The following is a 239,495-nucleotide window of genomic DNA, read 5'->3' as shown; positions in this document are numbered from 1 at the left end:
ATATATTCACTATTTTTGGCCACTGTGTGTTGAATATAAGAAAAATAATCCACAGTTTGAGAATTACTTATCTGGTACAATGTGCTGCTGTTGTGCATGAAGTCGCCGCTCTTCTGGTCAGTGGTCACATTAAATGAATTAACCTACTCAATGTTATGCTCCTGGTGTACTACTGAGATCCTGATGAGATTTATTTATTTATATATATTTTTCAAGATAGTTGTTTTATTTAAGGTTATCAAATATCCTCATTATCTAGCGTATTTACAGTAAATACGGGCTATGTATAACTCTTCATATTTCCTTGTCAGTTGCCACCAAACTGGAAGTGTGCCTATTGTTCAGGCATAAAGACGATAATATCCCAAGTCCCCTTACTCTCACTGTCAGTCAATACTCAATGGATGTGCGTTCTAGATCAGGGGTCTCAAACTATATTCACCTGGGGGCCACTGGATGCAGAGTCTGGGTGAGGTTAGGCCGTGAGAAAAGATTTCTTAAATTAATGTTGCATAGTCCACAGCATGTTTAGTTGTGAAATTACATCTCAAATTGTATTCCTTGTGTACCGCAACTTTCTCTGTGCAAATAAGACACGTCGGGGTGCCCCTGTGCTCAAAGAAATATTGCATCCCCCACTTTTGTCTTTGCTCATCACTAACCTTTTTCTTCACTGCAGGCTTTGAAAAAGAGATGTTTGGGGTTGTGGAATATATTTGTATTCAGCCAACGCACGGAGAATAATGTTATTTCCGCCCTGTGTGTTGTTCCGCTTTTCCTCCCTACAGCAACACGGCAGTCGGCGGAATAGTACCGGGATAGCGAGCGCAAAAAAGTGACGGCTCCCAGAGTGTTATCCTGCGTCATATAGGAATAAATGTAGTGTTCATCGTGTAAGGCAATGCAAATTAAACAATAAAAAAAAAAAAATAAATAACGGTTTGAATTGGTCCAGGTAATCGGGGAGTGTTATTACTCATGGGCAGGTGTTGCGGTGTGACTGCAGCCAGGCACATAAGAAAATCCTGGTCTCCATGGCAACGTTTATGTCGCTTTCACTCATTTGCTGCTTTTCCACCAATGCAGGGGTAGGCAACCCAGAACGTTGAAAGAGCTATTTTGGACCCAAATAACACAACGCTGTCAAGCGCCATTCATATAAAACTTGCGGGCCGCAGTAACATTAAACTTTCATATTAAGGTGGGGGCCGCAAAATAACGTCTTGCGGGCCGCGTGTCTGAGACCCCTGTTCTAGATCATAAATTAGATATATTGTACATTTACTTATATGCTTACCAGTGTATTTGTTTCATAGTAATTCTACATTTTGTTCAATATATACTCCTGCAAAATATACAACATGTTCCTAGGTGATTGTCTTAAGTCTTTTTGGATAAGATGCTACAAGTTTGTCACACCTATCTTTAGGCAGTTTCGTCCATTCCTCTTTGCAGCACCTCTCAAGCTCCATCGGGTTGGATGGGAAGTGTTGGTTTTCATACAGGATGTCTCTGCAGATTGCTGCATTCATCTTAGTCTAGTCACGAAGGTGACCAAGACCCGGATGGTCACTCTGTCAGAGCTACATCATTCCTCCGAGAAAAGAGGAGAACCTTCCCAAAGGACAACCATCTCTGCAACAAACATAGTCCCCCCCAAATGTTCTGTGTCTTCCCTGTGGCCTCCTACCGGCCGGGTGTGTTACACATACCTCCCCTGGTCGTCTGGGGGCATCCTGACCAGAGGTTAATTTTAAGGCTGCGAGTAAAAATTTTGGGTAACAAGCATCCCCACCGCTGGCTGGCGTAGCGAATGTCACAGCAAACCCTGAAAGACTCGCCCAAAACATCAGATGTCTCACTCACAAGCATTTCGGTACTCTTGTCTTGTTCTGTATATTGTACAGTATTTTGTATTTCTATAGTGTTTTGTATATTGTACAGGATTGCTTATTATTTTTCAATTGTCAGTTTTTCCTTTATTACCTCTTGTGTTATTTATTTCACCCCATAAATGTTCCCACTACCGCACCTTAAGTTGGAGTCTTTAATCTCGTTATATGCAAATATAATGACAATAAAGTCCATTCTATTCTATTCTATTATATTCTATTTTCTTATAGCTAAAGATTGACATAACTTTGTTTTTCCAAATATGGGAACAGAAAAATTGAGTGTGAAGGACATAAGAAAAAGAAGCGGATGATAATCACGGAATTAAAGAAATCAAAGAAAAACATGACTGAGTTGTGCATTTAGACGACTGCCAGCTCAGAAACATCTGAATGACAAATGGCCAGATTACAAGCAAATCCGACCAGTTCGTAAAATATATTACTACTGGAAGGGTAGCAATAGTTACAACTTTACAGCATGGCAAGAGAGTTTCGAACAAATGATCAGTATTTACAATATAACTTGTAGCTATTTTAGGACTCTTGGGTGGGTGGAGGACATTAAGCCACAAAAAGCAGTTATATGCTCAGATTCAGCAACAGTACTGATGGCACTGAAGGGTTGGAAGAGTGAGGCTAGAAGTAATTAGTGAAGCGATGATGATGCTTGGTAGAATGCCGGGGTTGGGGTGCCAACCCGCGTGACCGTACAGGGGGATGACAAGGCAGCAAAAAAGGTGTTAAACAGAAATGTAATATGAAATACAGTACGGAAGTGTGGAATGCAAGAGTTTAATAAAGCAAGAACTTGTTAAAATGTGGCATAAAGAGTGGTTACAGCTGAGAAAGGGATGGTTTTATTTTTTTTATTGCAACCCAATATCAAACACACACACATGGCTTTAAAATGGGAAGGAGGGACACTGTGATGTATATAATATGTAGGCTGAGGCACTGCACTAAATAAAGAGCTGGCGATGATGGTGGAGAATGCACACGTGACCATATTCTTACAGTTTGCAATAAACACAATAACGAGAAACAGCCATGCAAAACTGTCAGAAAATGGAAACAAAAACACGGCACTAAAAATATTTGAAGTGAATTATATTTATATAGCGCTTTTTTCGAATGACTCAAAGCGCTTTTACATAGTGAAACCCAATATCTAAGTTACATTTAAACAAGTGTGGGTGGCACTGGGAGCAAACTTACAGCGTTAAAGGCCTACTGAAACCCACTATTACCGACCACACAGTCTGATAGTTTATATATCAATGATGAAATAGTAACATTGCAACACATGCCAATACGACCTTTTTAGTTTAATAAATTACAATTTTAATATTTCCGGGAGTTTCGTCTTCGAAACGTCGTGTAATGATGACGTGTATTGCAAGACGTCACAGGTTTTTAGGAAGTATGAGCGCTGCACACACACACAGCTAAATGTCGTCTTCTTTAACGGCATAATTATACAGTTTTTTGGACATCTGTGTTGCTGAATATTTTGCAATTTGTTCAATTAATATTGGAGAAGTCACAGTAGAAAGATGGAGTTGGGAAGCTTTAGCCTTTAGTCACACAAACACACAGTGATTCCTTGTTTAAAATTCCTGGAGGTGAAACTTTCCTATGGATCAGAGCGCAGTCAAGAGAACATGGATCCCGACCACATGTCAACCAGCAGGTTTCGGTGAGAAAATTGTGGTTAAAAAGTCAGTTCTTACCGGAGAAAAGCTGAGCTTGTGCCGTCCATTCCCCTGAGACACTGGCCTCAAGACACCCGTGGACACACCCTTCCGACTATCAGGTAATATTAAACTCACTAAAACACTAGCAACACAATAGAAAGATAAGGGATTTCCCAGAATTAACCTAGTAAATGTGTCTAAAAACATCGGAATCCGTCCCAATGAAATCGCGTTTTTTTTTTTCTTTCTAGTCCGTCGCTATCAATATCCTCAAACACGAATCTTTCATCCTCGCTCAAATTAATGGGGAAATTGTCGTTTTCTCGGTCCGGATAGCACTTTTTGTTGGAAGCTCCCATTAAAAACAATGTAAATATGTGAGGAACCATCAAACATGTGACATCATCGTCTGCGACTACCGGTAGAGGCAGGGCTTTTCTCTTAGCACCGAAAGTTGCGAACTTTATCGCGGATGTTCTCTACTAAATCCTTTCAGCAAAAATATGGCAATATCGCGAAATGATCAAGTATGACACATAGAATGGACCTGCTATCCCCGTTTAAATAAGAAAATCTCATTTCAGTCGGCCTTTAAAATGCCTTCGAAAGGCTGCCGATGCTGAAAAACTCTGATAGAAACCTGTGGATGGCAGCATTACGTCTATGATGCGTCTAGCCTGCTAGAAACCAAAGAAGACGAAATATCATTTAAAATCATTCATCGTTATTACCCTGTAAAGACTGTAATGGTTAAATACAAGAAGGACATCGATGTTACCTGCACCTTTTGCAACATGCACCAAGAGACTGTTGACCACTTGTTTTGAAAACACTCGATCACTATGGCAGGGCATCTGTCGCTTCATCCTGGACAATATTTATGACAAATTTGTGCTTTGCTTTAAAGATGTGATTTTTGGTGTTACACTGTATGAACAAAAATTTGAAAAGGAATTCTAACTTTGCAACCTCATTGTTTTATTGGCTAAGTTTTATATTCATAAATGTAAGTTTCTTAATACCCGACCTATCTTTTGTGCCTTTAAAAAAGATTTTGAACTTTACAATAAAACACTCTCTACCTCTAAAAACAAAAAAGCTGTGAAAACGATGATGCTGTGTTCCAAATTTAAGTTGTTTAATGAAACTGAATGAGCCTATGGCTTTGCACTTTGTTTATTATATATATATTTTTTGAATTCCATCCATCCATGCATTTTCTACCGCTTATTCCCTTTTTGGGTTCGCCGGGGGCGCTGGCGCCTATCTCAGCTACAATCGGGCGGAAGGCGGGGTACACCCTGGACAAGTCGCCACCTCATCGCAGGGCCAACACAGATAGACAGACAACATTCACACTCACATTCACACACTAGGCCCAATTTAGTGTTGCCAATCAACCTATCCCCAGGTGCATGTCTTTGGAAGTGGGAGGAAGCCGGAGTACCCGGAGGGAACCCACGCATTCACGGGGAGAACATGCAACCTCCACACAGAAAGATCCCGAGCCTGGATTTGAACCCAGGACTGCAGGAACTTCGTATTGTGAGGCAGACGCAATAACCCCTCTGCCACCGTGAAGCTTTTTTTGTATTCTATTTTTGTTATTTTGAATTTACAACCCCCTGGCGCTGTTTTATACTGTTTTCATAATGTTTTATATTGTTGTTTGACTTACTGTTTGTAATTGTTGAAATTTAGAAATAAACATTAAAAAAATACAAATAAATAAATAGAGAAGGCGAAGAAGAAATGCGGAAGTTAGTCAGATGACTTCCGGGTAGCCACTTGTTTTTGTACCTCCAGAAGTAGAAAAGTTATTAGGTTTTTTCCCCCCAAATATCTTTAAAATGACGACAACAACACGTTATATGGCCACAAGAGAAGTCGGAGGCCGACGGCATCGATTATGTTTCGATGGAAATGTGAATAATTACGAGCTGTGGGAAGCGAAGTTTCTGGGGCACTTGCGTCTGCTCGGCCTAAAAGCCACCGTGCTAAGGAAGCCACAAGACGGGAGTGAAGACGACGCCGTGCTAAGGGAGCCACAAGACGGGATTGAAGACGACGCCAAGAAAAACGAGGACGCCTACGCCGAGTTGACTAACGTTTTAGACCACAGAAGCCTGTCGCTGGTTATGAGAGAAGCGGCTGACGACGGGAGAAAAGCGTTGCGGATACTGCGAGAGCATTATGTCGGTAAAGGGAACGAGCGGGTGATTCGCCTCTACATGAAGCTGACGTCACTACGGAAAGCTGCGAGCGAGAGCGTGAGTGATTATCTTCTCCGCGCACAGACTCTAATTACCGATTTACACAATGCCGAGGGGACTTTGAGCGATGCGCTGTTGATTTCGGTGATTCTGAAAGGCTTGCCTGACACGTTCAAGCCGCTTGACCTTTACGTCAGACAAAGTGGCGCGACGATGACATTCGGCGAGTTCAAGGTGGCACTGAGGACCTACGACTGTACGGTGGCAAGTGGCGGAGGTAAGCCTGCATCTCGGAGAGGCCCGGCTGGTCCCCGGATCCTCCCGTCTCATGCCGAGGCGAATCAAACGGTAAATTCAGAGGCTAAAACAAATCAATAATTGCAAATTATTTTCATGACGGGAGTCTAGGAATGCAAAGATCATAGATGTTGGCTGTACTGTTAAAGTTAAAGTCACGCAATCAATCAATGTTTATTTATATAGCCCTAAAGGCCCACTGAAACCCACTACTACCGACCACGCAGTCTGATAGTTTATATATCAATGATGAAATATTAAAGGCCTACTGAAATGAGATTTTCTCATTTAAACAGGGATAGCAGGTCCATTCTATGTGTCATACTTGATCATTTCGCGATATTGCCATATTTTTGCTGAAAGGATTTAGTAGAGAACATCCACGATAATGTTCGCAACTTTCGGTGCTAAGAGAAAAGCCCTGCCTCTACCGGAAGTCGCAGACGATGACGTCACATGTTGATGGCTCCTCACATATTCACATTGATTTTAATGGGAGCCTCCAACAAAAAGAGCTATTCGGATCGAGAAAACGACAATTTCCCCATTAATTTGAGCGAGGATGAAAGATTTGCGTTTGAGGATATTGATAGCGACGGACTAGAAAAAAAAAAAAGAGTTAAAAAAAAAACGCAATTGCATTGGTACGGATTCCGATGTTTTAAACACATTTACTAGGATAATTCTGGGAAATCCCTTATCTTTCTATTGTGTTGCAAGTGTTTTAGTGAGTTTGATAGTACCTGATAGTCGGAAGGGTGTTTCCATGAGTGTGTTGACGCCAAAGTCTCAGGGAAGTCGACGGCAGCTGCATGGAAGGCACAAGCTCAGCTTTTCTCCGGTAAGAAGCGACTTTTTAACCACAATTTTCTCACCGACACTTGCTGGTTGACATTTGGTCTGGATTCATGTTCGCTTGACCACGCTCTGATCCAAAGTAAATTTTCACCTCCGTGAATTTTAAACAAGGAATCACCGTGTGTTTGTGTGGCTAAAGGCTAAAGCTTCCCAACTCCATCGTTCTACTGGGACTTCTCCAATATTAATTGAACAAATTGCAAAAGATTCAGCAACACAGATCTCCAAAATACTGTGTATTTATGCCGTTAAAGCAGACGAAATTTAGCTGTGTATGTGCGTAGCGCTCATACTTCCTAAAAACGCGTGACGTCTTGCGTACACGTCATCATTACACGTTTCCAAGACAAAACTCACGGGAAATTTTAAATTGTAATTTAGTAAATTAAAAAGGCCGTATTGGCATGTGTTGCAATGTTAATATTTCATCATTGATATATAAACTATCAGACTGCGTGGTGGGTAGTAGAGGGTTTCAGTAGGCCTTTAAGGGAGTCTCGGAATGCAAAGATTATAGATTTTGGCTGTACTGTTAAAGTTAAAGTCAAGTAATCAATCAATGTTTATTTATATAGCCCTAAAGGCCTACTGAAACCCAATACTATCGACCACGCAGTCTGATAGTTTATATATCAATGATGAAATAATAACGTTGCAACACATGCCAATATGGCCTTTTTAGTTTACTAAATTGCAATTTTAAATTTCCCGCGAAGTGTCCTGTTGAAAACGTCGCGTAATGATGACGTGTACGCATGACGTCACGGACTGTTAAGAAATATTAGCGCTGCGCACACACACAGTTAAAAGTTGTCTGCTTTACCCGCATAATTACACATTATTTTGGACATTTGTGTTGCTGAATCTTTTGCAATTTGTTCAATTAATATTGGAGAAGTCAAAGTAGAAAGATGGAGTTGGGAAGCTTTAGCCTTTAGCCACACAAAGACATGGTGATTCCTTGTTTAAAATTCCCGGAGGTGAAGCTTTACTATGGATCAGAGCGGTCAAGCGAACATGGATCCTGACCCAATGTCAACCAGCAGTTTTTGGTGAGAAACTTGTGGTAAAAGGTCGCCACTTACCAGAGATCAGCTGAGCTTGTGCCGTCCGTACAGCTGCCGTCGACTTCCATCAGACACTGGCGTCAACACATCCGTGGATACACCCTTCCGACTATCAGGTAATATTAAACTCACTAAAACACTAGCAACACAATAGAAAGATAAGGGATTTCCCAGAATTATCTTAGTAAATGTGTCTAAAAACATCTGAATCCGTCCCAATGCAATCACGTATTTTATATATTTTTTTACTTGATTTTTTTTTTTTTTCTAGTCCGTCGCTTATCAATATCCTCAAACACGAATCATTCATACTCGCTCAAATTAATGGGCAAATTGTCGTTTTCTCGGTCCAAGTAGCTCTTTTTGTTGGAGGCTCCCATTAAAAACAATGTGAAGATGTGAGGAGCCATCAACGGGTGACGTCATCGTCTGCGACTTCCGGTAAAGGCAGAGCTTTTCTGTTAGCGACCAAAAGTTGCAAACTTTATCGTGGATGTTTTCTACTAAATAATTTCAGCAAAAATATGGCAATATCGTGAAATGATTAAGTATGACACATAGAATGGACCTGCTATCCCCGTTTGAATAAGAAAATCTAATTTCAGTAGGCTTTTAAATCACAAGTGTCTCAAAGGGCTCCACAAGCCACAACAACATCCTTGGTTCAGATCCCACATAAGGTCAAGGAAAAACTCAACCCAGTGGGATGTCAATGAGAATGACAATGAGAAACTTTGAAGATGGGAGACCGGATGCAATGGACGTTGAGTGGGTCTAGCACAGGGGTAGGGAACCTATGGCTCTGGAGCAAGATGTGTCTCTTTAGATGACTGCATCTGGCTCTCAGATAAATCTTATCTGACATTGCTTAACAGGATAAGTAATGAATAATTCCGCTGGTAATCACAGTGCTAAAAATAATGTGGAAAATATAAAACTTTCTCATGCATTTCAATCCATCCGTTTCCACCACACCTGTTCAAGAAGTCGCCATGATGGTAAGAAATATTTTATTTATTAGTGGTTAGCTTCCGAATAACAATGTTATTAAAAAGAATTAGTGAAGTGAATTATATTCATATAGCACTTTTCTCTAGTGACTCAAAGCGCTTCACATATCCATCCATCCATTTCCTAGTGCTTATTCCCTTCGGGGTCGCAGGGGGTGCTGGAGCCTATCTCAGCTACAATCGGACGGAAGGTGGTGTACACCCTGGACAAGTCGACCCCTCATCACTTGCGCTTTACATAGTGAAACCCAATGTCTAAGTTACATTTAAACCAGTGTGGGTGGCACTGGGAGGTAAAGTGTCTTGCCCAAGGACACAACAGCAGTGACTAGGTTGGCGGAAGTGGGGATCGAACCCGGAAACCTCAAGTTGCTGGCACGGCCACTCTACCAACCGAGCTATACCATCCCAACATCCATCCATCCATTTTCTACCGCTTATTCCCTTTGGGGTCGCGGGGGGAACTGGTGCCTATCTCATCTGTAATCTGGTGGAGGGCGGGGTATACCCTGGACAAGTCGCCTCCTCATCACAGGGCCAACACAGATAGACAGACAACATTCACACTCACATTCACACACTAGGGAAAATTTTGTGTTGCCAATCAACCTATCCCCAGGTGCATGTCTTTGGAAGTGGGAGGAAGCCAGAGTACCCGGAGGGAACCCACGCAATCACGAGGAAAACATGCAAATTCCACACAGAAAGATCCCGAGCCCGGGATTGAACCCAGGACTTCTCAGGACCTTCATATTGTGAGGCAGACGCACTAACCCCTCAACCACTGTGCTGCCCCTTCCCAACATAAGAGACTTAATATACTTGAAAAATGTGGGTCTTACTTAAAAATGCTCGCATTTAGTTTTATTTAGTGTTAAAAAATATTGTATGGCTCTCACGGAAATCCGTTTTAAAATATTTGGCTTTCATGGCTCTCTCAGCCAAAAAGGTTCCCGACCACTGTGTGAAAGTCCAGTCAATTGTGGATCTAACATAATAGTGAGAGTCCAGTCCATAGTGGGGCCAACGGGAGACCATCCCGAGTGGATACGGGCCAGCAGCGCAGAGATGTCCCCAACCCATGCACAGGCGAGCGATCCACCCCAGGTCCCGACTCTGGACAGCCAGCACTTCATCCATGGCTACCGGATCTGTGCTCCCCCTTCCACAAGGGAGAGAGGGGCAGAGCAGAAAATAAAATAAAAGGCCGATTGACTGGTCCAAAAAGGCTAACGTATACAAATGAGTTTTAAGATGGGACTTAAATGCTTCTACTGAGGTAGCATCTTGTACTGTTACCCGGAGAGCATTCCATAGTACTGAAGCCCAAATAGAAAATGCTCTACAGCTTGCAGACTTTTTTTGGGCCAATGATTGTCACACACACTAGGTGTGGTGAAATTTGTCCTCTGCATTTGACCCAGACTCTTGTGCACCTCCTGGGAGGTGAGGGGAGTAGTAGGCAGCAGCGGTGCCACGCCCGAGAATAATTTTTGGTAATTCAACCCCCAATTCCAACCTTTGATGCTGAGTGCCAAGCAGGGAGGTAATGGGTCCCATTTTTATAGTTTTTGGTATGACTCGGCCACGGTTTGAACTCACAACCTACCTATCTCAGGGCGGACACTCTAACCACTGGGCCACTGATTAGGTAAAAATTGCGCCCAATGTGGGGCAATGCTTGACTGGTTTTTGTCTGACTAATAATGTGAAGTGAATTATATTTATATAGCGCTTTTCTCTTGTGACTCAAAGCGCTTTATAGTCAAACCCAATATCACAAGGACACAACATCATCGTATAATTTATATGATGACGTCTTATTGGCCACGCTTCTTCCGCCACAGGTATATTGGCAATCCGGGGGAAACCCTGTACCGTGCAATTAGTTTTACAAAATGGACGGATGGATGTGTATTTTTTTAACAATTAACCCAAGTTTTTTGTTACGATTTAAAAAAAAATCAAATCAATGTTTTCTTGCGCTTCCGTAGCATCTGCCCTCCCCCTAATCTCCTTAGTTGAGATTCACACACATAATAACAACGTGGCGAATGCTACCGCAAATGATAGCGATAAGTTTAACAGTTTTCTCACCCCTCGTCAGATGTTTACATTTGCTGCAAAACCCGCCGAACAAGTTGACCGCACAGTGCTAAGTTTGCTTTAGGCAGCAGCTTAATAAACTTATTACAGCATCTGAAACCAAATCATGTAGCCGAGTGGGGGGAATGCAATTATTTATAAGGCAAAAAAGACCGCAACAACAAACTAACTCCAGCTAAAACACAGTTTACTGTGGTGGAATCATTTATCGTAAGTTGAAAAGCCTGCGGTTATCCACTTAGTAAAACGTAACACCCCCTCCTAATTGTCGGAGTTTATGTATTTGCATACAATGTGCAATGCTTCCTTTTTGTTAACAGAAGTATTTTATTCAAGACAGATGTAGTATAAACACTTTTTACAGTGCAACATAAGGCTATGTTGGGTTCAATCCCCACCTTCTACCATCCTAGTCACGTCTGTTGTGTCTTTGAGCAAGACACTTAACCCTTGCTCATGATGGGCCCTGGTTAGCGCTTTGCATGGCAGCTCCCGCCATCAGTGTGTGAGTGTGTGTGAATGGGTGAATGTGGAAATAGTGTCAAACGGCTTTGGGTCCTTAAAAAAAGGCAGAAAAGCGCTATACATGTATAACACATTTACATGTAAATTTGCATGTACCGTATTTTTCGGAGTATAAGTCGCAACTGCTGAAAATGCATAAAAAAGAAGGAAAAAAACATATATAAGTCGCACTGGAGTATAAGTCACATTTTTGGGGGAAATGTATTTGATAAAATCCAACACCAAGAATAGACATTTGAAAGGCAATTTAAAATAAATAAAGAATAGTGAACAACAGGCTAAATAAGTGTACGTTATATGACGCATAAATAACCAACTGAGAAGGTGCCTGCTATGTTAACGTAACATATTATGGTAAGAGTCATTCAAATAACTATAACATAGAACATGCTATACGTTTACCAAACAATCTGTCACTCCTAATAGCTAAATCCCATGAAATCCTATACGTCTAGTCTCTTATGTTAATGAGCTAAATAATATTATTTGATATTTTACGGTAATGTGTTATGTGTGAAATTATTAAGTCGCTCCTGAGTGTAAGTCGCAACCCTGCTAAACAATGAAAAAAATTGCGACTTATAGTCCGAAAAATACGGTAGGCGGCAGAGGGGTTAGTGCGTCTGCCTCACAACACGAAGGTCCTGAGTAGTCAGGATCTCTCCGTGTGGAGTTTGCATGTCCTCCCCGTGAATGCGTGGGTTCCCTCCGGTCACTCCGGCTTCCTCCCACTTCCAAAAACATGCAACTGGGGATAGGTTGATTGGCAACACTAAATTGGCCCTAGTGTGTGAATGTGATTGTGAATGTTGTCCGTCTATCTGTGTTGGCCCTTCGATGAGGTGGCGACTTGTCCAGGGTGTACGCCGCCTTCCGCCCGATTGTAGCTGGGATACGCACCAGCACCCCTGCGACCCTAAAGGGCAATAAGCGGTAGAAAAAGGATGGATGGATGTACATACAACGGCAGTTTTATGGCAAAAACTAAAATTCATACCTCGGAGACACACCGTAGTTTACACAGTACTGCCATCTAATGTCTTGGAATTGCAACTACCTGCAAAGTCTACTTTGTATTACCTGCAAATGAGATGTATCATAATTGACTATTATTCAATGTTACATTAAAATGTTGTTTTATTATTAAACAATTAACATTTATTAACACACACACAAGTACCAGTACAGAAAATTGGTACCAGTTTCAGGAATTGGTACTGTAAATGTGGAGGGTCCCCATTTCTGAATTAAAATGCAGTGCATGTTCATGCCATCTAGTCTGCAAGTTATGGCATTGCTTGTCTCTTTTCAAACTACTAGCTTTCGACCAAGTAAAAGCGAAACTTGTTTTGAATTACCTATGCCCTTTGTATGAATTGGTTTCTGTAAAAATTAGTGAATCAAACATTACTATTCTTTGGCCATATCGCCCAGGCCTAACATTTGTTAAAGAATATAAGCTAACTTTACCCTGAACAATCTGTGGTTGCAGACTAATGGTTTCTTTCTGTGATTTTCTTTTAGGTACACGTTAGTGTCTTCAAAAAGAATAGAATACCGCAGGTGACACGATGCACGGTGTGCTGTACCAAACATCATTGTCCCATTTGCCCCACCTCGATGTACAAGCCTCGGTGTAAGGCAAAACTTTTGCAGCACATGGAGGTCCATGTAAAAAACGCCATCCAACATGAAGGTTAGTGATTTCAAATGTATTTGCTTTAGCAATTATCTTTTGTTTGCTTGTAACAACTGCTTAGTAGGGATGCAACGGTACTCTATGAACACTGGACTATTTGTTCCACCCTACACGGGACAATACATCTTATTGTCCACAGCGCTTGTGTATACGTGTTTGTACGCAAGCGTGCCTTCCCAGAGTAGGAAAAAGCCCTCTTCAAAACATAATGTCCGATCATTGTTGTGCCTCTCCCTTAGGGCTGCATAATTAATACCATTTTAATCACAATCCTAATTTTGACTGCACAATTTTGGGAAAAAAAACAGTGAACCAGTATCAAAAAATACCGGTACTATCTATTAGGGATGTATACCGAGTTTTGGTATTTTTGGAACCAGTTCCTAATTTGTACAATCCAGGAGGACAGTTAGGATTCTGGACAAATGATACAGCTATCGGTATTTTTCTTTATCCAACTGACCGTTGTAGTTATAATACGCTGTCACATTCATTTCAGCTGCCCCTGTTACGCATAACAAATCAGCTTGGAATAATCACAAATAGGGGAGCAACACCTCACAAAAGTTGTGTAACACAACAATACTTCCTTAACAAAAGTCACTAAGAAGAGTTAGTGTCAGTTTGAAGTGAACGTGCTTCACTCACGACCGCCGCTATCGCATTTCATCAACTGTTATCTCGTGATCCTGTCATCCACAGGTCAATATTGATCCACTCAAAAAAGTAAAACATTTAAGTAATATTATAATCCATTGAAGTTGTTTTGAAGCAAGATAGCATCAGCTGACAGGTCTCTCGTCGCCGTGTGACGTCACCACATGGCGCTGTGATACATTACACAGAGACACATACATCGGTAGCTATCGACACTCAATATGGCCTCCTGTCTGTCACCTGAACACGTCCGTGTGAATCAAAAACACAAATAACAGTGCTACAAAATGCACACCCACCTAACATGCTAACCGGTTGTGATTTGTATTACATAATTTTTATGATATGTGTAAAAGGTCTGTTTCCAGCTGAGTGTAATTGTAGTTAACCGAAACACAGTGATGGACAGGAGTGGTCTTTACAAGATGATGCCGTAACAACTGCAATGCACCTTGCACTGCACACTTAGTTGACTTGTATGACACTTAAAAAAGCAAGTGTTGATAAAAGACTTCCCTGCTGTTAGATATTACATGATGTTGGTGGTGTATAACCTCTTTTTCTAATTATAATGGTAGTAAAAATGCATTTTTTCACATCCCCATATACACCAATTACATAAAGTACCCATAACAGTATCAATAAGAAATATCAGTACTGGTATTTACAAAATCCTAACACTATACATCCTTACTCCGTACACATATCTTTTACCAACTAAATTATGTCTTACCTTTACTTTGGTGTGTAAAGCTGCAAAATATTGGATGTATTAGATCTTTTAGCTGCAACTTTCTTTTGGCAGGATTTGCAAAATAGGTAAGCCAACGCCTTCAATTACTCCCTTGTAATTTTTTAACACCCAAAATGTTCCCATGTTCTTCAGCTTTCTTGGGGTGGATATAGTTCAAAGCTTTGTCCTGCTGACGTTTTTAAGCTAATGTAGCATACTAGCGTGTCTCTCGATAGGTGTGCATGCATTGCATTTATAGTGAGTGAGGAGGACTGAAACACACAGTTTAGTAAAGCCTGTGTGATTAAGTAACCGGCGTGACGTTTTAAATAGCAAACAATAGTAAAACCGGTTTATCATTGTGTCCCTAAATCAGGATCGTCCACTTTCCAATTGAATCGTTTAGCATCGAAGAATCCATAGATTGTCCCACCCCTATTCAGTACACCATACTATGTTTACTACAGAATTCAGATTTTCTTGAGAAACAAAATACGGACTTTTGAGAGGGGAACGAATTTACAGAATCAGAACCAAAAACCGAGGTGTGGATCATTCCGTAGGTTACCTGTACAGTTGCACCCCTACTTCTTATTAAACTTACCAATTGTAATACCTTTACATACTACAAACCCCGTTTCCATATGAGTTGGGAAATTGTGTTAGATGTAAATATAAACGGAATACAATGATTTGCGAATCTTTTTCAACCCACATTCAGTTGAATATGTTACAAAGACAACATATTTGATTTTCAAACCGACAAACATTTTTTTTTGTGCAAATAATCATTAACTTTAGAATTTGATGCCAGCAACACGTGACAAAGAAGTTGGGAAAGGTGGCAATAAATACTGATAAAGATGAGGAATGCTCATCAAACATATATATGGAACATCCCACAGGTTTGCAGGCTAATTGGGAACAGTTGGGTCCCATGAGTGGGTATAAAAGTAGCTTCCATGAAATGCTAAGTAATTCACAAACAAGGATGGGGTGTGGGTCACCACTTTGTAAGCAAATTGTCGATCAGTTTTAAAACAAGATTTCTCAACGAGCTATTGCAAGGAATTTAGAGATTTTAAAATCTACGGTCCGTAAAATAATCAAAAAGTTCAGAGAATCTGGAAAAAATCACTGCACATAAGCGATGATATTACAGACTTTTGATCCCTCAGGCGGTACTGCATCAAAAAGTGACATGAGTGTGTAAAGGATATCACCCCATGGGCTCAGGAACACTTCAGAAAACCACTGTCAGTAACTACAGTTCGTCGCTACATCTGTAAGTGCAAGTTAAAACTCTACTATGCAAAGCCAAGCCCATTTATCAAAATTATCCTGAAACACCGCCGGCTTGGTTGGGCCCGAGCTCATCTAAGATGGACTGATGCAACATAGAAAGGTGTTCTGTGGTCTGAGGAGTTCACATTTCAAATTATATTTGGAAACAGAGGATGTGGTGTCCTCGAGAACAAAGAGGAAAATTCGGAGTGTTATAGGTGCAAAGTTCAAAAGCCAGCATCTGTGATGGTATAGGGGTGCATTAGTGCCCGAGGCATGGGTAACTTACACATCTGTGAAGGCACCATTAATGCTGAATGCTCCATACAGGTTTTGGAGCAACATACAGTATTTTGTCATCCAAGCAACGTTATCATGGACGCTGCTTATTTCAGCAAGACAAGTGTTACGGGGCGGCATGGCGTAGTGGGTAGAGCGGCCGTGCCAGAAACCTGAGGGTTGCAGGTTTGCTTCCCACCTATTAACATCCAAATCGCTGCCGTTGTGTCCTTGGGCAGGACACTTCGCCCTTGCCCCCGGTGCCGCTCACACCGGTGAATGAATGATGAATGAATGATTGGTGGTGGTCGGAGGGGCCGTAGGCGCAAACTGGCAGCCACGCTTCCGTCAGTCTACCCCAGGGCAGCTGTGGCGCAGTGGTAGAGTGGCCGTGCGCAACCCGAGGGTCCCTGGTTCAATCCCCACCTAGTACCAATCTTGTCACGTCCGTTGTGTACTGAGCAAGACACTTCACCCTTGCTCCTGATGGGTGCTGGTTAGCGCCTTGCATGGCAGCTCCCACCATCAGTGTGTGAATGTGTGTGTGAATGGGTAAATGTGGAAGTAGTGTCAAAGCGCTTTGAGTACCTTGAAGGTAGAAAAGCGCTATACAAGTACAACCCATTTATCATTTATCATTTACCACCACCAGGTGTGAATGAATGATGGGTTCCCACTTCTCTGTGAGCGCTTTGAGTATCTAACAATAGAAAAGCGCAATATAAATCTAATCCATTATTATTATTATTATTATTACAACGGTGTGGCTTCGTAAAAAATGAGTCCAGGTACTTTCCTGGCCCGCCGCAGTCCAGACCTGTCTCCCATCGAAAATGTGTGGCGCATTATGAAGCGTAAAATACGACTGAAGCTCTACATGAAACAAGAATGGGAAATAATTCCACTTTCAAAGCTTCAACAATTACTTTCCTCAGTTCCCAAACATTTATTGAGTGTTGTTAAAAGGAAAGGTGATGTAACACAGTGGTGAACATGCCCTTTCCCAACTACTTTGGCACGTGTTGCATCCATGATATTCTAAGTTAATTAATATTTGCAAAAAGAAATAAAGTTTATGAGTTTGAACATCAAATATCTTGTCTTTGTAGTGCATTCAATTGAAGATGGGTTGAAAAGGATTTGTAAATCATTGTATTCCGTTTATATTTACATCTAACACAATTTCCCAACTCATATGGAAATGGGGTTTGTAGTTGCTATATCCAACAGCAGGGGTAGGGAACCTATGGCTCGCGAGCCAGATGTGGCTCTTTTGATGACTGCATCCGGCTCTCAGGTAAATCTGAGCTGACTCTGCTTAACACAATAAGTAATGAATAATTCCACTTGTAATCACAGTGTTTAAAAATAATGTTCAAAATACAAAACATTCTCGTGCATTTTTAATCCATCCATCCGTTTTCTACCGCACCTGTTCAAGAAGTTGCGTTGATGGTAAGAAGTTATTTATTATTGGTTCGCGTGGGGCTTGCCCTCCTGGGGGTTCTTCAGACCACCAAGCACCGACATGAGATTCTGTTTCAAGGTTACAATATTGTTTTATTTTTCAATAAGTCTCTCAGTTGCTTTCCAGCAATTGTATTTTTCTCTTTCGTTCTCGCTTGTGCTCTGGCTTCAGCCCAAACCCTGTCTCTCCTCCTGGCTGCTGCTTATAACAGAGCGACAGGTGATTAGATAACAAGGCCCAGGTGGGCCGTCCACGCACCTGTCGCTGATTTCGAGGCCGATTCTGACAACACCCTGCTTCGCTGCAGGCCCGCAGGCCACGCCCCCTCCACAGTTAGTTTCAGAATAACAATGTTGTTACAAAGAATAAGAGACCTATTATACTCTAGAAATGTTGGTCTTACTTAAAAATGCACGCGTTTAGTTGTGTTCAGTGTTAAAAAAAATATTTTACGGCTCTTACGGAAATCCATTTTAAAATATTTGGCTTCTTGGCTCTCTCAGGCAAAAAGGTTCCCGACCCCTGTCCTATAGGGTAAGCACACACCATTTTTTGTTTCTTCATAGAGTTCTTGATAACCAAATGCCACAAGCCCTGCAAGAGTGGAAACAGTAGTCATTTCCATTGTCCATTCTGCATCAAGACCACCATAAAAAGGAAGGACGCAATGAGGCATTTGAAGCTCTGTAGGCCACCTCACCGTGATGCAGAGTTGGAGCCTGATGCCGACATGGTCAACACTTCTCAGACTGGTATGCAAAGGTCTTGAATCGCTATTCATTTCCTGTGGAGCTGTATTGGTAGGTTATTCTCTTGTTTCCGCTGACATGGTTTTTTACCTACCTGGAGTTGTGTACTTGTATCTTTTTTATATCCTCCCATTCAGGCTGCAGACCCGCCCACCCAACATATAGGAAACACAAGTGGGTAAATTGTGAATGAAGGCATGTTCATGTGAGTCATTTGAGTAAGGAATCAGACTTTGCCGTGACGCCCTTTTTTGGCTCTGTGAAAAAAATGGAACATGGTTTTTTCCTAACACTTGAAATCTTGCGTGCATGTGCGTGCGTGCGTGGTACAACAACGTCTTTTTCCTGGCTGGATGTGAAAAGTCAAACGTGATGAAACCCTGATGTTCTGTGTGCATTCTGTTTAGTATAATGGTTTGTGATGTCATAACCGTGGGAAGGATGAGCTTGGACAGCTGTGTCCATGCATGTGAGGGAGACAACTGACATTTTGACTGTCAAAAAACCCATCATCCATCCATCCATCCATTTCCTACCGCTTGTCCCTTTTGGGGTCGCGAGGGGGGCTGAAGCCTATCTCAGCTGAATTCGGCCGGTAAGCGTGGTACACCCTGGACAGGTCGCCACTCCTAGCAGGGTCAACACAGATAAACAACATTCTCACTCACATTCACACACTAGGGACACTTTAGTGTTGCCCGGGTGCATGTCTTTGGAGGTAAGAGGAAGCCGGAGTACCCGGAGGGAACCCAAGCAGTCACGGGGAGAAAGACCCTGAGCCCGGGATCGAACCCAGGACCTTCCCTGTGAGGCACATGCACTGACCCTCCCAAAAAACAAGAAAAAAAACCAATCAATTTAATAAAATAAATTGATTAAAAGTGATTACTTGTTATTGTTCTGCTTGCTACATTCTTGCTGATGGTTGGTTTGAATAAAGGGATTGCTAATGATGACCAAAGTCCTTGTTCTTTTTTAAACAGCTGATAGAAGCTACAGTAAAATAAACCTCCCTGTCCATCTGAAATGGTACTGAAAGTTTGTTAGCCCCAGGGTGTCCACCGTTATTTTATTTATTGTCGAGTGGGATTCAAGATTGCCATAAAATATTTGATTATTAGCCACCCATGGTGTACGGGCCGCAATTACACTGAACCAGGCAGAGTTCAATCAATCAATCAATCAATGTTTATTTATATAGCCCCAAATCACAAATGTCTCAAAGGACTGCACAAATCATTACGACTACAACATCCTCGGAAGAACCCACAAAAGGGCAAGGAAAACTCACACCCAGTTGTTTTGTTTGGTTCGCTAAAGGTGGCTTCCCAAATGTGATACATTCTCCAACATGAGACATGACTCCAGATGTTTTTACAAAGCCTGTAACAAAATGCAAGATCGATTGATAAGTTAAAACGTATTTTTTGGTGAATTTTCATTTCATGTTTAGAATTTTCCTTACAGATTATACGAGTGGAATTTGTTCTACTGCACAAGTGTGGAAACAATTCAAGTGGATCAGTTGAAGTACTGTGGCGTCACAATAACATCAGCTGGAAGATGCAAAAAAATAAATAAATACACATTAAGCGATCTACTGTGTCAAGAGACAACTTCAACAAAATGAGTGCTATATTTACAAATAGAGACATCCCACTTGACACAAAGCTTGGTGATCTCAAAATGTATGAATGGTCTTACATTTTGGCTGTGAATGATTGGCTTTAACAACTGAAAACAATAACTGAATTGTGGTTATTCAGAAAAATGTTGCACAAAAAATGTATTAAAATTAGCGCTGGCAAAAACAAAAGGTTAGGTTAAAGTACCAATGATTGTCACACACACACTAGGTGTGGTGAAATTTGTCCTCCGTATTTGACCCATCCCCTTGATTACCCCCTGGGATTTGAGGGGAGAAGTGGGCAGTAGCGGTGCCACGCCCGGGAATAATTTTTGGTGATTTAACCCCCAATTCTAACCCTTGATGCTAAGTGCCCAGGAGGGAGGTAATAGGTCCCATTTTTATAGTCTTTGGTATGACTCGGCTGGAGTTTGAACTCACAACCTACCGATCTCAGGACGGACACTCTAACCACTAAGCCAATGAGTTGGTTAACAAAAAAAGAAAGCAGGCAAGAAATTCTGATAACAGGAAAACTAGGAGGAATGAAAACTTTAGGGCAAATGTGACAAAAATGCGGCCTGGGGGCCATTTGTGGGTTGCGGCTCCAGTTTTACTGGCCAGCAATATTTTGTCCAAAAAAAACATAAAAAACGTAAGAAAGAAAGACATAATAAATTAGAAAAAGCGGAACATTTGGTACACAATTTGAAAGTCTAAGTATGTGAGGGACATTTAGATATATTTTTTAATTTTGTATAAAAAATGCTACAAACATCACTTAGTGTCAGCTTTGTGTTTGTTATAAGTGACACGTGGTATTATTATTAGTTATTGATATCAAAAGTAAAGCTTTTTGTCATTATCTTTTGTATTTTTGTCCTTTTTTTCTTTAATGTTTACAATCTTATTAACGACAATATGTTGCGTGCCAACAAAACTCGAGCTTTGGTCCGAAAATGGCACCCTGGCCACACTTTCACACATCAACAACTAATGATAGTACACTTTGTCACCTATAACACAGATCTGACACAAAATGTTGTCCTTAAATATATGTAATCTACCTATATATAGTCAGTGTTGGTTTTTGGCATTTTTAAAATAAAAATAAAATATCAACATTTTTTTTGTTATTCAGCACTTTGTGGAAAAAATGTTTGGACACTCCTGCTCTAAAACAGCACATGTCAACAACCTAAGAAACTTCATTGGAAATATCAATATTTTATACATTATATAAAGTTTTATGTTATTGATATTTGTGATTAAGTAATCATAAAAATGTATATTATTGCATTAAAATAATTTATATAAAATATAATATATAAAAAAAATTATCTAATCACATGGACAAAGACAAAACCTTCTGGAGGAAAGTTCTGTGGTCAGATGAAATACAAATTGAGCTGTTTGGCCACAATACCCAGCAATATGTTTGGAGGAGAAAAGGTGAGGCCTTTAATCCCAGGAACACCATTCCTACCTTCAAGCATGATGGCGGTATTATTATGCTTTGGGCCTGTTTTACATAGATAGATAGATAGATAGATAGATAGTACTTTATTGATTCCTTCAGGTGAGTTCCTTCAGGAAAATTAAAATTCCAGCAGCAGTGTACAGAGTTGAGATCAATTTAAAAAAGAGTAAAAAGTAAATAATGGGGGTTTAAAAGGAAAACAAAATAGAGAAATATTACAAAAAGAATAAAAACAATGGGAAAAACAATATAACAGTAAAATAAGAATATAACTAGACAAAGTAGGCAGTAGTGACCATGTTATGAAAACGTATTGCACTGTTAATGTTTTGAATCCCCTGTCATCCTTGCACCCCCCGCCCCCCGTCCCAGAGAGGAGTTGTACAGTCTAATGGCGTGTGGGACAAAGGAGTTCTTGAGTCTTTTAGTCCTGCACTTGGGATGAAGCAGTCTAGCACTGAACAGGCTCCTCTGGCTACTGATAACGCTATGCAGAGGGTGACTGGCATCATCCAGGATGCTTACTAGTTTGTCAACAGTCCTCTTCTCTGCCACCGTCACCAGTGAGTCCAGTTTTGCTGCCAATGGAACTGATGCTTTAAATGGGACAATGAAAAAGGAAGATTACTTCCAAATTCTTCAGGACAACCTAAAATCATTAGCCCAGAGGATGGGTCTTGGGCGCATTTGGGTGTTCCAACAGGACAATGACCCCAAACACACGTCAAAAGTGGTTAACGAATGGCTAAATCAGGCTAGAATTAAGGTTTTAGAATGGCCTTCCCAAAGTCCTGACTTAAATGTGTGGCCAATGCTGAAGAAACAAGTCCTTGTCAGAAAACCAACGTATTTAGCTGAACTGCACCAATTGTATCAAGAGGAGTGGTCCAAAATTCAACCAGAAGCTTGCCAGAAGCTTGTGGATGGTTACCAAAAACCGCCTTATTTCAGTCGAACCTGCCAAGGGAAATGTAACCAAATATTAAAGGCCTTCTGAAATGAGATTTTCTTATTCAAACGGGAATAGCAGGTCCATTCTATGTGTCATACTTGATAATTTTGCGATATTGCCATATTTTTGCTGAAAGGATTTAGTAGAGAACATCCACGATAAAGTTTGCAACTTTTGGTCGCTAAAAGAAAAGCCCTGCCTTTACCGGAAGTATGTACGCATGACCTCACGAGTTGTAGGGCTCTACACATATTCACATTGTTTATAATGGGAGCCACCAGCAGTAAGAGCAATTCGGACCGAGAAAGCGACAAATTCCCCATTAATTTGAGCGAGGATGAAAGATTTGTGAGTTAGGATATTGATAGTGAAGGACTAGGAAAAAAAAAAAAGCGACGGCTCCGGGCGGCAGCAGTGTGAGCGTTTCAGATGTAATTAGACACATTTACTAGGATCATTCTGGAAGATCGCTTATCTGCTTATTGTTTTAATAGTGTTTTAGTGAGATTTTAAAGATTTTAAAGATATACCTCGAGGTCAGATGGCTGCGGTGAACACGCAGTGTCTCAGAGAGAAGCCGAGGAGCCAAGCTCAACTGATTTCTCTGGTAAGATAAATATCACAATTTCCCCATCCAAAAACATGCTGGTTGACGTAGAGAAAACATGTTCGCTTGACCGCTCTGCTTCACAACAAACAAAGAAACTCCGGCTGTGTCTCAGTGCTAAAGACAGCTGCAATCCACCGCTTTCCACCAACAGCATTGTTCTTTATAGTCTCCATTATTAATTGAACAAATTACAAAAGATTCAGCAACACAGATGTCCAAAATACTGTGTTATTATGCGGTTAAAGCAGACGACTTTTAGCCACGAGTGGTGCAGCGCTAATATTTCCTTACATTCCGTGACGTCAGGCGTACGCGTCATCATTCCGCGACATTTTCAACAAGAAACTCTCGGGAAATTTAAAATTGCAATTTAGTAAACTAAAAAGGCCGTATTGGTCGGTAGTAGTGGGTTTCAGTAGGCCTTTAACATTGCTTTATGTATACTTTTGACCCAGCAGATTTGGTCACATCTTCAGTAGACCCATAATAAATTCATGAAAGAACCAAACTTCATGAATGTTTTTTGTGACCAACAAAAACCTGCTCCAATCACTCTATCACAAAAAAAAAAAATAAGAGTTGTAGAATTTTTTGGAAACTCAAGACAACCGTGACATTATGTTCTTTACAAGTGTATGTCAACTTTTGATCGCGGTAACAGCCATCAACCTCCATGTTAAATTCAAGTTTCAAAAAATCATTTAAAGGGTATATATTTAATTAATAATTTTAAATTGTATTTCTTTAATTTTGGCAAGAATTGGGTATGTAATAAATCTTGTCCGTTTTTTCCTTAGCTCAACTGTTGTAAACTTCTTCAGGATATATGCTCTCAAGTGTTGAAAAAAGCGCCGCAAATACATAGAATCAGCTCTCAGTGGGTGGTAGTCATGGCGACCTGTAGTCACGTGTGCACCTTTTGACCAATCATTGAGGAGCTCCCCTGAAACTGAGTCTGTCTGAGAGCCTCCGGTGTGTGGCCTTCACCGACTCTTCGGCGCCTGCCAGCTGCCAACATCGAAATCAGTCATTATTTTATTTTGTTCTTAATTCCTGCATTTATATACACACACTAATGTTGTGTAACAGAGTAAACTTTGCCAACAAGTGTTTATATCCGGCTAATGTGAGCGCTCTTTGACGCTTCTCGTGCTAGCTTAGCTTGTTAGCCGCTAACAGAGAGAGGCGGAAGTTATCAAAACGTCAATAAATAGAGATAAAGTTTGAGTGTAAAGTGTTGGGACTGTGTGAAAATGTGCGAAAGAACGAAAGCAGAGTACGAGGAGGAACTTTGTCAAGCAAAGGAGGAGAATGAGCGACAGCATGAACCACTGGACTCCATTTTCAGGACACATCAAGTTTTGTCACTCAACGCAGGTTTGTTTCATTTTGTCTTATTATGCTTATTTACTTCAGCTGTGAATCTTAATCCAAAATAGATTTTCTTCAAGAACGTGCATTGTCGCCTGAGCCTAAATCAGGGCTGCAATGTTTGAGAATGAGAAGAGTGAGACTTAAAGGCCTACTGAAATGAGATTTTCTTATTTAAACGGGGATAGCAGGTCCATTCTATGTGTCATACTTGATAATTTCGCGATAATGCCCTATTTTTGTGGAAAGGATTTAGTAGAGAACATCGACGATAAAGTTCGCAACTTTTGGTCGCGAATAAAAAAGCCTTGCCTTTACCGGAAGTAGCAGACGATGTGGGCGTGACGTCATGGGTTGTAGGGCTCCTCACATCCTCACATTGTTTATAATCATGGCCACCAGCAGCAAGAGCTATTCGGATCGAGAAAGCGACAATTTCCCCATTAATTTGAGCGAGGATAAATGATTCGTGGATGAAGGAATTTAGAGTGAAGGACTAGAAAGAAGAAAATGCGAGGGCTCCAGTGGTAGCGTTTCAGATGTAATTAGACACATTTACTAGGATAATTCTGGAAAATCCCTTATCTGTTTTTTGTTTTAATAGTGTTTTAGTGAGTTTGTAAAGTCATACCTGAAAGTCGGATGACTGCGGTGAACGCCAGTGTCTCTGAGAGAAGCCGAGGAGCCAAGATCACATCTGCCTGTTTGACAGCTGCTGCAGGAGGATGCATAATCCACTGATGTCTCCGGAAAGAGACGACTTAATATCACAATTTTCCCATCCAAAAACTTGCTGGTTGACGTAGAGAAACATGTTCGCTTGACCGCTCTGTGTTAAAGCTTCACAACAAACAAAGAAACACCGGCTGTGTCTCGGTTGCTAACGGCAGCTGCGATCCAACGCTTTCCACCAACAGCATTCGTATTTGACGTCTCCATTATTAATTGAACAAATTGCAAAAGATTCAGCAACACAGATGTCCAAAATACTGTGTAATTATGCGATGAAATGAGACGACTTTTAGCCTTATGTGGTGCTGGGCTAATATGTCTGCTCCAACAAATAACGTCACAAGAACGCGCCAAGATAAGCGTCATCATTCCGCAACGTTTTCAACAGGATACCTCTCGGAAAATTTAAAACTGCAATTTAGTAAACTCAACCGGCCGTATTGGCATGTGTTGCAATGTTAAGATTTCATCATTGATATATAAACTATCAGACTGTGTGGTCGGTAGTAGTGGATTTCAGTAGGCCTTTAAGAACGTGCATTGTCGCCTGAGTCTAAATCAGGGCTGCCAGGATTTAGAGAATGAGAAGAGTGAGACTTAAGTGGCAACATATTGGTCTTTTTTCAACACTGATTTGGCCTGTTTTAACGTTGATGTATACCTTTTATGATTGATGTCCTCACCTTCAGCAGCTCTCCATGCAGCGTGGCCACCTAAAGTCTTAATTATTCAGATATTACAAATGGAAATCATCTTTTTTTTTAGGGATAGGTCTCTATTGTCATGGCAAAAGTACAACGAAACTTTGTTTTCAGCACAAGCCTGTTCAAGATTAGACAAACAAACAGTGTACAGGGTCACAGAACAGGAATGCTGATGGATCGCCACTAGGCGCCCCGTAAAAGATGGGGAAAAAGGTAAAACGCTGGGGATGGACGAGTAAAAAAGTACAATCCAGACTGGGCTTCTAAGGGGACCCAGTCTGGAGTGGGAAAAAAACTTCCATAGCAAAGCACATATACATATTACAGCATACATCTCCGGATATCTAACAACAGAGGGAAGGGAGTCATGGTGTATGCCGCAGCTCTCAGGCGCTGACCATCCTTCCATATCCCCCAATGCGATTTGCGTCGAGGGTGTTGGATTGGGGGGTATGCATTTGTGTGGCATATATTTTTGTGGATGCATGTTTGTATGTAAGCCTAAAGTCTGTCTCTGTTCTGCGGCCTTGATGTCATGCAGTCGCTAGTCCAAAGTCGACCAGCAGAAGTGTGTGTCCATGAGAGACAAGAAGGGAGTTTGTTGTGCCTTCGCTGCACTGTCCTTCGGGAGAGTTTCAAAGCCAGGGAAACAATCCTAGTTAGAATGTTTTGTATATGAGTGACAAAGAAATTTGCTTTTCACTCTAAATTGTCTATGACTGGTCCTCAAACCTGCGGGGCAGACAGTCCCATGTAATCCAAAATCACAGGTGTCCAGAGTTCTTCCCGTATCCTCCAATCATTTGTGGCAGCTTTGGGGTACTTTGAAGACTGCCAGCAACTTCCAATTTGTCGACAAACCAGATCAATGCTTACTCCAATCAGCAGATGTCCTGTTATAATTCCGAATAGGTAGATATCTTCACTACCTCGACAGAAAAGGGTCACCAGGCACGCGGCACTCCTTCTTCTCCCAAGAGTCAGTCTTGTGTCCAGCAACAACCGCTCCGTCACGACAAGCAGGTTCCCTTAAACCCAAGATTTTGTCAATTTCGTTGAGGCCAGTTAAATAGTTCTAATGTTGATTCAGAGAGCATTGCAAAAAGAGGCGACAAACAAGTTAAGACAAGACAAAGAAGCAAGCAGGAGAGATAAAGGAGAGAAAAGGGGAGCGTCCACCCTCGATGAGTGCCAGAGAGAGAAAAAAAAACCCATCTCCATTCTCATTGTCCTCCATTTCTTCTTATAGCTCTTCATCCTCCAGTGTTGCCTACTCTTCAGTAAAGAAAGTTGCTATTGGCTGTCATAAAAGTTGATAGATGATATAATTTCCTCATTTGCATAATTAATAATAATACTGTAGTAGAGAGGAATAACGCAGTGGGAGACATAAAAAGTGAGTTAAAACATTTAAAAAAAAATTATTTTTAGAATTGTAAATTACTTTCTTTTGTTGACTCTTAGTTTGGTTGTATTCTGCTTATAAATGTTAAAGAATCAAATGTTACCAAAATACAGAAGGGCTGAGATATTCACATAAGACCCAAAACTATTGACTGGCTCAATGACACGAACGATAGGTTTATTCTTGTTTTAAGTGTGACAGTGATGAAACATTTACATCTTATTCTGTAAACCGGGGGGTCAGCAACCCACGGCTCTTGAGCGGGGCCCTGCTGGCACCATGGAGCCCTTTCAAAAATGTATGGAAATGGAAAAAATAGGGGATGAAAAATATATTTTTAGTTGTAATATGGTTTCTGTAGGAAGACAAACACGACACAAACCTTCCTAATTGTTGGAAAGCCCACTTTTTAATGTTTGTGTTTATCCTTCACTGATTACAGTATATGGCAAGCGCTGTTTTGTCCTACTAATTTAAGCGGCCATTTAACCCACCGTTGTCGACTGTGACAACAGTTTGTTTACTTGTTTTAACTTTCTTCGACACTGCCTCAGAAAGACATGTTTTATGCCACTCCTCTTTTGTCTCATTTTGTCCACTAAACACTTTATATTGGGTGTGAAGGCACAAAGGTGAGCTTTGTGGATGTTATTGACTTGTTACAGAGTGCTAATCAGGCATAATTGGTCACTGCATGACTGCAAGCTAGTCGATGCTAACAGACTGTTTAGGCTAGCTGTATGTGCATATTGCATCATTATGCCTTGTTTTTAGGTATATTGGTGCTCATTTAATTTCCTTTACTAATGTCCTCTGTGTATTAGTTTATTTTTCGATGTTTCCTGACACATTATCTGTATGTAATATTGGCTGTATTTTTGATAGCTGTTAGTGTCCCATGTTGTTCCAAACCACAGCAAATGTTACCCAGCGTCCATTAGAAGAAGACAGCCTGCCGTTTCCTTTAACTTGGACACACATCTATACCTTTGGCCAGTGTAAGACAGTCATTTCCAGGAGTTATTTCACCCTCTGAGAAGTTTTATTAATGTTTTCCAATGTTGTAAAAATGTGTGGAATAAATATTACATTTCAACATTCCTGTCAACAAAGATATGCGTCAGCCAGTGACACATTGTCATTTTGAAAGTAGACTAACATAGCTAATATAGACACTTGCATCATGTGTTGCCTTCATTATAACACTTATATAAGTCTTTACATTTTTTGCGGCTCCAGACAGATTACTTTTTTGTATTTATGGTCCAATATGGTTCTTTTAACATTTTGGGTTGCCAACCCCTGCTGTAAAACAAGATACAAACAGCGGAGACTTTGCACAAAGAGGGTGTATGTCTCTTCTTTGCTCGAATTGGAATAGAATGGAACTTTATTTTCATTGCACTTGAAAGTCCAACAAAAAATGCTTTCAGAACCAGCTGACAGGGGAAGAGCCTGTGAGGAAAGGCTCACATCGGCACCGCTTGTACATTGAGGACATTAGAGTGATGCACGGTTTCTTGTCTACAAAACATACCAAAAAAGTTTCTAGATTTTATCCCTAGTTGCTTTTGAGAAAAAATTTCACTCCGAGGAGTTGGTAAGATACTAGATTTAGCAAGAAAGTCACCAAGTTGACAACACTGCACTTTGGTGTGTGCAAAAAAATAAAAAAGCAAAGAACCGCTTTAGGTTGTTTGATTGGTTTACATTATGTTGTGCCTTCCGTGGTTGGCTAGATTTAGGCACAAACATTTATGGATTGGTGTGTGAATGGTTCTTTTAGTAAGTCACTCAAAATTACTCAAAATGGCAGGCCATGAGGAAACAAGTTTATTTTTATGAAAAGATAAATATAGAGTAGTGAATGGGGAATTATAAGCATATAAGTGTGGCGTGAAAATGGGTTGAATTGTGTGACTCACACGCAAATGGATGTCTGGATGTATAGTAATGTTGGTGGTCGATATTGATAATTATTGATACTTTTTTTGACTTATGCAAAATAAGGACCAGGAGAAAAATATATAAAATGTAACTTTCCCCTGATTATAATAACCTCAGCTATCAAGGTAGAACGGAAAGGAAATGTCAACACAACCACCATGGAAAACACCCAAATAATGTAAACAAAAATCTAAAATCACATTGAACACTAAACAATAACCTCTTTAAATTAAGGCGAAACTACTGTATAATGAATGAGTAAGAAATGCTTAATAAAGTGTAACAAAATAGTGCAAAGAGTGTTATTGTAAACAGAGAAAGCTGAGAAGAACTATTGTCTGCAGGGTTAAGTTTAGCAAGGAGTTACTGCTGTGTCACATTTCATTTTTGGTCGTTTCTTCTTATTCAAGTAACGAAAGGAATTTATGTTATCCAGTAAATATTATTTTAGTATTATTGGACCAAATAACTATAATTTTAAAGCAGAAAATTTGTTTTATTTTGTAATTTATTTTATTTATACAGCCCGGTACTTTAGTTCCCTCCTGTTGTTTCCAGATAGCTTTCCAAGGAAATGTTTTTGGACATGTTGCTGTATTGTGGAGCTTGAATAAAGTGGGGTCAAGTGTGTTCTCCCTTTGTGATGTTTTTAACAAGGAAGACAACACAAGTAATATTCTCAGAACAATTCAACTGGAACCCACCTTTAACCCTCAGGCTCTGTGATTGGTGGGAGAAAAATTAATGGGGTTAGCTGTGCTCAGTGAGTCCGGAAAATGGGGACCACATTGGTCCGACTACGATCCCTTTTGATAAATCCTAAACCACGAGACAATATGTTTCAGCCAAACCCTGATAGCTTGTCACTCTCACTGACCAGTAATCACTTCTTGCGTTGCTCGGTTACCAGAGGGTTAGTGCCTTTGTTTAAGCAACCAACCAATGCTTGGTAACTTCCGGGTTCTATTGAAGCAGAAAAAAAAAAAAAGTTATGAAACTTCTATCAAAGCATTTTTAAAGCTATTGATTGATATCGAATGTGTCCATCTCAATATACTGATATTGTTTTATCACTAAGTCCTACTTTACGTGTTTGGTTTTTACTCAGTGTTTTTTTTCTTCCTAGTGCTTGAGAATCACTGGTCACATGTGCAAGTGCATGTTCCTTTATGTCCGAAAAAGCTTGAGTAATGATTACATAACTAATTATTATTCACAAACGAATTTGTCCTGGCAAATTCTAATAATGACGATTGCTTGCATCCCTACAAATTGCTGTGATTTTTAAATACAGTGTACAGTATTGTTTTTTATAGGAAACCTGGGACGCAGAGAGTGTAAGTTGACTGCTTCTTTTCATATATTAATGTTGTAGTTAGGCGTACCTAGTAACATCTCTCTTCCATATGGAGTTGTTTGGTTCTACAGCATGACCACACTGGATTAAATCCCAGTTTGCACATGCAGTACAGTAACTACACTTAGACAAACTGTCCAAAATTCATTGCCAATGATTATTAGCTCTGTCTGTTCCTGCTCCTTTTTGGAGAAGTTGTAATAATAAACTGTAAACTCTTGATGTACCTTATTGAAACTAGGATTGTACCGTATACCGGCACTAACAAAGTACCGCATTACTAAAGAAGTAAAAAAAAGGTACTACTGGCTACTTAACAGAAATACTATTATAATTCAAGTGTTTAAAAATGTTTATATTCTTTAGTTTTATCTTGTAAAATTTTGGGGGTTATTGATGATAAGGAAAAAAGTGTTGGGTGCTTCACATCCGGTTTTAAGTGATCCAACACAAATTCACTTCCTGTTGTCATATTGCTTTGAGTATTGCAATTTGAGAATTTGTACATTACCGACGATCAGTCGACTCTATGGCTTTTTAAAACAGAAATAAACAGATTGTGTTATCCTCATGCAGAAACTTCCTATCAACACTATTGGCAAAATATTGTGTGCAAGAAAATATATGTTATATAATAAGAGGTTTTGGAGGCCCAAACACAACCAACTGTGTATGTGACGTCTCACCAGGAAGCAGCGGCCGGAAGCAGCAATCAATTTCTGAGGACCGATAATCAACATCTGTGCTTTCTTGGAAATAAGATCAAAAAAGTTGCTGGATATTCATATAACTTCTATTTGGTGTGTTGTCTGCTCTAGAGGCATGTATTGCTGGGTGTCATCAGCATATCAGTGAAAGCTAACGCTATACTTGCATATAATGTTGCCTAGCGGCCCTTTCAGGGTACAGGGCCAAGAACCGAACGAGGTGGAACTCTGCAACTGGCCTTAACACACTCCGAGGTCACGTTGTTGTGGGATTCACAACATATCCTTGCAGTGATATAGGAGCCAAACCAGGAAAAAACTTAAGTCTGACATGCCAATACTTGATTTGACGCGTTTTAATATGATTTTATGATCCACACTAAAGGTTGGTGAAATAATGCATTTTTATATGCATTGCAATTCAAACATGGAGGATTATAAAATTGACTAGTAATCATCAATAATCGATTTATTTATTGCAAGTAAAGTAAAGCTGACCGCAGCGAGCCACCTCACCGAGAGATCCGACCAGCTCCTTTATTGTAGAGCACTTGTGTTCCAGTTTTGCACACATTTCCATTAATTTAATAAAAACAATGGGAATCAATGTAAGTGTCTTATTACAAATGCACTGGTTTGAAAAGTTGCAAGTAAGAAACGCTTATTTAGTGAAACGAAAATAAATGTAAAACTTCATCAATATACATAAATTAAATGTACATAAATAATTGTTTTTTTAATCGAATCGTAGCGCCTGAATTATAATAGAATTGCCCAAAGATTCCCACCTCTAATTCACTGTATCTAAGGCAGCGCTGAGTTCATACGCCAGCAACACAGATAAAAAATCAGTATCCATAGTTAGCAACAGATCATTGGTCACTCTTGCGAGTCTCAGTAGGGTGATTTGCCCTGAAACTCGACTGAATGGGTTCACAAAGTTTGTTAGATGCTAAGTGTTCATTTAGCTGCTGTGCAACATTTTTCCCAAGGATTTTAGAGATAAACAGTAGGTCTGACACCGGCCAGTAGTTTGGCAGAAGGACACAGTCGAGGTTAGGTCTTTAAAGCAGAGGAAGAATACAGTAACTGCTGTTTTGAATGCTATGGCAACAGTATAGGAGGAAAGTGATAAGTTAATTATATTTAGCACTGATGGTTTGAATATAACAAACAGTTCCTTAATGAGTTTCACAGGAAGTGGGTCTAGTAGACATGATGTTTTCTTTTGTCCCATTGACAAGTTGTGAGAGTTCATCTAGTGTTACCTCTTCAAAATGATAGAGATTATTTTGGAAAGGATTTTCCGTAATGTATACATTTGCATTTGTGTTTATTGGACCCGGTTAGAGCTGGGACATGGCATCTTTAATCGCCTTTTGAATGAGCCTTAATTTCTTAGAAATAAATTGCATAAAGTTGTCAGCTGAGTGGTTGGAGCTACGAGGAGAAGACCCTTGTTGGGTTAGCGATGCTCCTATGTTAAATATTCATGATTTATTCAGACGGATAAGATTGGAGTAATAAATAGTTTTAGCTAAGGTAAAAGCATCTTTATGATGAATTGAACTATAACTCTAAGCCAGATAAAAAATACCTTTAGTCGCATGCCATTTGCGGCCCAGCTTTCGACATGATGGTTTAATAGCTCTGGTTTCTTTTGTGGACCAGAGGGTACGCCTTTTAAGGGTCTTTTTTTTTTTAGTTTTACCGGTGCAATACTCTCAAAGGTGTTGCGCAAGGCATCATTATAGTAAGCAGTGAAGCTATCTATAGAGCCCACATAATTGGGGACGGTGTCATTACTGAGGGCGGTAGGCCAAAGAGAGATGTAGTTGTAGCAGCATTAATGTTACAGCTGCAAAAGCATTGGTTATTCTCAGAATGTTGACAATGGGTCAGAACTTCAAATTTTATGAGGTAGTGATTGGACGTTGTTTTGGTGTATGAGAGGACCAAAGGTCTATCGTACAACCGTTGAGATGTGTGGTTCATGTATTATTTGTCTGGACCGCCACGCTCGGAGGGTCTAACTAATTAATGTGAAAATTCAGATTGCCCATAATAATTATATTATCTGTGTGAGAGACTGGGTCAGCAACAAACCCTGAGAATGTGCTGATAAAGTCTGAATAAGGCCCATGAAGGCCATAAGTAACAGTCAGAGCGGTAGTGGAGCAGCAAACGTCATAGTAAGAACGTGAAATTATTTTGATACTTAGGCTCGGGCTATGGTTTGCAGCAGAGACTATGCCTCCACCCTTTTATTGTTTACATGGGTGAGCAATTCCCACACAGCTGTGCATTGTTTGTAAAATAAACACCACCAAAGGCTGTCATATTGTTATTATTATAGTTATTATTATTATTACTAGTTATTGTCTGATGTCTATTGTGTTGTTCGCATGTTGTAAACATTTTGGTCCGTCTAAATATGTCATAATACTTAACACGGTTGAAAGAAAGTGTGTTTGTGTTGTTGGCAGACGTCCAGCGGGTGATTTGTCGTCTAGATGGATTTCCTCTACAATCGAAAGGTGAGAGCTCCACTTTGAAGCAGGAGGAACCACAGCACGCCTATGTTAAAGAAGAAAAGGAGGAACTATGCATCACTCAGGAGGAGACAGATCTCATCAATTGGAAATTGACTGGTGTCCCTGTGAAGACTGAAGACAAACCGCAGGAGTTCTCACAGCCTCATCACAGTCCAAGTGAGGAGGACAGAGGGATAGTGCATCCAAGCAGCTGCGCACCACAACACATAACAGAAGTTGATGGGGGCCACTGTGAAGAATCAGAAGCATACAACCTCTTAGCTCCATTATCGGATAACGAGGACACATTAAGCGCTCCTGAGGATGAACAGCGACTTTTGAACAGCAATACCGACTGTCAGGGTGATATGAGGACTCAAATTGAAAATAAACACTCTGAATGCTCCGAAAAGAAAATGGGCAAAAAAGGTTTGCTCTGCTCAGTTTGTGCTAAAAGCTTCTTTCATAGTTGGGACTTGACTCGACACATGCGGACACACAAAGGAGAGAAGCCCTATAGCTGTTCAGTCTGTAGTAAAAGATTTTCTCGAAATGATATTTTAATTCAACATAAATTTACGCATACAGGAGAGAAACCTTTCGTGTGTTCAGTTTGTGGTAAAAGTTTCTCTGCCATGTCCAGCATGGTGTCACACATGAGAATACACACAGGGGAAAAACCCTATTCCTGCTTAATTTGTTCTAAATCATTTTCACAGCACAGCAGTTTGACAGCACACAAACGCACACACACAGGAGAAAAGCCTTTCAGTTGCTCGGTTTGCGATAAAAGATTTTCTACCAAGTCAAATATGGTGAATCACATGAGGACACATACAAGAGAAAAACGTTTTTGTTGCAATATTTGCGGAAAAATGTTGATCAAAAAAGTATCTTTGATTGAACATCAAAGGACACACACTGGAGAAAAACCTTTTAGCTGCTCTGTTTGTGGTAAAAAATTCACTTCAAATCCAAACAGGGTTAAACACATGAGAATACACACTGGGGAAAAACCCTTTTCTTGTTCAATTTGTGCTACAGCATTCGCTCGAAATGACTATTTAATGGCACACATGCAGACGCACAACAGATAATGAATTTCTTCCTGACTAGCTCGTGTTGAAAAATTGTCAAATAATACATAATTAGAAAAAAATATTGGGACGGAGAATGACACGTGCTTGTTCTTCTCACAACATGTTGTCTTGGTCTACAAAAAGGCACAAAAGCACCTTTATTTGCTCAGGACACTTAAAGATTTTTAATGTCAACAAATACATTTTAACACTTTTTAAAAGAACTCTCACTGTCACCACCACATCAAAACTTACCCGAAAAACAAATCAGGCAAGTAAAAATACCCAGAATAGCTCAACTTCTTTTGACTAAACTGCACAGGCACTCTGTGAGAAATAATGCCATCCTCATAACTTAGGACCCCTCACACTTCCTGCACCACTGCATTATGCTGTCGCCACCAGGCATACGATACAGAACCCCACAACCGTTCACAAGAAATCATTCACCCCCTCTGCATGATTGGTTCTAAACAACATGATGTAGGCCTCACTGTTTCTCTTTTATACCTGTTGCTGTGAATGTTTTAATTTAATGATCAAGCCGTGTCAACGACACATTTCTGTTTTTCATGTAGAAATTGAAAATAAAGCTAAATCCTCTCAATCATAATTAAAAGTGTGAAGTCACTTAGAAAGTGGTGATCTGCTGTGTTTAATACCATATTATGTCATGAGTTTCCAAATTGGTGTGCTGCTAAGAACAGCAGCCATACAAATGCAAACTAACTTTGTAGCAAATAAGATATGCTAACTTTTTATCAACCGTAGACAGACTATTTGTTGAAGATTATATTTTCCTCCCCTCAAAGTGTTTGTGTTGTGTAAATATTTCATGTTATTTAGTACTGCACATATTTTAAAATAAAGATGATTTTAATTTATACCTCATTGTGGCTCTCATTTTCCCTCTTCTCATCTCATCTCAGTCTTCAATATCGCCACAAGATTGCAGTGGTGTGACCAGGGATGTAATCAAGATGTAAAAAAAATACCTTGGTCAACTAGCAGAAAATGAGGGCAGCCAACGACTCACTAAAATGTCATTAATGTAGTGGGTTATTTCATGTACGGGTTGGGGAGGAGATCTTGCCCCAAGTGGAGAAGTTCAGGTACCTCGGAGTGTTGTTCACGAGTGAGGAAAAAGCGGATTGTGAGATCGACAGGTGGATCGGTGATGCGTCTTCAGTAATGCGGACACTGTATCGATCTGTTGTGGTGGAGAAGGAGCTGAGCCGGAAGGCAAAGCACTCAATTTACCGGTCGATCTACGTTCCCATCCTCACCTATGGTCATGAGCTTTGGGTTTTGATTGAAAGGACAAGATCCCAGGTACAAGTGGGCCTAATGAGCTTCCTCCGCCTGGTGGCGGGGCTCTCCCTTAGAGTCAGGGTGAGAAGCTCAAAGTAAAGCCGCTGCTCCTCCACATCGAGAGGAGCCAGATGAGGTGGTTCGGGCATCTGGTCAGGATGCCACCCTAACGCATCCCTAAGGAGGTGTTTCAGGCACATCTGAGGCCACGTTGAGGAGACAATCTCTCTCGGCTGGCCTGGAAAAGCCCCGGGATCCCCCGGGAGAATCTGTAAAAAGTAGCTGGGGAAAGGGAAGTCTGGGCGTCCCTGCTTAGGCTGCTGCCCCCGCGACCCAGCCTCGAATAAGCGGAAGAAGATGGATGGATGGATGGGTTTTTCCAGGTCCCTAAACCCTATTTATGTGTGTGTGTATTGTCTTAATGATCTAAATTTTTCATGCATTGATCCAAATCCGATTAAGTCTAGATGTAGCAGATTATACAGCAAAAAAGGGCGGCTAAATGAGGGCCTGACAGCGCTAACTATCGAGCCAAATAGCCAAGCTGTTGACACCATGTCTAATGCAAACTCTTAAGACATCAGTGAGTGAGGTTTACCAAAGTACATTTGCTGGCCTCAGTCTGATTAAAAAAAATGTCTGAATCTGTGTACGGTTGCTTCATCCATTGTCTGTCCTGACACATTGTAAGGAAATCCTGAAGTAAAACATATTAACAAAAATATCTAACAACAAATTACACATATTCATGAATTGAATAAAAGTGTAACACTAGCGGACAGCCAATATGGATACAGAGCCAACTTTTTAACATCAATGGCATTAATTGACATAACGGAGGAAATGTAACAATCTGTCACTTACTTTCTGATAGTTTTTCGTGTTTTGTACTTTATTTCCTGTTCAGTGCTCTTATTTTGTTATACTTCCTGTTTACTCCGCTGAGCACTGTTTTTGTCACACTCGCCGTTGATTGGCAGCGGTCCTCGGCTGCTGTCAATAAACATAGGTCTATTTATGTTTCACTCGAGCACTCCTCAGTGCTCGAAGTTAAAACTATGTTGGGAACATCTCCATGCAAGACTGCTTTCTGTTTATATCTTTTACTTTGATGAAATTAAAATCATCTTACCTGCTTTCTGCTCTCCTGGATTCTTGCATACTTGAGGTCACACAACTGCATCCATGCGAAGTCCTAACAGGAAACATACAAATGCAATATATGATACAGTGTGTAGCTGCAGTGTTTATGGACTTAAAAGTATTTGACAAAATCATAATATCCTAATTAACAAATTAAAACCAAATAGCATTAGAGGGTTGGTCTTGAACTGGTTAAGAAGCTACTTTAACAGGAAGCCATACGTCAAGATAAGCAAATCTCTCTTGCGGCGTAACACTGGGAACAAAATTGATCATCCATCCATCCATTTTCTACCGCTTATTCCCTTTTGGGGTCGCGTGATATAAACATTTGTAAAGTTACAAAGGACTTAAATTCTGAACTATTTGCTGACAATACAAATAAGATGGTTTGACGGAAACAGATTATCTTTGAATCGAACTAAAAGTGTTACAAGCAGGGGCGTCGCCAGACAGATTTCACTGGGGCAGGTGCCCCACTGTTGATCTGCAGTGCCCCAGTAAAAATGTCACCGATAAAAAAAAACGCTTCAGAGTTTTAAGGCTACATAACATAGACAACAGCGCGCACACTACTTAGTATGGTAATTGATTGCTACTGTATTTACGCCACGTAACAATGAGCACATGGCTAATTAATATGGTAATTTATTCACGTGTGGATCAAGACTTCAGTTGAGAGAGAGAGAGAGAGAAAGAGAGAGAGAGAGAGCCGATGCGAATCACTGCTGGCGCAGGTAACGTTAGCCAACAACAATTTGTTAATTACATTATTTTGATTTTGATTTGACTCAAACTGTAACTCCTAGATGGATATCAGAAAGTTATTCGCCCGCAGCAGAGAAGAAGCAGCAGGAATGAGAGATGTAAGTGAAGTCCTTGCTAGCTAGGCAACATCATTGTCTTAAGTTGATGCTAAGTTAGCTAACGTTATTCCTTGTATGAAGACAAACATATTCATTTGCTGTACGAGCTGTCGGGGAATTTCCAATGAACATGAAACATAATGTTGGTTAATGTCTGCTGGTTCTGCATCAATGATGATCTGGAGTAAGCATGTGTGAGTTGAGTGCTTTTCAAATGGTTTATCTTCAGGAAGAAAAACATTTTTCCATATCATCAAGTCGTGAGCCAAATTTTTAAATCATTCAAGTTTATTTCACAGAAAAATAGAACAGTAGACTTGTCTTGTTAATCAGTGTGACTTTGACTAAAATAATCTTGTTTTGTCACCAGAAAAATGGCTACAGCTAAAGCATATGCTTTTGTTTACAGAAAAAATAGTAACATTTCTGTATTTGTTTTCAGAAGGATGGCTGAAAATATCGGGGTTTTTTTCCCCATTTAGATTGAAAAAAATATATATTTCCATCTCTGTCCTGAGTCCTCCTCCAACTTGTTAGTTGGTTTGTCTTTTGCTAAAATACTCACTAATAGTCACTAGAAAAATGGCTAGAAATATCTGGTTTTGTTGCCACAATTTGATTTTTTTCTCCCTAAACTTTTTTTTTTTTCATGCACACATGTGACTGCGACTCACTGAAAATGACACACAATGCACTTTTATGTCACGACCCAGCAGTTGGGAACCAGTGGTCAACTGTATAACAGTTACTGTAATATTTCCATGTCTGTCCAGAGTGATTGACCACTTTGCAAAAATGAAAACGAGACGTTACAGTTTACTTCTCAGAAAATGATTCCCTGAACAGACACACAACAGTTGTTCATTTATTCTACTACTGTGGCTTTATTGTTTTGTGTATATTTTATAGTTTTGTGTATCCGAAATAGGATTAGCCACATTGCCATAAATGGAAATTAAATAATATAAAAGAACCCAGAGATGTAGGGGTGCTTTATTTTTGTTTTACTTTTGTAGATGTGTTGTCCTGAAGTCAACTGTTAATATAATTTATGTAATTACATTATAATATTTTTGTATTACTTGATAATATTTTGTATTAGTAACTACAATGCTTTAATTTGGAGTTAAAGTTGTTTATATTTATTGTACTTTATAATCGGTAAACAGCAGTTAGATGATGTCACTTCCGCTAAATTACTTCCTGTTGGTTGACTTCCGGTATTTGTTCGAAAGCTAGAGATACATTTTGTGGTCTTCTGTAGTACTTTCTGTTGCCATCCTACACAAAGCGGCGAAGAAGCAATGCCGTAAGTTGTCTTTAATAAGTTAACATGTCAGACACGTTAAAAAAGTGTAATAGTGCCGATATGTTAAATATAATTGTCGAACTAGATACAATGTGTTCAAGTCATTTAGGCAGACGGGAGTCTCCCTCTGCTGGACATTTTCCGACATTACCGTTACATTTTTATATGTCATTGTAAACGAATATGTACAGAGGCAATAAGTGTGTTGTGTGTTGTGTCTCTTGTTCTTTTCAGTTTTTCACCATCTTGTCTATGAAGGAATTGTCAAAAGTAAATGGTCAAGCTTACAACGACGTTCTCTTCATTGACTCCAGTTTGGCTTGGTGTTGAGTTGGCGTTTTTACACGTCTCACGAGAACACTAAAGTAGATGTTAAATTTGCAGATGATTACTGCAATATATATTTACAAAAGATTCATTGCTCTTCCTTTTTGCTTTTACCAGTAGCAGTTTAGAAGTCTGGAGTAAAAAAGTGCACAAGTAGGTCAAATGCATTAGCTAATTTCAGGTGGTTAATCAAAGATCCACACAACATAATCTGATATGATTTCATAGTTTAAAGCACTATTTATGTATTTCTTATGATAAATAAGTGCTAAAAATGTTTTTGCTTGCGCGCTTTGCATGCTCACATGAATTATTTGTGCCCCAGGTGTGCCCCAGTACAGTATTAGGTCTAGTGACGCCCCTGTTTGGGACCATCAGTTGTGTTGTGAATGAAAACGTGTGTCCAAACTCTAGGCCTGTACCATATACATATATTTGGGGGCCCTAGGCAAGGGGGGCTACCACCCTCCCCCACAAAAAAACACAATTAAACAGGAATGTTTATATAAAAAAATAACACATACATATATCAATATGTATACAATTAATAAAATATGTTAACATTAATACAAAACAGAAACCGTACCTAACGTGAATAAATATAAATATTTACCCAAATATAATACATGATGTGCTAATATCTTTCATAAAATGTAAAATATTTACAATTTACACTGAAATTGATTTTGGTTAATTTAATCATTTATACAAGAAACAAAAAATTTAACATAGTGGACCCCAAGAGGGACATAAAATGGATAGATGGTTTCTATTTGAACATACTTCCAAGCTTATGTTGCATCAGCACTTGTAAGTGGTGGGAACTCAAACTGCCCTGATGAGGTGGATGCAGACTCGGTCATGGGTTGTTCATCTTTGTCCAACTCAGAAACTTCAGTGGTAGTCGATCGCACCGTTGGAAAAATAAGGATACATTTTTTAAACATATTTTGCATGCATAGAGGGCAAGAATTGAGCACATTTTACATAGATATCAGCACAGGCCCTACATATAAAAATATGTAATTTCCATAAGTGACTGGTATGGACATCCATCCATGCTATTTCTACCGCTTATTCCCTCTGGGGTCACGGAGGGGCGATGGTGCCTATCTCAGCTACAATCAGGCGGAAGGCGGGGTACACCCTGGACAAGTCGCCACCTCATCGCAGGGCCAACAAAGATAGACAACATTCACACTCCCATTAACACACCAGGGCCAATTTTAGTGTTGCCAATCAACCTATCCTAAGGTGCTTGTCTTTGGAGGTGGGAGGAAGCCGGGGAGAACATGCAAACTCCACACAGAAAGATCCCGAGCCCGGGATTGAACCCAGGACTACTCAGGACCTTCGTATTGTGAGGCAAACGCACTAACCCCTCTACCACCGTGAAGCCCCTGGTATGGACAGTGACTGTCAATAAAATAAAAAATATATTTGTACACATCTATGTATGTATGTACAGTGTTTGTATATATGTTACATTTATTTTAATATATTACCATATGACAGTCAGATAAGATACTTACACTGTACCTTTATTGTCACTGGTATCAGAGACAACATTTGGAATTCAGTTTATATTGATTCATTTATTTAGAATTACTTTAAAATAAATATCAGCTTATTTTTACATGTTGCACATTTAAAAGCATAAAGCACATCTATCTTGGCGTGCATGGTGGATATTTACAATAGCATTAACCTGTAGTTTCAGTGTCAAAGTGACCATAGAGCCACAAAGTAGAAGTCTTACTGGTCTTTTGCTGTTTCTTTTCCCTCGTGTTCTTGTTCCATTTCTGGATTTCTGAAGATTAAGTTTGTTACATTTTTGACCAGTATATTTCTCATTTGTGTCATTGTGTATTTTACACTTTTGGCTGCTGGAAGTGGCCCTTTATTCTGATATTGTCATTGGAAACACCTTAATCAACTACTTTATGTACGCTGAGGATTCATCCATTACATCTCCCAGTAGTGCAGAGTTCCAACAGCTTCTTAACATATGCTCGGACTACGGAGTCAAGTCTGACATCAAGTATAATGCCACAACGCGTATAGTAATGATATGTCGGACCAAGGCGGATCAACAATCTTATTTCCCAGGTGTCTACTTGTCTGGTCATACCCTGCCTGTGTGCAGCAATGTCAAATACTCAGGCCACATCATCAATGACAAAATGGACGATGACGCTGACGTGCTTAGACAAAGAAGAATGCTGTATGTCCAAGCCAATATGCCAGTGAAAAAATTTCACAACTGCTCTGATGAAGCGAAGGTATACTTGTTTGGAGGCTTACTGCACCCCTATGTACACGTCACCTCTCTGGGTGAGGTTAAAAACAAGAGAGCTTGCGCAAACTCCAGGTTGCATATAATGACTGTCTCAGAATCCTGCTCGAAAAGCCAAGGGGTTTTTGATTTTGATTGATTGAAACTTTTATTAGTAGATTGCACAGTACAGTACATATTCCGTACAATTGACCACTAAATGGTGATACCCGAATCGTTTTTTCAACTCGCTTAAGTCGGGGTCCACGTTAATCAATTCATGGTAATATGGTAATAGTGTCAACAATCTTTTTTGTGATTTAGGGATCGACACTTCCCATGCCACCCTGAGAAAATTAATGTTTAAATTCATATGTAGACTGCAGGGGTCCGAGAAGGATGTTTGTATACAGATAACCAATCCTAGGTGTAGGTCTGTTAGGTAACAATCCTTTATATGGAAACACAAGGTATCTGTGCCTTTTTATAAAATGTGTAGACACATTTTTAAAGAACATATATATATATATATATATATATATATATATATATATATGTATATAAGTTTTGAATCAGAAAAATATCATTTTTGAATCGAGAATCGAATCGAATCTAATATATATATATATATATATATATATATATATATATATATATATATATATATATATATATATATATATATTAGGGCTGTGAATCTTTGGGTGTCCCACGATTCGATTCAATATCGATTCTTGGGGGTCACGATTCGATTGTGTAGGAGCCATTTTAGGCATCTTTATTTTTGTGTTGGCATTACTTTCTTTTGTCACTAGGTGGCGGCCTTTTTGATTGAGCAGTGCAGGGTTGAAGGCATATATAGGAGCACAGGTGAGCTGATTAGGGGGACTCAGGTGTGGGAGCACAAACCGTTCTTACCACAACAGCAGACAACAACAGCAGACAACGGCAGACAACAGCAGACAACAACAGCAGACAAAAACAGCAGACAACAACAGCAGACAACAACACACAGCAACAGGCAGGAAAGACAGGAGAACATATGGCACCATGTCACTACAATAATCCATGGTATGTTTCATTCACCCTGCAAGTTAATTAATAAATATGCATTAACTGGATTTCTGACTGGACCTCACTTCAATGCAATGTTTGCTGCTGCGTAGGATCACTCCCTCAAACCTGTTGAGTAGTGTCAATAAATTTGAACATTTAACGGTGAAGATTGCCACTACAACTCAAGTAAGAACGGTGCTCTTCGAGTGAAAAGGACAACAAGAAGAACACTGAAGGATATCAAAAAGCCGCAAGAGGACGAATTGTGCCACGGCCACGCTGCTACTCATCAGCCAGGGTGATTGGAAACACCTGCCAGCTCTATAGCATGAGTTGTGTGGAGCTGAAAGCAACACAAGGGAGAGACTTGGTCAATTATGTCTGGTGGCAAATATGATGTACAGCCACAAGGTGGCAAAAATGTGGATCCTGAAAAGGAAAATGTACAATATTCTGAAAAGGAAAAAAGAGCCATTAAGTATACTGCCAAAGGCTTGGAAATGAAAGTTGACAATTATCATAAAGCAATAGGAACATGTGTTAAAAAAGCTGCTAAAATAAGGGACACAATAAAACAACTCATGCATTCAAATGAAAATGATGAAAATGCAAATGCTGTAAGAGGTTACTTGGATAAATTGATTCATTTGTGTGGACAGGCAAGGGAGAATAATTCCTCATTGATTGCCTTACCATTGCCTGAAGAGGAACTTGATAGAAAAAATGACTGGTTTCAAGAAAATATTAAGATACTAGAAGGTTTCATAAAACTTGTGCATGAATGGTTATCAGAAGTGAAAAGGCTAACCACACATAACACTGCCCCTGTGGAAGAGGAGTCACAATGTCATCCTTCTCAAACACATGGCTCAGTTGAAACACAATTCCAAGATGAAATGCATGTCCCACTTGCCCATGATGAACACTTATGTGTTACACTTTCTGATATTGGAGCCCAAGACAGTGCATGTCTCAATCACACACAACTCCATAACATCAAGAACCTCTTCTACTTCATTTGCTCGCATTTTAGCCCAGGCCGAAAAGGCTGCTCTCATGGCAGAGGTTGCTGCATTGGAGAAAAAACATCAGATTGAATCACAACAAAGAAAACAACAAGAACAATTCGCACAACGACAAGAACAATTCGCAAAAAAACAGGAACAACTCAGAAAGGAAAAGGAAAAGTTGGAATTGGAAACAAAGCTGGCAGCCGCAAATGCAAGGGAGCAAGTTTTTGCAACAATGGGATCTAGGGAAGGATCAAGAGTGTCAAAAATGAGCTCTGAATCACACAAGGGAGCTGCTGCTCCAAAGAAAAAAATGCCCCTCTCTGACACACAGGTTGTGAAGCCAAAACAATTCATATATGAAAAGTACACCAAAGCTCATTACATGACTCCAAGACAGGGTGCTCTCTCTTTAATGCAAACTGACGATGTATCAAAATTAACTATGCAAATGGGAAATGTGTCGAATACAACTGGGCAAAGTAATCATACTCATATGAAAAAAGATGATATTAAAGGTCATACAGTTCACACTACATCCCCTTTCACAAATGCCATCAAACAAGATCACATTCTTGATTTACTAAAAGGACAACATGATTTCAATGCCTTATTGGTTAAGCAGAATGTCCATTCCTCTTTACCATCAAGAGACGTACCTGTTTTTGATGGAGATCCGTTTCAGTATGAAACCTTTATAAGGGCATTTGAATATGGAGTGGAGAAAAGGTGTGACACCTATGACTGTTTGCATTACCTCAAACAATATACTAGAGGGCATTCAAAAGAGCTGGTTCAAAGTTGCCAACATTTGCCTCCGTCCCAGGGCTACCAGAAGGCAAGACAGCCACTCAAAGAACATTTTGGTAATGAATATCATATTGAGACAGCATATATGGAAAAGGCTTTTTCCTGGGGAACAATTAAATTGGAGGATGTAAAAGGATTGAGAGCATTCTCTCTATTCCTCAGAAGTTGTTCCAATGCAAAGGGAAGTCTGGCCTATATGGAAGAAATGAACGTTGTTTCTAATATGAGGACCATCATCCTAAAGCTTCCATACAAGCTCAGAGAGCAGTGGAGGAACAAGGCCTGTGACCTACAGGAGAAGCAGGGCCATCGTGCCATTTTCCCAGACCTTGTAAACTTTTTTGAAAAACAAGTCAAAATACTCTCTGATCCACTGTTTGGTAACATTCAGGACACTAAGCAATCAACTGTCGAACCCTCATCCGTCCCTAAGCCAAGAGTAAATTCATGTCCAAGGAGCAGCTTTGCAACAACATTAATACCCATAGACACTGTGGAGTCAAATGAAGGAAAAAGGAGTGTGATTGTCAAATCTCACAGTTGTCTGTTCTGTAAGAAGAGTGATCACACACTGCAGTGCTGTCCATAATTCAAGAGGAAGAAGCACAAAGAAAAAATAAAATTCTTAAAGGAAAAGGGAGTCTGTTTTGGCTGTCTGAAAATAGGACATTTAAGTCGAGACTGCAGAAATCGTCTATTATGTGAAATATGTAAACAACAACATCCACAAATACTCCACATTGAACAGACAGAACAAACTCAAACCAAATCAATTGGAATCAATACTGTTGTCCCACCTCCCAAGCCTACTTGTGGTCATATTGGGGCCGGGGATGACCCCTCCATCGACTCCATTGTACCTGTACAAGTTAAAAGCAACAAGGGAGGCACAGTGTTACAAACTTATGCATTTTTGGATCATGGAAGCACCTCCACATTCTTCACAGAAAAACTGATTTAAAAACTGAACATTACAGGACCAAGAAAAACCATCCTTCTCAAAACCATGAATCGAGTGAAACCCGAAACCAGCTACCACACCACTGGACTGGAAATAGCCAGGATAAATACAAATTACTTTATTCAATTGCCGGATGTATTTACACACAAAACCATGCCAGTTTCACCACACAATATTCCAAAACAGCAGGATTTGAAACACTGGCCATATCTAAACAATATCAAATTACCTGAAATTGACTCTGACATCGACCTCCTCATTGGCACGGATGCCTCTAAGGTACTGGAACCCTGGGAGGTGGTCAATAGCCAGGAGGACGGGCCATATGCAGTGAGGACCCTATTGGGATGGGTCATTTATGGTCATTTAATAGGAGATGACACCAGCAGGCATAGTGGCTGCCCTGTTGCTGATGTCAATAGAATATCTATTTTAAACCTGGAGGAGAAATGCTTTGCCTACGACAAGATGGAGAAAACCAAGACACGTCTCCAGCAACAGTTGGACGACAGGTGATAGATCACGACCAACTTCGACAAACTGTCACCAATCTGGAGAAGAAGCAGAAGAAGTTTGACCAGATGCTGGCGAAAGAGAAAAACATATCTGCACGCTATGCAGAGGAGCGAGATCGGGCTGAAGCGAGGTCCGTGAGGAAGAGACCCGTACACTGTCTTTGACCCGCGAGCTGGAAACTCTAAAGGATCTAAAGGACGAGGTGGACCGCAACAACAAACTGCTTCGGGCTGAAATGGAGGATCTGGTGTCATCCAAAGATGATGTTGGAAAGAACCAGCACGAGCTGGAGAAGTCCAAGCATGCCATGGATCCGCAGCTGGAGGAGATGAAAACACAGCTTGAGGAACTGGAGGATGAGCTGCAGGCCACGGAAGATGCCAAGCTGCGTCTGGAGGTCAACATGCAGGCCATGAAGGCCCAGTACGAGCGGGACCTGTCCGGACGTGACAAGATGGGTGAGGAGAAGAAGAGGTCTCTGATCAAGCAGGTCCGCGAAATGGAAATGGAGCTGGAGGATGAGAGCAAGCAACTTTCTGGTGTTGTTGCTACATGTAAAAAACTGGAGCTGGACCTGAAGGAACTGGAGGCGGGCATCGACATGGCCAACAAGCACCGTGAGGAAGCCCTCAAACAACTGAAGAAACAGCAGGCCCAGATGAAATAACTTATCAGGGGACTGGATGACACTCTCATGTCTCGAGAGGAAATTCTGGCCCAGAGTAAGGAGTCTGAGAAGAAGTTAAAGGGTATGGAAGCTGATATGCTCCAAATGCAGGAGGAGGTGGCTGCTGCAGAACGAGCCAAGCGACAGGCTCAGCTGGAGAGAGACGCGATGCAGGATGAGATGAACAATCAGGCCACCAAGAATGCTCAAATCGCAAAGGAGTGGAGACGTTTGGAGGCACGTATCGCTCAGCTTGAAGAGGAGCAGTGCAACACGGAGCTGGTTAAAGACAGCCTGAAGAAGTCCATGCTGCAGACTGATCAGATGAACGTGGAGCTGACCTCAGATTGCAGCTCCTTTCAGCGTGTGGAAGGCACCCACGCCCAGCTGGAGCGTCAGAACAAGCAGCTGAAGCTCAAGCTGCAGGAGCTGGGAGGAGCGGTGAAGTCCAAGTACAAGGCCAACATGGCCGCCCTTGAGGCCAAGCTTGCTCAGCTAGAGGAGCAGCTGGACATCGAGACCAGGGAGCGGCAAGGTGCCACCAAGCTTGTGAGGCGAACTGAGAAAAAACTGATAGAGCTGGTTCTGCAGGTGGATGATGAGAGACGCAACACCGAGCAGTACAAAGACCAGGCAGACAAGTTGAACTCTCGCATGAAGCAGATGAAGCGGCAGCTGGAGGAGGCCGAGGAAGAGGCTCGGAGGGCAAACACCTACCGAAGGAAGATGCAGAGGGAGCTGGAGGATGCCACAGAGTCAGCAGACGCCATGACTCGTGAAGTCAGCACCCTCAAGAGCAAGCATCCGACCAACCCAAATCTTGTCTACATAATGAAGATTCAAGATTAATGAACTAGAAATGCCAACATATTTTTATTTTTAAATTATGGAAAAAAAAAAAACATAGAAAAAAAAAATGAGAAGAAGAATCGTGTAAAAGTGAATTTGAATGGCTCCCTTTCAAGTAATTGTTACAGTGTAAACAATTAGGGGCCGGTGTATAGGAGCCATTTTAGGCATCCTTATTTTTGTGTTGGCATTACTTTCTTTTGTCACTAGGTGGCGGGCTTTTTGATTGAGCAGTGCAGGGTTGAAGGCATATATAGGAGCACAGTTGAGCTGATTAGGGGGACTCGGGTGTGGGAGCACAAACCGTTCTTACCACAACAGCAGACAACAACAGCAGACAAAAACAGCAGACAACAACAGCAGACAACAACACACAGCAACAGGCAGGAAAGACAGGAGAACATATGGCACCATGTCACTACAATAATCCATGGTATGTTTCATTCACCCTGCAAGTTAATTAATAAATATGCATTAACTGGATTTCTGACTGGACCTCACTTCAATGCAATGTTTGCTGCTGCGTAGGATCACTCCCTCAAACCTGTTGAGTAGTGTCAATAAATTTGAACATTTAAAGGTGAAAATTGCCACTACAGATAATATATTGATTTTTTCGATTCGATTCGATTCTCGATTCAAAAACAATATTTTTCCGATTCAAAACGATTCTGTATTCATTCAATACATAGGATTTCAGCAGGATCTACCCCAGTCTGCTGGCATGCCAGCAGAGTAGTAGATTAAAAAAAAAAAAAAAGCTTTTATAATTGTAAAGGACAATGTTTTATCAACTGATTGCAATAATGTAAATTTGTTTTAACTATTACACGAACCAAAAATATGACTTATTTTAACTTTGTGAAAACATTGGACACAGTGTGTTGTCAAGCTTATGAGATGCGATGCAAGTGTAAGCCACTGTGACACTATTGTTCTTTTTTATTATTTTTACAAATGTCTAATGATAATGTCAGTGAGGGATTTTTAATCACTGCTATGCTGAAATTATAATTAATATTGATACTGTTGTTGATAATATTAATTTTTGTTTCATTACTTTTGGTTTGTTCTGTTTCGTGTTTGTCTCCTCTCAATTGCTCTGTTTATTGCAGTTCTGAGTGTTGCTGGGTCAGGTTTGGTTTTGGAATTGGATTGCATTGTTATGGTATTGCTGTGTATTGGTTTGTTGGATTGATTAAAAAAAACAAAAAACAATTTTTTTTTAATTAAAAAAAAAATCGATTTTTTAAAAATGAGACTCGATTCTGAATTGCACAACGTAAACGATTCGATTCGTATTCGAATCGATTTTTTCCCACACCCCTAATATATATATATATATATATATATATATATATATATATATATATATATATATAAGCTTCATTTGACTCCACAGTGTCTATGGGTATTAATGTTGTTGCAAAGCTGCTCCTTGGACATGAATTTACTCTTGGCTTGGGGACGGATGAGGGTTTGACAGTTGATTGCTTAGTGTCCTGAATGTTACCAAACAGTGGATCAGAGAGTATTTTGACTTGTTTTTCAAAAAAGTTTACAAGGTCTGGGAAAATGGCACGATGGCCTTGCTTCTCCTGTAGGTCACATGCCTTGTTCCTCCACTGCTCTCTGAGCTTCTATGGAAGCTTTAGGATGATGGTCCTCATATTAGAAACAACGTTCATTTCTTCCATATAGGCCAGACTTCCCATTGCATTGGAACAACTTCTGAGGAATAGAGAGAATGCTCTCAATCCTTTTACATCCTCCAATTTAATTGTTCCCCAGGAAAAAGCCTTTTCCATATATGCTGTCTCAATATGATATTCATTACCAAAATGTTCTTTGAGTAGCTGTCTTGCCTTCTGGTACCCCTGGGACGGAGGCAAATGTTGGCAACTTTGAACCAGCTCTTTTGGATGCCCTCTAGTATATTGTTCGAGGTAATGCAAACAGTCATAGGTGTCACACCTTTTCTCCACTCCATATTCAAATGCCCTTATAAAGGTTTCATACTGAAACGGATCTCCATCAAAAACAGGTATGTCTCTTGATGGTAAAGAGGAATGGACATTCTGCTTAACCAATAAGGCATTGAAATCATGTTGTCCTTTTAGTAAATCAAGAATGTGATCTTGTTTGATGGCATTTGTGACAGGGGATGTAGTGTGAACTGTATGAAATAAAAAAAGCATAAATAAAAAAACATATATATATATATATATATATATATATATATATGTATATGTTTTTTTATTTCTGCTTTTTTTATTTCATATATATATATATATATATATGTTTTTTTATTCGTGCTTTTATTTATTTATTATATGCCTTTTACTGAATATGCAGAAGCACTGTTTTTAATATGTGATAATGCCTTTTATACTGTATTTTGTTTGTTACTGTATGCAAGCAAGCAGACAGAAAATCAAACAAACTGACTAAAAGTAACATCATAAGAATAAGTATCACCGTCAATGAATCAAAAGAAAGCATAGAGAGAATTAAGGGGTGGTAAAAAGGTTAATTGTCAACAGTGAGTGTTACCTTTATCCTATAGTGTCTTTATTTTAGCTACAGTATGTACCTCATCATACCGCTCCAGGTCCAGTAAAAAATTTTTTATGTACCCCTGAAATTATATTAAATTTTGTCCATATCTATGTATAGCATGAGGTCCTTAAGCCACAGGGAGGCATTGGGGGCAAACTGTGATTTCCACTCCAACAAAATCTTTCTACGAGCGAGTAAGGATGCAAAGGCAATACTATCCCAAACAACTTCTTAATTTTTGGGAGTTTTGTAATATTCTAAAAAATGCGCATGGCGTCAACTTTAAAATGTATCTGCAAGATCTTTGAAAATATCAGTCCAGTAAGCTTTCAGACAGGGACATGACCAACACTCTGTCATGTTCGCAGGGAAAACATTAGTAAAACTTCTCAGAGGGTGAGATAACTCCTGGAAATGACTGTCTTAGAATGGCCAATGGTATATCTTCTTCTAATGGATTTATTACAATCTTTTCAAGCTAGATAACGTTTGCTGTGGTCTGGTGCAACATGGCACACAAACAACTATCTGAAATGCAGCCAATATTACATACAGATAATGTGTCATGAAACATAGAAAAATAAACTAAATACACAGAGGACATAAGTAAAGGAAATTAAATGAGCTTAAATATACCTACAAACGAGGCATAATGATGCAATATGTACATACAGCTAACCTAAATAACATGTTAGCATCAATTAGCTTGCAGTCATGCAGTGACAAAATATGCCAGATTAGCACTCTATAACAAGTCAATAATATCAACAAAGCTCACCTTTGTGCGTTCACACACAGCATAAAATGTTTGGTGGACAAAATGAGACAACGAATGAGTGACATAAAACACGTACAAACCCTGTTTCCTTATGAGTTGGGAAATTGTGTTGGATGTAAATATAAACGGAATACAATGACTTGCAAATCCTTTTCAACCCATATTCAGTTGAATGCCCTACAAAGACAAGAAATTTGATGTTCAAACTCATAAACTTTTTTTTTTTTGCAAATAATAATTAACTTAGAATTTCATGGCTGCAACACTTGCGAAAGGAGTTGGGAAAGGGCATGTTCACGACTGTGTTACATCACCTTTTCTTTTAACAACACTCAATAAACATTTGGGAACTGAGGAAACTAATTGTTGGAGCTTTGAAAGTGGAATTGTTTCCCATTCTTGTTTTATGTAGAGCTTCAGTCGTTCAACAGTCCGGGGTCTCCGCTGTCGTATTTTACGCTTCATAATGCGCCACACATTTTCGATGGGAGACAAGCCTGGATGCAGGTGGGCCAGGAAAGTACCCGCACTCATTTTTTACGAGGCCACGCTGTTGTAACACGTGCTGAATGTGGCTTGGCATTGTTTTGCTGAAATAGACGGCGCTTAGATGGCAGCATATGTTGTTCCAAAACCTGTATGTACCTTTCAGCATTAATGGTGTCTTCACAGATGTGTAAGTTACCCATGCCTTGGGCACTAATGCACCTCCATACCATCACAGATGCTGGCTTTTGGACTTTGCGTCGATAACAGTCTGGATGGTACGCTTCCCCTTTGGACCGGATAACACGATGTCGAATATTTCCAAAAGCAATCTGAAATGTGGACTCGTCAGACAACAAAAAACTTTTCCACTTCGCATCAGTCCATCTTAGATGATCTCGGACCCAGAGAAGCAGGCGGAGTTTCTGGATGTTGTTGATAAATGGCTTTCGCTTTGCATAGTAGAGCTTTAACTTGCACTTACAGGTGTAGGGACCAACTGTATTTAGTGACAGTGGTTTTCTGAAGTGTTCCTGAGCCCATGTGGTGATATCCTTTAGAGATTGATGTCGGTTTTTGATACAGGGATCGAAGGTCATGGTCATTCAATGTTGGTTTACGGCCATGCTGTTTACGTGGAGTGATTTCTCCAGATTCTATGAACCTTTTGATTATATTATGGACCGTAGATGTTGAAATCCCTAAATTTTTTGCAATTGCACTTTGAGAAACGTTGTTCTTAAACTGTTTGACTATTTGCTCACGCAGTTGTGGACAAAGGGGTGTACCTCGCCTCATCCTTTCTTGTGAAAGACTGAGCATTTTTTGGGAAGCTGTTTTTATACCCAATCATGGCACCCACCTGTTCCCAATTAGCCTGCACATTTGTGGAATGTTCCAAATAAGTGTTTGATCAGCATTCCTAAACTTTATCAGTATTTATTGCCACCTTTCCCAACTTCTTTGTCACGTGTTGTTGGCATCAAATTCTAAAGTTAATGATTATTTGCAAAAAGAAAAATGTTTATCAGTTTGAACATCAAATATTTTGTCTTTGTAGCATATTCAACTGAATATGGGCTGAAAATGATTTGCAAATCATTGTATTCCGTTTATATTTACATCAAACACAATTTCCCAACCCATATGGGAACGGGGTTTGTATTTCTGTGGCAGTGTAAGAGAAAGTTATACATGTAAACAAACTGTTGAGTTACTGTCCACACAACGGTGAGTTCAAGGGCCGCTGAAATTTGTAGGACAAAACGGCACTCGCCAAATACTCTCATCAGTGAAGCATGAACACAAACATATTAAACAGTGGGCTTTTTAAACATTAGAAAGGTTTGTGTCGTGTTTGTCCTCCTAAAGAAACCATATTACAACAAAAAAAATATTTTTCACCCTATCTTTTTCCCATTTCCATACACTTTTGAAAAAGCTCCATGGAGCCACCAGGGTGCCACTTAAGAGCCGCATGTGGCCCTAGAGCCGCCTGTTGCTGATCCCCGATTTAGTGCACACATGTAATATATTATCTAGTTTCTTATTTGGAAGCCTGTATTTGTATGTCATAATTATCAGCTCCTATTATTAGTTCATAATTATCAGCTGCTATTCAGCAAGTGTTGTGGTACTCATGGTTGTCATGGTGATGAGGCCGGCAAGTAAAGACGAGGGTAAACCATTGACTGTATATACATCAGAATCAGAAATACTTTAATGAGGGGAGTAAACAAAAGTCCGTATCCGTTTCTCCATTGTGGGCGTGGCTCAATGTGAGCTAGATCAGTGTTTTTCAACCACTGTACTGCGGCACACTAGTGTGCTGTGAGATACAATCTGGTGTGCCGTGGGTAGATTGGCCAAAAACTGTACTCAAGTAAGAGTACTGTTACTTTAGAGATTTATTACTCAAGTAAAAGTAAGGAGTAGTCACCAAAATATTTACTTGAGTAAAAGTAAAAAGTATGTTGTGAAAAAACTACTCAAGTACTGAGTAGTAACCTCATTATGGCAACACATAATGCACAAAAACAAAAAAATAGCAATGAGCAAATTCAGAGCCAGGAATATCTTTTAAGCAAATAAAACAATAATATATATTAAATAATAATACATTAAAATAAAAAAAAGGCAAATTGAGCCACAATAACTTAACAGCACCTTATGCTCAGTAGGCATTCATTGATTGATTGACTGAAACTTGTATTAGTAGATTGCACAGTACAGTACATATTCCGTACAATTGACCACTAAATGGTAACACCCCAATAAGTTTTTCAACATCAATCAATTATTTAATAAATGACCAAGTTGAGGTGATCTACCTCATATATACATACACACACGTATCATATACATACACACACATATCATATATATTAATATGTCCAGGTTGTACCCCGCCTTCCGCCCGATTGTAGCTGACATAGGTGCCAGCGCCCCCCGCGACCTCAAAAGGAAATAAGCAATAGGAAATGGATGGATGGATATATATATATATATATATATATATATATATATATATATATATATATATATATATATATGTAGGTGTGGGAAAAAATCACAAGACTACTTCATCTCTACAGAACTGTTTCATGAGGGGTTCCCTCAATCATCAGGAGATTTTAATATATATTTTAATATATATATATATATATATATATGTATATATATATACACACGCAGTATATAATTTATATTTATTTATTTTGCCGTTTTTGTTTATATGTTAAAGGTGTTTTAATGAATATATATGCATGTTTAACACATAGATTCCTATCTTTCATGAAGACAAGAATATAAGTTGGTGTATTACCTGATTCTGATGACTTGCATTGATCGGAATCAGTAGTGCTGAAAACGTCCACGTTTTCAAATGGAGGGAAAAAAAAGTTCTTCCTTTCTGTCTAATACCACATGAAAGTCGTTGGTTTTTGGCATCTTATATGTCCAGCTTCTATATTCTTTTTTATACACTTCACAATAAATACATTGGCGGCAAACTCTGTAGCTTGCTCGCTTGTTTGCGCTGGCTTTCGGAGACTCTTATTTTGTTAGCGCAGGCGCGATGGAGCGGCACTTTTATTGTGAAGACAGGAACTGTGCGATCAGCCTTTAGGTTTTTGACGGGAAGTACGGTTGAAATAAAAAGTGTCTTTTTTCCTTTACACTTTTGATTGATAGATTGAAACTTTTATTAGTAGTTCGCACAGTACAGTACATACTCCGTACAATTGACCACTAAATGATAACACCCCAATAAGTTTTTCAACTTTTTTAAGTCGGATTAGATGTGCGACGGTCACGTGACCGTCTGGCTCTGTTTGATTGGTCCAACGTCACCAGTGAATACATGTGATTGGTGAAACGCAGGCATGCGCGGATCCTACTTTGAAAAACCAAAACAAACATTAATAGATGGATTAAAAAAAAGTAGCGAGTAACGAGCTGAATGTACATGAATGGATCGGAGTAAAAGTAGCGTTTCTTCTCTATATATATATTTAAGTAAAAGTAAAAGTATTTTGCATAAAAACTACTCTTAGAAGTACAATTTATCCCAAAAGTTACTCCAGTAGATGTAACAGAGTAAATGTAGCGCGTTACTACCCACCTCTGCCCGTGGGAGATGATCTATTTTCCCCTATTTGGGGTAAAAATATTTTTTGCAAACCAGAAATTATCCATCCATCCATCCATCCATCCATTTCTACCGCTTATTCCCTTTTAGGGTTGCGGGGGGCATAGTCTGCAAATTATGTGTTGTTGTTGAGTGTTGGTGCTGTATAGAGCTCGGCAGAGTAACTGTGTAATACTCTTCCACAAACATGTAGGTGGCAGCAGGTAGAAAATTGCTTTGTAGATTTTGGAAACCACGGGGCAGCATGCAGGTAAAAAGGTATCTAATGCTTAAACCGAAAATAAACAAAAGGCGAGTGCCCCTAAGAAAAGGCATTGAAGCTTAGGGAAGGCTTTGCAGAACGAAACTAAAACTGAACTAGCTACAAAGGAAACAAAAACTGAATGCTGGACGACAGGAAAGACTTATTGTGGTTCCACCAATGGCGTCCACAATGTACATCCGAACATGACATGACAATAAACAATGTACTCATGAAGAAGGATAAAGACAACTAAAATATTCTTGATTGCTAAAACAAAGTAGAGGACAGCAAAGGAAGACATGAAACTGCTATAGGAAAATACCAAAAAAAGACAAAAAGCCACAAAAACATGAGCACAAGACAAGAACTAAAACACTACACAAAGGGAAACAGCAAATAACTCCAAAGAAGTCACGGCGTGATGTGACAGGTTGTGACAGTACACCTACTTTGAGACAAGAGCTACACTGATGCATGGTTGGTTATGGTTTAAAGTCATATCCAACAATGCGACAATTACTTTTTACTGTCAACTGAGTTTCGTTGTTGAATGATTTCTGTTGGTGGTGTGCCTCTGAATTTTTTAATTGCAAAAAAATGTGCCTTGGCTCAAAAAAGGTTGAAAAACACTGAGCTGGTTGATGTCCCCCCCACCCCCCAAAAAAGAAAATGGCCTAAAACAGTCCATCCATCCATTTTCAATCGCTTATTCCCTTTGGGGTCGCGGGGGACACTGGTGCCTATCTCAGCTACAATCGGGCGGAAGGCGGTGTACACCCTGGACAAGTCGCCACCTTATTGCAGGGCCAATACAGATAGACAGACGACATTCACACTCACATTCACACACTAGGGCCAATTTAGTGTTGCCAATCAACCTATCCCCAGGTGCATATCTAAAAAATAAAAATGCACGAAACCTCCTCTGTTCTGTACATACTTTTCCAGGTTGTATTGGCATCTTCTTCTTTATGCAATTTCCTCAAGGTGACAAAAAACAATACAAACTGCCCTATCGTATGATTCTACCAAGTTGGCATTGGCAAAATACAAACACAATACATATACATACATAATACATTCAACATGTTTTATTCTACTTTGTTGATTTAACTAGCAAAACCATTTTGTCAAACATTTATTGTGATTCACTGGCATTGTCAATTCAATGCATCACATGTGGCTAATTTACAGCTGTTTGTAATTATACATCTGGCCAGCAGGTGGTGTCTTGTGCTGAAGAAGACATTGAAGCAAAAAAAACCCCTTGCTTACTTCTATTTTACAAACTCCAGCACCCCCTGCGACTCCAAAGGGGACAAGTGGTAGAAATGGATGGATGGATATACGTCTTCTACGCTCCTCACTCATTCTTCTAATGTGGTCCGATTTGTGGGGGACGGGGTGACGGGCGTGGCTCAATGTGGTGATGCTTAGTGGCGGTTTTTCTGCGCATGCGCTTTATGTACAATACGCATGCGCAAACACACACTCATTGTACAACTTCACTGAAAAGATATAAAAATAACTCCCGAGAAAACAACGCATGTTCGTTCAAGTTGTTTTGGAAAACAAAAACAATTTTCGAATGATGGAACACTTCAGTTATTACCGTGTAATGCAAGCTTAATTATAGTTACGACAAAGTGACAAACCGTGTTCGAAGCAAAGATGAAAAAGGAAGGCTCGACTATGACTAATAAAACGACGTGAATGTATAAAAGTTGTGATTTTTTAAGTGTATTTGTCCACTATTTGAGGTTTTATATATATATATATATAATATATATATATATATAATGTGTATGTATATATACATACATATGCACACAGGTCCAAGTAAAAATGTATATGTATAAACACCTATTTATGCTGCATATTGCGACTTGTCCAGGGTGTACGACGCCTTCTGCCCGAATGCAGCTGAGATAGGCTCCAGCCGCCCCAACCCAACCCCCCCCCCCGACCCTTAATATATATGGATATATATATTTTTTAAACCTTTATTCATAAATTTCATCATTTACAAACAATTGAGGAATAATAATCAAAGTAAGTACAAAACAGTACAAAAATATATAGCTTAAAAAATAAATAATAAATACCTATTTAATCATATTAATAAAACCTAATATTAAAAATGTATATTGCATATACAATGCATTTATTTTGGAAAAATTCCGTATACTAGGAAACGGAAGTGGTTGACATTTGGCGCATGCGCAAAGATATCGGACAGCTCTGCTGGAATAATGAGAATAGCGTCGAGCTTGCGAGCTGCAATATAAGCAAATATAAGATGAAAGAAGCTAGCTGGGCGCTAATAAGTCGGTGTTTATGCTTTTCATCTATTATATACGTAGTCAGGGCATATAATATACATCTTTAATTCGTCATGTCAGGATAAAATCGTCTTAGTGCGCGGAAAGCTTCTCAGGCTAGTTTAGCTTGCTAGCAGTCAGCTAATAAAGAGAGGCAGAAGTATTAAACACGTCAATAAGCGGAGATAAAGTCTGAGAGTTAAGTGTTTGATTGTGTCAACATGTGCGAAAGAGCGATAGCAGAGTACGAGGTCAGACGTTCTCAAACAGAAGCGGAGAAAAACCGACGACGTCAACTGCTGGATGCTGTTTTCAGGAAACATCAAGGTGTGTTACTCCGAGCAGGTTTGTTTAATTCTTACTGTCATATGTTCTCTAACTTCATATTTGATAATGTACTGTTTCTTTGTGTTCATGAAAACAAGACTGGTACAGGGCTCAACTTGTAACAAGTTTATAACGACACATAAATACAACATGTTTACACACATTTATGAATGGTTGATTTATATAGGCTAGTAAGGTAAAGTGTTGTACCTGACAAGTTTCGGCTACCTTGCTTCTGCAGCCTTCATCAGAAGCAAAGTAGCCGAAACTTGTCAGGTACAACACTTTACCTTACAAGTGTTGTAAGCATTTCACCAATCTCGTGGACTTTGCAAATTATACGTCGTTTCCATTGTGCGCAAGCAATTTGCATATTGCGAGACGAGATTTTATTTGAAAATGGCACGACCGTGCAAATGGATCGTTTGGGGACGGCTGAACAAGAATTTGCAGAATTCTGCACAGAAAGCTACATCGAACAGAAGAAGAACAGCAAAACAGTCTCCCAACACTGCGTAGATGGCATCAAGTGTTAGGGTTAGTGTAACTCCCTCCAAGTAGCACTGACACAATGGCTTTCTTAAACTGATTATTGAAGGCTTCCTTTCCCTTCAATTCACCATGAAAACTGTGATAAAATAAAGCACGGTACAAACGTAAAAATAACAACATGCACAGCATGTGGACCAAACATTCCACCGAAGTAAAACACAAACAGAAATGACAAACAAATACCTCGTTGGCCTTCATGCTTCTTTTAGGAGGAAATTGCGATCTTCTGACTCTTATAGCCCAAACGCTGAAAGTCCTTGTGACACTTTTTCGTCCTCGTTACGATCAGTCGCTCTCTTTATTTCTTCTCATTGCATCAAACAAATGTTCACTCATACCTGGAAGTAACTTCCTTATATCCGTTGACAGACCAAACGAGACACTTCAAAATAAAAGTATGCCCACACACCCAACAAAAAGGCATGAAATTACATTTTTTACAATAGTAACATAAATAAAGCCTCCTTATGAACTTTTATACATTTTGATTTAAATTCCCATTTATGAACTTAACTTATTCTGTTTTTAGAGAAATAAAACAAATTATAATAATTATTAGTCGCAACAGTTACGGTTAGGGTTAGTAGCCAGAACTTCCAACACAATCAATATATAGCTGGAAGCAATTTCCAAAATTGCCAAAAAGATTGTGCATTATACAAATTTGCAAAATGCGTTTGCGCATTTTGCAAATTGCGCCCATTGATTTGCAAAATGTCCACCATACATTATTTAAATATATAGCTGGAAGCAATTTGCAAAAAGATTGTGCATTATACAAATTTGAAAAATTCGGTTGCGCATTTTGCAAATTGCTCCCATTGGTATTGTGCTTACATCAGCCTATATAAATCAACCATTTATAAATACACGTCAGTAGGCTAAATGAACCTCTTCAACATATGTTTTACACAAAGTTCACACTATCCCTAAACCATTGTACTTGTGTTGATATTTTGCATTGCAATCATTTTAATTCATAGTTAATGGGTAATTTCACCCGATTCTGGCCTACATGCAACAATGAATGGATACAATATTATTTTACATGAGAGAGACTAGGGTTGCAATGATTGATCGATTTATATACCTACATTTTAAGTATGTCAATCAATCAATAAATGTTTATTCATATAGCCCAAAATCACAAGTGTATCAAAGGGCTGCACAAGCCACAACGACATCCTCGGTTCAGATCCCACATCAGGGCAAGGAAAAACTCAACCCAGTGGGATGGCAATTAGAAACCTTGGAGAGGATCCCCCCCCCCCCCCCGGGTTTGTCTCTGTGCGATATAGAAAATGACTATATCGTAATATTCGAGTTTACGTTCTCATGCAGTGGTTTTTAGCTGCGGGCATTACACTACAGGCTCTTCCCACTCCTTCTTGTGTCTCCTTCTCACAGACAGCAAGAGCACAAACTTACACACGTCACATACAGTACTGTCACGTCATAGAACACAGCCTGTCACACAGCATCATGAAGCAGTTGGCAGGTTGGTCTTCCTGAGTAAAATATTTGGTTGTATGTCGTACAAAAATGTTTACCTATAAAAACACCATTGTTAAAGCTCAGTTATTTTCATGTTGCTGCTGAGGTTTAAACTTGTCCTCTTAAACCAGGGCACTTTATTTCACATGATAATATAACAAGAATTGTTGATGTGTCAGCATTGTCACAGTCAAGTCTGTTTACTGTTACCAAGTTTTGACTTTATAAATGACGTACTTTGAAATAAAACATTTGAAAAAATATCCTGTATGACATTCTGACAATAGAATTGCATTTGTGTTCAAATATTGGGGGCTTTTTCAAAGTTAATTAAAATGATGCACGCATGTAATTTGTTGTGATTCATCCTAATTTATCAAAATGCAAAAGTGTGATTGTTTCGATTAAAAAATGTATCATTTGACATAGGGCAGGGGGATATGGCCTTTATTTATTATTATTTATTAATATCTCGATATTTTTAGATACACGATATATATCTCAATATTTTGCCTTAGCCTTGAATTAACACTTGATGCATATAATCACACCAGTATGATGATTATATGTGTCTACATTAAAACTTTCTTGTTCATACTGGATTAATATATGCTAATTTTAAACTTTCGTGCAGAGAGTAAATTCACAACTAAGTCAATTAACTAAAACTGTATTTATTAAAGTTATTAAGCAGTGGCACAAACATTCATGTCATTTCAAAACAGAACGTGCAAAATTGTCAGACATTTTGAAACAAGTTATTAGTGCACTTTTGTGCATGATGTCACTAATATGACAAATCAAAACAACACTAAAGTGCACCTTCTGTACAGAATGCCACTACAATAGTTTAAAACATATAAAGTGCACTTTTGTGCATTATGTCACAGAATATATTTCAATAACTGTCAAATTAAAATTAGCTACATAATAGGAAATCAAATAGTGTATGTCCTTCGCTATGTGGTAGGTTACTGCTGACGGTATCTCCCTCTGTTGTTGACTATTTTTGTACACAGGGTTTTTTGTGGAAATGGTTGCTTGGGCATTTTGTTGGCTGTGGCACATGCCGAGATGTTGAAATGCGGAGTTTCAAGCACTCTTCATTCTTTAGTGGCTGACTTTTGAAATGATGCTACATTAGCAGTGCTGCTACGCTTTTGTCGCATACTTGTAAAACATCTTCCCGCTTGAAGCCAAACCACCGCCAGACGATGGACCCTGTGCTTTTTTTTCTTGGGTATTAATTCTTCCTTCATTTGTTACCAGATTCGCACCTTCTTTCTCTCGTATTACCACTCGCACCGCTCCGTTAGCACCACTGCTAACCTTACCCATGTCGCTACCTATATTCGATCTGTCGCCCAGCCCTTATTTGACATAACTTTATGATGATAAGCAGCTTATTCCAGTTTATGGTGGTTTGCAGTATAAGTCAGGCCAATATTTTTTTGTCTCACTCCCATTCCTTGTTTTTGACTTTTGAACTTTTTTTAAATCCAACAGCGCAAAATGTAAAATATTGAAATTTTCAACTGGTCTTAAAATTGTGATCGGGAGTGTGTGTGTAGTGGTTTGTGCAGCCCTTTGAGACACTAGTGATTTAGGGCTATATAAGTAAACATTGATTGATTGATTGATTGAATATGTGTATGTATATATATATATATATATATATATATATATATATATACGTGTGTGTATATATATGTATATATATATATATATATATGTACTTCTTATAAAATTGTCCCCATTTACACAATTTTTCTCTCTGTCCCACCACTTGTTTCTTTCAGTCTGAGCTCTGACGTAGTTGCACATTTATCCATTGTGTATTTTAATTTTCCTGAAGGAACTCCCCTAGAGGATTCAATAAAGTACTATCTATCTATTTTTGGGTGTGCCAAGTTAACCGGGGCTGCGGTAACCAGGAAACGTTGTGTAGAAAGGGACAAACTACCTACAGACACAGTAGCGTTTTGATTTATTGTGGGGACAGAAAAGCAAGGCCAAATGAGCAACCATACATTCAAATACAAGCCTCGAAAGAGCACAAATAATGAAATTTGCAAGCAAATTAAAAAAAAAATGGCTCCAAGTCGCTTAAAATTTTGTGGACTTTCCAAAACTGCTCACAATGGCAGATCCAGATCACCCCAAAATCTAATCACTTGTTCTTTATCCCATTTCTGACATTTCCAGAATGTTATCAGAATACCCCAATACATTTTTGAGCTATGTTGCTATCCAACTAACAAACAGACAAAAATAAACCTCATCACATACTGTACCAAACCTCCTGGCAGAGACATAACACAAGAACCTAATTGTGTTAAAGGGTAACTGCACTTTTTTTTTTTTAATTTTGTTTATCATTCAAAATCCTTATGTAAGACAAAAACACATATGTTTTGCTTTCTTATTCATTCTAATTTGTTAATAAACGTTAGCAAAAATAAACGTTAGCAAAAGTCAGTTAACTGGAGCCAATAATAGTCGCCCTATTCTGCCTGTCAAGCGCTCAACATTTTTTTAAAGCCTCCATTATTGTATTGTGTAACATGCTCTGTTGTGAAGGTACAGGCACATTCATTATAACATGTAACAATTACGTATTTTGCTAATTTTAAGCATGCGATGGCGTATTAATTTCATAGACGCATCACATTCACTTCATTGTGTTGAAGAGGGAGCTGAGCCGGAAGGCAAAGCTCTCAATTTACTGGTCGATCTATGTTCCCATCCTCACCTATGGTCATGAGCTTTGGGTTGTGACCGAAAAGACAAGATCACGGGTAAAAGCGGCCAAAAGAAGTTTCCTCCGCCGGTTGGCGGGGCTCTCCCTTAGAGATAAGGTGAAAAGCTCTGCCATCCGGGAGGAGCTCAAAGTAAAACCGCTGCTCCTCCACATCGAGAGGAGCCAGATGAGGTGGTTTGGGCATTCGGTCAGGATGCCACCCGAACGTCTCCCTAGGGAGCTGTTTAGGGCACGTCTGGCCACGGGTAAGATCCAGGACACGTTGGGAAGACTATTTCTCCTGGCTGGCCTGGGGACGCCTCGGGATCCTCTGAGAAGAGCTGTACGAAGTGGCTGGGGAGAGGGAAGTCTGGGCTTCCCTGCTTAGGCTGCTGCCCCCGCGACTTGACCTCGACAAAGCAGAGGAAGATGTATGGATGGATGGACACATCACACTGTTCACTTTTCCCTTCAACAACAACATTACTAATCATGTCGGACTTTATTAAAGACATCAATGACTACTTTATAGGACAAATGATGATACAGAACCTACATTTTTAAGCCTGAATATAAGGAGGAGCTACAAGATTGAGAAGATGTGTGCTAATCAGGCCAAGTTTTAGTTGAACACTAAACATCATGTAGCAGTATTGATAAGCGCTAAAAAATATATACAAACTACGACCATATAAAACAATCACTTACTGTAAAATGTCTGCTCACTGGGATGCCTATTGATCGGATGTACATATAGTCCCGTTTAGATGAAGAATTAATCATACTACTCATGCAGGTTAAAAGAGGAGCCAATATAGGTGCCACAAACAAGTGTCTTTTTGTGTCTTTTTGTGTCTTTTTCGTCATCTCCGGCAGTAAGTTCAATGTCAAAGTTGACCAACTTCTCGGTTTGTGACCACATCCTTCTACTAGTCAAATGAAAGGCATGATTTATGATCTAGAATTAACTTTCAACAGCTCATTATATTAATATGTCAGCATAAGCTGACTAGCTCTTTGTGATCACGGTGCCGCTAAAGTTAATCTGCGATTGAGCTTATTATGACAATATCGCTTATATTTTGTTAATATTCAAGTCACAACTTGTACATTTTGTATTATTAGCAGTTTTGGGATGTTTTTTAGTGGGCTTTATGGGCAGAATAGTGTACTCACATAGCTGCATTGTTAGCCACCTCTTTTTGGCCATGTTTTACAATTTTGAATGCATAAACAAAAACATGTGTTCTTGTCTTACAGAGAGATTGTGAATGATAGGAAAAATAAAAACGTGCAGTTCCTGTTTAAGCATGATTTATATTAATTTTTGAAGCTGATAGCTTTCTGTTTCTCAAGTCCAATAATGAGTACATCTGTTATTTTTACGTTTTGATTTAACTGTAGCTAAAGGTAAGAAAGACTCAAACAAAGGTGGATTCGACAAACTGTATCTTTAGATTAGTCATGACAAAAGCCAGTATCTTTAACAATAGTAAATGGTTGTTGCAGAATGTTTGCATCACATTAGTGCAAATACGCAAAAAGTCTTTTCCTGGCGCAGTAAAGAAGTCCTACACGATCGATGTCATGTTGGTTTACAATTATATCAGGGATGTTTACAACTGCACAGAATCTTGGATTAAATGGGTTCTTCATTTTCTCACCTTAACCCACATACTGTACAGGTATGGTGGTACAGTGGGTAGGGAAACAGTTCAGACCCCTTTAAATAGTCCACACTTGGTTTCATTGCAGCCATTTGCTCAAAACATAAAAGTTCATACTATTTCTCATTAATGTACACTCAGCACTCCATCTTAACAGAAAAAACAGCAATGTAGACATATTAGCAAATTTATTAAAAATACAAAAACTCAAAAATCCCATGTATATAAGTATTCAGTACTTTGTTGATAGATCTTTGGCAGCAATGACAGCCTCAAGTCTTTTTTTATATATGAGGTTTGGCCAATTTTGTGTATTCCTCTTTGCAGCACCTCTCAAGATCCATCAGATTGGATGGGAAACGTTAGTTTTAATACAGAATGTCTCTGTACTAGGGCTTGGTGAATATATGCTCCTGATCGATTATAGCAATTAATTTCACTTCGATTACGGTGATCAGCTGTTTACTATTACCTCGATTAAACGTGGTGGAAATATTTGTTAAAAGATACCGTCTGTAGTAAACAGTAGGGAAGCAATTGTTTTTGGTATAAACCTGCATTAACAATCCGGCTTTATTGAACGTTATCCTGTGTGTGTCTGTGAGTGTGGGTGTCAGTGTGTCTGTGTTACTGTGCGTGTCATGTGAATGTTTGTGTCACGACGTAATTATTTTTTAAACAGCGTTGTGATTCTTCTCCCTCACACAACTGGATGTGCAGCCCAGAAGAACAAAATATAAAAAATATGGCTAATATTGGTGTAGAAGTTGAAACACAACATTAAAAAGAGCCGCAACATCAGTGTGAGACTTCAGTCTCACTGACTCTTTATGCTCACGTTGTGCTGTGTGCAATTATCCTGACCTGAAAGCGGTATTGCAGGCAGGCACCAAATGTCTTTGTGTATTGGTCCAGAATGGGAAATTAAACACACCCAACTAATTAAATCAGGAAAAAAGTACATTTTGTGTCTAAATAATTTTGAGTCAGTATTTTTGTTTGTTTGTTCTCTGACTGTACTAACTGATGTACTAAAAAACTCAGCGGACACTTTTTGTTCAAAACATTTTTGAGTTTGTGCATAAAAACATTTTGTTCCTGAAATAATCATCAAACATGTTTTTGTATGTTGGTTCAAATCATTTTACAGTAGCCTAAATTCAAACTGCACTTTAATGTATTTTCAAGAAATATGTATAAGAGTTTTTAAAAAAAACTCAAAAATCTAAGTGACCGCTTGCCCTTTGCCAAAGCACGGATGAGTATTCAACACACCACTTGTTCACTGCAGAATAAAGTGTGTGATGACAAGCAAAAAAAAAGGGACTTTCAAAGGAAATTAAAAAAAAAAAATGTACCCCCCAAAATGTATTTAAAAAAAACTGTGGCCCTAAAAACCAAGGTAGAGAACATAGTGTGGATTACCTGTACCATGAAGAAAATGACAATTGTCAGCTGTTAGAATTTATTACTTTGATCAAACATGCCAGAAATGTATGTTACAAGATACTGTAGTAATAAAAAGTGGAGTTGCAACAGTGCACGGTATAATCCTGCATGGGACAATCAGACTTTATTAAAAAAAAGAAAAGTCTTATTAATTTAAATAAAATTATATGAAAAAAATGATGGTGGTAACTTTTTTGCCACATCTCCCTGCGCTACCTACTCTGTACATTGTTGCATTCCTTTTTCCCTCTATCCTGACTAGTCTCCCAGTTCCTGCTGCTGAAAACCTACAACATGATGCTGCCACCACTGTTGGGATGGTATTGGTCTAGTGATAAGCAGCACCTGGTTTACTCCAAAAATGTCTGGCATTCAAAACAAAGAGTTCAAACGTTGTCTCATCAGACCAGATAATTTGGTTTCTCGTGGTCCTGAGAGTCTTTCAGGTGCATTTTGGCAAACGTTTTACTAGGAGATGGCTTCCGTCTGGTTACTCTACCATACAGGCCTGATTGGTGGTTTACTGGTTGTCTATCTGGAAGGTCCTCCTCTCCACAGAGGAATGCTGTAGCTCTGACAGAATAACCATCTGGTTCTTGGTCGCCTCCCTGACTAGACTAAGAGAACTGCAGCAAAGTACAGAGAAAGCCGGATGAAAACCATGGGTGATATACTCGATATATCGCGGGTTTGTCTCTGTGCGATATGGAAAATGACTATATTGTGATATTCGAGTATATGTTCTCACACAGTTGCTTTTAGCTGCGGGCTAGAGATGCGCATATAGGCAATTATATCATCCGCAACCGCATCATCAAAGTCGTCATCCGCCCGCTGTCCACACGAACCAACATATTATCAAAACCGTAACCGCCCGCCACCCGCCCGCTGAAATACATCAGAGGTCGGCCACCTTTACCATTCACGGAGCTATTTAAACCCGTTTCACAGAGTAATGAAGACTTTTGGAGCCGCTAACGTTCTCGCGAATATCCAATGGTAGTTATCCTGATGACAAGAATACGGACGTGCTGTGAAGCCATTGCCTTTGACACCTTCAACATGTACAAACCGATTGTTAGTCCGGCAACATGTTGTGTGCAGCTTCCGCAATCACATGTACAAGATTGAAAGGCATACTGGGTGATACAGAGTACACTGATGGTTGTGATATAAACAACTTTAACACTTACTAATATGCGCCACCCTGTGAAGCCACACCAAACAAGATTGACAAACACATTTCGGGAGAACATCCTCACAGTAACACAACATAAACGCAACACAACAAATACCCAGAATCCTTTGTATCCGTGACAATACGTGAATATATTTTGCACCCCCTACCCCGCCCACCTTACCGACGCACGGGGGGGGGGTTTGCTGCTAGCGGGGTGTATAAAATAGTCAGGAATTGTCATGGATACAAAGGATTATGGGTATTTGTTGTGTTACTGTGAGGATGTTCTCCCGAGATGTGTTTGTCAATCTTGTTTGGTGTGCCTTCACAGCGTGGCGCATATTACTAAGAGAGTTAAAATTGTTTATATCACAACCATTAGTGTACTCTGTGTCACCCAGTATGCCTTGCAGTCGTGTGCGTGTTGCTGCGATAGCCACACACAACATGTTGCTAGACTGACAAGCAGATCGTAAATGCTGTAGAAGGTGACAAAGCCAATGGCTTCATAGCACGCCCTAGTATTTATTATCTGGGTGACTGCCGGCAGTCATTCTAGAGAATATTAGCGTCTCCTATTGTCTTCTTCGCTTTGTGACACGGGTCTTAAATGGCTCTTTGAATGGTAAAGGATTCCGATCCCAGAACCATGTATATCAAATATTTCCGGATGGTTCAACCGCCACCTGCCCGAATCTAATTAAAATCTATTTTTTCGTCATGTCACCCGCCCGACCCTCGGTTTATCCGCGGACTCCGCGGATGAGACCGCAAACCGCATCTCTACTGCGGGCATTACACTGCATGCGTTTCCCACTCTTTTCTTGTCTCTCCTTCTCACATAGACGTAAACAAGCGCACCTTCTTACATACTTGCAACGTCACACGCCCTCCCCAGCAGAGAGGTAGCTACATGGGTAACATTAGCTGTGATGCTAACGGTGCGTTGCGAGTGGTAATACGAGAGAGAGAGAGACGTTTGAATCTGGTAACAAATGATGGAAGAATTAATTCCCAAGAAAAACAGCACGGGGTGCATCATCTGGCGGTGGTTGGGCTTCAAGCGGGAATATGTTGAACAATTATGCGGCAAAAGCGTTGCTTCAAAAAGTAGCAGTATTACTATTTGATTTCCTATTATGCAGCTCATTTTTATTTGACACTTATTGAAATATCTTGTGTGACATCATGCACAAAAGTGCACTTTATTTGTTTTCAACTATTGTAGTGGCGTTCTGTACAAAAAGTGCACTTTAATTGTATGTTGTTTTGATATGTCATTTTAGTTACATCATGCACAAAAGTGCACTCATAGCCTGTTTTAAAAAATGTCTCTGACAATCTTGCACTTTCTGTTTTGAAATGACATGAATGTTTGTGCCACTATATTGACTTAGTTGTGATTTCTCTCGCAGCATGAAAGTTTAAAATGAGCATTTATTAATGCTGCAACAAGAATGTTTTAATGTAGATTAGATAGATTAGATTAGATAGTACTTTATTTATTCCGTCAGGAATAAATAATAGACACATTGAATCATCATACTGGTGTGATTATATGCATCAAGTGTTCTTTCAAGGCTAAGGCAAAATATTGCGATATACATCGTGTATCGTAACATCGCCCAAAAATATTGAGATATTAAAAAAAGGCCATATCGCCCTGCCCTAATCCAACCTGATGGAGTTTGAGAGGTGCTGCAAAGAGGAATGGTGGAAACTGCCTAAAGATAGGTGTGCCAGGCTTGTAGCTTCAAAAATACTTGAGGCGGTAATTGCGGCCAACAGTGCATCAACAAATTATTGAGCAAAGGGTCTGAATACTTTTTAGGTTTTTATTTTTAATACATATGTATAAAAAAAAACTAAGTTTTTTTTTTTTCTGTCAAGATTGGTGGGGTGCTAAGAGTACATGGTTGATACATAAAATGAACTACTTTGATTTTAGTAAATGGCTGCAATGAAACAAAGAGTGCAACTTTTAATGGGGTTTGAATGCTTTCCTTACCCACTGTATTTTTTAATGTTCTCGGAATTAACAATGTGATGTCATACTTCCTCATTCTCTCGATTCATTGTGCACCATATCATGCACAATCTATTTTACTTACTTTTTTTTCTGTTTGTCCTGCAGATGTCAGTGAAACACTTTCCGCAGCAGAGCAGGAGTTGCCACCACTCCCTCACATTAAAGAGGAAGAAGAGGAATGCTGCATCAGTGAGCAGGGAGAAAATCGTGAGGGACTGGAGGAGCGCCCATGGATTCGTGTCGTTGTAAAGAGCGAAGATGATGAAGAGGCAGTTGATGAAGATCACTGTGGAAGGTCACAAGCAGACAGCCTCTTAGCTCCACTATCAGACACAATGTCACACTCTCCTGACACGGATGATGAAGACTCTAAAGCGGATATGTCATGTCAAATCGACAACACACAGTGGAAATGTTTCCAGTGTGACAAAACATTTAATGACCGTAGTAATCTGAAAAGACACATCAGAAGCCACACAGGAGAAAAACCATTTATGTGTTTAGTTTGTGGTAAGACATTCTCTCAGAAGGTACACCTGGTCACACACACAAGAATACACACAGGAAAGAAGGCTTTTTCATGTTCGGTGTGTGGTGTAGAATTTGAACGAAAGCAAGACCTGAAAATGCACATGAGAACACACACCGGTGAAAAACATTTTACCTGTTCAGTCTGTGGTATTGGTTTTGCACAAAATCGATATTTGAAAAAGCACATGAGGAGGCACACCGGGGAAAAGCCATATTTTTGTTCAATCTGCAACAAATGCTTTTCTGACCGAACACCACTTGTAGTCCACATGAGAACCCACACGGGTGAGAAAGTGTTGGGCTGCAGTGTGTGTAAAGAAAGATTCTCTTATAAGTACCAGCTTAACAATCATAAGTGTGCTGGTGAGAAGGACAGCACTGCATAAAGCTGCAGGTGTTGAAACAAACGGTCACGAATGTAATAACTTTGACTTTTTAAAATTTGTGACGTTGTTGTAACATGCTTCATACCATTTCAACACACTTAATTGCTTTTTGATCGGGGTACATAATAGAAAAGTATGTACATTGAAACAAATTTCCCCCTAGAAAATAATGAATAATTGGTTCCAGACTCAACAAAAGTTATATTTGTGAAAGTCTGTACATGTTAAACACAATATAAAGCCAATTAATTGTGATGGGTCAAAAGTTAAAGCATTTAGACATTATGTGAAACAGTTATAATGTGTCCATTGTTGCCTTGGTGTGTCACTTTAAGAAAAAAAAAACAATGCAGCTTCCATATAAATAAAACACTCTTACTGAAAGAAGTCAGAGGAGTGGCGTGCCGCGTTTGACATCGATATTTGTCGCCTTCATCGATCTAAACGGAACTAAGTAAAGGGAAACATCCCAAAGTGTGGTATTGTTTTGATCTTGTAGTGCTGAACAAAATGAATGTTATTTTCCTGTTTACTTCTTCGCTCAATGACCAGAGTTGCACGTTTCATATTCTGTTGTGGACAGCTGTTCATTTAAAGCAAAAATAAATATGAAGTATATTCGCTAACTATACATTTGGTTTACAGGTCATATGTAGTGACATTTTAATCAGCAAATTGCGCCATTATGAAAGAGCAACACTGTCAGTGCATTGTCTAAACATCCACTGAGTGTGCCACACACTCACCAAGGCCTCATTTATACATCAATACAATGCGTTAATGTATAATGTATAAGAAGACAAGGGGGACATTTGATCAATTATATTTACAAATACATCCCCCTTGCCGACTAACACGAGTCACTCTCGTGCGCTTGCAGTCGGAAATAGCATAATTCCTTAACTTTAACAACCAGGTGGCTCCAAAAAGTTAGAGCAAAAATACAATCTTGTCTGGGTCCTTGATTAAGTTTGCTTCTAGACAAGTTTGTCTGGCTTCACTTCTGTATTAGGACTTATGTCATGTAAAAGGCGAATTGCATGTACAGTATACGAATTAGTGTTTTCTATATATCCTATTTGTGGTGGTGTCAGTCATTTAATAATGATTGTATAATTTGCATAATTGGCTATGATGCATGTATTTTCTATCAAAAGCTAATAAAATGTTACTCTTAAAGACAAAACTGTTATCTGTATTAACATAATTTTCTTGTTTGTTCTGTTCTATTTTTTCCATATGTTGATGTTTTTATTACTGCTATGTATCACAGGCTGCCTTTTATACACCTATTCATATTCTGCCCCTCTGAATGTTGAAACTTGGAATTGAGCTTGACATGTATGTAAACAATCCTATGAGACGAAAAAAAACATCCAAATTTATGTTGTTTATTGATAGTCTCCACAATGAAGTAAAACAGCAGTAATAATGAAGTAATACAGTAAAACAAAGCACAAGAACAAAAAAAGCACATTATTATACACATAGAGTATATACATGTAATCACGTTAAAGCAACAATATAGTTTGGTATAACTGAAAAAAAAAGCAAAACTATACAGGAGAAATGTTGGCTGTTGTGCTGCTATCTTAATGCTAACACAATGGATGAATTTGATTGATTGAAACTTTTATTAGTAGATTGCACAGTACAGTAGATATTCCGTACAATTGACCACTAAATGGTAACACCCGAATAAGTTTTTCAACTTGTTTATATCGGGGTCCACGTTAATAAATTCATGGTATGAGCCCTCTGATATGCTAACCGAATTAGCATGCAATCTTTTAACAAATGAGTTTTTAACACAACAAGATTGACATAAAACTGCAAATGCATTTCTATTTACAGCATACAGTATGTATGGGAAACGCAAATATTTTAATTTATGTACACATACTACACTACAGGTATACCTTTTTTAAAAAACATTTTAAATAAAGGCAATGATTCTTAAAATGTGCGTGTACCTGTAGGGGTACACCAAAGAATCACTTGATTAAAGTACAGTGTTTTATTTATTTTCCTATATTAAAACAGTGTTACTGTTCAAACTATGTGTAATGATACAGTGGCCAAAAATATTAAATGTTCTTAAGTGAAACATCTGCCTTGTTTTTAATGAATACTTAGGCCTACTAGGCTACGGTATTTCAATGTTGGTCCTTACTGGTGGTACTTTGGAAAAAGCTTGGCTCTCAAGGTGGTACTTGGTGGAAAAAAGTTTGACAACCACTGGATTAAGGCATCGGGTGAAAATATAAATTATTGAGTTGAAATCATTGGTGGACAGCCGGCTCTGCCCTCTTCTTCCTGGGTTACTGTTCAAAAAGATAGTCCTCCTCTTCTTCTTTCTTAATCGTCTTGACGATCATAGGACCAAGATCAGACTGGGCCTCACTCGGTTCTTGCTGCACCAAAAACATATTCATAGACACCCGCTTCTGGCGGCGCTTCAAAATGTGCCTGTAGTGACCCATGATGTTGTCATTGAAGAGATTGAGGGTCCTACTGGCCACAGCTTTGTCCGGGAAGGTGCTCAGCACAAACCCCTGAATGTTCTCCCACCAACCACACATATCCTTAATTTCAGCTGAAGGGATCTCCATCACCGCTTCCTCCTCCACTCCCGAGGAAAGCTCCTCCAAGGCCTGCTTGTGTTGCTCCAAGTGAAGACACAGAAGCTCATCCGGGGTCAACTCCACGTCGTGCTCCTCCAAAAGCTCCTCCACGTCGCGCTTGTCCATGACCAAGCCCATGGTGTTGCCGAGGGACACGATCTCCTCCACCGCCGACGAGGGTTCCGGTCCCTCCACGTCACATTCGGCGACATACCCCGGCCAAAGCTTCCTCCACGTTGCGATGAGAGTCGTCCTCGCCACGCCGTTCCACGCCTTGTCGATCAGTCCTATGCAGGTCAGGATGTTAAAATGATCCTTCCAAAAGTCTCGGAGCGCGAGCCGGGTGTCCGACGTCACGTCGAAACATCGCTGGAATAAGGCTTTTGTGTACTCCTTTTTAAAGCTGTCCACAACGAGCTTGTCCAGTGTGATGTCGGGCGGCAGGAACTTTAAGGTGATGAAGGAGAACTCTTCCAGTAGAACGTCCTCCATGTACGGGGGATGGACGGGGGAATTGTCCATGACCAACACCGCCTTGAGCGGCAAGCCTTCGTCCAACAAATATTTCTTCACCGTGGGGCCGAAGACACAGTTTAGCCACTCGGTAAAGATCTGCCTCGTCAGCCACGCCTTCTTATTGGCCCTCCACATAACACTCAGCGTGTCCTTGATAACATTGCATGTCTTGAACACCCTGGGAGTCTCGGAGTGGTAAACAAGCAGCGGTTTGACTTTACGATCACCGGTGGCGTTGGCACAGACTAGCAACGTGAGGCGATCCTTCATCACCTTGTGTCCCGGTAGCCCCGTCTCTTCCGCCGTGATGTAGGTCCTTTTCGGCATCTTCTTCCAAAAAAGTCCGGTGTCGTCGCAACTGAACACCTGCTGAGGCACGAAGCCCCCTTGGTCGATGAAATCTGAGAAGTGTTTGACAAAATCTTCCGCCGCGGCCTGGCCGGGGCTCAGGGCCTGGATTCGCGGATCAACGCGGAGGAGTCCGGTTCGCCTTTTGAATTTCTCGAACCATCCACGGCTCGCCTTAAAGTGGTCCTCCGTGCTTCCGCAAGGGTCTTCCCTGGACAAGTTGGCGTGTAAACATCGAGCCTTTTCGCAAATGTCACTGTCGGACATGATGTCGCCGGCTAGCTGTTTCTCGTGGATCCAAACGGGCAACATCTTTTCGACTTGGTCCAGAATTTTCTCCCGGCCCTTTCGAAGATACTTTACCCCCTTCGCCACGTCAGCGTCAACAAACACGTCCCTTTTCTTCACGATGGTGGCGATCGTGGACTTGTTTCTGTCGTACTTGCGAGCAAGATCAACAATGCGGGCGCCATTGATGTACTCCTTGCAGATCGTCTTTTTCAAGTCCACGGTGATTCCCTTCTTGTTTTTCTTGACACGCTCGACGGGTGCTTTCATTGGACTCATACTGAGCTAGCAAATTCAAAAATTGTGTACTAAAACATAAAAAACAAACAATGAAGGACACGGCAAAGTAGCAACTGACTGCGAAGCTCTCTCACTACCTGAGTTGAGCTGGCCAATTCGTTTGCGCATGCGCTGCTTTTGCAAAAACATCTTCCTGCCGTGGACCTGCTGTTTTACGACTCTGCTGAAAATATTTCTAAATAAAAACGCGAGTGCATTTATTTTATTTTATTTTTAAAACCTTAATTTATGATATTCAGCATTTACATACAAGCAAATAAATAATAATAATCAAAACAAGTACAGAAACAGTACGAAAACAGGACAAAACAGCGCCAGGGGGTTGTAAATTCAATAGCTTTTGATTGATTGATTGATACTTTTATTAGTAGATTGCACAGTACAGTACATATTCCGTACAATTGACCACTAAATGGTAACACCCGAATAAGTTTTTCAACTTGTTTAAGTCGGGGTCCACGTTAATCAATTCATGGTACTAAAGAAGAATGCAATATATATATATATATATATATATATATATACATATATATATATATATATATATATATATATATATATATATATATATATATATATATATATATATATATATATATATATATATATATATATATATATATGTAACAATATTCAGGTATTTACATGTAACTTACATATTTTGTGTAATTATAACAATAATAAAACATTACAAAATACATGATTTGTTATTTGCAAGACATAAATATATATGTGTATATATATCTATATATATATATATTTATATATATATATGTATGTATATATATATACATACATATATGTATATATATACTTATGTATATATATAATTGACCCTGTTACATATATATATATATGTATATATATGTGTGTATACAAATATATATATATATGTATACGTACATATACATACATATATGTATATATACCTATATATATACATATGTATGTATATATGTGTATATATATGTATATGTGTATATGTATATGTATATATATGTATTTATACATGTATATATGTATACATGTATATATATATATATATATATATATATATATATTGCGTTTTTCCGTACATATATGTATATATATATATATATATATATATATATATTGGATTCTTCTATACATATACATACAAATATATGTATGTATATATATATGTGCGTATATATGTATGTATATATATATATACACACATATATGTATGTACATACGTATGTGTATATATTATGTATATATATATACATATATATATACATATATGTATACATATATGTATGTATATATGTATATATATACATATATATGTATATATATATACATATATATGTATGTATATATACGTATATATATACATATATATATGTATATATATATACATACATATATGTATATATATATACATATGTACATACATATGTGGGTATACAAATATATACATATGTATATGTACATATACATACATATATGTATATATGTATATGTATATACATATGTATTTATACATATATATGTATATATGTATACATGTATATATACAGTATATATATATATATATATATATATATATATATATATATATATATATATTGCGTTTTTCTGTACATATATGTATATATATATATTGGATTCTTCTATACATATACATACAAATATATGTATGTATGTATATATATGTATATATATATATACATATATATAAATATGTATATATACACACACACACACACACACACACACACACACACACACACACACACACACATATATATATATATATATATATATATATATATATATACATATATATATATATATATACACACACACACACAAATATGCATGTGTGTGTATGTGTGTAAATCCATAGGCTCACACAAATTCGGTAAATAATCAAAATTTGGAGCACAGCATCTTCGTTTTCACAGCTTTTTGGTTGTTCAAGGTAGAAAGCGTTTTAAATTAAAGTTTTAATTATTTTTTAAAGGACAACGCGAGTGCATTGTTTGGATAATAGAACATACTTTTTGTATGATAAAGCCCTTTAGTACAGTGGCCTGGAAGTGAAAAACACTCTAATATTTCATGAAACAAATCTTCTGTAAACCCATTTATTACAGTAAGAAAAAGTCCAAATAACTTACAATTTCTGAAAATAAATGAACTAAAAACGGAACACCTAAGAATTTCAGGAATAAATAAATACACAACGACTTACAGTTTTTTTTTTTTTTTTTTTTTTAAAGGTTTATTTATAAATTTCAACAATTACAAACAGTGAGACAAACAACAATATACAACATTATAAAACATTATGAAAACAGTACAAAACAGCGCCAGGGGGTTGTAAGTTCAAAATAATAAAAATTAAAAAAAAACATATATATATAAATAATAAACAAAATGCAAAGCCGTTGGCTTATTCCGATTCATCAAACAACTTAAATTTGGAACACAGCATCATCGTTTTCACAGCTTTTTTGTTGTTAGAGGTAGAGAGCGTTTTAATGTAAAGTTCCAGATCTTTTTTAAAGGCACAAAAGATAGGACGGGTATTAAGAAACTTACATTTATGAATATAAAACTTAGCCAATAAAATAATGAGGTTGCAAAGGTAGAATTCCTTTTCAAATTTTTGTTCATACAGTGTAAAACCAAAAATCACATCTTTAAAGTAAAGCACAAATTTGTCATAAATATTGTCCAGGATGAAGCGACAGATGCCCTGCCATAGTGATCGAGTGTTTTCACAAGTCCAAAACAAGTGGTTGACAGTCTCTGGGTGCATGTTACAAAAGGTGCAGGTAACATCAATGTCCTTTTTGTATCTAACCATCACAGTCTTTACAGGGTAATAGCGATGGATGATTTTAAATGATATCTCTTTGACTTTGTTGGTAAGAAAATACCTGTTAGGAAAGGACCACGTTTTGGTCCAACAGATGTCATTTACAACATTATTCCATAAGGAAATTACATAGGAGACAGACACACAATCATTTTGGAACAAGCTGCAGATTTTTCTGTTATTTTTCTTATCTAAGCAAAGTTTCCCCACGGGAGTGTCAAGTGGATCATTCAGAATTTTTACAGCAGAAAGAGGAGGCGTGTAAGCCCTGTACAACATAATAACACCTGTTGGGATGACATCAAATACAATAGCAAATTGTTTGGGAGTCACAGGTATCTTAAATTGGTTGAGAAATTCTTGGTAATTAAAAAGTTGACTTTCCTTATTGAAAAGCTGACTCACTAAAATAATGTTATTGTTAAACCAATTGTTGAGGAAAAGAGATTTCCTTTTGTAACATATGTCTTTATTGTTCCAGATGAAATATTTTGTAGGTGAAAAATTGTGCTTGTATACAAGAGACCATAATAGAAGGGCTTGTTTGTGGAAGTTTGAGAGCGCAACAGGAATCCTGTCAATGTTATAATTACACAATAGCAAAAATTTTAGGCTTCCAAGGTTAGAGAATACATGATGACAAATAAAGTTCCAAATTGAGGTAGGGTCTTTCAAGTAGTGTCTTATCCAATTAATTTTAAAGGTGTTGTTTAGTGTAGTGAAGTCAAGAAAGTTTAGACCACCCTGATTGTAATTGTTCATTATAACAGATTTCTTAATATAATGAATTTTGTTTTTCCAAATAAAGTCAATCAGTATTTTGTCAATAGTTTTACATATTTTTTGGTTAACATCTAAAGAAATAGCTGCATACGTAAGCCTAGAGATACCTTCTGCTTTGGAAAGTAAGACAACGACTTACAGTTTCGGAGAACCCAAATAAACAAAAGCCGACACAGTTTACAATTTCCTGAAACCGGAAAGGGGATGGCCCAAAACATTGATTGACAGTTCAATCAGCCTATCATAAGTCAATGAGTCGTTACATCCTTTTCCGGGCTCCACGGACGAAATAATTGCTTGCACTAAATGTCAATACTTGTTATTTTGGAAAATACCCGTTCCGGTTTAAGAAATTGTATGTTGTTACGGCTTTAGCGTTATCTGAATTTGAAAAGTGTTTAGTTTTCTGTTGTTTTGTTTCCTGAAATTGTGAAGTGTTTTGTCTTTTGTGTCGGTGTTTTCTCCAATTGTAATTTGTTTCATTTCACCGTTCTTGAGTGACCATCGTCAAAATAGAAGCTTATTTAAATGTGAGCAATATTATGTCAAAGACAATCTAATAAAGGGAGTTTCCATTTCAAATAAAGAACGACGTGGATAGATAAAAGTTGCTGACAACTTTAGTGTAGTTATCAACTACTTGAGGTTATACGTATACTTTCGCCAACTAATTTCACAAAATAGTAAGATGCCGATGTTTTGAACACACTGCCGAAGAGTAGTTTGCGCGTGACGTCACGTCCTGTTTATGTTCCCTTGGATACAACCACACGGAAATTCGTGTGCTGAGCTTTGTTCAAAGTTATAAAAAAAAAACGAAAAATACTAAAACATAAATTGTGGGTTAAGCTGTTCACATTGAGTGGAGCTGAGTTAACGACTCATCGAATTTGTAGCGAACACTTAGAATAAAAGGTCATACATTGTTGGTTCAGAATGCAAAATTACATATGATAATATTGAAGTGAATACATATAATTGTATCCTATTATATATTTGCACATTTGTACATATTGTACCGTCCCGGTAGAGTTGGTGCTGCAGGGAATTCTGGGAATTTGTTCTGTTGTGTTTATGATGTGTTGCCGTGCAAACATTCTCACAAAATATGTCTGTCGATGTTGTGTTAAGTGGTTTCACTCTATGGCTTAGGTTTATGACAGTGTTGGCGTTGTTTGTACCGCCACTTTTAGTGTGACATGTATGGCTGTTGAATAAATATAGAGGAGTCAAAATTTGAACTTCTGAAACAGACTCAGACATTTTGCGGCCCGTGGGCTACATCCAGCCTTTTGTGAGTCCCTGATCATCCCGCGCGAGCCAATCAAATCCTACAAACTACATTTTAGAGGCCTACTGAGATGAGATTTTATTATTTAAACGTGGATAGCAGGTTCGTTCTATGTGTCATACTTGATCATTTCGCGATATTGCCATATTGTTGCTGAAAGGATTTAGTAGAGAACATCGACGATAAAGTTCGCAACTTTTGGTGCTGATAAAAAAGCCTTGCCTTTACCGGAAGTCGCAGACGATGACGTCACTAGGGCTCCTCACGTCCTCACATTGTTTATAATGAGAGCCTCCAGCGGCAAGAGCTATTCGGACCAAGAAAACGACAATTTTCCCATTAATTTGAGCGAGGATGAAAGATTCATGGATGATGATATTGATAGCGAAGGACTAGAAAGAAAAATAAAATAATAATAAAATAAAAAGCGACGGCTCCGGGCGGCGGCAGTGTGAGCGTTTCAGATGTAATTAGACACATTTAATAGGATAATTCTGGAAGATCCCTTATCTACTTATTGTTTTAATAGTGTTTTAGTGAGATTATAAAGACATACCTGGAGGTCGGATGGCTGCGGTGAACACGCAATGTCTCAGCGAAACGCCGACGAGCCAAGCCCACAGCTGCCTTTTAAACAGCTACTGCAGGAGGATGAATAATCCAATGATGTCTCCGGTAAGATATATATCACAATTTTCCCATCCAAAAACATGCTGGTTGATGTAGGGAAACATGTTCGCTTGACCGCTCTGTGTTAAAGCTTCACAACAAACAAAGAGACACCGGCTGAGTCTCGGTGCTAAAGACAGCTGCAATACACCGCTTTCCACCAACAGCATTGTTTTTTATAGTCTCCATTATTAATTGAACAAATTGCAAAAAATTCAGCAACACAGATGTCCAAAATACTTTGTAATTATGCGATTAAAGCCGACGATATTTTAGCTGTGAGGGCTGCTACGCTAATATTTCCTGACAGTCCGTTACGTTACGCGCATGCGTCATCATTCTGCAACGTTTTCAACAGAATGTTTTGCGTGAAATTTAAAATTGCAATTTAGTAAAGTAAACCGGCTGTATTACCGATGTGTTGTAATGTTAATATTTCATCATTGATATATAAACTATCAGACTGCGTGGTCGGTAGTAGTGGGTTTCAGTAGGCCTTTAATGTCAAGTGTGCAATACTACGGTTCTGCTTTTGTTTTGAAAAGCGATATTTGTCTTATTTCCCTTATTTCCGTGTGGACATATGCGCCTGCGTGATTGTGAGGGAATGTGAACAGCTGCAATCACAAATTACAAAATACATTTTTAAAAAATATCTATGTCGTGCGTGCAATACAACTGTGCTGCTTTTATTTTGAAAAGTGTTATTTATGGACGTATGTCCGTGTGAAGGTGCACAGCGACAAGTGATGGCGGTTACCCCCGAGATGTCAGCTCACGCTAAACAAAGAAAAGTTGATGACGGATGCTGTGTTTTCAACAAGACATGGACTGCCAAGTTTTTCTTTACAGAATTTAAAGGTAAAGATGTGTGCTTAATTTGTGGTACACAGGTTGCTGTGTTTAAATAATATAATTTGAATCGCCACGAGGCAATGAAGCACGAGGAAAAATACCGGAATCTGATGAAGAGCGCGCAAGGTAGGCTGATGCGTTGATGCTAAAACTGCAAACCCAACAAGGAATTTTTGCCAAATTTCACACCCCCAGAGATGCAGCCGTCAGGACAAGTTTTGTCATTTCTCACCAAAACGCCAAAAAACGTAAGGCTGCTTATTGGACTCTGTTGCGTTGATATGCCCGTAGAAGAGGGGCGCATTTGAGAACGTGTCACTCTCCCGACGCACTGTAACGAGGCGGTTGGAGACCATCGCTGGAAACTTGGATCTTCAGCTGAAGAACAGAACGGACGACTTTGACTGTTTTTCGCTGGCTTTGGTTGAGAGCTGTGATGTACGACACACCGCCCAGCTGCTCACCTTCTTATGTGGGATAACTGAAGACTTTCAAATCACGGAGGAGCTGGCAGCCATGCAGTCAATTAAAGGGACGACCACAGGTAATGACTTGTTCACAGAGGTAAATGAGTGTTTGGACATGTTACGACTGAAATGGGACAAGTTCGCAGGCGTGACATCAGATGGTTGTCCAAATCTGACGGGGAAAATGTTGGACGCAGGAGGATGCAGGATAAAGTGACAGACAACACAGTCAATTAAAGGGACAACCACAGGTAATGACTTGTTCACAGAGGTAGATGCGTGTTTGGACATGTTACGACTGAATTGGGACAAGCTGGCAGGTGTGACATCAGATGGTTGACCAACACGCCGGACTGTAGTCAGTTGGAAGCGTGTCTTAATGAAATTAAACAATGGATGTCCGCTAACTTTTTGCAACTTAATGCCAAAAAAACGGAAATGCTGATTATCGGTTCTGCTAGACACCGACCTCTATTTAATAATACAACTTTAACATTTGACAACCAAATAATAAAACAAGGTGACTCTGTAAAAAATCTGGGTATTATCTTCGACCCAACTCTCTCCTTTGAGTCACACATTAAAAGCGTTACTAAAACGGCCTTCTTTCATCTCCGTAATATCGCTAAAATTCGCTCCATTTTGTCCACTAAAGACGCCGAGATCATTATCCATGCGTTTGTTACGTCTCGTCTCGATTACTGTAACGTATTATTTTCGTGTCTCCCCATGTCTAGCATTAAAAGATTACAGTTGGTACAAAATGCGGCTGCTAGACTTTTGACAAGAACAAGAAAGTTTGATCATATTACGCCTGTACTGGCTCACCTGCACTGGCTTCCTGTGCACTTAAGATGTGACTTTAAGGTTTTACTACTTACGTATAAAATACTACACGGTCTAGCTCCAGCCTATCTTGCCGATTGTATTGTACCGTATGTCCCGGCAAGAAATCTGCGTTCAAAAGACTCCGGCTTATTAGTGATTCCTAGAGCTCAGAAAAAGTCTGCGGGCTATAGAGCGTTTTCCGTTCGGGCTCCAGTACTCTGGAATGCCCTCCCGGTAACAGTTCGAGATGCTACCTCAGTAGAAGCATTTAAGTCTCACCTTAAAACTCATCTGTATATTCTAGCCTTTAAATAGACCTCCTTTTTAGACCAGTTGATCTGCCGCTTCTTTTCTTTCTCCTATGTCCCCCCCTCCCTTGTGGAGGGGGTCCGGTCCGATGACCATGGATGAAGTACTGGCTGTCCAGAGTCGAGACCCAGGATGGACCGCTCGTCGGGACCCAGGATGGACCGCTCGCCTGTATCGGTTGGGGACATCTCTACGCTGCTGATCCGCTTGAGATGGTTTCCTGTGGACGGGACTCTCGCTGCTGTCTTGGATCCGCTTGAACTGAACTCTCGCGGCTGTGTTGGAGCCACTATGGATTGAACTTTCACAGTATCATGTTAGACCCGCTCGACATCCATTGCTTTCGGTCCCCTAGAGGGGGGGTTGCCCACATCTGAGGTCCTCTCCAAGGTTTCTCATAGTCAGCATTGTCACTGGCGTCCCACTGGATGTGAATTCTCCCTGCCCACTGGGTGTGAGTTTTCCTTGCCCTTTTGTGGGTTCTTCCGAGGATGTTGTAGTCGTAATGATTTGTGCAGTCCTTTGAGACATTTGTGATTTGGGGCTATATAAATAAACATTGATTGATTGATTGATTGTCCAAATCTGACGGGGAAAATGTTGGACGCAGGAGGATGCAAGATAAAGTGACTGCGGGATTAATGCAGGATTAATTGACTGGTTGTCCCTTTGGCTGCTGTGTTTAAATAATATAATTTGAATCGCCACTAGGCAACGAAGCACGAGGAAAAATACAGAAATCTGAAGAAGAGCGCGCAAAGGAGGTTAATGCGATGATGGTAAAACTGCAAACCCGACAAGGATTTTTTGCCAAATTCACACCCCCAGAGATGCAGCTGTCAGGACAAGTTTTGTAATTTATCACCAAATCGCCAGAAAACGTAACGCTGCTTATTGGACTCTGTTGCATTGATATGCCCGGAGAAGAGGGGCGCATTTGAGAACGTGTCACTCTCCCGATGCACTGTAACGAGGTGGGTGGAGACCATCGCTGGAAACTTGGAGCTTCAGCTGAAGAACAGAACGGCCAACTTTGACTGTTTTTCGCTGGCTTTGGTTGAGAGCTGCGATGTACGTGACACCGCCCAGCTGCTCATCTTCTTACGTGGGATAACTGCAGACTTTCAAATCACAGAGGAGCTGGCAGCCATGCAGTCAATTAAAGGGACAACCACAGGTAATGACTTGTTCACAGAGGTAAATGCGTCTCAGGACATGTTAAGACTGAAATGGGACAAGCTGGCAGCCATGCAGTCAATTCAAATCACAAAGGAGCTGGCAGCCATGCAGTCAATTAAAGGGACAACCACAGGTAATGACTTGTTCACAGAGGTAAATGCGTCTCTGGACATGTTAAGACTGAAATGGGACAAACTGGCAGGTGTGACATCAGATGGTTGTCCAAATCTGACGGGGAAAATGTTGGATGCAGGAGGATGCAGGATAAAGTGACAGAAATTAACCCTGTGCAGAAATGGACATTTTTGCATTGTTTTATACATCAGGAAGTGTTGTGTAAGACAGTGTTAAAAATTTACCACATTGTTGATGCTGTAAGTAAAACAGTTAACTTTATCAGAGCAAGAGCGTTAAATCATAGACAATTTGTTGCACTTTTGGAAGAAAGTGAGAGAGAACATGGTGACATAAGCTACCGCAGCAACGTTAGGGCTCATCCTGGGCAAAGTATTGAAAAGTGTCTGGGACCTGAGAGACAAGATTCAGAATTTCTGTGAGAAGGAAGGACATGACATCCCAGAACTTTCAAATGAAGACTGGGTGGCAGAACTCGGATTCGTTGTGGATGTGACTGCATGAACGAACTGAATGTCAAACTGCAGCGCAAGGGCCTTTTTGTGGATGATATGGACAGTGCAGTGACGGCTTTCATGAGAAAGTTGCAGCTTCTCTCAAGCCAAGAGAAAGACAACATTCTGACCCACTTGCCAACACTAAAGAAAGCCACAAGATCGGCCGATCACCTCCACAAGTACTCAAGTTAGAAGCACTGGATGGAGAGTTTGAGGCGATTTCAAGATTTCCAAAATCTTGAGCGTAAAATGCACATGGTTTCTTCTCCCTTCAACTGCAGTGTGGACAGTGCAACAAGCGATGTTCAGATGGAGCTCATTGACCTGCAGTCTGACCTACTTCTGGCAAAGCACTTCAGGTCAGTCTCACTGCTGTACTTTTACTCCTCCCTCAAAGAGGGTAACTTTCCACACCTGAGGAGTCATGCTCAGAGGATTTTGGTCCTCTTTGGATCCACCTATGTATGTGAACGAACATTTTCTGTGATAAAGTTCAACAAATCCAAACACAGGTCCTCTATCACTGATGAGCCTCTCAGCTGTCCTTGGCATAGCCACCTCAGATATTCAGCCAGATTTCAATGCACTTGTTCAAGCCCAGAACAGACTGGATTATTCGCACTGAAAAGGTAAATTGAAGTGGAAAACATAACTACTTATTGTTTTTTGTATTGCAGTATTTCTATAAACTTGTTAAGTTGTATGTTGTTTTTCCTTGTTTGAGGAACAAAGTTAAACTGTGAACAAGTTAAAAATAAATTGCAGTGATTCAATGATTGTTTTGGTTTTCTCATTTCAATTTCACATAGCCTAATATAAAAATTTAAGGATTAAGAGTTTAAATAAAACCATCAAAAGCAATCAGATTTTGTATAAATGTAAGTAAGGTTAAATGAAATCATTATTACTTTTATTATTATTATTATTATTTTATCTTACAGTGTATCAAAAATAATGTTGAGAAAAATGTAATTTAAATATTTTGTGCTCGGGTTGCTCATGCGGCCCCTGGTAAAAAATGTTTTGCCCACCCTTGCTCTAGAGCAGTGGTTCTTAACCTGGGTTCGATGGAACTCCAGGGGTTCGGTGAGTCGAGCTCAGGGGTTCAGCGGAGGTCAAGACACACCCGACTCCTCGTGTAAATAAAAACTTCTCCCTTTCGGCGTATTACGGATACGGCAACAACAGAAGTCAGACTGATTTGCAGATGTGTAATTTGTTGTGAGTTTATGCACTGTGTTGGTTTTGTTGTTTGAACAAGTTGATGTTCATGCACGGTTCATTTTATGCACCAGTAAAAAACAACATGGTAACACTTTAGTATGGGGAATATATTCACCATTAATTACTTGTTTGTTAACATGCAAATTAGTAATATATTGGCTCTTAACTAGTCATTATTAAGTACTTATTAATGCTTTATTCGGCATGGGCTTGTTATAAACCTAACCCTCTAACCCTGGCCCTAACCCTCTAACCCTTACACTAACCAAATAACTCTAAATTAAGTGTTTACTTAGAATATGTTCCCCATACTAAATTGTTACCAAAAACATATAACTTTGTCTTGAATTTGAAAAAAAAAAAAAAAAAAGTTTTTATTTTTGACTAAAGAAGGGTTCGGTGAATGCGCATATGAAACTGGTGGGATACGGTACCTCCAACAAGGTTAAGAACCACTGCTCTAGAGGTTCAAATCCAAAGGAATTAAAAAGAGAATTTAAAGTGGCAGCTGTCACACTGATGAAGAGGTGATGACATTTAGAAACGTAGAAAAGACGGAGAACAAACCTTTGCTTGCGCAGTTTGTCGAGGAATTCCTCCCGGAAAGAATTATGATTGGGTTTTGAAGCTTTTACATTAGAACAGGGGTCAGCAGCCCGTGGCTCTCGGGCCGTGTGCGCCTCCTTACCACCGTCTCCCTGGAGCATCTTTAAAAAAGGATTAGAAAGGGATAAAGATGGGGTGGTAAATATATTTTTGTTTTAGTATGTTTTTTGATTTAGAACATGGCTGCCAAACGTACGGCCCGTGGGCCGGATCAGGCCCGCAAACAGGTTTTATCCGGCCCACGGGATGAGTTTGCTAAATATAAAAATGAGGCGAAATTTTTGAATGAAAGAAACGGCTGTTCTGAATGTGTCCACTAGTGGTCACCATAGCAATTCTGTGTATGTTTGTAGATCAGGGGTCGGCAACGCGGCTCCTGAGCCACCTGGGGCTCTTTGATCACTCTGATGTGGCTCAGCTGCATACTTGCCGACCCTCAAGATTTTTCCGAGAGGTTGTCAGAATTTCAGTACTTTTTCCAGTAAAATCCCTGGACTATCAGTCCATGGTTTACACCCGCATAACTATTTTGGGGGTGTGTGGTTATGACAATGATTTTTAGCGTTGTCTTCCACATATCGTCGCGCCAGTCTTCACGCCATGCTATCTGCGTGCTAGCTGGACTCATGAAGCATGCGACCCCTAATTGTACACATCATCAATTGCAAAGCATACTTGTTCAACAGCCACACATGTTACACTGATGGTTGTGATATAAAACACTTTAACACTCTTGCTAATATGCGCCACACTGTGAACCCACACCAAACAAGAATGACAAACATATTCCGGGAGAACATCCACACTGTAACACAACATAAACAAAACAGAAGAAATAACCAGAATCCCACGCATCTCTTTTGGGCCACTTTTTATACACCCGCACCCCACCCCCTCCGTGCGTCGGTTGAGGTGGGCATGGTTGGGGGGTGTGGGAGTGTATAACGTGGCCCGGAAGAGATGCATGGGATTCTGGTTATTTCTTCTGTTGTGTTTTTGTTGTGTTACAGTGCGGATGTCCTCCCGAAATGTGTTTGTCATTCTTCTTTGGTGTGGGTTCATAGTGTGGCGCATATTAGTAAGAGTGTTAAAGTTATTTATATCACAACCATCACTGTAACCTGTGTGGCTGTTGAACAAGTATGCCTTGATTTACGCGTGTCTGCAGTCACCACATTCAACATGTTACTGGGCTGGCAAGCTGTTAGCACAGGTTGTAGGGGGCGTTAAAGGTTCCCCCATCATAGCACACCCTTATTATTGTTGTCAGGGTAAACACCAGCATACATTTGCCAGAATATATGCTCTGAGATTCGACAGTCTCCCGGAAGAATTAGGAGGGTTGGCAAGTGTGATGTTGTCAAGCGGCAATCATATGAATCTCGCGAGCCGCACTAACGTTGAGTTTTCATATTAAGGTTAAATTTTCATATTAAGTTGCGGGCCGCGTGCCTGAGACCCCTGGTTTAGACATAGCGGAAAGCAAAAAAAAAAAAACGTCTGTATGCAGTATATTTCATTTTAAATTTCAAAAGAGTTTTGTGGCTCCCATTGTTTTTTTTTTTTTGTGGAACGGGTCAAAATGGCTCTTTGAGTGGTAAAATTGCCGACCCCTGTTGTAGATGATGCTACATATGGAAAAAACCAAAAAAAAACATAATGTTAATGCAGCAGTCGAGGAAAATTAGCAAACTACATGAATAACATCCTGTAATTTGATGTTGATATTTTATTATCTTGATAGATTGAAAATTATTATCAATGAGTGGACTGATGAACATTATCACATCATTTATTCAGAAAGTATAAATAACGACTAGAGATGTCCGATAATGGCTTTTTTGCCGATATCTGATATTACGATATTGTCCAACTCTTAATTACCGATTCCGATATCGACCGATACCGATATATATATATACAGTTGTGGAATTAACACATTATTATGCCTAATTTTGTTGTGAAATCTGAAGTCGTCTTTGTTTTTAAGTTATCGTGCCGTGATTTTACCAGTCCGGCCCACTCGGGAGTAGATTTTTCTCCATGTGGCCCCCATCTAAAATTAGTTTGACGCCCCTGATTTAGAACAAACATGACACAAACCTTCCCAATTGTTAGAAAGCCCACTGTTTAATATGTTTGTGTTTATGCTTCACTGATGAGAGTATTTGGTGAACATCGTTTTGTCCTACTAATTTCAGCGGTTCTTGAACTCACCATAGTGTGGACTGTGACACTATAGTTTTTTTTACATGCAAAATTTTCCACTTCTTCTTTGTCTCATTTTGTCCACCAAACGTTTTATGCTGTGCATGAAAGCACAAAAAAAGCTTTATTGATGTTATTGACTTGTTGGAGTGCTAATCAGGCATATTTGGTCAGTGGATGACTGCAAGCTAATTGATGCTAACATGCTATTTTGGCTATCCGTATGTACATATTGCATCATTATGCCTCATTTGTAGGTATATTTGAGCTCATTTGATTTCCTTTACTTAGATCGTCTTTTTATATAACTTATATTTGTATGTCTCATGACACATTATCTGTATGTGTATTTGGCTGCATTTCAGATAGTTGTTTGTGTGCCATGTTGTTCCAGATCAAAGCAAACGTTTCCCAGCTTGCAAAGATTGTAATACATCTATTAGAAGAAGACACCTTGCATTTTCCTTACCTTAGACACACACATCTTTACCTTTGACCATTAAAAGCCAGCAATTTCCAGAAGTTATTGCTCCTTCTAAGTAGCATCTGATTTACTAATGGTTTGTAATGTTGTAAAAATGTGTCGAATAAATGTTAAATTTAAACATTTCTTTCAATTTTGCTTCAGCCTGTGACACATAGTGATTTTGATTGTAGGTTAATATATGTAGTATAGACACTTACGTCATGTGTTGCCTTCATTATAAGACTTATATACGTCTTTTCATTTTTTGCGACTCCAGACGGATTTGTTTTTTGTATTTTTGGTCCAATTTGGACCAAACGTTTGGGTTTGGGTTTGGGTTTCAAAGTTTTGGGTTGCCGACCCCTGCGTTAGACCTTACGTTCCACCCCCAGTACGTTGTTTCAAGTGCCAACGCTATGGGCACATAGCTAGTGTGTGCCATGTTGAGAGAGGAGATGTGGAAGGTGTAGAGGGGAGCATGAATATGGACAATGTAGAAGCAATGAACAGATCAAGTGTTGTAACTGTGGAGGGAATCAAACAGCAGCTTATGGGGGATGTGTGATAAGGAAACAGGCAACAGATATACCGCAAATCAGAGTAGAAACAAATATTACATATGCAGAGGCAGTTAAAGTAAGACAACAAGAAAGTGGAGAACAAGAAAGAAGTGAGAACAGGTTGTTACGGTGCACGCGAAATCTGCTTCTTCCTCTTCTGTAGGAACACCTAGAGCAAAGGTCTCAAACTCAATTTACCAGGGGGCCACTGGATGCAGAAACTGGGTGAGGCTGGGCCGCAAGAAAAGATTTCTTAAAACATCTAACATGCACTTTTTAATGAATTCACCTTCTATGAATAGCTTTCCCGCCCTAGCAACATACTTGCCAACCCTCACGATTTTTCCGAGAGACTCCTGAATTTCTGTGCACCTCCCGACAATCTACTGGTGCAACCATTCTCCCAAATGTCAGGTTCAAACACTGATGACATCTATTAAACAAGAAAAAAAGGCAAAGAATCAAACAGAGACAGAATTACATTTGGACTCAATCTTGAGGAGAGACATGGCCCTGTACTGGCTGTACAATTCCTGCACCATGCTCTGCCCCAAGACCGTTGTCATCCTTCTTTATTTGATTTTCACCCCCCTCCTTCCCACAGCTGCTTCCTCAAGGAAGTGGCTCGTGACCAGCGTTGCCTTCGGTTCCTGAACAGTTGAAAGAAAGTCCCATAAATTAAATCAAAGAGGGTCCCATAAAATAGATCAAAGAGAATCCCATTAAATAGATCAAATAGGGTTCGTAAAAATACTTAAAAGAGTTCCTCTGGAAGTTGGGCAGATCCTGCCATCTGTCCGCTTGGAAGTCCAAGTGGGTTTTCACGAGCATTCTTCTTGGAAGGTTTCAGCCTTTTATCTTCTTGTCCGGAAAACAATGTTAAAGAAAGTTTTTATTTGATAATTTACACACAATTTTTCTGACACCGAATTTGTCCAATTTTCACCCGGCCGACATTATTAAGGGCGTGCCGTGACTGCACTGTCTTTAACGTCCTCTACAACAGTGGTTCTCAACTTTTTTTCAGTGATGTACCCCCTGTGAACATGTTTTTAATTCAATTACCCCCTAATCAAAGCAAAGCATTTTTGATTGAAAAAATAGATAAAGAAGTAAGATACAGCACTAAGTCATCAGTTTTGCATTTATTAAGTTGTATAACAGTGCAAAATATTGCTCATTTGTAGTGGTCTTTCTTGAAGTGTTTGGAAAAAAAGATATAAAAATAACTAAAAACTTGTTGAAAAAAAAACCAAGTGATTCAATTATAAATAAAGATTTCTACACATAGAAGTAATCATCAACTTAAAGTGCCCTCTTTGGGGATTGTAATAGAGATCCATCTGGATTCATCAACTTCATTCTAAACGTTTCTTCACAAAAAAAGAAATCTTTAACATCATTATTCATGGAACATGTCCATAAAAAGTCTAGCTGTCAACACTGAATGTTGGATTGTTGTATTACTTTTTCACAGTTTATAAACTTACATTCATATTTCATTGAAGCATTATTCAATAATATATTTATAAAGGATTTATGAATTGCTGCTATTTTTTATAATCATTTTATATTAAATCTCACTTACCCCTTGGCATACCTTCAAGTACCTCCAGGGGTTCGCACAACCCCTAGAAGAGGACTACTGCTCTACTACATGCCATCACGGACGCTTTTACATCACACAACCAATGTCCCGGCTCTGTAACATGCTGTATGAGACCTGTGCAGAACAACGTACGTGGCTGCAAGACGTACTTGTTCAACAGCCATATGGGTCACACTGAGGGTGGCCGTATAAAAAACTTTAAAACTGTTAACAAATATGCGGCACACTGTGAACCCACACCAAACAAGAATGACAAACCCATTTTGGGAGAATTTCCACACCCTAACAGAACTTAAACACAAGAGAACAAATACCCAGAACACCTTGCAGCCCTGACTCTCCCTGGCTACAATATACAACACCTCAACCGACGCAAGTAGGGAGGGTGGGGTGGTGTATATTGTAGCCCGGAAGAGTCAGGGCTGCATGGGATTCTGGGTATTTGTTCTGTTGTGTTTATGTTGTGTTACGATGCGGATGTTCTCCCGAAATGTGTTTGTCATTCTTGTTTGATGTGGGTTCACAGTCTGGCACATATTTGTAACAGTGTTAAAAGTTTTTTTTATAGCCACCCTCAGTGTGACCTGTGTGCCTGTTGATCAAATATATCTTGCAATGGGACCATGCTTATGCGGTTTCACCTGCTGATATATGAGTTATGTTTGCTGTAATGAACTCATGCGTGTAGACCGAAGGCAAGGCAATGTTCTCACCTGAATTTCAAGCCTCTTACTTGTAGGTAGGTTTGGGAGCTTACTACTGTAGTTCTTGCAGTTATAGTAGAAAGCTTAAGCTTGACTTGGTCTTTGTCCAGTTCGAACGCATCTGCTACTTCACTCAGAACAAAGGTTGTATCGTTTTGAGTATCCAACAGAGCATACACGAGGACCTCTTGCGTTGGTTGAGTTGTGGATGAAAGCCAGACTGGGATTATTGCAGCCGTTTGTATGTTATCTTTTTGAAGTATTACCATCAGGGGTCGGCAACTTTTACCACTCAAAGATCCATTTTGACCCGTTTCACAAGGTAAAGAAAACAATGGGAGCCACATAACTCTTTTGAAATTTATAATGAAATAAATCTGCATAGAGAGTTTTTTTTTTTGCTTTGTGTTAATGTTAAATCCAGGGGTCTCAGACACGCGGCCCGCACCTTAATATGAAAATTTAATGTTAGTGCGGCCCGCGCGTTTTATATGAATGCGTCCCAATTTTCCCGGGAGACTCCCGAATTTCAGAGTAATTATTCTCTCGAATGTATGCTGGTGTTAACCCAATGAACAATAATAAGGGCGTACGATGATGTCACTACCGCCATCTTTTACAAATAGCTTTCCAGGCCCCAAATTTTTTTGACGAGGCTATTGCAGACACACGTAAGAGACTGCAAGGCATCCTTATTCAACAGCCATACAGGTTACACTGAGGGTGGCTGTTTAAACAACTTTAGCACTCTTTCTAATATGCGCCACACTGTGAACCCACACCAAAATAAAATGACAAACACATTTCAGGAGAACTTCCTCACTATAACACAACATAAACACGACAGAACCAATACCCAGAATCCCATGTATCCTGACTAACCCCCCCACCCCCTTCACTTCAGCATCAGAAACAAGACAAGATTTAATATATTTAATAGTTCAGGCAATGCTCCTGTTGGAGTTGTGGGGAATGAATTAGCAGATAGATATACAAAGCAAGCAACTATTAAAACAGAAGTAAACATGGAGATTGACCACAGTAAGGAAAAAGTGAAAATTATAGTTAATACAGAACACAATAAAAAGTGGCAAGATAATTGGAATAAGGAAATAAAAGGTAGGGAGTATTACAAAGTCCAGAGGAGAGTATGTATAATGAGAGAAGGCAAAAGAAATAGAAAGGAAGAAGACATTATCACTAGAATGAGAGTAGGACATACATTTCTAAATATTTCACTGAAATTGATAAGGGAAACATAATACAGGGCTGTGTGACTGTTGCCATCAGATAGAAAATGTAGGACATGTTTTAATACAATTTAGGAAATACAATAGAGTCGGAGTGTCAAACTCGTTTTCATTGAGGGTCACATCGCAGTTATGGTTGTCCTTAGAGGGCCCCATACATACATGAATATATATACTACGTTAACAATATATTTTTCTTCATAAGCTGCAATAAACATATTTCAATTTTACTTTAAAAACTGGCAGCTCAGTCACCATAATTTTACAGTAAAAGCAGTGTTTTTTTACAGCATATAAAAAAATGAATAAATGGAATGGGATGGAAAAACAATCACTGCTTTTAGAGCTAATATTCAAGCAACAGAGCTGCCTGTTTGTTTGTTTTTTTACTGTAAGATCTTGTTGTTTTAATGTTTTTTTTTGTTAGTTGAATATTTTAGTGTCTTACTGTATATGGAAAAAAAACAGTACCAAAGTTGATGTTACGCAAAAAAACTCAGTTAGCAGAATTTAACCGTAAAATCTATTGTCAATATTACAATCTATATTTTGATTGTTCATTTGTTTTGAAATCGTAAGTCAAGCAGATATTTAAGTACAGTATGTATCTTTATTTTAGCAAAAATATTTTTTGGAGTACATGATAGTATAATATTTTGATAATATTGAATTTTAAAAGATATGCAATTGCATGCAATACATGATTTTTCATGTCAAAAGCGAAAGAACAAATATATTTAGTAAAAAAAGATTAAGCATTTTATCAACGCACATTATTTCCAGGCTTTCACGGGCCACATGAAGTAATGTGGCGGGTCAGATTTAGCCTCCGGGCCTTGAGTTTGACATCCGCGCAATAGAGAAAGGAAAATACCGTACTGGGAAATAAGCGAAAGAGAAGGTTATGTTAGTAGTGGAAGATATTTTAGGATTGCACTTAGAAGACGTAGGATAAAAAGCATTATATACATATTTTTCCAAGACTGGATTAAATAAGGCAGCACGGTGGTTAAAGTTCAAGTTAAAGTACCAATGATTGTCACACACATACTAGATGTGGCGAAATTATTCTCTGCATTTGACCCATCACCCTTGATCACCCCCTGGAAGGTGAGGAGAGCAGTGAGCAGCAGTGGTGCCGCGTCGGGAATCATTTATGGTGATTTAACCCCCAATTCCAACCCTTAATGCTGAGTGCCAAGCAGGGAGGTAATAGGTCCCATTTTTATAGTCTTTGGTATGACTCGGCCGGGACGAGTTAGTGCATGTATGTGCCTCACAATACAAAGGTCATGAGTTCGATCCCCGGGCTCAAGATCTTTCTGTGTGGAGTTTGCATGTTCTCCCCTTGACTGTGTGGGTTCCTTCCGGGTACTCCGCCTTCCTCCCACCGCCAAAAACATGCACCTGGGGAGTGGTGATAGGTTGATTGGCAACACTAAAGTGGCCCTAGTGTTTAAATGTGAGTGTGAATGTTGTCTGTCTATCTGTGTTGGCCTTGCGAGTAGGTGGCGACTTGTCCAGGGTTTATCCCGCCTTCCGTCCGAATGCAGCTAAGATAGGCTCCAGCACCCCCTGCGACCCCCAAAATGGACAAGCGGTAGAACATGGATGGATGGATTAAACAAAAGAGTACAGAGTAGGGCAGTGTTTCTCAAATGGGGGTACGCGTACCCCTGGGGGTACTTGAAGGGAGGCCAAGAGGTACGTGAGATTTTTAAAAAATATTCTAAAAATAGCAACAATTCAAAAATCCTTTACAAATGTATTTATTGAATAATACTTCAACAAAATATGAATGTAAGTTCATAAACTTTGGAAAAAAAATACAACAATGCAATATTCAATGTTGTCAGCTAGATTTTTTGTGGACATGTTCCATAAATATTGATGTTAAAGATTTCTTTTTTTGTGAAGAAATGTTTAGAATTAAGTTCATGAATCCAGATGGATCTCTATTTCAATCCCCAAAGAGGGCACTTTAAGTTGATGATTACTTTTATGTGTAGAAATCTTTATTCATAATTGAATCACTTATTTATTTTTCAACAAGTTTTTAGTTATTTTTATATCTTTTTTTTCCAAATAGTTCAAGAAAGACCACTATTACAAATGAGCAATATTTTGTTCTGTTATACAATGCAATAAATCAGAAACTGATGACATAGTGCTGTATTTTACTTCTTTACCTCTTTTTTTCAACCAAAAAAGGCTTTGCGCTGATTCGGGGGTACTTGAATTAAAAAAAAATGTTGACAGGTGGTACATCACTGAAAAAAGGTTGAAAACCACTGGAGTAGGGTTCCAGCTCGGTTCACACTCCATATCAAAAGGTGGCGGTAATGCACATTAGAAGGGTGCTTGCCAACCGTCATTAAACCAAAGAAGAAGAAGATCTTTGCGCATGTCCGAAACGGATCTTGTTGTGACATTGCTAGTTGCTTTGGAAGTACATTGAATAAGAGAGACTCGAGCAGGACGGTTAATAAGTTAGTGTTGTTGTTTTTCTATACTATTTACACATTACATTTACTCTAACATTTAGTGTAAGGATAAACACAAAATGTGTCAGTGCGCGAAAAGCTGTTTATCATGCTAGCTTAGCGCGTTAGCTGCTAACCAAAGAGACGCAGAAGCAGAAATCACGTTTGAGTGTAAAGTGTTGCGATCGCCTGGAAATGTCTACTTTACAAATGCTGAGATTGGTGGTGAACCAGCGACTATCTGTGGCTGTGGAAGAAATATTTGCAGTGTTAGAAAGAACGATAGCAGACTACGAGGAGGAACTTTCACGAACAAAACAGGAATACGAGCGACAAGGTCAACTACTGGACACTGTTTTCAAGATACACGCAGAGTCACACAGATCAGGTTAGTTTTACAACATTTCTATTGGTTCACTATCTCCACTCATAACACTGCTGTCATTAAACGGGGACTATAGATGGAGTCAGTAAGATGTTGGACATAAAATGAGTACAGAGGATTTAAATGAGAGACAACAATAGTTTTTCCATTTTCTGTATTTATTTTCAATAAAATGTACTTTTGCTTGACAACCTATATCTCTCCTTGTTCCGACTTCATCGCTAATTTAAACAGTTTATGTTGCTATGTTGTTCTAGACCTCCACCCCAGATCACACCTCACTCCTACCCACTTCTCCAAAGTGGGCTGGCTCAAGGTGGAGGACAGAGTAAAACAATTTGCAATGAGCCTAGTCTATAAAATCCGCTACACCTCCCTGATACCGAAGTACTTGTCAAACTACATACATAACGTAAATGACTGCCATAACCACAACACCTTTGGGGAGCGCCACAAACCCCATCAAACCCAGATTCCGATCTAAAAAAGGTCTTAACTCATTCTCCTTCTATGCCACATTAATACGGAATGCACTCCCAACAGGTGTAAAATTAAGTGCATCTATACCCTCCTTCAAAACCTCACTAAAAGAACACCCCCAGGCCACTACAACCCTAGACTAACACCCCCCACTACATCCCACCTTCTCGGATTGTAAATAATCAAATGTATATACTTGTTCTTATGCTTTCTGAGCTCACTATGTTCACTGTTCGCTGTACATATCCTACCAAGTCAGACCTACACTGTTTCAACGTCCATTTCTCAGATGATATAATTGTAGATGACTTAAGTGCTGATATCAATCAAACCTAAACTACCCCGCCCCAAACCCCTCCGCATCCCACCCCCTGGTTTGTAAATAATGTAAATAGTTCAATGTATACACTCTGATAATGATTAACTTGTGTGATGACTGTATTATGCTGATAGTATTTATACCATGAATTGATTAACGTGGACTCCGACTTAAACAAGTTGAAAAACTTATTCAGGTGTTACCATTTAGTGGTCAATTGTACGAAATCTGTACTGTACTGCGCAATCTGCTAATAAAAGTCTCAATCAATCAAATACTTACTTCTGTTAGCGACTTAGCACAGCAGCTGGTGATATCTCCTCTCTGCTGCTCTTTATGTGTCAAATGTTTAGCTATTCCTCAGCTTGAAAGTGCCCATCCCCATAGCCTTTGCTTACTAAGGCCCCTTCTACACTAAGCCAGCTAAGGTTACCCAGGGCAAATCCCACCTAACCTTATCCTTGTTCACACACACACAATGGTCGTTTAAGACCCCCTCCCCCCTCCGTCAGCCGTGCAAGTTCATAAATGTTATATATTTGAACAATATCCAGCGTTGTGGTATTTCAAATAACTGGAATCCAGTGTGCTGTGGGGCCCTATTGTAGTGAATCACACCTGAGCCATCAAAAATCTATCAAATCTTTATTGGACATGTTAAAGTACACAATGTGCCACAGAACATCTGACAACAATCAATCTTGGATCTAGATATCTGGTCAGGACACTCCTCACTCTTTTACCTTTACCTTCATTGTCCATTTGTTTTTGGTGACTCTATATACTCTGGACCTAGACGTTGAATCCGTGATATACACGCCGGACAATAACTGATACAGTCTGCTTTGCCAATCCAAAAGCATTCGCTGTTTTTCCGTAGTCTTTCCTCGATGGCCAGGTAACACAAAGCACACACTACCTTTTTTATCACATCCACAGGAACTCGCATTCTCGTTGACTCTCCTTCGACAAAGTTTTTCGGTAAGTAGAATCACAGCTGACCCGGACATTCGAAAGTTCTCTTGCTGTATGAGAAGTGTTGTATCCGAAATAGCTGCAATCGCCTTCTCTTAAGGTATTAATGTGTGATTTCCCCAAGCGTCTGTACATGTAGAAGAATGAGAAACACGGGCACGTCTCGATGACTCAACTCCATATTTCCAGTGGTTAGCTCCGAGTTACAAAACTGCTTTATTATAAAGCTGACTGTGGCGCGTTCTTTCTGACGTCACTTCCTGTGTGGGTTGTGGTCTTTCTGGCGTCACTTCCTCTCTGAACTCAGTTTATAAACGATCAATGAGTCCATACAAAGCTAAGAGCCGGAGATTCAAGAAATACACGGCGCACTTACCCGTGTAAAAAAGTTGACCGAGGAGGGGAACCTTAAATGATAGTTTCTTGTGGCCGAACAGGCCTTAGGCTAAATAATTACTCATTTAAGGGGTTATCCGTCTTAGTGTACACATAGCCTCAGTTACTGTAGTGTAGCGACTGGGTGACTGAAAAGTACGTTTAAGCCAGTGGCTTTCACCTCTGTGGGCGAGTAAAAGCTCAGTTTATTTCCACGTACAAGCGTGAGGCTATCAACCTAATGTTAATGAACAAATTGAGCAAAAACTGCCTTGACATCCAGTAGTATCAGCTAACTGATTAAACTTAATAATAAATAACACATTACATTACTACTTACAACAAAAATAACGTCAGTGCCGTATTTTCCAGACTATAAGGTGCACTTAAAATCCTTTTAACCCCTCAAAATTTGACAGTGCGCATTTTAACCCGGTGCGATTGACAACACTAAATTGGCCCTAGTGTGTGAATGTGAGTGTGAATGTTTTCTGTCTATCTGTGTTGGCCCTGCAATGAGGTGGCGACTTGTCCAGGATGTACCCCGCCTTTCACCCGATTGTAACTGAGATAGGCGCCAGCGCCCCCCGCGACCCAAAAAAGGGACTAAGCGATAGAAAAGGGATGGCGTCTAATGTACAGAATAATTCTGGTTTTGCTTACCCACCTCGAAGCTATTTTGTTCGGTGAATGGTGAAATGATAAGTGTGAGCAGTAGATGGCAATCAAACATATGAGAATACATACTGTATGTGTAGACTCCAATATGATGGCAGTCACACATAAGAGATATGTGTAGGCTGCAATATGACTCAAGTAAACAACACCAACATTTTATATTTTCAATTGAAAATATAGACCATTACACACGGCACTCAAAAATCTATTAAAATGTCGTAGTACGACTTTGGTAAGCTATGAAGCCGCACCACTTGATGGATTGTACTGTGCTTCAATATACGAATATTATTATGGTGTGTGTATGAGGTAAGACATATTATCTGGCCTTTTATTTCACAATATTATGCAAAAGCTACCTTTCCTACCTTCTGGTACCTGCTGATCTGTATTTGGGATCTGCATAAGTCCTGAAAATGTGTGCGCGTTCGATACTGTAGTCGACAAGCTTCTTTGTTTTCTCGATCTTCTTGTTATGGGTCATTCATCCTCTGCTGTTGCCATTTCTAATATAAAGTAGGGTAAAGTTCTTATATCTGTCAGTAAACTCGCCATGAAAGCGCTAAAACATACCGGTGTAATGAGTTTACATTATTCACCCAAGGAACTTTAGTTATTAAAGAGTTCCGACGTTTTTTCACGGTATACATTTCCTGCATTGTTATTCCACTAGTGAGCCAAGGATGAGGATATGCTGCTTCGTTATTGATTCAAGTAAAGTCTGAATGTCATTGATCAATCAATCAATGTTTATTTATATAGCCCGAAATCACAAGTGTCTCAAAGGGCTGCACAAGCCACAACGATATCCGCGGTACAGAGCCCACATAAGGGCAAGGAAAAACTCACCCCAGTTAGCTCCATCTTTTGACACTTCTTCCACTCCCGTCCTTGCACGCTACACCGGTACAACAAATAAGACAGGGAGAAGACGCTGCCGAAAGTGAGCCACGTAAATGAGACCGCCCACAAAACCACGTATCCTAAAGAGACTGTCAAAAAGCGGCTTGAAGATGTTCTGTGAAACATGATCCATGTAACATTTTGACCAAAGATCCACCATTGTTTTCAATTTAGAAAAAAAATGAATGTGACTCCTTAAATGCACCCTGTAATCCGGTGTGTTTTATATATGAAAAAAGATCGAAAATAGACCATTCATTGGCAGTGCACCTTGTAATCCGGTGCGCCCTATGGTCCGGAAATAAATTGGTACTCTCAACATTGCTCATTTAGCCATTAAAACACTTAGGCAACCTTAAGCACTTTGCATGTTTTTTTAAGATACCTTATACCGCCATTGAGACTAAAAATACTGCGTTATCAGTTTTGGTCCATATTGCCCAGCCTTCAGCTAGGGCTCCCTCCCGTTCTACTTTTACAACTTATTTGAGCCACAACTAAATATACAAGGTAAATTGTGAACAATACTACTTTTTTTGACAAGATTACTGTATACTGTAGAACATGCTATTGCAATGTTACCAAACAAAATTTCCTTTCTAAAGGTTCAGGGGGACATTAAACGCATGGTACATGATGAGTGCTACATGGTGGAACAGGGGTTAGTGCTGGTGCCACACAATAAGAATGTCTTGGGTTCGATTCCCAGACTCTTTCAGTGTGGAGTTTGCATGTTCTTCCCATTACTGCATGGGTTCCCTCAGGGTACTCCGGCTTCATCCCACCTCCAAAGACATTCATTCACCTGTCGATAAGTTGATTGGCAACACTAATTTGGCCCTAGTGTGTGAATGTGAGTGTGAGTGTGAATGCTTGTGCCCCGTGCCCTGCGATGAGTAGGCGACTTGTCCAGAGTGTCCCGAATGGAGCTGGGATAATTATAGTTCGGAAAATACGGTACATGTATCTGCCGGAGGTAATCTGACTGCTGTGTGGAACACTCAAGAGACATATATTGTCAGAACATATGCAGTTGCAAGACAATCAATGCCTCCTGTGACTGAGCAAAGTTGAACTTTTCGTCTTGTGTCCTGCAGACGCCAGCGAAGAACATCTTCCCATTGAGCAGCAGGAGTGGACCACCATGGTGGAGCAGGAGGAGCCAAATCACCCACACCTTAAGGAGGAAGAGGAGGATCACAACATCTGTGATGGGCTGGAGGAGTTCCAAGTGGTTGGTATCCCTGTGAAAAATGAAGATGATAAAGAAAAATTTACCGATAAAAAAGACTGTGAAGCATCACAAGCAGACAAGCCTGTAGCTCCACTATCAGATAGTGACGTGCCTTCACACTCTCCAGACACTGACGAAGACATTAACGGTGATATGACATGTCCCTCTAACAACACACACTGGAAATGCGCTCAATGTGGAAAAACGTTTGGTAACAAAGGAAATCTAAAAACACACATCAGATATCACACAGGAGAGAAACCTTTTGCCTGCTCGGTTTGCTGTAAAAGATTCTTTCAGAAGTCACATTTGAAATCACACATTAGAACACACACTGGAGAGAAACCGTATACTTGCTCTGTGTGTTGTAAAAGTTTCTCCAAAAAAGATGGTTTAACGAGACACGTAAGAATACACACTGGAGAGAAACCATTTTCTTGCTCAGTTTGTGGTAAAAGTTTCTCCCAGAAGATAACTTTGAGTGGACATGCAAGAACACACACCCGAGAAAAAATTGTGGTCAGTGGTTTAGAAATAGTATAAGCTTAAGAGAACACAGACTCCACACTGGGGAGAAATTAGTATTTTTTTTCAAGAGACATATTCAGCTGGATTTCAAAGAGGTAAATACAGGCAACAAAGACCATATTACTCTTTAACAAACAGAAGTTGTGTAAAAGATGACTTCTTACATTGCCAACTGACACTATGATCAAATGTTTGCATCGTATCCAATGAACACATTTCTTCTTTTAGATGGGATAACCGCACATTATTACTCAGTAAGAAAATTACACAATTATACACCATTTTGCATTGAGCAAATTTAGCACAGTACCAAGTGAAATTCCTTGTGTGTTTAACATACTTGGCCAATAAAACTTATTTGAATATCTGATTAATCTCCATGTGCAGCATAAAAGCTTGTCCTGGGTAACTTGGACTCAATGCCAGCTGACTTTGGGTGAGAGGCGGTGTCAAAGGGAGAGTTAGGCGGTTGGCACTTGGACTCCAGCCCTGTATGTTTTCGGAAGTTTTCTTGCTGCTCACTGCTCCCCTCACCTCCCAGGGGGTGATCAAGGGTGAGGGGTCAAATGCAGAGAATTATTTTGCTACACCTAGTGTGTGTGTGACAATCATGGGTACTTATTGGGAACCTCTCGGCATTAGAGTAGAGTACCGAAGTCCAACACAAAGGCTTCAACAGAACTTATACAAATCAACATGAGATCAAACAGGTGATGATTCAGGACAATGAATTGTATGGTGTGTATTACATACATACTGTCATATAATAGGATGAACCTAAATACAACTTAACAATTGGAAAAAAACGTTTTGTTTTTTTAAGAGGTTACACAACATGTGTAAGGGGATATGTTGAGTATGTACACAGGAATAATCCAACAATTTCAAGAATTGTATTTATTAAAGGTGTTTCATTTGGTATAGTTGTGTGTTTTACTTACCTGTTTATTTGTACAGTGTCCTAGGTTAATTTTTGGTTCACTACATTGTCACTGTTCTACGACTGTTCGAGACTGCTGCTTGCTTCAAAATAAAATACATTTTCTTGAGCAAGTAAAGTGTTTCTGACCGATTCCAGTGTGATCTAAGAAGATAACCACTGTATGTTGATTTTCAAGGCAATAACACTAAATATTATTAGTAATAGTATTTGTTCACTATGGATTGTGGAGGTCAACATACAGTATGTTTCTTGTATTTTGTATCAAATATGGCGCTTTCATTGTTTTGGGTTGCCGACCCGTGCTTTAGAATAATGAACCCGAAAGGTGAATACAAATAAATAGTATACAAAGTAAATACAATTAAACAATGGCTATATTTTTTTCCAAAAATATATTTATTTCTATATTTTTGCGCATATAAAAACAGTTTTGTCCAAATGCTGCCACGTTTCCTTTAACTCTGACTCATTTTCTAGTCCAGTTGCCTCTCTGGTGGCAATTGCCGACACTAAATTTGCATGTGCATCCAAAAAGGTTCACAACTGGGAGTTGGTTCTCATCGACCACTTCAAAATAGTCGTTTAAAAGACCTGGTTTGTTCGCGAACGTCACATCTCCAGAAAGAACTTGGACATCCTTCATAGCCCGAACGAGACTGTGCAACTCGTCGTGTGAGGAAAAACTTTACAAAAAACGTAAGCGAAAACACCTCGGCAAAATATCTTCAGCCAAGAGTATAGGGTCGGGGTCCCCATACTACGACCCGCCAGCGTCCAAAATCTGGCCTGCGGGAAGCCCCAAGTTAATCAATCAACAATCAATGTTTATTTATATAGCCCTAAAACACAACCCAGTGGGATGTCAATGAGAAACCTTGGAGAGGACCGCAGATGTGGGTGACCCCTCCTCCCCAGATGTGGGTGACCCCACCCTCCTCTACCGGTGCAGTGGACGTTGAGTGGGTCTAGCATACAGTAATATTGTGAAAGTCCAGTCCATAGTGGATCTAGCATAATAGTGACAGTCCAGTTCATAGTGGATTTAACATAATAGTGAGAGTCCAGTCCATAGTGGGGCCAACAGGAGACCATCCTGAGCGGCGACAGGTCAGCAGCGCAATGATGTCCCCAGCCGATGCACAGGCGAGAGCGGTTCACCCCGGGTCACGACTCTGGACAGCCAGCACTTCATCCATGGCCACTGGACCTGCCCCCCCCTTCTCCACAAGGGAGAGTGGGGCAGAAAAAAAAAGAAACGGCAGATCAACTGGTCTAAAAAGGGGGTCTATGTAAAGGCTAGAATATACAAATGAGTTTTAAGATGGTACTTAAAAGCTTCTACTGAGGTAGCATCTCTAACTGTTACAGGGAGGGCATTCCATAGTACTGGAGCCCAAATAGAAAACGCCCTATAGCCCAGCAGCCTTATTTTTTGGGCTCTGGGAATCACTAATAAGCCGGAGTTCTTTGAACGCAGATTTCATGCCGGGACATATGGTACAATGTAGTCGTCAAGATAGGATGGAACTATTTTATACTTAAGTAGTAAAACCTTAAAGTCACATCTCAAGTGCACAGGAAGCCAGTGCAGGTGAGCCAGTATAGGCGTAATATATCAAACTTTCTCGTTCTTGTCAAAAGTCTAGCAGACGCATTTTGTACCAACTGTAATTTTATTTATTTATTATTGCTATTATTTTTAAATTCGTCCTTTCTAATCCATTGTCTCTCGGTGTCTCTTAGCCGCTCAGGCAAATCATATTGTCTAAAATTGCATATTCCTATTTATAACGGGGCAGCATGGTGGAAGAGGGGTTTGGGTCTGCCTCACAATACAAAGGTCCTGGGTAGTCGTGGGTTCAATCCCGGACTCGGGATCTTTCTGTGTGGAGTTTGCATGTCCTCCCTGTGACTGTGTGGGTTCCCTCCGGGTACTACGGCTTCTTCCCACTTCCAAAGACATGCACCTGGGGATAGGTTGATTGGCAACACTAAATTGGCCCTAGTGTGTGAATGTGAGTGTGAATGTTGTCTGTCTATCTGTGTTGGCCCTGTGATGAGGTGGCAACTTGTCCAGGGTGTACGCCGCCTTCCGCCCGATTGTAGCTGAGATAGGCTTCAGCGACCACAAAGGGAATAAGCGGTAGAAATGGATGGACGGATGGAATATTTATAACGTGAAATCTGAGGCAATGAAGAAACTCCGTTATGAACCTGAAGGGGGCAGCAGCATGCCTAATATCCGTCTAGTCTGCTGGGGGGGAAAAAAGTCAAAGACTGTGAGGCTGATGGCGGGCTGTCACGCCAAATTTCTTCCCCCCTACAAAAACCTTCTCCCTGGAAGAAGTTTGGCGTGACAGCCCCTCTAATGCCTGAAGGACCCCAATGAGAGCGTGACAATACCAAGTTATATGACTCATAATGGTTACAGCTGCAAAATTAGCGAAGCAAAAATAGCTTGAAAGGTTTAGCATGCTGGAATGCTAATATTTTTTCCTCACAGTTATTTTTCACCAATGACAATCAACCAATTATAATGCTTTTAAAACAGGCAGCTGTGTGATCGGTGTCACGCCAAATTTCTTTCCCCCTACAAAAACCTTCCTCCCCCCATTTACTTCCGGGGTAACGTTTCCTCTTACGTCATCCCAAAGCTTATGTTTGTAATTTATTTTTTATTTTTTATAATTTATGGGAAACATGAGTGCTGACGTAAAGACAACAATTAAAACAAAAAACAATTAAGTTCACAAAATTACATTTTAATTTAGTTCACTTACACAGAGAACTAAAAAAAACTGAATTACACTGTTATTCATTTCTGCATGTGTCCACGAATCAAATGTGCATTCAGTCAGGATTATCGTCAAGTTAATTTGTCCGATTAATACAGACGTTTTGTTAACGCTGTATTATAAAAATAAAGACTTTTTGTTAACGCTATATTATATAAATATAACGCTATATTATAAAAATACAGACGTTTTATTAACGGTATATTATAAAAACAAAAACAAATTACAAACACAAGCTATGGGATGACGTAAGAGGAAACGTGAGGAAACGTGACACCGGAAGTACATTTTTTTGGGGTCGGGGGGGGGATAATTCTTCTTCGCCATTTTGCTTTCTTGTTGCTGCTCAGTGGTGTCGTGCTTTTTGTGGACTACATTTTTAAACAAGATGGCATCCAAACGGTCGGTGGCTTCAAATGCTTCCCCCAGCGAACCGAAGCGTCGAAGGAAAACTCTGACCATTATTGAAAAGGTGGAACTCCTTGACATGTTGAAGTTAGGTCAAAGCTACACGAGTGTCGGCCGTCATTACGGAATCAACGAATCGACAGTTCGCTGCATAAAGAAGGAGGAAAAAAACATCAGGGCGACGGCAGCGATTACTCTTAATAGGAACGCGAAGAGGGTGATGACTCCGCGGAATAAGACCATTGTGAAGATGGAGTCTGTACTGGCGGTGTGGATCGGTGAATGCAAGAATAACAACATCCCGCTGGACGCCAACATCATCCGCGCGAAGGCGAAGAATATATATGAAGATTTTGTTAAAAATTATGACTGTGACGACGTCGAAGAAGGTACATCGACTTCATTTATTGCCAGCAAGGGCTGGTTCGACAAGTTCCAGAGACGCTTTAAAAGCGTTTCTCTGCATAGAGAAGACGCCTCGGTGGATTATGTCGCGATCAAGGAATTTGTCCACTCCACGTTTAAAACTATTGTCCGAGAAAGAAGCTACCAGCCCGAGCAAGTTTTCAACATGGCCGAAACTGGTTTATTTTGGAAGCGAATGCCGTCTCGCACTTTTATTATGAAGGAGGAAGCCAACGCTCCTGGATTTAAGGCTCAAAAAGATCGCTTGACTTTAGTTATGTGTGGGAATGCTGCCGGATTTATGATAAAGCCAGGGATTATTTATAAATCCGAAAACCCAAAGGCCCTGAAAAATAAGAATAAAAACGTGCTGCCTGTGTTCTGGATGCATAATCCAAAGGCCAGGATGACAAACTCACTTATCTCAAATTGGTTCCACCAGTGTTTTATACCGGAAGTCAGACTGTATCTGGCAGAGAAAGGACTCGAATTTAAAGTACTTTTGCTCTTGGATAATACTGAAGGCTACACTGTTGATGTGTCATTTGATGGCGTGCAGATAGAGTTCTTGCCCTCAAACACCACCTCGCTAATTCAGCCCATGGATCAAGGTGTTAGTCTTGCATTTAAAGCTCTTTACACACAAAGTATTCTGCAAAACCTTGTCGATGCAAAGGACTCTGATGAGAACTTCACACTAAAAGCGTACTGGCGTGACTACACCATTGCGTCGTGTCTCCTAAATATACAGAGAGCCGTAAGTGAGATCGAGAGTGAAACATTAAATTTGTGCTGGAAAAAGATGTGGCCGGAAGTGGCGCACAACAAGGGATTGACTCCTGATGAAGTCCATCGCTGTGCAGTTGACAAGGTGGTGAAGCTGGCAAAAATGCTGCGAGGAGAGGGCTTCAATGACATGACTTCTTTTGACGTAAATGAGCTGATCGACGCCCACTCGCAACCATTGTCAGATGAAGACCTGAAGGATTTGATGACGTCTGCAAGGGAAGAAGAGGAGCAAGAGCTATTGGGCGTTGAGGAGGATGCTGAGGTTGGTCTGACACTGGATCGCCTCGCAGCCATGGTCAGAATGGCCAAAGAAGTACAGCAGATGGCACAAGAATGGGACCCCCACATGCTTCGTTCGTTGCAGTTTTCAAATACCATCGAGGGTGGCATGACTGTTTATAAAAACCTTCTTGCCCAGATGAAGAAGAAGAAGCAGCAGCAACTTCCAGTCACTACGTTGATCGCGCGTGAGAAGAGGTCATTTACTCGTGAGTACCCAGTTAAGTTTTGTTAAAAGGTTGGGAGAGAATCAACTACCCTAAAACAGGGAGCAGGTGGTCGTGGAGCTGAGTGTGACATTCATGTTGTTGTGGGTACAGCCAACAGTCTTACTTTTGGTGTGGTTACGACGGGCTGTAACCGATCTTACACAAAGCAATTGATTATCGATCACATTCTCGTCCTCTTTAAAACGTTTACACAGGGTTTGCTATATTTGTTACCACTGTATTGGAGATTCAATAACTTTTAATTATCTTAACCTCTAAAGGCCTCAGTGGCCACATGCGTGGACAGCACCTTTTAGCTATTATTTCCAAAATTGTGTACACTACTGAATTGGGGTCTTATGCTGACATATGGACACTTATGCTGCTATCTGGTGGTGTCAGAAGAGTATGGCCTACAATGGAATTTGGAAAAAAAAGTGTGAAAATAAAAACAGCATATCATTACACATGAAGTACACGTTTGTTACTTATGGACTAAGTCATATGAAAAGATGATTTTTAGTTTCTATTCTAATTAAGATCCATATAGCAAAGAGAAACAAACACTCATGTAAACAAACAACTTGGGTCTTAAGAGGTTAAGTAAACAATAAAAAATAAAATTGCTTTATGGCTCGTTCGTTCGTGTTGATAGACTAATCTTGTTTATTCGGTTTGAAGCCAAAACATTCCCACAAGGAGACATTTGACTTTGCAATCATGTTTTTTCTTCTTAATATTTGTTACTATGTTGGGCTTCTCACTAGCGAGACACGACTAGCAAGACTGCAAGACTGGTTGTAAGCTAGTAATCCTGCCTCCATTCACAGTGACAAAGATTGGATATGACTGACAAGAGGATTGACTCCCTTTTATTAAATTCTATTATAGCTGGTATTCCAACACGTGACTTCTTCCCGGAAGTGAAAACCAGTGGTGGTCGACCAAGCTAATTATGGCTGTTGTACAGCAATCATCACACAGAGTATCTAAAAAGAGGCTTAACTCTTTCTGAAAAAAGCAGATACAAGTAAAAAATTTAACTCTGCAGTGGAATACATCCATGTACTTGATCAAAAAAAGATTAATATCAACGATTGGACGCGTTCCCAGACATATTGAACAATTGTGCTCCATACGTTATTTTACACGACAAAACAGACAGAAATTTGGAAAAGCACAAAGTGTTGCGATCTGCTGCTCAGATCTTCACGTTTGTTTTTTCCATCTTTGTTTCATTCTCATTCTGACCCGTTTATTTCCTGTTTTGTCCATCACTATGGTTCACTCATCAGTCCACCTGCTAGTCTCGCCCCGCACACCTGCTACTAATAATCACCCTCCTTTATAAGCCAGCCTTTTCTGTTCAGTCTTTCTCGGATCCTAATTTGCAACAGTGACGACTCTCGACCTTCATCTTTGTATGTATATTCTCGCTAGCTTTTACGCTAAGCCATTTGTTGATTCCAGCTCACATGCTGAGGAATTGTTTTTTTCTGTTTTTTGTGTACCTTCGTCCCAGCTTGGTTGTTTACTTTTACCTCCTAGTTCTCATACTAGCGTTTTTGGTTTGCCTTCTCTTTACACCAGTGTTCCTAGCCTTTTATTATTTAATAAATACCTTTATATCTTACCTTTGCTGTGTTCTGCTTCGACGCATACTCGGGAAAACAATACCGCCATTACCATGCCGAAGAAGAGTCCTCACACCGAGGTCTACAACTTCTTTGTGTGTGGCTGCGTCAAGGAAATAAATATGCATTGTTTTTGCTTGGGTAAGGATGTATTTCCTGATTTACTTCGCGTCCAAGATTGTTGCTATTGCGCCCGGCGTTAACGGGTAGCATGTTTTTCTTTGTCTTTATCAAAATATAACTATAGACGTCAACATTGTGTATATGCTGAAAGCTTCAGTTAGGATTGTTGCCTTTGGTAAAAGCTTATCTCTTTTAGGTTTTGCTTGTTTTATTTAGACACGCTGAATTGGTGATTTTCAAAACACTTGTAACAAAAACGTGTTTAAAAAAATACAAATAATATCAATATGATACTTTAATGGGAAATAATAAATGTCAAAATCATATCAAACATACCTTTTAACTAATTGATCAATGCAAATGCATGCATACTTTGACTCTGCTGCCTTGAACTGGAGTGTGAGCTGCATGCTTTTTGCGTCAATGGTTCCACAAATCTTGCACTTTTCCGGTCTTTTTGATAACCTCTCGGTGAACTCTGAAGAAACGTTTATCTTTTGCGGGATTTGAACGGTTTGTTCAGCCGAAAACAACACAAGTATAGGGCTTTTTTTTTTCGAGAAAGACTACCGTATTTTTAGGAGTATAAGTCACACCTTCCGAAAATGCATAACAGAGAAGGAAAAAAACATATATAAGTCGCACTGGAGTATAAGTCGCATTTTTTGGGAAAATTTATTTGATAAAATCCAACACCAAGAATAGACAGATTTGATAGGCAATTTAAAATAAATAAAGAATAGTGAACAACAGGCTGAATAAGTGTACGTTATATGACACATAAATAACCAACTGAAAAGGTGCCTGCTATGTTAACGTAACATATTATGGTAAGAGTTATTCAAATAACCATAACATATACAACATGCTATACGTTTACCAAACAATCTGTCACTCCTAATAGCTAAATCCGATGAAATCTTATAAAATCTTATACGTCTAGTCTCTTACGTGAATGAGCTAAATAATATTATTTGATATTTTACGGTAATGTGTTAATAATTTCACACATAAGTAGCTCCTGAGTATAAGTCGCACCCCTGGCCAAACTATGAAAAAAAACTGCGACTTACAGTCCGAAAAATACGGTAATTGGCGCCAAGTACCCATTAATAACAGAGCTAGCTTGACCACCACCATTCATTGGGCGGGATGTGAGCCGGATGTGACGTCTGTCACATCCTAGCAATTGATCGAGCGCATTTTTAGAGGAGAAAAGATTGGATGCACATCATGTTTTTTACATCTGGAGGGGTCCACAAATTAAGCATTAATCCGAGAGATTTAGTATATGCTGATGAGCCTACGAGAGACTTATTCACCTAGTTTATTAATACTATTAGGGATGTTTTCTTCATGCTAATAAATATCCCCAAAGATGCTATTATACGGTCATCCGTGTCGAATAAAGCACTTGGCTTTTCTGCATAATGACGACTAAGTTTTTAGTTTCTGTTATGAAAATGGACAGTGAAAATACGGTTGATTGGACCATCAATCACAATATTTATTAATACGACTTAACATGACATTAGTTTATTTGCACAGGCAGGTCTTCGTAATTATATTTAGGCATAGCAACCACCAAAGAACACAAACACTTGCGATCTATTGTCCTTTTCTTACTTTTAATTCTGCTATCAAACTCAAATCACAGAACGTTTCTCAAAGAGATCAAATGTTAAAACGTTTTACAAAGAGATCGCTGCAGACAGAAGCATGGTCGTCCGATTGTATTCCACAAGACATTGAAAGTGATACTTTTGAGAGCCATTTCATTTGACGCACTTTAGTTTTTTCCTGACTTTATTACCATTATGAACAACTTTTTCCTATCCCTCTATTTAAACGATTGGATTTGGAACACCCGAGAACAGAACAGCAGTACGGCATTTTCTGCTCAAACTTCTCACTCCCTCTCACTTGTTTTATTTAATACTTCGCTCAAGCTGCTTGACCATCGCAAAGAAGAAAAATGGACGTCACGTCATATGCAACCCAGCAATAGACAGACTAATATGAGACGGAGGTATCTATAAAAGGAAGTGAACCTGCATGAAGGTATGTCACATAAACCGGAAGTGAGGCGATGTCAACATAAACTCTTACAAATTAAGACGGAAAAAGATAAACGTATGTAAAGTGATGTGACACTGAGGAAGCTGGAACAATATTTACTGTTTCTTCTGCCAAGAAAGTATGTCATGTGTAAAACAGAGCGGTTCTTAGAGGGGTGAGATGTCTCCGAAAATGACTGTCTTAGAGTGGCCAATGTATAAAAGGGTGTGTCCCAGTTAAAGGACACAGCAGGTTGTCTTCTGTGTAGGGGTTTATTTACAAGCTGTGTAAAGCATTCTGTGGTCTTTGTGCAGTTTAGCACAGGATGAACAATGGCGTGATCAGGAGTGGGGAAAGAAAATCGTGTTTTTGTGGCAGCTTCCGAGAAAGTTAGCACATTTAACTACTGCGTCACACTGCAGAAAAATATAATGCCTCAAAACGATTAAATAAAATATCCCGGCCATCCCTCAAACTAGACACTGGTGTAGTCTGTGTTAATCCAAACCTTAAAATGTCAAACATTGAATTAAGGTGTTCACATGTCTTTTATAAAAAGCTACTTTTAAAGGTGCTGGTGCAGGATAATGGGTCTGTTTCTAAAGCATGTTTGTCTTCTTGTGACCCGCAGACATCATTGAGGAACATCTTTCCCATCAGCCACAGGAGTGGAGTCCTAAACGGAAGCAAGAGGAGCCACAGCCCCCACATATTAAAAAGGAAGAGGAGGAACACTGCATCATTCAGAAGGGAGAACATTTTGAAGGGTTTGAAGTGTTCCCAGTGATTGATGCCTTTGTGAAGAGTGAGGATGATCAAGAAGAAAGTGGAGGATCACATTTAGACAATCTCTTAGCCCCGATATCAGATGACGACACAATGTCACACTTTCCTGACACAGATGATGATGAAGACTCTAAAGCTGATATGTCATGTGAAACTAACAACACACAATACACACTGGAGAGAAACCTTTTTCCTGTTCAGTGTGTAGTATAGGTTTTGCGTGATAACATTTTTAAGAACAGACTGGACAGAAACTGTTTATATGCTCAGTGTGTGGTGAAAGTTGCACACAGAAAGCAAACTGCATACATTGGATACAAAACAAACTTTTGTGTTCAATCTGAAACAAACACTTCAGTGACCGAAGAACACCTTAGCACACATGGGGAGACACACTAGTTAGAACATGTTGAGTTGGAGTGTGTGTGATTACAGATTTCACCAGTTTGACAATCAGTGTGCTGGTTTGAAACTGCAGCTGTAAATTAAGTTAAGTACCAATGATTGTCACACACACACTAGGTGTGGCAAAATTATTTTCTGCATTTGACCCATCATTTTTGGTGATTTAACCCTCAATTCCAACTCTTGATGCTGAGTGCCAAGCAGGGAGGTAATGGAGCTACATCACATATTTTCAGTTTCTCATTTCAACACGTTCAAAAAGGAGTAGGAAGAATCAGAATCAGAAATACTTAATTCATCCTCGAAGGGAAATTAAAATTTTCAGCACAATCCCATTCAAGATCAGACAAACATTACAGGGAGACAGAAAAGGATCGCAGAGCTTATTTAATCCTACCCCTTTCCCACTTAATTTTGACTGTCTAACAACATCACCTGGGTTTACATTAGATCCCTTTTCCTGGATCTATAAAACGCGTTTCCATATGAGTTGGGAAATTGTGTTGGATGTAATTATAAACGGAATACAATTATTTGCAAATCCTTTTCAACCCACATTTAATTGAATGCACCACAAAGACAATATATTTGATGTTCAAACTCATAAACTTAATTTTTTTTTGCAAATAATAATTAACTTAGAATTTCATGGCTGCAAGAGATGCCAAAGTAAATGGGAAAGGGCATGTTGACAACTGTGTTACATCACCTTTTCTTTTAACAACACTCAATAAACTGAGGTAACTAATTGTTGAAGCTTTGAAAGTGGAATTCTTTCCCATTCTTGTTTTATGTAGAGCTTCATCCGCTGTCGTATTTTACGCTTCATAATGCGCCACACATTTTCGATGGGAGACAGGTCTGGACTGCAGGCGGGCCAGGAAAGTACCCGCACTCTTTTTTTTTTTTTACAAAGCCACGCTGTTTTAACACATGCTGATAGTGGCTTGGAATTCTCTTGCTGAAATTAGCAGGGGCGTCCATGAAAAAGACGGCGCTTAGATGGCAGCATATGTTGTTCTAAAACCTGTATGTACCTTTCAGCATTAGTGGTGCCTTCACAGATGTGTAAGTTACCCATGCCTTGGGCACTAATGCACCCCCATGCCATCACAGAGGCTGGCTTTTGAACTTTGCGTCGATAACAGTCAGGATGGTTCGCTTCCCCTTTGGTCCAGATGACACAATGTCGAATATTTCCAAAAACAATTTGAAATGTGGACTAATCAGACCACAGAACACTTTTCCACTTTGCATCAGTCCATTTTAGATGATCTCGGGCCCAGAGAAGCCGGCGACATTTCTGGATGTTGTTGATAAATGGCTTTCGCTTTGCATACAGAGTTTTAACTTGCACTTAGAAGTAGCGACAAATTGTATTTAGTGACAGTGGTTTTCTGAAGTGTTCCTGAGCCCAGGTGGTGATATCCTTTACAGTGCCGTCTGAGGGATCAAAGGTCACGGTCATTCAATTTTGGTTTCCAGCCATGCCGCTTACGTGGAGTGATTTCTCCAGATTTTCTGAAACTTTTGATGATATTATGGACCGTAGATGATGAAATCCTTAAATTTCTTACAATTGCACTTTGAAGAATGTTTTTCTTAAACTGTTTGACTATTTGCTCACGCAGTTGTGGACAAAGGGGTGTACCTCACCCCATCCTTTCTTGTGAAAGACTGAGCATTTTTTGGGAAGCTGTTTTTATACCCAATCATGGCACCCACCTGTTCCCAATTAGCCTGCACACCTCTGGGATGTTCCAAATAAGTGTTTGATGAGCATTCCTCAACTTGATCAGTATTTATTGCCACCTTTCCCAACTTCTTTGTCACGTGTTGCTGGCACCAAATTCTAAAGTTAATGATTATTTGCACAATTTTTTTTTTTATCAGTTTGAACATCAAATATGTTTTCTTTGTAGCATACTTAAATGAATATGGGTTGAAAATGATTTGGAAATCATTGTATTCCGTTTATATTTACATCTAACACAATTTCCCAACTCATATGGAAATGGGGTTTGTATATATAAAATAAACAAAGTGCAAAGCCATAGGCTCACTCAATTTCAGTAAATAACTCAAATTTGGAACACAGCATCATCATTTTCACAGCGTTTTTGTTGTTAGAGGTAGAGAGCGTTTTAATGTAGAGTTCTAAATCTTTTTTAAAGGCACAAAAGACAGGTCGGGTATTGAGAAACTTACATTTATGAATATAAAACTTAGCCAATAGAATAATAAGGTTGCAAATGTAAAATTAATTTTCAAATTTTTGTTCATATATTGCAAAACCAAATATCACATTTTTTTAAAACAAAGCACACATTTGAAACGACAGATGCTCTGCCATAGTGCACAAGCTGAGCAAATTTAGCGACCTTGGAAGCGTACTGAGGTAGGAGGAGAATAATTATTTATTTATTGTAAAACAAGTGATTCATTTCATTTAAAACAAATGGGGAGTGTCATTATTTGTATTTACTATAAAATATGTTTATAGGTTTAAAAATGTAAACATGATTTATGCATTGTTTGTGGAAGTATGGTACGATGGCATTTGTATTTTCTCGCTCAAATTAATGGGGACATTGTCGCTTTCTCGGTCCGAATAGCTCTAGCTACTTCTGGCTATGATTGTAAACAATGTGAGGAGCCCTACAACCCGTGACGTCACGCGCACATCGTCTGCTACTTCCTTTAAAGGCAAGGCTTTTTTATTAGCGACCAAAAGTTGCAAACTTTATCGTGGGTGTTCTCTACTAAATCCTTTCAGCAAAAAAAATGTCAATATCGTGAAATGATCAAATATGACACATAGAATGGACCTGCTATCCATCCATCCATACATTTTCTACCGCTTATTCCGTTTAAATAAGAACATCTCATTTCAGTGGGCCCTTAAGTCGATGATTACTTCTATGTGTAGAAATCTTTATTTATAATTGAATCACTTGTTTATTTTCCAACAAGTTTTTAGTTATTTTTATATCTTTTTTTCCAAATAGTTCAAGAAAGACCACTACAAATTAGCAATATTTTTGCACTGTTATACAGTTTAATAAATCAGAAACTGATGGCATAGTCCTGTATTTTACTTCTTTATCCCTATTTTTCAACCAAGAATGCTGTGCTTTGATTAGGGGGTACTTGAATTAAAAAAAATTTTCACAGGGGGTACATCACTGAAAAAAGGTTGAGAACCACTGGTTTAGGATGTTGGTGAAGAGTGCAATGCCCTCGCCACCAGACGGTGGCAGTGATAAAATGTACTAACTCTCATGTTTGCCGGAAATGCATAAAAAAACAAAAAGGGTCGGCATTGGCAAGATGTCGAAAATAGTCAGTCCCTTGTGTACATATTTCGGTAATGTAAAAAAATACTATTAAACCCCGCCACAATTCGTGCATTATACATTTGTCTGCGGCTAAGTTAGCTTGTTTGCAGCTAACAAAGGAGTGCGAATTCCCACTAGAAATGGAACGCACAGCAACTGAATTGTTTTTGAAAATGAGATTGTTACGTGTGTTCTCTTATTGCTGCATATGGGCTTGGTAAATAATGCAAAGGAAAACCCGTCTCAGCCCGCTTTGAAGCTTCCCAGGCTAGCTTAGCCTGTTAGCTGCTAACAAAAAGACGCGGAATGTATTAATATGGAGATAAAGTGTAAATGTAAAATGTTGTGAGTTTGTGATAATGTGTGAAAGAACGATAGCCAAGAACGGGGAAGAACTTTCTCGAACAGAAGAAGAGGAAGAGCGACAACAACTGGCCACTTTCAAGAAACATCAAGTGGTGGAGAGCAGGTTAGTTTACTTTCTCGCAGACATGTTTGCTAACTATGTATTTTATTATTACTACTATGAGGTCATTGTCTATAGGAAAGTGAGGTCTTTTATGGGAATCATGCCTGTTTTATAATGTTATTTTTAGGGCTGGGCGATATGGCCTTTTATTAATATCTCGATACTTTTAGGCCACGTCACGATACACAATATATATCTCGATATTTTTGCCTTAGCCTTGAATGAACACTTGGTGCATATAATCACACCAGTATGATGATTCTATGTGTCTACATTAAAACATTCTTGTTCATACTTCATTAACATGTGCTAATTTTAAACTTTCATGCAGAGAGGGAAATCACAACTACCGTATGTCAATTTACCAAAACTGTATTTATTAAACAGTTATTAAGCAGGGGCACCAACATTCATGTCATTTCCAAAACAAAAAGTGAAAAATTGTCAGAGACATTTTAAAAACAAGCTATGAGTGTACTTTTTTGCATTATGTTACCAAGATGACATATCAAAACAACGCTAAATGAAAGTGCACTTTTTGTACAGAACATCACTACAAAAGTTTAAAACAAATAAAGTGCACTTTTGTGCATGATGTCACAGAAGATATTTCAATAAGTGTCAAATGTGTGACGTTGCATATGTGACGTATGTAAGAAGGTAGGCTTCTTTTAAGTCTCTCTGAGGACAGACAAAAAGAGGAAGAAACGCCTGTAGTGTAATGCCCGCAGCTTAAAGCAACTACGCAGTTGTTATATTGTTATATCGTATTGTGATATTCGAGTATACGCTCTCACGCGAGAGCGTATACTCGAATATCACAATATAGTAATTTTCTATACTGCAGAGACAAACCCCCGATATATCGCCTAGCCCTAGTTGTTTTACACAATCAAGACCTGTGTGATGCTCACGTGCTGTAATATTCTGTGTGTGTTTAATATTAGCAAAAACAATGTGTCATCACATTTCCGGAAATGCATAAATTGTAAGAAATTATCTTTGCAATCCCCTTTTTGTGTGGGGGCACACACCTCCCTAACCTAACATACCTAATAACATACATGTTCTTACTAATGATGTCACCCACACCACCAACCTCCACCAAATCACCCCAAACGTGTCCCACTCGTTTGTATAACAAACATTTTGTATAACTACTATAGTGTAAATGTGTTAGTAATGTTTAATAGGGCCAACACCAGATAGACAGACAACATTCACACACTAGGGCCAATTAAGTGTTGCCAATCATATGTCAAAATATTTTAATATGTAAATGTTTGTCCTGTAGACGTCCAACCGTTGATTTGTCCTCAAGATGGACTGCAGTGGGAAAGCTCCACCTATAAACAAAAAAGTTCCACAGCCTGCCCAGATTAAACAAGAAGAGGAACTCTGCATTACTTAGGAGGTAGAGTGTCTTCCAGGGCTGGAGGAGGAGGCTGATACTCCCAACTTGCCAGTGACTGTTGTCTCTGTGAGGATTGAAGATTGTGAAGACCAAGTAATCAAGTCCTCACAGCTTCATCACAGTCTAACTGAGAAGAACATCACAAGCAGGCAAACTCTTAGCTCCACTATTCGATCGTGACGATACGTCACAATCTCCTGAGGACAAAGACAGGGACGAGACCCAGGAAACTATGAGCAGCAATGCAGACTTTAAAGGTGATATGAGGACTCCCAACTACTATAAAAACTCTGAATGTTCTGAAAATAAGGCAGTTAAAAATTGCTTTACTTGCTCAGTTTGTGCTAAAAGCTTTTCTCACAAGTATGACTTGACCTGACACATGCGGGCACATAAAGAGGAGAAACACTATAGCTGCTCAGTTTGTTGTCAAAAAATTTCACGAAATTATATTTTGGTAAAACACAGAACAACGCACACAGGAGAAAAACCTTTTGTTTGCTCAGTCTGTGGTAAATGTTTCTCTAGAAAGTCAATGATGGAAACACACATGAGAACGCATACGGGAGAAACACCTTATTCATGCTCATTTCATGCTAAAACTTTTACACAGCACAGTGGCTTGACGGCCCATGTGCGCACGCACACAGGAGAAAAACCTTTCAGTTGCCCGGCTTGTAACAGACGATTTTCGACCAGGTCAATTATGGTGAATCACTAGAGGACACACACAGGAAAAAAACGTTTTGGTTGCTTAATATGTGGAAGAGCATTGATCACAAAGGTCTCTTTAAAGGCCTACTGAAACCCACTACTACCCACCAGGCAGTCTGATAGATTATATATCAATGATGAAATATTAACATTGCAACACATGCCAATACAGCCTTTTTAGTTTACTAAATTACAATTTTAAATTTCCCGGGAGTTTCGTCTTGAAAATGTCTAATGATGACGTGTACACAAGACGTCACGCGTTTTTAGGAAGTATGAGCGCTACGCACACACACAGCTAAATGTCGTCTGCTTTAACGGCATAATTATACAGTTTTTTGGGGATCTGTGTTACTGAATCTTTTGCAATTTGTTCAATTAATATTGGAGAAGTACCAGTAGAAAGATGGAGTTGGGAAGCTTTAACTTTAGCCACACAAACACACGGTGATTCCTTGTTCAAAATTCCAGGAGATGAACATTTACTATGGATCAGAGCACAGTCAAGAGAACATGGATCCAGACCAAATGTCAACCAGCAGGTTTCGGTGAGAAAATTGTGGTTAAAAAGTCGCTTCTTACCGGAGAAAAGCTGAGCTTGGGCCGTCCATTGAAGCTGCCGTCGACTTCCCTGAGACACTGCGCGTCAACACACCCGTGGAGACACCCTTCCGACTATCAGGTACTATTTAACTCACTCAAACGCTATCAACACAATAGAAAGATAAGGGATTTCCCAAAATTATCATAGTAAATGTGTTTAAAACATCGGAATCTGTCCCAATGCATTTGCGTTTTTTATTTCTTTAGTCCGTCGGTATCAATACCTTCAAACACAAATCTTTCATCCTTGCTCAAATTAATGGGGAAATTGTTGTTTTCTCGGTACAAATAGCACTTTTTGTTGGAGGCTCCCATTAAAAACAATGTGAACATGTGAGGAGCCCCCACACTTGCGACGTCTGGTAGAGGCAGGGCTTTCGTCTTAACACCGACAGTTGCGAACTTTATCGTGGATGTTCTCTACTAAATCCTTTCAGCAAAAATATGGCAATATCGCAAAATGATCAAGTATGACACATAGAATGGACCTGCTATCCCCGTTTAAATAAGAAAATCTAATTTCAGTAGGCCTTTAATGGAACACGAGAGAACGCACACTGGAGAAAAACCTTTCAAATGCTCAGTGTGCGATGAAGGATACTCTTCAAAGCCAAACAGGGTGAAACACTTGAGAACACACACAGGAGGAAAAACCTTTTCCTGTTTACTGTGTGCTAAAACGTTTGGTCGGCACTACAACTTAAAGGCACACATGCAAATTAAGACGACGGCGGCTTATCGTAGAAGAAGCGCACTTCTTCCACGGGGGAAAATTAAGTCGGGGGCTGCTTACCGTAGTTGCGAGACCTGTTGTGGCTCAATATTGGTCCATATATAAGGTGAAACCGGATTATAAGGCGCACTGTCAGCTTTTGAAAAAATTTGAGGTTTTTAGGTGTCCCTTATAGTGCGGAAAATACGGTAAGTTTATGTACCAATGATTGTCACACACACACACACTAGGTGTGGTGAAATTTGTCCTCTGCATTTGATCCAACCCTTTGATCACCTCCTGGGAAGAAAGGGGAGCAGTGTTATTGTGCTGTGTTAGTCTTAGCAAACACAATACACATCATATATCATCAATTATAATTCAAACACCCATGGATGGATGGACATTTCACTTATAATTCAAACAATTCATAACTTATCCTTACATTACCTACAAAGCGTGTACCAAATTTTCCCTCTGGTGTACTGCACTTTGAATAGTATTGTCCCTCAAATTACATTATACTCTGGTTGGTTGGACAGTTGATGGTGTATAATCAATAATCCTAAAAAAACATTTACGTGTCCGTTTTGTACTTATCAAAAAGTACTCCCTACATTCTTTGAAAGAAAGTTTCAGAAACAATTTTGGTCCTGCGCTGCAGCTCTTTGTTCTTCCTCAGCTCTCATCTTGAGCGGTCTTCAATACCGCCGCAAGATGACAGCAATGTGACCTCATGATGATGGCGGCACCTGTGACACTGGTTTAAGAAGAAAAGGATGACGTTAGACGGGGAAGGGAAAACCCACAAACGTCTGACCATTGGCTGATCAATACAAAATACCCAATAGAGGTCACATCAAAGTGGTCTAGTGATGAATGAGGCGATGAATGAAATGATTTCATAAAGGATTCATTTCTTGATGCTTCATGTGCACATGAAACCACGTGCTGGCCTAATGTATAATGACACAGTTATATTTCCCACATGATAGGTAATGCATTGAAAGTTTAAGTAAAAGGGAATGGCAGAATTACAATAAATGTATAACCAACTTGTTTCGCTACATAGTTTTAACATGTGTATGTTTTTTTATGTATTGGGTGTTCTTATTTTATCAACATAATTGTTTATAGAACTACCGAAGTGCGGCCATTTAGTTTTCCTATCTACAACGCCCAAAGTGCAGCCATTTGGTTTTACTACCTATAACTCCCAAAATGGCTGGATTAGCTTAGGTGTGAACCGACTATCTTTCACAGTTGTCACAGTGAGTTGCCCCACACAGCCATTTACTCCCCACACTACCTTTGCTGCCATTTTAGTTGTCACGTTAGTACAGTTGGTTTTGGGTCTCTATTGAAGACACATTCAAATAAAACATGTTGCAATACTGTGAGAAAAGTGTCATTCAAAAATGTTTTGGAATATAATGAGATTGTTTAGATTTTATTTTACAAAGTGAAATTATGCAATTTTATAAGATTAAAGTAAAATATTTTACAAAACATTAATATTGTGAGAGAGGGTGTTGTCATTGTACAATAATTATGTTGCAATATTTTGAGAAAAACTTTTACATTTTACAAGAGATAAATTATGCAATTTTACAGGATTAAAGTCAGATATATTGTGAATTTTTTTTTTTTTTTTTAGAAAAACAATATTGTGGAAAAAAAAGTATTTTACTGTAATTATGTTTGCATATTTAAAATATACTTTAATATACTTTACAGTATTGGGAAGTCTTTTTTAAGGAAAAAAGTTGAAATATTGTGAGTAAAAGGAATGTTCTAAAAATGTGTATTTTATTTTCCATCCATCCATTTTCTACCGCTTGTCCCTTTCGGGGTCACTGGGAGTGCTGGAGCGTATCCCAGCTACATTCGGGCGGTAGGCAGGGTACACCCTGGACAAGTCTAAGTAAACGTAATCGAGGTTAAATGTTGTTTTTTTTAGCACTTTGACGATATCGTGATATTCGAGTATATGTTCTCACACAGTTGCTTTTAGCTGCGGGCATTACACTACATGCGTTTCCCACTCTTTCTTGTCTCTCCTTCTCACATAGACGTAAACAAGCGCACTGTCACGCGTACAAAGTCACACGCCCTCCATGAGCAGAGAGGTAGCTACATGGGTAACATTTAGCTGTGATCCTAACGGTGCGTTGCGAGTGGTAATACGAGAGAGAGAAGGTGCGAATCTGGTAACAAATGGGGGAAGAATTAATTACCGAGAAAAACAGCACAGGGTGCATCGTCTGGCGGTGGTCTGACATCAAGCGGGAATATGTTGAACAATAACGCGGCAAAAGCGTTGCTACAAAAAGTAGCAGCACTGCTAATTTGTAGCATCATTTGAAAAGTCACCCGCTAGGGAATGAAGAGTGCTTGAAACTGTATCTCAACATCTCTGTTCGGTGCCACGCCCAAAAACTGCCAAATCAACAATTTCCAGATGAACAATGTATGAAAAATAAGTCAACAACAGGAGGAGATAATGTCCACAGGAACCTACTACAGAACAAAGGACATACACTATTTGATTTTTTATTATGCAACTTGTTTTTATTTGACAGTTTTTGAAATATCTTGTGTGACATCATGCACAAAAGTGCACTTTGTTTTTAGTTAGCCCAAAGGGAATATGCGGTAGAAAATGGATGGATGGATATTGTAGTGGCGATTCTGTACAAAAAGTGCAGTTTCATTTAGTGTTGTTTTGATATGTCATCTTAGTGACATCATGCACAAAAGTGCACTAATAGCTTGTTTTAAAATGTCTCAAACAATCTTGCACTTTCTGTTTTGAAATGACATGAATATTTATGGCACTGCTTAATAACTATTTAATAAATACAGTTTTGGTCAATTGACTTAGTTGTGGTTTCCTTCTCTGCATGAAAGTTTAAAATGAGCATATATTAATGCAGTATGAACAATAATGTTTTAATGTAGAAACATAGAATCATCATACTGGTGTGATTATATGCATCAAGTGTTCATACAAGGCTAAGGCAAAACATTGCGATATATATCTTGTATCGTGACAAGTCCCAAAAATATCGAGATATTAATAAAAGGCCATATCGCCCAGCCCTAATCTGAATATAAACAATTCCTCGAAAAAGATGTACTCTTTCTACAACCTTCAAACATGATGGATGAAGAAGAAACACAGACAACATGCTCACGATGTAAAACATATAAAACACTGTAAAACAGTGTCATTTCCACTACAGTCAGATAGCCATATATAAATGTCCAACTAAGAATGTAACATGTCAGTGTTTGTTACTAGCTGTTGTATTTACAGCAAATGGCTGCTGCTGCCGCTGAGATGCGATCGGAGCGCTTAAAAAACGCGACATTAATTTACAGTTTTAACATATTGCTCGAATTTCCTCCTTTTGTCGAAACACCAACTTTGCAGATTTTGGAATTTTTTTTTCATAAGATATCGCTAAACTTTGGAGCGTTTCTTACGCCTGGGCGCTGTCTGACCTCACTGAGCACATTGTGTAGTGATGTCATTCCCGCCCGCAAGAATCGTTAAGAGAAAAGTTTCAAAAAAGTGGTCCAAGGAATTGATACACTGGGAACTAGTCTCAAACAAGAACCGGTTTTCGATTCCCATGCCTATATACTAAAACCCACAACACATGTGCACACCTTCCCGGGCCAGGAGTTAAAGGCCTACTGAAATTAGATTTTCTTATTCAAGCGGGGATAGCAGGTCCATTCTATGTGTCATACTTGATAATTTCGCGATATTGCCATATTTTTGCTGAAAGGATTTAGTAGAGAACATCGACGATAAAGTTCGCAACTTTTGGTCGCTAATAAAAAAGCCTTGTCTGTACCGGAAGTAGCAGACAATGTGCGCGTGACATCACGGGTTGTGTAGCTCCTCACATCTTCACATTGTTTACAATCATGGCCACTAGCAGCGAGAGCGATTAGGACCGAGAAAGCGACAATTTCCCCATTAATTTGAGTAAGAATGAAAGATTCGTGGATGAGGATAAAAAAAAAGACAGGGCAGTGGGAGCAATTCAGATGTTATTAGACACACGTATTAGGATAATTCTGGAAAATCCCTTATCTGCTTATTGTTTTACTAGTGTTGTAGTGAGATTATACTGTCGTACCTGAAAGTCGGAGGGGTGTGGCCACGGGTGTGGTGACCGGCAGTGTCTCTGAGGGAAGCCACATTTCTCGACGAAGCTAAGCGAAAGAAGCCGGTCGGGCCGGGCTGAGCTTTTTTTCTCCCCTCCTTTATGGTGGAATCATTCCACGTTCGGGGGCAGCTGGTCGGAGGAGGCAAGACAGTCTGCAGCTGCCTCTTTGACAGGTGCATGAGGAACGACACAAGCTCCGCTCATGTCAGCGGTAAGAGCCAACTTATTACCACCACTTTCTCACCGAAACCTGCTGGTTGACAAGTGGTCGGGAACCATGTTCGCTCGACTGCTCTGTTCCATAGTAAAGCTTCACCTTCGCGAATGTAAACAAGGAAACAACGGCTGTGTTTGCGTTGCTAAAGGCAGCTGCAATACACCGCTTTCCACCTACATCTTCCTTCTTTGACGTCTCCATTATTGATTGGACCAATTGCGAACGATTCAGCAACACAGATGTCCAGAATACTGTGTAATTATGCGATTAAAGCAGACTACTTATAGCTGGGATCGGGCTGGAAAAAAATGTCCGCTACAATCCGAGACGTCACGTGCACGCGTAATCCTACCTGTCATCCTACCGACGTTTTCAACAGGATACTTTGCACGAAATTTTGAATTGCAATTTAGTAAACTAAAAAGGCCATATTGGCATGTGTTGCAATGTTAAGATTTCATCATTGATATACAAACTAAAAGACTACGTGGTCGGTAGTAGTGGGTTTCAATAGGCCTTTAAGACACCTGTGCTCTATACATACATTTTAACAACATTTTAATGGGTACTCACCGGCAAATGATGAAGACCTCTTCTGTGTGATTAACATAGTGATAGGCAGTTGTTGCTGCTGCTTCTTCATCTGAGCAAGGAGGTTTTTATAAACAGTCATGCCACCCTCGATGGTATTTGAAAACTGCAGCGAACGAAGCATGTGGGGGTCCCATTCTTGTGCCATCTGCTGCAGTTCTTTGGCCATTCTGACCAAGGCTGCGAGGCGATCCAGTGTCAGACCAACCTCCTCTTCTTCATCAGTGCCTAATTCCTCTTGTTCCTGTTCCTCCCGTTCCTGTTCCTCTTCCTCGCTCGCTGACATCAATTCCCTCAGGTCTTCATCCGACAAAGGTTGCGAGTGGGCGTCCATCAGCTCATTTACGTCATCAGCAGTCATGTCATTGAAGCCCTCTCCTCCCAGTATTTTTGCCAGCTTCACCACCTTGTCCACTGCACAGCGATGGACTTCATCAGGAGTCAATCCCTTGTCGTCCGCCACTTCCGGCCACATCTTTTTCCAGCACAAATTTAATGTTTCACTCTTGATCTCGCTTACGGCTCTCTGTATATTTAGGAGACACGACGCAATGGTGTAGTCACGCCAGTACGCTTTTAGTGTGAAGTTCTCGTCAGAGTCCTTTGCATCGACAAGGTTTTGCAGGATACTTTGTGTGTAAAGAGCTTTAAATGCAAGACTAACACCTTGATCCATGGGCTGAATTAGCGAGGTGGTGTTTGGGGGCAAGAACTCTATCTGCACGCCATCAAATGACACATCAACAGTGTAGCCTTCAGTATTGTCCAAGAGCAAAAGTACTTTAAATTCGAGTCCTTTCTCAGCTAGATACAATCGGACTTCCGGTATAAAACACTGGTGGAACCAATTTGAGATAAGTGAGTTTGTCATCCTGGCCTTTGGATTATGCATCCAGTACACAGGCAACACGTTTTTATTCTTATTTTTCAGGGCCTTTGGGTTTTCGGATTTATAAACAAGCCCTGGCTTTATCATAAATCCGGCAGCATTCCCACACATAACTAAAGTCAAACGATCTTTTTTAGCCTTAAATCCAGGAGCGTTGGCTTCCTCCTTCATAATAAAAGTGCGAGACGGCATTCGCTTCCAAAATAAACCAGTTTCGGCCATGTTGAAAACTTGTTCAGGCTGGTAGCTTCTTTCCTTGATTAGAGTTTTAAAGGTGTTTCGGACGAATTCCTCGGCCCTGGCTTTATCCGCTTCCTCGATAAATGTTTTAAATGTGTTGTGGACAAACTCTTCCGCTGCGGCTTTATCTGCCGAGAAAGCTTCTCCGCGTAGAGAAACGTTCTTAAACCGTTTCTGGAACTTGTCGAACCAACCCTTGCTGGCATTAAACGGAATCTTCGACGCAGAGGACGTACCTTCCTCGGCGGCGTCGGGAACATATTCACTTTTAACAAACTCTTCATAAAGCTTCTTTGCCTTCGTGCGGATGATGTTGGTGTCGAGCCGGATATTTTTCATCTTGCATTCACTGATCCACACCGCCAGTACAGACTCCATCTTCACAATTGTCTTATTCCGCGGCGTCACCACCCTCTTCGCGTTCTTATTAAGAGTAATCGCTGCCGTCGCCCTGATGTTTTTTTCGTCCTTCTTTATGTAGCGAACTGTCGACTCGTTGATTCCGTAATGGCGGCCGACACTCGTGTAGCTTTGACCTAACTTCAACATGTCGAGGAGTTCCACCTTTTCAACGATAGTGAGCATTTTTCTCCGGCGCTTCGGTTCGACAGGGGGAGCCTTCGAAGACGCCAAGCGTTTGGGTGCCATCTTATTTAAAAATGAAGTCCAAAAATATCACAACACTGCTGAGCAACAGAAACAAGAAGTATACCGGAAGTAATTTTTCCGTCTTCCTTTTTAATTTTTTTTATGGCTGTGTCACGCCAAAATTCTTCCCCCCTACACCCCCCCATTTACTTCCGGGGTGATGATTAATACAGACGTTTTTGTCAACGCTATATTGTAAAAATACAACACTATATTATAAAAATACAGATGTTTTGTTAACGCTATATTGTACAAATATTTAAAAACATTTTTACACACACACGCTATGGGATGACATAAGAGGAAACGTGACCCCGGAAGTAAATCCGTCATCCCATAGCTTTTGTTTGGAAATAGTTTTTTCATTTTTTTTATAATATAGCTTTAACAAAACGTCTGTATTTTTATAATATAGCGTTATATGTTTATAATATAGCGTTAACAAAACGTCTGTATTAATCATGACCCCGGAAGTAAATGGGGGGAAGGTGTTTGTAGGGGGGTAGAAATTTACTTCCAGTGTCATGATTAAAGGCCTACTGAAACCCACTACTACCGACCACGCAGTCTGATAGTTTAGACATAAACGATGAAATATTCACATTGCAACACATGCCAATACGGCCTTTTTAGTTGACTAAATTACAATTTTAAATTTCCCGGGAGTTTCGTCTTGAAAACGTCGTGTAATGATGACGTGTACGCAAGACGTCACGGGTTTTAAGGAAATATGAGCGCTGCACACACACAGCTAAAAGTCGTCTGCTTTAACGGCATAATTACACAGTATTTTGGAGATCTGTGTTGCTGAATCTTTTGCAATTTGTTCAATTGATATTGGAGAAGTCACAGTAGAAAGATGGAGTTGGAAAGCTTTAGCCTTTAGCCACACAAACACACGGTGATTCCTTGTTTAAAATTCCTGGAGGTGAAACTTTCCTATGGATCAGAGTGCGGTCAAGCCAACATGGATCTCTACCAAATGTCAACCAACAGGTTTCGGTGAGAAAATTGTGGTTAAAAAGTCAGTTTTTACTGGAGATCAGCTGAGCTTGTGCCGTCCATAAAGCTGCCGTCGACTCCCCTGAGACACTGCGTGTCAAGACACCCGTGGAGACACCCGTCCGACTATCAGGTACTATTTAACGCACTAAAACACTAGCAACACAATAGAAAGATAAAGGATTTCCCAGAATTATCCTAGTAAATGTCTCTAAAAACATCGGAATCCGTCCCAATGCGAACGCATTTTTTTTTTTTTTTACTTATTTTTTTCAATCTTTTTTTTTCTAACCCGTCGCTATCAATATCCTCAAACCGAAATCTTTCATCCTCGCTCAAATTAATGGGGAAATTGTCGTTTTCTCGGTCCGAATAGCACTTTTTGTTGGAGGCTCCCATTAAAAATAATGTGAATATGTGAAGAGCCCCCACACGTGTGACGTCATCGTCTGCGACTTCCGGTAAAGGCAGGGCTTTTCTCTTATCACCAAAAGTTGCAAACTTTATCGTGGATGTTCTCTACTAAATCCTTTCAGCAAAAATATGTCAATATCGCAAAATGATCAAGTATGACACATAGAATGGACCTGCTATCCCGTTTAAATAAGAAAATCTCATTTCAGTAGGCCTTTAATACAGACGTTTTGTTAACGCTATATTATAAAAATACAGATGTTTTGTTAACGCTATATTATAAAAAATAAATAAATAAACAATTTACAAACACAAGCTATGGGATGACGTAAGAGGAAACGTGAGGAAACGTGACCCCGGAAGCAAATGCGTCATCCCATAGCTTGTGTTTGTAAATTGTTTTTTTTTTTATTTCAATTTTATTTTTTATAATATAGCGTTAACAAAATGTCTGTATTTCTATAATATAGCGTTATATTTTTATAATATAGCGTTATATTTTTATAATATAGCGTTAACAAAACGTCTGTATTAATCATGACCCCGGAAGTAAATGTGGGGGGAAGGTTTTTGTAGGGGGGAAGAAATTTGGCGTGACAGCTGGCCGTGAATTATCTTAAGTCTAGGAGGCCACTGGGAAGACCCAGGACACGTTGGAAAGACTATGTCTCCCGGCTGGCCTGGGAACGCCTCGGTATCCCCCGGGAGGAGTTAGTCAAAGTGGCATGGGGAGAGGGATGTCTGGGCTTCCCTGCTTAGGCTACTGTCCCCGCGACCCGACCTCGGATAAGCTGAAGAAGATGGATGGATGGACTGCCACCTATTGTACCGGAGTGTGTATCGTAGTGGGGGACATAAGGAATTTTACAATGTAGTTCGAGAGGACTCCACTAGGGGTCCGTGTGGCATCTGTGGTGTGTTTGCAACTTTGCAAAGAGGTAACACTGCGAAGAAGCCAGCGTGGGATGAAAGCTAAGAAAAATTAAAGGCCTACTTAAATTAGATTTTCTTATTCAAACGGGGATAGCAGGTCCATTCTATGTGTCATACGTGATCATTTTGCGATATTGCCATATTTTTGCTGAAAGGATTTAGTAGAGAACATCGATGAAAAAGTTCGAAACTTTTGGTCGCTAATAAAAAAAGCCTTGCCTGTACCGGAAGTAGGAGACGATGTGCGCATGACATCACGGGTTGGAGAGCTCCTCTGATCCTCACATTGTTTACAATCATGGCCACCAGAAGCTAGAGCGATTCGGACCGAGAAAGCGACAATTCCCCCTTTAATTGGAGCGAGGATGAAAGAATAGTGGATGAGGATAGTGAGAGGGAAGGACTAGAAGAAAAAAAAATGACGAGGACAGTGGGAGCGATTCAGATGTTATTAGACACACTTACTAGGATAATTCTGGAAAATCCCATATATGTTTACTGTGTTACTAGTGTTTTAGTGAGATTATATACTCATACCTGAAAGTCGGAGGGGTGTGGTGACCGTCAGTGTCTCTGAGGGAAGCCACAGAGGAGCCAAGAAAATCGCAGCTGCCTCTTTGACAGCTGCAGGAGGAACGACACAGGCTCCGCTCATGTTTACGGTAAGAGCCAACTTATTACCACAATTTTCTCACCGAAACCTGCCGGATTACATGTGGTAGAGAAACATGTTCACTTGACCGTTCTGTTCCATATTAAAGCTTCACAACAAACAAAGAAACACCGGCTGTGTTTTGGTTGCAACAGCCGGCTGCAATACACCGCTTTCCACTAACATCTTTCTTCTGTGTAGTCTCCATCATTAAGTGAACAAATTGCAAAAGATTCAGCAACACTAAAGTCCAGAGTACTGTGTAATTATGCGACAAAAACAGACTACTTTTAGCTGTGATCGGTGCTGGAAGAACATGTCCACTACCACCAGTGACGTCACGCGCACGCGTCATCATACGCGTCATCATTCCGCAACGTTTTCAACAGGATACTTTGCGGGAAATTTAAAATTGCAAATTAGTAAACTAAATGGGCCGTATTGGCATGTGTTGCAATGTTAATATTTCATCATTGATATATAAACTATCAGACTGCGTGGTCGGTAGTAGTGGGTTTCAGTAGGCCTTTAAGTTCTTTCCAAAGCAGAAGGTACTGTATCTCCAGGCTTACGTATACGGCTATTTATTTCGATGTTAACCAAAAAATATGTAAAACTATTGACAAAATACTTGTTGACTTTATTTGGAAAAACTAAATTCATTATATTAAGAAATCTGTTAAAATGAACAAATACAATCAGGGTGGTCTAAACTTTCTTGATTTCACTACACTAAACAACACCTTTGAGATTAATTGGATAAGACACTATTTGAAAGACCCTACCTCAATTCGGAACTTCATTTCTCATCATGTATTTTCTAACCTTGGAGGCCTAAATGTTTTGCTATCATGTAACTACAACATTGATAGGATTCCTGTTGCTCTTTCAAACTTCCAGAAACAGGCCCTTCTGGCATGATCTCTTATATCCATCCATCCATCCATTTTTCTACCGCTTATTCCCTTGTGTGGTGGCGGGGGGCGCTGGCGCCTATCTAGCTACAAGCACAATTTCTCACCCACCAAATATTTCATTTAGAACAATAAAGACACATGTTACAAAAGGAAATCTATTTTCCTCAACAATTGGTTCAACAACGATATTATTTTAGTAAGTCAGCTTTTCAATAAGGAAGGTCAACTTTTTAATTAACAAGAATTTCTCAACCATTTTAATGTCCCTGTGACTCCCAAACAGTTTGCCATTGTATTTGATGTCATTCCAACAGGTGTTATTATGTTGTACAGGGTTTCCTCATCTCCTCTTTCTGCTGTAAAAATTGTGAATGATCCGCTTGACTCTCCAGTGGGGAAACTTTGCTTTGATCAAAAAAATAACAGAAAAATCCACAGCTTATTCCAAAACGATTTTCTGTCTGTCTCCTATGTAATTGCGCTCTGGAATAATGTTGTGAATGACATCTGCAATATTTACCTTTCAGAATACAGAACCTCACAAGTCATTATCATCGGCGGTCACTCGAACGAGTATGACGATCCTCCTGGTAGGGGTGCATCCCTTTATGAAGGATGCCTGTGTGTGACTTTGTTTAACGTGGGGAGACTGGTGCACAGACAGTCACCACATGATCCTTGACAGAATCGGGTTAGGGTCCAGTGGCATGGAGTCCAAGACGACTGGGGACCCTTTTCTGCTGCAGCCTTCTTCCGCCATCGCAGCCATTGTGGTAGTTCTTAAATCTACCGTCTTCCGCCTGTTCCACCATTGAAGTCTTCGCCGTATCCCTGGCTAGGGGCAGTCAGGTACTACCTTGGGTAACAGTAGTAAAGGGGTTAACCTCCTAGTGCCCCAAGATTCCATAGAGGAGCCTCCACTGCCGGATGCACTTTAACATCATGCCCAGAACACACCTCACAAGTAGTTTGGTACGGATTCCCTAAAAGGACATGGAGGGGAAAATAATGTTTTGCGATATCTCAAATGTCTTGCGAGCTATCGCAAAAAGTTTTGAACCGGAAGTAGAATAGACACAGCAATGGTGAACCAGAAGTGAACCAGACAAAGCGATGGAGGAGCCTACCCTTCATCCGTGGGAGAAGTTTATTGATTTCTATTTTAGAATTGGCCTAACATATAAATTAATCAAATCCGTTCTTGCACGTAGACATTGCTTTGACATAAGTGGGAGACATCTGAAAAAATACTAAGGGCGAGGGGGCTTTCTCATCGTAATGGGTACTGTGATCTTGCGGTCCTCTTTTTGCGAGATCTCGCAAACCATCCATATTCCTTTAGGTGCTCCGTATTTTGTGTCCTTTGCTTGATAACGATTTTGCCAGGCAACACATGAATAATCCACACAGTTATTTTACAACACAAGCAGAACCGGTACATCCCTTTATTTGATAATAAATGTATATTGTTTTAATAAATTAAGGAATAAATAAGACAAAAAAAGTCAACATGAAGTGACGTAATTTACTTGCGCATGCGTAGACTGATGCGTGGCCCTGACAATCATAGACATCTTATAAGTAGACGCAGCAATGGCTGCTGTGACGCGAGCAATTCGGCCGCCATATTGAAGTGGTGATGAGGAGCCGGCGAGGAGCCGGCGAGGAGCCGGCGAGCAGCCTAAACTGACAGTTGACAGGAATAAAACAAAGATGCCTGACTGGTGTTCAGTGTTTTCCTGCTCAAATGAGCGGACTGTTAAAAATAGGAATCAGGGGATTACTTTTCACAAGTAAGATTTAACATTAACGTACTATTGGTTGTATTTTGTGTAAAGAATATTACCACATAGTTCAGACGGAGCCAAGATCTTCAATAGTATTGAAATCATAGCCGCAAGCAAACAAGTGTATGACCATAATAGAATTGCTTGTCGATTAAATTAATTTAATTTAAAAATGTATAAATTTTCAAGTAACAATATTCAAATACTAACATTGTTGGGTAAGACAGAATTTGATTTTATTCTGAATCCAGTGAAACAGATTGGTGGTTTTAGCTGATATAAAGACTTTCAGGTGTTTACATATGTTTATGTTTATGTTTAAGTATTTGGCAGACGCTTTTATCCAAAGCGACATACATAAAAAAATACATATAAAACAATCACTGTAAACATTATCAGTTAAGGGAAGAATGTAATACAAAATATCAATGCAAAGTGTCAAGACAGAATAAACTCTCTGCTGCTGCAGCAACAGAGATACGGTCTATAGGTCCCTAAGATAATGTCACGGTGGTGGGGTCGCAGCTTGCTGGAAGGTTTGTTCTCCCAGGACGCAAACAGACTATTACGGACAAGGCCTGCAGGTCGGAACATATTTATTTCTCAAAACTCAAAACGGTACAAAAAACACAGGCGAAGGCACAATGCGCTGATCGCACTTGGAGCCAAAAGCTAACACTTAGCATCGACTATGGACATAGAGAACTTATGAAACTGTGGCATGAAATAAACGAGACTTATAGTCCAGGCATATGGCAAAAAACTAGCATAACTATGGCATGGAACAACTAATGACGCCAGGAGGACTAACCAGCAAAGGCAGGCTTAAAAAGTCCTCTGATTAGAAGCAAGTGCGTGTCCTGAACACCAGAGGCAGGTGAAAATCACAAGTAGCCATGGTAACTAAAACAAACTCAAGTGTCAAACAGGAACCAGAAGAGTCCAAAACTAACAGAACATAACAAAAACATGATCCGGACCACGGATCATGACAGATATATAGATATCTAATGTATTCATACATTGTTTATGTATTATATACGCATGTATATATAACCTAATCATATTGTTTCTTCACCTTAAAGGCCTACTGAAACCCACTACTACCGACCACGCAGTCTGATAGTTTATATATCAATGATGAAATATTAACATTGCAACACATGCCAATTTGGCCTTTTTAGTTTACTAAATTGCAATTTTAAATTTCCCGCGAAGTGTTGTGTTGAAAACGTCGCGGAAAGATGACTCATATGATGACACGTGCGTTTGACGTCTCGGGTTGTAGCGGACATTATTTTCCAGCCCAATCCATGCTATAAGTAGTCTGCTTTAATCGCATAATCAAACAATATTCTGGACATCTGTGTTGCTGAATCTTTTGAAATTTGTTCAATTAATAATGGAGAAGTCAAAGTAGAAAGATGGAGGTGGGAAGCTTTAGCCTTTAGCCACACAAACACACGGTGTTTCCTTGTTTAAAATTCCCGAAGGCGAAGCCTTACTATGGATCAGAGCGGTCAAGCGAACATGGATCCCGACCAAATGTTAACCAGCAGTTTTCGGTGAGAAAATTGTGGTAATAAGTTTGCTTTTACCGGCGAAATCAGTGACATCAGCGGAGCTTCCAGCAGCATGACTTACCTCAAAGACACTGGGTCAACACATGTACCCGTGGCCACACCCCTCCGACTTTAAAGGTACTATTTAATCCCACTAAAACACTAACACAATAGGTAGATAAGTGATTTTCCAGAATTATCATATTAAATTGCCTTCTTTTTTTTTTTTTACTTCTTTTTTTCTACTCCTTCAATCTCAAGATCCTCATCCACAAATCTTTCATCCTCACTCAAATTAATGGGGAAATTGTCGCTTTCTTGGTCCGAATAGCTCTAGCTGCTACTGACTATGATTATAAACAATGTGAGGATGTGAGGAGCCCTACAACCCGTGACTTCACGCGCACATCGTCTATAACTGCTGGTACAGGCAAGATTTTTTTATTAGCGACCAAAAGTTGCGAACTTTATCGTCGATGTTCTCTACTAAATCCTTTCAGCAAAAATATGGCAACATCGCAAAATGATCAAGTATGACACATATAATGGACCTGCTATCCCTGTTTGAATAAGAAAATATCATTTCAGTAGGCCTTTAAAAATAGCTGACCGTTTTCCCCCCCTTCTCTGGGATTATATTCCCAGTTTTGATCTCGGACGTCTGATCACTTATAGCATGGGTGCCAAACTCTGGCCCGCGGGCCAAATTTGGCCCGCCGTGTAATTTCATTTGGCCCTTGAGGCAGTATGAAAGTAACATTAGAGCTGGCCCGCCGGTTTTATACAGCTAATACTCACCACTAATACTCATACTTGCCAACCCTCCCGATTTTCCCGGACTCCCAAAATTTCAGTGCCCCTCCCGAAAATCTCCCGGGGTAAACATTCTCCCAAATTTCTCCCCATTTCTACCCGGACGACAATATTGGGGGCGTGCATTAACGGCACTGCCTTTAGCATCCTCTACAACCCGTCGTCACGTCCGCTTTTCCTACATAGAAATAGCGTGCCAACCCAGTCACATAATACATACGGCTTTTACACGCAGACAAGTGAATGCAACTCATACTTATTCAACAGCCATACAGGTCACACTGAGGGTGGCCGTATAAACAACTTTATCAATCTTACAAATATGCACCACACTGTGAACTTACACCAAACAAGAACAACAAACACATTTCGGGAGAACATCCGCAGCGTAACACAGCATAAACACAACAGAACAAATACCCAGAATCCCTTGCATCACTAACTATTCCGGGACACTACAATCCCCCCCCAAGCAATAATTAATGTTTTACTCATAGACTTTCTCTTGCTACTTCAAGGCTTGAATGTTTGATTAATTTGTTATTGTTATTTTATTTGCAAATTTATTATTAGCCTGTGGAAAAAGTTTATTTTGATATTTACCTCAATGGGCTGCAAATAGAAAAGAGGCATTCCATTTTTATTTAAATTTTATTTGATATGCTATTGATATTTTTTAATGATTATAATTTAAAACTCAATTTTACATGTCACTATAACGTCATATAAGCCTTGCTTGTTCAATATTCAATGCAACACTTGTTGGGGTCCCTATTAAAAGGTTAATTTGTTCAACGTTGGCCCGTGGCTCTGTTCAGTTTTAAATTTTGGCCCACTCTGTATTTGAGTTTGACACCCCTGACTTATAGCATTTTAGAATATTCTATTACTGTTAAGCAAACTATGAATACGAAAACACGCCAAAACATGTGTCCTTTATCATAGCTACACGTATGACAAAAGAAACGCGTGAAACTCAGTGGTATTCAGTGAGGTAAAATGAATTAATTGCGCTGACCGTTCATTGCTCCTGCCAAATGAATTGCACTGATTGGAGCGGATCACCACTCCAAGATGGCGGCCCCGCGTCTCGTCAGCGCCAGTAGGCAGTAGGGCTTGATGCTGTGTCTACCTATAAGATGTCTATGCTGACAATAGTGTAAGTGGAGGCTACACGAGAACGTCCATGACATGACAAGACATGCAAAGAGGGCAAAGCTGGCCATTATCGGCCTTCACTTATTGGGACTCGACTCTTCTGAATTACAACAACAACACTGACTCTGTAAGAGCCGGTGTGGTGCCGAATTATGGGCCCCCGCCGTAAAATGCACCCCCTGGCATAACCCTTGTTATGTACCTTTTTATCCCGAAAGAGACGATTTTAGCCGAGTTTAGCTACTTTTCGAGACGGGTGACGCAACCGAGTGACGTAAGCGCGCTCCCGCCAGGGGGTGCATTTTACGGCGGGGGTGCATAATTCGGCACAACACCGGCTATAGTGCGCATGACACAAGACGTCACGACAGCAGGATTGTCACGTCCAGTGTGCTAGCTGCCTTGAAAGCACATTGATGAAGAAAGCAGACAGCAGGACTGTAAACAGTCAGTGGTATCGTGTGTTATTCATTAAGTACATCATATAAAATACATCTTGAGTTATTGATGTCACGATATAATCGTCATCTCGCGCGAGATGCTTCTTGGGTTAGCTTAGCTTGTTAGCTGCTAACGAGACTTGGAAGTTGTCAAAGCGTCGTCAAAGGGAGATCCGGTGTGAGTATAAAGTGTGGGGAAATGTGTAAAGTCCATGTGCTGAGAGCGTTGGTGAGTCAGCGGCTAACTGCAGCGGTGGAAGAGATTTTTGTTGTGATAGAAAAAACGTTAACAGACTACGAGGAGGAACTTTCTCGAACAAAAGAGGAGAATGAGCGACAACGTCAACTACTGGTCGCGTTTTTCAAGACACACAAATCAGGTTCGTGCCATTCTTTACCTTCATGTGTGTAGTCGATTTCAAGTTAAAGTTAAAGTACCAATGATTGTCACACACACACTAGGTGTAGTGAAATGTGTCTTGTTCACATCCTGGGAGGTGAGGGGAGCAGTGAGCAGCAGTGGTGGCCGCGCTCAGGAACATTTTTTGGTGATTTAACCCCCAATTCCAACCCTCAATGCTGAGTGCCAAGCAGGGAGGTAATGGGTCCCATTTTTATAGTCTTTGGTGTGACTCGGCCGGGGTTTGAACTCACGGCCTACCGATCTCAGGGCAGACACTGAGCAGGTTGGTCATTGGCCAGCTTAGACCAATTTCCATGTACCATCAATTTTAATTGCCTAATCCGGGGGTCAGCAACCCGCGGGTCTTTAGTGCCGTCCTAGTGGCTGCCTGGAGCATTTTTTTTTAATTATTGAAAATGGAAAAAGATGGGGTAAATGTTTTAGTTTTGTTTTAGTTTTTTGTTTTGTTTGAGAACAACCATTCCCAGTTGTTCGAAAGCCCACTGTTTACTATGTTTGTATGTATGCTTCACTGATGAGAGTATTTGGTGAACATCCTTTTGTCCTACTAATTTCGCCGGTTCTTGAACTCATCATAGTGGGTTGACTTTGACGCAACACTGTTTACATGTAAAATCTTCCACTCCTTCTTTGTCTCATTTGTCCACCAAAAGTTTAATGCTGTGCGTGAATGCACAAAGATGAGCTTTTGTTGATGTTATTGACTTGTTGGAGTGTTAATCAGGCATATTTGGTCAGTGCATGGCTGCAAGCTAATCAATGCTAACTTGCTCTTTAGGGTAGCTGTATGTACATATTGCATCATTATGCCTCATTTTTAGCTATATTTGAACTCATTTAACATCTTTTACTTTTATCCTCTTTGTATTTAATTTAGTTTTGCATGTCTCATGACACATTATCTGTATGCAAAAGTGGCTGCGTTTGTATGCCATGTTGTTCCAGACCACACCAAACATTACCCTAGCTTGCTAAAGATGGTAATAAATTGATTGATACTTTTATTAGTAGATTGCACAGTTCAGTACATATTCCGTACAATTGACCACTAAATGGTAACACCCGAATAAGTTTTTCAACTTGTTTAAGTTGTGGTCCACATTAATCAATTCATGGTATAAATCTATTAAAATATGACAACCTGACGTTTCCATGAACTTGGACACACACATCCATATCTTTGGCCATTAAAAGCCAGTAATATCCAGGAGTTATCGCATCGTCCGAGTAACCTCTGATTTACTAATGGTTTCTAATGTTGTAAAAATGTGTAGAATGAATATTACATTTCAACATTTTTGTCAACAAAGATTTTTTTCAGCCTGTGACACATAGTCATTTTGATAGTAGGCTATTATAGCTAATATAGACACTTACGTCATGTGTTGCCTTCATTATAAGACTTATATATGACTTCATTTTTTTGCAGCTCCAGACACATTCTTTTTTTGTATTTTTGGTGCAATATGGCCTAATCAATAGTCACCATACTAAACTTTAGCTCTTCTAATTAATCTTTTTTGATTCCAACCCTTGTTATTTCATGTAATGTTCGGCCCAACACTGCCCGTTTCTGGGAGGACAGAGACACACCAATGACATGGAAGTATTTTTCTTTTTCTATTTTCTAATGTGTCATTGTCGTGCATCTGCAGATGAAGGTCTTCCCCCTAAGCAGGGGGAGCCACAGCCCCACCACGTTAAAGAAGAGGAGGAGGATCACAGCCTCAGTCCAGAGGTGGATGGACTAAATGATTTCCCAGTGATCCGTGTCATTGTGAAGAGCGATGATGAGGAAGACGAGGGTCAAAGTGAGGAAAGAGGGGAGGAGCATCCAAGCAGCAGTTCAAATCAACACACGACAAGGGAAGCTGATGCAGACAACTGTGGAGGATCACAAGAAGACAATCTCTCAGCGCCACTATCTGATAATGACGAGACAGATGATGAAGGCTCCAAAGTTGATACAACAAGTCACACTGACAATACACACTGGACATGTTCTCAATGTGACAAAACATTTGGCAGCAAGAGAAATCTGAGAAGACACATGAGTATCCACACAGCGGAGAAACCGTTTGAATGTTCAGTCTGTGGCAAAAGATACCCTACAAAGGAACGTCTGACAGACCACATGAGAATTCACGTGAAACGATTCATATGCACAGTCTGTGGCAAAGCTTTTTCTGGAGGTCACCATTTGAAAAGCCACCTAAGAACACACACTGGAGAAAGACCTTTTTTTTGCTCGGTTTGCGGTCAGACATTCTCTCAAAAGTGCAGTTTGGAGAAACATGCCATCATGCACACTGGGGAAAAACCATTCAGTTGTACATTTTGCGGTCAAAGGTTCTGGCAGAAAGGCACTTTGACAAGACACACAAGAATACACACCGGTGTGAAACCATTCGCCTGTTCAGTGTGCGACGCAGGTTTTTGTCACCGTTCCGCATTAATCAAACACATGATGAAACACATTGAGGAGAAATAGATAAGACACTTCGGTCATTTGTGTCCAATCTGTGACTTGTCTTTAGGAAATAGGAAAAAAAGTCAAGCAAAATGGTTGGGATTGCAGAAACATCAGATGTATTATTGTGTTTGTCCTTCATTGAGTACTAAATTTATTGCTGTCATATAACACTGTTAATATGGTAAATAAAGAAACACAAACACTAACTGCCTTGTTATTTGACTGAATCAGCTTTGAAAGTGGATAAATCAGCACAAAATACAAACCCCGTTTCCATATGAGTTGGGAAATTGCGTTAGATGGAAATATAAATGGAATGCAATGCTTTGCAAATCCTTTTCAACCCATATTCAATTGAATGCACTAAAAAGACAAGATATTTGATGTTGAAACTCATAAACTTTGGTTTTTTTTGCAAATAATAATTAACTTAGAATGTTATGGCTGCAACACGTGCCAAAGTAGTTGGGAAAGGGCATGTTCACCACTGTGTTACGTCACATTTTCTTTTAATAACACTCAATACACGTTTGGGAACTGAGGAAACTAATTGTTGAAGCTTTGAAAGTGGAATTCTTTCCCATTCTTGTTTTATGTAGAGCTTTAGTCTTTCAACAGTCCGGGGTCTCCGCTTTCGTATTTTACGCTTCATAATGCGCCACACATTTTCCATGGGAGACAGGTCTGGACTGCAGGCAGGCCAGGAAAGTACCCGCACTCTTTTTTTACAAAGCCATGCTGTTGTCACACGCGCTGAATGTGGCTTGGCATTGTCTTGCTGAAATAAGCATGAAAAAGACGGCGCTTAGATGGCAGCATATGTTGTTCCAAAACCTGTATGTACCTTTCAGCATTAATGGTGCCTTCACAGATGTGTAAGTTACCCATGCCTTGGGCACTAATGCACCCCCATACCATCACAGATGCTGGCTTTTGAACTTTGTGTCGATACCAGTCTGGATGGTTCGCTTCCCCTTTGGTCCAGATGACACGATGTCGAGTATTTCCAAAAACAATTTGAAATGCGGACTCGTCAGACCACAGAACACTTTTCCACTTTGCACCAGTCCATCTTAGATGATCTCGGGCCCAGAGAAGCCGGCAGCGTTTCTGCATGTTGTTGATAAATGGCTTTCGCTTTGCGTAGTAGAGCTTTAACTTGCACTTACAGATGTCGCGACAAACTGTATTTAGTGACAGTGGTTTTCTGAAGTGTTCCTGAGCCCTGTGGTGGTATCCTTTAGAGATTGATGTCGGTTTTTGATACGGTGCCGTCTGAGGGATCGAAGGTCACGGTCATTCAATGTTGGTTTCCGGCCATGCCGGTTACGTGGAGTAATTTCTCCAGATTCTCTGAATCTTTTGATGATATTATAGACCGTAGATGTTGAAATCCCTAAATTTCATGTAGTTGCAGTTTGAAAAACGTTGTTCTTAAACTGTGTGACTATTTGCTCACGCAGTTGTGGACAAAAGGGTGTACCTCGCCCCATCCTTTCTTGTGATAGGATGGAAGGAGGTTTTGGCTCAAAATCTCACGATACATGGCCCCTTTCATTCTTTCCTTAACACGGATCAATCGTCCTGACCCCTTAGCAGAAAAACAGCCCCAAAGTATGATATTTCCACCCCATGCTTCACAGTAGGTATGGTGTTCTTGGGATGCAACTCAGTGTTCTTCTTCCTCCAAACACGACGAGTTGAGTTTAAACCAAAAAGTTCTATTTTGGTTTCATCTGACCAGATGACATTCCCCCAATCCTCTGCTGTATCATCCATGTATCCATTTTGGTATAAACTCAACTCGTCATGTTTGGAGGAAGAAGAATACTGAGTTGTATCCCAAGAACACCATACCTACTGTGAAGCATGGGGGTGGAAACATCATGTTTTGGGGCTGTTTTTCTGCTAAGGGGACAGGACGATTGATCCATGTTACGGAAAGAATGAATGGGGCCATGTAACGTGAGATTTTGAGCCAAAACCTCCTTCCATCAGTGAGAGCTTTGAATGGTTGACCAAATACTTTTTTTCCACCATAATTTACAAATAAATTCTTTAAAATTCCTACAATGTGAATTCCTGGATTTTTTTTTCACATTCTGTCTCTCACAGTTGAAGTGTACCTATGGTGAAAATAACAGACCTCTGTCATCATTTTAAGTGGGAGAACTTGCACAATCGGTGGCTGACTAAATACTTTTTTGCCCCACTGTAAGCAGGGGCGTCCATGAAAAAGACGTTGCTTGGATGGCAACATATGTTGCTCCAAAACTTGTATGTACCTTTTCAGCATTAAATTAATGGTGCCTTCACAGATATGTAAGTAACCCATGCCTAGGGCACTAATTCACCCCCATACCATCACAGATGCTGGCTTTTGAACTTAGCGCATGGAACAGTCCGGATGGTTATTTTCCTCCTTGGTCTGGAGGACACGACGTCCACATTTTCTAAAAACTATTTGAGATGTTGACTCGTCAGACCACAGAATACTTTTCCACTTTGCATCAGTCCATCTTAGACGAGCTCAGGCCTAGCAAAGCCGGCAGCGTTTCTGGGTGTGGTTGATAAATGTCTTTCACTTTGCATAGTAGAGTTTTAACTTGCACTTACAGATGTAGCCATGAACTGTAGTTACTGACAGTGGTTTTCTGAAGTGTTCCTGAGCCCATGTGGTGATGCCCTTTACACACTGATGTTGGTTTTTGATGCAGTACCTCCTGAGGGATCGAAGGTCACAGGCACCCAATGTTGGTTTTCGGACTTGCCGCGTATATGCAGTGATTTCTCCAGATTCTCTGAACCTTTTGATAGTATGGACTGTAGTTGATGAAATCCTTGAGATCGATTGAGAAATATGTTGTTCTTAACTATTTGACAATTTGCCCCCGCATTTGTTCACAAAGTGGTAACCCTCACCCCATCCTTGTTTTTGCGAATGACTGGGCATTTAATGTAAGCTCCTTTTATACCCAATCATGGCACCCACCTGTCCCCAATTAGTCTGTTCACCTGTGGGATGTTCCAAAAAAGTGTTTGATGAGCATTCCTCAACTTTTTCGGTCTTTTCTGCCCCTTGTGTCAGCTTTTTTTGAAACATGTTGCAGACATCAAATTTTAAATGAGGTAATAGTTGCAAAAACTAATGTTTTCCAGTTCGAATGCTAAGTATCTTGTCTTTGGAGTCTATTCAACTGAATAAAGGTTGAAAAGGATTTGCAAATCATTGTATTCTGTTTTTATTTACAATTTACACAACGTGCCAACTTCACTGGTTTTGGGTTATGTATATATATATATATATATATATATATATATATATATATATATATATATATATATATATATATATATATATATATATATATATATATATATATATTAAAATGGCCCCACCATACTTTGACTTTTTAGTATGTGTCCATTGTAGGAAAAAGTTGTGACACCCTGTAATATTAACACATATTCCAACCTTTTTTAGTTAGAATAAAATGCTTATGATTGCAAAATCAAGTACATTATCCATCAATTTTTGTGCAAAATAACAATGAAGTTATGATACATTATAGTTCATATAAATTCACTGTAACAAGCGGCCCTCTGAGAGCAGCCATAACTTTCTAGCAAACATAAAACACTGGTGTCAAAACTTGTGATTTACATAACTGAGGCGTTCCTCAAGGCACCCCTTTAAAGTTCTTCTTTTTGGCAGTTAACATTTTTTAGTAATGTGATTTTTGTAACTTAGGTGTGGCTGTTTCTTGTTTACTTCAGATGCAAGCACTAGTCATTTATTCTACTTTTTTAGTTATTCTAGTGGTGTGCCTCAAGGTTTCATTTTAGGTTCTCACTCATTCATCTTTTTGGGCTATTCAACTGTTGGCCAGCAAATTCAGCTCAAAATTCAAACAACTTTTCTGCAGCGGACTTTTAAAAACACTAGAGTGCTGTTATGGAGATGATCTTTGACTAGATTTTTTTGCATATGGGCAGGGCTCCTATAACTCTGACAAAATAAATGAACCAAAATCAAAGGTCTACTGTAGAGGACGCTGGTTTTCCGGAATATACAAAATAAGTCTAATAGCGAAGGAAGGAGTCTGGTCCCATCCTTAGCTTTCTGGGGATGTGGCCCCCAAAACATTTTAGTTGAATATCCCTGCTATGAACTTTAAAGCTGATAGTTTTGTGTTTTGTGCATTTGGACAATGTAGATAATGTTAGACATATATATTCTATATAACGAATGTAGCAAAAAATGCTAGGCAGCCACATATTGCAATAACTGTTGCCGACCCATATTTGGATTGTAGTCCATCAGATTTTCCAAGGAAGTCCAGTTTCATTGAAATAATGGCCATTTATCATATGTCATTTTTCACTGGTTAATTTGTTGGTCTTTTTTGCTATGGCAAACTCATTGGTACAGTTGAAAATATGGAATCACCAGACTTGGATGATGTTTATGCAGTGGTTTCCTTTTATTTTTTTAGAAAATAAAACAGAAATCAGGCATGACACAAAACTCGATTCATTTCAAATGGCAATTTTTTGGCTTTAAGAAACACTAAAATGAATCAAGAAAATAAATTGTAATAGTAACAGCCTACTGGAACCTTGTTTTGTTCTGTTTAAATGTTAGGTACAACTTTCATTTCGCTTTTCTGTATTAAAATCAGATTTCCTTCATGTGGTTTCTTACAGGTCGGTCACAGATGGTGACTTCGTGAATTGAGTTACGTGGACCCCGACTTAAACAAGTTGAAAAACTTAATCGGGTGTTACAATTTAGTGGTCAGTTGTACGGAATATGTACTGAACTGTGCAATCTACTAATAAAAGTTTCAATCAATCAATCAATCAATCTGGTTTTCCTTTTGTTTTGCTGTGCATTTTCTGTTTTCATTACATTCTGCTTTTCTTTTTGTTTTGAAGCTCTGATGTTTTCCTTGGTCTACAGGTATGCTTGCTTTTACACCCATCCCATGTTCTTTGTACCTGTTCCAGGTAGCAATCAACATCTTTTGCAACACTGCGTGAGGATTTACATCAAGGAAGTGTGACAATCCTCACCTTTGTTTCAATTAACATCTGTCATGTTAAAACCATTAATCATGTCAATCCACCTGGTGCAACAGCTCTCCAATGAGTGAACACTCCGTTTTAACTGCAGACTAATGAATAGACTAAATCTGATGCAGGGGTTTCTGTTTGGAAATGACAATTTACAGGGTGAGATAGGCTCCAGCAACCCCCGTGACCCCTAAGGGGACAATTGGCAGAAAATGGATGGATGGAGTCCACAATTATTTCACCCTGCTTGATCGAAAAATGAAGCTGATATCAACTACCACAATGTTTTTTCTTGATTTCTTTTCGTGTTTCTTGAAGCCATAAAGTTGCCATATAAAATGAATAAATTTTTTGGTCATGTCTGTTTTTTCTACGAAATTAAACAACTGAATAACCATCCCCCAAGACTGGTAATTCCATCATTTCGGCAGGGGTTGTACAATGGAACCAACCACCTGTGGGAGGTGGTAGCTGGGGCTTGTTTGTTTCAGGGTGCCGGTAATATCAAAGGGATAAAAAGATGCAGTGCACCCATCCATCCATCCATTTTCTACCACTTGTCCCTTTTTGGGGTTGCGGGGCGTCGCTGGAGCCTATCTCAGCTGCATTTGGGCGGAAGGCCTGGAAAGTATTCGCAGCACTTCACTTTTTCCACATTTTTTAACATTACAGGCTTATTCCAAAATGGAATAAATTCATTTTTGTCCTCAAAATTCTATATGACATTATCCCATAATTACAATGTGAAAATTGTTTTTATTTTGCAAATGTATTACAAATACAAAACTAAAATGTCACATGTACATAAGTATTAGCATCCATTATGTAATACTTAGTTGATGCTCCTTTGTCAGCAATTATGCATGTAAGAGGGATGTGTACTATGGCTATGAGTTGTTGTTTTTATTTTTTTTTCCCTTGGCCTCAGTCTGCACCCCCACTCCAGGGCCCAGGCTAAGACCAATTTTTTTAATTTTATTTTAATCTTCTATTCTTTTCTCTCCCCCCCCCCCCCTTGTTTACCTGTATGTCATCTTTTTTGTAAGGGGCGCTGGAAGCCGGCAGACCCGTCAGCGATCCTGTTCTATCTCCCTGTAATGTTTGTCTGATCTTGAATGGGATTGTGCTGAAAATTGTAATTTTCCTGAAGGAACTCTCCTGATGGAATAAATAAAGTACTATCTAATCTATCTAATCTAATCTAAATTACAGTCTCAAATATTTATCAATACATTGCAACAAGTTTGGCACACCTATATTTGGGCAATTTCGCCCATTCCTCTTTGCAGCACCTCTCAAGTTTCAGGTTTGACTGAAGCTTTGGTTTTCATCCATGATGTCTCTGTACTTTGCTGCATTCCTCTTTCCCTCTATCCTGACTAGTCTCCAAGTTCCTTCTGCTGAAAAACACCCCCGCAGCATGATGCTGCCACCACCATGCATCACTGGAAGGCTTGTATAGGCCCGGTGATTAGCGGTGCCTGGCATTCACGCCAAAAAGTTTAGGGTTTGTCTCATCAGACCCTAGAATTTTGGTTCTCATGGTCTGAGAGTCCTTAAGGTGCATCTTGCCAAACCTTTTTACTAAGAAATGGCTTATGTCGAGCAACTCTATCATGCAGGCCTGATTGGTGGATTGCTGCAGAGATGTTCGTCCTTCTGGAAGGTTCTCCTCTCTCCACAGAGGAATGCTGTAGCTCTGACTGAGTGACCATTGAGTTCCTGGCCACCTGGTTGACTAGACTTAAATGAATGCAGCAATGTACAGAGACATCCTGGATGAAAACCAACGTTTTCCATCCCCCCCCCCCCCTTGTTTACCTGTATGTCATCTTTTTTGTAAGGGGCGCTGGAAGCCGGCAGACCCGTCAGCGATCCTGTTCTATCTCCCTGTAATGTTTGTCTGATCTTGAATGGGATTGTGCTGAAAATTGTAATTTTCCTGAAGGAACTCTCCTGATGGAATAAATAAAGTACTATCTAATCCATCTAATCTAATCTAAATTACAGTCTCAAATATTTATCAATACATTGCAACAAGTTTGGCACACCTATATTTGGGCAATTTCGCCCATTCCTCTTTGCAGCACCTCTCAAGTTTCAGGTTTGACTGAAGCTTTGGTTTTCATCCATGATGTCTCTGTACTTTGCTGCATTCCTCTTTCCCTCTATCCTGACTAGTCTCCAAGTTCCTTCTGCTGAAAAACACCCCCGCAGCATGATGCTGCCACCACCATGCATCACTGGAAGGCTTGTATAGGCCCGGTGATTAGCGGTGCCTGGCATTCACGCCAAAAAGTTTAGGGTTTGTCTCATCAGACCCTAGAATTTTGGTTCTCATGGTCTGAGAGTCCTTAAGGTGCATCTTGCCAAACCTTTTTACTAAGAAATGGCTTATGTCGAGCAACTCTATCATGCAGGCCTGATTGGTGGATTGCTGCAGAGATGTTCGTCCTTCTGGAAGGTTCTCCTCTCTCCACAGAGGAATGCTGTAGCTCTGACTGAGTGACCATTGAGTTCCTGGCCACCTGGTTGACTAGACTTAAATGAATGCAGCAATGTACAGAGACATCCTGGATGAAAACCAACGTTTTCCATCCAAACTGAGGGACTTTGAGAGGTGCTGCAAAAAGGTATGGGTCAAGCTGCCCTAGGATAGGTGTGCCACGCTTGTGGCATAGTATTAAAATAAAAATTGAGGCCCTAATTGCTGCCAAACGTGCAACAATAAAGTATTGAACAAAGGCTGTGAATACTTATGCACATGTGATATTTTAGTTGTTTCAGATTTAATAATTTGGCAAAATTAAAAAAAAAACTTTTACACATTGTCTTTATGGGGTAGTCTGCAGAATGTATTTCATTTTGTAATAAGGCTGTGACATAACACAATTGGAAGGGAAACGCTGTGAATACTCTCCATATGCACTAAAGGACTCCCAACAACAGCGACACAACTCAAAGACAACGCGAGATCATGAAAGTGACCAAACGTGAGTACAATAGGGGTTTTCCTTCAATACAATTCCCAAATATGAAATGACGACTCTGTATCGTTTTCTTCTTGTATTATTTAATACAAGGCAATACAATATTGCAATGCAATTATAAACATAACACACATTGAAAAAGATGATCACATTTCAGAGAGTATTTAAAAATGAGGATATCAGTATGAAATTCAGAAAAGAATTGGAGTAAACAAAAAGGTGTATGTGTAAATATAATTTTCTTCAGGTAATACGTCAAAAGAGTAGGAATGTACAATACATTTTCATTAAGGCAATTATCAAAAACGTCCTGCTTCTCAAGACCAATATAGAGAACTTATTAATAACTATTGTTCTAAACTTTCAGGTATAATTGTAGTTTGTGCACGCCTTTTTTTGCAGCTGGTGTCTGGGGCAACTTGTTGAGCAGTGCAAGCGTCTTCCTAAGCATCGTAGCGATGTTGGTGTTTCAGGTGGTAGACTTTTGCCCAACATGTGCTATTAATATCACCCAAAATCTCTCCATCTGGAACAGTGACACAGTCAAACGCAATCAACTACACCAGGGGTCGGCAACCCAAAATGATGAAAGAGCCATATTGGACCAAATATACAAAAAAAGATCTGCCTGGAGCTGCAAAAAATTTAAAGCCTTCTATAAGTGATATAATTATGTTGACACATGATATAAGTGTCTATATTAGCCTACTATCAAAATGACCACGTGTCACTGACAAATCTTCATTGACAGATATCTCGAAATGTAAAATTTACTCTACACATTTTTACAACATTGGAGAATATTATCAAAACGCAGGCTTCTCAGAGGGTGAGATAACTCCTCTAAATTACTGGTTTAGAATGGCCAAAGGTATAGATGTGTTTGTCCAACTTAAAGTAAACGGTACGCTGTCTTCTTCTAATGGAATTAAAATAATCTTTGCAAGCTGGGTTACGTTTGCTGCAGTCTGGAACAACACGGCGCACAAACAACTATCAGACATGCAGCCAATATTACATACAGATAATATGTCATGAGAAATGCAGATATAAATTAAATACACAGAGGACATAATTAAAAGAAAATAAATTAACTCCAATATCTACTAGTGAGGCATAATGATGCAATATGTACATACAGCTAGCCTAAATAGCATGTTAGCATTGATTAGCTTGCAGTCATGCACTGACCAAATATGTGTGATAAGCACTCAACACAAGTCAACAACATCAACAAAGTATAGAAAGTTTGGTGGACAAAATGAGACAAAGAATAAGTGGAATTAAATATGTATTTCTCTGGCATTGTTGAAGAATGTTATACATCTAAACAAACTGCGGTGAGTTCAAGGACCGCCGAAATTAGTAGGTTCAAAACAGCACTCTCAGAGATTCATGTTTAATATAAACAGTGGGATTTCTAACAATTAGGGAGGTTTGTGTCACGCTGTCCTCCTACAGAAACCCTATGAAAACAAAAATATATTTTTTCTCAATCTTTTTCTATTTTCATACTTTTTTGAAAAAGCTCCAGGAAGCCACTATGGCGGCGTTAAAGAACCGCATGTAGCTCTGGAGCCGCATATTGCCGACCCCTGAACTACACGTTTCTTTACAGTGCACTCAGGTGAACTCAAAGCAGTAGTAGACAGAGGGAAAAGCAGACAAGAGCAGTAAAACACACCAGCTGAGTAAAAAGATGCTAAATGCTCAGACTGGCTCCCTAACCAGAGTAAAGGAAAACAACAAAGTAGCTTTGTAGTCTCTCACTTAGCTCAAGTGTGAAATTTAATGAAATGTAACTGAGTATTGCATTGTTTTGCATTTGAATGATTGAAGCATATCAACAAAGTCACAAGTTATAATTGGTGATTGTGTGAGAAAGTCCCTTATCAAAATCAGTTTAAAGTCCTGCTAGTTCATTTAGTGCTGCTGTTCTCACCCGCACACTTGTGACAGTCAAGCTGGTATTTATAAGAAAATCTTTCATCACACACAATGCAACTCAACTTTTTCTCGTAAGTGTGTGTTCTCATGTGTCTTACAAGTGTTGTTCGGCCACAAAAGCTTCTGTTGCAGGTTGAGCAGGAATACGTTTTGTCACCAGTGTGTCTTCTCACGTGTCTGTTCAAATCATGATTTCGCCTAAAACCTTTACTACACACCAAACACATAAAAGGTTTCTCTCCAGTGTGTATTCTTGTGTGTGTTTTCAACTCGTCATTCCGAACAAAACCTATACCACACACTGAACAGGAAAAAGGTTTCTCTCCCGTGTGTACTCTTGTGTGTATTATCAAATGCGCCTTTCGAGAGTACCTTTTACTGCATATTGTGCACACGAATGGTTTCTCTCCGGTGTGCGTTCGCATATGTGTTTTCAAATATTGATTTCGGACAAAACCTAAACCACACTCTGTACAGGAAAACGGTTTCTCTCCAGTGTGTCTTCTTATGTGTGTTGTCAAATGTGTCTTCTCATAGAATCTTTTACTGCATACTACGCAGCTGAACGGCTTCTCGCCCGTATGTATCCTCATGTGTCTTTTCAGTGTTGAATTGTCAGCAAACATATTCCCACATTTAGAGCATTTAAAGTCCTTGACGCCCGCATGACTTTTCATGTGTCTATTCAGATTCCCCTTATTAACAAAAGTTTGCTCACAGTGAGAGCATTTCCAGTGTGTGTTGTCAGCTTTAGAGACTTCATCATTAGTGTCAGCAGAGTGTGACGTTGTCTCGTCCTTATCCGATAGTGGAGCTAAGAGGGTTTCTGCTTGTGATGGTCCACAGTGATCTCCATCAGCTTCTGTTGTCATGTGTTGAGTTGAACTGCTCGTTGGAGTCGCCACCTCTCTCTTCTCCTCACTTTCACATTGGTCCTCATCATCTTCACTCTTCACAATGACACCAATCACTTGGAACTCCAATCCTTCAAGATGCTCTCCTTCCTGGCTAATGATGTGTTCCTTTTCCTCCTCCTTAATGTGGGGGTCCTGTGGCTCCTCTAGCGCCACCCCGGAGCTCCACTTGTGCTCCTCAAGGGTAAGATGTTCTTCACTGAAGGCTGCAGGACACACAATGGCAAAACATGCTTTAAAAAAGTCTAGCTTTTCACACTCACACTCACATGAGACATCACGCACCAGAAAGAAAATGTTCTGACGTCGCTGAGGATCTTATCAGTCACCACAGTGACATCATAATAAATACAGTAGAATTATAGAACCAATTAAATGGGTCATGAAAACACTAAAAAGAGAACATTTAGAGTGCAAATTTTGTAAACAAATATATTTGTGGGTTAGAAACAGAATCAAAATGAACATGTTCATTTTGATTGTTTCTAATCGGCAGCATAAATTACAAAGAATTCTAAAATTACAAAGAATTTATGCTGCCGATTACGATCATCCATAGGATAGAATAGAATAGAGTTTTGTTGTCATTATTACAGTGAACAGGTTCAAAGAACAACGAAATTGGAGCAGATCCCATAAGGTGCATACACAGTAATTTGGTAATATAAATAGTAAAAAAAAGATTAAAAAAAAGAGATATGTATCTATATCTATCTATCCATCTATATACATATCTATATACATATATATATATATATATATATATATACATACATATATATATATATCCTCACACATGCACATACCCATGCATATGCATGTATACAGGACTGTCTCAGAAAATTTGAATATTGTGATAAAGTCCTTTATTTTCTGTAATGCAACTAATAACATGAAAATGTCATACATTCTGGATTCATTACACATCAACTGAAATATTGCAAGCCTTTTATTATTTCAATATTGCTGATTATGGCATTCATGCTTAAAAAAATTCAAAAATCCTTCTCAAAAAATTTGAATATTTCCTCAGACCAAGTAAAAAAAAAAAAATTAGAACAGCAAAACAAAATCAAACATTTGAAAATGTCAATTACTGCACTCAGTACTTGGTTGGGAATCCTTTTGCATGGATTACTGCATCAATACGGCGTGGCATGGAGGCAATCGGCCTGTGGCATTGCTGAGGTGTTATGTATGCCCAGGATGCTTCAATAGCGGCCTTTAGCTCATTTGCATTATTGAGCCTGGTGTCTTTCAGCTTCTTTTTCACAATAACCCACAAATTCTCTATGGTGTTTAGGTCAGGAGAGTTGCCAGGCCAATGGAGGACAGTAATGCCATGGTAAGTACACCAGTTACTGGTGGTTTTGGCTCTGTGGACAGGTGCCAGATCATGCTGGAAAATGAAATCATCATCTCCGTGATCCTCTATATCAGCGTTTCTTAACCATAGGGACATTGTTGGGCTGGGAGGGTCCCCCAAAAATATATGTTTCTTAGCTGCAACTCAGTTGTAATGCACTTTTCCACCACTTGTGGCAGTAATGACCATCTCAAACAGAGGAAGTCTGGAGCTAAAGTCGTAGAGCAGTGGTTCTCAAATGGGGATACTTGAAGGTATATTTTAAAAAATATTCTAAAAATAGCAACAATTCAAAAATCCTTTATACATATATTTATTGAATAATACTTCAACAAAATATGGATGTAAGTTCATAAACTATGAAAAGAAATGCAACAATGCAATATTCAGTGTTGACAGCTAGATTTTTTGTGGACATGTTCCATAAATATTGATGTTAATGGTTTATTTTTTTGTGAAGAAATTTTTAGAATTAAGTTCATGAATCCAGATGGATCTCCATTACAATCCCCAAAGAGGGCACTTTAAGTTTATGTGTAGAAATCTTTATTTATGATTGAATAACTTGTTTATTTTTCAACAAGTTTTTAGTTATTTTTTTCCAAATAGCTCAAGGAAGACGACTACAAATTAGCAATATTTTGCACTGTTATGCAATTTAATAAATCAGAAACTGATGACATATTTTACTTCTTTATCTCTTTTTTTCAACCAAAAATGCTTTGCTCTTATTAGGGGGTACTGGAATTAAAAAAATGTTCACAGGGGGTACATCACTGAAAAAAGGTTGAGAACCACTGTTCTATGCGATGAGAGCGCTCTGCTGTATTTAAGGACCAACTGTGAAAAATGCAAGTTAATGATCCTCTATATCAGTGGTTCTCAAATGGGGGTACGCGTACCCCTGGGGGTACCTGAAGGTATGACAAGGGGTATGTGAGATTTTTTTTTTAATATTCTAAAAATATCAACAATTCAAAAATCATTTATATATATATTTATTGAATAATACTTCAACAAAATATGAATGTAAATTCATAAACTGTGAAAAGAAATGCAACAATACAATATTTAGTGTTGACAGCTAGATTTTTTGTGGACATGTTCCATAAATATTGATGTTAAAGATTTATTTTTTTGTGGAGAAATGTTTAGAATTAAGTTGATGAATCCAGATGGATCTCTATTACAATCCCCAAAGATGGCACTTTAATTGATGATTACTTCTATGTGTAGAAATCTTTATTAATAATTGAAACACTTGTTTGTTTTTCAACAAGTTTTTAGTTATTTTTATATCTTTTTTTCCAAATAGTTCAAGAAAGACCACTACAACTGAGCTATATTTTGCACTGTTATACAATTTAATAAAACAGAAACTGATGACATAGTGCTGTATTTTACTTCTTTATCTCTTTTTTTCAACCGAAAATGCTTTGCTTTGATTAGTGGGTACTTGAATTAAAAACATGTTCACAGGGGGTACATCACTGAAAAAAAGTTGAGAACCACTGCTCTATATCAGCATTTCTTAACCATAGGGCCATTGTTGGGCTGGGAAGGTCCCCCAAAAAATATATGTTTCTTAGCTGCAACTCGGCTGTAATGCACTTTTTCCACCACTTGTGGCAGTAATGACCATCTCAAACAGAGGAAGTCTGGAGCTAAAGTCGTACAGAACTTCTTTCAGCGCAAAAACAAGACCACATTGTTGACGCTGTATTTTCATTCGGAATTAAATTTTATTAGCAATTCATTTAGGAAACATATTCAATATTATTTATTATTTCAGTTAGAATGTATTTAGTTTACCACTGCACAATTGTATGTCCATGTATTTGTCATCAGTTTTGAGGAGTCCCTTCTTTTGCTGTATAGTCGATACATACACAGTTAGTAAACATGTTGGAGTCAGAAGTAAACAAACCTGCTCGGTGTGACTTTCCTTGATGTTTCTTGAAAAAAGCCTCCAGTAATTCACGTTGTCGCTCGTTCTCTTCTTTTATTCGGGAAAATTCCTCCTCGTACTCTGCTATCGTTCTTTCTACCGCTACAAATATTTCTTCCACCGCTGCAGTTAGTCGCTGATTCACCAACGCTCGGAGCATTTGTACTTTATACATTTTCCCAGACTTTTACACTCGCACTTGACCTCTGCTGGGCCAACGTTCGCCTCTTTTTTTGCAGCTAACAAGCAAAGCTAGCCTGAGAGTTTCTCATGCACAGAGACGTGTTTACCCTGACTTGCTTAATTAAAGACGTCTTTCATATGACATAAATATGTACATAATATCAAACAATAGCACTGACTAATTAGCGCCTTGCTATTTTCTTTCTGCAATGTGTTTTTATGGCCCCTAACTCACTGATGCTATCTCCCAATGTGTCATGCGCAAGAAGAGCGTCGCGTCTATTTTCTTCTTCTGCGTTGTTTAACCTCGAATGCCAACTGAATTAGTACATTACCGCCACCCTCCGGATGTAAATGATAGTGTCAGTGTCAGATTGATGCAGGGGTCACCAACCTTTTTGAAACCAAGAGCTAATTATTGGGTACTGATTAATGCAAAGGGCTACCAGTTTGATACACACTTAAATAAATGACCAGAAATAGCCAATTTTCTCAATTAACCTTTAATAAATAAATCTATATAAATATGTCATTCCGTCGTACATTTTTTTTCATTCTACAGAAGTTTTTTTGTAGAGAATAAATGATGAAAAAAATAATTGAACGGTTTAAAAGAGGAGAAAACAGGAAAAACAGGAAAATACAATTTTGAAACAAAGTTTATCTTCAATTTCGACTCTTTGAAATTCAAAATTCAACCGAAAAAAAGAAGAGAAAAACTAGCTAATTCGAATCTGTTTGAAAAATTTTTTTAAATAATTTATGGAACATCAATTGGTAATTTTTCCTGATTAAGATTCATTTTAGAATTTTGATGACATGTTTTGAATAGGTTAAAATCCAATCTGCATTTTGTTGGAATATATAACAAATTGGACCAAGCTATATTTCTAACAAAGACAAATCATTATTTCTTCTGGATTTCCCAGAATAAAAATTTTAAAAGAAATTCAAAATACTTTAAAATAAGATTCAAATTTGATTCTAAAGATTTTCTAGATTTGCCAGAATATTTCTTTTGAATTTTAATCATAATAAGTTTGAAGAAATATTTCACAAACATTATTCGTCGAAAAAACAGAAGCTAAAATTAAGAATTAAATTAAAATGTATTTATTATTCTTTATAATAAAAAAAAACAATTTACTTGAATATTGATTTAAATTGTCAGGAAATAAGAGGAAGGCATTTAAAAGGTAAAAAGGTATATGTGTTTAAAAATCCTAAAATTATTTTTAAGGTTGTATTCTTCTCTAAAATCGTCTTTCTGAAAGTTATAAGAAGCAAAGTAAAAAAATTAATGAATGTATTTAAACAAGTGAAGACCAAGTCTTTGAAATATTTTCTTGGATTTTCAAATTCTATTTGAGTTTTGTCTCTTTTAAAATTAAAAATGTCGAACAAAGCAAGACCAGCTTGCAAGTAAATAAATACAATTAAATAAATAGAGGCAGCTCACTGGTAAGTGCTGCTATTTGAGCTATTTTTAGTACAGGCCAGCGGGCGACTCATCTGGTCCTTACGGGCTACCTGGTGCCCGTGGGCACCGCGTTGGTGACCCCTGACTTGATGTGATCGATATTTTTCAGTTCTTCAATGCTTGTTTTTTCCCACAAATACGTACACTTTTGTTGTGTTGGGATTGTAAAATATTAGTATAATAATATAATATATATTATAAGTAATTGGACATCTGTGATGACTTTAAAGAGTGTTTTATAATGATAGTCAATAGTATATAGTTCAGGCCTGGGCAATTATTTTGACTCGGGGGCCAAAGTTAGAAAAAAAATGTGTCTGGGGGCCGGTATATCTATTTTTAGGAACGCTAATACAAAACCTCGCAATAATGTCTAATTGAATGCTAAAAATCTTATGATAGACCGCCTTAAAAAACGTAATGCAATTTAAAATAAATGTTTACTGAATGAGACACCCAGAATGTACATGAAAATAAAGAATGTGGGAATTACAATATTAACTATGAAGGATAAAACACTGAATATTGACAACATATGAACGTCACCCCCCCCCCCCCCCCCTTCCATCCACATATTTTACCATCAAGCGAAACGCAACAAAAATGCAACAAACAGCGAAATATGAACGCGAAAGGTAAAAAAAAACAACCCTGATATATAACTAAAGTTTATATCTATGTTATAAAAATCTCCTTTCGCATCTGTCCCTGACACCCACATTTCAGGCTCTGGATACACTCTGTGGAAACGCTATTCACCCACACTGCTTGGTGCCTCATCTGAGCTGCTGTGACTTACATTACCATGGTAACTAATTAGATGACCATAGTAACTAATTGTATGACCATAGTAACTAGTATATCATGCAGATTTCAACCATTGAAATACTTAGTATAGTTGAGGACTTCCGGTCATTAGAAAACATCACTGCACATGTAAAGCGCTTTGAGTCACTACACTTCACCTCACATCATAATGGCAGCTACACTTTCCATCTTAAAGATCTAAAAAAAAAATATTTGGGAATGTCCGGCGGGCCAGATTGAAAAACTTAAAGGGCCGCATGTGGCCCAAGGGCCTTATATTGCCCAGGTCTGGTATAGTTGTTACTTACCTTGCTCATTTTGCTTAGACAATTGTTTGTAACAAATGAGAATAATTGTAACATGTTGATATTGCAACACTTTTTATGTTTGCCTAAGATCTTTGTCCTGTGTATTTTTGTGATTCTCATGCTCAACAATTAAGTTAAAGTTCAAGTAGCAATGATTGTCAGACACACACACACTAAGTGTGGCGAAATGATTCTCTGCCTTTGACCCATAACCCTTGATCACTCCCTGGGAGGTGAGGGAGCATTGAGCAGCAGCAGTGGCCGCGCCCGGGAATCATTTTTGGTGATTTGACCCCCAATTCCAACCCTTGATGCTGAGTGCCATGCAGGGAGGCAATGGGTCCCATTTTTGAAGGTGAAATCACAAAATCATTATCATCTTGAAAATGTCAAAGTAAAAAGTATTGGTGCATCCTGTATTTACAAAACCCAAAACCAGTGAAGTTAGCATGTTATGTAAATTGTAAATGAAAACAGAATACAATAATTTGCAAATCATTTTAAACTTATATTCAATTGAATATAAGTTCAATTGAATATTATTAGGTGCATCCTGTATTTACAAAACCCTGTATTTACAATCTATATCAGGTGTGTGGCAAACACATCTGCACACAATTAACTCATCTCCTCCTGCTGTATAAAAGGGGAGAAGGAGGAGAGATAGAGGAAGGAGTTGGAGAGACTACACTATACAGCAGAGATCGAGGGTTGGAAGCAAAAGCGCGCACGACAACGACGCGGCCGACTGAAGGAGAGCGAGGAGCGAGCAGGAGGGAAGGAGCTGAAAAGCAACGCGGCAAGAGACGTGATTATTGAAAAATAAAAGAGTCGAACCTGCTCGAAAGCATGTCCTTCCTGGGTGGTCTGCTGAACCCGAGCGACGACGGCTTAAGACTGTCACATCCTTGTTTCGGTTTTCGACTTTAAAATATGGGATTAATATAACTAGATAGTGTGATTGTAAACCAGTTCTCTCTCATGTATGCACTCTGCACGTGCCAGTCTTCCCAATGTGATAACACAGTAGAATATTTACATCTTTAGGTTTTTTTTTTCATCGATAATGTTTTTCAAGCATTCGAACCAGTAGCGTCATCTGACCTTTTTAGGAGGCTAAAAGCTTGTTAACGTAGTAATAACCTCTCTAAATTATTTGGTAGTGTTTTATGATTTTTTTTTACTTCTGTTTTTGTTTTGTTTTTTACAATAAATTATAACAAAAAAACAGAATGACATTATTCAGTCAAATATGATTATAAATAAATACAATTTGTCTTTACTTCATAGTGTAGGTACGCATCAACTGATATATGTAGTATTATCATCAGTGGATGATAATAATTATTAACTGTTATTTGTGTATCTACTGGGGGTAGCTTTAAAAAGTGACACCTTTGTTTCAAACTTTAATCGTGAGTATTTCTTTGAATGCACCGCAATTATATGCTATGTGATTTTTATTTTACATTTTATGATCCATCCATCCATTTTCTACCTCTTGTCCCTTTTGGGGTCGCGAGGGGTGCTGGAGCCTATCTCCACTGCATTCGGACAGAAGGCGGTGTACACCCTGGACAAGTCGCCACCTCATCACAGGGCCTCCTTTGTTATTAATATTGATAATGGCTAGGATTATAGCACTTTTTATCTAATTCTATAGCGCCCCAGTTGGAGCTGACATTTCCCAAATTGCACCTTTGGCTTGCCAAAAAGGAGGTTTTGTTGTAAATCACACCGGAAAAGTGGTGGTAGATTAGAGTTGTGCGCTGCATGTTCCACAACATAACAAAACACAGCTTGGAGTACGATCCCATGGTTGTGCAGCAAATGAGACAGTAGTGCATGCAAAATCCTCATTGAAATCGTCACTTTTGCACATTGTTATCAGTTTTACAAACACTCTTTGTAGATCACACACTCACTAACAGTACATGTAATTGGTTTACTTTGCGCACACTATTTAGTACTTGTTCTTTGGAATCTAAGTACACCACACCCTTTGTTGAGATGATGTCAAGTGGAGCCTCATCTGCTGAAACTCACGTCATCTTTAATCACAGACAGATTTAAATTAAATTAAAAAAATATTTAAAACGTTCTAATAGCCCAGAGCATGAACATGTAGGACTTCTAGAACAATGGTACTCAAATAGGGGTACGCGAACCTCTGGTGGTACTTCAAGGTATGCCAAGGGGTACGTGAAATTTAAAAAAAATATTCTAAAAAATAGCAACAATTCAAAAATCCTTTATAAATATATTTATTGAATAATACTTCAACAAAATATGAATGTAAGTTCATAAACTGTGAAAAGAAATGCAACAATGCAATATTCAGTGTTGACAGCAAAAACATTTTTGGACATAAATATTGATGTTAAAGATTTCTTTTTTTGTTAGGAAATATTTTGAATTAAGTTCATGAATCCAGATGGATTTCTATTACAATCCCCAAACAGGGCACTTTAAGTTGATGATTACTTCTATGTGTAGAAATTGTATTTGTAATTGAAACACTTGTATCTCCTCTCGCTGTATAAAAGGGGAGAAGGAGGAGAGAACGGGGCTGGTGATGGTGCAGCACGAGAAAAACACATACAACGACGGAGATGGAGACAAGAGGCGGACTGAAGTACGTGCTGCTGAACAGCAGACGGCGGAGCGAACAGCAGAGGGAGACGGGAGACACAGCGGAAGAGCGACCCGACCGCAGACAAGCTTGTGTGGGAAAATAAAGCAAGTCAAACCTCTTCGAAGTCACGTCCTTCCTTGGTGGTCCATGGAACCCGCAAGACGACGGCGTGAGTCCGTCACAGCAGCACTTACCAGTGAGCTGCCTCTATGTTTTGAATTGTATTTATTTACTTGCAAGCTGGTCTCGGTTTGCTCGACATTTTTAATTCCAAAAGAGACAAAACTCAAATAGAATTTGAAAATCCAAGAAAATATTTTAAAGACTCGGTCTTCACTTTGCTTCCTATAAATTTCGGAAAGACAATTTTAGAGAAAAAATACAACCTTAAAAATGATTTTAGGATTTTTAAACACATAAATCGTTTTACCTTTCAAATTCCTTCCTCTTCTTTCCTGACAATTTAAATCATCCATCCATCCATCCATTTTCTACCGCTTATTCCCTTTTGGGGTCGCGGGGGGCGCTGGTGCCTATCTCAGCTACAATCGGGCGGAAGGCGGCACCTCATCGCAGGGCACCATTTAAATCAATGTTCAAGTAAAAAATGTTTATTATTATTGTAAAGAATAATAAATACATTTTAATTTAATTCTTCATTTTAACTTCTGTTTTTTCGACGAAGAATATTTGTGAAATATTTATTCAAACTTATTATGATTAAAATAAAATAAAAATATTCTGGCAAATCTAGAAAATCTGTAGAGTCGAATCTAAATCTTATTTTGAAGTCTTTTGAATTTATTTTAAAATTTTGTTTCTAGAAAATCTAGAATAAAAAATTATTTGTCTTTGTTCCAATTTTTTTTATATATTCTAACAAAGTGCAGATAGGATTTTAACCTATTTAAAACATGTCATCAAAAATATATATTTATTGTGAGAAATCATTAAGATGATCAGTGTTTCCACAAAGATAAATATAATTAATTATTAATGATAACATAGAGTTAAAGGCAAATTGAGCAAATTGGCTATTTCTGGCTATTTATTTAAGTGTGTATCAAACTGGTAGCCCTTCACATTAATCAGTACCCAAGAAGTAGCTCTTGGTTTCAAAAAGGTCGGTGACCCCTGCTCTAAAGAAACGCGCAGTGTTTATGCCACCTCCTGTCTTGGCGTAAACATTTGGATTTGCAAAGGTAGGCTACATATGGTACTACAAATTAAGCAGGAGCCAAAAAAGAGGTGAATTTCAGTTGTTTAGTGATATCTTCTTGCTGAGACTGAAGAAGCTACGACAGTCAATCAATCGATCAATCAAAAAAGCCACCCTACATATTAATGCAGTGTACATAATTAATGCATCGTGTGGTAGCCAAAAGTCACCAGTAGATGGCAGCCTTGCACAGTCATGCAGCTCCCTGAGCAAAGCAGGACGTGAGGATTTGCGTTGCCAGACGTATGATATTTTTAGCATTTGTGCGATAATTTCACCCTCTGTACTATCGATAATTAACAATTTGACCCTTTTAATACATTGCGTCTGATTTTCTGCATCGTCTTGTGTACCTCTTATATGTTAGGCTGGTGTTGTTCTACCTGTGGAAGCTTTATTCCAAGGTGCCGTTGGTCTATCTAAATGTATGACTACACATTAATCAGTAATGTACACGGTCCATAGTATTTTTTTTTTTTGCAGTAACAGTAGGTCCCGAGCAACGTCAAGTCGAATTATTTCTCTTTATATAGCATAATGTAAGGTCTGGTACGATAACTTGTCATTTTGCACCTGGCAACACTGGTGAAGCATGTCAGAGAAAAAAAAATGTAAAAGCAAGATGGCGTTTGACGAAAAAATATATTGTGGTCATTTTTGTTCTGTGTTCTTAATCCGTGCGTGGACGTACACAAATAGGCCGTGAAATAGAGTAAATTGTTGCAATTGTTTTTATCGGGATATATCAATCAGAGCGGTTGACGCTCCTAAGGCTAGTTTAGCTTGTTAGCTGCTTACAAGACGCGGAAGTGATCAACATAAAGATCGGCAAAGAAGTGTTGTGATTGTGTGGAAAAATGTGCGAAACTACGACAGCCGAGTACGAGGAACAACTTTCTCGAACAAAAGAGGACAACGAGCTACAACGTCAACTACTGGACCCCTTTTTAAAGAAACATCCAACATTACACGGAGCAGGTTAGTGGAATTCTTATTTTAACATGTTTACTAACTTCATATTTCATCATTTTGCTACGCTGTATGTTATATTATACGTAAAAATCCTGGATCTCAGCGCCTCTTAAAGGCCTACTGAAATGAGATGTTGTTATTTAAACGGGGATAGCAGGTCCATTCTATGTGTCATACTTGATCATTTCGCGATATTGCCGTATTTTTGCTGAAAGGATTTAGTAGAGAACATCCACGATAAAGTTCGAAACTTTTGGTCGCTAATAAAAAAGCCTTTTCTGTACCGGAAGTAGCAGACGATGTGCGCATGACATCACAGGTTGTGGAGCTCCTCACATCGTTTACAATCACGGCCACCAGCAGCGAGAGCGATTCGGACCGAGAAAGTGACGATTTCCCCATTGATTTTGAGCGAGGATGAAATATTTGTGGATGAGGATAGTGAGAGGGAAGGACAAAAAAAAAAAAAGACAGGGCAGTGGGAGCGATTCAGATGTTATTAGACACATTTACGAGGATAATTCTGGAAAATCCCATATATGCTTATTGTGTTACTAGTGTTGTAGTGAGATTATACTGTCGTACCTGAAAGTCGGAGGGGTGTGGTGACCGCCGTCTCTGAGGGAAGCCACGGAGGAAGCAAAAGAGTCACAGCTGCCTCTTCGACATGTCTACGGTAAGAGCCGACTTATTACTACAATTTTCTCACCGAAACCTGCCGGTTGACATGTGGTCGGGAACCATCTTCGCTTGACCGCTATGTTCCATAGTAAAGCTTCACCTTCGGGAACGTAAACAGGGAAACACTGGCTGTGTTTGTGTTGCTAAAGGCAGCTGCAATACACCGCTTCCCACCTCCATCTTTCTACTTTGACTTCTCCATTATTAATTGAACAAATTGCAAAAGATTCAGCAACATAGATGTCCAGAATTATGTGTAATCATCCGATTAAAGCAGACGACTTATAGCTGGGATCGGGCTGGAAAAAAATGTCCGCTACAATCTGAGACGTCAAACGCACGCGTCATCATACCGACGTTTTCAACAGGATACTTCGCGCGAAATTTGAAATTACAATTTAGTAAACTAAAAAGGCCGTATTGGCATGTGTTGCAATGTTAAAGGCCTACTGAAACCCACAACTACCCACCACGCAGTCTGATAGTTTATACATCAATGATGAAATATTAACATTGCAACACATGCCAATACGGCCTTTTTAGTTTACTAAATTACAATTTTAAATTTCCAGGGAGTTTCGTCTTGAAAACGTTGTGTAATGATGACGTGTACGCAAGACGTCACGGGTTTTTAGGAAGTATGAGCGCTGCGCACACACACAGCTAAAAGTCGTCTACTTTAACGGCATAATTATACAGTATTTTGGACATCTGTGTTGCTGAATCTTTTGCAATTTGTTCAATTAATATTGGAGAAGTCAAAGTAGAAAGATGGAGTTGGGAAGCTTTAGCCTTTAGCCACACAAACACACGGTGATTCCTTGTTTAAAAGTCCCGGAGGTGAAAATTTACTATGGATCAGAGCGCGGTCAAGCGGACATGGATCCAGACCAAATGTCAACCAGCAGGTTTCGGTGAGAAAATTGTGGTTAAAAAGCCGCTTCTTACCGGAGAAAAGCTGAGCTTGGGCCGTCCATGAAGCTGCCGTCGACTTCCCTGACACATTGGCGTCAACACCCGGCCGTGGACACACACTTCCGACTATCAAGTACTGTTTAACTCACTAAAACACTAGCAACACAATAGAAAAATAAGGGATTTCCCAGAATTATCCTAGTAAATGTGTTTAAAAACATCGGAATCCGTCCCAATGCATTTGCGTTTTTTTTTTAACTCGTTTTTTTTTTTTTTCTAATCCGTCGCTATCAATATCCTCAAAACATGAATCTTTCATCCTTGCTCAAATTAATGGGGAAATTGTCGTTTTCTCGGTCCGAAAAGCACTTTTTGTTGGAGGCTCCCATTAAAAACAATGTGAATATGTGAGGAGCTCCCACACTTGGGACAACATCGTCTGCGACTTCCGGTAAAGGCAGGGCTTTTCTCTTAACACCGACAGTTGCGAACTTTATCGTCAATGTTCTCTCCTAAATCCTTTCAGCAAAAATATGGCAATATCGCGAAAGGATCAAGTATGACACATAGAATGGACCTGCTATCCCAGTTTAAATAAGAAAATCTCATTTCAGTAGGCCTTTAAGATTTCATCATTGATATATTAACTATCACACTGCGTGGTCGGTAGTAGTGGGTTTCAGTAGGCCTTTAAGTGTTATCAACACGTACATTGAATAGGATAGGTTTTTATTGTCATTGCACAAGTACAACGAAAATTTCATTGCAATCAATGTCATTTGTATGGTAGCGACGGTGAATTGTTTCTGTTTGCGAATGATTCAGCCCTGCTGGTATCCGGCAAGGACAAATCACAGGTGGAAAAAATCCTCAGTGCCGAACTCTGTAGAATTTGCACCTGGCTCGCTGACAACAAGCTATCCATACACTTAGGTAAAACGGAATCCATCCTATTTGGGTCCCACATCAACTTTAAGAAAGTCAGTGACTTCACTATAAAAGTGGGTGACATTGTTATCACCAGGAAAGATGAGGTCACCTACCTAGGTTCTATTCTAAAGGCTAATCTTCCCTGTGATAAAATGGCAACCAAGGTAATCAAAAAGGTCAACCAACTAACACGATTTCTCTACGGAATCTCCTCTCTGGTCAACAAAAGCACCATGAAGATTCTAGCGGGAACTCTCTTTAAACCCCTTTTCGATTACGCAAGCACGCTCTGGTACCCCAGCACCATCAAAACCCTCAAATCTAGACTCCAAACATCCCAGAACAAGCTCGTCAGGTTACTTCTAGACCTCCACCCCAGATCACACCTCACTCCTACCCACTTCTCCAAAGTAGGCTGGCTCAGGGTGGAGGACAGAGTAAAACAACTTGCACTATAGAAATCGCTACACCTCCCTGATACCGAAGTACATGTCAAACTACTTCCAGAACATAAATGGCCGCCATAACCACAACTCCATGGGGAGCTCCACAAACTACATCAAACCCGGATTCCGATCTAACAAAGGTCTTAACTCGTTCTCCTTTTATGCCACATCAATATGGAATGCATTCCCAACAGGTGTAAAAGAAAGTGCATCTATATCCTCTTTCAAAACCTATCTAAAACAACACCTCCAGACAGCTACAACCTGAGACTAACACTCTCCCTCCACCACATCCCACCTCCCCGGATTGTAAATAATCAAATGTAAATATTCAAATGAATATACTTGTTCTTATGCTTTCACCTTGTTGTGGGCCAGACTAGCTCGTACATGCAAATACATCCTCCATTGATGCAATGTTCTAAACCGCTCGCTGTACATATCCTACCAAGGAGGTAAAAAAACACTTCTGGCTTCAACACACCAAACCTTATCAGCCACCTGTGACGGCAGCATAACTACCACTAGCGTTCAGTACCAAAATCAGTACTTTAATAGGTAACACGCAAATACTAACAGGCACTGTTTCACGTAAAGCGCAATGGTACCATATTGCAATAATATCGTGGCACATGACATCACGTCCAGTTGCACCGGCTCAAGCATTTGGCGGGCAAACAGGATTATGTTATGGGGCGGCATGGCGTAGTGGGTAGAGCCGCCGTGCCAGAAACCTGAGGGGTTGCAGGTTCGCTTCCCACCTATGGACATCAAAGTCGCTGCCGTTGTGTCCTCGGGCAGGACACTTCACCCTTTGCCCCCGGTGCCGCTCACACCGGTGAATGAATGACGAATGAATGACAGGTGGTGGTCAGAGGGGCCGTAGGCGCAAACTGGCAGCCACGCTTCCGTAAGTCTACCCCAGGGCAGCTGTGGCTACAGTTGTAGCTTACCACCACCAGGTGTGAATGAATGATGGGTTCCCACTTCTCAGTGAGCGCTTAGAGTATCTAACAATAGAAAAGCGCGATATAAATCTAATCCATTATTATTATTATTATTATTATTATTCTAGCAGACTGTCTCTAGATAATATTTATTGATTTTGGTATGGTGGAGATATTTATAAAACAATTTGCCTTCTTTCGTACTTCCTCTAAATTAGCCATTTGGAATTTTCCTCATTTGTGACATTTTTCCAATTGATGTCATTGGCAGATATCTCCTCATATGGTAAAGTTGTACCAGAAGAGCTTTTCGCAAGACTGCCATTGTAGTCCTTATGTTGTAATCAATGAGTTCCTTATTTTTCTTTATCACCTTGTTGTGGGCCAGACTAGCTCGTACATGCAAATACATCCTCCATTGATGCAATGTTCTAAACCAGGGGTCGGCAACCCACGGCTCCGGAGCCGCATGCGGCTCTTTGATCACTCTGATGTGGCTCAGCTGCATACTTGCCGACACCCCCGATTTTTCCAGGAGGCTTCCAGATTTCAGTGCCTCTCCCAGGATAAGCTTTCTCCGATTTTCACCCTGACAAAAATATAGAGGGCGTGCTGTGATAGCAACGTGTTTAACGTCCTCTTAAACATGTCGTGGTGCCCGCTTTAACATCGTTCTATCTGCGTGCCGACCTCTCAACCATGTCATCGCGCCCGCTTTTACCCAGTGCTACCTGCGTGCTAGCTGGTCACATGAAGTATGTGATGTGGTCTTTGTTAATACACGTCAGTGACTGCAAGGCATACTTGTTCAACACCCATACAGGTCACACTGAGGGTTGTGATATAAACTACTTCAACACTCTTACTAATATGCACCACACTGTGAACCCACACCAAACAAAAATGACAAACACATTTCGGGAGAACATCCTAACCGTAACACAATATAAACACAACAGAACAAATACCCAGAATCCTAACCCTAACCCTGACTGGGCTGGCAAGCTGATTGCACAGGTTATAGAAGGCGCTATTAGTAGTGCCACGATGGCACGCTTTTATTATTATTGTCTGGGAGAGAATAAGCTGATATTCGAGAGAATAATCACTCTGAAATTCGGTAGTCTCCCGGAAGGATTGGGAGGGTTGTTAAGTGTGATGCTGTCAAGATGCATTCATACAAAACTCGCGGGCCGCACTAACATTACATTTTCATATTAATTTGCGGGCCGCATGTCTGAGACCCCTGGTTTATACATAGCACAAAGCAGAAAAAAACCCTCTGTATGCAGTGTTGTTTCATTATAAATTTCAAAAGAGTTTAGTGGCTCCCATTGTTTTCTTTATTTTGTGAAACGGGTCAAAATGGCTCTTTGAGTAGTAAAGGTTGCCGACCCCTGCCCTAAACAATGTAGCGTTTAGTTCTAACTTATATCTATCAGTAGACTCCATATGGAAGCGTTAAAAACTACAACATGGCTGGCGGGGAGAAAACGCAGTCAAAGTGGAGGCACAAAAAAAGACCGCCCACAAAACGATATATCTTGAAGAGAGTCTGTAAATCCATTCATGCAACATTTTGACCAAAGAACCGCCATAACATGTTATGTGGACCACAAGAAAGTGGTCTCATAACTCGTAATATATATACATATATATATATATATATATATATATATATATATATATATATATATATATATATATATATATATATATATATATATATAATGTCACTGGAAGATGAGGCTGAACATATTACATACAGAGCAAGAAAATAAGGAATTACTGTAAATATTGTGTTGATATTATTAAACTGTCAATAGCACTCATGCACCACTAATATTTAAAAAAGTATAGTTAATACATGTGATTGGCATCAGTCGATGTCACTCATGAATGATCGGTGTCGGAATCGGCATCATAAAACCATGTTCGAAACATCCCGACTGGTTTAGCATTAGGGATGTTACAAACATACATACTTTCAGTAAGGGCTCGACAAAAGACAAGAATGGCACATTCAACTTAATGGCAAAGACTACTTCCTGACTATGGCTACACTAGGACAAAATAAAATGAATGCATACTTGCAAAAGAGTCTAAGAAAACATGATATAACAACTAGGCAACAAAGTTATCATTATCGTCTCAGTGTTAAATATTAAACAAATAAAATACATTGTATTATTTTACAAATCAACATTTCACATCAACACAGAAAAGTACTGAAAATTGGTACTTTTGAGTATCAGTATTGATTGGCAGGGAGCAGAAATTGAAACTGTATGTGAAGGGGACCCATTCCTAGCTATGTTGGCATTTAAAAAGCCAGCCTCACAAAATGTGTACACAAACTAAATCTGAATTGAAAAAATAGTAGATATTAATAAGATATCTGTCTCTAAAAGCAGAATGTTATCTGTACTGTATCGGCTTCAAAACATATATTGTGCATCCATAAAATGCTTACATTGTCTCTTAACAGTTTTAGTTACATACTGTTTTTCTGAAGCACGTGGTTGTCTTCTTGTGTCCTGTAGACGTCCATGAAGAATATCAGCAGGAGTGGAGCTCCACGGTGGAGCAGGATGAGCCAAAGCCCCGCCACATAAAAGAGGAAGAGGAGGAGCACAGCATCAGTCAGGAGGGAGAGCAACTCGAGGGACTGGAGGAGTTTCCACTGATTGGTGTCATTGTGAAGAGTGAAGACAAAGAAGCTGAGGGAGACCAGTGTGGTGCATCACAAGCAGACAACCGCTTAGTTCCACTGTCAGATAGTGATGACACAACGTCACACTCCGCTGACACTGATGATGAAGACTCTAAAGATGATATGAGTTGTCACACTGACAACACACACTGGGAATGCTCTCAGTGTGACAAAACTTTTAGTGCCAAGGCTTTTTTGATAAGACACATGAGAAGGCACACTGGAGAAAAACCTTTTGCTTGCTTAGTCTGCAACAAAAGATTCTCCCGACAGGATTACCTGACAAGACACATAAGAACGCACACTGGGGAAAAACCATACTCCTGCTCAATCTGCAACAAAGGTTTTCATGATGTTTCAGCGCTGGTTAACCACACACGAATACACACGGGTGAAAAACCTTTTATCTGCTTGGTTTGTGGGAAAAGTTTTACTTATAAGACACAATTAACAAGTCACATGAAAACACACACTGGGCAGAAACCATTTTCCTGCTCAATCTGCAACAAAGATTTCCGTCAAAGCTCAGCGTTGGTTCGACACATGAGAGGACACACCGGAGAGAAACCCTTTGGTTGCTCGGTGTGCGGTCAAAGATTTTCTCAAAGTCAAAGTTTGAAAACACATATCCGAGCGCACACGGGTGAGAAGCCTTTTCCCTGTTCGGTCTGCGGGAAAAGATTTACTCGGAATACAAATTTGATGGCACACACAAGAAGACACACTGGGGAGAAAGTGTTGAGTTGCAGTGTGTGTGATGAGAGCTTCTTTTATAAGTATCAGGTTAACAAACACAAGTGTGCTGGTGAGAACAGCAATAGGACTTGAAATGAACTCAAGACTTTGATTGACTTTCCAAAAACATCAAACATAACGTCATGTGACATCAATCTTGTGTGTGTGCATTCAAAATGCAATAAAATAACTTGTTGGTTCATGTGAAAATATTGTGTGTTATTCTAAACTAGTTGCTGGAAAATTAAGACTTGGGGTTGTGGCGTGACAGTATTCCAATTCTTAAGAATTCATCATGTAAATGTGTGAGCATGTCGTACGTGTACATATACTTTCTTTTACTATTATATCAAAATGTACATCTCTTAATCCCAAGTGTCTCAAATGGCTTTACAAATTCACAAAGACATCCCATATCCAAACCCACATCTGGTCAAGGAAACACTCTAAAGACCTCAGTTGGGGAAAAAGAAGAAACCGCAGATGTGGGAACCTCCTTCCAGAGTGATCAGCTGTATGGATGTGGAGTGGATATAATTATTTACATTAATAGATAATGTAGGAGTCCAGTCCATCGGGAAGCCAAGTTATTGAATGAGGTTGTTAACGTTTTGGAGACTACCAAAGGTGTTATTTGGATAAATAAGACATTGTCGAGTCATGACTCCCATGTTATGTTGATTTGATATATATATATGAACCCCATTTCCATATGAGTTGGGAAATTGTGTCAGATGTAAATATAAACGGAATACTATGATTTGCAAATCATTTTCAACCCATATGCAGTTAAATATGCTGCAAAGACAACATATTTGATGTTTAAACTGATAAAAACAATTTTTTTTGCAAATAATCATTACCTTTAGAATTTGATGCCAGCAACACGTGACAAAGAAGTTGGGAAAGGTGGCAATAAATACTGATAAATTTGAGAAATGCTCATCAAACACTTATGTGGAACATCCCACAGGTGTGCAGGCTAATTGGGAACAGGTGAGTGCCATGATTGGGTATAAAAGCAGCTTCCATGAAATGCTAAGTAATTCACAAACAAGGATGGGGCGAGGGTCACCAATTTGTGAGCAAATTGTCAACAGTTTTAGAACAACATTTCTCAACGAGCTATTGCAAAGAATTAAGGGATTTTACCAACTACAATCCGTAAAATCTTCAAAAGGTTCAAAGAATCTGGAGAAATCACTGCACGTAAGCGATGATATTATGGACCTTCGATCCCTCAGGCGGTACTGCGTCAAAAACCGACATCAGTGTGTAAAGGATATCACCACATGGGCTCAGGAACACTTCATAAAACCACTGTCAGTAACTACAGTTGGTTGCTACATCTGTAAGTGCAAGTTAAAACTATACTATGCAAAGCAACACCCATTTATCAACAACACCAAGGAACGCCGCTGGCTTTGCTGGGCCCGAGCCCATCTAAGGTGGACTGATGCAAAGTGGAAAATGGTCTCTGTGGTCTGACGAGTCCACATTTCAAATTATATTTGGAAACTGTGGACGTGGTGTCCTCCAGAACAAAGAGGAAAATAACCATCCGGATTGTTATAGGCGCAAAGTTCGAAAGCCAGGAGCTGTGATGGTATGGAGGTGTATTAGTGCCCAAGGCATGGGTAACTTACACATCTGTGAAGGCACCATTAATGCTGAATGGTCCATACAGGTTTTGGAGCAACATCTGTTGTCATCCAAGCAACGTTATCATGGACGCCCCTGCTTATTTCAGCAAGACAATGCCAAGCCACGTGTTACAACAGCGTGGTTTTGTAGTAAAAGAGTGCGGGTACTTTCCTGGCCCGCCTCCAGTCCAGACCTGTCTCCCATGGAAAATGTGTGGCGCATTATGAAGCATAAAATACGACAGCGGAGACCCTGGACTGTTGAACGACTAAAGCTCTACATAAAACAAGAATGAGAAAGAATTCTACTTTCAAAGCTTCAACAATTAGTTTCCTCAGTTCCCAAACGTCTATTGAGTGTTGTTAAAAGAAAAGGTGATGTAACACAGTGGTGAACATGCCCTTTCCCAACTACTTTGGCACACAATGCAGCCATGAAATTCTAAGTTAATTGTTATTTGCAAAAAAAATAAAGTTTATGAGTTTGAACATTAAATATCTTGTCTTTGTATTGCATTCAACTGAATATGGGTTGAAAAGAATTTGCAAATCATTGTATTCCGTTTTATTTACATCTAACACAATTTACCAACTCATATTGGAACGGGGTTTGTGTATATATATATATATGTATATATATATATATATATGAATACATACAATTATTTATATATATATACATATATATATATATGTATATATATATGTATATATATATGTATACTCAGTATATGTACACATTATAGCGTCTTCAAAATGTGCTTTTCATTATTTTTTTTTACCAAAATAGGGAGTTTTGTCTTCAGTAGAACTAATTATTCATGTTTACATTGTTTCTTATGACGAACACTTCTTCACTATACAAACTGCATGGGGCGGTGTGGCGCAGTTGGGAGAGTTGCTGTGCCAGCAACCTGAGGGTTCCTTGTTCAATTTCCAGCTTCTACCAACCTAGTCACTTCCGTTGTGTCCTTGAGCAAGACACTTCACCCTTGCTCTTGATGGGTCTTGGTTAGCGCCTTGCGTGGCAGCTCCCGCCATCAGTGTGTGAATGTGTGTGTGAATGGGTGAATGTGGATATAGTGTCAAAACGCTTTGAGTGCCTTCAAGGTATAAAAGCGCTATACAAGTACAACCCATTTACCGTTTACTTCCAGGCTCAGCCAGGACAGCTACACAGGGATGTTCACAGGTGTGCATGGAAGAATAATCCATCGCAGGTCAAAACTTGGGTCAGGTGGCATCGCATTAAGACAGGTACATCTCCAAAAATTATCCATGGCCACGTGGTATTTTCTACCAGAGAAAAACGGCACAACAACAGCTGGTCTAAAAGAGGGGTCCATCTACAAACCCTGTTTCCATTTAAGTTGGGAAATTGTGTTAGATGTAAATATAAACGGAATACAATGATTTGCAAATCCTTTTCAACCCATATTCAATTGAATGCACTACAAAGACAAGATATTTCATCTTCAAACTCATAAACTTTTTTTTTTTTTGCAAATAATAATTAACTTAGAATTTCATGGCTGCAACACGTGCCAAAGTAGTTGGGAAAGGGCATGTTCACCACTGTGTTACATCACCTTTTCTTTTAACAACACTCAATAAACGTTTGGGAACTAAGGAAATAATTGTTGAAGCTTTGAAAGTGGAATTATTTACCATTCCTGCTTAATGTACAGCTTAAGTTGTTCAACAGTTCATGGTCTTGTTGTCGTATTTTACGCTTCATAATGTGCCACTCATTTTCGATGGGAGACATGTCTGGACTGCAGGCGGGCCAGGAAAGTACCCGCACTCTTTTACTACGAAGCCATGCTGTTGTAACACGTGGCTTGGCATTGTTTTGCTGAAATAAGCAGGGGCGTCCATGATAACGTTGCTTGGATGACAACAGATGTTGCTCCAAAACCTGTATGGACCATTCAGCATTAATGGTTCCTTCACAGATGTGTAAGTTACCCATGCCTTGGGCACTAATACACCCCGGTACCGTCACAGATGCTTGCTTTTTAACTTTGTGCCTGTAACAATCCGGATGGTTATTTTCCACTTTGTTCCGGAGGACACCACATCTACAGTTTCCAAATATAATTTCAAATGTGGACTCGTCAGACCACAGAACAATTTTCCACTTTGCATCAGTCCATCTTAGATGAGCTCGGGTCCAGCGAAGCCAGGGGCGTTCCTGGGTGTTGTTGATAAATGGCTTTCGCTTTGCATAGTAGAGTTTTAACTTGCACTTACAGATGTAGCGACCAACTGTAGTTACTAACAGTGGTTTTATGAAGTGTTCCTGAGCTCATGTGGTGATATCCTTTACACACTGATGTCGGTTTTTGATGCAGTACCGCCTGAGGGATCAAAGTTTTGTAATATCATCGCTTACGTGCAGTGATTTCTCCAGATTCTTTGAACCTTTTGATGATTTTACGGACCTCAGATGTTAAAATTCCTTGCAATAGCTTGTTGAGAAATGTTGTTCTAAAACTGTTCGACAATTTGCTCACAAATTGGTGACCCTCGCCCCATCCTTGTTTGTGAATTACTTAGCATTTCATGGAAGCTGCTTTTATACCCAATCATGGCATACACCTGTTCCCAATTAGCCTGCACACCTGTGGGATGTTCCATATAAGTGTTTGATGAGCATTCCTCAACTTTATCAGTATTTATTGCCACCTTTCCCAACTTCTTTGTCACGTGTTGCTGGCATCAAATTCTAAAGTTAATGATTATTCGCAAAAAAAAAAATGTTTATCAGTTTTAACATCAAATATGTTGTCTTCGTAGCATATTCAACTGAATATGGGTTGAAAATGATTTGCAAATCATTGTATTCCGTTTATATTTACATCTAACACAATTTACCAACTCATATGGAAACGGGGTTTGTAAAAACTAGAGTTTGTAAATTAGTTTTCAGGGACTTAAACTCTTCTACAGAGGTAGCATCTCTAAATATTGCCGTTAGGGCATTCCAAAGTACTGGTGCCTGAAAAGAAAAGGCTCCAGAGCCTGAAGACTTTTTAGGGCTTTGGGGGGTCACTAATAAGCCAGCGTTTTTGAAACGCACATTATGAACTGGACATATGAACATGTGTGAGCAGATTTGTTTGGCTTTTTTTTAGCTTTTTTGTGACATAACCGCAGATGGTTACAGTCACGGCAGAGAGCGTTAAGTGTAATGATAACCAAATATATACACAACTATTTAATTACAGTTACATGAGAGAATGTCTGCCCTCCATCTTAAAGAGTTGGGACCCTGGAGGTTGTCTCATTTAACGTGGTAAAATGGGCTACTCAAAGCGCTTTGACACTATTTCCACATTCACCCATTCACATACTGATGGCGGGACTTGCCATGCAAGGCCCTAACCACGACCCATCAGGAGCAAGGGTGAAGTGTCTTGCTCAAGGACACAAAAGACGTGACAAGGTTGGTAGTAGGTGGGGATTGAACCAGGAACCCTCAGGTTACTAGCACGGCCATTCTCCCAACCGCGCTACACCCTCTCCAGCGAGGAGATCGGCCTGGTTTCTCATTGCCTTTGTCCAGTGGTCCACTTTACTTCAGCAAGGTGCTACAATCTGGTGGGATTGTGAACAGCTGCCATGTAGGCCGTTGGCCCTTATCTGGAATTTAGTTCAAAGGTTCGGAACACAGGAATGAACCCCAGGTTGGTTGTACACCCAGGAATGAATGTACGATTTTGCAGTCATTAAGAACTTGACAAAAAAACATGAATTTTGCAGAAAGAAGTTTATTGCAGAAGTTACTTACTGTAAGCTTAACATCTTGATCTACAAAACCTTTAAGTTCACCTTGAATAATACTGTTGTTTTTTTTATAGAGTAATATTGTCTTGTCTACTTGTAGTTCCCTTATTGTGCAGAAAGTGTCCTAAAAAAGTTTCACTCTGGATTTTTACTGGATGCGGTATGGCAGCGGAACTGCGCTGACACGACGGCAGACTCTTCCCTATTTGATTCAAGTCAATGAGTCAAAGCTTCTATATTTGCCGGTCGCCGCAACATGGTGATTCAATTTGGCTAAAATCTGCTTGTGTTGGTCAGGAAGTCATGCAAAAACACAAACTAAATTATCCAGTTTGCTTTCAAGATAAAATACACCATTTTCAAGGCGGATCGTATTTTACACTTCAACATGTCGGGACAGACATAAAGTCAACTTGTCAAAGGTTTTCAGGCATAATTTCACCTTGTTGACACCAATGGATGAGGATATGCTGATTCTGGAGGTCCAAAATTAAAAATATTTATCACAGGCATCTATATGGGAGCCTGTGTCAAATACAAGCTGATACAGGGGCCAGGGAAGCAGGGGAGTAGTTAGCGAGCATTGATTGCGATCTAGGATGGATGATGTTACTCTTTTGTTGTTGCTTGCTAAAAAAAACAAAAAAAAAGTTGTCATTCTGCAATGAGAAACGGTCATCATTTCTACGAGTCAAGTTAAGTCAAACAGGCGGGTATTGATGAACGATCCGTGGTGTTGCCGTTCAACAGCCATTATGTATCTCAAATAGCAGGACTTAGTTTATTTGCTTTCGCTCCTCTGAAAAAGACAGGACAAATTGTTTGTGGTCCGCTTTAGTACAACTTGCAATCATGTGATTAGGTGCGGATTCGCGGGGATTTCGTAAAAAGTCCACGCTATTTCACTGCAGGGCGGAGCTGCAACAAAACAGCGGTAAGGGATTGGTAGGGGTTGTCGTTACGCATTCAGTGGATATTCTCCAGTGTGTGTTCTTATGTGTCCAATCAAACTTATCTTCTGAGAAAACCTTTGACCACAAACTAAGCAGGAGAAAGGTTCCTCTCCAGTGTGTGTTCGTGTGTGTCTCGTTAAACCATCTTTTTTAGTAAATCTTTTGCCACACACGGAGCAAGGAAAAGGTTTTTCTCCAGTGTGTGTTCTAATATGTCTCTTTAAACCGTGTTTTTTAGTAAATCTTTTACCACAAACAGAGCAAGGAAAAGGTTTTTCTCCAGTGTGTATTCTGGTGTGTTCTTTTAAATGGGATTTATGAAAAAATCTTTTACCACAGACTGAGCAAGGAAAATGTTTCTCTCCAGTGTGACATATCATATGTCTTTTCAGATTACCCTTTTTACCATAGGTTTTGTCACAGTGAGAGCATTCGAAATGTGTGTTGCTAGTGTGACATGTCTTATCTGCTGAGTCGTCGTCATCATCAGTGTCAGCAGAGTGTGACGTTGTGTCGTCACTATCTGATAGTGGAGCTAAGAGGCTGTCTGCTTGTGATGCTCCAAAGTGGTCGCCATCCGCTTCTGATGCCATGTGTTGAGTTGAGCTGCTGCTTGGGTCTTTACTTTGATCTTTGTCTTCGTCAATTTCACTTTTTACAAGGTCATGAATCACTGGGAACTCCTCCAGTCCTTTCAAATGTTCCCCTTCCTGATTGATGCTGTGATCCTCCTTTTCTTCTTTAATGTGAGGGGGCTCCGGCCACTCTTGCTCCATCCTGAAACTCCACTCCTGCTGCTCAGGGGGAACATTATCTTCGCTGGCGTCTGCGGGACATAAGAAGACAAACAGTTGCTTTGGAAAACGATAAGTAACTAAGATTGTTAAACGGGGCTGACTTGTCCAGGGTGTACGCTGCCTTCCGCCTGATTGTAGCTGAGATAGGCACCAGCGCCTCCCGCGAACCCAAAGCGAATAAGCGGTAGAAAATGGATGGATGGATGGATGGACATAGAATCATCATACTGGTATGATTATGTGTATCAAGTGTTAATTCAAGGCTAAGGCAACATATCGAGATATATATCGTGTATCGCGATGTGGCCTAAAAATATTGCGATATTAAAAAAAGGCCCCATCGCCCAACCCTACTTTAACTTAACTTACTGAAAACCTGAGAACTAAAATTGATTATTTTCATGACATTTGCAAAAAGCTCAAAAAAAAAAAAAAGTATTTTATTTGCAATAAAAACTAGCACATATTTTTAGTTTTTGACAGGCCCTTAGCTCCGGGGGAGAAAACAATCCTGGAGCTGTCCCTAGTAACGGCTGGGGGTACTTGAAGATATGCCAAGGGGTACGTGAGATTTTTCAAAAATATTCTAAAAATAGCAACAATTCAAAAATCCTTTACAAATATATTTATTGAATAATACTTCAACAAAGTATGAATGTAAGTGCATCAACTGTGAAAAGAAATGCAACAATGCAATATTCAGTGTTGACAGCTAGATTTTTTGCGGACAGTTCCATAAATATTGATGTTAAGGATTTCTTTTTTTGTGAAGAAATGTTTAGAATTAAGTTCATGAATCCAGATGGATCTCAATTACAATCCCCAAAGAGGGCACTTTAAGTTGATGATTACTTCTATGTGTAGAAATCTTTATTTATAATTGAATCACTTGTTTATTTTTCAACAAGTTTTTAGTTATTTTTATATCTTTTTTTCCAAATAGTTCAAGAAAGACCACAACAAATGAGCAATGTGTTGCACTGTTATACAATTTAATAAATCAGAAACTGATGACATAGTGCTGTATTTTACTTATTTATCTCTTTTTTTTCCAACCAAAAATGCTTTGCTTTTTTTAGGGGGTACTTGAATTAAAAATATGTTCACAGGGGGTACATCACTGAAAAAAGGTTGAGAACCACTGCACTAGAGTACACAAAGAAATGGACTTCAACGAGGAAAACATACAAAGGAGTAGTGTTGATGAAGAAATGGAAAGCATTGAAGGACTCACCTGATCTGTTTGACTCTATTCGAGGCTTGAAAACAGCGTCCAGCAGTCGCTCGTTCTCCTCTTTTATTCGAAAAATCTCCTTCTCGTACTCTGCGATCATTCTTTCTAACTCAACAAATATTTCTTCTACAGCCGACGTCAGCCGCTGGTTCACCAGGGCTCTGAGCACTTGTACTTTACACATGTTCACACAATCACAACACTCGATCTCTGCATACAGGACGTGTTGCTAACTTCTGCGTCTCTATTGTTAACAGCTAACAAGCTAAGCTCGCCCGAAGCTTCTGAGTCAACTGAGGCAGGTTTGTCTTAACAACAATTTACAAAAAAAAAGGCAACATATGAGGCGACAATTTAACAAACGATGCAATAATCACGTCGTCCAGCTAGCTTTATTTATTTTCGTGTCAACTGTATTGTAAGATAGTTGTCTAAATGGCGACCGACGCATGCGCTGTTGTGTTCTTCTTCTTTTATTTAATGGCGGTTGGCAAGTATCCTCATGGAATGCATTACCGCCATCTTCTGAAATGGAGTGTGGACCGAGGTGGAACCCCTCTCTATATATTTTGTATTTAACCCAATCTTGTTTAAATATGTATACCGCATTTCCATGAATTGCCGCCCGGGTGCTAATTAATTTAAAACCTCTTCTCACTCCAGCGCTTACCAAAGGCATGCGGTAAAAGTAAGCACGCACTAATTATTTTGAAACCTCTTCTCGTTCCGGCACTTACCAAAGGCATGCAGTAAAAATGTGAGTGTGATGTAAGCTTGGACCTTGAATCCTACCGAAAAGCTCTTAATCTTCTTCCCTTTATGTGATTTCAAATTACCGGTATTGAAATGCCTCCTACATTTTGAAAATGATGACAGAGTAAGTGTCACTTGTGACGTCACGAGTTTGACCAGGCGGTAATACTAAGCATGCGCTAATTCTTTTGGGAAGCGAGTTTGACCCGGCAGTAATTCAAGGCAGACTCATACTATATGCCCTGCGGAAATTCAAGGAAATACGGTATATTGCTTTGTATCCTACGTGTTCCAAGTGCATTCCTAAAATATCTTTCATTACTAACTTAAACAACTCTTTTGATAAATTATTTTCAAGTATTTCCCTTTTTAATTGATTGATTGACACTTTTATTAGTAGATTGCACAGTACAGTACATATTCCGTACAATTGACCACTAAATGGTAACACCTGAATAAGTTTTTCAACTTGTTTAAGTCGGGGTCCACATTAATCAATTCATTCATCCGTCTATTGTATTTCTTACATTGTATTAAAACATGTCCCACACTTTCTACCTGATGGCAACAGTCACACAGTCCTGTATTATGTTTCCCAATCAATGTCAATGAATTATTTAGATATGTATGTCCTAATCTCATTCTAGTAATAATGTCTTCTTCCTTCCTATTTCTTTTGCCTCCTCTCAATGCTGTATGTGTTCTTCTCGTTTTGGGTTTACGGTGGGCTGCACCCACCGTCAGAAAGGTGCATATACCTCCACCTACTGTACAGACCACGCAGTCTGATAGTTTATACGTCAATGATGAAATATTAACTTTGCGACACATGCCAATACGGCCTTTTTAGTATACAAAATTGCAATTTTAAATTTCCCGCGAAGTTTCCTGTTGAAAACGTCGCGGAATGCTGACGTGTACGCGTGACGTCACTGACTGTTAGGAAATACTACCGCTGCGTACACACATAGCTAAAAGTCGTCTGCTTTAACCGCATAATTACACATTATTTTGGACATCTGTGTTGCTGAATCTTTTGCAATTTGTTCAATTGCAAAAGATTACAAACGCACGGTGATTCCTTGTTTAAAATTCCTGGAGGTGAAGCTTTACTATGGATCAGAGCGGTCAAGCGAACATGTAACCCGACCAAATGTCAACCAGCAGTTTTCGGTGAGAAAATTGTGGTAAAAAGTCGCCACTTTCCGGAGATCAGCTGAGCTTGTGCCGTCTGTACAGCTGCCGTCGACTTCCATCAGACACTGGCTTCAAGGCACCCGTGGATACACCCTTCCGACTATCAGGTACTATTAAACTCACTAAAACACTAGCAACACAATAGAAGGATAAGGGATTTCCCAGAATTATCCTAGTAAATGTGTTTAAAAACATCTGAATCCGTCCCAATGCAATCACGTTTTTTTTGTAGTCCGTCGCTATCACTTTCCTCAAACACAAATCTTTCATCCTCGCTCAAATTAATGGGGAAATTGTCGTTTTCTCGGTCTGAATAGCTCTTTTTGTTGGAGGCTCCAATTAAAAACAATGTGAGGATGTGAGGAGCCATCAACGGGTGACGTCATCGTCTGCGACTTCCGGTAAAGGCAGGGCTTTTCTGTTAGCGACCAAAAGTTGCGAACTTTATCGTCGATGTTCTCTACTAAATCCTTTCAGCAAAAATCTGGCAATATTGCGAAATGATTATGTATGTCACATAGAATGGACCTGCTATCCCCGTTTAAATAAGAAAATCTCATTTCAGTAGGCCTTTAAAAAATAGTATATGCTATATGTCAGCATTATATATATATATATATATATATATATATATATATATATATATATATATATATATATCTTGTGATTTTTCCCACACATACTTATTGCGCTCTACCACGGTATCGAGCACTATTCTCTGGATAATCCAATTTATATATATATATATATATATATATATATATATATATATATATATATATATATATATATATGTATATATATATATGTATATATTTAAACACTTTAGTATGGGGAACATATGAACTATTAATTGGTTGCTTATTAACATGCACATTAGTAACATATTGGCTGTTAATTAATACTTATTAAGTACCTATTAATTACATTACTTCTTAATGCCTTATTCTTCATGGCCTTATTGTACAACCAGCTAAGCCATTAACTAAGAGTCTTCCCTAGCCTTAACCTTAATTAGGGTTAGGGCTAGGGTAGACTCTTTAACTTAAGTAACTTAAGTTTCTGACAATTGTAAAGTCTCGTTTTTGGCCTGCAGCTGTAGATTTAAGAGAATTCACTCGTTTAAAAAATAACATTTGATTACAAATGGTCTTACTGGATTTCAGTTATGCCTTTAATCGTCATTCACTTCAATTCAAGTGTAACCTATTTTTATGGACTTGCCTCTTTGTGATTTTAAATTCCTGTTATCTGCCTGTCATACATTGTATGACTTGAGCTCTTATTTTGTAGGCGCTGAGAGCAAAAGTGGTGTGACACGTGTGGTGGAGCGGAGTTTTGGAAGCAAACGAAATAAAGCACCCAGGCGCTGTTTTGTACTGTTTTTGTACTTACTTTGATTATTACTTCTCAACTGTTTGTAAATGTTGAAATTTATACATAAAGGTTTCAAAAAAGCAAACAAAATAAAGTGGTCCTCGTGTAAAACTGGAGACTCCTTGTTTGTTATTTTTTAGTTTTATACAGTATAGGCGACATTTATAAACTCTCGGTTACACCAGTATAGTGAAAGTGGTTGTATTGGTGGGGTTGATAATGCTTGTGTTTAAATGCCCCTTATCCATTTTTATATTATAGTTTTTTTTCCCACATTTTTTTTATTTTATATAAAACAGTAAATAAAAATGCGAGAGGAAGGAAGTGACGTAAATATGCGCATGCGTTGACTGATTGTGCCTTGTTGTTGTCGCTTACGATTATGGATGTTTTTTTAACTGTGCGTAGGCATTCATGTCGTGTGTTAGAGTAAATAATCCCTAATGATTTTTTTTGTATTCGCGTATAGTCGACTAAGTGCACTTTGACGTTATGCCTGCTAGCTGCTAACAAAGAGAGCCAGAAGTGATCAGGACATCGCTACGCAGAGATCAAAGTGTGAGTGTACATTGTTGTGATTGTGTCAAAACATGTGCGAAAGAACGATTGCGGAGTACGAGGAGGAATATTCCCGAACAAAAGAAGAGAACGAGCAACAACATGAATTGGACGCTGTTTTCAAGACAAATCAAGTTGTGTCACACACAGAAGGTTTGTTTCATTCTTACCCTCGCATGTTTATTAACTTAATGTTTTATTATTACCATCCATCCATCCATTTTTTTTACCGCTTGTCCCTTTTTGGGGTCGCGGGGGGCGGCTGGAGCCTATCTCAGCTGCAGTTGGGCGGAAGGTGGTGTACACCCTGGACAAGTCGCCTTCATAGCAGGTGCTCCAATCACTCTATCACAGAAAAAAAGGGGTTGTAGAAATGATTGGAAACTCAAGACAGCCGTGATTCCTAAATATAATGTCTATAGGTATATGCAACGTGTTTTGTGAGAATATTTTCTCAATCAATAAATTAATCAAAATGTACACAAAAATGTCTCGAAGGGCTGCACAAGCAAAGATCGTCAGCAAAGACCCCACATTTTCTGGTTGTTTTTTTTTAAATACGAGACGAGCTTGTAATTGATGTTTATCACAGCTCACACATTCACGAAATCTATGTGACATTGTGGTCAATATAATTTGTGGTTGATTGTTGTGTTAATTGTGGTAGTTGATCAATCTGTGTTTGCTATACCAGGTGTCTCCAACCACAAAGAGAGCTGCTCATTTTTGCAATGTTTATATTAATAGCCTATTTACGTTTCATACCTTATTTGATCAAGTGAAGTAAGCTTATTTTGCAATATGTGTTAATACATCAACAACGAAAAATGTTATTCAGTTTGCATTTCTTTCTAGTTCCGTTTTTTTGTATCACTATCGACAGCTACATTGACAATAGGTATGGCTTTTGTGTTTTGTTCGTATGATTTGCCACATTTAAATCGTACTTTCACTATAGGGAAGCAGATCTCCTCTCAAAAAGTGCGGCCATTGTCTATACAACTCTCGTCTATTTTGTGGTCATTTCTCGTTTATTTGAGGCATATTGTCTGAATTGAAAGGGGAACTGCACTTTTTTGGAATTTTGTGAGTCTTTTACAATTCTTTTGTAAGACAAGAACACATTTTCCTTTTCTATGCATTCTAAATCATCAATCAATCAATCAATCAATGTTTATTTATAATCACAAGTGTCTCAAAGGGCTGTACAAGCCACAACGACATGCCTGGTTCAATTCCCACATCAGGGCAAGGAAAAACTCAACACAATGGGACAATGAGAAACCTTGGAGAGGACCACAGATGTGGGGACATCCCACCCCCAAAGGGCGACCGGTGCAATGGCCGTCGAGTGGATCTAGCATGATATTGTGAGAGTCCAGTCCATAGTGGATCTCACATAATAGTGAGAGAATCATAAAAAAACGTGAGCAAAATATGGAACATGGAGTGTGAGTTTTCCTTGCCCTTTGTGGGTTCTTCCGAGGATGTCGTAGTCGTAATGGTTTGTACAGTCCTTTGAGACATTTGTGATTTAGGGCTATATAAATAAACATTGATTGATTGCTCTTTTTTGCCTAAAGCGCTCTTAAAAACATCCAAACATTTCCATTATCAAATTATATACACACTGTAATTATTAATGTATTGTAGATAGGCTCCAGCGACCTGCCGCGACCCCGAACGGGACAAGAAGTAGGAAATGGATGGATGGATGGATGTAGTAACATGTACATGTATAATAACTTGTAACATTAGATATTTTGGTTATTTTAAGCACTAAGCGGTGTGTACGTTTCTCAGGCTCATTACAATGTTCGCTTTCCCCTTGAACAACAACAAACCTACTACTCGAGGCTGACTACGGGAGAAAACACCGACTACTTCAGGACACACGGTGATTCAGAACGTTATATTTTTTAGCCTGAATATATAGGATGATCTACACATTTTAGAAGCTACTGTATGTGTTAAACAGACCAGGCATAAGTGACATCATGTAGCGGTATTGCTAAGTGCTAAACAAGAAATACAAACTAAAGACATAATAAAATAATCACATAGTGTACAATGTTTGCTGTCACTTGGATGCCGACTGATTGAATGTTCATATCTTTGGGTTTAGATGAAGAATTAATCATAATTTTTGAATTTTGAACAATTTCCCTTGTAGATCATTAAAGGTTGTCTAAGTCTATAATCCTCACGAAAGGTCAAAGTACAGCAAATCGGCGTCTTTTTGTGTCTACCTCGCCATCTGCGTGTATTAGCTGAATGTCAAAGTTGACCAACTTTTCGGTTTATAGCCACATTCTTTTACTATCCTGGGGAGAGGCATGATTTATAGTCTAGAATTAGCTTTCACCAGCTCAGAGGCGACGCAGCAGCTCACTTGCTCAATATGTCAATATAGCAGCATAAGCTAGTTAGCTTCCTGTGATCACAGCATCACTGGAAATAGTTTGTTGCATTAGCGCTTATACTAACAATATCGCAAATACTTGGTCAATATTCAGGCCGCGAGATGTAAATAGTGTTGTTTGCGTTTTTTTGGGTGTCTTTGTAGAAGGCTTTAGATAGATTGTACTTTATTGATTCCTTCAAATGTCCGGAGTAATGTATTCCCATTAGCTGCATTGTTAGCCATCTTGTACATCCACCCATTCATTTTCTACTGCTTGTCCCTTTTGGGGTCGCGGGGGGTGCTGGAGCCTATCTCAGCTGCATTCGGGCGGAAGGCGGGCTACACCCTGGACAAGTCGCCACCTCATCACAGGGCCAACACAGATAGACAGACAACATTCACACTCACATTCACACACTAGGGCCAATTTAGTTTTGCCAATCAACCTATCCCCAGGTGTATGTTTTTGTACCTTGTACATGCCAAGTTTAAAGACATAGTGTGCATTAAAAAATAAATACTCAGAGCTCATTGTCACGTTACTGATTTAATTAATTATTGATTATAATTCCAGAAAGATACACCGCTGAAGGTTTTCTTATTGTTTATTGTCGTCTATATTTTACGCTTAAAAAATTATTGTCATTCTTAAACAATAATTTATTTTTGCACCTATTAAGAGCATTCAGGAACTGTTGAGAGTGATCTATAGTGCTAATTTTTAAGGATGAAAGATTATCATCACACATATAGCCATCACTCGAAATTACTTTGTTCCAGAAGTTTTGAGGCTTGTCTCTGTGCTGGTTGGTGTATGTAAACGGGATACTTTGTGACATTTGCGAAGAAATTGCATTCTTCTGGCGACTCGACCATGCAACCCACTTTTCTTCAAGTGCCTCCTTATTGTGCATCTTGAAACAGCCACACCAAAATTTTTCATAGAGTCCTGTATTTCAGCTGAAGTAATTTGTGGATTTTTCTTTGCATCTCGAACAATTTTCCTGGCAGTTGTGGCTGTAATCTTTGCTGGTCTATTTGAAAATCCTCATTTTCCTCTTCTTAATCAGCGTTTGAACACTGCTGATTGGCGTCCTCAATTCCTGGGATATCTTTTTATACCCCTTTCCTATTTTAAGCAGTTCAAATACCTTTTTTCACAGATCCTTTGACGACAATTTTGCCTTCCTCATGACTCAGAATCCAGAGACATCTGTGCAGCACTGGATGAAAGATGCAATGGTCTGTCAGAAGCCCAGAAACTCACTGACCTTGCACACACATTAATTACAAATAAAAAATGTCACAGGTGAGAATTGGAACCTTGATTAGCCATTCAAACATGTTTGTGTCAACTCTTGTGCATGTTATCAGATCAAAGTCACTGGAGTATGTAAACTTTTGATCAGGGTCATTTGGGTACTTTCTTTTGTCATTTTGATTTAAAAAGAGTAAACAGTTGTTTGCCAATGAATACCTTCACACAACCATTAAGCATGAGTGGAAAAAAGGTTTTTGTGTTATCATTGATATTCTCTGAAGAATTGCCAATAAGTCATAAATTCACCCAGGGTATGTAAACTTATGAGCACGACTGTATATCCTAAATTACCCAGAAGGCTTATTACCAAAGACAGAATTTGTTTGTCTTCTTGCGCCCTGCAGACATTGGTGAAGAACATCTCCACCCTGAGCAGCAAGAACGTAGCCTCAGAGTGGAGCAGAAGAAGCCGCAGCCCCCTCACATTAAAGAGGAAGTTGAAGAACTCCCTCACATCAAAGAGGAAGAGGAGGAAAACAGCATCAGTCAGGAGGGAAAGCCTCCTAAAGGACTGGAGGATGTTGATGTCACCAAGTTTTCAGTGATTGGTGTCATTGTGAAGAGTGAAGATGATGAAGACGATGGTGTAAACGAAGAGACAAGACAGGAGGTTCTGTTTGCAGGCTCCACTACTCAACACATAACAGAAGCTGATGGAGACCACTTCGGAGCATCACAAGCAGCCATCGTAGCTCCACTATCAGATAATATTGACACAATGTCACACTCTTCAGACACTGATGATGAAAACTCTAAAGCTGAAATGGTATATCACACTGACAACATGCCTTGGAAATGTTTTCAGTGTGACAAAACCTTTAGCAACAAGGGAAATCTCAACATGCACATGAAGATCCACTCAGGAGAGAAAACCTTTTCATGCTCATTTTGTGGTAAAACATTCTTTCAGAAGGCAAATTTGACAGCACACACAAGAACACACACAGGAGAGAAACCTTATTCTTGCTCTGTGTGTGGTAAAAGATTTTCTAAAAATGATGGTTTAAAAAGACACGCGGGAACACACACGAGAGAGAAACATTTTCTCTGCTCGGTGTGTGGTAAAAAATTCTCTAAAAAAGATGGTTTAAAAAGACACACCAGAATACACGATGTTGAGCAACCTTTTTTCTGTTCAGTGTGCAACGCACATTTTGGTCACAGTTCTGATCTGGCTCGACACACGAGAGGGCACACTGGAGAGAAACCTTTCACCTGCTCAGTTTGCGGTAAAGGATTCTATCATAAGTCACATTTTGAGGAACATACCAGAATACACACTGGAGAGAAACCGTTTCTTTGTCCGTTGTGCGGTAAAAGTTTCTCTAAAAGACATGGCTTAAACAGACACACACAAACACACACTTGAGGGGGGAAAAAAAAACACATTTTGTTTATTGTATGATCAGCGGTTCTCAAATAAGGTTTTGTATTGTGTACATATCCGACACTAGTGTCGAATCAAACTCTACTTTCTAAAAAGGTAACCATAACACAAGTTATGTTTAAAATTAAGTGTATATATATATTTTTACAAAACGTGTGAAATTCAAGTTGCCACGATTGTCATTTAAATATTACAAAAATATAAATTAAATAATTGAATAATACATTCACAAAAATTATATTTTGATATTAATTTCTAATGATCTCAATTTACCCCAAAACATCGGGACTTGGCATACGATGCACCAAACGTGCACAAGTAGCAAGGCACGGGATTCTGTTCATATGCTGTATGTGTATGACAAAACTTACATTTAGTCATCAAGGCACACAAGGCTGGCTGCCAAAATTGATCGAAAACGGGCTATTTTGACAAGACGTGCTTCAAGAGGAAAATGACGTCAGAGATTTAATTACCAAAATAAAGGCACAGGAACATTACAGAACTAGTTAATTGCACACAATATACTTTTTTACAGTAACCTAAATGACACAAAACACCCAAATTAAGGAGAAAATACATAAATTAAACTTAATACCAAATATAATCCTAATGAAACAATATTAATTCAAAATAATTAAAACTAAGAGCTTCACGGTGGAAGAGGGGTTAGTGCGTCTGCCTCACAATACGAAGGTCCTGCAGTCTTGGGTTCAATCCCAGGCTCGGGATCTTTCTGTGTGGAGTTTGCATGTTCTCCCCGTGAATGTGTGGGTTCCCTCCGGGTACTCCGGCTTCCTCCCACTTCCAAAGACATGCACCTGGGGATAGGTTGATTGGCAACACTAACTTGGCCCTAGTGTGTGAATGTGTGTGTGAATGTTGTCTGTCTGTCTGTGTTGGCCCTGCGATAAGGAGGCGACTTGTCCAGGGTGTACCCCGCCTTCCGCCCAATTGTAGCTGAGATAGGCACCAGCGCCCCCCGCGACCCTGAAAGGGAATAAGTAGTAGAAAATGGATGGATAATTAAAACTAAACACTACATACATAAATTAAATAAATAGCTCCAGCAGATTCTAAAAGTTCAACTTCAACTGTTAAAGTAAAAGTGCCAATGATTGTAAAACACACTAGGTGCAGTTAAATGACCCTCTGCATTTGACCGATCTCCACAGGAGAGCAATGAGCAGCAGCGGTAGCCACGCCCGGGAATCATTTGGTGATTTAACCCCTAACCTACCGATCTCAGGGCGGACACTCTAACCACAAGCCCACTGAGCAGTTATATGTTCTTTTCCCATTTGCAATAAAAACTAGCGTATAGTTCTAAGCTATGATGTACTTTTAAGTACTAAGTCACATTTACGAACAAAGCTCAAAAAGTACTATTCCCTTAGACCAGGGGTCTCTAACTCAATTTACCTCGGGGCCGTTGGAGGCAGATTTGGGTGGGGCTAAACTGTATCAGGTATTCCACAAGAAAACTGGTTGAAAAAAATCCCAATCTTCCCTAATTAAGTTAAACATTAAAGTACCATTGATTGTCACACACACACTAGGTGTGGTGAAAGTATTCTCTGAATTTGACCAATCACCCTTGATCACACTCTGTCTTTATATTTATTTTTTAACACTAAAGGAGATGAAAAAATAAATATATATATATTATAAATAAAATATGAGTAAATTTGGGGATGTGGAATTTATTGTAATTCCACTTTGTGCCACTATCGTGTTTAGCCAATGCATGGAGAACGTTATTTTCGCAATGTGCGTCATTTCTGCTTTTTCCTGTTCAGGAGCACGGCGCAGGATAGTAGCCTGTTAGCAGTCTCCTTTGTTCCTGTGGATGTCTTTAATGACATAAACACCATAGCACTTTAACTTAACTATGGGACGGTGTGACTCAGGTGGTAGAGCTAGAGGGTTCCTGTTTCAATCCCAGTTTCTGCCATCAGTGAGTAAATGTGTGTATGAATGGTTGAATGTGGAATTGGCCTCAAAGTGCTTTGAGTACCTTGAAGGTAAAAAAGCGCTATAAAAGTATAAACCATTTACCATTTAGGAAGTACCGCGATTTCTCCCGGAGTGTTATCCACTATGCTGTTACTCGAAAAAAAGCGGAACTGACACTGTGCTGTTGTTGTGGTAAAAGTAGTAATAAAAGACAAATGGAATCAAAAAGAACTATATGTAGTATTAATCGTGTGAAGTAAAGCAAATACATTGCAAACAGCATGATGACGTTTATTCCTTCCAGCCTGCCTGTTTGCCTCGTGTGTTTTTTGATTTTGTGCCTAAGCCTTTTGTTGCAGTGCCTTTTCTTCTATTGGCACCATAGTTTTTATTTTTTGAATAATTAACAGCGTGGACAATAAAATACTTGTGGCTCTCACTGCTCCTCTGTGCCGCTGTGTAGAAAATGTTACAACTTTTTTTTGGAAATGCTGTGACGAATGTCTGCGTGTGCCCAATAGAAACAATCCTTGTGGTATCCTATTTGGTAGGTATTCAGAAATCCATCTTTTCCAAAAGAGTTCTACCATGTATTGTGTTGGCTTCCCCAGTTTCCCGATGTACAGATCATTATGATCAAACAGTCCTGATGGCATGATTGGCTCTCTTGAACATCAGAATATAAATATCAATCAAAGTTTACTTATATAGCCCTTAATAATAAATGTCTCAAAGGGCTGCACAATTCACAATGACATCTTCAGCTCAGATTCCACATCAGGGTAACAAAAAAAAAACTCAACCCGAAGGGAATGATGAGAAACCTTGGAAGGGACCGCCACTTGCGGGACCGGTGCAATGGATACTGAGTGAATACAGTTAACGTGAGAGTCCAGTTCCTAGTGAGGCCAGCTGTGGATCCTCTTGTATGTAGACACGTCAGCAGCGCAGAGACGTCACCAACTGATGCATGGAGCAGTGGTCCATCCCTGGTCCCGATTTGGAACAGCTAGTGCATCCTCGGGGGAAACTGATCTGTGGGCACCTGATAACATCTCCTCAGAGGAGAGGGAAACAGAGCCAAAAAGAGAGACGGCGGATCAGCTGGTCTAAATAGGGGCCTATTTAAAGTCTAGGTTGTATAAATGAGTTTTAAGATGGGACTTAAATGCTTCTACTGAGGTAGCATTTCTAACTGTTACTGGCAGGGCATTCCAGAGTACTGGAGCCCAAATACAAAACGCTCTATAGCCTGCAGACCTTTTTGGGGGCTCTGGGAATCACTAATAACATCTGGTCATTCCCAAGAAAAGTGTAACCTAAACTGTCTTATCAATTTGGAGCCTCAAATACACCACTACTCCATGTCCAAATTGACTAGCGGCGGAGAAGTGGGGAAGTTGTGCTGTGAGGGTCTCCGAAATGCCTCGGTTTAGAACAGTGCTGTACATTGAACCCTTCAACCACCTTATAAAAAGTGGAATGAGGAATAGAGTCATCCTACCCCAAGCTTCTCCTTCAAAGGTCCTGTAGCAACCGCTTGGCAAGAATGGTGAATGGAGCAATCAATCTTAAAGGGCCACAGTGAGCTGACCACTGACAAAACACTGCATCCTACTATTCAACATTTCAAATATGGAACAAAAAGGGGCAGAAAGAAGTAAAACTTATATCTGCCCCTAAGGAGAGCATGTACTACCCGCTCAAATCCTAATGGGTGATGCATATTCCATAAAAGGTTGCTGTAGGCCTTGTAAATGGTAACCCTGGCCTTGAGGGCTAGATGGTCTGTTAATACAGATACGACTGTATGTACGACGGATATTGCTGTCCAAAATAGTCTCTCTCATTTTGATGAAATAACATTAGAGGAATTGCTACGGTGTATAAATGGGATAAAACAAACATGTTTACTTGACCCACTTCCTTGGAAACTTATCAAGAAGCTTTTTGTAACATTAAGTCAATCAGTGCTAGATATTATAAACTTACCACTTTCCTCTGGCACTGTTCCCCTAGTATTAAAAAAAAACAATTATTCATCCTGTGCTCAAAAGATCTAACCTCGATCCTGACCTCATAGTAAACTACCGGCCGGTGTCACACCTTTCGTTTATTTTGAAAATCCTCAAAAAAATTGCTGCACAGCAGTTAAATGAACACTTAACGTCTAACAATCTCTGTAAACTCTTTCAATCCGGTTTCAGGGCAAATCAATCTACGCAGACAGCCCTCGCTAAAATGACTAATGATCTATTGCTAATGATGGATTCTGAGGCGTCATCTATGTTGTTGCTTCTTGATCTTAGCGCTGCTTTTGTACCGTCAATCATGATATTTTATTAGAGCATATCAAAACACGTATTGGTATGTCAGACTTTGCCTTGTCTTGGTTTAACTCTTATCTTACCGACAGGATGCAGTGCGTCTCCCATAACAATGTGACCTCGGACTATGTTAAGGTAACGTGTGGAGCTCCCCAGGGTTCGGTCCTTGGCCCTGCACTCATCAGCATCTACATAAGGGGTCACCAACCTTTTTGAAACCAAAAGCTACTTCTTGGGTACTGATTAATGCGAAGGGCTACCAGTTTGGTACACACTTAAATAAATTGCCAGAAATAGCCAATTTGTTCAATTTAAATGTAATATATATATATATATATATATATATATATATATATATATATATATATATATATATATGTACAATATATATGTACATATATATATATATATATATATATATATGTACAATATATATGTACATATATGTACATATATATATATATATACACATACATATATATACATATATATACACACACATATATATATATATATATACACACATATATATATATACACACATATATATATATATATACACACATATATATATATATATATATACACACACATATATATATATATATATATATACACACACATATATATATATACACACACATATATATATATATATATATATATATATATATATACACACACATATATATACATATATACATATATATATATATATATATATATACATACATATATATATGTATATATATGGGTATTTCTGTCTGTAATTCAGTCTTACATTTTTTACGGAAGAATAAATGATGAAAAATGCAGTTAATTGAACGGTTTAAAAGAGGAGAAAACACGAAAAAAAAATGAAAATACAATTTTGAAACATAGTTTATCTTCAATTTCGACTCTTTAAAATTCAAAATTCAACTGACAAAAATTAAGAGAAAAACTAGCTAATTTGAATCTTTTTGAAAAATTTAAAAAAATAATTTATGGAACAACATTAGTATTTTTTCCTGATTAAGACTAACTTTAGAATTTTGATGACGTGTTTTAAATAGGTTAAAATCCACTTTGAAATAAGATTTAAATTGGATTCTACAGATTTTGTAGATTTACCAGAATAATTTTTTTGAATTTTAATCATAAGTTTGAAGAAATATTTCACAAATATTTTCCGTCGAAAAAACAGAAGCTAAAATGAAGAATTAAATCAAAATGTATTTATTATTCTTTACAATAAAAAAAAAAAAAAAAATATATATATATATATATATATATATATATATATATATACACACTTGAACATTGATTTAAATGGTCAGGAAAGAAGAGGAAGGAATTTAGAAGGTAAAAAGGTATATGTGTTTAAAATCCTAAAATTATTTTTCAGGTTGTATTTTTTCTCTAAAATTGTCTTTCTGAAAGTTATAAGAAGCAAAGTAAAAATATAAATGAATGTATTTAAACAAGTGAAGACCAAGTATTTAAAATATTTTGTTGGATTTTCAAATTCTATTTCAGTTTTGTCTCTCTTAGAACTAAAAATTTTGAGCAAAGCGAGACCAGCTTGCTAGTAAATAAATACATTTTAAAAAATAGAGGCAGCTCCTGGTAATTGCTGCTATTTGAGCAATTTTTAGAACAGGCCAGCGGGCTACTCATCTGGTCCTTACGGGCTACCTGGTGTCTGCGGGCACCGCGTTGGTGACTCCTGATCTACATGCTGCCGCTAGGTGACATCATACGCAAATACGATGTTAGCTTCCACTGTTATGCTGATGACACCCAACTCTACATGCCCCTAAAGCTGACCAACACGCCGGATTGTAGTCAGCTGGAGGCGTGTCTTAATGAAATTAAACAATAGATGTCCGCTAACTTTTTGCAACTCAACGCCAAGAAAACGGAAATGCTGATTATCGGTCCTGCTAGACACCGACACCTATTAATACCACCTTAACATTTGACAACCAAACTACACAAGGCGACTCGGTAAAGAATCTGGTTATCTTCGACCCAACTCTCTCGTTTGAGTCACACATTAAGAGTGTTACTAAAACAGCCTTCTTTCATTTCCGTAATATCACTAAAATTCTTTCCATTTTGTCCACTAGCGACGCTGAGATCATTATTCATGCGTTTGTAACGTCTCATCTCGATTACTGTAACATATTTTCGGGTCTTCCTACGTATAACAAAAGATTACAGTAGTTACAAAATGCGGCTACTAGACTTTTGACAAGAACGTTTGATCATATTACGCCTATACTGGCTCACCTGCACTGGCTTCCTGTGCACTTAAGATGTGACTTTAAGGTTTTACTACTTACGTATAAAATACAGTCTAGCTCCATCCTATCTTGTTGATTGTATTGTACCATATGTCCCGGCAAGAAATTTGCATTCAAAAAACTCCGGCTTCCTAGTGATCCTCAAAACCCCCAAAAAGTCTGCGGGCTTTAGAGCGTTTTGTATTTGGTCTCCAGTACTATGGAATGCACTCCCAGTAACAGAGATACTACCTCAGTAGAAGAATGTAAGTCCCATCTTAAAACTCATTTGTATACTCTAGCCTTTAAACAGACCCCCCTTTTAGACCAGTTGATCAACAGTTTATTTTCTGCTTTTTGACTTAAGATTTAAATGTTTTAATTTTATAGGGCGTTAGGACAACACTCGTAACATGGCATTAAAGTGTGTTGGTAATGACTGCACACTTTGAGTAGGTGGGTTTTAACTGGTTATGCATGAAAGAAAGGGTACAACTTATCGTGTTTCTTGCTGTGCCTGCGTTGAAAGTAATGCACCAGTCAGATGCCTACACATCCTGTTGCAAATCATTGGTGGAAATTGCATGGTGAGATGAATTGTCAAGGTGGGAGGCAGATGAACATAGCAAGAGCCCAATGACTGCGTTGTGGCATAACTGCAGATAGTGGGTCGGTGTGTAGGTCTCTCCAGCTAAATAAAAAAAAAATAAAAAAATCTTCAGATTTTAAAAAGGTGGTAAGCAGTCAGTCCACAATTCCACACCAATACCTTCTAAATTCAGTTGTGATAACTCTAACTTTGAGGTCAAGACATTAATTCCACACCTGCATATAGTAGAAAAGCATGTCAATAGACTTCACATAACATGTGAAAGATTGCTGTCAACCTTTGACTTGCAAGAAATAGAAAGTTCATTAGTATTTTAAAAGACTGAAATTCAACTATAGAAATTTAAAGTAAAAATATCAGTGCCTCGCTGTGTGTGGACTTCAATGTTAGATTTTAGTTTCTTTACATGCTGCTGGGATTTATAAAAACAACATTGTGCACATATTTACAACTCAAACTGATTTTGCACCATTTTAAATGTCTTGGTTGGCAGACTCCACCTTCAGCCAAATTACTTATTTGCACACTGCAGTCAGAATGTTGTAGTCAGGTGACCAGTTTAAGAGTGCTATGTCCAAACTAAAGACTGAAGTTTGGTAACAGACCATCATTTTCAATGTGACCTTTTAGAAACAGTTTCAAAACCAAGACTCTAGTCATTGAAAGGCTTTATTTGAGCAATAAAGTACATGTGAGGAAAACATTCCAGGAACAAGGAAATGTTGTACATTGTTACATGTCAATCCAGAGTTTGAGTCAGCGAGGGACAGGCTGAACAAACATCTAGTTTGACTGGCAGCTATAAGTGCACTGTTTCTCCAGATCTGTAAAACAGTTGAAAAGTAAAATACAGTTAGCCATAAGTCAACTTTGTGAGGAATAGTACAAACCTGAAGTGATGTCACTGCACTGCCTCAGCACATTCATGGTGTTCATGTACCCCATTCCTAAAAACTTCTCATAACTGGATCCAGCAGGAACTTCTTGGACACACTTTGTGGAGTCCTCAAAGAGCAGATTCTTTCCAGACTCTGACTCAAACAATTTGAAATTGGTAGTGGTGCCCATTCCAAACTTGGCCTGTGGGAAAAAAATTAAGTCACATGGATTAAATGTGAAGTACAGCAAAATTGTATTTAATGCTAAAAATATTTCTGTAGTCTGACCTGCTCATCCTGAAGAATACGAACAACATCATTGCGGGTCTCTGGTCGTGTCACCACAGCGTGTGCTGGGGTGGCTGCCAGGTAGCAATCTTTAAACTGTGTAACTGGAACTGAAGGCTTCCTGGGGCAGATTAGTTCATAGTCGCTGCTGGAGAGATTGCGAGCCCATGCTGGACCATTTCCTACAAGAAAGAGGCACATTTTTGAATGTTACAAAAATGGCTGAAGATAAGATTCATCAAGTCTTACCATCACTGTTTTCTTGGACAGTTGTATGTTTAATGAAGGCAACATCACCAGAGCCATCAACAAGGCATCTAAAATTAAGGAGCAAAATATATTTCATGAAATGGGAAGATTTTGAAAGTAAAAGGGGGGCCAAATTTAAATTCAACGCAAAGGATAACATTTGTAAAACATGAATTAAAAATGCTAAAAACAATGTACAGTAGGTTATCACTCAGCTTTGTGTCATACTAACATTTCAAATGTTGTCAATGCAGAGGGCTAATTAAAAAAAAAAAAAAATAGTCAATGTATTTTCCATAACCACAGCTACCATCCTACCTAAAGGCACCAGCATAGCCGTAGTATTTTTCCTCAGCACTGGCCTTGCACTTGAACTCGTCAGCCACAGTTTTGCCACTGCCGGCGCACTGAGAACAGAATGGGGAGTCGGCCGGTGCGCCGGGAGCACAACCGCTACTGAAGAACTTGGCTGAGGAAGGTGGGGGAGATATTCTTAGACACTATCAAGAATGCAGTTTTAGTAGCAAAAAACAGATCAGGTTATGCACTGGGGAATAATAATGTAATGGGCCAGTGCCCGTCTGTTTTATGGTCTGAGCAATTTGATTGTGTCGAGAAAACACTAGACTAATTTTTTAGCAAGCAACTTGACATTAACAACTTGTCTGTTATCAGCAAGTGAAACATTTTGAGAATCAAACTCATTTTATGTTGGGTTAAAAAAAAAAAAAAAAAAGTGGCTTAAACTCAGGAAGTGTCCTTTGAAGTGAGTCTTTTCAAATTTCAGTATTTTGTTTGAAAGAGTAATTAAAGTGCAAAATGTTCCACAGGAGCAGTAGAATAAGTCTGAACAACCACTGGTAATAGAAGTTATAATCTTGCACTTTTGAAGGGGATTTGACTGTACGCAGCAGAGTTTTTATTGATACTCTAAGGTGGTGACAACACTATGGTCTGACAGCAGGCTTCAAAAACTACAATGTTTCACTCTTAGGATTATGCACCATTTGACCCTAGAAAGTAGTTTTATTGTACATAATTATGTATCTTTATGTAAAATTTGTGAAAAGCTGATATCACTAGCATAAAGGATTTATAATGTAAATTAGCACTTTTGTATCTTTCCAATTGACACCATTTATGGTGTGTTTTACAGTGCTTCAAAGTATAAGCTCTGAAATGTAAGTCTGGAAAACCTGCAGAGCGAGCAGACCAGAAATGCTTGAAATAAATCCCCCCCCCCCATAAGGAAAGGAGTACTTACTGAAGTCACAGTCATTAGTTTGCTTATAGATTTCCCCCATGGGAATGGTCCAACCAGCCGTTCTGCCAAAGCCCGTGTGGCAGGACCTCATCCCCCTCAGGTTGTCCCAGGTCACCCCTGAGCCCCTCTTGACCACAGCCACGGCAAAGTAAGAGGCCGATGCTACATGAAAATATCAAGAACAGTGCTTGCCAGATAATCAAAGTCAGGCACATGCAGGAGGTGGACATCAATGAAGGTGGTTTGATTGGGTGCCATCTAGTCCAGCTGTCAGTTTGTCACCTTTCTGGCCTAGCTGCATGTGATCAAGCTAAGAGGACAGTTGCTTACCTTCAGGTATGCTGCACATTACTGTGGAGGGAAAACAAAGTCATAGAAGTCAGTTGCTTTTACATGGTCATGTATTTGTGTAAGAAAACTCCTGAACATTTGTCAATATACTGTATGCACCCCTGTGTCACCTGTGCAAGACAGACTTTACATACGTAATCTTATGCTGCTCCACAAGATACCAACTATTTATAAGCAAAATAGTGTCATCTAGACCAGTGGTCTCCAACCACCGGGCCGTGGCCCGATTCGTACCGGGCCGCAGAAGAATTTTTTTATTAAAACATTCAAAAAAAAAAAAAAAAAATACACTTACAAATAGTGCACCAACCACAAAAACGTCCCTTTTTCATGAAAAAAAAAAAAAAAAAAAGTACCTTCATTGTACTGCTCCACCATGGCTGGAACCAGACCACACTTCCCAGCTAAGAACACCTCCCCTCCATCAACTGCCATTGCATCTGCTTTTTTGCGCTAGAGGAGAGAATCCAAAATTTAATCTACTTTAAAAAAAAATTTAAAAAGCAAGATTTTACCAGGATCATTTTCAAGCAGGCTTCAACTGTGGGGCCTTCCTGGCAAATAATTCTGCAGTCTCCAGACACCATAGAGTTAGAGCTCCATTTGTCACACTTGCTGGTCTCAGCAGCACCCACTGCACACCATGTGATGGCACCGCTTTTGCTAACTGTAGTGACCTCTTAAAAAAAAATAAAAAAATAAATAAATAAATAAATAATAATAATAAAGACAGTGCTTGCCTTACAGGTTTGTATGTCAATACCTTTTGTCAGGGTACGGACAATGCCCGTGTATGTGGCACCCAAATACATGAAGGAGTTTGTGTTGTCAGGCAGCTTGACAAGTGACACGGTAGAATCTTTAAACATCAGGTTCTTGGCAGGAGCGTACGACTTTGAGCAGAACAGGTTGAAGTCCTGGTTTAAAAAAGGGAAAGTTAAAACCACCAACTACAATACCAATGATTGCTAAATAGTTCATTGTCAGAAATAGCATACAGCAGAAGCATGTATGTCAAGTTCAGTAATCAGGCAACTTTTAGATGTTTCATTAGCAAGTCTTAAAATCAGTTCACCAATCTGAATTACCCTTCGAATAAATCAGTTATTGCTTCACCTAAAATCCTGCTTTTTAAAAGTTATGCCCAGTGTAAAACTTATTTTACTCAGAGGGTGCATGGAGGGAAAGTTTTGGCATAAGTAGATGGTTCTTTGGGCCAAAATAGAAGTACATTCCAAATAGCCCTTTAGACAACACTTCAAGTTGGTTGAAATGGTGAAAAAAAAAAAAAAAAATCTACAAAGCCATTAACTGAAAGTCACAGCCTTCGAGACAAAAAACCTTTATCAAATAATGTTCCCTTACATCAATCCTGCCCTAACTAACCCATAAAAACTTGAAGTATTCAAGTGGGCCGAGTCACTCCCTGCCTTGTAAGAATCACTGTATTGATGGGAAAATGCGCTTCAAAGAACGAACAATTTCAGAGACACTGAAGTAAATCGCTGTTCAACTTTAAAAATTTTACAGAACTATTAAAATGCAATATTAGACATGGCACATTAGTGTTACTAATTGTGTTTCCTCCTGATACAGAATCTGAGCTTTCACAAATGCAATCAATTTGAGGTCACATTTTGAGGGGAATACAATTTCAGGAAGTCAAATTTCTTGTGTGAAACTTATTAATGCCAACCAAACTTGCAAAGATGTGGTTTCTCATTCACTTCTGTGAAGAAGATTCTCAGAACTCTGCAGCCAAGTCTTTCAAAAGCAATTTTTTTTGGAAATGAAGGTGCCAAAGCAAGATTTGATATTTCATACAAGTGGAGGGAGGAGCCATAGCCCTATTTTGCTAGTACTTCTTGCTCAGCCCAGTATGAACCATTTACTTGCCTAACAGAATTGCTATCGTGACATCCAGTGGACACATTTAGAGCAGCGGTTTCATTTTTACACCTGCCAAACTCATCTGTTGGGCATCATGTTTGATATACCTGTTCAACATTAAGTCATAGTTGAGATTGTAAATTGATTTAAATTAACATTTGGTAAATAAATTACGAAAATTCCGAAACAAAAACAGGTCCTTGTACCAAAAGACTTACACGGATTCTCAAACTGCATTAGAGTCATGCATCTTACCCGCACTGTGGTGAGGCTTCTCCAGATCAATTCTGCCAGTTGTGGGTCCTTGCAGGCAACTACAGCATGAGCTGGTACTCTGGCCAGGTGGCATTGTTTGTAATCATCCATGGGCGCCCTGGTGTTGTCTGGGCACAGCAGTTCGTAGTTCGCCTGGTCGCCATCTGCATGTGGGAAACAGCAGGTTTACAAAATGCAGCATTTCCCTGCAATGATCAGGTTTGACAATATTTGAAGACAGCACAAACTTTCCATTTAGGTTTAAACCGGGAAGAAAACTGCGAAAATATACTTCATGTAATAAGGCTCAGGAACTCTTTGGAACTTACCAGGCACAGTCAGATGATTAACAAAAGCCACATCTCCATTTTCCACCAGGCACCTACAGCAACAGTTCGTCAATTACTATGTATCCAGACATTATGCTTGGAAAAGATGGATGCAAACTGACTGGAAAGCGCCGCTGTAGTCATAGTAGGGCTCATTGTGGGACCGTGAGCAGTCTCCTTTGCAGCCATCACACAGTTTGGTCTCGTTGGCCGCTCCGGGGACACAGCTTTTAGAGAAGAAGCTTGCCACCGCTAGGGACGAAAAAAAAGTCTGTCATGAGACATGCTTAGATGTCAAATTTCTAAAGTATAGCGTTTAAGTGCTTACATTTGGTAAGTTCTGTATGCTTTTTTGTAACATTTAAGTTGACTGACACCATCTCTTAAGCAGTCTGCTGGTAGGTGCACCCCATACTATTTAACTTAAACATTTATTCACCCAAACATGGGTTGGTCTAACAGGGGTGTTTAAATTACAGCCCACAGGCCTGCTAGAAGTCACAAGCTTAGTATGAAGCCTGGCCCACAGGGTGTTTCCAGCTGAACATTGATAGGACAGTCCCCTTGCTGCGAAATAGTCCCCACATTGTAGTTTTTGGGATTCAGATCTTTGATCATGAAATTCACCAAGTGTTTGAGCGCAGCATTGGTTTATACAACCCTTACTACTCCGAACTCTAACACATGTTGCATAACCTTGGATACAACCACAATACATAAACCCATGTAAATCCACTAACATGCAAAACTACACTTACTCCGGTTGGTGCAATTTAGCTGCTTGACATTTACAAAACTGAGGGAGGTCATCACAGTAGTAAATATGGTATGAGTCAAACAGTCAAGTTGTGTCTTAGCAGTTACTTTACATGCAGTCTACTTTTTGGCCCAATGTTGCCCCACAAGCCAAAAAGTTCTGACATCTCTGGTCTTTAACATACAAGATGCATTGACAGCAGTCACTCACCCTCCTCAATTGGTTTGTAGTCAGTGCTTTTCCACTTCAGTATATCCATAGACACCAGAGTTCCAATTGGAATGTTCCAGCCAGCAGATTTCCCCAAACCGGTGTGGCAGGATTTCTTCCCCTTCAGCTCTTGAATGCCAAATCCAGTGCCCTTTTTAGCCACGGCCACAGCATAGTAACAGCTCTCGGACGCTAAGGTGAAAAAAAAGGTTAACGAGTTCCATTTGAAACATTTTGATAGTCAAATGGACTTAAAATTAAATAGTTCTCACAGGAGCCATAGTTCTCAGCAATAATGGGATGCAGTTCGTAGTTCAGTCCAGCAGTGTAAATATCTCCTCCATCCAAAGTGATTGCATCTGCCAAGCCACCCTGTCAGACAACTGATATTTACTTCAACTTTTCAGGGACTGTTTCTGCATGAGATTTCTAAACTGAATTATAAATTCATTAATGAGAAATGTAATAAGGTGAGCTTAAATTGGCAGTCTCCCTTAAAAATCTTTACATACTGCCTTTTGGGATCATTGGGCTGCACAGCATCAGTTTCCACAGATACACATTGCCAAACAGAACTCCATCTTTACCAATATAAATCTGAACATTAGTAATCTTTTGATTTTAAATCATTTAATATATATTTCAAACTATATGAAACTGTGTTGATCAAAGATAACCCTTAGGTCAAGCTGATAAGAGAACTTTGTACCAAATATACTGCACAAGGGCCTTTAAACAAATATCGACTCATACAATGTTGCGATAAAATACTCATGAATATTTTTAACTAGATGTCCGATACTAACGGCCGATAAATGCTTTAAAAAAAAAAAAATAGCGTAAATCGGTATAGTTTCAAAAAGTACAATTTATGACTTTAAAAACTCCACTGTGTACATGGATGTAGGGAGAACTACAGAGCTCAAAAAGGCACTGCCTTTGGACGCTGGCCCAGTCACATAATATCTATGGCTTTTCACACACACGTGAATGCAAAGCATACTTGGTCAACATCCATACAGGTCACACTGAGGGGGGCCATATGAACAACTTTAACAATGTAAACCCACAACAAACAAGAATGACAAATATTTCGGGACAAAATCTGCACTGTAACACAACAGAACAAATACCCAGAACCCCTTGCAGCAGTAACTCTTCCAGGACTCAATACACACACCCCACCCTGCCCCATAATCGCCCACCTCAACCCCCTTATACTCTCTCAGGGCATGTCCCAAATTCCTAGCTGCTGTTTCGAGGGAGGTTAAAAAAAATGCACTTTGTCACTTCAATAATAGATATGGCAGTGCCATGTTAGCATTTTTTCCATGACTTGAGTTAATTCATTCTGGAAAACATTGTTTAATGCATCACAACAAATTTAGCCATAATATTGTGTTTATTCCACAGCTGTATATATCGGTTGACATCGGTTATTAAGAGTTGGACAATATCAGAAATCAGCAAAAAAGCCATTATCGGACAGCTCTAAAATGAATGGTTAAAAGCCCCTCACAGGACTACAGGGGACCATGTTGGAAACGAACTCTGAAAATGAGTCGGTTCTGGCTAAGAAACATTGCCATCTTTGACTAGCATTAACACTGGCATGTTTGAAGCAGCATCTGTTGATTTTGCTGGGTTTTTTTAGGGAAATGTGACATTTAAAAACCTCTATTATAGAACAATAAATTCAAAAAGAAACAATCCTCCACAAAGTGTCATTATGCGGCAAAAGTAGCATTACATAACCCTGCGCACACAGAAGGACTCACTTGTGCTGTAATGGTCACAATTATGGGGCCAATCAGATGCTTTGTACTTTCTTGCAATAACGTTGCACAATATTTTTCAGTCTGCATAATGTATACTTTAACAGTTTTATTGGTTTATTTGAAAAATAAAATGAAAACATTTTGTATGAAGAGTGTTTGGTAATGTTTGAGTGTAAAAAAAAAAAAAAAAAAGACAACAACTCACATGAATGGCAATGATACAATCCATTGAGTTGGTCCTCTTCACACAGGTGAACACGGGCGCTTGGGCTGCGAGGTCCATACATTTCTGGTACTCTTTGTCCGACTTGACACACCACCTGACCTTTTCCGTGTCAGCAGGGGCCGACAAGACAGCGGCTGCCAGCAGAGACACACATTGAATAAAAAACCCATCACATATGACCAATAAAGTGTGTGTTTGCATGCAAATAGTTTTTACCCAGATAGGCAAGCAGGAGGTGGACCAGGATGAGACAGTGCTTCATGGTGAAAGGTCTCCAGGTCAGCAGACTGAAAGGTAGCCTGTGTGGCCTTTTATAGCAAAACTCTGAACTCAAAAGCAACAAAAAGGTGAAAGACACAGCTGGCCCACATTTCCTAATTGAGCATGTGTGTGCTCAGTTCAAAATGTCCACATGGGGTCCAATCACGCTTTTCCAGCTGATATATATGGAATATATATCTTGCTTATCTCACACTAATATTACTTTTCTCACGCTTAGCTCATTTATGAATGTGTAAATATGAATGCTAAATGTTGAATAAATATATTAAATCCGTGCGCAACCCGAGGGTCCCTGGTTCAAATCCCACCTAGTACCAACCTCGTCACGTCCGTTATGTCCTGAGCAAGACACTTCACCCTTGCTCCTGATGGGTGCTGGTTTGCGCCTTGCATGGCAGCTCCCTCCATCAGTGTGTGAATGTGTGTGTGAATGGGTAAATATGGAAGTAATGTCAAAGCGCTTTGAGTACCTTGAAGGTAGAAAAGCGCTATACAAGTACAACCCATTTATCAACCCATTTAAATCTAAATTCTGAATCCAATTGCTAAATCTAAATCTACATTAAATCAAATGTTAAATTTAAATGTTGAATCTAAATCTAAATGTTAAATATAAATATTAGATTTCAAATATAATTGTTGAATCTAAATATAAATGTTGAATTTAAATGTAAAATCTCAATTTTTAATAAAAATGTTAAATGTAAATATACATGTTAAATGTAATTTGTATACGTAACTGTTTAAACTAAATAGTCAATCTTAATATGAATGTTTAACATAAATATATAGATGTAAATGTTGAATATGAATATAAATGATAAAATCTAAATCCATCCATCCATTTTTTTACCGCTTGTCCCTTACGGGGTGCTGGAGCCTATCCCAGCTGCAGACGGGCGGAAGGCAGGATACACCCTGGACAAGTCGCCATTTTATTAAAGGGCCAACAAAGATAGACAGACAACAGTCACACTCAGCAGTCATAAATGTTGAATCTAAATGTAAATATTAAGTATAAATCCATCCATCCATCCATTTTTTACCGCTTGTCTCGTTTGGGGTCGCTGGAGCCTATCTCAGCTGCATTCGGGCGGAAGGCGGCGTACACCCTGGACAATTCGCCACCTCATTACAGCTCCAACAGAGGTAGACAACTTCCACACTCACATTCATAAATGTTCAATCAAAATGTTAAATTTAAATCTAAATATTAAGTAAAAACGTTAAATATGAATATAAAAATTAAATCTACATCTAAATATTGAATTTAAATGTCGAATACAAAAGTTAAATACAAATTTCAATTCTGAATGTTAAATCTAAATGGTAATATGTAAATGTTAAATATGAATGTAAAATATAAAATTAAATTCAAATGTTAAATATAAATGTTGAATATAAATGCTTAATCTAAATAGTACAACTGTTAAATATACATGTTAAATATAATTGTTAAATGTATATATAGATATGGATGTTAAATATAAATGCTTGATCCAAATAGTAAAGCTGAATATACATGTTTTCTCTAAATGGTAAATTCAAATGTTAAATATATATAATAAATATACATGTTAAATGTAAGTTATTATTAATGGTAAAATGTAAATGTTAAATATAAATGTTGCATACAAAGATATATGTTGAATACACACGTTAAATATGAATGCTTAATCTACAAAGTAAATCTGAATTTAAATGTGGAATCTAAATGTTAAAATTAATTGTGAAATACAAATCTTCAATTTAAATATTAAATATAAATGTTCCAAAACATATACATGGTGACTATAGATGTTAAATATGAATGATTAATCTAAATACTGAATCTGAACGTGAGCATTAAATATTAATGTGAAATCTAAAGGTTGAATCTAAATATAATATTTATGAATACATGTTAAAACTAAAAATAAATGTTTGATATAATGTTCCATTTAAACTATAAACATAAATGTTAAATTTAAATTTTGAAACAAAGTGTTGAATAGAAATGTTAATGTAAACGATAAATGTAAATGTCAAATACACATGTTTTATCTAAATAGTAAATCTTAGTACAAGTATTACATTTTAATGTTAAATCGAAATGTTACATATCAATTTTAAATCTTTATGGTACATATACATGCTAAATATAAACGATAATTTTAAATTTAAACGTTTAATCTAAATAATAAATCTGAATATAAATGTTAAATCAAAATGTATAGGACAAACGGTAGAAAATTGATGGATGGATGTCACATGTAAATGTCAAATTAAAAAATATTTAATCCAAATGGTAAATTTCAATGTAAATCTAAATATACATTTTGAATATAAACATTAAATATAAGTACTAAATATATATATAAAAACAATAATTTTGAGAACAATTAAAAAAACAACACTACTTTAGGCCATCTGTATGCTTACTTGGTGCACCTATATGTCAAACGTCAGCTACCAAAAGGAGGTTTTGTAACCTGTAACTTTTTTTGGGGGTTTTGTTATTATTTATATGCCATATACTACATTGAAATCAGTTTGAATCTAGAATCGTGTCGAACACAGAATCGATTCTGAATTGAATCGTCACCCCAAGAATTGTGAGGTGCCTAAATATTGCTAAAATATACAAACTGGAGTTCAACTACTGGGCTAAATTGCAGAGCTGTGGGTCTTTAATCCACACTAAGAGGGTAACGGGAGAGCACTGGCAACTCCAAGGGACTAGCGGTAGAGGGAGGAGGAAACATTTCATGCACTCAGTAAGAAACATAGCTTTGGAGATATGATTATTTGATTTGCAGTTGGGCCCTGTGGTGTGTTGGTCACCTGTTCCTCCTTGGATCCTGTCAGAGCCAGATGTGGATCTCTCAATATTAGAGTTAGTGAAGGTAGTGCGGGTAATCCCGTAGATGTAACAACAAAACGTTTAAAGAACAAATGGTCAGATTACATGCAAATATATACAAACTGTTCCAAAAATATGACTTCATTAAAAGGCAGCAATAGGGGTGAGCATCCCACAGTTGCAAATACAGCATGGCAAATAAATAAACTATCAGTGTTTAAAATGCACAGGTGGAAAGGAAGAAAGCGTCACCCATATCATCAAAGACTGCAGTAAGTACAATGAAGAGAGAGCAATAATGCACGCAAAACTGCCAGAAACTAGAAACGAGGACAATTCACTGAAAAGCATATCAAGCTGGGAACATCAAGCAGTGGCAAAAGCTGTTTTGGAGTTCCTGCAAAAGACTGGACTACACAAAGGGATCTGAGCTGATGAAGGAATTCAAATAAGGACCTGTGGAGGGCAGCAATACGCCTAAGAAGCCTCCAGTCTGCCAGAAATTAAAAAGAAGAAAAAAAAGACCAATCGTGTACTGGCATGTGTTGTTATGGTTATGGATGTTTGAATCTGTGCGAAAACATTCATGTTGTGTGTTAGAGTAAAACACCCTTAATGAATGTTTGTATCAGGATACATTTCACTAAAAATCAAGTTGTGTCACACAAATGTTACATTTTTACTCTCGCAAGTTTCTGAACTCCGGCTTATTAGTGATTCCCAAAGCCCATAAAAAGTCTGCTGGCTATAGAGCGTTTTCATTTCGGGCTCCAGTACTCTGGAATGCCCTCCCGGTAACAGTTCGAGATGCCACCTCAGTAGAAGCATTTAAGTCTCATCTTAAAACTCATTTGTATACTCTGGCCTTTGAATAGACTCCCTTTTTAGACCAGTTGATCTGCCGTTCCTTTTCTTTTTCTCCTATGTCCCACTCTCTCTTATGGAGGGGGTCCGGTCCAATGGCCAATGATAACGTACTGGCTGTCCAGAGTCGGGACCCAGGATGGACCGCTTGCCTGTGAATCGGCTTGGGACATCCCTGCACTGCTGATCCGCCTCCGCCTCCACTTGGGATGGTTTCCTGCTGGCTCCGCTGTGGACGGCACTCTCACTGCTGCGTTGGATCCGCTTTGGACTGGACTCTCGCGGCTGTGTTGGATCCACTATGGATTGAACTTTCACAGTATATCATGTTAGACCCGCTCAACATCCATTGCTCTCGTTCTCTCCAAGTTTCTCATAGTCATCATTGTCACCGACGTCCCACTAGGTGTGAGTTTTCCTTGCCCTTATGTGGGCCTGCCGAGGATGTCGTAGTTGTGTTGTGGTTTGTGCAGCCCTCGAGACACTAGTGATTTAGGGCTGTATAAGTAAACATTGATTGATTGATTGATGTTTTATTATTACCAACATTCCCAAATGTATTGTCTATTGGTAGACCTCACTTGTGAGAATGTTTTTTTAGATGAGACGAGCTTGTAATCCATGTTTATCACAGCGCACACCCATCCATTCATTTTCTACCGCTTGTACCTTTCAGCTACAATGGAGCGGAAGGCAGTGTACACCCTGGACAAGTCGCCACCTCATCGCAGGGCCAACACAGATAGACAACATTCACACTCACATTCACACAGTAGGGCCAATTTAGTGTTGCCAATCAACCTATCCCCAGGTGCATGTCTTTGGAGGTGGGAAGAAGCCGAACTACCCAAAGGGAACCCACACAGTCACAGAGAGAACACGCAAACTCCACACAGAAAGATCCAAAGCCCGGGATTGAACTCAGAACCTTCATATTGTGAGGCACATGCACTAACCCCTGTTCCACAGCGCACACATTCACCAAATATATTTGACATTTGCATTTTTTATTGCAGTATTCATTTCTGTGTAGTTCCATTTTTTGTATCACTATTGACAGCTACTTTGACAAAAAGTAAGGATTTAGATTTTTGTTCATATGATTTGCAACATTTAAGTTGTACTTTCACTATGGTGAAGCAGATCTCCACTCAACTATTGTCTATTGTTTGGTGATTCCTCATTAAAAACAGTAATATTGGCTGAATTTAAAGGGGAACTGCATTTTTTTGCAATTGTGTTTGTCATTCAAAATCTTTAAGAAAGACCAGAACAGGTTTTGGTTGTTATTTTTTTAGAGTAGACGAGCTTGTAATCCATGTTTATCACAGCGCACACATTCACCAAATATATTTGACAATGCAGTCAGTATAATTTGTGGTTTCATGGTTGATCACTCTGTATTAACTATACATCTCCAATCCCTACAGAGCGCTACCCATTTTTGCAACGTTTGTTTTATTGGTCTATTTAAGTTTCATACTTCATTTGATAAAGGGAAGTGCTTGTTTTGCCATGTTTACTAAAAATCAACAAAACATGTTAATTTGCATTTTTGATTTAATTTGTCATTTCTTTTTTGTATCACTATTGACTGTTACTTTGCTAAAAAGTAAGGATTTGGGGTTTTGTTAAGATTTGCAATATTGAATTTGTATTTTCATTATAGGGAAGCAGATCTCCACTCAACTGTTGTCTATTTTTTGGTCATTTCTCATTAGAGGAATATTGTCTGAATTTAAAGGCGAACTGCACTTTTTTGGAATTTTGTTTGCCATTCACAATCTTTATGAAAGATCAGAACACATTTTTCTTTTTTTATGAATTCTAAATCATTAAATGCTCAACTAAGACTCACTGTATTCAGCCTAAAGAGCTCTAAAAAAACATTCTAAAGGCTCCATCATCAAATTAAATACACACTGTAATGAATTATGTAATGTAGTAACATGCACATGCACAGTAACATGTGTTTTGGTCTTCAAAATTAGCAGCCAATTTATACCAACCCACTTTTGCTTCACAGACAAACATTGGCCCATGTATCCATCCATTCTGTAATTTGTTCCTCTTGATTGGTTATCCTTTGAGCCACATATCTCCACTGATGATCTGTTGCTTGTCTGGTGATGGAGGCTGTATTTGCCAGCGAGGTATGGAATCGACATGTTTGATTACAAATGTATTTCAGAACAGTTGTGCTATCAGTCTAAAAAATGGGCTTGTCCAACTCATGTTGTAGCTCCTTCTGCAAAATTTGATCAAGTCGAACTGTAGGAACTGCTGCTATGATTTCCATTCAAAGAATTGCTGTCAGCACGAGTGGAGCAACTCTGACCATTCCCATGAAGAATGTGACAAACTGTGTCATCCTTTTGGCGCCTCATATACACCATTGCTCCATATCCAACTTGACTGGTGTCAGAAAAGAAGTGAAGTTGTGCTGTGTGGGTCTCCAAAATGTCTGGGTTTCAAACAGTACTCTACGTTGAACCCTCCAACCACCTTTTAGAGAGGGAATGAGGAATAACTTCATCCCACCACAAGCTTCTCCCTCAAAGCTCCTGTAGCATCAGCGAGGCAGGAATGGTGAATGGAGCCATCAATCCTGAGGGTCATAGTGAGCTGACCACTGACAACACTGCTTCCTTCCTATCAACATAACATTTCAAATATTGAACAAAAAGGAGCAGAAATAAGTAAAACATAAACTCTTGCACTGATTTTGCACCACTAGCTTTAAGTTTTATTTTAGATCATCTTAGTTGGCATATTCCCCCTTATTTATCCAAATTGTTTATTCTGCAGACAGAACTTTAGTCATGAGACCGGTTTTAGAGTGTTTCGTGGCCAAATTAAAGACTGAAGTTTAGTAACAGGCCTTAAAGTCCAACGGTCTTGCGCTGAATGTCAGAGCTGCTATACATCTCTCCGCAGTTTGAAATCTTCAATACTTTAGGTCAGTGGTTCTGAAATGGGGGTACGCATACCCCTGGGGGTACTTGAAGGTATGGCAAGGGGTACGTGAGATTTTTTTAAAAATATTCTAAAAAAAAATAGCAACAATTAAAAAATCCTTTATAAATATATTTATTGAATACTTCAACAAAATATGAATGTAAGTTCATAAACAGTCCATAAATATTGTTAAAGATTTATTTTTTTTGTTTAGAATTAAATTGAATAATCCAGATGGTACCCCGCCTTCCGCCCGATTGTAGCTGAGATAGGCGCCAGCACCCCCCGCGACCCCGAAAGGGAATAAGCGGTAGAAAATGGATGGATGGATGGATCTCTATTACAATCCCCAAAGAGGACAATTTAAGTTGATTACTTCTGTGTAGAAATCTTAATTTATAATTGAATCACTTGTTTATTTTTACATCGTTTTCTAAATAGTTCAAGAAAGACCACTACAAAAGAGCAATATTTGACACTGTTAGACAATTTAATAAATCAGAAACTGATGACAGTGCTGTATTTTACTTCTATTTTTTTCAACCAAAAATGCTTTGCTCTGATTAGGGGGTACTTGAATTAAAAATATGTTCACAGGGGGCACATTGCTGAAAAAAGGTTGAGAACCACTTTAGGTCATTCAAACTCAGTGGTTGGTTGGTTTGTCCACAAAGATAAACATTTATAGATTGTTGCATTGCTTGATTTGTGTAGCGATTTAAAATGTCAGTTGTGCCAAACTACCTTTTAAAACTCATGCACCACTAGCTTTAAGTTTTTTGGGGGGGAGGGGGGGATGTCTTAGTTGGCAGACTCCCTTGTTTATCAAAAACAAATTGCTTATTTTGCACACTGCAGTCAGAACTTTAGTCATTTGACCAGTTTAAGAGTGCTTAGTGGACAAATCTAACCGAAGGTTAGAAACAGACCATGAAGTAGGTCTTGCGCTGAATGTCAGATCTGCTCCATCTTCGCATTTTGAAAATCTTCACTAATGTTTTTAGGTCATGCAGGCACAGTTTTTAGTTGGTTTATGTTGCACTACTGTGTGTAAAGAGTCAAAAAGTCGATGAATGATAACGGAAACTGCCCAATTGTTGACCATTTAGTAACACTTCAAAACCAGGACTCCATAATTCTCGATTACTGTAACATATTTTTGGGTCTTCCTACGTCTAGCTTTAAAAGATTACAGTTAGTACAAAATGCGGCTGCTTGACTTTTGACAAGAACAAGAAAGTTTGATCATATTACGCCTATACTGGCTCACCTGCACTGGCTTCCTGTGCACTTAAGATGTGACTAAGGTTTTACTACGCAAGTATAAATTACACAGTCTAGCTCCATCCTATCTTGCTGATTGTATTGTACCATATGTCCTGGCAAAAAATTTGCGTTCCAAAAAACTTCGGCTTACTTGTGATACCCAAAGCCCAAAAAAAGTCTGCGGACTATAGAGCGTTTTGTATTCAGGCTCCAGTACTATGGAATGCACTCCCAGTAATAGAGATACTACATCAGTAGAAGCATTTAATTCCCATCTTAAAACTCATTTGTATACTCTAGCCCAGGGGTAGGGAACCTATGGCTCTAGAGCCAGATGTGGCTCTTTTGACTGCACCTGGCTCTCAGATAAATCTTAGCTGACATTGCTTAATCCGATAAGTAATGAATAATTCCGCTGGTAATCAGTGTCAAAAATAATGTTCAAAATATAAAACATTCTCATGCATTTTCATCCATCCAGTTCCTACTGCACCTGTTCAAGTCGCGCTAATTGTAAGAAGTATTTTATATATTGTTTGTTAGCCTTAGAATAACAATGTTATTAAAAAGAATAAGAGACCTATTATACTCAAAATGTTGGTCTTTCTTAAAAATGCATGCATATATAGTTTTATTCAGTGTTAAAAACATGGCTCTCATGGAAATACTTTTAAAAATATTTGGCTTGTAAGGCTCTCAGCCAAAAAGGTTCCCGAACCCTGCTCTAGCCTTTAAACAGACCCCCCTTTTAGACCAGTTGATCAACCGTTTTTCGACTTAAAATTTAAATATTTTAATTTTTGGGGTGTGGGGACAAGACTCGTAACATGGCATTAAAGTGTGTTGGTAATGACTGCACACTTTGAGTAGGTGGGTTTTAACTGGTTATGCATGAAAGAAAGGGTGCAACTTATCGTATTTCTTGCTGTGCCTGAGTTGAAAGTAATGCACCAGTCAGATGCCTCATCCTGTCGCAAATAATTGGTGGAAATCACATGGTGAGATGAATTGTCAAGGTGGGAGGCAGATGAACATAAAAGCAAGAGCCCAAGGACTACCTTGTGGCATAACTGCAGATAGTGTTTGTGTGTAAATAACTAGCTTTTTAAAATCTGAATTTCTTTTTTTTTTTAAAGGTGGTAAGCAGTCAGTCCACAATGCCACCTTACTAAATTCAGTTGTGATAACCCTAAGTTTTTGAGGTCAAGATCAAGACATTAATTCCACCCCTGCATATAGTAGGAACGCACGTCAATAGACTTCACAGAACATGTAAGAGATTGCTGTCAACCTTTGACTTGCAGGAAATAGAAAGCTCATTCTTAGTATTTTGATAATTGAAATTCAACTATAGAAATAAGTAAAAATATATATATATATATATACCAGTGCCTTACTGTGTGTGGACTTTAACATTAGATTTGAGTTATTCTCTACATGCTGCTGGGATTTAAAAGAAATAAACAAAAAAAAAAAAGTTGTGCACATATTTACAAGTCAAACTGATTTTCGGCATATTAATTTTTGAATGTCTTGGTTGGAAAACTCCACCTTCAAATTAATAATTTACACACTGCAGTCAGAACTTTGTAGTCATGTGACCAGCTGTGTCCAAATTAAAGACTGAATTTTGGTAACAGACTGTAGTTTTCAATGTGACCTTTTAGAAACACTTCCAAAACCAGGACTCAAGTCATTGAAAGGCTTTATTTGAGCAATAAAGTACATGTGAGGAAAACATTCCAGGAACAAGGAAATGTACATGGTTACAAGACAATCTAGAGTTTAGGTCAGCGAGGGACAGGCTGAACAAACATCTAGTTTGACTGGCAGCTATAAGTGCACAGTTTCTCCAGATCTGTAAAACGGTTTAAAAGTAAATTACAGTTATCAGCCATAAGTCAACTTTGTGAGGAACAGTACAAACCTGAAGGGATGTCGCTGCACTGTCTCAGCGCTTTCATGGTGTTCATGTACCCAATTCCTAAAAACTTCTCATAACTGGATCCAGCAGGAATTTCTTGGAGACACTTCGTAGAGTCCTCAAAGAGCAGATTCTTTCCAGACTGACTCAAACAATTTGAAATTGGTAGTACTGCCCCTTCCAAACTTTTTCTGCAGGAAAAAAAATTTAAAAAAGATTAAACGGCTATGATGCGCAGTAGAGCAAAGTTTGAAATGCTAAAACTTTTGTATTCTGACCTGCTCGTCCTGGAGAACACGAACAACGTCATTGCGGGTCTCTGGTCGTGTCACCACAGCGTGTGCTGGGGTGGCTGCCAGGTAGCAATCTTTAAACTGTGTAACTGGAACCGAAGGCTTCTTGGGGCAGATTAGTTCATAGTCGCTGCTGGAGAGATTGCGAGCCCATGCTGGACCATTTCCTACAAGAGGCACATTTTTGAATGTTACAAAGATGATGGCTGAAGATAAGATTCATTAAGTCTTACCATCGCTGTTTTCTTGGACAGTTGTGTGTTTAATGAAGGCAACATCACCAAAGCCATCAACAAGGCATCTAAAATTAAGGAGCAAAATATATTTCATGAAATGGGAAGATTTTGATATTAAAAAGGGGAGCCAAATTTAAGACAAGGGACTACATTTATAAAACGTGAATTAAAAATGCTAAAAACAATGTACAGTAGGTAATTACTGAACAATCTTTGCGTCATACTAACATTTAAATTGTCAATGCAGAGGGCTAATAAAATAAAAAGTCAATGTCTTTGCCATAATCACTGTTACCAACCTAAAGGCGCCAGCGTAGCCGTAGTATTTTTCCTCAGCACTGGCCTTGCACTTGAACTCGTCAGCCACAGTTTTGCCACTGCCGGCGCACTGAGAACAGAATGGAGAGTCGGCCGGCGCGCCGGGAGCACAACCGCTACTGAAGAACTTGGCTGAGGAAGGTGGGGCAGATATTCAACAATGGACAAAAATGCAGTTTTATTAGCAAAAACAAATTAGGTTTTTGCACTTGGGAATAGTAATGTAATGGGCCAGTGCCCCTCCGTTTTATAGTCCGAGCAATTTGACATTAACATTTCTGTTTTCAATGAGTGAAACATTTTTACATCCATCCATTTTCTTCCGCTTATTCCCTTTCAGGGTCACTGGCACCTATCTCAGCTACAATCGGGCGGAAGGCGGGGTACACCCTGGACAAGTCGCCACCTCATCGCAGGGCCAACACAGATAGACAGACAACATTCACACTCACACACTAGGGCCAATTTAGTGTTGCCAATCAACCTATCCCCAGGTGCATGTCTTTGGAAGTGGGAGGAAGCCGGAGTACCCGGAGGGAACCCACGCATTCACGGGGAGAACATGCAAACTCCACACAGAAAGATCCCGAGCCTGGATTTGAACCTAGGACTGCAGGACCTTTGTATTGTGAGGCATTTTTACAATGAATTTAAACTCATTTTATGTTGGGTTGATAAAAAAAAAAAAAAAAAAAATTTAAGAATGTGTCTTGAACGCAGAAAGTGTCCTTGTGGCGTAGTGAGTATTTTGTTTGACAAGAGTAATTAAAGTGCAAAATGTTACAAAGTACCACTAGAATAAATCTGAACTACTACTGGTAGAAGTTATAATCTTGCACTTTTGAAGGGGATTTGACTGTATGCAGTAGGGTTTTTATTGATACTCTAAGGTGGTGACAACACTATGGTCTGACAGCAGGCTTCAAAAACTACAATGTTTCACTTTTAGAATTATGCACCATTTGACCCTAGAAAGTAGTTTTATTGTACATCAATTGTTTAAGTATCTTTATGTAAATTTAGTGAAAAGCTCATATCACTAGCATATGATTTATAATGTAAATTAGCACTTTTGTATCTTTCCAATTGACACCATTTCTGTGTGTTTTACAGTGCTTCAAAGTATAAGCCCTGAAATGTAAGTCTGGAAAACCTGCAGAGTGAGCAGACCAGAAATGCTTGAAATAAATTTCCCTCCATAAGGAAAAAGTACTTACTGAAGTCACAGTCATTGGTTTGCTTATAGATTTCCCCCATGGGAATGTTCCAACCAGCCGTTCTGCCAAAGCCCGTGTGGCAGGACCTCATCCCCCTCAGGTGGTCCCAGGTCACCCCTGAGCCCCTCTTGACCACAGCAACGGCAAAGTAGGAGGCCGATGCTACATGAAAATATCAAAAGCAGTGCTTGCCAGATAAACAAATTCAAGGAGGCAGACATCGATGAAGCTGGTCCGTTTGGTTCCATCTAGTCCAGCTGGCAGTTAGTCACCTTTCTGGCCTAACTGCATGTGATCAAGCTAAGAGGACAGTTGCTTACCTTCAGGTATGCTGCACATTACTGTGGAGGGAAAACAAAGTCATAGAATTCAGTTGCTTTCTTTACAATGTCATGTATTTGTGTAAGAAAACTCCATAACATTTGTCAATATACTGTATGCACCCCCTACTGTGTCACCTGTGCAAGACAGACTTGACATACATAATCTTATGCTGCTCCACAAGATACCAACTATCTATAAGCCAAATAGTGTCATCTAGACCAGTGGTTCTCAACCTTTTTTCAGTGACGTATCCCCTGTGAACATTTTTTTTTTTTTTTTTTTTTTTTTTTTTTTAAATTCAAGTACACCCTAATCAGAGCAAAGCATTTTTGTTGAGAAAACAAAAATATATATATAAAGATGTAAAATACAGCACTATGTCAGTTTCTGATTTATTAAATTGTATAACAGTGCAAAAATATTGTTCATTTGTAAAGGTCTGTCTAAAGTGATTTGATTATAGATTTCTACACAGAAGTAATCATCAACTTAAAGTGCCCTCTTTGGGATTGCTATAGAGATCCAGCTGGATTAATGAACATTCTAAACATTTCACAAAAAATAAATCTTTATCAATATTTATGGAACATGTCTACAGAATATTGCATCTTTTTTCCCCCCACAGTTTATGAACCTATTCATATTTTGTTGACATATTCCATCTATCTTCTGCTTATCTGAGGTCGGGTTGCGGGGGCAGCAGCCTAAGCAGGGAAGCCTAGACTTACCTCTCCCCAGCCATCTCTAGAAGTATTATTTAATAAATATATTTAAAGGATTTATCATTATTATTTTTTTTATCTCACCTACCCCTTGGCATACCTTCAAGTACCCCCAGGGGTATGCATACCCCTATTTGAGAACACTGATCTCGAATATCAAATACATTGTAGCCCAGCGGGGAACACATGGCTGGCATATCTTACAAAGCATTTCTAAGAACCTATAAGGGGAGCTACTATTGGCATTTCCTTATGTACCTTCATTGTACTGCTCCACCATGGCTGGAACCAGACCACACTTCCCAGCTGAGAACACCTCTCCTCCATCAACTGCCATTGCATCTGCTTTTTTGCGCTAGAGGAGAGAATCCAAAATTTAATCTACTTTAAAAAAAAAATTTAAAAAGCAAGATTTTACCAGGATCATTTTCAAGCAGGCTTCAACTGTGGGGCCTTCCTGGCAAATAATTCTGCAGTCTCCAGCCACCATAGAGTTAGAGCTCCATTTGTCACACTTGCTAGTCTCAGCAGCACCCACTGCACACCATGTGATGGCACCGCTTTTGCTAGCTGTAGTGACCTCTTTTTAAAAAGAAAAAATAAATAAATAAAGACAGTGCTTGCCTTATAGGTTCGCATGTCAATACCTTTTGTCAGGGTACGGACAATGCCCGTGTATGTGGCACCCAAATACATGAAGGAATTCGTGTTATCAGGCAGCTTGACAAGTGACACGGTAGAATCTTTAAACATCAGGTTCTCGGCAGGAGCGTACCACTTTGAGCAGAACAGGTCGAAGTCCTGGTTTAAAAAGAAAAAGTTAAAACCACCAATACCAAGGATTGCTAAATAGTTAATTGTCAGAAATAGCATACAGCAGAAGCATGTATGTCAAGTTCAGTAATCAGGCAACTTTTAGATGTTTCATTAGCAAGTCTTAAAATCAGTTCACCAATCTGAATTACCCTTCAAATAAAATCAGTTATTGCTTCACCTAAAATCCTGCTTTTGTAAAAAGTGGTAAAAGGTGTAAAACTTATTTTGCTCGGAGGGCACATGGAGGGAAAGTCTTCGCACAAGTAGATTGTTCTTTGGGCCAAAATAGAAGTACATTCCAAATAGCCCTTTAGACAACACTTCAAGTTGGTTGAAATTGTGCCAAAGAAAAAAAAACCTCAATCTATATAGCCATTAAACTGCAAGTCACAGCCTTTGAGATAAAAAAAAAAAAAAAAATAAAAAAAAAAAAACCTTTTATCAAATAATGTTCCCTTACATAAATCCTGCACTAACCCATAAATTGGAAGAAAGTATTCAGGTGGGCAGAGTCACTCCCTGCCTTGTAAGCATCACTGTATTGATGGGAAAATGTGCTTCAAAGAACGAACAATTTCAGAGACACTGACAGTGTAGTAAATCACTGTTCACTTTTAATTTTTAAAGAACTATTAAAATGCAATATTAGACACGGCACATTAGTGTACTAATTGTGTTTCTTCCTGATACAGAATCTGAGCTTCCACAAGTGCAATCAATATCAGGTCACATTTTGAGGAGAATACAATTTCAGGAAGTCAAGTTCTTGTGTGTAACTTTGATTTATTGATGCCAACCAAACTTTTAAAGATGTGGTTTCTCATTCACTTCTGTGAAGAAGATTCTCAGAAAACTCTGCATCCACCTCTTTCAAAAGCGAAATGAGGGTGCCAAAGCATGATTTTATGTTTCATACGAGTGGAGGGAGGAGCCATAGCCCTAATTTGCTTCTTGCTCAGCCCAGTAGGAACCATTTACTTCCCTAACAGAATTGCTATCGTGACAACCAGTGGACACATTTAGAGCAGCGGTTTCATTTTTACACCTGCCAAACTCATGTTTGACATCCCTGTTAAACATTAAGTCATAATTGAGATTGCAAATTGATTTAAATTAACATTTGGTAAATTACGAAAATTCCTAAACAAAAACAGGTCCTTGTACCAATAGACTGACACGGATTCTCAAACTGCATTAGCGTCATGCATCTTACCTGCACTGTGGTGAGGCTTCTCCAGATCAATTCTGCCAACTGTGGGTCCTTGCAGGCAACTACAGCATGAGCTGGTACTCTGGCCAGGTGGCATTGTTTGTAATCGTCCATGGGCGCCCTGGTGTTGTCTGGGCACAGCAGTTCGTAGTTCGCCTTGTCGCCATCTGCATGTGGGAAACAGCAGGTTTACAAAATGCAGCATTTCCCTGCAATGCTCAGGTTTGACAATATTTGCAGACGGCACAGACTTTCCATTTAGGTTTAAAATCGTGAAGAAAACTGCGAAAATATACTTCATGTAATAAGGCTCAGGAACTCTTTGGAACTTACCAGGCACAGTCAGATGATTAACAAAAGCCACATCTCCATTTTCCACCAGGCACCTACAGCAACAGTTCGTCAATTACTATGTATCCAGACATTATGCTTTGAAAAGATGGATGCAAACTGACTGGAAAGCGCCGCTGTAGTCATAGTAGGGCTCATTGTGGGACCGTGAGCAGTCTCCTTTGCAGCCATCACACAGTTTGGTCTCGTTGGCCGCTCCGGGGGCACAGCTTTTAGAGAAGAAGCTCGCCACCGCTAGGGAGGAAAATAAAAAAAAAAAGTCTGTCATGAGACATGCTTAGATGTCAAACTTCTAAAGTATAGCGTTTAAGTGGTTACATTTTTGGTCATTTCTGTATGCTTTTTTGTAACATTTAAGTGGACTGACACCATCTCTTAAGCAGTCTGCTGGTAGGTGCACCCCATACTATTTAACTTAAACATTTATTCACACAAACATGGGTTGGTCTAACAGGGGTGTTTAAACTACAGCCCACAGGCCTGCTAGAAGTCACAAGCTTAGTATGAAGCCTGGCTCACAGGGTGTTTCCAGCTGAACCTTGATATGACAGTCCCCTTGCTGCGAAATAGTCACCACATTGTAGTTTTTGGGATCCAGATCTTTGATCATGAAATTCACCAAGTGTTTAAGCACAGCATTGATTTATACGACCCTTACTACTCCGAACTCTAACACATGTTGCATAACCTTTGATACAGCCACAATACATAAATTAAACCCATGTAAATCCACTACAATGCAAAACACTCTACACTTCTGTTTGGTGCAATTTAGTTGCTTGACATTTGATTTACAAAACTGAGGGAGGTCGTCACAGTAGTAAATAGGGTAAGAGTCAAACAGTCAAGGTTTGATGTAAGGGGTTAATAAGTTGTCTCTTAGCAGTTACTTTACATGCAGTCTACTTTTTGGCCCAATGTTGCCCCCCAAGCCAAAAAGTTCTGACATCTCTGGTCTTTAACATGCGAGATGCATTGACAGCAGTCACTCACCCTCCTCAATTGGTTTGTCATCAGTGCTTTTCCACTTCAGTATATCCATAGACACCAGAGTTCCAATTGGAATGTTCCAGCCAGCAGATTTCCCCAAACCGGTGTGGCAGGATTTCTTCCCCTTCAGCTCTTGAATGCCAAATCCAGTGCCCTTTTTAGCCACGGCCACAGCATAGTAACAGCCCTCGGACGCTAGGGTGAAAAAAAAAAAAATAAGGTTAACTAGTTCCAATTGAAACATTTTGATAGTCAAATGGACTAAAATTAAATAGTTCTCACAGGAGCCATAGTTCTCAGCAATAATGGGATGCAGTTCGTAGTTCAGTCCAGCAGTGTAAATATCTCCTCCATCCAAAGTGATTGCATCTGCCAAACCACCCTGTCAGACAATTGATATTCAGTTCAACTTTTCAGGGACTGTTTCTGTATGAGATTTCTAAACTGAATTATAAATTCATTAATGAGAAATGTAATAAGGTGAGCTTAAATTGGCAGTCTCACTTCTTAAAAATCTTTACATACTGCCTTTTGGGATCATTAGGCTGCACACCATCAGTTTCCACAGATACACATTGCCAAACAGAACTCCATCTTTACCAATATAAATCTGAACATTAGTAATCTTTTGATTTTAAATCATTTAATATATATTTCAAACTATATGAAACTGTTGATCAAAGATAACCCTTAGGTCAAGCTGATAAGATAATTTGGTACCAAATATACTGCACAAGGGCTTTTAAACAGAGATCGACTTATACAATGTTGCGATAAAATACTCATGAATATCTTTAACTAGATGTCCGATACTAACGGACTGCCAATATTAACGGCCGATAAATGCTTTAAATTAAAAAAAAAATGAAAGGGTAATATCGTAAATTGGTATAGTTTCAAAAAGTACAATTTATGACTTTAAAAACTCCGCTGTGTACATGGATGTAGGGAGAACTACAGAGTACAAAAACGCACTGCCTTTGCGTGCTGGCCCAGTCACATAATATCTATTTTCACACATGAATGCAAAGCATACTTGGTCAACATCCATACAGGTCACACTGAGGGTGGCCATATGAATAACTTTAACACTGTAAACCCACACCAAACAAGAATGACAAATATTTCAGGATAAAAATCTGCACTGTAACACAACAGAACAAATACCCAGAACACCTTGCAGCACTAACTCTTCCAGGACTCAATATACACACCCCACCCTCCCCAACCCCCTTATACTCTCTCAGGGCATGTCCCAAATTCCTAGCTGCTGTTTCGAGGGAGGTTAAAAAAAATGCACTTTGTGACTTCAACAATAAATATGGCAGTGCCATGTTAGCATTTTTTCCATGACTTAATTCATTCTGGAAAACATTGTTTAATGCATCCAGCAGGCATCACAACAAATTTAGCCATAATATTGTGTTTATTCCACGGCTGTATATATCGGTTGACATCGGTTATTAAGAGTTGGACAATATCAGAAATCGGAAAAAAAGCCATTATCAGACAGCTCTAAAATGAATGGTTAAAAGCCCTTCACAGGACTACAGGGGACCATGTTGGAAACGAACTCTGAAAAGGAGTCGGTTCTGGCTAAGAAACAGCCATCTTTGACTAGCATTAACACTGGCAAGTTTGAATCAGCATCCGTTGATTTTGCTGGGTTTTTTTAGGGAAATGTGTGACATTTAAATACCTCTATTATAGAACAATACATTCAAAAAGAAACAATCCTCCACAAAGTGTCATTATGCAGCAAAAGTAGCATTACGTAACCGTGGGCACACAGAAGGACTCACTTGTGCTGTAATGGTCAAAATTATGGGCCCAATCAGATGCTTTGTACTTTCTTGCAATAATGTTGCACAATATTTTTCAGTCTGCATAATGTATACTTTAACAGTTTTATTGGTTTATTTGAAAAATAAAATGAAAACATTTTGTATGAAGGGTGTTTGGTAATGTTTGAGTGTAAAATACAAAAACAACAACTCACATGAATGGCAATGATACAATCCATTGAGTTGGTCCTCTTCACACAGGTGAACACGGGCGCTTTGGCTGCGAGGTCCATACATTTCTGGTACTCTTTGTCCGACTTGACACACCACCTGACCTTTTCCGTGTCAGCAGGGGCCGACAAGACAGCGGCTGCCAGCAGAGACACACAGAAGAAAAACCCATCACATATGACCAACAAAGTGTGTGTTAGCAAGCAAATAGTTTTTACCCAGATAGGCAAGCAGGAGGTGGACCAGGATGCGACAGTGCTTCATGGTGAAAGGTCTCCAGGTCAGCTGACTGAAAGGTAGCCTGTGTGGCCTTTTATAGCAAAACTCTGAACTCAAAAGCAACAAAAAGGTGAAAGACACACCTGGCCCACATTTCCTAATTGAGCATGTGTGTGCTCAGTACACAAAATGTCCACATGGAGTCCAATCACGCTTTTCCAGCTGATATATATGGAATATATATCTTGCTTATCTCACACTAATATTACTTTTCTCACGCTTAGCTCATTTATGAATGTTAAACATGAATGCTAAATCCAAATGTTGAATAAATAAATTAAATCTAAATTCTGAATCCAATTGCTAAATCTAAATCTACATTAATGAGTTGTGAATTATATTTTATATAGCGCTTTTCTCTAGTGACTCAAAGCGCTTTACATAGTGAAACCCAATATCTAAGTTACATTTAAACCGGTGTGGGTGGCACTGGGAGCAGGTGGGAAAAGTGTCTTGCCCAAGGACACAATGGCAGTGAATAGGATGGCGGAAGCGGGAATTGAACCTGCAACCCTCAAGTTGCTGGCACGGCCACTCTACCAACCGAGCTATACCGCCCCAACATTAATTCAAATTTTAAATATAAATGTTGAATCTAAATCTAAATGTTAAATATAAATATTAGATTTCAAATATAATTGTTAAATCTAAATATAAATGTTGATTTAAATGTAAAATCTAAATTTTTAATAAAAATCCATCCATTTTCTACCGCTTATTTCCTTTTGGGGTCGCGGGGGGCGCTGGCGCCTATCTCAGCTACAATCGGGCGGAAGGCGGGGTACACCCTGGACAAGTCTCCACCTCATCGCAGGGCCAACACAGATAGACAGACAACATTCACACTCACATTCACATACTAGGGCCAATTTAGTGTTGCCAATCAACCTATCCCCAGGTGCATGTCTTTGGAAGTGGGAGGAAGCCGGAGTACCCGGAGGGAACCCACGCATTCACGGGGAGAACATGCAAACTCCACACAGAAAGATCCCGAACCTGGATTTGAACCCAGGACTGCAGGACCTTCGTATTGTGAGGCAGACGCACTAACCCCTCTACCACCGTGATGTATATGTTGAATATGAATAGAAATGTTAAAATCTAAATCCATCCATCCATTTTTTACCGCTTGTCCCTTACGGGGTGCTGGAGCCTATCCCAGCTGCAAACGGGCGGAAGGCAGGATACACCCTGGACAAGTCGCCATTTTATTAAAGGGCCAACAAAGATAGACAGACAACAGTCACACTCAGCAGTCATAAATGTTGAATCAAAATGTTGAATCTAAATGTAAATATTAAGTATAAATCCATCCATCCATCCATTTTATACCGCTTGTCTCGTTTGGGGTCGCGGGGGGTCGCTGGAGCCTATCTCAGCTGCATTCGGGCGGAAGGCGGCGTATACCCTGGACAAGTCGCCACCTCATAACAGCGCCAACAGAGATAGACAACTTTCACACTCACATTCATAAATGTTGAATCAAAATGTTAAATCTAAATCTAAATATTAAGTATAAATGTTAAATATGAATATAAACATTAAATCTACATCGAAATATTGAATTTAAATGTTGAATACAAAAGTTAAATACAAATTTCAATTCTGAATGTTAAATCTAAATGGTAATATGTAAATGTTAAATATGAATGTAAAATATAAAATTAAATACAAATGTTAAATATAAATGTTGAATATAAATGCTTAATTTAAATAGTACAACTGTTAAATATACATGTTAAATATAATTGTTAAATGTATATATAAATATGGATGTTAAATATAAATGCTTGATCCAAATAGTAAAGCTGAATATAAATGTTTTCTCTAAATGGTAAATTCAAACGTTAAATATAAATATTAACTATACATGTTAAATGCAAAAGTTATTATTAATTGTAAAATGTGAATGTTAAATATAAATGTTGCATACATAATGTTGCATATATGTTGAATACACACGTTAAATATGAATGCTTAATCTACATAGTAAATCTGGATTTAAATGTGGAATCTAAATGTTAAAATTAATTGTGAAATACAAATCTTCAATTTAAATATTAAATATAAATGTTCGACAACATAAAGATGGTGACTATAAATGTTAAATATGAATGATTAATCTAAATACTGAATCTGAATGCGAGCATTAAATATAAATGTGAAATCTAAAGGTTGAATCTAAATATAACATTTATAAATAAATGTTAAAACTAAAAATAAATGTTTGATATAATGTTTCATTTATACTATAAACATAAATGTTGAATTTAAATTTTGAAACAAAGTGTTAAATAGAAATGTTAATGTAAACGATAAATGTAAATGTCAAATACACATGTTTTATATCAATAGTAAATAGTATTATATTTTAATGTTAAATCGAAATGTTACATATAAATCTTAAATCCTTATGGTAAATATAAATGCTAAATATAAACGATAATTTTAAATTTAAATGTTTAATCTAAATAATAAATCTGAATATAAATGTTAAATCCAAATGTATAGGACAAACGGTAGAAAATTGATGGATGGATGGACGGATGTTACATGTAAATGTCAAATTAAAAAATATTTAATCGAAATGGTAAATTTCAATGTAAATCTAAATATACATTTTGAATATAAAAATTAAATATAAATACTAAATATATATATAAAAACAATTATTTTGAGAACAATTAAAAAAAACAACACTATTTTAGACCATCTCTATGCTTACTTGGTGCACCTATATGTCAAACGTCAGCTACCAAAAGGAGGTTTTGTAACCTGTAACCTTTTTTTTTTTGGTTTTGTTATTATTTATATGCCATATACTACAATGAAATCAGTTTGAATCTGGAAACCTGTCGAATCCAGAATCGATTCTGAATTGAATCGTCACCCCAAGAATTGTGAGGTGCCTACATTTTGCTAAAATGTACAAACTGAAGTTCAACTACTGGGCTAAATTGCAGAGCTGGGGGTCTTTAATCCGCACTAAGAGGGTGATGGGAGAGCACTGGCAACTCCCAGGGACTAGCGGTAGAGGGAGGAGGAAACATTTCATGCACTCAGTAAGAAACAGAGCTTTGGAGATATGATTATTTGATTTGCAGTTGGGCCCTGTGGTGTGTTGGTCACCTGTTCCTCCTTGGATCCTGTCAGAGCCAGATGTGGATCTCTCAATATTAGAGTTAGTGAAGGTAGTGCAGGTAATCCCGCAGAAGTAACAACAAAACGTTTAAAGAACAAATGGTCAGATTACATACACATACTGTTCCAAAAATATGACTTCATTAAAAGGCAGCAATAGGGGTGAGCATCCCACAGTTGCAAATACAGCATGGCAAATAAATAAACTATCAGTGTTTAAAATGCACATGTGGAAAGGAAGAAAGCGTCACCCATATCATCAAAGACTGCAGTAAGTACAATGAAGAGAGAGCAATAATGCACGCAAAACTGCCAAAAACTAGAAACGAGGACAATTCACTGAAAAGCATATCAAGCTGGGAACATCAAGCAGTGGCAAAAGCTGTTTTGGAGTGCCTGCAAAAGACTGGACTACACAAAAGGATTTGAGCTGATGAAGGAATTCAAATAAGGACCGGTGGAGGGCAGCAATACGCCTAAGAAGCCTCCAGTCTGCCAAAAATTAAAAAGAAGAAAAAAAAGATGTATCGTGTACTGGCATGTGTTGTTGTGTTGTCACTTATGGTTATGGATGTTTGAATCTGTGCGTAGACATTCATGTTGTGTGTTAGAGTAAAACACCCTCAATGAATGTTTGTATCAGGATACATTTCACAAAAAATCAAGTTGTGTCACACAAATGTTACATTTTTACTCCCGCATGTTTCTTAACTTTATGTTTTATTATTATCAACATTCCCAAATGTATTGTCTCTTGTGAGAATTTTTTTTTTAGAGGAGACGAGCTTGTAATCCATGTTTATCACAGCGCACACCCATCCATTCGTTTTCTACCGCTTGTCCCTTTCAAGGTGGCGGGGGGCGCTGGAGCCTATCTCAGCTACAATGGGGCGGAAGGCGGGGTACACCCTGGACAAGTCGCCACCTCATTGCAGGGCCAACACAGATAGACAGACAACATTCACACTCACATTCACACACTAGGGCCAATTTAGTGTTGCCAATCAACCTATCCCCAGGTGCATGTCTTTGGAGCTGGGAGGAAGCCGGAATACCCAAAGGGAACCCACACAGTCACGGGGAGAACATGTAAACTCCACACAGAAAGTTCCAAAGCCCGGGATTGAACTCAGAACCTTTATATTGTGAGGCACATGCACTAATACCTGTTCCACCGTGATGCCCCACAGCGCACATGTTCACTAAATATATTTGACATTTGCATTTTTTATTGCAGTATTAATTTCTGTGTAGATCCATGTTTTGTATCACTATTGACAGCTACTTTGACAAAAAGTAAGGATTTAGATTTTTGTTCATATGATTTGCAACATTTAAGTTGTACTTTCACTATGGTGAAGCAGATCTCCACTCAACTATTGTCTATTGTTTGGTGATTCCTCATTAAAAACGGTAATATTGGCTGAATTTAAAGGGGAACTGCATTTTTTTACAATTGTGTTTGTCATTCAAAATCTTTAAGAAAGACCAGAACAGGTTTTGGTTGTTATTTTTTTAGAGTAGACGAGCTTGTAATCCATGTTAATCACAGCGCACACATTCACCAAATATATTTGACATTGCAGTCAGTATAATTTGTGGTTTCATGGTTGATCACTCTGTATTAACTATACGTTTCCAATCCCTACAGAGCGCTACCCATTTTTGCAACGTTTATTTTATTGGTCTATTTAAGTTTCATACTTCATTTGATAAAGTGAAGTGCTTGTTTTGCCATGTTTACTAAAAATCAACAAAACATGTTAATTTGCATTTTTGATTTAATTTGTCATTTCTTTTTTGTTCCTTTTTTTGTATCACTATTCACTGTTACTTTGCCAAAAAGTAAGGATTTTGGGTTTTGTTAATAAGATTTGCAACATTCAATTTGTACTTCCACTATAGGGAAGCAGATTTCCACTCAACGGTTGTCTATTTTTTGGTCATTTCTCATTAGAGGAATATTGTCTCAATTTAAAGGCGAACTGCACTTTTTTGGAATTTTGTTTGCCATTCACAATCTTTATGAAAGATCAGAACACATTTTTCTTTTTTTATGAATTCTAAATCATTAAATACTCATCTAAGACTCACTGTATTCAGCCTAAAGAGCTCTAAAAAACTTTCTAAAGGCTCCATCATCAAATTATATGCACATGCACACTGTAATGATGTAATGTAGTAACATGCACATGCATAACATGTAACATGTGTTTTGGTCATCAAGATTAGCAGCTAATTTAGACCAACCCACTTTTGCTCCACAGACAAACATTGGCCCATGTATCCATCATTTCTGTAATTCGTTCCTCTTGATGCATCATCTGCATGGTTCTCCTTTGAGCCACATATCTCCACTGATGAGTATCTGTTGCTTCTCTGGTGATGGAGGCTGTATTTGCCAGAGAGGTATGGAATCGACATGTTTGATTACAAATGTATTTCAGAACAGTTGTGCTATCAGTCTAAAAAATGGGCTTGTCCAACTCAAGTTGTAGCTCCTTCTGCAAAATTTGATCAAGTCGAACTGTAGGAACTGCTGCTGTGATTTCCATTCAAGGAATTGCTGTCGGCATGAGTGAAGCAACTCTGACCTTTCTCAAGAAAAATGTAACACAAACTGTGTCATCCTTTTGGCGCCTCATATACACCATTGCTCCATATCCAGCTTGACTAGTGTCAGAAAAGAAGTGAAGTTGTGCTGTGTGGGTCTCCAAAATGTCTGGGTTTCGAACAGTTCTCCGTTGAACCCTCCAACCACTTTTTAGAGAGGGAATGAGGAATAACTTCATCCCACAACAAGCTTCTTTCTCAAAGCTCCTGTAGCATCAGCGAGGCAGGAATGGTGAATGGAGCCATCAATCCTGAGGGTCATAGTGAGCTGACCACTGACAACACTGCTTCCTTCCTATCAACATAACATTTCAAATATTGAACAAAAAGGAGCAGAAATAAGTAAAACATAAACTCTTGCACTGATTTTGCACCACTAGCTTTAAGTTTTAATTTAGATCGTCTTAGTTGGCAGATTCCCCCTTATTTATCCAAATTGTTTATTCTGCAGACATAATTTTAGGCATGAGACCGGTTTTAGAGTGCTTCGTGGCCAAATTAAAGACTGAAGTTTAGTAACAGACCTCAAAGTCAGACGGTCTTGCACGAAATGTCAGAGCTGCTATACATCGCTCCACAGTTTGAAATCTTCAATACATTAGGTCAGCAGTTCTCAAATGGGGGTACACGTACCCCTGGGGGTACTTGAAAGTATGCCAAGGGGTACGTGAGATTTTTTTTTAAATATTCTAAAAAAAACAGCAAGAATTAAAAAATCCTTTATATATTTATTGAATAATACTTCAAATATGAATGTAAGTTCATAAACAGTGAAAAAAAACCAATGCAATATTCAGTGTTGACAGATTTTGTGGACATGGTCCATGTTAGATTTTTTTGTTTGGAATTAAGTTGATGAATCCAGATGGATCTCTATAACAATCTCCAAAGGCACTTTAAGTTGATTACTTCTGTGTAGAAATCTTTATAATTGAATCATTTTTCAACAAGTTATTTTTACATCTCTTTTTTCCAAATAGTTCAAGACCACAACAAATGAGCAATAATTTGCACAATTTAATCAGAAACTGATTACAGTGCTGTATTATTTTTTCAACCAAAAATGCTTTGCTCTGATTAGGGGGTACTTGAATTAAAAATATGTTCACAGGGGGTACATTGCTGAAAAAAGGTTGCGAACCAATGCTTTAGGTCAAGCAAACTTAGTAATTGGTTGGTTTATCCAGAAACAGATTGTTGCATTGCCTTATTTCTGTATTGAATTAAAATGTCAGTTGTGCAATTCTACCTTTTAAAACTCATGCACCACTAGCTTTAAGTTTTTTTTGGAGGGGGGGGGTTGAGGTGTCTTAGTTGGCAGACTCTTGTTTATCAAAAACAAATTGCTTATTTTGCACACTGCAGTCAGAACTTAGTCATTTAATCAGTTTAAGAGTGCTTAGTGGACAAATCTTACCAAAATTTAGAAAGACCATGAAGTAAGTTTTGCGCCAAATGTCAGATCTGCTCCATCTCCGCATTTTGAAAATTTTCACTAATAGTGTTTTAGGTCATGCAGGCACAGTTTTTAGTTGGTTTATGTTGCACTACTTGATTTGTGTACAGATTTAAAAAGTCAGAATGAATGATAATGGAAAATGCTTAATTGTTGACTATTTAGTAACACTTCAAAACCAGGACTCCATAAGTCATTGAAAGGCTTTATTTGAACAATAAAGTAGGTCTTAGGAAAACAATCCAGGAACAAGGAAATATGCTGTACAGAGTTAGAGCCAGTGAGGGACACCTGAACAAACATCTAGTTTGACTGGCAGCTGTGGGAAGTGCACAGTTTCTCCAGATCTGTAAAACAGTTGAAAGGAATAAGTCAAATACAATTATCTACCATAATTCCACTTTGAGGAAAAGTACAAACCTGAAGAGATGTCACTGCACTGCCTCAGCACATTCATGGTGTTCATGTACCCCATTCCTAAAAACTTCTCATAAGTGGACCCAGCAGGAACTTCTTGGAGACACTTTGTCGAGTCCTCAAAGAGCAGATCCTTTCCAGACTCTGACTCAAACAATTTGAAATTGGTAGTGGTGCCCATTCCAAACTTGGCCTGTGGGAGAAAAAAAAAAAAAGTCACATGGATCAAACGTGAAGTACAACAATATTGTATTTAATTCTAAAAATGTTGCTTTAGTCTGACCTGCTCATCCTGAAGAACACGAACAACGTCATTGCGGGTCTCTGGTCGTGTCACCACAGCGTGTGCTGGGGTGGCGGCCAGGTAGCAATCTTTAAACTGTGTAACTGGAACCGAAGGCTTCCTGGGGCAGATTAGCTCATAGTCGCTGCTGGAGAGATTGAGAGCCCATGCTGGACCATTTCCTGCAAGAGGCACATTTTTTTAAATGTTACAAAGACTGAAGAGGATAAAAGACACATCAAGTCTTTACCGTCGCTGTTTTCTTGTACAGTTGTGTGTTTAATGAAGGCAATGTCACCAAAGCCATCAACAAGGCATCTAAAGTTGAGGAGCAAAACATATTTCATGAAATGTGAAGATCTTTAAAATCAGGGGCAGCCACATTCAAATTAGGGCAAGGGATCACATTTATAAAACGTGAATGAAAGATGCTTAAAGCTACTAGTTTATTATAACTAATCATAATCTTGGCCTTGTATCATTGTGACAAATACTGAATTACATCTCAATTCGGTCAATAACTACCAGAAAAGGTCAAGTTGCCATAATCACAGCTACCATCCTACCTAAAGGCGCCAGCATAGCCGTAGTATTTTTCTTCAGCACTGGCCTTGCACTTGAACTCGTCAGCCACAGTTTTGCCACTGCCGGCGCACTGAGAGCAGAATGGAGAGTCGGCCCGCGCGCCGGGAGCACAACCGCTACTGAAGAACTTGGCTGAGGAAGGTGGGGCAGATATTCAACAATGGACAAAAATTGCAGTTTATTAGCAAAAAACAGATCAGGTTATGCACTGGGGAATAGTAATTTAATGGGCCAGTACCCCTCTGTTTTATAGTCCAAGCAATTTGTGTCCAGAGAAAACACTGGACTCTTAGTGAGCAATGTGACAATTTGTTATCAATGAATGAAAATCTTGAGAACCAATCTAAACTCATTTTATGTTGGGTTAATTTCTTTTTTTTTTTTTTTTAGGATGTGGCTGGAACTCAGTGTCCTTGCGGCGTATTAAGTGAGTCTTTTCAAATGTCAGTATTTCGTTTGACAAGAGTAATTAAAGTGCAAAATAACGTTCTTAAGTACCACCAGAATAAGTCTGAACTACCACTGGTAATAGAAGTTATAATCTTGCACTTGTGAAGGGGATTTGACTGTACGCAGCAGGGTTTTTGTTGATACTCTTTAAGGTGGTGACAACACTATGTCTGACAGCAGGCATCAAATAAAACTACATTGTTTCACTCTGCCATTAGGATTATGCACCATTTGACCCTAGAAAGTAGTTTTATTTTAATCAACTTTAGTATAGTTATGTGAAATAATCAGTGAAAGGCTGATATCACTAGCATATAGGATTTTTAAATTTAATTAGCATTTGTGTATCTAATTGACACCATTTCTACGTGTTCTACAGTGCTTTGTAGCATGAGCTCTGAAATAGAACAGTCTGGAAAACCTGCCGAGCAAGCAATTTGAGCAGACTAGAAATAAGTTGATTTCCCCCACAACAAAGTACTTACTGAAGTCACAGTCATTAGTTTGCTTATAGATTTCCCCCATGGGAATGGTCCAACCAGCCGTTCTGCCAAAGCCTGTGTGGCAGGACCTCATCCCCCTCAGGTTGTCCCAGGTCACCCCTGATCCCCTCTTGACCACAGCCACGGCAAAGTAGGAGGCCGATGCTACATGAAAATATCAAGAACAGTGCTTACCAGATACTCAGAAAGTGAAATATTAAATTCATGCATATGCAGGAGATGGTTCAATTGGGTGCCATCTAGTCCAGCTGTCAATGTTTTTCACCCTTCTGGCCTAGCTGCCTGTGCTCAAGCTTGGACAGTTGCTTACCTTCAGGTATGCTGCACATTACTGTGGAGGGAAAACAAAGTCATAGAATTCAGTTGCTTTCATTACAATGTCATGTATTTGTTTAAGACAACTCCTACATATTTGTCAATATACTGCATGCACCCCCTACTGTGTCACACATGTAAGACAGACTATGTTATGCTGCTCCACAAGACACCAAATGTAACTAAGCCAAATAGTATTTAGACTCAAATTCATTGTAGCCCTGTGGGCAAACACATGGCTAGCATATCTTACAAAGCATTTCTAAGAGAACCTATTGGGGGTGCTACAAATGGCATTTCCTTTTATACACACACCTTCGTTGTACTGCTCCACCATGGCTGGAACCAGACCACACTTCCCAGCTGAGAACACCTCTCCTCCATCAACTGCCATTGCATCTGCTTTTTTGCGCTAGAGGAGAGAATCCAAAATTTAATCTACTTTAAAAAAAAATTTAAAAAGCAAGATTTTACCAGGATCATTTTCAAGCAGGCTTCAACTGTGGGGCCTTCCTGGCAAATAATTTTGCAGTCTCCAGCCACCATAGAGTTAGAGCTCCATTTGTCACACTTGCTAGTCTCAGCAGCACCCACTGCACACCATGTGATGGCACCGCTTTTGTTAGCTGTAGTAACCTCTTTAAGAGAAAAATTTAATTAAGACAGTGCTTGCCTTACAGGTTTGTATGTCAATACCTTTTGTCAGGGTGCGCACAATGCCCGTGTATGTGGCACCCAAATACATGAAGGAGTTTGTGTTGTCAGGCAGCTTGACAAGTGACACGGTAGAATCTTTAAACATCAGGTTCTTGGCAGGAGCGTACGACTTTGAGCAGAACAGGTTGAAGTCCTGGTTTAAGGGGGAAAGTTAAATCACAACTACAATACCAAATATTACTGAAGTGTACATTTTCAAACAGCAGGAGCATGCATGTCAGTAATCAGGCAACATTTAGAGGTTTCTTCATTAGCAAGTCTTAAAATAAGTTCACTGATCTGAATTACCCTTAGAATTAAAAAAAAAGGTAATAAGCAGTAGAAAATGGATGGATAATTGGGTTATAATTTTATAGCTCTTTGACACCATTTCCACATTCACACTGATGGCGGGAGCTGCCATGTAAAAGGCGTGAACCACCCCCCATCAGGAGCAAGGGTGATGCGTCCTGCTCAAACACACATGAGGTTTTCTAGAAGGTGGGGATTAAATGAGGAACCCTCAGGTAGCTGGCACAGCCACACCCTCCCTGTACCCATAATCATTGTTTCACCTAAAAACCTGCTTTTTAAAAAGTAACTCGGGTCTAAAACTTTTAATCAGAGGGCGAATGGAGGGAACAATCTTGGCACAACAGATGGTTCTTTGGGCCAAAATAGAAAAAGCCCATTTCAAGTATCCCTTTTGACAATACCAAGTTGGTTGAAAACCTCTCAATCTACAAAGCCGTTAAACTGCAAGTCTCAGCCATTGGGATAGAAAAAAAAAAAAAAAAAAAAAAAAAAAAAAAAAAACCATTTGATCCCTTGTATCAAATGCTGTTCCCTTACATTAATCTGGCGCCAACTCACACATACTGAGGTACAAACCATTAAAGTGGGCCAAGTTACTCCCTGCCTTGCAGGCATCACTGTACTGATGGAAAAATAACTGTTGAACGAACAATTTCAAAAGAACCAACCATATGAACAAGACTGACAATATTTTAGTAAAATCACTGTTCACTTTGTTTAAATTTTCACAGCACTATTAAAAGGCTACATGAACACTGCATTTTATATACACATTTTTGAGCTTTCACAAGTGCAATCCATATCAGGTATCACATTTCTATGTTAGAGTTCTTGTGTGCAATGTTATTTCATTGATGCCAACTTGCAAAGATGTAGTTTCCCCATTCACTTCTGTGAATAAGAGTCTCAGAACACTCTGCATCCACTTTTGAAAATGAGGGTGCCAAAATATGATTTGTTCAAAGCGAATTACTTTGTTTCATATAAGTGGAGGGAGGAGTCATAACCCTGTCCGGCTAGTACTTTCTGCTCAGCCCAGTATGAACCATTTACTTGCAGAATTGCTATTGCGACATCCAGTGGATACATTTAGAGCAGCAGTTTCATTTTTAAACCTGCCAAACTCATCTGTTGGTCACTACGTTTGATATACCTGTTCAACATTAAGTCATAAGATTGTAAATACATTACGAAAATTCCTAAACAAAAAGAAAACAGGTCCTGTTACCAATAGACTGACATTCTCATACTGCATCTTACCTGCACTGTGGTGAGGCTTTTCCAGATCAATTCTGCCAGTTGTGGGTCCTTGCAGGCAACTACAGCATGAGCTGGTACTCTGGCCAGGTGGCATTGTTTGTAATAGTCTATGGGCGCCCTGGTGTTGTCTGGGCACAGCAGTTCGTAGTTCGCCTTGTCACCATCTGCATGTGGGAAACAGCATGTTTACAAAATGCAGCATTTCCCTGCAATGCTCAGGTTTGACAATATTTGCAGACAGCACAAACTTTCCAGGTCTACATAATTCAACCTACAGTTTAAAGAAGAAAACTGTGAAAAGATACGGCTCAGTAACACTTTTTGGAACTTACCAGGCACAGTCAGATGATTCACAAAAGCCACATCCCCATTTTCCACCAGGCACCTACAGGAACAGTTATCAAATACCATGTATCCAGACATTATGCTTGGAAAAGATGGATGCAAACTGACTGGAAAGCGCCGCTGTAGTCGTAGTAGGGCTCATTGTGGGACCGTGAGCAGTCTCCCTTGCAGCCATCACACAGTTTGGTCTCATTGGCCGCTCCGGGGGCACAGCTTTTAGAGAAGAAGCTCGCCACCGCTAGGGAGGAAAAAAAGAAAAATAGTCCGTCATGAGACATGCTTAGATGTCAAACTTGTATATTATTTAAGTGGTTACGCATTTTCAGACATTTCTGTATAATTTAAGTGGACTGACACTCTTGAGCAATCTGCCAGTAGGTGCACCCCATACTTGCTTAAAAATTAACCGAAAAAGAAACATGTTTTAGTAGTCACATGGGCTGGTCCAACAAGGGCCCACAGGCCTGCTAGAAGTTATAAGTTTAATATGAAGCCTGGCCCATAGGGCGTTTCCAGCAGAACCTTGATATCTGTCAAGTCTCCTTGCTGCAAAACAGCCACCAACTGTTTATTTTTAAGATTAAAATCTATGATCATGAAATTCACCAAGTGTTTGAGCACAGCATTGATTTATAACCGCCTTACTACTCAGAACATTAACACATGTTACATAACCTGCTCGCTGAACCTTAGATACAACCACAATACATATTTTAAATTAAACCCAGGTAAATCCACTACAATGCAAAACACTCCACACTTATTCTGTTTGGTGCAATTTAGCTGCTTGACATTTAATTGATCCACAAAACTTTAAAAAAGGGAGGTAGTCACAGAATAGGGTAGAAGTCAAACAGTCAGGGTCTGATGTAGGGTGTTAAAGGTTGTCTGATTAGTTACTTTACATGCAGTCTGCTTTTTGGCCCAATGTGGCCCCCCCAAGCCAATAATGTTGGACATCTCTGGTCTTTAACATGCGAGATGGCTTGACAGCCATCACTCACCCTCCTCAATTGGTTTGTCGTCAGTGCTTTTCCACTTCAGTATATCCATAGACACCAGAGTTCCAATTGGAATGTTCCAGCCAGCAGATTTCCCCAAACCGGTGTGGCAGGATTTCTTCCCCTTCAGCTCTTGAATGCCAAATCCGGTGCCCTTTTTAGCCACGGCCACAGCATAGTAACAGCTCTCAGAAGCTAAGGTGAAAAAAAAAAGTTAAAGAGTTCCATTTGAAACAGTATGATAGTCAAATGGACTTAAAATAAATAATCTTACAGGAGCCATAGTTCTCAGCAATAATGGGATGCAGTTCGTAGTTCAGTCCAGCAGTGTAAATATCTCCTCCATCCAAAGTGATTGCATCTGCCAAGCCACCCTGTCAGACAACTGATATTTACTTCAACTTTTCAGGGACTGTTTCTGCATGAGATTTCTAAACTGAATTATAAAATGCATTAGATGAGAAATAAGGTAGGGTTCCAAGGCCCAATTGTGTGTCATTTTTTTTTTTTTTTACATACTGGAGGAGACAGCATCAGTTTTCAGATACACATTGCCAAACTGATAACACAGCCATCCAAAGCAATAGCGTTTGCCAAACCACCCAGTCAGACTACTATTTAGCTAAACTTGTGAGACGGTTTCTGCATCAGATTTTTAAAAAAGCAGCAGAGTACTTATATCATAGACTAGGGTTTCTTACCACTTACAGCCCCAACCTTTTCACCACACAGGGGTCCAGGGGCAATTCAAATCTTAACACTTCATTAGTAATGCTTCTCTTGATTTTAAAATTGTATCAATATATATCTAATTTGGTTTACAACCTTGCCAAATAATGAAACTGTTTATCAACCCTTAGAGCAAGCTAATTAGAAGAGTACCAAACTGCAAAGAGACTTTACTCACTTATGTTGTGCTAATTGATAATGAAAATTAACAAACTGTCAATAAAATTTAAGTGCAAATTAATCACCACTTTTACTTCCATGCCTGTCTTAGACTTGTTTTGATAGTCATTACTGCCACAAGTGTTGGCAAAGTTTATTACAGAGTACCACTGCACAGTCAGACCACACCTGAGAAACATTTCGGCGACCTGACAATGGCTGAGCAGTGCATAGAGCAGGGGTCACCAACCTTTTTGAAACCAAGAGCTACTTCTTGGGTATTGATCAATGCGAAGGGCAACTAATTTGATAACCTTAAATTGCCAGAAATAGCCAACTTGTTCAATTGACCTTTAATGAATATATACATATATATTATAAATAAATGCGGGTATTTCTGTCTGTTATTCTGTCGTACATTTCTTTCCTGTTACAGAAGGGTTGTTTTTTTATATAAATGATGAAAAAAAAAAAATTAAACTGTTTAGGAGAAAACAGGAAAAAAAATTTAAATTAAATTTTGAAACAGTTTCTTCAATTTCGACTTTAAAAGTCAACCAAAAAATATAAAGACTAGCTAATTCGAATCTTTTTGAAAAAAAGAATTTATAGAACAGTAATTTTTCCTGATTAATATTAATTTTAGAATTTTGACGACATGTTTTAAATAGGCTATAATCCAATCTGCACTTTGTTAGAATATAACAAATTGGACCAAACTATCTCTAAGACAAATCATTTGTTCTCGATTTTCCAGAACAAAAAATTTTAAATTCAAAAGACTTTGAAATAAGATTTAAATTTGATTCAAAATATTTTCTAGATTTGCCAGTCATTTTTGAAATGTAAAATCATAAGTTCAAAGAAATATTTCAAATATTCTTAAAAAAAAGCTAAAATGAAGAATTAAATTAAGATGTATTATCCTTTACAAAAAAAAAAAATTTACTCTTAACATTGATTTAAACTGTCAGGAAAGAAGAGGAAGGAATTTAAAAAAGGTTTAAAAAAAAAAAAAGGTACCAGTATGTGTTTAAAAATCCCAAAATCATTTAAAAAATTTTTTTTTTTTTTTAAAAAGGTATTTTTCTAAAATAGTCTCTGAAATAAATGAAATTTAAACAATTAAATGAATTTAAACAAGTGAAGACCAAGTCTTTAAAATATTTTCAAATTCTATGAGTTTTGTCTCTTAGAATTAAAAATGTTGAGCAAAGCGAGACCAGCTTGCTGGTATATAATTACAATTTTAAAAATAGAGGCAGCTCACTGGTTAGTGCTGCTATATGAGCTATTTTTAAAACAGGCCAGCAGGCTACTCATCTGGTCCTTACAGGCTACATGGTGCCCGTGGGCACCACGGTGACCCCTGGTATAGAGTATGGCAAACTTTTTTTGGATAGAGTTGGTACCAACTTGGCACCCTGTTGTCACATGAGCTTTTGACCAGAAAATCTGATTGGTCAAAAGCCCCTCACGTGACTACAGGGGACCTATTCTGAAACAGTTGGCTCTGAACAACGGTTAAGAAACTCTCAGACCATTATTGACTAGCATTAACACTAGCGTGTTTAAAGCAGCATTCATTGACTTTGCTCAGGGTTTTTTATTTTTCCAGGAAATTGTGACATTCAATGTTAGACTACTGATTTTAATGCCTCACGATTATTGAAAAATAAAATGTTCAAAAAGGGAAATCGACTAATTTTGCAGCAAAAGTAGCATAACATCCCAGTGTACATAAACACAAAAAGGACTTGCTTTTGTTATTATGCTAATGGAAACAATTCTGGGGTTCTTGAAGTATCTAACTTGCGGTGACAGCAATTGGTGCATCATGGGAGGCTGTTGATGTGTTAATGTTGGCTGTATAGTTGTTTTTGTTTTTATTAAAAAGGGCATCAGATGCTTTGGGCCTTCTTGTAAAAATGTTACATAAATATTCTTCGGCCTGGTTGATATTGTTTACTTCAGCAGCAGTTGTATTGGTATATTGAATGAAAAAGACTGGGTAAAAAGATTGTGTGGTAAAACAAAGACAACTCACATGAATGGCTATGATACAATCCATAGAGTTGGTCCTCTTCACACAGGTGAACACAGGCGCTTTGGCTGCGAGGTCCATACATTTCTGGTACTCTTTGTCCGATTTGACGCACCACCTCACCTTTTCCGTTTCAGCAGGGGCCGACCAGACAGCGGCTGCCAGTGGAGACACATGGAGAAGAAAAACCCAATACAAATGACGAACAAAGTCTGTTTGCAAGCAAATAGTTTTTACCCAGGCAGGCAAGAAGAAGATGGACCAGGACAACCAGGTGCTTCATGGTGAAAGATCTCCAGGTCAGCAGACTGAAAGGTAGCCTGTGTGGCCTTTTATAGCAAAACTCTGAACTTAAACACAAAAAAAAGGTGAAAGACACAGCTGGCCCACATTTCCTAATTGAGCATGTGTGTGCTTAGTACACAAAATGTCCACATGGGGGGCAATCAAACATTTCTAGCTGATATATATTGAATATTTATCTTGCTTATCTCACATTCATATTACTTTTCTTAAATTTAACTCATTTATTAATTTTAACTATAAATGCTGAATACAAATGTTGCATAAAAATGATAAATCTAATTTTGCATCCGATTGTTAAATCTAAATCTAAAATGGAAATGTCAAATATAAATGTTGAATCTAAATCTAAATGTTAAATATAAATATTTGATTTCAAATATAATCATTGAATCTAAATATAAATGTTGAATTTTAATGTCAAATATAAATACACATGTTAAACATTAATTTTATACATACATGTTTAATCTAAAGAGTGTTTTAGAATAAAAATGTTAAATCTACATGTTAGATGTAAATGTTGAATACAAATGTTACATGTAAATGTTATATCTAAGTATACATGATTAAAATAAATATGAAACCTTAATGTAAACGTTGAATATAAATATAAACGTTAAATCTTAATATAAATATATATTGAATTTAAATGTTGAATATAAATTTTACATACAAATGTAAAATCTTCTGTAAATGTTCAATCAAAATGGTAAAATGTGAATGTTAATCATAATTGTAAATGTTGAATCTAAATGTTAGAAATATATGTTTCTTTTAAATCAAGGATGTCAAACATGCGGCCAGTTGACCGGATCAAGCCCGGGAACAGGTTCAATCCGCCCAGCAAGATGAGTTTGCTTAGTGTAAAATTTAGCTGAATTTTAAATGAAAGAAACTGCAGTTCTGAATGTGTCAATAACAATTCTGTTAGGCAAGCAAATAGTTTATACTGTACCAGGGTGAGCAAGTATACCAAGCAAGAGGTACACGATAAAGCAGGCCTGCGACTCCTGCCCCTTGATCCAACGCTAAAACAAACATTGATATAGTTCTTTGAAAATTGTCTTCTGTGCAAATTTAAAGAAAGTGAACAGTGGAAATGACAAATGAGGTAGTTTATGTATTGAAGCATTTGTATTTAAGCTTTATTTTGTTTTTGTTCAATGCTAGCTGGGCTGTGACTTAAAGTGTAATTGCTTTGTGGATACACTGACATTAAGTCAGTTCATTGTGTTGTTCATGGTGTTTTTGAAGCACACCCTTGAAGACATTGTTGAAACCTGTCTGTGTTTGGTAGCACCTGCGCAGTTTATGTTAAAATTATTAGAAGGACACAAGTGTTGCTGGCCTTGTTTTTGTTTTTTTAAGTACACTTTTTGACGTGCACCTTTTTATTTTTGTTTTATTACGTTTTTTTAAAGAGTGCATGTTTTTTCTGTATATTCTATTATTTTTGAACGGCACCATTTTTCTCAAAGTTTTCAACTGATTTAAAGTGTTTTGTCAAGAGGATATTTTTGTGGGAGGTACATTTTGAGAATGTGTTTGTTCTATTTTGGGCTGAAGTGAAACAAAGAAAACAATCTGAAGTTGTCGTAGTTGTATTTTTAAGTTATTATGCCAATACATTTTCCTCCATGCCGCCCATTAGCTGAAATTAGTTTGACACCCCTGATCTAAATAGTAAATATGTGTACAACAGTTAAATCTAAATGTTAAATATAAATGTATATGTGAAATATAAATGTTAAATATAAATGTTTAATCCAAATAGTAAATCTGAGTATAAATGTTATCTCTAAAGGTTAAATCCAAATGTTAAATATAAATATTTAATATAAATGTTAAATGTTAAATTTAATGGTTGGATCTAAATGTTAAATAAGAATGTTAAATGTAATTATACATGTTAAATATACACGTTAAATATAAATGTTTAATCTACATAGTAAATCTGAAACTAAATGTTGAATCTAAATGTCGAATATACATCTTAAATCTAAATATTAAATGTAAATATAAATGCTCAATACAAATGTTCAATCTAAATATTAAATATAAATGTAAATGTTCACTATAAATATACATGGTAAGTATAATAAATAAATAAATAAATGTTCGACATAAATATTAAATCTTAATGTTAAATTGAAATGCTACATATAAATATTAATTATTCATTTTAAATAAAATGTTAAATATACATGTACATGTTAAATATAAATGTTTAATCTAAATAGTAAATGTTAATACAAATGTTAAATGTAAATGTTAAATGTAAATGATACATACTAAATATAAAATCGATTTATAGTTATACTTTGATTAAATTAAGAATAAACAAAAACAACAACAAAACATATAAATATATATGTATATATATTTATATATGTTTTTTTTGTTTTTTCTCAATTGAATCGTATACTGAATTGAACATAGTGTGTGAATGTGAGGTGGCGACTTGTCCATGGTGTACACCGCCTTCCTCCTGATTGTAGCAGAGATAGGCGCCAGCGCCACCCACGACCCCAAAAGGGAATAAGCGGTTGGAAATGGATGGATGAATGAATCGTATATCCATCCATCCATCCATCCATTTTCTACCCTTTGTCCCTTTTTGAAGTCACCGGGGGTGCTGGAGCCTATCACAGCTGCATTCAGGTGGAAGGCGGTGTACACCCTGGACAAGTTTCCACCTCATCACAGCGCCAACACAGATAGACGGACAACATTCACACACATATTCACACACTAGGGCCAATTTACTGTTGCCAATCAACCTATCCCCAGGTGCATGTTTTTGGCGGTGGGAGGAAGCCGGAGT

General features: G+C 39.0%; 13 protein-coding genes, 3 long non-coding RNA genes and 3 pseudogenes across 23 annotated transcripts; 10 read left to right on the top strand and 9 right to left on the bottom strand.

The window, feature by feature from the left end:
* The first annotated feature begins 5,338 nt into the window (after nucleotides 1-5,338).
* On the top strand, nucleotides 5,339-19,487 carry LOC133564329 (uncharacterized). Of its 6 annotated transcripts, none has more exons than XR_009809273.1 (4): nucleotides 5,339-6,150; nucleotides 13,190-13,361; nucleotides 18,429-18,537; nucleotides 18,672-19,487. XR_009809273.1 is itself a non-coding variant. In XM_061918548.1 (4 exons), the coding sequence occupies exons 1-4, from the start codon at nucleotides 5,440-5,442 to the stop codon at nucleotides 18,725-18,727; spliced, it is 1,125 nt and encodes a 374-aa protein (XP_061774532.1). In that variant the 5' UTR covers nucleotides 5,339-5,439; the 3' UTR covers nucleotides 18,728-19,487. The 6 variants fall into 6 exon arrangements, 4 of the variants coding, with proteins under 4 accessions (XP_061774532.1, XP_061774535.1, XP_061774534.1 ...); XR_009809272.1 differs by having other exon boundaries at nucleotides 18,429-18,585; XM_061918548.1 differs by having other exon boundaries at nucleotides 18,352-18,537.
* LOC133564331 (uncharacterized) lies at nucleotides 11,454-15,061 on the bottom strand. Its single transcript, XR_009809274.1, has 3 exons — nucleotides 14,755-15,061; nucleotides 12,663-12,745; nucleotides 11,454-12,581 (listed from the first exon to the last, which is right to left on the bottom strand). It is a non-coding gene; the product is annotated as an uncharacterized LOC133564331 (long non-coding RNA).
* Nucleotides 19,488-24,088: 4,601 nt separating the features above from the next.
* LOC133564328 (oocyte zinc finger protein XlCOF6.1-like) lies at nucleotides 24,089-35,925 on the top strand. Its single transcript, XM_061918547.1, has 2 exons — nucleotides 24,089-24,580; nucleotides 33,913-35,925. The coding sequence occupies exons 1-2, from the start codon at nucleotides 24,457-24,459 to the stop codon at nucleotides 35,055-35,057; spliced, it is 1,269 nt and encodes a 422-aa protein (XP_061774531.1). The 5' UTR covers nucleotides 24,089-24,456; the 3' UTR covers nucleotides 35,058-35,925.
* Nucleotides 35,926-37,365: 1,440 nt separating this feature from the next.
* LOC133564326 (uncharacterized) lies at nucleotides 37,366-59,381 on the bottom strand. The gene is made up of 3 exons (XR_009809271.1): nucleotides 59,239-59,381; nucleotides 40,779-40,887; nucleotides 37,366-37,545 (listed from the first exon to the last, which is right to left on the bottom strand). It is a non-coding gene; the product is annotated as an uncharacterized LOC133564326 (long non-coding RNA).
* Nucleotides 39,423-39,958, top strand: LOC133564923 (uncharacterized). The gene is made up of 2 exons (XR_009809371.1): nucleotides 39,423-39,668; nucleotides 39,903-39,958. It is a non-coding gene; the product is annotated as an uncharacterized LOC133564923 (long non-coding RNA).
* Nucleotides 46,151-48,154, top strand: LOC133564922 (myosin-9-like; annotated as a pseudogene).
* On the top strand, nucleotides 58,082-72,708 carry LOC133564324 (oocyte zinc finger protein XlCOF6.1-like). 2 transcript variants are annotated; one of them, XM_061918545.1, is made up of 2 exons: nucleotides 58,082-58,503; nucleotides 69,720-72,708. In XM_061918545.1, exons 1-2 carry the CDS (start codon nucleotides 58,398-58,400, stop codon nucleotides 70,529-70,531), a joined length of 918 nt encoding a protein of 305 aa, XP_061774529.1. In that variant the 5' UTR covers nucleotides 58,082-58,397; the 3' UTR covers nucleotides 70,532-72,708. The 2 variants fall into 2 exon arrangements, with proteins under 2 accessions (XP_061774529.1, XP_061774528.1); XM_061918544.1 differs by having other exon boundaries at nucleotides 58,082-58,521.
* A 144-nt stretch (nucleotides 72,709-72,852) lies between these two features.
* LOC133564879 (tigger transposable element-derived protein 1-like) lies at nucleotides 72,853-74,586 on the bottom strand. Its single transcript, XM_061919416.1, has one exon. It carries the CDS (start codon nucleotides 74,584-74,586, stop codon nucleotides 72,853-72,855), a length of 1,734 nt encoding a protein of 577 aa, XP_061775400.1.
* Nucleotides 74,587-84,024: 9,438 nt separating this feature from the next.
* LOC133564878 (general transcription factor II-I repeat domain-containing protein 2A-like) lies at nucleotides 84,025-85,096 on the top strand (annotated as a pseudogene).
* A 10,373-nt stretch (nucleotides 85,097-95,469) lies between these two features.
* Nucleotides 95,470-102,379, top strand: LOC133564323 (zinc finger protein 180-like). Its single transcript, XM_061918543.1, has 2 exons — nucleotides 95,470-95,969; nucleotides 100,794-102,379. Exons 1-2 carry the CDS (start codon nucleotides 95,777-95,779, stop codon nucleotides 101,471-101,473), a joined length of 873 nt encoding a protein of 290 aa, XP_061774527.1. The 5' UTR covers nucleotides 95,470-95,776; the 3' UTR covers nucleotides 101,474-102,379.
* Nucleotides 102,380-105,501: 3,122 nt separating this feature from the next.
* Nucleotides 105,502-115,804, top strand: LOC133564321 (tigger transposable element-derived protein 1-like). The gene is made up of 2 exons (XM_061918540.1): nucleotides 105,502-107,286; nucleotides 111,733-115,804. Exons 1-2 carry the CDS (start codon nucleotides 105,585-105,587, stop codon nucleotides 112,098-112,100), a joined length of 2,070 nt encoding a protein of 689 aa, XP_061774524.1. The 5' UTR covers nucleotides 105,502-105,584; the 3' UTR covers nucleotides 112,101-115,804.
* Nucleotides 115,805-116,455: 651 nt separating this feature from the next.
* LOC133564322 (tigger transposable element-derived protein 1-like) lies at nucleotides 116,456-126,412 on the bottom strand. 2 transcript variants are annotated; one of them, XM_061918541.1, is made up of 2 exons: nucleotides 124,517-126,412; nucleotides 116,456-120,302 (listed from the first exon to the last, which is right to left on the bottom strand). In XM_061918541.1, exons 1-2 carry the CDS (start codon nucleotides 126,309-126,311, stop codon nucleotides 120,277-120,279), a joined length of 1,821 nt encoding a protein of 606 aa, XP_061774525.1. In that variant the 5' UTR covers nucleotides 126,312-126,412; the 3' UTR covers nucleotides 116,456-120,276. The 2 variants fall into 2 exon arrangements, with proteins under 2 accessions (XP_061774525.1, XP_061774526.1); XM_061918542.1 differs by having other exon boundaries at nucleotides 116,456-118,230.
* A 9,429-nt stretch (nucleotides 126,413-135,841) lies between these two features.
* Nucleotides 135,842-139,092, top strand: LOC133564319 (gastrula zinc finger protein XlCGF8.2DB-like). The gene is made up of 2 exons (XM_061918538.1): nucleotides 135,842-136,369; nucleotides 138,069-139,092. Exons 1-2 carry the CDS (start codon nucleotides 136,189-136,191, stop codon nucleotides 138,902-138,904), a joined length of 1,017 nt encoding a protein of 338 aa, XP_061774522.1. The 5' UTR covers nucleotides 135,842-136,188; the 3' UTR covers nucleotides 138,905-139,092.
* A 9,614-nt stretch (nucleotides 139,093-148,706) lies between these two features.
* On the bottom strand, nucleotides 148,707-153,616 carry LOC133564317 (zinc finger protein OZF-like). The gene is made up of 2 exons (XM_061918537.1): nucleotides 153,107-153,616; nucleotides 148,707-150,019 (listed from the first exon to the last, which is right to left on the bottom strand). Exons 1-2 carry the CDS (start codon nucleotides 153,300-153,302, stop codon nucleotides 148,872-148,874), a joined length of 1,344 nt encoding a protein of 447 aa, XP_061774521.1. The 5' UTR covers nucleotides 153,303-153,616; the 3' UTR covers nucleotides 148,707-148,871.
* A 6,694-nt stretch (nucleotides 153,617-160,310) lies between these two features.
* LOC133564876 (zinc finger protein 271-like) lies at nucleotides 160,311-187,909 on the top strand. Its single transcript, XM_061919415.1, has 5 exons — nucleotides 160,311-160,737; nucleotides 167,194-168,184; nucleotides 180,357-180,552; nucleotides 182,203-182,296; nucleotides 184,469-187,909. Exons 1-5 carry the CDS (start codon nucleotides 160,617-160,619, stop codon nucleotides 185,491-185,493), a joined length of 2,427 nt encoding a protein of 808 aa, XP_061775399.1. The 5' UTR covers nucleotides 160,311-160,616; the 3' UTR covers nucleotides 185,494-187,909.
* On the bottom strand, nucleotides 173,495-176,981 carry LOC133564320 (zinc finger protein 33B-like). The gene is made up of 2 exons (XM_061918539.1): nucleotides 176,515-176,981; nucleotides 173,495-175,309 (listed from the first exon to the last, which is right to left on the bottom strand). The coding sequence occupies exons 1-2, from the start codon at nucleotides 176,696-176,698 to the stop codon at nucleotides 174,489-174,491; spliced, it is 1,005 nt and encodes a 334-aa protein (XP_061774523.1). The 5' UTR covers nucleotides 176,699-176,981; the 3' UTR covers nucleotides 173,495-174,488.
* Nucleotides 187,910-193,322: 5,413 nt separating the features above from the next.
* LOC133564316 (serotransferrin-like) lies at nucleotides 193,323-201,517 on the bottom strand. The gene is made up of 17 exons (XM_061918536.1): nucleotides 201,363-201,517; nucleotides 201,126-201,280; nucleotides 199,415-199,514; nucleotides 199,143-199,334; nucleotides 198,298-198,427; nucleotides 198,176-198,228; nucleotides 197,847-198,010; nucleotides 196,465-196,618; nucleotides 196,217-196,380; nucleotides 196,058-196,154; nucleotides 195,681-195,701; nucleotides 195,351-195,512; nucleotides 194,405-194,555; nucleotides 194,087-194,154; nucleotides 193,838-194,019; nucleotides 193,562-193,751; nucleotides 193,323-193,495 (listed from the first exon to the last, which is right to left on the bottom strand). Exons 1-17 carry the CDS (start codon nucleotides 201,406-201,408, stop codon nucleotides 193,455-193,457), a joined length of 2,070 nt encoding a protein of 689 aa, XP_061774520.1. The 5' UTR covers nucleotides 201,409-201,517; the 3' UTR covers nucleotides 193,323-193,454.
* A 9,529-nt stretch (nucleotides 201,518-211,046) lies between these two features.
* LOC133564315 (serotransferrin-like) lies at nucleotides 211,047-220,148 on the bottom strand (annotated as a pseudogene).
* Nucleotides 220,149-227,455: 7,307 nt separating this feature from the next.
* On the bottom strand, nucleotides 227,456-236,759 carry LOC133564313 (serotransferrin-like). The gene is made up of 17 exons (XM_061918535.1): nucleotides 236,603-236,759; nucleotides 236,369-236,523; nucleotides 233,708-233,807; nucleotides 233,437-233,628; nucleotides 232,541-232,670; nucleotides 232,420-232,472; nucleotides 232,088-232,251; nucleotides 230,513-230,666; nucleotides 230,291-230,454; nucleotides 230,132-230,228; nucleotides 229,812-229,832; nucleotides 229,484-229,645; nucleotides 228,530-228,680; nucleotides 228,214-228,281; nucleotides 227,964-228,145; nucleotides 227,684-227,873; nucleotides 227,456-227,610 (listed from the first exon to the last, which is right to left on the bottom strand). The coding sequence occupies exons 1-17, from the start codon at nucleotides 236,646-236,648 to the stop codon at nucleotides 227,567-227,569; spliced, it is 2,073 nt and encodes a 690-aa protein (XP_061774519.1). The 5' UTR covers nucleotides 236,649-236,759; the 3' UTR covers nucleotides 227,456-227,566.
* Nucleotides 236,760-239,495: the final 2,736 nt, after the last annotated feature.

Source organism: Nerophis ophidion, linkage group LG13 (assembly GCF_033978795.1).
Source record: "Nerophis ophidion isolate RoL-2023_Sa linkage group LG13, RoL_Noph_v1.0, whole genome shotgun sequence".
Classification (NCBI taxonomy): domain Eukaryota; kingdom Metazoa; phylum Chordata; class Actinopteri; order Syngnathiformes; family Syngnathidae; genus Nerophis; species Nerophis ophidion.
This window is presented reverse-complemented; position numbering and strand designations above follow the sequence as displayed.

Bases quoted from the DNA above. Each gene is read 5' to 3' on its own strand.
- LOC133564320 (XM_061918539.1), bottom strand. From the start codon at position 176,698: ATGTGTAAAGTACAAGTGCTCAGAGCCCTGGTGAACCAGCGGCTGACG. The intron at 175,310-176,514 runs GTGAGTCCTTCA...TATGTCCCGCAG, and splicing joins AATAGAGTCAAACAGATCAG to ACGCCAGCGAAGATAATGTT.
- LOC133564329 (XM_061918548.1), top strand. From the start codon at position 5,440: ATGACGACAACAACACGTTATATGGCCACAAGAGAAGTCGGAGGCCGA. The intron at 6,151-13,189 runs GTAAATTCAGAG...ATTTTCTTTTAG, and splicing joins ATGCCGAGGCGAATCAAACG to GTACACGTTAGTGTCTTCAA. The intron at 13,362-18,351 runs GTTAGTGATTTC...GTTTCTTCATAG, and splicing joins AAACGCCATCCAACATGAAG to AGTTCTTGATAACCAAATGC.
- LOC133564876 (XM_061919415.1), top strand. From the start codon at position 160,617: ATGTGCGAAACTACGACAGCCGAGTACGAGGAACAACTTTCTCGAACA. The intron at 168,185-180,356 runs GACTTGAAATGA...CTGCTAACAAAG, and splicing joins GCTGGTGAGAACAGCAATAG to AGAGCCAGAAGTGATCAGGA. The intron at 182,297-184,468 runs GTGATTCAGAAC...TGCGCCCTGCAG, and splicing joins CGACTACTTCAGGACACACG to ACATTGGTGAAGAACATCTC.
- LOC133564324 (XM_061918544.1), top strand. From the start codon at position 58,398: ATGTGCGAAAGAGCGATAGCAGAGTACGAGGTCAGACGTTCTCAAACA. The intron at 58,522-69,719 runs GTTTGTTTAATT...TTTGTCCTGCAG, and splicing joins AGGTGTGTTACTCCGAGCAG to ATGTCAGTGAAACACTTTCC.
- LOC133564328 (XM_061918547.1), top strand. From the start codon at position 24,457: ATGTGCGAAAGAACGAAAGCAGAGTACGAGGAGGAACTTTGTCAAGCA. The intron at 24,581-33,912 runs GTTTGTTTCATT...TGTTGTTGGCAG, and splicing joins AGTTTTGTCACTCAACGCAG to ACGTCCAGCGGGTGATTTGT.
- LOC133564321 (XM_061918540.1), top strand. From the start codon at position 105,585: ATGGCATCCAAACGGTCGGTGGCTTCAAATGCTTCCCCCAGCGAACCG. The intron at 107,287-111,732 runs GTGAGTACCCAG...TGTGACCCGCAG, and splicing joins TGAGAAGAGGTCATTTACTC to ACATCATTGAGGAACATCTT.
- LOC133564322 (XM_061918541.1), bottom strand. From the start codon at position 126,311: ATGGCACCCAAACGCTTGGCGTCTTCGAAGGCTCCCCCTGTCGAACCG. The intron at 120,303-124,516 runs GTGAGTACCCAT...TTCTTAAACCAG, and splicing joins GAGGTCTTCATCATTTGCCG to TGTCACAGGTGCCGCCATCA.
- LOC133564879 (XM_061919416.1), bottom strand. From the start codon at position 74,586: ATGAGTCCAATGAAAGCACCCGTCGAGCGTGTCAAGAAAAACAAGAAG.
- LOC133564319 (XM_061918538.1), top strand. From the start codon at position 136,189: ATGTGTAAAGTCCATGTGCTGAGAGCGTTGGTGAGTCAGCGGCTAACT. The intron at 136,370-138,068 runs GTTCGTGCCATT...GTGCATCTGCAG, and splicing joins TTTCAAGACACACAAATCAG to ATGAAGGTCTTCCCCCTAAG.
- LOC133564313 (XM_061918535.1), bottom strand. From the start codon at position 236,648: ATGAAGCACCTGGTTGTCCTGGTCCATCTTCTTCTTGCCTGCCTGG. The intron at 232,473-232,540 runs GTCAGTTTGCAT...CTGTTCCTGTAG, and splicing joins GACTACAGCGGCGCTTTCCA to GTGCCTGGTGGAAAATGGGG. The intron at 229,646-229,811 runs GTAAGCAACTGT...ATTTTCATGTAG, and splicing joins AATGTGCAGCATACCTGAAG to CATCGGCCTCCTACTTTGCC.
- LOC133564323 (XM_061918543.1), top strand. From the start codon at position 95,777: ATGTCTACTTTACAAATGCTGAGATTGGTGGTGAACCAGCGACTATCT. The intron at 95,970-100,793 runs GTTAGTTTTACA...TGTGTCCTGCAG, and splicing joins CGCAGAGTCACACAGATCAG to ACGCCAGCGAAGAACATCTT.
- LOC133564317 (XM_061918537.1), bottom strand. From the start codon at position 153,302: ATGTATAAAGTACAAATGCTCCGAGCGTTGGTGAATCAGCGACTAACT. The intron at 150,020-153,106 runs GTTTGTTTACTT...TGTGTCCTGCAG, and splicing joins AGGAAAGTCACACCGAGCAG to CCTTCAGTGAAGAACATCTT.
- LOC133564316 (XM_061918536.1), bottom strand. From the start codon at position 201,408: ATGAAGCACTGTCTCATCCTGGTCCACCTCCTGCTTGCCTATCTGG. The intron at 198,011-198,175 runs GTAAGTTCCAAA...TCCCACATGCAG, and splicing joins TAATCATCTGACTGTGCCTG to ATGGCGACCAGGCGAACTAC. The intron at 195,513-195,680 runs GTAAGCAACTGT...ATTTTCATGTAG, and splicing joins AATGTGCAGCATACCTGAAG to CATCGGCCTCTTACTTTGCC.